The sequence below is a fragment of the Mobula birostris genome, chromosome 12, assembly GCF_030028105.1.
Source record: "Mobula birostris isolate sMobBir1 chromosome 12, sMobBir1.hap1, whole genome shotgun sequence".
In the NCBI taxonomy this organism is placed as follows: Eukaryota; Metazoa; Chordata; class Chondrichthyes; order Myliobatiformes; family Myliobatidae; genus Mobula; species Mobula birostris.
Window position 1 is genome coordinate 75,591,886 of NC_092381.1, and position 288,358 is coordinate 75,880,243.

A 288,358-nucleotide genomic window follows, 5' to 3' on the forward strand; every position below is an offset into this window, starting at 1 on the left:
CACATCAGCCATATTGAACAGCGGACAGGCTAGAGGGGGACAGTGGCCAACGCCTGCTCCTATTTTGTTCTGTACTCTCAGCCCCCACCCAAAGAAAAAACTTTTTCCTCATGGATGAAAACAGTATGAATGGTAAATTGACATTTCTGTTTCTCTGTTTACGAAGATGAAGGGAGTGGTGCAAAGAACAAAAATTCATTGATGGATGCAGTGAGATCGGTTTCGAAATTAATAATAGCTGCGAGAAAGAATTCAATCCTAGAAAGTGAAGGGAGTGGTCCCACGAACAAAAATTCACTGATGGATGCAGTAAGATTGGTTATAAAACAATAATAGCTGCTAGGAAGAATGTAATACTAGAAAGAACAAAATGAGACTGCATATGATGAACTTTGTCACAAATTAAAGGGCATTAAACTACACGGTGTACTGTTAGCCACTAAAGAGCCAATCTGAAAGTGGCCAGTGTAAATGTAGTCAAGTCCCTGAAAAGTGCAAAACAAAACAAGGTAGCAATAGTAGACGCAAACAACAGGAATTCTGCAGATGCTGGAAATTCAAGCAACACACATCAAAGTTGCTGGTGAACGCAGCAGGCCAGGCAGCATCTGTAGGAAGAGGTGCAGTCGACGTTTCAGGCCGAGACCCTTCGTCAGGACTAACTGAAGGAAGAGTGAGTAAGGGATTTGAAAGTTGGAAGGGGAGGGGGAGATCCAAAATGATAGGAGAAGACAGGAGGGGGAGGGATAGAGCCAAGAGCTGGACAGGTGATTGGCAAAAGGGGATACGAGAGGATCATGGGACAGGAGGTCCGGGAAGAAAGACGGGGGGAGGGGGGACCCAGAGGATGGGCAAGAGGTATATTCAGAGGTACAGAGGGAGAAAAAGGAGAGTGAGAGAAAGAATGTGTGCATAAAAATAAGTAACAGATGGGATACGAGGGGGAGGTGGGGCCTTAGCGGAAGTTAGAGAAGTCGATGTTCATGCCATCAGGTTGGAGGCTACCCAGACGGAATATAAGGTGTTGGTCCTCCAACCTGAGTGTGGCTTCATCTTTACAGTAGAGGAGGTCGTGGATAGACATGTCAGAATGGGAATGGGATGTGGAATTAAAATGTGTGGCCACTGGGAGATCCTGCTTTCTCTGGCGGACAGAGCGTAGATGTTCAGCAAAGCAGCCTCCCAGTCTGCGTCGGGTCTCGCCAATATATAAAAGGCCACATCGGGAGCACCGGACGCAGTATATCACCCCAGTCGACTCACAGGTGAAGTGTTGCCTCACCTGGAAGGACTGTTTGGGGCCCTGAATGGTGGTAAGGGAGGAAGTGTAAGGGCATGTGTAGCACTTGTTCCGCTTACACGGATAAGTGCCAGGAGGGAGATCAGTGGGGAGGGATGAGGGGGACGAATGGACAAGGGAGTTGCGTAGGGAGCAATCCCTGTGGAATGCAGAGAGAGGGGGGGAGGGAAAGATGTGCTTAGTGGTGGGATCCCGTTGGAGGTGGCAGAAGTTACAGAGAATACTATGTTGGACCCGGAGGCTGGTGGGGTGGTAGGTGAGGACCAGGGGAACCCTATTCCTAGTGGGGTAGCGGGAGGATGGAGTGAGAGCAGATGTACGTGAAATGGGGGAGATGCATTTAAGAGCAGAGTTGATAGTGGAGGAAGGGAAGCCCCTTTCTTTAAAAAAGGAAGACATCTCCCTCGTCCTAGAATGAAAAGCCTCATCCTGAGAGCAGATGCGGCGGAGACAGAGGAATTGCGAGAAGGGGATGGAGTTTTTGCAAGAGACAGGGTGAGAAGAGGAATAGTCCAGATAGCTGTGAGAGTCAGTAGGCTTATAGTAGACATCAGTGGATAAGCTGTCTCCAGAGACAGAGACAGAAAGATCTAGAAAGTGGAGGGAGGTGTTGGAAATGGACCAGGTAAACTTGAGGGCAGGGTGAAAGTTGGAGGCAAAGTTAATAAAGTCAACGAGTTCTGCATGCGTGCAGGAAGCAGCGCCAATGCAGTCATCGATGTAGCGAAGGAAAAGTGGGGGACAGATACCAGAATAGGCACGGAACATAGATTGTTCCACAAACCCAACAAAAAGGCAGGCATAGCTAGGACCCATACGGGTACCCATAGCTACATCTTTAGTTTGGAGGAAGTGGGAGGAGCCAAAGGAGAAATTATTAAGAGTAAGGACTAATTCCGCTAGATGGAGCAGAGTGGTGGTAGAGGGGAACTGATTAGGTCTGGGATCCAAAAAGAAGCGTAGAGCTTTGAGACCTTCCTGATGGGGGATGGAAGTATATAAGGACTGGACATCCATGGTGAAAATAAAGCGGTGGGGGCCAGGGAACTTACAATCATCGAAAAGTTTAAGAGCGTGAGAAGTGTCACGAACATAGGTCGGAAGGGATTGAACAAGGGGGGATAAAACCGTGTCGAGGTATGCAGAAACGAGTTCGGTGGGACAGGAGCAAGCTGAGACAATAGGTCGGCCAGGACAGGCAGGTTTGTGGATCTTGGGTAGGAGGTAGAAACGGGAAGTGCGGGGCGTGGGAACTATAAGGTTGGTAGCAGTGGATGGGAGATCCCCTGAGCGGATAAAGTCGGTGATGGTGTGGGAGACAATGGCCTGGTGCTCCTTAGTGGGGTAACGATTGAGGGGTAAATAAGAGGAGGTATCCGCGAGTTGTCGCTGTGCCTCGGCAAGGTAGAGGTCAGTATGCCAGACTACAACAGCACCCCCCCTATTGGCGGGTTTAATAATAAGGTTAGGATTAGTGCGGAGGGAGTGGAGAGCGGAGCGTTCGGAAGGAGTGAGGTTGGAATGGGAACGAGGTGCGGTGAAGTCGAGACGGTTGATGTCCCGTTGGCAATTAGCGATAAAGAGATCCAGAACAGGCAGAAGACCAGAGCGGGGTGTCCATGAAGAAGAGGAGGGTTGAAGATGGGAGAAGGGGTCATCGGTGGGGGCAATAGTAGACAACAGGAATTCTGCAGATGCTGGAAATTCAAGCAACACACATCAAAGTTGCTGGTGAACGCAGCAGGCCAGGCAGCATCTCTAGGAAGAGGTACAGTCCTGACGAAGGGTCTTGGCCTGAAACGTTGACTGTACCTCTTCCTAGAGATGCTGCCTGGCCTGCTGCGTTCACCAGCAACTTTGATGTGTGTTGTAGCAATAGTAGAACTGGGATACAGGTAGCGTAAAGGGGCACAGGGTGCAAAATTCTGAAAGTACACGAAAACTTTTAAAAAATTATACAAAGCAAGTCTGATAATAAAGGACAGAGTATGGATTTATTTTGGACAATTAAACTAGTCAGGTTGAGGTAACGCTAGGGAAGCAGTTATTAAAGTATTGACTATAATTCTGTTACATTATCAATAGTAATGGAATAGGCTAGATAGAACATGCTGTAATTTGTGGGGTTAATAACAATATTTTGACGTGAGATACAACAAAGGTCCACAATTACATCGCATGACAATCCCACACTACCCCAAACAATAAAATGATGCTGGGAACAAAGATGTGTTGGCTGACTAATCTTGACTGAAGGGGAGATCAAAGGAGAAAGGATTTCCACTATTTGATATCCTTGTCTTTATTGACAAATAGCAAATGTTCAGATACAATAGCATACTGCGAACACACACAAAAAATGCTGGTGAACGCAGTAGGCCAGGCAGCATCTATAGGAAGAGGTACAGTTGATGTTTTGGGCCGAGACCCTTCGTCCTGACCAGGATTTTTTGTGTGTGTTGCTTGAATTTCCAGCATCTGCAGATTTCCTCGTGTTTGAGCATACTGGGAAGTTAGTTTTTTTTCCCCACCCGAACCTACATTCCTTTTTATTGCAAGAAAAGGGTACTTTATCAAGTATCAATAGACAATAGACAATAGACAATAGGTGCAGGAGTAGGCCATTCGGCCCTTCGAGCCAGAACCACCATTCACTGTGATCATGGCTGATCATCCACAATCAGTATCCAGTTCCTGCCTTATCCCCATAACCTTTGATTCTGCTATCTTTAAGAGCTCTATCATAAATAGTGACAGATCACCAGCCTTCTGAGTGGTCCATTTGTGGCTCATTTTCCATGTTCCAGAAAATAGTGGATATGGCTTTGTATAAACTTGTTCATTCATTCAATTAACAGTCATATTTGTTAAGTCCTCACAGTTGCTAGTACAGGCCTAAGCATCATTAATATGCAGCTTCTTTGGCAGAACAGAAAGCCATTACAATGATGAGGCATAGCAATCTTACAGAATCAATCAAATCCAACTCCAGTAGGCCTACAAAGAGTTTAGTGGCACTTCTGCTTGAAATCCCTTGCTTTCAGAATAAATCACAAGCTGATAGGATGCATCTTTTGAGTAAAACAAAGACATAAAGAAAAGCAAAACATGTTCAGGAAATCCCAATCTTATTAGCAATTTCTCTGTTCATATCAGAACCAACCAGCTTTCTAGAATTCTGTCTGTAATATTAGCTCAGTGCAGAGAGGAAAACTCTGGTGAGCGATTCCTAGTTTTGAGCTGCACCACATTTTTACATCTCTTTATTTATTTTTTCTCTCTAACTATCCTTATTGGTGAACCAGATGGTTTCATTGACATTTTATCAATTCCAGGCCCACCCTATCAGCGACATTCATTTTGTTTTTCACCTTCCACTCCCACCCTTTTTGCAACTTAATTTTAACTTATTTTCTCACTTTCCCAGTTCTAATGCACAGCCTTTGATCTGAAACATTAACTCTGCTTTTCTTTCCATGGATGCTGCCTGGCCTGCCGAGTGCTTGCAACACTTTATAATTTTCACTTCAGATTTCCTACTCCTTTGACTTTCATCTGGTGGCTGGTTCTATTCCATACATTTCCCTTGGAATTTTTGTTCATGCTGTGCTTGGGAATCATCCCTTTGACCACTGGGAGGAAGTAGTTGAGGAGAACCTTGCAACACACATCGCGGGACGCCTCTAGGGTTATAATAGCCATACCCTCTTGAGGGTGGTCACGATTACGGCAACTCTGAAATTGCCAGTGTAGCTTCGTATCTGAAGCTGAATACCAGAATTTCAACTGGGATATCCTCTGTCTCCTAGTCCTTATTATTTACAAGTTGAGGTATCGCTTTCTTAGTCCCTCATCAGTCAAGAAAGGCAACAAAGCTGGCACCAAGAGGTTGTGGGTTGGAGGCAAGGGCACTCATGTCAAATATAGAGTCATGGCCGAGCACTGAGTAGTGAACTGGCCAACTGCCATTGATCAGTTCTCTGTTGTTCTTGCCTCTCTGTGGAGTGAGGTCTTGATTGATGTCTAGAACAGTGCTGACATTTGCATGTGTCAAGTATGCTGAGTCTCTTCTTCTCTCTTCATACAGCAACATTATTTCAGTTTGTGGGTTTTCTTCTGTCTTCAGATGCATGTAGAGCTGTTCCACTTCAGTGGAGGAATGATGGAGCCTCCAGTCCCTCAACGCATATTGCTCCTAACTGCTAGATGACCTGGTGCTTCTCAGCACAGCAGTCCAGGTTCTTATTACAGAAACCAAGAATCTCCTACTCACAATCTAGTTCTGGCAGACATCCAGGCAGCCCAAGATCTACAGACCCCTTGCAGCTCTTGCAGCCTGGGAGTTGGCAGGTTGTTTACGAGGCACTTAACCAAGTCCTGTGTAGTCCTTGAGAACTTCAACACTGAAATTCTTACAGAGCACTTCTGTTGAAACTGACACTTTTGGGAAAAGATGGTGCCCCGATAACTCCACTGTCGAGTTAAGGGCTATTCTTCTTCTTCTTCGTCTTCTCATCATTACACACCCATGGGTTAGGCATATAGAAATGTATCTACACTAAGTATCTACACGGTATTGGGGGTAAGGTATTGGTGTGGGTGGAGAGTTGGTTAGCAGACAGGAAGCAAAGAGTGGGAATAAACGGGACCTTTTCAGAATGGCAGGCGGTGACTAGTGGGGTACCGCAAGGCTCAGTGCTGGGACCCCAGTTGTTTACAATATATATTAATGACTTGGATGAGGGAATTAAATGCAGCATCTCCAAGTTTGCGGATGACACGAAGCTGGGTGGCAGTGTTAGCTGTGAGGAGGATGCTAAGAGGATGCAGGGTGACTTGGATAGGTTGGGTGAGTGGGCAAATTCATGGCAGATGCAATTTAATGTGGATAAATGTGAAGTTATCCACTTTAGTGGCAAAAATAGGAAAACAGATTATTATCTGAATGGTGGCCGATTAGGAAAAGGGGAGGTGCAACGAGACCTGGGTGTCATTATACACCAGTCATTGAAAGTGGGCATGCAGGCACAGCAGGCGGTGAAAAAGGTGAATGGTATGCTGGCATTTATAGCGAGAGGATTCGAGTACAGGAGCAGGGAGGTACTACTGCAGTTGTACAAGGCCTTGGTGAGACCACACCTGGAGTATTGTGTGCAGTTTTGGTCCCCTAATCTGAGGAAAGACATCCTTGCCATAGAGGGAGTACAAAGAAGGTTCACCAGATTGATTCCTGGGATGGCAGGACTTTCATATGAAGAAAGACTGGATGAACTGGGCTTGTACTCGGAATTTAGAAGATTGAGGGGGGATCTGATTGAAACGTATAAGATCCTAAAGGGATTGGATAGGCTAGATGCAAGAAGATTGTTCCCGATGTTGGGGAAGTCCAGAACAAGGGGCCACAGTTTGAGGATAGAGGGGAAGCCTTTTAGGACTGAGATTAGGAAAAACTTCTTCACACAGAGAGTGGTGAATCTGTGGAATTCTCTGCCACAGGAAGCAGTTGAGGCCAGTTCATTGGCTATATTTAAGAGGGAGTTAGATATGGCCCTTGTGGCTACGGGGGTCAGGGGGTATGGAGGGAAGGCTGGGGCAGGGTTCTGAGTTGGATGATCAGCCATGATCATAATAAATGGCGGTGCAGGCTCGAAGGGCCGAATGGCCTACTCCTGAACCTACTTTCTATGTTTCTATGTTTAAGTCACATTGTCAGTTTCATTCCCTTACGTTTGTCTTCTATAGGCAGTCCACTCCCAGACCTCTCTAAAATCAATTCTCTGCCATCAACTGCAGTTCACTTCTTCACATTCTTAGATTTTAAGGTTAAGTTTGTAAAGAAGTCATGTGTAAACCTGAGCTTATTTGCAAGCACACAGTTGAGGAAGTAGCTATCTCTACATCAAACTTGACACATCAACATGACTAAGTGATAGAATTCAACCTGTGTTTTATGCTGAAACTCTCCTCTCTCAAACAGATGAAACATGGCAATCAACTTAGGGAAAATATGCTTTCTACAAACGGTAGTACACCCACCAACCCTCCCCCACACACATTGACACATACCCACACCCACTTAACAGCTGATTTCTCTCACTGCTCTTTGAGGGGAATTGCTGAAACAAAATGTCTGTCAAACTTATCTTTACAAGAAGTTGGTAATTTCAACTACATAGATACAATATTCTTAAAATTTTGATGAATGAAAAGATGGAAAGTGAGAGTGGAGGATCAGGGACGTAGGAAACAGAGTGCGCTTTGAAAAGAGGCAAAAAGTTGAGAGCAGGCATATTGTAAGAGCATTGGACAAATTGTCAAATGAGTGGCCACAAGATTTACCTCCTGATGCATTCTGCCCTATCAAATTTAGCACATCCTATTTTTAATCCAAAAGCATATACTTTACTGCTGCCTTTTATTTGTAACCGTTCAATTATTGCAGTGTTAAAAGGTACTGACAAGTAGCTGAACAGTTTCATTCTAAACTTTTTTTCCATTCTGAGCATTGTTGAAAATATAATATTTTCAATTTAATCTTGACGTTAGAGAGTAATCTGACCTCTGTCAATTTTGTATTGAAGAACATGAGAATTTATTGTCTTTCCAAGGAGTCACATGCCCGGCATTCTGTTTTTATTTCATCATGTCAACTAATTGTTCAACTATTACTCAGGGCATCAAAGTTTCACCCTTCTGCTAGTTGACCAAGATAAAGCACAGCGACATACAGCAGGGAAACAGGCTCTTCAGCCAGAGGTGTACTAAGATACTTATCTTATCAAACATCATGCTTCTGGCCCATATTGCTCTCGTTACAAGGATTAACCCTCAATAATAATAATCAGTTAGGCACAGGATGAACCTATACTTACTGACAAGTACCTTTATTGACACAGTTAAAAGCTTGTGAGTTTACAAATCTAAATACTCATGTTTGGATTGACTATGTCTCTCTGACCTTCCATGAGCAGTCAACAAATAGAAAAAGCAATATCCGGGGATAGGAGTCTACAGTGGCCAGACGTCCTTCCTGATCCTGTGTAATCTCTATGTTTCTGATCTGGGGTAATCCACTTCTATGATGGTTGGTCTCCACAGAGTTATCGCTGCCTGTCCTCCCAAGATCCTCCAATCTTATACTTTTCCTTATCAGATCGATCTATGATGGTTCAATTTGATTGGCTCAAGGTCATCTGATTGATATGTGTCAGCTTCTCATTGGAAGTGGCCCAAGGCTACAAGCAGTATTGCTTTATGCCTCTCCCTTCAGCCTTGTGCCTTTTGTTCAGACTGGTTCAAACCAGGTCAGCAAAAAATTGGGCCCAAATGACCAGATATCAAGCTTTTCCTTCTGCAAGCCTGCATTTTACATAATACAGAGCTTCTTATCTGAAAATGATCTCAGCAGAAAACTCGCAGTGCCCATGCTCAGTTGTTCTGGTTAAGTTATCTTGAAGCAAGAATTGGTTCACCAAACAGTTCATAAAATGGCAGCTGCAAGGACAGTCACAATATGGTCGCCTCTATTCCTGCAACTGTATGACAAGAACAAACACATTTGTTTTGTCTGCTTCCACTGCCTTTACCTTATTCCTGTTCACTGATTGTAGATTGGAGTTCTTTCTGGCCGATATCTCCCTCCTCTTGATCCAAAGAAATTTATCTTAGGATCATTATCCTCCTCTTGTTTTGTTGATTGCCCATAGGACTGCAATGGACTCCCAGTAGGTGTGATACACTCACCTTATATAAAGGTCAAAATATCACTTTTTTAGTAAATTCACACACTTTTCATACTGACAATCATCTCTTCTGTTTTATAAGAGCATCATTATCCTATTTGCACATATTTTCAGCCTTCCATCTTCTAACTTGGTACACATTGAATTTTACAATTATCAACATACATTAAATTAGTATTACAGCAGCAGGTGATTCTGTTCTCATCCATGGGTGTATTTGAACATTCGATCTCCAATTCCAAAGTTTACTCCAAAAACCTGAGTCACTCGACACTTCAGTTGTGTGTTTAGTCCTTTGATGGATCATCTCCCTACCTCCTCCACAACTCATGTTCAGTCTGCAGCCAAGTGTGGAACTGGTGGCAACTCAGTAATAACATAGCCCCTCAAATATTGATCCATATCACTGCGTAGGATTGTGAGGTTTTCCTTCATTACTGCGTCTACTGCTGGCAGAAGCAAAGTTCATCCTCTTATAGCCAGAACTAAAGTCACAACTGCAATGGTGACATTATGATTTTCCAAAGGGTGCTATTTTCCATTCCTTGGTATAATTTGTGGTTGCTGTTGCTGTATAATACATCAGTCACACTAGCGCATATTGCAATAGACTGATTATTCACAGGCAAAATACAAAGAACAATATCCATTACAACTGAAGCCAGAAGTACTTTCATGATACCTGTCACATTGTGAACCTTTTCATTCTACTTCCCCCTTGTACTATGTGCTCCTATGTATAGTAAATAATGGTTGAAGCAATCTTTGGAAAATGCTTAGTTGCAACTGCCCCAATATATAAATAGTGCCTATAAAATGTTTTCAATTCCCCCTTGGAAATTTTCATGTTTTATTGTTTTACAGCATTGAATCACAGCGGATTTAATTTGATTTTTTTTTGACACTGATCAACAGAAAAGACTCCTTCATGACAAAGTGAAAACAGATCTCTACAAATTGGTCTAAATTTATGACAATTATTCAACCACATAATTGTTGATTGCATTATTACTCACTCCCTTCAAATCAGTATTTAGTAGACGCACCTTTGGTAGCAATTACAGGCTTGAGTCTATATGGATAGGGCTCTGCCAGCTTTGCACAACTGGACACAGCAATTCTTCCCCATTCTTCTTTACAAAACAGCTCAATCTCTGTCAGATTGCATAGGGATCAAGAGTGAATAGCCCTTTTCAAGTCCAGGCACAAATTTTCAACTGGACTCTGACATCAACTTTGTTGTCTTTAAGCCAATCCTGTGTATGTTTGGCTTTATGCTTAGGGCCATTGTCTTGCTGGAAAAAAAAGCTCCTCCCAAGTTGCGGTTCTCTTGCAGACTGCATCAGGTTTTCCTCCAGAATTCCTCTGTATTTTGCTGCATTCATTTTACCCTGTGCCTACACAAGCCTTCCAGGACCTGCTGCAGTGAAGCATCCCTGCAGCATGATACAGCCACCACCATGCTTCATGGTAGGGAGACCATGCTGATGGCCAAGAAACTCAATTTTGATTTCATCAGACCATAGAAACTTCTTCCAGCTGACTTCAGAATCTCCCACATGCCTCCTGACAAACTCCAGTCAAGATTTCATTTGAGTTTCTTTCAACAGCGGCTTTCTCTTTGCCACTCTCCCATAAAGCTGTGACTGGTGAAGCACCTGGGCAACAGTTGTATGCACAGTCTCTCCCATCTCTGCCACTGAAGCTTCTAACTCCTTCAGAGTGGTCATGGGTCTCTTGGTGGCCTCCTTCACTAGTCCCCTTCTTGCATGGTCACTCAGTTTTTGACAAATGGTCTGCTACAGGCAGATTTACAGCTGTGCCATATTCTTCCATTTCTTGATGGTTGACTAAGCTGTACTCCAAGGGATATTCAGTGACTTGGAAATCTTCTTTTATCCATCTCCTGACTTGTGATTTTCAATAACCTTTTTGCAGAGTTGCTTGGAGTGTTCTTTTTCCTTCATGGTGTAGTGTTTACCAGGACAATGACTCACCAGCAGTTGGCCCTTCCAGATACAGGAGTATTTTTACCACAATCAATTGAAATATCATGTCTGCACATGGTGATATCCATTTAACTAATCATGTGATTTCTAAAACCAATTGGCTGCATCGGTCATGATTTGGTGTGTCACTTTAAAGGGAGTGAAGGGGTGGATACTTATGCAATCAATTATTTTGTGTTCTATATTTGTAATTACTTGAGATCACTTTGTACAGATTTGTTTTTTCTTTGACACTTTATTCTGTTGATCAGTGTCAAAAAAGCCAAATTCAATCCACTGTGATTCAATGTTGTAAAAAATAGACCATGAAAACTTCTAAGGGAGGAGTGAATACTTTTTATAGGCACTGTACTACCTTGAGTGAAGGCATATACTTAAAAATAAAGAAATACAATAGAATTCATGAAACACTCTACATAACAGAGGCTGACAAACACCAATGTACAAAAAAAGACAAATCATGCAAATAATAAAAATGTAAGCAAATGATACTGAGAAAATGAGCTGTAGCATCCTTCAAAATGGCTCTATAGGTAGAGGAGTCAGTTCAGCATTGAGGTGGGTGATGTTATCCACACTAGTGCAGGAGTCTAATGGCTGTGTAATCAATGGATTATTTTCCTCAGTGGGGGGAATCTAGAACCAGCAGCATACGATCAGAATAAGCATCACCCACTTCATTTGGGGGTGAGGGTGAATTTCTTCATTTGGAGGGATCGTGGCTCTTTGGAATTCTCTATTCCAGGGAGATCTGGAAACAGAGACAGTGAGTATATTTAAGGTAGAGACTGTTAGATGTTTACAGGAACTTCAAGGGGTATGCAGAGACATATGAAAATGATAATGAGATCACACTTGGATCAGCATTGAACTTACTGAATGGTGGGGCATGTCCACGGGATCAACTGGCCAATTCTTGCTCCAGTGATAAGATTAAATGAAACGGATGTTCTTTGGTTTCTGAATTCACCTTGACATCAATGTTATTAATACCTGGAGGTTGTCCCTTGTGGGATTTGCTTTCAGGTTTAATGAGCAAGTTCCAAAAAAAAAAGTGGCTTAGGTCCAACTTATTGTGTTCCTATCAGGTCTGATGTTACAGTGGCTACATTACTACAGATATTGTATATTCTAAGGTCTCGCTCAACAGTCTGGGGATTTCATCCAAAATCTATTGTAGTTTGCAATTTTGAATTTGGTAATTAAAAATAATTGGCATTGGTGATGAAATTTTTGCTTTGCTGTAAGGTCCAAACCTCTTTAGAGAAGGAAGTTTGTTCTTGCTTTGCTCCAACTTCATGCAGATCCAGTGATTGTAGATATCATTCTGCTGTGCTTTTCCCTTCTGTTTGTCTGATGTTGACAAGAATGTCCATTGGTCACATCACTATACAAACCATATCTTGAACATCTTAATGTTTATTCCAATTGATCTTCCAACGTCCTCCAACAACAACTTGGGAGCTACTATTAACCTTAACTGAGCTAGTCAAACACATACTGTGGTGACAAGGTTAGAAGCCAGGTTTCCTGTGGCAAATCCCTCCAAAGCTTTAATGAATAGTGACAGGAGCTCCAGAAACACCAAGTAAGCAGTCCTGCATGCCAACCACTTCTTTCATTCCTACAAGAACCAATGTACCAGACTCTACAAGATACACTGTGACAAGTGTGTGGGAATACTTCTTCTTTCTTGTACCCCTCAAAGATGCCCATCCTGCTTTGGAAATGCATTGACATTCCTTTATTCCTGCCTGATTAAAATCCTGGAGCTGGCTGTCTGATAGCTCTGCTGGAGTCTGTGAGCTGCAATGGCTCAGTTGTGCCTTTCTACACTATCATCCCAATCAATTAGGGCTGGGTCATATATCTTCGGAAAGTTAATGTAAACTGTGTGCCCGTACTTTTGAGGCCACATTCTACAGAGCCTGTTCCCCTTAGACACATGGCTCTTAACTTTCCAAACTGAAGTGCATCTCAGCCACTCCCCCAGAGTTGTCATAGGTCTCTTAGTGGCCTTCCCTTTCTCACTAGTCCCCTTCTTGCACAGTCACTCAGTTTCTGATGATAGTCTGCCATCTTTAGCTGTGCCATATTCTTACATTTCCTGATGGCTGACATAGCTGCACTCCCAGGGATATTCAGTGACTTGGAAATGTTCTTGTATTCATCTCCTGACCTGTGCTTTTCAATAAACTTTTTGCAGAGTTGCTTGGAGCATTCTTTTGTCTTCATGGTGGAGTTTTTGCCAGGACACTGACTCACCAGCAGTTGGACTTTCCAGATACAGGTGTATTTTTACTACAAGCAGTTGAAAATCCTTGACTGCTCATAGGTTTATATATAGCTAGGACACCTTAACTAATTATGGAACTTAACCAATTGGCTACATAAGTGATGATTTGGTGTGTCATACGAAAGGGGGAGAATATTTATGCAATCAATTATTTTGTGTTTTATATTTGTAATTAATTTAGATCATTTTGTAGAGACCCGTTTTCACTTTGACACGAGAGTCTTTTTCTGTTGATCAGTGTCAAAAAAAAGCCAAATTAAATCCACTGTGATACAATGTTGTTAAACAATAAAACATGAGAACTTCCTGGGGGTGGGGTGTGAGTACATTTTCTATGCAGTTCATCTCTTGTGTGAATTACTGCATCAGTCAATACTCACGTGAGTGTGAATCCCACAGAGTTGTAATCTTACTGTGCCCTTCATTACCCGAAGGCTGCTCAGTAATTGGACCTAAAAACTAGTTATTATTCCCTCAAGGATACTTGATAATGTCATCTGAAGAATTTTATATAAAAATTGTATGTTTGTTCTCTCAGGGATCTCTAGTATTTTGTCGACACATGTCAAATCATCCACCCCACAATAATATAAATTTGAGTCCTCTATTCCTCCTTTGATAAGCGCTGTATTACCCCATTCTGTTGAGAAAAGTTGTTTTTGATCACAAAACATTCTTCGCATGACAACATCACTGTTGACACATCTGTTTAAGTTCAAGTTCAATTTTCATTATCATTCAGCCGCACATGATTACCCACAAATACAGGCAAATGAAATAGCATTCCTCTGGAGCCAAGGTGTAAAATGCTGTTTAACATTCACACACAACCTAAGGCACATGTAGCACATATAAGGAAGCAGTAAACATACAGTCACAGAAAAAAATAGTGGATTCCAGTGTCATGTACCCCGTGACGGGTTAAAAAACCAGCAGAAATGGAAAACACTTTGGAGTCCAGTATTGCTATTAACTAATGATATTTATTAGTAACTATGCAATACAGTAATATAACTGCAGATAAATCAAACAGATTAGCAACAATTATACATAAGTGAGTATATCAGTTAGTGTAGAAATATATGAAAACCAAGCTTCTTCAAGTCCAGGGGTAAATAGATAGTCTTACAATGATGAGTAAAGTTCAGTTCAGTTCGTGGTATTGAGTTGAGTAGTGATGGAGAGAGAGAGAGAGAGGGAGAGATTTGAGTCTTCAGGTGAGCTGACGCCGTCGAACTTCCCATTGTCCTCCAAAATCCTTTAGAAGTCACTGACCGTGACCTCAACAAAAGGGGACCGTTCTTCTGTGGTGGAGCTATCAACCCAGATGAGGGTTGGACACACAAATAACTCCCCACCAGTCACACCCTGTTCACCCTGTGAGAGCCACTGATTGATCCGCCAAATCGATCCTCCAAAACCCACTTTTTCTGTGGGCACAACAAAGCTCATTCAGTGTCCAAAACCATGTGTCTGTGGTCTATCATCTGATCTTCTATTTATCTCCCCGTACTGAGTACCAACTGTCTCTCAAATAACAGCTCCTCTCTTCTGTTTCTGTAAGAACGTACAAACAGGCAACGTCCTTGGGAAAGTATAAACAAACTGTGAGCAGTCTTCGTCCCTCTCTCTCCTTCTTTCTCTCTCTCTTTTTAACAGGTGTCTGTGGTTGAGCACCCTCCTCTCTCTCTTTTCAAAAGCACAGTTCATAGGGGTAATTCAGGACCCCGTCACACCAGTTAATGGGACACATCGAGTCCAGTACATTTTGACCCAGTTAAGCGATTGTCCCAATGAGCAGAAGTTTCATGGAAATAGTTAAAATGGTATAAAAAAGACAAATTGCCATTCAACAGAGTACCAAATCATGCATTTAAATGAACCACACAAGTTAGCACGTGATCAATAACACATCAGTGTTATAAAATGGTGAACTAGCTGCAAATTGCTATCGCCGCAGGAATTCATCCAATGCACCTGTACACTTCTGTGTTGTTTTAGACCACAAGATAATAAGATTTAGGAGCAAAATTAGTCTATTTGGCCTGTGGAGTCTGCTCTGCCATTTCATCATGGCTGATCTATTTTTCCTCTCCTGCCTTCTCTTTGTATCCCTTCATGCCGTGACCAATCAAGAATCTATCAACCCCTTGCTTTAAACATACAAACAGACTTGACATGCACAGCTGCCTGTGGCAACAAATTTCACAGATTCACCACTCTCTGGCTTAAGAAATTCCTCCTCATTTCCACCTAAAAAGACACCTCTCTATTCTGAAGGTATTCCCTCTGGTCTTAGACTCTCCCACCATAGGAAATATTAAAATTGAACTTTTATTTGTAATTTACACAACAAAAACTATAATTGCAATAAAACTATTTTCAAAAGAACTCATTCTCAAAATCCATATGTCAAAAGCCTTGAGCAACAACTTTTATGTTCTGTAAAAAGAAAGCAGTCTTGTTAGTCAAAACAACATTCAGGATTGCTCCCTAAGTATTCCAAACTTCCAAAATATCAATTCCAAATTCACAATTTAACTGTCTTTCAATAAGCAATTTCCCCAATTGCCCACTTCCCTCTGAAATATGGGTATTTCATGTACAGAATAGAGATGCACAGATTTCCATCACCTTAACCCAGATTCCACACAGCCAGCGTGAAATCTGATTCTCTCTCAAAAATTTCATAGAAAACAGATAAGGAAACAAAGTAAAAACACAGACACAACAAAACAAATGTCCATGCTTATATTTCTTGTTAGGCCTGCACAGGCAAACACCTCCGCAGTCTCCTTCCAACAAACAGAAGTCACATGCCATTCATTTCCAACTCATCACCTGCATCCTATTTAAACCTAGATCTCATCCACAGTCTTGGTTCACCCATCCAGCTGGCCACCCCAACTAGTTGCTTCTAGCCTTCAGTAACCTTGTTGCCTGCAGTGCTTAGTATCTGTTCTCTCTCATTTTGTGGCCTCTTGTGGCTTATTATTTTCAACAACACAACCAATTCTCCATCTTGTTACAGCAACCTCACACCAGTCAACCTCCTCCCTCAGCAACATGGATTCTGGTGCCCAATCACTTCAATGGATCTACAACCCAATGTCTCAACTTCCTGTCCCAGTGTGTCTTACACTTTGAGCTCCAGCTATTTCTGTGTTGTATGGGCCAGACCAAGATCGCCTTTGTCATCTCTCTCTTGACTGGGTGAGCTCTGACCTGGGCCACTGGTAAGTGGGACAACAAAACCACCATTTGCAATAAATATGAGGAATTTACTGCTGAGATATGCGAGGTTTATGGCCGTCCGTGAAGTGGAAGGGAGGAAATGGATCAGAAACTTTGTCTGAGTTAAGGCTCCCCTTGGTGCTGGATTACATTCTGGAATTCAGGACTCTCACAGCAGAACGCAGAAGCACTGCTGGCCCATTACCTCACAACATCGCAAAGCACTTTAAAGATGAGCTATCCGGGAGATGCCCACCGAACTTTGAAAGCCTTATCACTCTGGCCCTCTGCATTGACAAACCTCTGATGGAACAACCCTCCAGATCATCAGCTAGAAACCCAGTTGCATTCACAGAACCATTTCAGGCTGCAGGACCTGCATCAGCAATACCTCCAGAACCCATACAGGGATCCCTTAAGCCACTCCCTCCAAAGGATGTGTGTGTGTGTCAGTAGAGAAACAAGTTGCTCTTACTGCAGAGAAGCTGATCACCCTCACGTCAAATGCCCTCTGCACTTGGAAATGGAACCACCAGGTAGAGATGAGGGGCCTTCTGTCTGGTAAGATTCCTCCAGCCACTCATTTGAGAAACATAGCCAACTGACTCTCTCTGCCTTTATCCACACCCCAATCATTCTATTCACACAGGAGGCTCTGTTGGATTCTGGTGCAGCAGACAACTTTCTGGATCAGAGTCTATGTGTGCAGCTTGAACTCCCTACCAAGCCTATCTCTCATCCCTTCAGCATCGAGGCCATTGACAGGCATCCCTTGGAGCCTGGGATTGTCTGACTCAATCACCTCCTCAGTTTCTCCAAGGGCCCCCAAAATGTTTTGGTTTAAGATGGCACTGGTGATGCCCAATGATTACTTAATGGTGATAAAAAAACAAAAGGAACTACTATATACCTTACTATTAACACTTTATTAATAACGATCAATTCTAACAATGCTGACAATGGACAGGCGGGCAAAGGGTGGTTGTGACAAGTGGAGGTGGAGGTGCAGGCAGTGGCTAATGAGGACTAGTGGTGGGGGAGGCACAGGGAAGGCCTGGTCATTGCAAGTGGAGTCGAGGACGAAGCAGAGTCAAGGCAGAGTCGTGGCGTCCCTGAGAGTGAAGAAAGTCCCTATGCTAGCCTCCACTGGAAAGATTAGGTACGGGCCAAATCATGGCAGTGGTCTCCAGGATTCTGAGCATTCTGAGAGCAAGGAATGACCAGATATTTGGATGATTTAAGCACCAGGCCTGATTGGAAACGTTAGGGCAGAACCCAAGGCCCCTAAAGCACTTTCATACTTGTCAATGCCCCCCTTAGGCACAATATACATTCTGGTGCCCCCATAATGTAAAAACATGTCTATCATATGCTAACATGAGAAAAATGATTCTGCTTTAAATTTTTATTTCTCTTGAAACCTAGCTTACACAATACCTGTGAGCTGTACAGCAGCTTCGATATCAATGCGATCCTTGAGTTTGATGGTTTTCAGCAAGATTTAATTCCCTGGTTCAAGTTGTGACAGCAAAAGCCTTAAGTCCCCAAATGTAACAATGTCCAAGCCGTTCTGTTTTTGTGAGTATGTGGTTCGCTGCACTGATGCCTCTTTCAACAAGGTAGGAGGGTGGAAATGCAATGAAGAGCAGTTTAGCTCTTCTCCAAAGACCAGGAAACTTCATATGACAGTGTAGCCCCATAACACAAAGGCTGACATTTTTGAAAAGAATTTTTGTTTTTTCATCATTCTGTATTTCAATAATTTCTTCTTCAAAGCTCTCTTCCTGTTCTTCTACCTTGCAAAGAAATGGTTTAATTACTCAGTCCAGAAATTCCAGATCATTCAAATCCTTCAATTGATTCTGAACATCCTTCTTCAGTGATTGCAGGTATAAGTAGTACTCTGCAAATCACCTTCTGTGAAAGAGAGTGCCATACCTTACATGCAGGGAAACTGTGAGAACATTCTTCTTTCAATGTTTTGCTTATATATTTCCAATTTTCTGATAAAAGTGGACACTGCACTTTTTGCCTGGATTAAATTGAAATGCTCACTCTAGAGTTTCATATGTAGAATGTCCATTTTGTCATACAGATTGGCTAGGTATGCCACATCTCCATGTAGAAGTTCAATTGTGTTTCCCAAGTTCTTGTTGGCTTTGAGCAAAAATTCAACCACAGTGTCAAAAAGATTGAAGAAGCGTTTTAAGCAGGAGCCTTTTGACAGCCATTGTTCTTCAGTGTGAAGGAGCAAGTATTCAAACTCTTCATCGTTATCTTGGTATAACTGATGAAATATTCTATTTAATGGATGAGCTTTAAATTCGTTGATATCAGATATTACAAGAATAATGCTTGAAAAAGTCATTGGCTAAGGTTTTTATCTGCAAACAGACTTGGAATTTCTTTTTTCATAAATGCCACTAAACCAGTGTGGTGAACTGTCATTGAACGGTGCTCCATTCGTTGCACAAGAAATCATGTTCCTATTTGGAATATTTTTATCCTCAACATACATTTTGAACTCATCGTAGATTGGTTCTCTGTTGACAATTGTTTTTAACTATTTACAAAAGAGAACCTCTTCATAAACTTTTCCATTTTTGATAATCCATACATATGCCATTAGCATTGCCTTGCTGGCTTGCACAGTTGACTCATCCAGTTGTATCCTAAATTCTGTTTTTTGTAGCTTTGTGAATAGTTGAGATTTTCCACATATCAAGGTTATTTTTGGCTTTCTTGGCAAATGACTTGACTGTGCAATGCTTTTCAAATGTTTCTTTCATCTTCTGGAACTGAGTAATAACTAAATAGCCTTTACAGGGTGTCTTTTATGGAAATGTTCTTGCAATCTTGATACTTTCAAGGCTTCAATAGACAGTCCAGTATTACAAATAAGACACTGATCTGATGGAAATGGAATAAAACCATACTCCAGGTACGTAACATTGTGTTGTTGCACTTTCTGTAGTTTCTGTTCCCTAGGAGTATTAGAATTCAAAGCTTCTCAACCTTTGGACACATAGAGATCGCGTCTTATGTATTCATCCATTATTAGCAGGACTAGATTAAAATGAAAATTTAACACAAACTAGGAATGTCTATTGGATATTGATGATGACAGTGAGTTGACACCGATGGTTGTAGCACGCAAAGGAACGGTGAGATGAAGATGAAGATGATCACAAAGTGAAAATTACGTTGACAAGGATTCAGATTGGAATCTGAATGTTAGTTGGGATAGAGCCGGTGTTTGGCAAGCTACCTTTATACAATTCCAGTTGGTGTGATTGTCCAACCACGTAAGGTCTCATAATCCCTAAAGATGGTTCTTGACTGCACATATGAAGTTGAGGTCACTTTGAACATCTCAAGAGAAATCTTTGGGGTCAGCTGGTTCACTGATTGGCTTTATTTCACTATTTGGTTCCAGCCAGTGCTGTATCGTTATGCAGTCTGTTTTCCATAGATCTGTAGAGAAAGTTGAGGGGGTGTACTTGACATACCAACTGTTAAATTACATGAGCTCATTCCATGCCGTTCATGTAATTTAACAGTTGGGCAAGCTGGTTGCTAATTTATGCATCTCCAATAATGTCTGTTTGTTTGGTAAGATCAGATGAGATTGCTGAGTTTTTAGACACATTGTGACGACGAGTGCCCACAGCCTGCAGAGTTGTGGTTCATCTTGAGTTCCCATGCTTTTTCTTTTTTCTTGGAAGTGCCTGCTCCACTAACAGAGAGTCAGGTCTCATGCCTGAAGTTAGTGAGCTGCTTACCATCCCCCCCCACCCAAGAATCTTGAACACCCCCCGACGACTTCCATTTCCCCTAACACCCCCTCAGAATGTGGCTGCCCCTGTTATGAATTACTGGGTTTGGGTGTCAGGACCAGAGGCAAGGTATGGGCCAAGTTTGCTTGCTGCTCTGTAATGTTTGCTTGGCTCTACGCTAGACTGCATTGCTAGCTGCAGCAACGCCTGGCTTCACATCTGTGACCTCGCAACATTTACTCAGCTTGGCATTGAACTGTGGCTGTTGCCTGCACCAGCTGAAGTAATGCTTGGTTTTTGTGTCTTTCGTAAAACTCCAGTTCTGAAGCAATTTGCTTGCTTTGGTTGTTTGCATGATTTGTTCTTTCTCTCTCTCTGCACATTGGGTGTTTGGCAATCTTTTTGTTTTTGTGCTGGATTCTTTCTGATGCCTCTGTTTTGTGGCTGCCTGTAAAGAGGTGAATCTCGTTGCATAATTTATACATGCTTTGATAATTTGTATGTGCATTTTGAACTTTGAATCTTGCCTGCCATGTCAGTTTGGTCTCCTCGAAAACCAACTACACTGCAAGTTAGAGAAATGTCAGTTCCACACTCCAGTCACTTCCTTCCTATGTGTGCGGGCGTGTGCATGTGCACGCATGCATGGAGTTTGCCTTTAAGAGACGCTGTGAATGTGTTAGGCCCCACCCAGTTGCTTACTCCTTATCAGTTGTTCTGTGATAAGTGCTGTTTCTCTTCTGAGAAATGAACGGTCTGTTTTAAGTTTTTGCAGGTTCTATGTGAAGCTTTAAATGAAGATGAATACAGCCTGGGCTTTGTGTTTTATGTTTAACCTATTACTTTGCTTCTTGTGTTTGTTTAGTTGGTCACTTTGTTTCTTGTTTTTTAAATCTGTTATGTGTTTACTGTGTCTTAATCTGTTATTTTGTTACTTTTTTCCCCATATAATTGGTTTTTACAGATGATTCATTGTTCATACTGGCCATATGAAATTTGAGTTGAAATCTGGGCAACTTTATTCTAGATATGAGATGCCCATATTTCAGAGGGAATTGAGCATTTGGGGAGCAATTGTATTGTTTTTGTGTTTTCTAAATATACAGTGACTAATCAGGAGTGAGCACATTTGTATCTCCCTGCATTACAGAATGGAAAAGTGTTTATGCTAATTTGTGGTGGAAGATCCTATCATACATTCCTGTGAAGTGTGTTCAAATTTGCATACTGAACCAATGGGTCAGATGGCTGAATTTGAATGAGGACTTCTTGTCTACATCACAGAAGGGATACCACTGATATCAATCCCTTTGATGACAAGAAAAAACTGTTGGGGGAAATTATCTGGTTTCTTGGGTTTTGGCTTTCTGTTTTGGGGGAGCTAGGAGGGAGTAGTCTATTTCAACCAACCTTAGCCCAGAGTATGGTAACAGCCCTAAGGGAGTTGAGCCTCAATAGTTTTGGTGGAGTAAGTGTTTTAAGGGCTGGTATTTCCCCATGTACCATTTGTTTAATTAGGATGTTCTGACTCTTAAGGTGATTCACACACCTGACCGGGGGTGTTAGTGTAGGTGGTATGTTGAGTACAGGTACAAAGTGCAAGGTGGACAGTAAGTGTGAACAGGAACAGTATCCTGGGATGACTGTGGCAATGCCAAATGCTGTTGTGAAGCTGGACACTTAGTAGGCCTGCCCGTTGTTCCCACAGGGTGGTGCAGTTGTTATGTGGTGCCATATGTAAACCTGGATGAAAACTTTACCCATGCTGGTTGGTAAGAGGGGTATTACAAGGGAAGGATGTTTTGAATGATAGCCTTTCTCAGCAGGGTACAGTTAGATTATCCTGGGAACTGATTTCAATTACCTTGGATTACCTGCTCACAAAGGGAGGTGGCTGGCGCTGGCATTGGTTAAGAATGCTGCACCAACACTCTTGATGGGTTGGTGAACATCACTCCCCTGGTTGACCATATCTCAGGGTCAGTATATATGGTTAAGTGGGGGACCAACTCATTAGCTATTACATTCCAGGGTGGGGCTGACATCCTTTGGGGCATAGGGAGACTGGCACTCTATTCTAGTATACTGGGAGGTGACTATTGGGTTTACAGTACTGGGTATTGTACTCTTGAGTTTTATGTGTAACTTAGTTGGCAATTCGTGAGTGTCATACAAGTCTGAGGGTTGGATCATCACTTTTGCAGTTTTCAGCGGGGGTGGAGTGTCCTATGGGTGCATGCCTTATTCTGATTGTTTAAAGTCACTTCCACTCTGATTGGTTAGTTTAGAAGCTGAAGCTGCTTTTCCATGTGGATAGATGACTGGGGTCCACTTTCAAATATCTTGAGTATATAAAATAGTATGTGGAAGGGGCTTGCTCTCTTCCTCCTCTGTTTAAGGCAAGGATGCACATGATGATCGGGAAGCAATACTCTACATGCACTTTTAACAAAGTATGTTTGTTGAGTGTGCATACGCTTGTTAAATATTCAGATTTGTAGTGTCTGTAACTTGAGGAACTTGAATGTTTGGTCAAATTTTTATTCTTTGTAAATAAATGATTTAATATACCCATTCACAGAGAAAGCTTTCTGTTTCACTTTCTGGGCCCACAAACCTGATTCAACATTACATTTGCTCGCTGCGGAGAAGGCAATGGTGGAGATACCATCTGCCAGGGCCTTGGTTTGCTGCTGCCAAAATGCTTAGAAGAGGGCCTGGAGGGCCATCCTAGCTGCCAACCGTGCCACAAGTCAGACTGCTCTGGCCTGTGGATCGTGTCTAGCTGTCCACCCAAGATCAGCTCCTGCACATCGACTCTCTCAAGCTCTCGCTCCCGTTCACTGGTCCCCTCTAGATTACCCATTGCATGAATCCAGTCACCTACCACCTCCTGCTGCCACCGCCCTCAGGATCACGCCGACCTTCCACGTGTCCTGCCTCAAGCCTGGTGATCATGGAGCACGTAATCCACTGGAGCCTAGGATGGTGGACGGATTCATATCATCATGGATGGGGCGTGCAGTCATGCAAATGGTAGCACCGGCTCATTTTGGTTATACGTCAGTGGGGGATCCTTGGGAGGAGGCTCCTCATCATATCCATATCCGTTCGCCTTATCTGCTAAATCACTCCAATCCATTTCTGCATATTCACCTTCCTCCCCTCTGCCGGATCCAAAAGCACACGTTACTCCTCTCTGGGCAGCAAGTTAGTCATACAGCTTTTGTAGCCACCTTAAAGACTTTGTGTGATCTCCAGTGTTATTTTTCTTTTGCCATACTTATTTCTGTGTCACATTCATAGCAGTCTTTAAATTACTGCAATGTTTTCTCACTTTGTTCTTAGTTATTCGGGCTTCTTCTTCTTGCTTACTCTTTTCCGCAATCAGTTCTCACCCTTCAGCTCAAACAAGTATATTTACATGGAATCCATACTGCCCCTGTAAATCAGTAACCTTTTCTTTAAGGTGCACTACCTCATTGTAAAGTCTTCAGATTTCCAGTTTGAATCTGTCTCACTCTACTTTAGCTTTCTGCCAACATCCTAGCCCATCCTCAATGAAAGAGACAACTGCTACTGGCTTCTGTAATTACTTAAGTTCCTTGTTTGACAATTTTCCTTGAGCAATCTTCCAAAGAGCTTCACCAGTGGTTTTCCTTTTACCAGCGGTGTGACCAGCAATGTCCCTGTGTTGCGGGCAGTTCCCTAATACGGATTTTTAGAGGAGTCCCCTCCATTCAAAATAATCCTAGTCCTTGGGACATGCAGACTTCCCCAAATTCTTCATCTTGGGTTAGTAACAGCTAACTACCCAACCCCAAATCTCTCTGTACCTCACTTAGATGGTCTGACTCAAGTCACCTGCTGATTCAACAGAGGTGATTTATCCTCGAGCCCCAAATAGGGATGCTAATTCTGTTAAGACAATTAAACTCAATGATAATGATAGGTTAGGCACGGAGAGAATCCACATTTACTGACAAGTACCTTTATAGGCATAGTTAAAGGCATGTGAGTTTACAAATCTAAATACCTGTGTGTACACCCACTAGGATTCCCAGATCCTCCATGAGCAGTCAAATAGAAAAGGCAGTACCTAGAAAAAAAGGGTCTACGCTGGTCAGACATTCTTCTTGATCAGAATGTAATCTCCATGTTTTCAACATAGGGTCATCCACTTCTGCAATGGTTGGTCTCCACAGAGATGTTTCTGCCTGTCCTCCCAAAATTCTCCAGTCTTTTTTTTTCCCTGATCAGATCAATCTATGATGGTTCAATTTTATTGGCTCAAGGTCATCTGATTGACCTGTGTCAGCTTCTTATTGGAAGTGGCCCAAGGCTAGAAGCAGTATTGCTTTATGCCTCTCTCTTCAGCCCTGTGTCTTTTGTTCTGTCCAACTCAGACTGGTTCAAACCAGGTCGGCTAAACAAGTTGACCAAATAATAGGATGTCCCTCCCCCAAACCCGCATTTAACGTAATAAATAACTTCTCATCGGAAAATGGTCTCAGTAGAAAACTCATTGTGTCCATGTTCATTTGCTGTGCTTAAGTTATCCCGAAGCAAGAATCAGTTCACTAATCAGCTCACAGTATGGCTGCCTCCATTCCTGCAAACATATGGCAACGTCAAATACTTCTATTTGGTCTGCTTCCATTGCCCTTGCTTCATTGCTGTTCACTGATTTGTAGATTGGAGGGCATTGGCCAGAAAGAACTCCAATCTTTCCAATCCATGTACTTGCCCAGATAGCATTTAAACATTGTATGTATCTACTTAGGGTTCATTATTTTCTCGGAACTACATCATGTAAGATTAAATACCCACAAATACCTGAGAAAATAAATGTCAAAATTGCAGACATTATTTTGAAGAAAAACAGAAGAGGTATTCCCACTACTGTCCTGGCTAATAACTACGCTCCAGTCATGATTACAAGCAAAAATGGAGAAGAATTGTGCTGTATTTGAGAATTTAGATGGCCTGCTTTGGGTATAGTCAGAGGCCCAGTGTAAATAGTGGAAGTGGCCCACCAGCTCACTAAGCGCCCACAACGTGTCAACTACTGCTTTCCTCAGAAGAGTCTGCAGTTCCCACATTGCCCTCGACTGACACCTCAGAACCTACAAAACTGGAATGGATGTAAGTAATCATCGATCTCGGGAGCTGCCTAAAAAATGATGAGATCTTACTGTGCATAAACTGACAGCTGAGTTTCCTACTGCATTAGGGATAATATTCAAATTACTTTAATGGATGGAAACTGTTTTGGGGTATGAAGATGTTACATCTAAATGCCAGTCACAGTACTAAACATTGTTACTTGCTAGGATCTGAAGATGCAGAAGAAAATACCAAAGGACCAATTGAAGATAACTGGAACTAATAATTTATGATATATTATAGTTTTTCCACATTCATAAAATCTAAGTAGTTCATAGTTCACTTTTTCATTAATTGCTGCTTTAAATGTTCAGAAGAACACACTTGTAAATCCTCTGAAGTCCCTTGTTTTGATCAGATTCTCAAAGTTTGGAGTTTGAACATTGTGGTTATTCACATCTATGGCAATTTTGCTTTCCATCTTTTTCACAGATGCTTCTCAGATAGAGGATTCAGTGACATCACAGTGGTGGTTTGCCATTTCAGTGTGAGTGTTGGGAGGCTGTTCAATCTGAGTTCATACCATTAGTAATTGGCTGCAGGATTCCTGACCAGCTAGTTTCCATTCATGAACCTAGGTCACTGTCACCAACTGCAAGGGAAGCTGCTCACAAGGTAGGTCAAGAATGGTCTGTATGCTTCATATTAACAGTGGCTAGAAACTGTAGCCTTACCCATTACTGACCCCATCATCCTCCAGCTCAACAAATTGCTTTTTGTCCAAATAAACTGCAGACAGTTTAAAACTATTAAATGCTGAGACATGATTGACATTACGTTATTGTTCACAGTCTCCAAAGTGATGCAAATGAAATGGGGGGGGGGCTGAAATGTTAAACTATATTAGCTCCTGCACTGAGACATGTACATCAATTATCGTCACACTGCACAACATGATGTGACATTTAATTTATTCAAGAACACTATTAGTACAAAAATCTTTTGTTGTACAAAGAACGTCCGAATTAAAGAAATATGCATTAGAAAACTGTAAGCTGTTGAAAAAAATCCAAACAAAATTAAATAGCATTATCTTGAGTAAAATGTACAGAATCCAGTTTGAATGCAACAAGCCAAACAAATTTCTAGAAATCATTTTTCCATTATTTGAAGCAATGCATTTTCTCAACTACTAATCAAATAACACTGTTATAATATGGAAATCAACTTCACTTTTTAATGGACAGCCAGGCCTTTTCTGCTCTCTACAGAGGATGCAAAATCATATGCAACATTTTGCAGAAGAAAGAGAGAGCTAATTCAAGATGTCCTGGCCAATTTGTAAACCTTTAACAAACCTCATTAAAATATATATTGCAAACCATTATTACATTATGATTTGATACAACTGGTCGCAGTATTTCCTACATCAAAACAGTGCCATCAATTCAGAACTTGCTCAATTAGCTGTATAGCACTCTGGGATGTCTTGAGGTCATGAATTACATTATAGAAATGAGGTCATACTTTGTACTTTGTACAGCTTGCCATTGTTGGAGTTATTTGGAATGCAAGAAATCAAGGCTTACTCCAAGAATAATTTATCTCAATTGGAAACATGTTAACATGAAGCCAGAAAGCTGATTATAAGTGATCAACAGGAACAGCTTTATCACCATTTACTGACAGCAAAGGAACCAAAAAAAAAAATACTAGCAGCAATTGTCACTGAACACAGAATATTTTAGGAGTTCTTAATGAACATGTAATCAACTAAATCTGTGGAAAAAGTTTGGTTTTAAGTTTATTTTTCAGAGTTATTTTTTACCTCAGTTGGGACATATAATTTTCCTTGTCACTGATAAATGGAAATGGAATTATTGGTGGATTCCAAGACCTTTCCTTCCCAGGACAATTTACAACAAAGATTCACAGTACATCTCTGATAAGACTTTATAACTTCTCACATCACCATGAGTGGCCATTTTTTCGAGCTCTACCACATGTCAGGCAGGCTGGATTATTAACCCATAAATCCCCAGACTTCCCTCCCATGTTATTCAACCCATCGCCCTCCTTCACCGTTTCTGCAACCTAGACCCTTTCTCATTTCTGACAATTAACCACGTCTCTTTCCACAAATAATACTTCACCTGCTGAGATTTTCCAGCACTTTCTGAATCTTTTCCACAAATCTCCAGTGACATTATCTGATGCTACCACACTATTGCACTGTTCCTCAGACACCTCACCTGAAATGAGGTTTCTCTTTTACGTTTAAATACTGATTTAAACATAAACTTTTATCTTGCTCTGTGGCCATTTGGGTTGATCTACAGGCCTGATGATTGCCGGTTGGCAACTGCAAGTCTGCACCTAATGTCTGTGAGACAGAGTGCTGGACCAAGGACTGTAGAGGCAGTCTGCCCTGGGGTTGGAGGTCAGTCTGTGCATGTGGGTGGGAGGAAAGAGGCTTGTTTTGTTGTTGTTTAGTTGATGTTGTTGTATTGTTATTGTTGCTTGTGTTGTTCTGCTGAACAGTGTGGGCATGCTACGTTGGTGCTAGAATGTGTGGCGACACTTATGAGTTGCCCCAGGACACCCTCAGGTTGTGTTGGTTGCACTTGCAAACGACACATTTCACTGTACGTTTTGACGTACATGTGATAAATAAATGAATCTGAATCTGAATCTGTTCTGCAATCAGGCTTCATGTCTGTGGTCTTTTTCAGTGAACTGTGATACTTCCATTTACAAATGATTAGCCGTTTTATGAATCTGTTACAAATAATCAGTTTGCTTCCATATAATGACTTTTGATCTAATTTCTTATAGCTATATACATTATCATTTTTAAGCAGATCAACTGCACAGCTTTAACTTGGAAAAAATAACTATAAAAATAATTTGTAAATTGAAAAATGGCTGCATTATAAAAAGCTAAAAATTACAGGGCTTAATAAAACTGCCAAATTTCTTCACACTCAATACATGACCATTTTTGCCATATCTTAAAATATGAACTGCTAAAAATAATACATCCCCAAGCAAAATTAGCATTTAGATTTTCAATACACACAATAAAATATATATATATATATATATATTTATATATATATAAAGTTCTTTCTTTAAAAGGTCTTTTTGCTTTATTTTAGAGTTACTGGTGTAACTTGAAAGACCAAAAACATTAAACTAGGTTTTAAATTAGGAAACTAATATCATCATGGAAATACATTCATACTTACGTTTGAGCTGATTGCCATTGTTGAACTGTGTACTGGCAAAAATATTGGGTGCATCCAGTGATAAACCAAGTTCATGCAAATAAAAATTAACAGCCACACTTAGGCATTTCTCTTAGTAACACAAATACTGATTAATACCAGTACTGCATGCACAGCAACAGCTTTTTTCACACATTTTCATCACTAGTTATAGGTCCATTAGTAGGATTTTCTATTGGTTGTTTGATGTTACTGCTTTCAGACTTAGCTTTGTCTTCCTCAGCAGATGCCTTCTTCTTATTTTCTATTGAATCAGAACCGGCTTCTTGTTGGGATTTGTTTTCCAAGGGGGTTTCAGAGATGACTTCAACAGAGGTTTGTGATGAGCCATTGCCAGAGATTAATGTCCCATTCTGCACAGGGTATGTGTTAGCAACAACATCATAGAGGAACTCATACTGCTCCTGTCAAAACAGATCAAACACATTGTTAGTTTTCTTGTTAATGTCTAGACACTAGAGTAAGGGTTCCCAACCTGGTGTCCAAGGATCACTTGGTTAATGGAAGGGGTCCATGGCATTAAAGAAGTTGGCAATCCCTGCACTCAAGACTGTAGGTTCTACACCCAGAACTACATTCTAGCCAAAAACTCAGAATTCTCATATCATATTTTTAATGATGTCAGTGATGGAACTGCCATTTTTTTCTCACAAAGTAAAACTCCAATAATCTACTGACTGACAGTTTAGAAATCCCAGTGGTTATGAACGGGCTCACTGGGTACTGATCTCCATTTTCCCTTTAACACAACCTGTGCTACTGTTAAATTCACTTCGTTCAGTTTCTCTACCCTCCCTTGGAATTCACCAGACTCTCACTTCCAATATTCCCTTTAAACTTACTAATAAAATAGTGTATGACATGGAATAATATCCAATAGTTCAGAATATCTGTCAGCCTGACACCAAAGTCCTGGGCATAGCAGATTGATGGAATTTTACTCCATCTGACCTGCACTTTTCAACATTTTACACTAGAAATCTCTAATCAAAGCCGCATAATGGAGGAAGGGCAGGGGAAATCAGTTGCACCATAAATCCCAGCAGCACAGCAGGCTCTCCTGTCCAAGTGAATCATTTACAAACCTCTTGGTAGTGGATGCAAAACCTGAACATTGCTTTAAAAGAGTGTGGAAAAAGGAAATTGCATAGAGGTTGATGCATTTAGTGGCACATTAATGGTAACACATATCTCATGGGAAAAGTTAATACTATGGATCAACTTAATTTCATCCTGAAAATTATTTCTGTTGCAAATATAGTCAGCAGATGTGAAGGATGATGTAGAGAGAAGTGGATGATGGACTCAGAGATGTGCAGTATATGAACACGATGAGTGGGATGGGCTGAGCAATACTTACAAAGGTTGGGATCACTCCAGGTCTCTGCTTACGCAATGCTTTGACTGCCTGGAGAACATCTATTATCTTTTCATTATCTGCGCTGTCAAGTAGGTTCCAAAGAGCGTAGAACATTCCTGTCCGCTTGGATCCATCACTGAAAGAAAAGAAGGTTTCACAACATGAAGAAACCCAAGTTGTCCCGGGTACACAGGTGGCACAGTAGACTGCCAGTTACATGCCTTGTACAATCTTCCCTTCCATTGCAACGGTGTTAAAATAAGACCCTCACAACACCAAGACCGGTTCTGAACTTCTAACCTGGCACTACACAAGTAGTGCCCTGTAATGCCCTGAACAAAAATTATGGGGAAAGACACAATGACAACATATCTGCAGATCACTGTCTCACAGTAACTTATCCAGAAATCTTGGATCTAGAGTTCAGGTGCAATTCCCAGATGTGATCTTCATTGGAGTTTACCCCTTGGTATTTTGAATAAGATTTTTTATACATGATATAATTCTATTAGCAGCACAGTAGCTTGTGAATATACTATTCTCAAATATTAAATCCTACCAGTGCATTGATTGAATCTTTTTAAAATTAATTAGCTGACGACAGTACTGTCAGGATGATTAATGAGATGAATCAGTTAGGGGGAGGCCATTACTTTGCTCCTTTATTGGCGATTAATTAGAAATAAACCATCAGCATTCATAATACTCCTCATTTCCCAAAGATTAGAAAGATCAAGTATTGCTCTGTCTTCAAACAGAATATGGCTCTTGTCTGAACATTGATCCTTCGTCATTAAAGGAAATAACTGATATTTCTATCTTCACCTGAAGATCTGCTGCAAATCATGAAGTTGATTCGCTATGACCTTCTAACGGGCAGGATGGAATGGGCATTACATTCTGACCTTACCCACATCTGATGCTAAATATACATAAATCATGACCAGAAATTGAGAGTCTCTGTAACAAGATTGAAAGAAAAACAAAACTAAAAAAAGAGAAAGTGTGCAATTTTCTTGATGAATCTCAGCCCGAAACATCGACTGTACTCTTTTCCATAGATGCTGCCTGGCCTGCTGAGTTTCTCCAGCATTTTCTGTGTGTTGCTTGGATTTCCAGCATCTACAGATTTTCTCTTGTTTGTTAAGCGTGCAATTTTAACTCTTTTAAATATTGATAGAAATAATAAAACCACAAATGAATGAGATTAACAGTTTTAAAAGGTAATGTTCAGAACCACAGATATTGGCAGTACTGTACTTAAAACCTGCCATTAAAGATTTGCTTACACTTGAATAGTTAGGAATTTTAGTGATATCAAGTAGCGTTTGTTGCAATTCGTACCATTCCACACATTATGTGCATGCTGAGTTACAACGAAGCTTGTGGTGGAAAAGAGCAATTCTGAAAGCAACCTGAAAATTCTCACACTGAACTCTGCATATATGAACGCCATGCATGGCTGTTCAATTGCAGCCTTAATTATGGTGATTGCTAGAGACTGTTTACATGCAAAAGCCAGTACTTTGATCTTACTGTGACTTTTACATTCAGATGTATTTGCTCTTGGCTTTAAGTCAAGTTGATGCTGCAATTCTCACTATGGAATTGATAGAAGAGTTTAGTATTTATTATTTACTTATTTAGAGATACAGCACAGTAACATGCCTTTCTGGCACAACAAGCCCGTGCTGGCCAATTACACCCGTGTGACCAATTAACCTCCTAACCTGTAGGTCTTTGGAATGTGGGAGGAAACCAGAGCACCCGGAGGAAACTCATGCAGTCACAGGGAGATCACACAAACCCTTATACATAGCAATGGCTTTCTTAGAGATTTGTTTTTAAACAGTGGGGATTATGATTATTCTCAGCACTTCTTAACAAAATGCAAATCCATTAGTGGACAAAGTACTGGTGAAGACATACTGAGAAAGTTTTTTTTTCTTCACAGAGTGTATTTGTCTCCCACAAGATTTCCTCTGAGACCTGGCTTTGAATGTAAATTGAAATGAGGCATGGTAATTCTCCTTTGTCTAATGTTCCTGATTGATTAGTTTGTTGCTTCTCAACGGCTGGCTCTCCATGAGACCTTACAGAGGAAAATAGTTTCAGTAAGTCTAGTTAGCCAAAATGTTTCAGACAATCTGTGCGAATAAACAAAATAGGAAATTGAATATTTCAAATTGGTTCATATTAGTTCAGTGTTGTGTTATTTTTTCAAAAACTGTGGATAAGTTATGTTATGTTTATCTTGTAAGTGCCGTTTATCTTATGCTATGCATCTGTGCAGCTGCTGCCCCAAGTAAGATTTTCATTCTACCTTTACAATACATGTATTGGGCATATGATAATAAACTTGATTTTGGACGATTTTGCAATAAAACTTGCTAAATTTGTGGTTATTGCTCATAATGAGATGTTGTTTTTCCTGAGAAGTGCTATCATTCTCCTCTGCCAAACATTCCTCCTAATAAAACACACAGACCAAAGGAACTACTTAGCTCAAAGTTCAAGGTATATTGATCATCAAAGGTATGTGTATGTAACCATATACTGCCCTGAGATTCATTTTCTTGCAGGCATTCACAGTAGAACGAAGAAATACAATAAAGGAAAAACTACACAAAGATAGACAAACAATCAATGTGCAAAAGAAGACAATCTGTGTAAATACTGAATAAACAAATAAACAAATAAATAAATACTAAGAACATGGGTTGCAGATTCCTTGGAAGTGAGTGCATAGGTTATAGAATAAGTTTAGAACTGAGGCTCATTTTTGTCCTCGAAAGGTGATGCATGATCTCAAAAGCACTCAAAATGTACTTTTGCTGGAATGATAGTCTTTAATGCTAGCAGACTTTACCTGCAATGTACAATGATGGGTGGTACTATGCCATTTTGATCATCTTTAAGCACTGACAGTTTTTCTTTGATGCTTCTCATCATGGTGATAAAGTTACTTGGACTTTCAGGAAGCCCAGATTCTTTCCACTCACGGAAGTTATACTGGTATACTTTCTGAGTTGTTTCCTTCTGAAAATAAAACAGTTACATCAGAAGTTAATTCTTGACTAATTTCAATGAGGTTTTGATTCAAAAATATTAATTCTATTTTTCTTTCCAAAGATAACTGTCCACCTTGCCAAGTATTTCCAAAATGTTTTGTTTTAGACAGTTCAGCTGGTGTATTTGCAGAAGTGTTTAACGTCTCCCTGTTTCAATCTGATGTTCCCACCTGCTTTAGGAATATTACTATTATCCTGTTACCTGAGATAACAGGGGAACGTGATTTAATGACTATCACTAGATGGCTGTGACATCCACCATTATGAAGTTCTTCATGGCACACTTAAATTTTAGCCTCTGACATTGACCCATTGTTATTTGCCTATCACTGAAACAGGTTTATGGCAGATGTCATCTCCTTACTCCTACTATTATATCTGGACAGTAAAGACACCAATGTTAGACTATTGTATATTGACTCCAGCCCAGCCTTCAGAACTATAATTCCTGTTAAATTCATCTCCAAACACTTGGATCTAGGACTCAACAACTCCCTTTGCAATAGATCCTTGACTTCCTGGCTAACTTCCTGCTATAGTCAGTAAGGATGGCCAACAGCACCATTATCAGGATTATCCTCAACACTGGTGCTCTTATGGCATCCGTTAGTCTTGCGAGACCATGGATCTGCGCCTGGAAAGTCTTCACTCTCCAGGGCGCAGGCTTGGGCAAGGTTGTATGGAAGACCAGCAGTTGCCCATGCTGCAAGTCTCCCCTCTCCACGACACCAATGTTGTCCAAGGGAAGGGCATTAGGACCCATACATCTTGGCACCAGTGTCGTCACAGAGCAATGTGTGATTAAGTGCCTTGCTCAAGGACACAACACGTTCCTTTGGCTGGAGCTCGAACTCACGACCTTCAGGTCGCTAGTCCAATGCCTTAACACTTGGCCATGTGCCCACAACTGGTGCTCTACAAGGCTTTATACTCAGTCACCTTCTCGCCTCCCTGTACACTTATGAAACACACTAGATTCTGCTCTAATCCCTTCCACATGTTTGTTGATGATACCACGGTAGTGGGCCATATCTCAAACAATGATGAGTCAGAGTACAGGAAGGAGATAGAGAGCTTAGTGATATGGTTTCGTGACAACAACCTTACCCTCAATGTTAGCAAAACAGAAGAGCTGGTCATTGACTTCAGGAAGGAGTGCAGTGCATGTTCTCCTGTTTCATCAATGGTGCTGACATCAAGAGGATTAAGAGTTTCCAGTTCCTAGGAGTGAACTTCACCCACAGCCTGTCCTGGTATAACCACATTGATGCCACGGTAAAGAAACCTGACTGGTGCCTCACAATCTACCTCATTATGACCTCGAAACCATACTTTCTACCTGCCCTGCACTTCCTCTGTAACTGTACCACTTTATTCTGCACTCTGCTATTGCTTTACTTTGTACTACCTCAATGCAGTGTAGTAGTGAATTAATCTGGATGGATGGTATGCAAGACAAGTTTTTCACTGCACTTCGGTACACGTTATATTAATAAACCAATTTATCAATTTATCTCCAGTGCTCTGAATCTTTTTTCTGACTAACGTTTCCCAGCATTTTCTATTCAGTAATTTTCTGGCATTAGATCTACATTCTGCAATTCCACTTTCACTGACAGAAAGAAATGCTAGAGGATATTATATGCATAACTTAAAGCACCACAGCAACACATTTGACAGTTCGGGTCTCATGTTCCACATCTTTTTTTTGTATTGGCGAAATGGCTTCAATTCATAGAGCACCAACATCAGTATGAAGGAGAAGGGGAGAATGTTCCATTGGAAAAAAATTCATCTGAATCATACTGGGACTGGAGAAATAATGTAAATGGGGCTGTAGAAAATGTTTTGAATCAATTAGAGAAAGAAAAATGGGAGGGAAGTGAGACAGGATGGTGTGTGGGGCGGTGTGGTTGGGAATGAAAGTTAAGACATAACAGGAAGGGCCAGAAAATAAAAATAAAGGCATGCTACAGAAAATAAATCCAGCTTAAGGTAAAGAATGCAAATCAAACTTAAAGTTCTTCATCTGAACCCACATCTCATAGTTAATAAGGTAAATGAGTTAGTCATAGTCATACTTTATTGATCCCGGGGGAAATTGGTTTTCGTTACAGTTGCACCATAAATAATAAATAGTAATAGAAATAGTAATAGTAATACTACTATTAGTAAATAGTAATAGTCATGGAAATAATAAATAGTAATAGAATAGTAATAGAAAAATAGTAATAAATTGTTAAATAGTAATATGTAAATTATGCCAGTGAATTATGAAATAAGTCCAGGACCAGTCTATTGGCTCAGGGTGTCTGACCCTCCAAGGGAGGAGTTGTAAAGTTTGATAGCCATAGGCAAGAATGACTTCCTATGACGCTCTGTGCTGCATCTCGGAGGAATGAGTCTCTGGCTGAATGTACTCCTGTGCCCACCCAGTACATTATGTAGTGGATGGGAGACATTGACCAAGATGGCATGCAACTTAGACAGCATCCTCTTTTCAGACACCACCGTGAGAGAGTCCAGTTCCATCCCCACAACATCACTGGCCTTACGAATGAGTTTGTTGATTCTGTTGGTGTCTGCTACCCTCAGCCTGCTGCCTCAGCACACAACAGCAAACATGATAGCACTGGCCACCACAGACTCGTAGAACAACCTCAGCATCGGCTGGCAGGTGTTAAAGGACCTCAGTCTCCTCAGGAAATAGAGACGGCTCTGACCCTTCTTGTAGACAGCCTCAGTGTTCTTTGACCAGTCCAGTTTATGGTGGTGGTTCAATCAGTGCAATTAGTAACATACCAGTTTGATAAATAGCTGCTACACAGATAGCCAGGACTAGGAATTCAATAGTCCATGTTGTTCCTGTGGAATTAAATTTCTTGCTTGTGCGGTTCAGAATGTGAGAGAACTCTGTGAGTAGCTTTTAAACCATCGAAGATCATTAAGTGTTTACCTTTATATGTCTTATTTCAAAGACTTGAACAGTAAACTCTGGTTGTTCATTGCATTCAGTCAACTTAACCTCAATATCTTCATAAGCTTTCTTTTCATCTTCCCAATATCGTGTACAATCCTAAAAATAATATGATACAACTCTTAAAATATTGAGGCATATAGAATAAAATAATATATAAAACTGCAAAACTAACTCTCAGCACCTGTCCTGCTATGCTGTGGTACACAAAATCTGCATGAAAAGTGCATCTATGTATGCTAAAAACACCCTGTTTTTTTATGTGAACACAATCCAGGAGGAATGGATGGAAACTCAGTCTAAACCTGACTGTCCCTCACACCCAAATCTTTGTTGTGACAGGATCTCTGACAGTCAAGGAGTAAGCATAGAAATAGTCTCTTTCGTAGCCTCTGGTAAAAGGATGGCTGGGGTTGTCCCTACAGCAGGGGTACTCTTAAGGACTCAAAATATTGTCAGTCAATCCAGACAATTGTTTGACTCAATGGATGGCTTTCTATTTGGTCTGGGTAATCACATCGCCCAACCCTCCAAAGATTTGATTTGCAAATATGTCTAAGTGAGCATAAAGCTACTATGATCCCCATGTGATTCATGGGCATCAGAGGGCAGAATTCCCACCATCCTCTCCATTTCCCATGCTTTAGCACAAATTTACAAGCCTTATATCTTTATTCTTGAACCAATAAATCAGGGATAAAAATAATCCATTTTATATTATTCCTATGTGGCCTTAGATCTGCAATACGGGCAGCAATGAAACAGCCAAATTTCATCACCTTCAGAATATTGCACCTCTCTTGCCCTGGACTATCTTAGGATACTCACAGTAATTACGCTTGTACTAGTACAAGACCATCTTTGATTTTAACTAATTGTGTTGCAAGTACCTTCTCAAAAGCTATCAAAGCAGTGCTCTGATTTGAAACATAAAATGAAGCATTAAATGGCAAGGTCAGCACCGGGAAGTCTTGGTTCCTACCTTGTCGTCTTTTACTTGGCCCAGAAATATGAGGAGCTTTGCCTTTTTCTGATAGATCATCGACCAAAAGTCAGCAATAGTTTCAGGCAGTGGAGTCTGAGTCGCAATCAGTGTCTCAGTATGCCAATATCCCTGAAAGATACAATGCAGAGTTGGGGTGGTGGTGTTTCAGTTTGTAGTGCTACTGATGTGCCTTGTGGATTCAGATCCACCTTTGCGTACACTGTCTTAGAGCATTTCTACACATTTTTTTCGGGTTCAATATTCTGTTTTTTGTCTATAGAATAAATGATCATTTTTCTATTCCTCTAACAGAAAAGTTCAACATATTCCCTTTATTTCTATCTACTTCTTAAAGACCCAAGTCTAATTGCAGGCAAAAATTTCATGTTCCACCAAATTTTTTATACATCTTTCTCAGGGGTGAAACAAAGCAGTCTCAACATACGGATTCATGTGCCAAATCATTCTGGACAATAGACAATGGTTGGCCAAGAGCTTTAAGAAAGCCAGTGGTAGTTAAAAAAAAGATAACTCAAAACAGTACCTAAGTGGACAATGATACATTACCAGATCAAGGACGTGTTTTTGGAGGCTTATGGCAAAAATTGCTACTTTCAACCCAAAGGTTGACACACAGATGGTTATCATGTTTCCCCTCACAAACTTCCTATTTCTCTTGTTCATAAAGATTAATCACTTTTCGCTTCCCTCCCCAAATTAGAATTTAACCTTTCTTCCAATGGATTGCACTGTCGTTTCTCATATTTTTTCCTTCCAATGTCACTCTGGTGCTCCCTCTCTTTATTCTTGTCCCTTATGTTGCAATATTCTTCGTTGCCCTCACTCTTCATTCAGTTTATACAGACATGCATATCTTGTTCTTCCATTCTTCAGTCCATGATGGCACAGTCTTCCCCCTACTGCTATTCCTTTCTTCCTTCCTTGCAAACACACTAAACATCCTTCCTCCCCTTAGTTTATGCTGGCACTTCTTTCTACACGTAGCTTGTATTGGCCCTTCCGTTTCGCAAACGTGCATTGCTGCTTATGCCTCCAATCTCATTCAAGCAATCACAATTCACACTGCCCTCCCTAATGCTGCTTAAACCCTGCCTCCCTTCCTGCCTTAGGGAAATCGCAGCTAATACTGCTTCTCTGGGGAGCTAAATATGAGCGGGCATAACTTTAAAGTGATTGGAGAAAAGTAGAGAGGGGAGGTGAGAAGTTATTGCTGCACCCCACAGGATGGCAAGTTCTTGTCTGGCAAGTCTGGTGAAAATTATTGGGCTGAAACAAGCAGGAGGCAGAGCACATTTCTGACTCATTGCAGGATCCTTTGAAAACGCTGTTGCTTAATGTGTGGGCAGGTGCCTGTGAGGCATTTTATCGGGGATTCACAAAAGGTCAAGGTCTTTGGAAGCATATTTTTTTTTGATGTGGAGCTTAACAGCAGCATTTCACCACACATTTGCATTGCAGTTAAATCACCTGGGCTCTTTCAGTTGCACCTCTCAAACCCAAAACCTCCATCAGAAAGAAGGGCAAGGGCAATATGTGCACAGGAGCACCGCCACCTGCAGGTTCCCCCTCCAGCGTGCATCTTGACTTGGAATTTTCTCTTTGTTAGTTCACAGAAGGTGGATGTTCAAAGCTACGTCAGCAGTTACTGACCATCTCTAATTGCTCATAACATGAGGAGTGGTTAAGAGGCAACCATGTTTGTGATACCTGTAGCCACAGACATACCAGAAAGTGAAAGGTTAGCTGATTTCCATCCCTGAGAATCATGAACGAACCAGATGGATTTTTGTAATAAATGGTAGGCTTGTGGTTATTATCACCGGGACTTAGTTTTTTTTATTTTTTGCTTAAATTGAAATTCCCAGCTCCATGAGAGTTAAACTATTCCTTGACTGTGTTGGGTCTAAATGCAAGAACGCTGGAACACTCTACCACTGAGGGAACACTTTCATCAGAAGCCAACCAGCCATTCTCACAAGTGCAAGCAGGGATGGCCAACACATGCTGTCCTTGCCAGAGGTTCCCAAATCCCGAAAAAAAAACAATTATTTATAAACCAAGCTGAGCAACTGAGGCAGCCCAAAAATGCAGACATTTTTAAAAAGTACTTGCTGTGGAGTCATGCAAAGCTGGTGGTGTTTTGGCCATCATATCCGTGTCTGTTCTTTAAAAGAGACACCTGTTCAGTCCTGGCCCCCTCCTCTTTCCCGACTGTGTTGCAAGTGTTACCCCTTCAAACTTATTCATACCATTCTCTTTTGACAACTAATAGTGAACCCAACTCCGCCGGCCTTTTCAGCCCCAAGTTTTTCAGAGAGACTGTCTCTAATCTCATGCTGTAAATTATAATATTCATTCTTTTCTCTCAGAGATATTGTTTATTCTCTGTTTTGTGTCCCTGCATCGAAGCAGCTGGCAGTGACAATTCACAGGATTCTTTGCTACCTGATGGTGCCCAGCTTTCCCCTCGATGTAAAATCAGGTCTATTTTAATGTGCATTTGGTCCACTCCACTCAACTCTTTCACTCCTGTTGAGTGACCATATCTCTATAAACACAAATGGGTGCATCCTACTCAAGACTTTCCAAACCAACCAAACTAAAGCATGATCTCCACAAGCCCTTTCTGCGCAGCACCTGAGGACCTTCCACTTCACAGCACCTAGAACTTGGGAAGAAGACAACTTCACACACAAATAGCTTGTATCCAATTTGACAACTGCCTTTGTGGAGCTTGCGAGTTCTCTCTGTGAACCTGCAGCTTTCGCTGAGCTACAAAGACCAAAGATGGCTAACTGGTTATAGTAAATTGTCTTCAGAGTAGGTAGGTAGCAAGAAATCAAAGGGAGTTAATGGTCATGTGCAAGAGAATACACTTCTGGGAAATAACTGGGGGCAGTGATCAGATGAGAATACTTTGAAATCTGACCCACACTTAATGCTCTACATAGCCTCCTACTTCATGAGAAAGAAAATACAACAACTAGACTTCTACCTGCTATGTGGGCAATCTTAAACAAGACAGGAACTGGTCATGGCTGATGTGCCCCCCTGATCAACAAGTGGCACTTTGAAACTTTGCCAAGCTGCATTGTGGTAACCCTGATCAAACAGTGGCGGAGACAATAACATATACAAGGATCATGACAACACTGTGGAGGTTTGAAATTAAAATGACAGTTTTTGCTCCTAAGGTCATAGGAAAGAAGTGTCTAGTTGTCCCATCACCAAAGCACTGAGAGGAGCACTATTGTAATGTGAACGCTGATACATACTTCTATGTAGGAAGCATTGATATATCTTGTGGATTCTTCATCATCACTATCATCAGAGCTCGATTCAGTGTCACTTAGATTTTCATTCTCCTTGCTTTTGTCACTCTCCAATTTGACATAAACTCTGTTGTAGTCATCTTTAGAAAAAGAAATTCATAAACCACATTTAGTCTGCATTTCAGGATGAGTTTCAAAGTAAAAATTATGTTCTATTTATACATATATGAAATGTGAAACTACGAGCTTGGGTGATACACATTGTCCTTAAAATGGGTGACTAGCTTTGACATTTCAGAGTCCAGGAGACACAGTGACTGCAGGGTCTGCAACATTACTGGAGTCACAGAAAGGCTAGACCAGGCAAGGATAACAGATTTTCCTTAAAGAGCATTGATGAAGCAAATAAGTGCTCATGATAAGCTGGTAGATTATCAGTCACTACTACTGAAGTTGGCTTCCCAGGCTTCATGTTTTAGCCTCCAAATCAACAATCCTGGCAGCTGGATACCAGTGCAACAATAACCATAATGCCATGGTAACTCTTAAATCCTTACACCCAATTTGCTGCTTTGCTTTTCCTCCAGGCAGCCAAGCAATATTGTTTTAGTCAAGGTACTATTGGAAAGATGTGGCTAAACTGGAAAGAGTGCTGAAAAGATTTACGAGGATGTTGCCAGGACTCAAAGGCCTGAATCATGGGGTGAAGCCGGCCAGGCCAGGTCTTTATTGAAATATAGGAGAATGAGGGGTCACATTACAGAGGTATTTAAAGCTGCTGGCAGATCATCAACTTGGTGAAAGACGCTCTTTGGTCAGCCCGAAACTTGATGATCTACCAGCACATGGAGATGTCCGTGGGAGAATGCTGCCGACTGGCACATTCTCGGCTGCAGGAGTACGTGCTGAGGGACGCACTGAAACTTGGTGCAGCCACCGCAAGGGCCCGGTGGGGAAGGACCACAGTATAGGTTTCTCCACCCGTGGGAGTGGGAGGGATCGGTGGGCGGGGAGTATACCCCTCAACAATGATATGCTAAGCTGAACTACTGGAGTGCCACATGGGTGGCTATTAATACGGATATTTCACTGAGTATAATGGAAATGTATGTAAAGGAGGAGAAGTTATTGAATGGTTTATTGTATATATTTATTTTTGAATAAAGTATATTTTGAAATATATAAAAAAAAACTTAAAGCTATGAGAGGGGCAGATAAGGTGGATGGCAACATTCTTTCCCCCAGGACAGAGGAGTCCAAAAACCGGGGGGCATAGGTGTAGGGTGAGAGGGGTAAGATTTAAAAGGAACCTAAGGGGCAGCTTTTCGCACAGGAGGTGAATACATGGAACAAACTGCCAGAGGAAATTATCGAGGCAGGTAGAATAGTAACAGTTAAGAAGCAGATGGATGATGTGGGGTTGGCATGATGTGGGCCAAACAGAAGAAATTGGGACAAGTTAGATGGGAACAGTTGTTGGGCCAAAGGAATTGCATCCATACTGTATTGCTGTATGACTTCAGAAAAATAGAACAAAGTGCTGTTGTGGTAGAAATCTGAATAATCCCATGAAACGTGTGTGTGTGTGTGTGTGTGTGTGTGTGTGTGTAGGGGGGGCAGGGGGGAGAGGGGGAGAGAAAAAAAGAAGTGGAAGAGAAAATAAGGGAGAAAAAGAATCTGACAGAGAGAAATTGCAATACTCACATGGGATCACTGAAAGTGATTGGTTTTTGCTTTGATTATCAGCGTGTCTTGCTGCTGTCTGGGATCTCCATTCAGTATAAAATGGAATCCTCTGAAATAATTAGGGATAACAAATAGTGATGTTTGTATAACATGATAAAACCTATTTATACTGACATAATAAAACAAATCACTTAATGTTTGCTTTCTTCCAAAATATTATGACATTGAGAAGTACAGTTTGAACTGCCAGATTCTTCAGGTTTTCATTGTACATTTTAGTTCCTCTCAAAATTGTTTCTGATATTCTTTTTCTAGTTGAACAGATTCTTTTGGTTCCTCAACCATGTTAATGTTGAGTGAAGATCTTCAAAATGGAAATGCTGAGAAATTTCCGAATTTTAGCAAAAGTCCAGCACCGCTTCTATCACCAACAGCTGGTTCCATATTTAACCAGTGTATTATGAACGTATGTTATAATCAGCTTTCGATATTGTTAGACATAAAGTCTCCTCAGCATGTGTCCTTCAGGCACTGATTTGGTTTTGAGTTCTTAATCCCACATAATTCCACAAATTCACGAGTTTCCTTTCAAATTGTTATTCATCATTTCACCATTTATTACAAAAACAGGAGCCCAATACCTCATTTCATCTTGCCACCCACTTCAAAATTTAAACATGAAAATGTAAGAACCCTCAATGATCTCTAAAATAAAACAAAAGGCTGTCATATATTTTAATATTGTATTTGATTTCAGAAGGTTGTCCTGAAATTAAGGCTCCCTTTTAAATATCCCAGCACTCAGTGTTCAGCATTAAAATTGCAGCTATGAAAACCTAACAGAAACCAGTAGTAAAGAGTGATGAAAAGGGGACTGCTTAGTAGCAATAGTTTGCCAGAAATGTTATGGCCCAAATCAAACATACAAATATTATGGGGATAACACTAGTTTCTCTCCACTACGGGTTTACACTGTGAAGTAAAGGGCAATGAACCATTTCTGTTCTGTATCGTAGACTCTAGAAATGGGTTGGCTGTTGACAGTTTCTGCATGGTGTTGCTGTGCAGTAGATCACTAAGGCACTGAATAATTCCATTCAGTGGAGCAGTGCCGCAGCTGGGCTCCTTCAATATCAGCAGTTTGCCCAGTCAGTCAGCTGCCATGCATTCCTCTATAGCCTCATAACTCCAAATTCCCCAGAGCCTATTCCATTTCTCAATGAGACCATGGGTAAACTGTTCCTGATAGTATTGAAGTGTTTTGACTCTTAAAGCCATTAGCTGGTGAAAGACTATTGATTCCCAGTTTAAAATTACCAATGGAACCAGCATCTAGCGTCCTTTATTGGAGATGATTCAGTAAACTATTGCATAAAGAAGCATTTCCTAATTTCTCTGTTATATGGCCTGGTGCTGATTTTAATGTCTTGATTCCCTCACACCTTTAGGAGAACAGATTTTATCCTATCTGTAGAAACCATGCATCTGCTCTGTTTTTGCACTGTATTTTGTGTTGCAGGTTTATGATGTTTGTTATGGTAACTAGTCACATGAGTGGGGCATAGTAAAAGCGAAGGGAATAAGTCACGTATTCATGCTTTGTTCGTAGCTGGAGACCGGCAGATGTCGTATCTTTTGCTGGCTGCTTAATAACACTCAATTAAGCTTAGGTATGCTGAAGTTTCATTGCTAATAGCTAACAAAGGATCCAGTACACATCTTCAACTTTGGAGCAACCATTATTGGAGTGAGAACATGTCTTGCAAATATAGCAGCTCCACAGGGTTGCCGGCAGCAGCAATTGTGTTAGCTTTGTTTGGCTGCTACGCGATCCAGCTCAACAATTCCATCCAAAATATTAAAAGTTTAACTAAATTGTGCAGGAATCCAAGACTGGTTAACAGAATCTAAATCATAAAGCCTGAGTAAAGCTCCACTGAGTCGATACCATGTCCTTTCTGAAGTGAAATGCATAGTAATCTAGCAACAACTCAGTATTACTTCTGTATACCATCCCAGTTAAACATGACAAGATGATTCTGGCTTCTAAACTTTATCTCAACAGCAATTGTCATTTGCTTGGCATCACTCATGCTGTCACTAAGGTTATGTACTTGGCTAGTTGAACTAACCTGGAACTCTGCCTCCAGGAGGGAAGGCTCCGTAGGTGGGTCCCTCTTTCTAAAATTGGTGAGGTATTTGGGCAATTCAGACAGGTTGACCTCTGTTTCACCATAGAGGTAGTACTCCAGCAAAGCCTGGTGGATCAGAATGTACTGAGCCTGCAACAGAACATAGCATTAATGCACGATACATTCAGACAACTCATCATAATACTATAAGACATAGGAACAGAATTAGGCCCACCAAGTCTGCTTCACCATTCTATCATGGCTCATTTATTATCCTTCTCAACCCATTCTCTTGTCTTCTCCCTGTAATATTTAACGCCCCTCATTAATCAAGAAGCTATCTATCTACCTCCTCTACCTATACCCAATGACTTGGCCTCCACAGCCGTCTGTGGCAATGAATTCCACAGATTCAACACCTTCACATCAAAGCCAAATGATAAAAGTGACAGGTTGACAGGATGAAGTCAATATTGTTAATCACTGGTTTTGAAAGTGCTTCAGATAGCGGGGTGACTGGATGAATCAATTAGCAATCCTGAAAACTAACTTGATCTTCCTAAGTCTAATTCCAATGATGGATCTTTCACAAGCACACACAAACACACACACACACACACACACACACACACAAACACACACACAAACACACAATCAGTATGTAGGTGAAAGGTATCTCATTTGACAAAGAATGCAGTAGAATCTAAGCTTCGAAAGCAAGCTAACCTGGGATCCTATCTCAGCTTTCTTACTCGCCAGCTCAATAGATTTTTACAGAACCACAGTTTATTTCTTGCCTTATAATCCTCTCCCTCTCAGCTGTAAATGCGTAGGGAGGTGATTTCAATAGAAATGAATGACATAACATTGAGGAAAGTCTCCTCTCCCCCTGAGGAACAGGTAGCCTGTAGGGCCACAGCTGAGGTGAGGAGGATCCTAGCCAGGATAAACTCATGCAAAGCTGAGGGGCTAGACAATGTACTGGGTCAGGTGCTGACCGACTGTGTGGTCCAACTAACAGGGTCTTACAGACATAGTTAATATCTCTTTGCAACAGTTCACTGACCCTGCAGGCTTCAAATCAGCCACCACTATTCCGATACTCAAAAGTACAATCATGAAGTGCTTTGAGCAGCTGGCAATGCATTGTATAAAATCCCACCTTCCAGCTACATTAGCCCTTTCCATTTTGCCTACTGCTCAGACCCACGCACTGATGACGCTATAGTCCTGGTTTTCCATCCTGCCTCCCACCTAGAAAATGATGCCTCATATCATCAGCTTCAGCTTGGCATTTAACATGATCATCTCTCAGAGGCTGGTTGGTAAACTGTTCTCTTTTGGACTTAGCACCCCTCTCTGTAACTGGATCTTGTCTTGACAGAAAGACCCCTGTCAGTCCAAGTTGGCAGTAACATCTCAAGCTCCATCACACTGAACACTGGTGCCCCCCCCCCCCCCCCCCCAGGGCTAAGTTCTCAGCTCACTGCTGTTCATGCTACTGACTCAGGACTGCACTGACAAATCTAGCTCAGACCACGTCGTCAGGTTTGCGGATGATGTAACAGTGCTTGGCCTCATGAGCAACAATGATGAGTCAGCATACAGAGAGGTGGGAGAGAGTCTTGACAAATTGTGTGAGAACAAAAACCTGAGTATCAGGCACCACACACAGAATGCAGGTCAGGCAGCGTCTACGAAAAAGAGTACAGTCGACGTTTCGGGCCAAGACCCTCTATCAGGCCCGAAATGTTGACTGTTTACTCTTTTCCATTGATGCTGCCTGGCCAGCTGAGATCCTCCAGAATTTTGTATGTGTTGCTTGGATTTCCATAGTACAGGATCAGAAAAATCTGAGGAAAGTTATAAACACATCCAACTCTTCACCCTGGTCACTAGCCTCTCCAGCATGCAAGACACCTTCAAAAGATAATGCCTCAGGAAATCAGCATCAATCAGAATGAACCCCATCACCCAGTACGTGCTCTTTTCTCATTGCTACTGTCAAGGAGGAAAAACAGGAGCCTGAAGACACACACTCAATGTTTTAGAAACAGCTTCTTCCCCTCCACCATCAGATTTCTGAATGGGCAATGAACCCAATCACATTAACTCACTATTTCATTTGCTCTCACTTTGCACGACTTACTTACTTAATTTTAAATATATATTTTTTACTGCCCTTTGAAGTTTTAAATAATTATTACGTATTGCAATGTAGTGGTGTTGCAAAACAACAAATTTCATGACATATGCCAGAGATATTAAACCTGATTCTGGCTCTGTGAAAGGAAGAATGGGCTGAGCAATCAGTACAAAATTTGCCACGCTGCACAAATCTGCTTAGAATGCTGATGTGTGAAGGGCAAAGTGCAGTGGAGGAACTGATGAGACTGTGGGAGAATTACCTGAGATTGCTGAAGAATTACTCTAAAATGGGTGCTCGATGGTTGGTGTTGACTCAGCATTTCTGTGCTGTGTGGCACCGTGACAATTTCAATGGCCCTTACTCAACGATATGCAGACTAATTGGTCAATGCAAGTTTCCCGGTATAATTTGGTTGCAGAAGCAGGGTGGGATAGATGGATGTGCGAAAGAACAGGTTGCTGGGAAAATGTAAGGTGGAGAAATGAGATTGATGAGATCGCTCTGAGAGCTACCCAAGATCTGACTGGCCAACTGGTATCCACATATTGTGAGAGGTATGAAATGTGAAGCATATCCAATACAAGGAAAGCATTGCATCTCACTGAATAGTTTCCAATCCCCATTGCCGAGATAGTGCACTTATAGAAAGTGGATGTGTCAATAAGCTTGAATTCTCTCCCTGTCCTTTGTAATTCAGCAGAGAGAGCGAGTGATGCAATGATTAGCGTACCTCAACCTGCACCATGAGACAGCGCTGCCGACGGAGCTGAACTATGTAACCATAGACATCCACTCGTCCTTCAGCCTCCAGGGCCTGCAACATGGCATCAATTCCAATGTAGCTGCCCGTGCGACCCACCCCGGCACTGTGAAGAAATGTGGCAAATAGTTAAACATGCTGTCTTACCGTGCTCTCAAGAATATTCAAACTCGCCAGATGCGCTCAGGAATCTGTGTGTGAATCAAGAAAGAGTTCACATCCCCCCCCCTTCCACCACCGCTGAGACTTTCCAGCATTTTCTGGTTTGTGTTAGAATTTATAACAACTGCAATATTTTGAAGAACTGCCACAAAATGGAAGCTAAAGCAGGTGAATAAAATCAATAAAATTGTTTCATATGTAAAAGCAAATGGCTGATAAATACACATAAATTATAGACCTGATTCCCGGGATGTTTCTTTCTGGAAGAAAAAGAGCTTGTTGGACATCACACTCATACTCCCACCACATGAACGAAGATGATGTTAATTGGTATATTTATTATTCAATGCACTCTCTTCATTCACATTATGAATAGCCAGTAACAGACATTCGAAGGGAAAGAAGAATCTGATAAGTGTAGAGTAAGAAGGATGGACCAGTACCACAGAGCGTGTACAAGAGATTTAGGAGGAATTGACCAGTGCTGGGAAAGTGTACACCAGGCTATGTTGTACTCATTAAACAAAAGAAATTAAGGGAAAATTCTCCTAAAGTGTAAAGAGTAATGAGGGGCCTGGCAGAGTGATCAGGAAGGGTCAATTCCTACCAGTTGAGAATTAAGGAAGATAAATTGAAGTCATTAGTTGAAAGATCAGAGAGAGACAGAGAAAACATTTTCACTCAAAGAATAGCTATGCTACTTTCACAAAACCAAGAATATTTAATTGTATTTTCCTTATATAGGATCACCCTCAAACAGGAGCATTAGCTCGCTCACTTGATGTATATTTTTTGATCACATTGGGCATGGCATTGCCAGGTCCAGCACCTGGCAAACAGAATCCCAGTGCGTCAAGTTCATGATCCAGGCTATGTATGACATCCTGCATGGTCTAGTGAACCTTCTGAATGGGGCAACTGTGAGGCACCATTATGTTTTCTCTGCCCTAGCAGTGGGATCCTGGGACACATCCTCAACAGCTGCCTGAAAGCCTCGGGAGAAGGCCGCTACTCCTGACACCATGAGCAGGTACTGAAGGTAATGGAAGAAAATATCTCCTTGGCCATTAATAACAGTAAGCACCTCTGCCAACCAAGAAAACCCATAGCCTTTGTCAAAACTGGAGACCAATCACAGCCTCAGCCCAGATTACCGGCAGGCTTGCTCGCCATGGCGTCTGACTGGCAACTGACAGTCGATCTTGGTAAGCAATTAAAGTTTCCTGACTTCATTACATCATCATCACTGAGACCTGACATGGTCATTCTGCCAGACACTTCAAAATAGGTGGTCATGGTAGGACTGACATGCAATTGGAATACCAGATTAAGGAGGTGTCCAAACGTAAGAAGGCCGAATACCAGCAGCTGGTAGAGCAGCACCAGAGACAGGGGTGGAGGGCACGATGCCAGCCCGTAGTGATGGGGCACAGAGGTTTTGCTGGCTGCTCACTCTGTAGAACCTACTCTCTCCTTGGCATTACAGGGGGCTGCAAAGAGAAGAGCCATCTGAACTGTCACAGAGGATGCTGTTGATGCCTCCAGATGACTATGGATCAAGAGGTATGACCTGTGGACCAATACTGTTATGACACAAGCTGGCACCTGATCAACACTGGCTGGGTCACCTGAGCGAGAGTGCCTGATGTTGAAAGACCCAATACACCCAATGACCCCAGCTTACATCACTAATTATGCGTCCCAGTGTATTCTCGGATGTATCTCTATATTGCATTATGATAATTCCATTTATGAGACAAGCAAATTAGTAACAACAAGAAAGCAATTACTTCCAGGCTATGACATTACCTGCAGTGTACAACGATTGGACCACTAAATAGGTTTCTGAAGGTATTAACTCTCTGACGCAATTTGAGAAGAAGATGTGGATCTTCTGGAACACCATGGTCTGGCCAGCTGGTGAATTGTATGTGTGTGACTTCTCGCTCTGGAGATTTTTCCTTCTGAAGGAATTCAGTAAAATATCAATTAATAGTCTCTTTAGTCAGCCAAAGCAAAGTTTAAGAATGACTGGAACAGAAGGCAATAGAGTGATTTACCTGCGAAATGAAGAGCTTCCGAATAACATAGTCTGGACATAACTTCTCCTCACTAATTCTCACAGAGAAGTCACCAAAGTACATGGACTTTACATCCATGGTGGGCCAATACTGAGCACACTTGGGCTGTGAAAAAAAATCTTTTTTAATAAACATGTTCTGAGTATGTTTTCTTTCAATTTTCACACAAGCTCTTTTTTAAAAAACTGTCTACAGTATTTTGGAAATCTGAAACAAAAAGAGAAAATGTTGGAAACACTCAACAAGTCAGATGACATCTGCAGAAGAAGAAAGAGAATTAACTATTCAGATCCACCTCATCTAACTTTGTTAACTTGCATTAACTTTTTTTTAATCTGTCTATGGAAGTTGCCCATCTTGGTGAGAATCCCAACAGGTTCAGTTTCTTTTGTTAAAAAGAAGTTTAATATTCTGAACACGAAAGTGGAAAAACTTGAGTATCTTCTGTTATGGGTTATTCTGGAGATATGAAATTACAGATGGTATAATTATGTATCAATTAAAATGAGAACAGGTCTTCAAAAGAGCAATGAGTCCCGGTGAAGGGACTCGGTCTGAAAAGTTGACTGTTTATTCCTCTCCATCAATGCTGCCTGACCCACTGAGTTCCTCCAGCATCTTGTGTGGGTTGATCTGAATTTCCAGCATCTGCAGAATCTCTCGTGTTCAGGAAATAAATCGGTTTACAATGTAACCTCAACTGATACATTGAGGCATTTGAAACCAATCACTGGGTGTGGGACATTTTGATTCTGTCCCATTGAAACGATGCAATGGAATATAATGGACATAAAATCATGTTCATTGATGTTCATTGGAGAGGCATTCATTGAGAACTTCAGAATTCAAGACTGAAGATTGTTTAATGTTATTTCCTGTACGCAAGTGTAAAGGAGAACAAAATAATTGTTACTGTGGATGCTCTGGTCTCTGGAGGCACAGTTCGCTTTGTATGAACATCATTTCCTGTACGTAAGCTGTTTTTATATCATTTTCTGTGTGGGTTAATTTAGATTTCACTTTGAGGCACACCATCTCCATCCCCTCTTTATTTGCCTTTGAAACAACAATATACTTTCACAACTAAGATCTCATTAAATACCCCAAAGAAAACTTCAGTCTCAGTTGAGAAGGTGTTTAATTTGCTGAACAACTTTGTATGTACACTCTGAGAGGGAACAGTAGAGTAAAAAGTTAATTCATCTTCAGAGGCATCGCCCGCAGACTGGAGATGCATCTGAACACCATATATGACAATGTCAGCTCCCGACCCGGACAACAGCAATTGCCAAGGCCTGGAAGTCAGGTCAGAATGTGGCGTATCAACCGTATCTTGGCGATGCTCAAACAAATCCACCATTAGCGTAACTACAGCATGACCGTATGCCAGAGCTGAAGCAGCAAGAATGACAGCAGCTTATGTTACGTGTAAAGCTGAGGTGTAAAATGGAGAAATCTCGCATGGACGTGGAGAGAGCAAGTGTAGAGGCTACTTTAAGTGGTCTCAAGGAAGAGTGTGAAGCCGAGGCTGCCTCAGCAGAGGCAAAAGTGTATGAAGCAGCAGCTAACAGGGATGAGCTTATAACTAGAATCTGCCATGCTTTGCCATCACAACACACAATGAAGTTTACTAAAGAATATGCCCAAATTACTTTTGGCTATAAAAAAAGACAGTGCTTCAGCTCTATACAAGGAGAAGCTGTCCACACCACACAGCCAACATGCCTTTGACGTAGTCCAGTTAAGACAGTCAAGGTCTTAAAACAAAGACCCACAACACACCTTTCTGCTGATCCACCACAGCAAAGACCTCAGTCAAGTGTTACTACTGATGCCAATCCCATTTGACAGACATGGACAGACGGAACTTCCATCTATCCTACGACACCCATTGCCTTCATTCTGGAGCTGCAGGTGCATAAGGTTTGGCTTGGTGTCTAGCTCATTGAGACTAGTCACAGCAGGACTAAAAGTGTCTGACAACCAGTCTGCCAATTATCTGGCCTGGAAGTCAAGCTTTCATAACTCCATGGATGGATTAAGTCTCAGGCCTAGCGAAGAGCTAGACCTTCTTTGTAAGTGGCTTGGTGGGGAGTCACTGTAACATGCAAGAAGGGTTAGAGCAGTGCACATAGTAATCCAGCTAAGGTTTTACAAATGTTGTAGCAAAGGATGGGCAGTTCTTTGGCTCTCCAGAGACAATCGAAGAATCTCCCTTCAGCAGACTCAATCAGTTTCCAAAGCTCTCACACAAAGAATCACAGAAGCTACAGGAGTTTGCAGATCTGTTGTCAGAACTGCAAGCTTCAAAAGGCAAGGGTTACCTATCAGGACTGGGTTTCTTGGACACAGCAAGAGGAATAAACCCCTATAGTGGAGAAACTACTGAAGAATATGCAAGAACAGTGGCTGGTTCAAGTACAAAATGAAACATCATGCCCCCTATCCACCATTTTCATTCTTAGCGGAATTCGTCTGCAACCATGCAGAAATGCACAATGACCCTAGTTTTATGACGTCAACTTCCAGTAGCACATCATTCAAAGGGAGATCTTCAGCAAAACCATGGAAAGCGAAAACTCCTACCACAGTCAGCAAAGCTGAAGTAGAAAACTCTCTCATGAACCTCGACAGACAACGCCCTGTCTGTGAGAAACCCACACCTAAGGAAATCCAGAGGATTCAGTGAAAAAATGTTTGCAGACCGGAGACTTTTTTCTAAAGGAGCACTCAGTATGTTTCCAATGTTGTGCTTCAATAGCACGGCAGGCAAAGGACTATGAAACTATCATCCACTGCACTGAATGCAGCAGTGATCAGCACTTCGTTCAGGGCCAGCACCTTGGGCTACTACTGGTTCCAGTACAGACGCAGCACAGCACAGCGGGGAGCCAGCTGAGCATTCATCAGATATAGCTACTTGCTCATGCGCAGTGGTATGTGGGAAAGACGTCCAGGGCAAGTGCTGCTCTGAAATATGTCCCACCAACATCTACTCGAAGGGATCTCCTGAGCAAAAAATAAAGGCATACATGATATTAGATGATCAGAGCAATGTGTCACTGGCAAAGTCAACATTCTTTGACATGTTCAGTATGAGAGTATTATTACCCACAGAAACTTGCACAAGATCAAGTTTTCTTTGATTCAAGTGTGCAGTTCAAAGACACATCATTGAACAATATACTCTTACAGGGCCCAGATCTCGGCCTGCTCGGGGTCCCAATGCACCTCAGAACAGAGTCTGTTGCAGTGATGGCAGACATCAAACAAATGTTCCACAGCTTCCTAATGAGAGACGATCACCGAGACTACCTCAGATTCTTGTGGCTTTGTGATCACCAAATGGACAATGACATTCTGGAATGCTGCATACGAGTTCACGTACTTAGTAACTGTCCTTCGCCAGCTGCAGCAAACTATGGCCTTAAGAGGACAGCTAGCAAGGGAGAGAAGGAATTTGGGACTGAAGCACAAAGGTACATAGAAAAGCATTTCTACGTGGATAATGGCCTTAAATCATTTTCTAGTGCAGAAGTAATAGTCAGCATGCTGAAAGCAGCAGAGACATGCTGGCGCAGTTTAATCTCAGACTGCGTAAGATCACACGCAACAATGCTGAGTTCATGCGATGTTTCCCATCTGAAGATCTGGCCCAAAGATCTACAGAATATTCATCTTGGACAGGACCTCCACTCTATGCAGCACAGTCCCAGCCTTACTTTCCAGGCTGCTGATACCTTTGTGCTTCATGGTGTGCTATTGACCGTCAACAGCCTACTGGACCCTCTTAATTTGCTGCTCCAGTCTGTATCCAGGGATGCTTCATATTAACAGAGTTGAACTCGAGCACTTGTGAATAGGATTCCCCACTCTCTAGAGAGAAACGGTGGTAGCAGTGGAGTTCTTTAAGATCCTGAAAGCCCTGAAAACTCTGAGAACCTACTCAACAATTCCACTATCTTACAGCTCAAAGAAAGAGGTTTGCATCTTCTGTAATGTATCAACTAAAGCTATTGGTGCTATCGCATACCTGAAGGTCACAAGCACTGCTGGATATAGTGAAGCTGAATTTCTCCAGCGCAAGGCAAAGCTTACTCCCAAACCAAATCTCACCCTACGAAGGCTTGAACTCAGTGGTGCTGGTATAGCAGTTGAGATAGCAGAGATGATAACTTAAGAGCTGGACAAAGAACTAGATGATATCAAGTTCTTTACCAACAGCAATGTTGTGATGAGTTATATATTTAATGAAACAAGAAGATTCCATGTTGATGTATATAATAGGATCCAATGTATCAGGTCTCAACCCAGAAGGGCCAATGGAACTGTGCTCCTGCTGATCTCAACCTGGCTGATCACACCACAAGAGGGCTCCAAACTAATCAGCTCACCCTCTCCTCATGGTACACTGGTCCAGCACTTCCTGTTGATCCCCACAGGAACATCATCAAGGCTAGTATTTTGAAAGTGAAAATGGTTAAAGATGGTGTGGTAAGACTGTTTCCAAAATCAGTCTCTGGGACCATGTTTCTTTTGCCAAAGACTTAATGCAAGGATCACTTAATTAAAAATTACTTTCAGTTTTAGTATTTAAGTTCGACATCTTGCAGATGCTGGGTGGGGAATGTTCTGCCCTCTAGAGGCGCAGTTTGAACGTCACTTCCTTTACATAAGCTGCGTTTATATCATTTCCTGTGCAGATTAATTTGGAATTGAATTTGAACTACACAGTAGAATGACATCCATCTCCATCCTCCCTTTATTTGCCTTTGAAACAGCAATATCTTTTCACAAGTAAGATCTCATTAAAAACCCCGAAGAAAGTTTTCATTTTGGGTGATTTTTGAGAAGGTACATAACTCACTGCACAGCTTTGTACATATGCATTGTGAGTGCAACAGATCAGATCCAATGCAACACAAAAAGGCGCCTCCTGACTGCCACAGTGAAGTTTCAGTACCAAACAGTGGTGCAGCTTGTCAGGATGCTCTCAGAAAGTAGAGGAGGTTGAAGAGATGAGCTTTCTTGACTGTGGAGGATGTATTCTGGAAATATGAGAGGTTATGTGAAATGTGCACTCCCAGGAATTTGAAACTGCTTGCAGTTTCCACTGCTGTGCCACTGAAGTAAAGAGGGGTGTGAGTAGTGCAAGTTCTCCTCAAATCAATAACCATTTCCTTGTCTTTTTGACATTAAGGGAGAGGTTATTTGTGTGGCACCGGGCCTCAAGTTCTTCCACCTCCTCTCTGTAGGCTGTCTCATTGTTGTTGGTGATGAGCACCACGACTGTCGTGTCTTTGGCGATGTGATCGCTCGGGTGTTTGACCGTGCAGTCACGTATGAGCAGAATGTACAACAATGGGCTCAGCACAAAGCTTGGGGGAAGGGGGAGCCCATCTTGACAATGATGGGGAGGGAGGAGAAGTTGTGCATCCTGACTATCTGAAGTCTGTTTGTTAAGAAGTTCCAGTTGCACGGCGGTGTATTTAGACCGAGGAGTAGAAGTTTGTTCAACAAGGTCTATGGGACAATAGTGTTGAATGTCAAATTGGAATCCAGAAACAACATTCTGACGTAAGTGTCCTTGAATTCTAGGTGTATCAGGGCCAGATGCATAATAGATGCTCTGGCATTTGTCATAGAGCAGTTCTGTTGGTAAGCCCATTGGTGAGTGTCCAATGTGGCAAGAATGGACTTTATGATACATGGCATTATCAGCCGTTCAAGGTACTTCAGGATGATTTGTATCAGTGCTACGGGCAGAGATTGTTTAGTTCTGAAGGTGGAGCATTCTTTGGTGCAGGGATGAAGATGGTTGATTTGAAGCCTGGATGACTGAAGTGTTGAAGATGTCCATGAAGACGTCCTGGGAAGTTATCTAGCCTGGCCACATTACAGATGTTGATTCTCTGCAGAGTTCTTCTCATATCTGCTGACCACTGTTGTTCTCCTGGGGGAGTAGCTTTCATGGTTGGTATTGTGTTGCACGCTCAAAAAAAAAAGGAAAAAAAAGTTGTTTAGAGTGTCAGGGATGGGGGCATCACCGGTGCACTTGACACAGTTTTCCCTTGCCTATTATGTAATGCCCTGGATGTCCAGCCATACATGCCGGGGATTGTTAACGGAGAGGTATTGTTGATTATTTGTGCAGAGGCGGCCTTTGCCCTCTTGATGCCTACGACAAGGTTTCTCCTGGCCTCTCTGAGATCTGTTCTGTCAGTGGATTTGAAGGCAGTGCCTCAGGCTTTCAGTAGCGAGCACACCTCTGTGTTCTGCCAGGGCTTCTAGCTGGGGCATTAGTTGACCGTTCTTGAGGTACCAATATCATCTACACACTGGTGACGTGTTTTTGGAACTTGGGTAAAATGTCCTGCAGGTTAACACAATTGATGTTTCTTGCAATTATGAAGAGACCATCTGGATGCTTGTTTTGCAGAGAGCTGATGGTACTGTAAAGCTCTCCCAGTGCATCCTTGGCGTTCGTGCTCGGAGGGATGGAGACAGCAGAGATGAATACAACAGTAAACTCTTTGAGCCATGGCTGGCATTTAATTCTAATTTGCTCAATTTTCCCAGAACAAGGACTGCTAACTACAGATGAGTTTGTGCACCGACCTTTGTTAATGTGCACACAAATTCCATCTCCTTTGGATTTCCCCAACAGCGAGTTCCTGTCTGCACAGGAACAGAATCACTACATCGAGTTGAAACGCCAAGTCGGGCACATTGGTGGTTAATGATATTATGGTGAAAACTAGAATGCAATAGTTTCTTATTTCTTTCTGTGTGTCATTCTCAGTCTCAGTAAGTCCATTTTATTATCTAGCAAGCAGATTTTGGCCAAGAAAAGTGATGGTACTGCCGGTGTGTTACTGCCAGGTTAGCTCTCAACATCGCTAGTGCCACAGCTCTCTCACCACATTTTTGCTTTCTTTCTATCACCTGCATCCACTGCTTCCCCTGCTGAGGTGCTTAGGCCTGGTTGCTGTCACTTGGTCTGGTGTCTGTAGAATCCCTTTGTCTGTTAACCCTGCTTAGATGTAACTTTGTTTCAGATTTTGGTGGTGCTGCATTCACGAAGCTTTGGATAACAGAAAAGCCTAACTAGAAACTTTGAAGTACAATCTAAGAATTTAAAACTAGCAACACTTTTGGGAGCCAGAGTAGCCACTGTGTCTCTGCATGCTGCTGTCTTATGATCAGGGAAGGCATTAAATGGCCATCTCCTGTATTAACACTGCCTTCAAGAGATATCCCTGCTACTTAACGTACAATTCAGGGCAGAGCTGTTTTGCTCTTGATATTCTAGCTAGTTTTATATTCAGGGAGCCAACTCTCAACACTGAATAGATATGTTCTGGGTGGCTGGAGTTTGTGCTGAGAAGCTTTCAGATCAACTACAGTATTGAATATGCAAAGGAATTCTGCTAGTTGGTACATGCTAACGTTGTAAATATGTAATTCTGCAAAGTTAATTCTCTATATTCAAAATGTTATAGTGGGTGATTATAGTCATTAAAACTGTAGTTAATTGTTTGTTATCTTTGTGTTTCAGAAGTATCTTTGCTTTTAAGAAATACCTGCATGTAAGAAGCATTTTGTTAGAAGTGGTGAACGAGGTTTTCTGTGGAAGATCTACTATGTAAAACAAAGGCTTTCAAATCTCCCAGTTACAGCTTCCAAGTGGCTCAGATCAGTCAGGTACAACAGATGTATTAGAAAAGAGGATATAATGTGGCTGTCAAATCTAATTTTTGACCTTTCATTGGTCAATATAGATCAGAGACTGTAAATAGACATTATATATATTTTTTTTTAATCCTTCTGTTCATTGTTTTCACCACTGTGAGAATGGTCTGAATTATATATCCCTCCCCCAACTCTCCTAAAGAAAACCATAGTCTCGGCCTGAAACATCAACTGTTTATTCCTCTACATAGATGCTGCCTGACCTGCTATGTTCCTCCAGCATTATGCGTGTGTCTTCTCATTTTACTAGTTCTGACAAAGCATCACAGACAGAACACAATATCTGCTTCTCCACAGATGCTGCCTAGGTTGCTGAGTGTTGTAGCATTTTCTGTTTTCGTTTCAGATTTCCAGCATCTGCAGATTGTTTTTATTTCCTCTTGCATCTACTCCGTATAATCCTCACATAATTATAGTATGGTGCACAGAAGGTTTTTTAAAAAAATGGTCAAGCATGAGTAGTGGAGAATGTGTCTCACCCGCTTCCCTTCCTCACAGCGAGTCACCATGACAATGATTGTTACTTTCTGTTCCCACACCATTTTCCAGAAATCATCAGATGTTTCTTCTTTCGGTCCTGAAAAATAGCAGAAGTTATCATTGAGCAAACACAGAGAAAATCAAAAGTGGAGACATTCATTTGTGTGATTGGTCTATTTTAAACTAGTTGAATTCAGCTACATATGAAGAGGAACTAGAACAAGGTAAGTTACTAAATTACATCAAGGCATATTCAGAAACTAACTGGAAGCACAGGGAAGAAATGTGAATGAAATACAAAAGAAGAATTCACGCAGGGACATGAAAGAAGCATGAGGACATTGGGGTAATCATCAATCAGTGGTAACTCTGTACCTAAAGAGAAAGAAGGGGTGCAATTACTAAATCATTAATTTGATATGTGATTCATTTGAGGGACAGTCTAAAGGAGAAAGATTGGAACTCTTGATAAAACAGAATATTTGCTCAAAATTAAACATTAGGAAGCTGAAAATAAATAACGCCTCTGTTAATTGTGTTGGGATGAAGGGTATACAGTGAATTAATCTCTCATCAGCTGATTCATACAAATCTTTGGGCCAATCATTTAACTCTCTACAATGTTCAATGATTATGGACACCTTCCCTTTTGAGTCGCAGAGTCATTTGGCTCAGAAAGAGTCTCTTCAGCTCACTACTTACATATGACCATCAAGAACCTATTTGTACTAATCCTATTTACCATACTTGGTCTGTAGCCTAATAAAGGTTTAGATCCACTCTTATGCTATTCTCATCAAACAAACTAACCTTGGATTTTAATGAAAGTGGAACTAATTTATTTTCTATAGATGACCAGCCACATGATATATTCAGATTCCTCCCTCTCAGGCTGTGTCTGACACGACTTTTGTCACGGCTAAAACCTATTCTATTACTTCTGATCTGGACTTCCCCACTGTGGTGACAACTAACAGGTGTCAGGTGTAAAGTTGGGATTGAGGGAACTTGCTCTTTTTCCATTTGCTGTGCTATGACCACAATCCTCTCACTGATTCTAAAACACCTGTTGGAAGGTGGTTGGCTGCTATCGCAGCAGTGCTTGATTCCTTTTTAAATTTTCACTTTACAGTACTGTGCAAAAGTCTCAGGCACAAACATATAGCTAGAGTGCCTAAGACTTTAGCACAATACTGTATTTGTCAACATGGAACGGAGAGCGAGTTTGTAAATCTGGCGAGAGCAAAGAATGTTGGGAATGATGAGGATGGAGTGCCAGGGCAGGTGTGGCACAGGTCCAGACACACCCAGCCCTGAGACACCAGGCAAGATTCAAAGTTCAAAGTAGATTTATAATCAAAATATGTATATATTATTCAACCTTGAGGTTCTTTTTCTAACAGGCAGCCACGAAACAAAAAAAACTCAAAACCAAACCACATATAAATATATATAAAAGACCCAATGTGCAGAGAACAAAAGCCACATCATGCTCATAAAAAAAATAAAAGAATAAGACAACCCATAAAAAAGAAGACGTCAAAACTCAATGTGCAATGAAAACAAATCATGAAAACATAAACAGCAAGCAAATAGCGTCAAGGTAACTTAATTCCAAACAATTGTTTTATTGATCATTATAGAATGTCTCTCTGTTGCTTTTCACTCCCTCCCTTCTCCCTTCCCCTTTTCCCAACCAATGTTCCCCTCTCCCTGCCGCCTTCCCACTCTCAGCCCACAACAGTGATCCATATCAGAATCAGATTCATCTTTGATCACTTATGCCATGATTTTTTTTCTTTTTCCAGCAGGAGCAGCACAGTGAAATACATAAAATTACTACAGTATGGAGCAAAAGTCTCAGGCTCCCTAGCTATATATATATGTGTGTGTGTGTGTGTGTGTGTGTGTGTGTGTGTGTGTGTGTATGTGTCTAAGACTTTTGCACAGTACTATGTAAAGTAGGGTTGTTTTGTATCAAGGGGACAAAGTTTACAATAAGTGCGCGAGAGGTATAATTAAGGTATGGTCTACCATAGTGCATTTTGTTAAACCACTGAAGTGTATTTTACTGTCCCTATGGTAAGGTGGTTATTTGGCTACTTCTACTGAAATTGCTATAGCTACCCTGGGTGCTGCTGCATGGAAACATGATCACACAATGGGAGGAGTCTCAAAACTGCATAGTTCAGGCAGAGAAACTGCAGTTAACACGTCTGCAACTCAGTGTAACTTGGTTATTAAATTCCATCATGTTGTACATCGAAATCATTCAAACTCTTGATTCTCTGAGATAGATATCTGCAGATAAGTAGCAAATTTTCATTAAACTTGTTCTGCAATATTGAGAAAAATATTGCCTGTATACAAGCAAATGTACCTTGGGCGGCAATGTACTTCCGGGGTTCATTGAAGCCCTATGTAATAAAAAATAACGAAGTTAAAAACAACAATACTTCACTCGTAATTAAATGCTCAATAATCAGTCAGCAATGGGGAGAATTACAAACATTGGAGTTATGGAGTGAGTTTTACAATCATCAACGCTAGGTTTTTTAAAAAGCATGTCAAGGAGATGGCATGAATATAGAGGCCTACTGGGTCTCCAATATTGAACCTCAGGCCTTATAGCGGAATGAAGGGTCAAATAGAAAATAAAAATGAACTTTGGTACAACAAAATGCTATTGTATTGAACACCATTGCCAACTTGGATCTTCCCAGGAAGAACTGTGATATTGGTCGTAACAGCCTTCAGAAGTAAACCCTGGGGATGCGTGTAGATTGGGGTCAACTGCAGAAATGAATTCTGTAAAGGGAACACTTTTCTCTTCCATTTTAATCATCAAAAGGATTAAATAATTCTATTTAAACTTCTGTTGTCAAAGTACACAATAATAAATACTTAAATATAATTTGTCCATCACTTCCAAGCTTTCATACTTACATCAATGAAGCTTGCATTGATATAATCTGAACCATGCTCTCCAGACACAGGGGAAAGTTCAACACGGTTGTAATCATCTGTTGAGAAAGTACAATCCTAATAAGTTTATTAAACAAAGAAGGCATAAATGTTCCGACCGAAATCTGTTTTTACTTTAAGCGAACCATGCACATATCATGTAGTAGTGTCATGATGTATGCAATTCATCTATTTTTACATATAACCCATAAGGAGTTATTTAAACAAACAAGATTGCTTAATCAAACAATTCATTTACAATATTACTCTAATACTACCAAAGTATTAAATACACAACAAAATCCATTCATCATCACTTGAACGATTTTCGGTAATGACCCAGCTTTGACTTCAAAAATTGCAGTGGTTTTCACAAGAAGAGCAGGAATGAGGGAAGAATTTATGGAATGATGGAATAGAACAACATATTGGGAAACAGACACAATTAAGTTGAACTGGACCCATTGAAGTGCAATAAAAAAATTATTGTGTTGAACACTTTTGACAGTTTGAACTTTGAAATTGATTGTAATGTCCACTGAAATCCTCATAGTTACAGAACATAGGAACAGGCTCAACAGCTCACTGAATCTACACCAACTATCAAGCAACCATTTTGCAACAGTTTCATTGTATTCTCCCTGCATTTCCATCAATTCCTACCACCTGCCCTAAGATTCTCAGACTCACCAACAATAACTTACAATTGCCAATAAGCAACCCATGCATCTTTGTAAGGTGGAAGGAAGCTGGAACACCCAGGGCAAATCCCACACAGACAGCCACAAACTACAGTGGAGCTGGGATAATATTTTGACCATTGGGGCACAATTCTGTCAGATGTTGTGTTTGAAATTTGTTGCTCGGTCGTTGTCCTGAATTAACAGTTCCAATGTCATGCAGAAGGATATCAAAGATGTGGTGCTGGCAGTGGGACATCATCACCTGTACATCTGACTGCCTAAAAGTTGCATTTCACCCAGAAGTGTTTGCTAATGCAACCCACTTCAGGAAAACTGACTTTTTACGCACACTTAATAAACATGCATTGAGTAATCAAACCACTATGCTATACATTTTCAGTGATTGAGGTACCTAGACTGAGTTATGTATTGACCAAATTTAAATACATTCACAGCGATGGTAAAGATTCTAATACAAATTGTCTTTTTGCACAAAGGGGATGTAGAATGTACCTGAGAGTAATGATGGAAGCTTGCGATCATGCTGATATTTAATAATGTTCAATATATTTATGAAAAGTGAAATAGACTGACATGGTAAAAGAATGTCCACAGAGGATTAAACTTATATGGTGCATGATTGGTCAAACTGCAAGTGGAACTGGAACCTTATCATTTCTCCAAAGTCTGGCTGATATCTGTCCTTCAATTAATATTGTTAATAATCAGATTATTTGCCCACTAATGCATTGCTGCTTATAGGAGCTTACTGTGCCAAACTGTCTTCTCCACTATCTACACCAAAACACTGAATACAGTGCTTCATTCAAAAGTACTTCATTGGCTGCAAATAATTTAAGTCATCCTGAGACAGATATGAAATGAACTATTTACATCTAATCATCCTCTTAATGAAATGTCTTTACAAAGTAATTAATTGTTCTTGAGGAAAATTACAGTTTCAAGTTGCTGATCAGAAATAGTGCAGATATAACAGATGGTCCCTTAATCATATCAGTCCAGTAAGTATTCATTCGACTGGTGAACAAAGACTAAAACCTGCAGAATATTTTTCATAATGAACACCTGATTGCTACATCTGTGAGAAACAATTTATCTGTCATTTTCCTGAAGAACCCATCAACCTCCATGCTCAGGATCCTGTGTTTCAGCAACATGCCAAATCTCTGAAGAAAAACATATTCATCCTCCTATCACAAGTAAATTAATGCCTTTTTCTAAATGAAAAGAACAAGTTTTCCAACTGTTACAAAATTATAGCTTTCAATAAACAGAACAAAAAAGCTCCCTAGCCTATACAACTGCTACACTCTTGACAAATTTCTTTTAACTTTCTGAGTGTTATTTCAGTACTGAGATATTCTATGGGGCCATATTGTTCTGCAATAATATAGAAACACATCAGTTAAAAACTTAATTAGCAGGTTCCATTCAAACTCACATGGTAGGATGTCAATATATCGATTCTTGTTCGAATTACAACCTTTACGTGCATCCTTAACAGGAAATTTGCTGAAAACCCTTGGAATGCTCTGAAATGATAATTTCAAAATTACATTATTTTCTACCAACACAGTAACCAAGTTTCTTATTTGATGTACAATTAATTCTGTATTGCTATCATTCAGCTGTTATAATTTGCAGATGACAAAAAAAATTGGTGGACTCATTGTGAAGAAGATTTTCGCAAGGTGCTGCATGTGAGGTTGCTAAACAAGAGCCCATGCCACTACAGAAAAGATACAAGCATTTATAGAAGATTGCTGACTGGCAGGAGACGAAGAATGGGAGTAAAGGCGACCTTATAGTTGGCTATCGGTGAATAGTGATGTTCCACAGGGGTCAGAGTTGGGACTGCTTCTTTTCATGTTATATGTCAATGATTTCCATGATGGAATTGATGTCCTTTTGGCCAAGTTTGCAGATAATACAGAGGCAGGTGGAGGAGCAAGTCATGTTGAGGAAGTAGGGAGTGTGAAGAAGGACTTACTGTAGACAGAATGGGTAGAGAAGTGGCAAATGGAATATGGTGTAGTGAAGAGCATGGTCATGCACTTTGGTAGAAGGATTAAAGGTGTAGACTATTTTCTAAATGAGGAGAAAAATTCAAAAATCAGGAAAACAAAGGGACTTGGGAGTCTTTGTGCAGGATTCCCTAAAGGTTGACTTGCAGCTTGAGTTGGTGGTAAGGAAGGCAAACTTACTGTTAGCATTCATTTCGGGAGGACTAAAATATAACAGCAAGGATTTAATGCTGAGTATTTATAAAGTATTGGTCAGACTGCATTTGGAGTACTATGAGCAGTTTTAGGGCCCTTATCTAGGAAAAGCTGTGCTGGCATTCAATGGAGTCCAGAGGAGGTTCACATGAATGATTCAGGGAGTGAACAGGTTAACAGATAAGGAGGGTTTTGATGGCTCTGTGCCTTTACTCAGTGGAGTGAAGAAAAATGAGGTGGGGGGGGGGGGAATTTCATTGAAACCTATCGAATATTGAAAGGCCTAGACCAGAGGTTCCCAAACTTTTTTTTATGCCATGTACTATTACCATTAAGCAAGGGGTCCATGGACCTCAGGTTGAGAACCCCTGGCCTAGATAGAATGGATGTGGGAGTCTAAGACCAGAGGGCATAGCCTCAGAATAGAAGTATGCCTCATTAGAACAGAGATGAGGAAGAAAGTGGAGGTTGATAGGTTCTTGATTAGTAGGGGTATCAAAGGTTACAGGGAGAAGACAGAATAACTGGGTTGAGATGGATAATAAATCAGCCATGATGGAATAGTGGAGCAGAGTTGATGGGCCAAATATCCTAATTCTGCTCTGTCTTCTGGTCTTAAGATTGTCTAAGCATACAGTGGACATAGATCAGCTAGAAAGTTGGGCAGTGTGGTGGCAGATGGAACTTAATGCAGGCAAGTGTGACACACTTTGTGAAAGTACAGTACATTCTGGTAGAGCATACAGAGTAAATGGAAAGGACCAGGAACATTGGTGTACAGAGCGAATTTGGGAACTCACTGAAAATGTTGACAAAGCTGGACAGGGAAATTCAGAAAGCTTGAGGAGGAAATGGGATGCTTTCCTTCATGGGCAGGGCACTGTGCTTACGAGTCGGGCTGTCATGTTGAGGCTGCTAAGGCTGCTTTTGCATTACTGTGTACAGTTCTGGTTGCTGCACTAGCAGAAGGTTGTGATGGCAATTGAAAGAGTGCAGGTGAGATTCTTCAGGATGTTGACTAGAATGGACTGCTGTATTTATAAAGGGAGAATGGATAGACTGGTTTATTCTCACTGGAACAGAGAAGACAGAAGGGGTGACCTTACTGAAGTTTATAAAATTATGAGAGAAATGGATAGGGTAGATAGAGAGTCTTTTTGCCAGGATAAAAAGGAAAGGTACGTTGCATCCGGAATTACTCCAGTTAGCGGATGACTTCCTCCCATGCTGCTCTTGACGTAGTGGGAAATCGCATATGAGGAAAGTTACAGTAGTGGTTTGCCATTGCCTTCTACCGGGTGTTTTTTTTTCCCTCAAAGAGATCACCAGCTCTTAACCCACCATGGATGAAAAGCATGCAGGGAAGCCAGCTGGATTCGAACTCGGGACCTCCCGCCCCGCAGTCCAGCACTGTTGCCACTATGCCACCAGCCAGGTCTTTACCAGGGTAAGCACATATAAAACTAGAAAGCACAGGTTTAAGGAAAAGGTGAGAACTTTAAGGGAGATCTGGATGGTACATTTTACACACAGAGGTTGCTAAATATCTGGAATCATTCTCCAGAGGAAGATACAAATGTTTACAAGGTACTTGGACAGACACTTAGAGTGGAAAAGCATAAAGGGATATAAGCCAAATGCAGACAAATAGGATTTGCTTAGGTAGGCATCATGGTCAAAATGTTCATGGTGGACTATCAAGGTTCTTTTCTTTACTGTACAGTTTTATGATTCTAATTTTCACTGCTGCAGCCAGGGTGGTGGAATGAATCGCTTGTACTTTAAGGCCCCGTCTGCTTTTTATACCACTGGCTTTGGGTAGTTGGACGAGGACACATAAATAACCAAACATGCAAATGACTCAACATAACAAGCACATTCATCACATTTTGTGCATGAAGCAGAACAGACTGAGGTGCTTCACCAATACTGAATCAGCAGTTAGTCTGTGATTCAGGTGTTATTAATATAGAGGTCACCTGAGGAGGTAAGACCAGCAGTTAAATGGTAAAATGAGATTTACTTTACCCGCTGTAGATGCTAAAGATCTCCATAGATCTTTATGGAGCACCATGCATTCCATGCTCCATATTGTGCATTCTCCTTGATAATTCAGCTCATATTTATTCATCTTACAAACCTCAATTAAATACATTGCGAAAAGATTTATCCTTAATCATTGGTGCACATCACCTTTGGGAATTCTGAATTGTTCTCTACTTTTGAGGGATTTAAAAAAATTTATTCACTTATGGGATGTGGGCATCACCAACTAAGCCAGCATTTGTTGCCCATCCCTAGTTCCATAGAAGTCAATGGAACTGAATTTCAAAAGAGGTATACAATTCATAACAGCTGCAACTTTACATATTTAACAGTAATGATACAGGGCGAATTTTTACCCTTTTATGTTTAGTAGGCAAATTACTTTTTCTGCTTTTCAACAATAATTTGGTGCATCTAGGTGCTACAATCGCCCAGTAAAATGACAGCGCGCTTGATCGCAGCAACCTCTCTGGGCCCAAAGCAATAATTGTTCAACCATTATGTCATTTCTATGATCAGAAGACAATGTTGGGTATTAAGAACATCAAGTACTGGAGGTCTACCCCATCAGAAACTTTGCTCAATAGATATGGAGCTGAATTTGTTGTATACTACATTTCTGCTTGCTACTGCCACCACCACCCAAGGGGGAAGATGTCAAAGCTGGTGCATGGTCCAACAACCAGCGCAAATGAATGCCTTTGCCATTTTTCTTGTGTGGGGGGGTGGGAGGGAGATGCGTGGCCTCAGTTGTTGCACGGACCAGGCTCACATGCCGCAGGGTCAACAGTTGCAGTTGCCCGGAGAAGGAGACACAGAGGTGGCATGGCGTGGCGGGCGGCTGTGCTGGGTTTGGGGGTTGGGTCTGTTGGCCCCTCCTATTTGTGCTACCCCCGGTGTTTGTTTGATGGAAGACAAGCTGGATTGTGTTCTTTGTGGATACACTAGTGCAACACGAGGAACTGCTGCTTATTCTTGCAGAAAACGTGGCTCCAGAACATCATTCCCACGACACTCAGGGACTTGGTCTATATTATTACAATTATAATTATTATTGTGACTATCTTTTATTTCTATCATTATTGTATGTGCTATATGTGCCTTGTGCTGTGTGTGACTGTTGGTACTGTGTTTTGTACCTTGACCCCAGAGGAACACCATTTCCTTTGGCTATATTCATGTGTATGGTTGAATGAAAATTAAACGTGAACTTGAGAGGATTCTTCTTTAGGTGTTGCCTGCACTTTCAAATTCATTCTCAGCAAACAGCTGAGCACCCACACCCCATTCTGGCTCATCTGTCACTGCAAATTAGTGGTACACTTCAGTGTCATTATCCTCCCCTTTAATATATTAACCATCATTGCCTTTGTCTTCGAGTGGACAGGAACTTAGGAATGTGATGATTCACCAATTACCTGGAATTCTGCTAAAAATAATCTGGATTCATCGGCCTGCTTTCTCCTATAGACATCAATCAGTTGTTCCGCAAGTATGGGTTCCACATTGAGCAGCTGTTTTTCATCATCTGTAAGGAGTGGTCAACATTGGATATTAATTGTATGAAATATTCCCCGAGACAAGGTTTAGACCAAATGCTCAACACGTAAAAATAAAGGGGTAAAGCTGGTTACTGACCATGTCCAATAAGTTCCACAGATTCTTCAGGATGTCTATAATCAGGATAGAGCAAGAAAAAAAAAACATGTTAAATAGCACTACCACATCAAAAAGAATGTACTATTAGTTAGTGTTATCAGTATTTATAATTAACATTATGATCAACTTTCCCTCTAACTTCTTTTTAACATTTGCTTGGACCATGCCTGAAAACTGCGCAGCGCTTTAATAAAGCATTATGTGAAAGAAAATTCCTGCTGCGTGGCAACAAAGGCTATGTGTGCAGGTGCATTTCAGTTAATGTGCAGCCATGCACCTGTGCAGCTTAGAGAGAACAGTGACTATACTATTAATTGTGAGAAATCTTTGGATAGGATTTTCATATATTCACTTGCATTTACTCAAGTAGTCAGATAAACACAAGAGCAATATTACTTCATTGAATTTTCTGTTATTTATCTGCTGACAATGTATTTGGTTAAATTGAGGTAAAGTGGAGAATTTGCTCATAAGAATAAGAGGATCAAAGAAAACTGGGTAATTTGACTTACATTTCCCTTCAGACTAAACTTGTAAAAGAAATACTTCAGTTCAGATGTCCTGATGAAGGGTCTTAGCCCAAAGCATCAGCTGTTTATTCTTCTCCATATATACTGACAGATTTGCTGAGTTCTTCCAACATCTTATGGGTGTTGCTCAGAAAGATTATTTTGGGTACTCTCTCAGGTGAAGCAAGCAAGTCTTCATGAGATAATAATTACTTGACTGGCTGATGAGTGAATGTGTGAAAGAAAATGGCACAACATAGGACTTCTGAAGCAGAAATGGCAGGAGGGCTACATATCTCATTGTTTTAGTGCTGAGAACATGTGTGAAGTGTTGGAAAGCAGTTAACCCCACACCAAAGTTATCACTCACCTGAACAAAAATACAAACATCGCCCTGAGAAATTATTAAAATAATACTTTGCCATATTACAGTGGGTTCCTGCCATAAAGAAATACAATTCTCCCATAAAATCATTACTTTGCATTAATGGCATTCACCCTAATTTGTTTTTTCTTTTACTAATTAAAATTAGAGTCAAGAATATGCTTTTCCTATTTTAAATAAGTTTGGATTTAATCGGGTCAGATGTGAGGTGTTGCACTTTGGGAGAACAAATGTAAAAGGATAGTCAAAAACACATGTGTGCATATGATAAAGGATAGCACCCCATTAATGGCAAAATCCTTAACAGTGTTGACGTACAGAGAGATTTTGTTCAAGTCCATAACTTCCTCAAAGTAGTTGCAAGGTTGACAGGATGTTCAAGAAGGCACGTGGTATGAACTAATGGTCCTTATTCGTTGAGGTACTGAGTTCAAGAGTCAGGAGGCTATGGTGTAGCTTTATAAAACTCCAGTTAGACAGCACCTGGAGTACTGCTTTTAATTTGGTTGTTCCACTGCAGGAAGATTGTGGGTGCTCCAGAGAGTGCAGAAGCCGTTTATCAGGATGCTGCCTGGATTGGAGTGTGTGTGCTACAAGGAGAGGTTGGACAAACTTGGGCTATTTACTATGCAATGGCGAGGGCTGAGGGGGAGACCTCATAGAACGTTGTAAGATTATATGACGCAAAACAGAGTAGACAGCTGGTTTCCTATACCCAGGTCAAATGCCTAATACTGAAGGTCAGGCATCGAAGGTGACAGGAGATGTGTGGGCCAAATTTTTCTTTTACACAACGATTGGTGGGTTGGTGCCTGGAATTTGCTGCGAGGGTTGGTAGTGGAGGTAAATATGATAGAAGTGTTCATGTGCCTCTTAGATGGGCGCGTGCATGTGCAGAGAATGGTGAGATATGGACATTGTGTAGGTAGAAGGAATTAGCGTAGTTAAGTGTTTAATTACTAGTTTGACTAGATCAGCGTAGCAGTGTGGGCTGAGGGCCTGATCCTGTATTGCACAGTTCTATGTACTAAGTTGTCTGAAACTGGGAGGAAAAGAACACCATTCCTCCCTTCATTAGCCATGCCATTCTAAAAGAAATCCTTTAGCTCAAAGCTATTTTTGCCTTAAAATCTACAGCAGTACAAATCTATGATTGGTTTGAAAGTATAAATAAAAAACAATATATTTGCCCAAGGAATATACATCTGAGGATTCTCTCAGAGAGTGGATTCAATCGAATTCACAAGTATGAAATCCAGTTATCACTCATCCACTGCAGAAAAAAATTCCCATTAACCAGGCAGTTGCATGCCCTGTACCCATCACTGTGTTCAATGGGCTTATCAATGAATAAACTATGCTGAATGCTAACTGGTATCACCTCAGATAAAGAGAAACAAACGCAGAATGGATTTTGATCTGATGATAGATACTATGATCCCAAGCAGCCTTTCAGTAATATTACATACTGTGGTGGGAAATTCATTAGAGAGAATTGACTGAAGAATTAAGTGTAATGGTACAAGGAGGAAACAAGTAACAATACCTGAAAGTCAATTGGTATAACCCACAATAAATTAATAAATAACACATTCAGATACAATGAAGTTGCTTCCAGAAACTTTAGTCAATTTACAGAAAATATGGTTTCCTTTCTAATGTTTCTACAATTTTTTCTTGCTTTCTGTTTTCAGTATTTTACGATACAGTTCTGTGCTGCAGAAAATATGAGGTGTGAGACAAGCCATTTTAACTCAGATACCTTGAAGATTTCCTCTGCAAAATGTATATTTTGTAGAGTACAATGGCCAGAGCTATTGTTGTAGCAATGATCAGAAATGCCAGGAATCCAATCAATGCCTTTTCATTGTCTGCAATATAAAATTCTACAATCACTCACAAGAATGGATTACTGAAGGAAAATGTAAAATTAATTATAAGACAATGTTAACATGATAACTCTGAATTGCATAATTTTGCTGGATATTTTTCTTATACATTTCATTAAGAGTAACTTTGATATCTGTGAATTACAGTTTACATGCAAAATTTGTATCTTTGATCTATTACAAGTCAGAAAGCACTAAAGAAACAAACAATTGAAGATCGTTAGATTGCACCCATGAACTAGTGGTGAAAGCCCCAAGCACCTGCTTAAACAACTGTTCCCTGTTATCTATGTGACCGCAGAGTAACAAATTACTAGGCCTCTTCAGCAGCCTCTCCCAAACCTGCAACCTCCATCACCTGGAAAGATGAAGGCTGTAGGTCCAGCTTGCTCTCCCTGTTAAAGCTACACACAGAGCAAGAGGAATGTTCTAACAGAACAGTTTGTATGCATGAGGACATGATGCAGTGTCCTAGTGAGGAAGCCCAGGACACATTTTGGTCTTGTTTTTCTTAAATCATAAGATGCCTATGTGATAACAGCTGGGCTTCTTATGTCCTTTTATCAAGATGGAATGCTTGCCATTCATATAAAGAAATACTGAAGTGAAAAGATTAGATGGGAGCTGCAAGTTTAAGATTTGAAATTTGGCATATTACCTACTTGATTTAGATAAGGCCTTCAAATGGATGATTCTTACTATTGCTCTTCTTTACATTAAAATTTTGTGAAATGGCACAGCTGGAATAATCTTAAGGCAAGGAAGCAGACAATGGAGCCTGGATAACTTATTAGATGAGTAGAGATAAACTTAATTGGAGCAAAGAACTGTTGATGCTGGAAGTTTGAAGCAAAACCACATAATACTGGAAGTTCAGAGCAGGACAAGAAAAATCAGTAGAGGAAGAAATAGTTAGCTTTTCACGTCAAGATCTCAACTAGAAAGGTGAGAAAGCAAGCATATTTTAAGGTGCAGGGAGGGGGAGGGTGGATGCAATAGAATATTTGAGATGATTGCAGACCAAAAATATTATCGTCACCCCTGATCTGAAATAGCATATTTGCTTGCAAGTCTATGACTAAAGAGGCAAGGAGGGTGAAACATCATACGAAGAGGTTTGTAATATTATGAAGAACGGTATAATTGAGCTTAGCTAATTTCTGTAACTGAGGAAGTATAATAGAAACGTAACTGAACCAGGTTCTAAATGTACAGATACATTATGGAAAAATTAAAAGGTTACATAGTGGGAGGGGCTTGGCAAAGTGGATAAAGTAAGATTGCTTGCCTTGGCTGGAGATTTGAAAGTCAAGGAACCTGACTACATGCTAGAGTTAAATATATGGGACTGTGAATCTTTGGAATATTGGAATATCTACTGAAGGTCGAGATTGATTGACTCTCATACATACAAAAAAATCTGAGGTGATGGGAATCAAGACAGAAAGCTGTGCAGAAGTACAGTAGATCTTGTCAAATTGCTCATGAGACAAGTAGCCGACATCAGCTTCTATAGCTTATATTCAATGAGCCTTGTGCACCATAGAAAGCTGGACAGGTTCACCAACTATGAGAACTAAAATTATTTGCACTCGGTCTATTTCAGTTTTGGCAGAACATAGTAAACAGTGGATTTCTTCCCATAGGATGGTGTTAGCAAAATTTGATTTTAGGAAGTATTTTACTTACATCCAGTTTTGTAAGTTCCTTGATGGAATTGGGTAATACAAGTTGGACTATTTACCTGCAACTGGAATAGGGCAACAGTTATGTTAGTACAAGTCCAAACCGTACCTGACAGAAGCTGAAATATGTCTTTTCAACAACAAAGTTGAGTTACCATTAATATGTATTCAGACAGATAGTTTAAATCTTTGAATTCAAATGAACAATTGTTACTATATTTAATTTTTTCATTATTTTTGCCGGATTTTGGTTGTAGATTGGCTGAATATGAAACTTCCTTTCCATTCCAGTCTTCATGTTTTAGTTCAGTACAGGTAATGTGAATGATATTATTGTTCAATATTTTGACTTCTGCGGCGTTAGGATGGTTTGGGCCTAAGAGGAAAAAGGAAAAAAAAAGTCAAAAACATAAACTAAGAAATAAAATACACACTGTTCTGTTTTCATTTAAATAAAAAATAATTTAATAATTAAGACATTGAGCTCAATCTAAATCATGTTTTGAATTTTCTGTCACAATGTCTTGGTGCTTGGTAGGTGTGGATATAGCCACATTATAATAAAAAATCAATAAAAAACTATTATTTAATAGTTTTTATTAAATAAAAAACTGGTTTAAATTTCAAAGCACTATTAGCTTTACAACTCAACAGAATAGATGCTCGACACGTTGGGGAATAAAGACTTGAAGTCCTTTGTGGTGGGCACAACACTGCTTTCTGCAAAAGAAAACTTAAAATTACAGTTGATATTCCATGTTTAATTGAAGAAAGTCTTTCATTCATTGTTGTCCTCTTCCACATTTCTTTCCCGAGATTTGGAAGTGCTGTACAATCAGTGAGGTACTTTTAAGTAACTCTCTAAAGGTAAAAGGCAATAGCAACTGATTACCATATGCCTAGCGTCCACAAGCAGATGTGATAATGATGATGAAGTATTATGTTTTGTTAATTGAGAGAAATAAAAGTTGGCTGGGAACAAGGGAAACTCCTCTTCAAACTGAAGTCATGGGATTTTGTGAGGGTGAGCAGACAGCTCCTTATTTAATACCCTAAATGAGCAGATTGCACCTCCATTAGTGCAAAACTGTATAGTGTTCACAGGTTAAGGACTGTCCTGAAGTCCACCTGAAAGAGACCCCGTGAAAAGATATTTGGCCTCCCTGTTGAGAAGAATCAGGAGTGGCTTGATGAGAACAACACAGAGATTGAAGAGCTACCCAACCATGAATGTAGGGCAGCTTAGAATGAAAGTTCCACTATTTCTCAAAGAAAAGAATCAGCTCTACAGGCACCCGAAGACACAAAAACAAAACCCTTGATCTAAATATAAAAAAAGAATTTTGACAAAGAGAGCACAAGAGATAAAATGGCTTGTTTATAATCAAAATGTGCAAAGGATTTTCATCAATGACAATGCCATCTTTGACATAAATGCACAAGGCCCACCCGACTGAGAGTGAAGAACCAAGGTGAACACATTAGAAATAGAGAAGTAAGCAGCAATTGTTAGAAGGAATGCTTCATAGATCACCTCAACCACATCTCCATCCCTCGTGTGCACACTTGAAGTCATCATGTGGCCACCTACTCAGTCCCACTTTGCCAGCACTTCTCTATGTGACTGAAAATGGTCACATCCCATCTTAAAAAAAAGTAAAAGTCATCAGGAGTAGAAGGATCCCTGCTGAAGTTTTTAAACTTTTTGGAAATAGCTTTATTCCAAATCTACAACCTAATTACCCAGATCTAAGAAGGAAAAGTATCACCAGGGATATCAGAAATACCAGAATAATGCCCAACTTGAAGAAAGGAACCATCTCACTGTAGGGCATCTCCTTCTTGTCTGCCACATTGAAAATCAGTGCTGGAGCCTTTCTCAACTTCCCAATGACTGACGGATGCTCCCCAAATCAGTATGAGGTATAGTTGACATGGTCATCACAACAAGACAACTCCAACAAAAATGCAGGGAGCAAAACCTTTTCTCAACCTCACTAAAGCCTTTGATGCTATTTTTGGGAGGGAATATGGAACAGCATCCTCAGATTCAGTTACCCTAGAAACTTGTCTCCATCTCATATTTCTTTCTTGATGGCGGGTAGGTCCAAATGTAACTAATGAGCCAATAATAGAACCAATTTCAATGAAGACTGCGTCTTGACCTATTATATCACTCTCACTGACACACTCCACCTTATCTCAAACAATCCTGAAGGAATGGAGGAGACCTTGAGAACTAATGGGAAATTATTCAACCTATGGTAACCATTATTCAGCATCCAGGTCAGCTGAACACAAGGTTTACCTGCACATCGCATTTGGGTTTGCACATACTTGGAGGCTGAACTCCAAGTCATTGCTGACATGTTCACTAAAACATACAAGCGGTTAGGCCATACACTAGATCCATCTGCAAGACAACCGGTCCCTGCTCCCCTGCACTGTTCTCTGAAAATGAAGGTTAGTAGTGAGAACCTGTAAAAAAAAAGAACTCTCTCAATATTGGGAACCACCTCTAAGTGAAAACAGATATAGATTATAAAATTCATCATTGCTTTGAATGAGCTAATGCGGTCTTTCTTAGATTAAGGAGAAGGTGTTTGAACTTCAAGACATCAGACTTGGCAGAAAACTCTCATGAAATGTAAATATACCACCAGAGCTGTTTTCAAATACGCTGGAAGTCTAAGTGAATCAATGTCAGCATCCTCCCTCAGGCCAACATCACTAGTATTGAGGCCCTGGTTATACTCAGTCAGCAATGCTGGGCTAGGTCACATCATTCTCATGGCCAACACCAGACTCTCAAGGCAGTCAGTCTAGTCTAAACTCTAATCAATGTAAGAGATTACCAAGTAACTAGAGGAAAGAATTCACAGATGTGGTTGAAGCACTCTTGAAAAAAAATGTAATATTCCCATTTGCCTTGGGAATCTCTTGCCCATGACCACTCAAATTGTAGAAGGAATATTCTGAATGGCTTAGAGAACCTGAAGTCCATGCTCCAGGTTCATTCAGTAGCCCTGTATAAACAGCTATGGAGCTTTTAACCTAAAAAATACCCATCTACCTTTCAGACACCTCTTGCCCCACGTACAGTTACTAAAGAAACCATACATTTGGAATGAAAACAAGTCACCCATGGCAATGAGGGACGGCACAAGAGGAGTATTCCTTTAGGTGGTCATTGGATTTATAGCCTTGGTCATTGTTAGAGTGGAACATGAGCCTTCAACATGTTGATTCAGAAATAAAATTACCATTTGAGCTAATGCTGCCGATAATCACAGGCTGTTGATTCTTATTTAAGAGATTTCAACATTATTTCTCTTTATATGTTTGTACAATGTCTTCGGAGATTTTTATGAAAAGGATGCAAATTTTAAAAAATTACACAAATTGATTTTTGCCTTCTGAGATAAAACAAAAAATGCTGGAAGTACTAATTCAGGTGAGAAAGAACTCTCAGAGGTGTTGTTAAGTTTAAGTAATGACCAACTCACTTTAGGATTTCCTTTTTACTTCAGATTTCTACTGTTCACAACATTTGCTTTTGACATGTGATTTTTTTGTTGTTGTTTATAAACCACAGAACTGTGTCCTTGAATGATTAGAACAGTGATGAAGAATTCAAAGAAGTGTGAGATCATCAATTTGAATCCAGGAAAGAGAATCGTCTTGACCATCAAGAAATTAGTAATGAGCAATGATGACCATGGAGTCATCAAAGATCTGGTGTACCTAGCAGGGTACTAAATATTTGTGCATACCAACTGAGTGGAGCGTTCAAGGATATCTGTAACTTCTCACTGCTCCAGTCAGAGGCTCCCACCTGCTTCAAAAGGGGAGCAACCAAAAACAGCTGGGTGAGAGGTCTCAGCAACTATTGCCTAGCAGCACTGACATCTACTGTGATGAAGTACTTTGAGAGGTTGGTCATGGCTAGAGTAACTCCTGTCTGAGCAACGGCCTAGACTCCCTGTAATTTGCCTAACACAACAACAGATGCAATCTCACTGGCTCTCCACTCAACTTTGAAGAACCCAAACAACAGCAAAACATGTATCAAGTTGCCGTTTATCAATTCCAGCTCAGCGTTCAAAACCATTACTCCCTCATTATTAGCTAACAAGCTTAAAATCTGGGCTCTTGTACATCCTCTGCAAATGAATCCTCAACTTCCACATTAGGAGACCACCAAGTGTGGGGATTGTTGATAACACCTCCATGCTGAACATCAGTGCAAGCACATCTCAACGACGTGTCCTTAGCCCACTGCTCTACTTTCTCTGCTGGCCAGGCACACCTCAAAAGTCTTTGATGATAGCATTGTTGTTGGCAGAATCAGAGAGAGTGACAAGGAGGTACAGGAGTGAAATAGATTGACTGGTTGAGGAGCATCACTATGACAACCTTGTGCTCAATGCCAACAAGACTGAGGAATTGACTGCAGACTTCAGGAAGAGGAATTCACAAGAACACACATCAATCTTCATTGAGAGGTCATCTGTGGAAAGATTGAATAGCTTCAAGGTTCTTGGCATCAATATCTTGGAGGATCTATTCTGGGCCCATCACATTGATGCAATCATAAAGAAGGCATGCCAGCTGCTTTGCTTCATTCGGAATTTGAGGAGATTTGGTATGTCACCAAAGACCCTTGCAAATTTCTGCAAGTGCATGGTGGAGAGCATTCTGACTGGTTGTACCAGAGCCTGGCATGGAACCTCAAAAGTGCCCAATCACAAGATACAGCAGAGGGTTGTAGATTCAACCAGTTCCATCATAGGCACAACCTTCCCTGCCAAGAAGGATATATTCAAGAGGCAGTGCCTCAAGAAGACAGCATCTATTATTAAAGACCCTCTTTGTCTAGAGACATGCCCACTTCATATTACTACCACCAGGGAGGAGCTACAGAAACCTGGAAATCCATACTCAAATAGTTTAAGAACAAATTCTTCCCCTCTACCATCAGATTCCTGAATGGTCCATGAACCCATGAACACTAACTCAGTATTCATCTTTGTTTTAGATTATGAGAACACTCAGTCTTCGTTTATTGTCATTTAGAAATGCATGCGTGCATTAAGAAATGATACAATGTTCCTCCAAAGTGATACTGTATCACAGAAAAACAGGACAAACCAAAGACTAACACTGACAGAACCACATAATTATAACATATAGTTACAGCAGTGCAAAGCAATACCATAATTTGATAAAGAGCAGACCATGGGCACGGTAAAAAAGAAGTCTCAAAGTCCCGATCGACTCCCGAGTCGCCGCCTGCTGTCGGCACTGTCAACTGCCGATGCATTGGAAGCATCCGATCACAGCCGACACTGAGTCCGTCTGTCTGAAAACTTTGAGCCTCCGACCAGCCTCCCGAGCGCCATTCTCTGCGGAGCGCCTTCGACCTCGCCCTGGCCGCCGAAACAAGCAAAGCCGAGGATTCGGGGCCCTCTCCTCCGGAGATTCTGGACCACACAGTAGCAGCGGCAGTGAAGCGGGCATTTCAGAAGTTTCTCCAGATGTTCCTCCGTACTCTCACATCTGTCTCCATCAAATCAGAACGGTGCATGGAACCCTACTTGACAAATAAAAGACATCACCACCGGAGTGGCTGCGCGCACTGCGTCGCGCCACCATCTTCTCCTCCTCCCAGCACTATTTACCTATTTTTGTCAATTGCAGTAATTTTTATATCTTTGCTCTTTTAGCGCTGCCACAAAAACAAGAAATTTTGGTACATTTATCAGTGATAATGAACTCAATTGTGTTTCCTTAGGGAACAAAACTGCTTGGAGTGCATGGTTCAAAGTAAGACCTTCACCAGAAATTTCTCACTGCAACTGTAGATGGGCAGTGTACGAGAAAGATAAGAACTATTATTCAAAAACTGCAAAGCAACATTGATACATGTAAATACTTACACCCTTGGTCAGTCTGAAAGGTGATAGTAGCGTTCTCACTTGATTGCATGGTACCATCGCATTTATTGTTTGTAGCTGTAGCGTGACATGTATAATTTTTATATGGATGCAGACTTTTACATGTACATGCTCCTGACATTTCTGAGTTTTTTTGACAACTTTCACATGGTAATGGTTCCCCTTGTTGACCTGTAAGAGAAGAAAAACTGTCTTTGAATCACCATTACAAAAGCTTGATCTTAGTAAAAATTAACAGTGAAGCGACGCCTTTGTTCTGGACATCTGCATAGCAGTTTCAGTAAAGAGTTCACAGTGGGCAGAAGCTTGACTGGGACTCGGCCAGTAAACCTGAGGCCAGCACTAAGAATTCATTAAGTCAGAGTTGCTAACCTTCAAAGAGAAATCCAGGACAAGATTAGCCAATCTGTGTAAGCATACCACCCAGCCCACTGGCAAATGCAGACACCGTGAAAAGATGAAGCCTGAACATGATGTCTAACCATACTGCAATTCTTTTTGTAATAAAAATGGCTATTTTGCATGGTGATTACTGGAAATTTAGAGCCTCAGTTTTGCCATATCAAATGCCCTCCTTTACCTCTCTCTTTAGCCCTGTGATTTTCTGCTGCACTTTCCTTCTCTGATAAGCTCTCACTTTGATTGTCTTTCTCACCATACTGGACATAATCTTCTTGCTTTTACCCATCACAAGTTCACTCCAATCATAATAATTGGTCAATATTTTGATTTACAATCACAATGAGAGATCCATCATTATCATTAAAAATAAAAATAACAACACATAAAGGCTTAAAAATTAGATTTCTTCCATTTTGTTGCACTGTATGGGCATCGTGTTTTACCCAATGCCCAAACAGAGCTTAGGAGGGATAATGGAGCCAAACAGCAACTCTTTTACTTGCATCTTTGGAAAGAGCTCTATTTCCACCTTTAATATCTCTACTTTTCCCTTTCAGGGTTCTTTTGAAGACCTGGAGTTACACGCAGGCTTCGGTTCTTTGCGGGAATGGGACCCATTCTTGAGGTTCCACGACCGTCCGTTGTTTGACATGCCAAGGGTTTGGCCTGAGAGTCTTGATACTGTTCGGAAGCCTAAGACCTTGGGGCTCTGGAGACGGGCGGATTGAGGGTCGGTGTCGCGGTAGGAGACTCATGTGTCATTGGGAGGCTGGAAAATCTTTTGCTGTGGGCCTGAAGACCCGAGATCTTTGTGATCTTCAGACACAGAGCTCAAAAAAAGCGGGAAAACGGACTTTTCATATCATAAACCAGCCAGTTGTTGTTATGTCTCCCGCTCATTGTGAAAATGGGGGACATCGCCCTCTCCCTTGCCAGGGAGATAGAGAACCTGTGGTTTGTCAAATGTCGGATGAAGTGCGAAGCCTTTGGGGTAACTTTGGTCTGTGTATTTGCTATCGCTTTGCTCATGCTTGTGCTCAGCAGCGGGTGTGCTTTTTGTTTTACCGGTGGGGGGAGGGGGATTGTTTTTCGCCACCGCTTACGTGTGGGAGGGGGAAACTGTGGGGGGGAATTTGGGGTTCTCACATTTAACTGTCAGTCATTCTTTGGGGCACTTCTCTGTTTTTGTGCATGTTTGCGAAGAAAAAGCATCTCAGGATGTATATTGTATACATTTCTCTGACATTAAATTTGACCTTTGAACCAGAACAAAGGTAACCAAATTGAAATATTAGATCTGTTTTTCTTTTCATGGATGTTGTCCTGTCTATTGAGCGTCTTTCATTTTCGATTACTAAATGAGAACATAAATAATAGACAGTGCTGGAAACACTTAACAAGTCAGGTAGCATCTACAGGGAGAGAAACAAGCAACATTTAAGGTTTGGGTCCTTTGGGGGAAAAAAATCAAACAAGTTAGTTTTCAGAAGCAGAGGACATACAGGAACAATGGGTAAAACAAAGGAAATATTTCTGATTGGACATAAAATGGTTGTTAAAAAATGAATATCAAATTACAGCATATACTTCTTATGTGTGGTTCCCATAGAGATGGTGATGGAAACACACAGAAGTTGGGAGCAGTAATAGTGTGAGGCACATGAAGGTAAAAAGCACAGGGGGAAGGGGGAAAGATTGAGAAGGAGTGGAGGATTCAAAAACTGAAGGTGGAAAGACAGGGGTCCAATGAAGCAGTCCGGTTTGATCTCATGCTTCTGCTTAATTGCTGCATATTAATCATTAGGGTCATAGTTCTGACATCTCATGGAGAAGTGCTGCGATCCTTGTCAGTTCTATATTGTCAGTTTTGTTAACATACTGTTTACAAAAGGCAGTATGTTAAATCAGTGTTGGGAAGCTAAAGCACATTCATTTCATTTCCAGATCTCCTTCCAAAATGCCACATAACATGGTATGTATACTTGTGAGCAAGCTTACCTTGCAACCATATCCTAAAAAAATCAGTCCTAACATTGTCTTTAGTACTTTCACTACTTTAATCCTATCTGCAGTACACTCATATACATGTATAGTCTTCCTATTCTTAGCAGCATTTTGTTACTGTATCACTGCTGTCCATTTAATATCCAAGGCTCCGGAAAGTAGATCAGTCACCTAACCACATTCCTAAAATGCAGTGAGATATGTAGTTTCTTTCTATTTTGGTGTGCTTATGAACTAACCCTATCACTGTTAATTAAACTAAATCATTTCAAATATTTTACTTAAATTTCATATGTTAATAATTCCCAATCATCCAATCCTGTTTTGAAATTTAACTTCTACAGATATGAAGTCACATTCCTTCAGTAACGCTAGGACTTGTTTAAATAAGCTATTTGACCATATCCTTATAATTTTAGAGTAACACATACAAAATGTTGGAATAACTATAACTGTTTATTCATTTCCATAGGTGCTACCTGAACTGTTGAGTTCCTCCAAAATTTTATGTGTGTTATTTTGGATTTCTAACATCTGCAGAATCTCGTGTGTTTATAATTTTGTGTTTTTCTCTTCCTTCATAACCCAAACATCATTTTGCTTTTCATCTCTTAACCTGAAGTGACAACAAATTCAACATTTTAACTTATCCTCTTTTCACTCTTGTCACCACTAATTCCACAGTTCTCCTCACTCACTTGGATTAGGCTCTCCATAGCTACTTACACTGTTCTTTCATGTTGCAAATCGCTCATGGAGAGCACAACACCATTTCCATCTCACTCCCTCACAAACATAAAAATATGGAGATCAAGCAAAGGACAATCCTATATATTGGCAGACACCACAGCACTGCAGCAAATTCTGAGCTAATAATATCCAAAACAAGATACATATACTGCAAAGTAGCACTATTGTTGGTTATTTACCCGGTACTTCTTACCTGAAAGCGTACAGTTTATGAGGACTTTGTCTACGGGTTCTAAACCAGTACTCGTCACATTCCAGATCACTTCAACGGATGTATTAGTAACGGTCCCTATGTGAATATTTGGCTTGTTAGGTACTATAAAATTCCAAAAAAAAAAGGAAAATCAGAAATCAATTCCACAATGATTTTGTCCATACTTTAAAAAGCGTTTGAACTCATTATCAGCTGAATTTTCTCTGGACAGATGTAACATAATACTCAGAAAAAAATAAGGTCTTTCTCATCACAAGCTTGTAAACCTAGCTTCTTCAGGTCCAAGCTTCTTCACAGCTTTGTGGTGAGTAACATTCTTCTCTTGTGATGTTTATTTGACCGAGGAGAATTGCAAGTAGTGTGAAAGTATGTACGGTATGTACGCAATCAAAAGAGTGCAGGTTTGATGGAAAGATTGGTGCTGGAGGACAGTACAATATGTTGCCTTTCCACCCAATGCAATTTTATTGCAAACCTTTAGAAATTCAAAATCCTTTTCCTTACTAACTGTGTATGCTCTATGGTTGGGTTGAGTTGTTCTTCGATCTTGGCAACGCACTTGCAAAAGCTTTGTCACCACGTAAGGAGATGGAACACTTGCAAATGGATAGCCAAGATGGGAGAACAACTAAACCCAACCATCAACCACCCGAGCTACACATTTTCAGAGTTATTTCCATTGCAAGCTCTTATCTCTGGCACAATGCCTCTAGCAATCCCATTACATAAAACAAGCATTCACACATCCAGTAAACATAGAAAAAAACCTGAAGGAATAACAGAAATCTGTTACAAATAGATAGAATCTTTCCAATGAGGAGTTCTTTATAGAATATCTATGAATCACTTCAGTGGCAGAAAACATACGCAGCTGACAGGCAATATACCAGTTGCTAAGTTCCTCAGGAAAATAATTGCATAGGCCATAAAAGATGACAAACTTTCACTGATACTGTATCTTTTATATGAAGAAAAAATTGAAGTTGAAAGTTTTAGATATCAAAATACCCAAGTAATCTGACAAAAATTGCAAGATAAGCAGATGGCATACAAAGGGCTTGAGTATCTACGGAAGACTATAGGCTTCTGACATGACCAAAGAAATTGGTTGTGCAAAATCAAGGGAAGTTTATAAATGAGGTGATGAGATTTAAATTTAATGCACCGAAGGATGCTACAGGTAAGTTGTAGATGGCTTGGGAAATATGTCTCCAGCCTCGCCTCGCACCAAGTCTCCAGCCTCACCTCAAGTCACCAGCCTCCAGCCTCGCCACAAGTCTCCTGCCCCCAGTCTCGCCCCAAATCTCCTGCTTCCAGCCTCCAGCCTTGCCCCGTCCCCTGCCTCCAGCCTTGCCCCAAGTCTCCTGCCTCCAGCCTCCAGCCTCGCCTAGCCCCAAGTCTCCTGCCTCACCTCGCCCCAAGTCTCCTGCCTCCAGCCTCACCTCGTTTCCTGCCTCTAGCCTCCAGTCTCGCCTCAAGTCTCCTGCCTTCAGCCTCGCCTCGCCCCAAGACTGCTGCCTTCAGCCTCGCCTCGCCCCAAGACTGCTGCCTCCAGCCTCGCCCCAAGTCTCCTGACTCCTGCCTCCAGTCACGCCTTGACCCAAGTCTCCTGCCTCCTGCCTCCAGTCACGCCTCGACCCAAGTCTTCTGCCTCCAGCCTCGCCTCAAGACTGCTGCCTTCAGCCTCGCCTCGCCCCAAGACTGCTGCCTCCAGCCTCGCCTCGCCCCATCTGCTGCCTCCAGCCTCGCCTCGCCCCAAGTCTCCTGCCTCCTGCCTCGCCTCAAGTCTCCTGCCTCCAGCCTCCAGCCTCGCCTCAAGTCTCCAGCCTTGCCTCAGGTCACCAGCTTCCAGCATCGCCTCGCCTCGCCCCAAGTCTCCTGCCTCCAGACTCCAGCCTCGCCTCAAATCCTCTGCCTCTAGCCTTGCCCCAAGTCTCCTGCCTCCAGAATCCAGGCTGGCATCGTTCCGTCTCCTGCCTCCAGCCTCGCCTTGCCCCAAGTCTCCTGCCTCCAGCCTAGCTTCGCCCTGTCTCCTGCCTCCAGCCTCTCCTCACCCCAAGCCTCCTGCCTCCAGCCTCACCTCGTCCTAAGTCTCCTGCCTCCAGCCTCGCCCCGTCCTAAGTCTCCTGCCTCCAGCCTCGCCCCGTCCCCTGCCTCCAGCCTTTCCCCAAGTCTCCTGCCTCCAGCCTCGCCTCAAGTTTCCTGCCTCCGGTCTCGCCTCCTGCCTCCAGACTCCAGCCTCGCATCATCCCGTCTCCTGCCTCCAGCCTTGCCCCAAGTCTCCTGCCTCCAGCCTCCAGCCTCGCCACGCCCCAAGCCTACTGCCTCCAGTCACGCCTCGCCCCGTCTCCTGCCTGCAGCCTCGCCTCGCCCCAAGTCTCCTGCCTCCAGACTCGAGCCTCGCCTCGTCCCCTGCCTCCAGCCTTGCCCTAAGTCTCTTGCCTCCAGCCTCGCCTCGCCCCGTCTCCTACCTCTAGCCTCCAGCCTCGTCTCGCCCCGAGCCTCCTGCCTCGCCTCAAGTCTCCTGCCTCCTGCCTCCAGTCTGGCCTCGCCCCAAGTCTCCAGCCTCCAGCCTCGCCTCGTCTCCTGCCTCCAGCCTCGAGCCTCGCCTCAAGTCTCCAGCCTCCAGCGTCGCCCCAAGTCTCCTGCCTCGCCCCAAGACTGCTGCCTCCAGCCTCGCCTCGCCCTGTCTGCTGCCTCCAGCCTCGCCTCGCCCCAAGTCTCCTGCCTCCAGCCTCACCTCGTTTCCTGCCTCCAGCCTCGCCCCAAGTCTCCTGCCTCCAGTCACGCCTTGACCCAAGTCTCCTGCCTCCTGCCTCCAGTCACGCCTCGACCCAAGTCTTCTGCCTCCAGCCTCGCCTCAAGACTGCTGCCTTCAGCCTCGCCTCGCCCCAAGACTGCTGCCTCCAGCCTCGCCTCGCCCCAAGTCTCCTGCCTCCTGCCTCGCCTCAAGTCTCCTGCCTCCAGCCTCGCCTCAAGTCTCCAGCCTCGCCTCAGGTCACCAGCTTCCAGCATCGCCTCGCCTCAAGTCTCCTGCCTCCAGACTCCAGCCTCGCCTCAAATCCTCTGCCTCTAGACTTGCCCCAAGTCTCCTGCCTCCAGACTCCAGGCTCGCATCGCCCCAAGCCTCCTGCCTCCAGCCTCGCCTTGCCCCAAGTCTCCTGCCTCCAGCCTCCCTTCAAATCCTCTGCCTCTAGCCTTGCCCCAAGTCTCCTGCCTCCAGACTCCAGGCTCGCATCGTCCCGTCTCCTGCCTCCAGCCTCGCCTTGCCCCAAGTCTCCTGCCTCCAGCCTAGCCTCGCCCTGTCTCCTGCCTCCAGCCTCCAGCCTCTCCTCACCCCAAGCCTCCTGCCTCCAGCCTCACCTCGTCCTAAGTCTCCTGCCTCCAGCCTCGCCCCGTCCCCTGCCACCAGCCTTGCCCCAAGTCTCCTGCCTCCAGCCTCGCCTCAAGTTTCCTGCCTCCAGTCTCGCCTCCTGCCTCCAGACTCCAGCCTTGCATCATCCCGTCTCCTGCCTCCAGCCTTGCCCCAAGTCTCCTGCCTCCAGCCTCGCCACGCCCCAAGCCTACTGCCTCCAGTCACGCCTCGCCCCGTCTCCTGCCTGCAGCCTCGCCTCGCCCCAAGTCTCCTGCCTCCAGACTCCAGCCTCGCCTCAAATCCTCTGCCTCTAGCCTTGCCCCAAGTCTCCTGCCTCCAGACTCCAGGCTCGCATCGCCCCAAGCCTCCTGCCTCCAGCCTCGCCTTGCCCCAAGTCTCCTGCCTCCAGCCTCCAGCCTCGCCTCAAATCCTCTGCCTCTAGCCTTGCCCCAAGTCTCCTGCCTCCAGACTCCAGGCTCACATCGTCCCGTCTCCTGCCTCCAGCCTCGCCCCAAGTTTCCTGCCTCCAGCCTAGCCTCGCCCTGTCTCCTGCCTCCAGCCTCTCCTCACCCCAAGCCTCCTGCCTCCAGCCTCACCTCGTCCTAAGTCTCCTGCCTCCAGCCTTGCCCCGTCTCCTGCCTCCAGCCTCGCCCCAAGTCTCCTGCCTCCAGCCTCGCCCCAAGTCTCCAGCCTCCAGCCTCGCCCCAAGTCTCTCCTGCCTCCAGCCTCGCCTCAAGTCTCCAGCCTCCAGCCTCGCCTCAAGTCTCTCCTGCCTCCAGCCTCCAGGCTCGCCTCAAGTCTCCTGCCTCCAGCCTCCAAACTTGCCTCGCCCCAAGTCTCCTGTCTCCAGCCTCCAGTCACACCTCGGCCCAAATCCCCTGCCTCCAGCCTCACCTCGTCTCCTGCCTCCAGCCTCCAAACTTGCCTCGCCCCAAGCCTCCTACCTCCTGTCTTGCCTCACCCCAAGTCTGCTGCATCCAGCCTCGTCTCGCCCCAAGTCTTCTGCCTCCAGCCTCGCCTCACCTCACCCCAAGTCTGCTGCCTCCAGCCTCACCTCGTCCCAGGTCTCCTGCCTCCAGCCTCGCTTCAAGTCTCCTGTTCCAGCCTCCAGCCTCGCCTCGCCCCATCTCCTGCCTCCAGCCTCGCCTTGCCCCAAGTCTCCTGTCTCCAGCCTCACCCCAAGTCTCCTGCCTCCAGCCTCCAGACTCGCCCCGTCTCCTGCCTCCAGCCTTGCCCCAAGTCTCCTGCCTCCAGCCTCCAGCCTCGCCTCATCCCTAGTTTCCTGCCTCCAGCCTCTAGCCTCGCCCCAAGTCACCAGCCTCCAGCATCGCCCCAAGTCTCCTGCCCCCAGTCTCGCCCCAAGTCTCCTGCTTCCAGCCTCCAGCCTTGCCCCGTCCCCTGCCTCCAGCTTTGCCCCAAGTCTCCTGCCTCCAGCCTCCAGGCTCGCATCGCCCCAAGCCTCCTGCCTCCAGCCTCGCCTTGCCCCAAGTCTCCTGCCTCCAGCCTCCCTTCAAATCCTCTGCCTCTAGCCTTGCCCCAAGTCTCCTGCCTCCAGACTCCAGGCTCGCATCGTCCCGTCTCCTGCCTCCAGCCTCGCCTTGCCCCAAGTCTCCTGCCTCCAGCCTAGCCTCGCCCTGTCTCCTGCCTCCAGCCTCCAGCCTCTCCTCACCCCAAGCCTCCTGCCTCCAGCCTCACCTCGTCCTAAGTCTCCTGCCTCCAGCCTCGCCCCGTCCCCTGCCACCAGCCTTGCCCCAAGTCTCCTGCCTCCAGCCTCGCCTCAAGTTTCCTGCCTCCAGTCTCGCCTCCTGCCTCCAGACTCCAGCCTTGCATCATCCCGTCTCCTGCCTCCAGCCTTGCCCCAAGTCTCCTGCCTCCAGCCTCGCCACGCCCCAAGCCTACTGCCTCCAGTCACGCCTCGCCCCGTCTCCTGCCTGCAGCCTCGCCTCGCCCCAAGTCTCCTGCCTCCAGACTCCAGCCTCGCCTCAAATCCTCTGCCTCTAGCCTTGCCCCAAGTCTCCTGCCTCCAGACTCCAGGCTCGCATCGCCCCAAGCCTCCTGCCTCCAGCCTCGCCTTGCCCCAAGTCTCCTGCCTCCAGCCTCCAGCCTCGCCTCAAATCCTCTGCCTCTAGCCTTGCCCCAAGTCTCCTGCCTCCAGACTCCAGGCTCACATCGTCCCGTCTCCTGCCTCCAGCCTCGCCCCAAGTTTCCTGCCTCCAGCCTAGCCTCGCCCTGTCTCCTGCCTCCAGCCTCTCCTCACCCCAAGCCTCCTGCCTCCAGCCTCACCTCGTCCTAAGTCTCCTGCCTCCAGCCTTGCCCCGTCTCCTGCCTCCAGCCTCGCCCCAAGTCTCCTGCCTCCAGCCTCGCCCCAAGTCTCCAGCCTCCAGTCTCGCCCCAAGTCTCTCCTGCCTCCAGCCTCGCCTCAAGTCTCCAGCCTCCAGCCTCGCCTCAAGTCTCTCCTGCCTCCAGCCTCCAGCCTCGCCTCAAGTCTCCTGCCTCCAGCCTCCAAACTTGCCTCGCCCCAAGTCTCCTGTCTCCAGCCTCCAGTCACACCTCGGCCCAAATCCCCTGCCTCCAGCCTCACCTCGTCTCCTGCCTCCAGCCTCCAAACTTGCCTCGCCCCAAGCCTCCTACCTCCTGTCTTGCCTCACCCCAAGTCTGCTGCATCCAGCCTCGTCTCGCCCCAAGTCTTCTGCCTCCAGCCTCGCCTCACCTCACCCCAAGTCTGCTGCCTCCAGCCTCACCTCGTCCCAGGTCTCCTGCCTCCAGCCTCGCTTCAAGTCTCCTGTTCCAGCCTCCAGCCTCGCCTCGCCCCATCTCCTGCCTCCAGCCTCGCCTTGCCCCAAGTCTCCTGTCTCCAGCCTCACCCCAAGTCTCCTGCCTCCAGCCTCCAGACTCGCCCCGTCTCCTGCCTCCAGCCTTGCCCCAAGTCTCCTGCCTCCAGCCTCCAGCCTCGCCTCATCCCTAGTTTCCTGCCTCCAGCCTCTAGCCTCGCCCCAAGTCACCAGCCTCCAGCATCGCCCCAAGTCTCCTGCCCCCAGTCTCGCCCCAAGTCTCCTGCTTCCAGCCTCCAGCCTTGCCCCGTCCCCTGCCTCCAGCTTTGCCCCAAGTCTCCTGCCTCCAGCCTCCAGCCTCGCCTAGCCCCAAGTCTCCTGCCTCTTGCCTCACCTCGCCCCAAGTCTCCTGCCTCCAGCCTCACCTCGTTTCCTGCCTCTAGCCTCCAGTCTCGCCTCAAGTCTCCTGCCTTCAGCCTCGCCTCGCCCCAAGACTGCTGCCTCCAGCCTCGCCCCAAGTCTCCTGCCTCCTGCCTCCAGTCACGTCTTGACCCAAGTCTCCTGCCTCCTGCCTCCAGTCACGCCTCGACCCAAGTCTTCTGCCTCCAGCCTCGCCTCAAGACTGCTGCCTTCAGCCTCGCCTCGCCCCAAGACTGCTGCCTCCAGCCTCGCCTCGCCCCATCTGCTGCCTCCTGCCTCGCCTCAAGTCTCCTGCCTCCAGCCTCCAGCCTCGCCTCAAGTCTCCAGCCTCGCCTCAGGTCACCAGCTTCCAGCATCGCCTCGCCTCACCCCAAGTCTCCTGCCTCCAGACTCCAGCCTCGCCTCAAATCCTCTGCCTCTAGCCTTGCCCCAAGTCTCCTGCCTCCAGACTCCAGGCTCGCATCGCCCCAAGCCTCCTGCCTCCAGCCTCGCCTTGCCCCAAGTCTCCTGCCTCCAGCCTCCAGCCTCGCCTCAAATCCTCTGCCTCTAGCCTTGCCCCAAGTCTCCTGCCTCCAGACTCCAGGCTCGCATCGTCCCGTCTCCTGCCTCCAGCCTCGCCCCAAGTCTCCTGCCTCCAGCCTAGCCTCGCCCTGTCTCCTGCCTCCAGCCTCTCCTCACCCCAAGCCTCCTGCCTCCAGCCTCACCTTGTCCTAAGTCTCCTGCCTCCAGCCTCGCCCCGTCTCCTGCCTCCAGCCTCGCCCCAAGTCTCTCCTGCCTCCAGACTCGCCCCAAGTCTCCTGCCTCCAGCCTCGCCCCAAGTCTCTCCTGCCTCCAGCCTCCAGCCTCGCCTCAAGTCTCCAGCCTCGCCTCAAGTCTCCAGCCTCGCCTCAAGTCTCTCCTGCCTCCAGCCTCGCCTCAAGTCTCCTGCCTCCAGCCTCCAAACTTGCCTCGCCCCAAGTCTCCTGTCTCCAGCCTCCAGTCACACCTTGGCCCAAATCCCCTGCCTCCAGCCTCGCCCCGTCCCCTGCCTCCAGCCTTGCCCCAAGTCTCCTGCTTCCAGCCTCGCCTCAAGTTTCCTGCCTCCAGTCTCGCCTCCTGCCTCCAGACTCCAGCCTCGCATCATCCCGTCTCCTGCCTCCAGCCTTGCACCAAGTCTCCTGCCTCCAGCCTCCAGGCTCGCATCGTCCCGTCTCCTGCCTCCAGCCTTGCCCTAAGTCTCCTGCCTCCAGCCTCACCTCGCCCCGTCTCCTACCTCTAGCCTCCAGCCTCGTCTCGCCCCGAGCCTCCTGCCTCGCCTCAAGTCTCCTGCCTCCTGCCTCCAGTCTGGCCTCGCTCCAAGTCTCCAGCCTGCAGCCTCACCTCGTCTCCTGCCTCCAGCCTCTCCTCACCACAAGCCTCCTGCCTCCAGCCTCGCCTCGTCCCAAGGTTCCTGCCTCCAGCCTTGAGCCTCGCCTCAAGTCTCCAGCCTCCAGCGTCGCCCCAAGTCTCCTGCCTCGCCCCAAGACTGCTGCCTCCAGCCTCGCCTCGCCCCAAGTCTCCTGCCTCCAGCCTCACCTCGTTTCCTGCCTCCAGCCTCCAGTCTCGCCTCAAGTCTCCTGCCTTCAGCCTCGCCTCGCCCCAAGACTGCTGCCTCCAGCCTCGCCCCAAGTCTCCTGCCTCCTGCCTACAGTCACGCCTCGACCCAAGTCTTCTGCCTCCAGCCTCGTCTCAAGACTGCTGCCTCCAGCCTCGCCTCGCCCCGTCTGCTGCCTCCAGCCTCGCCTCGCCCCAAGTCTCCTGCCTCCTGCCTCGCCTCAAGTCTCCTGCCTCCTGCCTCGCCTCAAGTCTCCAGCCTCGCCTCAAGTCACCAGCTTCCAGCATTGCCTCGCCTCGCCCCAAGTCTCCTGCCTCCAGACTCCAGCCTCGCCTCAAATCCTCTGCCTCTAGCCTTGCCCCAAGTCTCCTGCCTCCAGACTCCAGGCTCGCATCGCCCCAAGCCTCCTGCCTCCAGCCTCGCCTTGCCCCAAGTCTCCTGCCTCCAGCCTCCCTTCAAATCCTCTGCCTCTAGCCTTGCCCCAAGTCTCCTTCCTCCAGCCTCCAGCCTCGCCACGCCCCAAGCCTACTGCCTCCAGTCACGCCTCGCCCCGTCTCCTGCCTGCAGCCTCGCCTCGCCCCAAGTCTCCTGCCTCCAGCCTCGAGCCTCACCTCGTCCCCTGCCTCCAGCCTTGCCCTAAGTCTTCTGCCTCCAGCCTCGCCTCGCCCCGTCTCCTACCTCTAGCCTCCAGCCTCGTCTCGCCCCGAGCCTCCTGCCTCGCCTCAAGTTTCCTGCCTCCTGCCTCCAGTCTGGCCTCGCCCCAAGTCTCCAGCCTCCAGCCTCGCCTCCTGCCTCCAGCCTCTCCTCACCACAAGCCTCCTGCCTCCAGCCTCGCCTCGTCCCAAGTCTCCTGCCTCCAGCCTCGAGCCTCGCCTCAAGTCTCCAGCCTCCAGCGTCGCCCCAAGTCTCCTGCCTCGCCCCAAGACTGCTGCCTCCAGCCTCGCCTTGCCCCAAGTCTCCTGCCTGCAGCCTCACCTCGTTTCCTGCCTCCAGCCTCCAGTCTCGCCTCAAGTCTCCTGCCTTCAGCCTCGCCTCGCCCCAAGACTGCTGCCTCCAGCCTCGCCCCAAGTCTCCTGCCTCCTGCCTCCAGTCACGCCTCGACCCAAGTCTTCTGCCTCCAGCCTCGCCTCAAGACTGCTGCCTTCAGCCTCGCCTCGCCGCAAGACTGCTGCCTCCAGCCTCGCCTCGCCCCGTCTGCTGCCTCCAGCCTCGCCTCGCCCCAAGTCTCCTGCCTCCTGCCTCGCCTCAAGTCTCCTGCCTCCTGCCTCCAGCCTCGCCTCAAGTCTCCAGCCTCGCCTCAGGTCACCAGCTTCCAGCATTGCCTCGCCTCGCCCCAAGTCTCCTGCCTCCAGACTCCAGCCTCGCCTCAATGCCTCTAGCCTTGCCCCAAGTCTCCTGCCTCCAGAATCCAGGCTCGCATCGTCCCGTCTCCTGCCTCCAGCCTAGCCTCGCCCTGTCTCCTGCCTCCAGCCTCCAGCCTCTCCTCACCCCAAGCCTCCTGCCTCCAGCCTCACCTCGTCCTAAGTCTCCTGCCTCCAGCCTCGCCCCGTCCCCTGCCTCCAGCCTTTCCCCAAGTCTCCTGCCTCGCCCCAAGACTGCTGCCTCCAGCCTCGCCTCGCCCCAAGTCTCCTGCCTCCAGCCTCACCTCGTTTCCTGCCTCCAGCCTCCAGTCTCGCCTCAAGTCTCCTGCCTTCAGCCTCGTCTCGCCCCAAGACTGCTGCCTCCAGCCTCGCCCCAAGTCTCCTGCCTCCTGCCTACAGTCACGCCTCGACCCAAGTCTTCTGCCTCCAGCCTCGCCTCAAGACTGCTGCCTTCAGCCTCGCCTCGCCCCAAGACTGCTGCCTCCAGCCTCGCCTCGCCCCGTCTGCTGCCTTCAGCCTCGCCTCGCCCCAAGTCTCCTGCCTCCTGCCTCGCCTCAAGTCTCCTGCCTCCTGCCTCCAGCCTCGCCTCAAGTCTCCAGCCTCGCCTCAGGTCACCAGCTTCCAGCATTGCCTCGCCTCGCCCCAAGTCTCCTGCCTCCAGACTCCAGGCTCGCATCGCCCCAAGCCTCCTGCCTCCAGCCTCGCCTTGCCCCAAGTCTCCTGCCTCCAGCCTCCCCTCAAATCCTCTGCCTCTAGCCTTGCCCCAAGTCTCCTGCCTCCAGACTCCAGGCTCGCATCGTCCCGTCTCCTGCCTCCAGCCTCACCCCAAGTCTGCTGCCTCCAGCCTAGCCTCGCCCTGTCTCCTGCCTCCAGCCTCCAGCCTCTCCTCACCCCAAGCCTCCTACCTCCAGCCTCACCTCGTCCTAAGTCTCCTGCCTCCAGCCTCGCCCCGTCTCCTGCCTCCAGCCTCGCCTCAAGTTTCCTGCCTCCAGACTCCAGCCTCGCATCATCCCGTCTCCTGCCTCCAGCCTTGCCCCAAGTCTCCTGCCTCCAGCCTCCAGCCTCGCCACGCCCCAAGCCTACTGCCTCCAGTCACGCCTCGCCCCGTTTCCTGCCTGCAGCCTCGCCTCGCCCCAAGTCTCCTGTCTCCAGTCTCCAGCCTCGAGCCTCGCCTCGTCCCCTGCCTCCAGCCTTGCCCTAAGTCTCCTGCCTCCAGCCTCGCCTCGCCCCGTCTCCTACCTCTAGCCTCCAGCCTCGTCTCGCCCCGAGCCTCCTGCCTCACCTCAAGTCTCCTGCCTCCTGCCTCCAGTCTGGCCTCGCCCCAAGTCTCCAGCCTCCAGCCTCGCCTCCTGCCTCCAGCCTCTCCTCACCACAAGCCTCCTGCCTCCAGCCTCGCCTCGTCCCAAGTCTCCTGCCTCCAGCCTCGAGCCTCGCCTCAAGTCTCCAGCCTCCAGCGTCGCCCCAAGTCTCCTGCCTCGCCTCAAGTCTGCTGCCTCCAGCCTCGCCTCGCCTCAGGTCACCAGCTTCCAGCATCGCCTCGCCTCACCCCAAGCCTCCTGCCTCCAGCCTCCAGCCTCGCCCCAAGTCCTCTGCCTCTAGCCTCGCCCCAAGTCTCCTGCCTCCAGCCTCACCTCAAGTCTCCTACCTCCAGCCTCGCCCCGTCTCCTGCCTCCAGCCTCACCTCAAGTCTCCTACCTCCAGCCTAGCCTCGTCTCCTGACTCCAGCATCCAGCGTCGCTCCAAGTCTCCTGCCTCCAGACTCCATTCTCGCCTCGTCCCAAGTCTCCTGCCTCCAGACTCCAGCCTTGCATCGTCCCGTCTCCTGCCTCCAGCCTCGCCCCAGGACTCCTGCCTCCAGCCTCCAGCCTCACCTCAAGTCTCCTGCCTCCAGCCTCCAGTTTTGCCTCGCCCCAAGTCTGCTGCCTCCAGCCTCGCCTCGCTCCAAGTCTTCTGCCTCCAGCCTCGCCTCACCTCGCCCCAAGTCTCCTGCCTCCAGCCTCGTCTCAAGTCTCCTGCGTCCAGCCTCCAAACTTGTCTCGCCCCGTCTCCTGCCTCCAGCCTCCAGTCGCACCTCGGCCCAAGTCTCCTGCCTCCTGCCTCCAGTCTTGCCTCGCCCCAAGTCTCCTGCCTCCAGCCTCGTGTCACCCCAAGTCTCCTGCCTCCAGCCTCGTGTCGCCCCAAGTCTCCAACCTCCAGCCTCGCCTCAAGTCACCAGCCTCCAGTCTCACCTCGCCCCAAGTCACCAGCCTCCAGCCTCGCCTCACCACAAGTCACCAGCCTCCAGCCTCGCCTCAAGTCTCCTACCTCCAGCCTCACCTCAAGTCTCCAGCCTCGCCTCGCCCCGCCCCAAGTCTCCAACCTCCAGCCTCGCCTCAAGTCACCAGCCTCCAGTCTCGCCTCGCCTCAGGTCTCCATCTTCCAGCATCGCCTTGCCTCAAGTCACCAGCCTCCAGCCTTGCCTCAAGTCACCATCCTCCAGCCTCACCTCGCCCCGTCTCCTGCCTCCAGCCTCACCTCAAGTCTCCTACCTCCAGCCTCGCCCCATCTCCTGCCTCCAGCCTCACCTCAAGTCTCCTACCTCCAGCCTCGCCTCGTCTCCTGCCTCCAGCGTCGCCCCAAGTCTCCTGCCTCCAGACTCCATTCTCGCCTCGTCCCAAGTCTCCTGCCTCCAGACTCCAGCCTTACATCGTCCTGTCTCCTGCCTCCAGCCTCACCCCAAGTTCCCTGCCTCTAGCCTTGCCCCAAGTCTCCTGCCTCCAGCCTCCAGCCTCGCCTCGTCTCCTGCCTCCAGTCTCGCCTCGCCCAAAGCTTCCTGCCTCCAGCCTGGCCTCGCCCCGTCTCCTGCCTCCAGCCTCGCCCCAGTTCTCCTGCCTCCAGCCTCCAGACTCACCCCATCTCCTGCCTCCTGCCTCGAGCCTTGCCCCAAGTCTCCTGCCTCCAGCCTCCAGCCTTGCCTCGTCCCAAGTCTCCTGCCTCCAGACTCGCCCCAAGTCTCCAGCCTCCAGCCTCGCCCCAAGTCTCTCCTGCCTCCAGACTCGCCCCAAGTCTCCTGCCTCCAGCCTCGCCCCAAGTCTCTCCTGCCTCCAGACTCGCCCCAAGTCTCCTGCCTCCAGCCTCGCCCCAAGTCTCCAGCCTCCAGCCTCGCCCCAAGTCTCTCCTGCCTCCAGCCTCCAGCCTCGCCTCAAGTCTCCAGCCTCGCCTCAAGTCTCTCCTGCCTCCAGCCTCCAGCCTCACCTCAAGTCTCCTGCCTCCAGCCTCCAGTCACACCTCGGCCCAAATCCCCTGCCTCCAGCCTCGCCTCGTCTCCTGCCTCCAGCCTCCAAACTTGCCTCACCCCAAGCCTCCTACCTCCTGTCTTGCCTCACCCCAAGTCTGCTGCCTCCAGCCTCGTCTCGTCCCAGGTCTCCTGCCTCCAGCCTCGCTTCAAGTCTCCTGTTCCAGCCTCCAGCCTCGCCCCAAGTCTCCTGCCTCCAGCCTCGCCTTGTCTCCTGCCTCCAGACTCCGCTCTCGCCTCACACCAAGTCTCCTGCCTGCAGACTCCAGCCTTGCATCGTCCCGTCTCCTGCCTCACCCCGTTCCCTGGCTCCAGCCTCGCCTCAAGTCTCCTGCCTCCAGCCTCCAGACTCGCCCCGTCTCCTGCCTCCTGCCTTGCCCCGTCTCCTGCCTCCAGCCTCCAGCCTTGCCTCATCCCAAGTCTCCTGCCTCCAGCCTCACCTTAAGTCTCCTGCCTCCAGCCTCCAAACTTGCCTCGCCCCAAGCCTCCTGCCTCCAGTCGCACCTCAGCCCAAATCCCCTGCCTCCAGCCTTGCCCCAAGTCTCCAGCCTCCAGCCTCGCCCCAAGTCTGCTGCCTCCAGTCTCGCCCCAAGTCTGCTGCCTCCAGCCTCACCTCACCTCGCCACATCTGCTGTCTCCAGCCTCACCTCGTCCCAGGTCTCCTACCTCCAGCCTCCAGCCTCGCGTCGCGTCCTGCCTCCAGGCTCCCCTCGCCCCAAGTCTCCTGCCTCCAGCCTCGACTCACTCCGTCTCCTGCCTCCAGCCTCCAGTCGCACCTCGCCCCAAGTCTGCTGCCTCCAGCCTCGCCTCGCTCCAAGTCTTCTGCCTCCAGCCTCGTGTCGCCCCAATCTCAAGTCACCAGCCTTCAGCCTCGCCTCGCCCAAGTCTCCATCCTCCAGCATTGCCTCCCCTCAAGTCTCCTGCCTCCAGCCTCGCCTCAAGACTCCTGCCTCCAGCCTCACCTCCACCCAAGCCTCCTGCCTCCAGCCTCGCCTCAAGTCTCCTGCCTCCAGCCTCGCCTCGCCCCAAGCCTCCTGCCTCCAGCCTCACCTCGCCCCAAGTCTCCTGCCTCCAGCCTTGCCCCAAGTCTCCTGCCTCCAGCCTCCAGCCTCGTCTCTTCTCCTGCCTCACCTCGCCCCAAGACTGCTGCCTCCAGCCTCGCCTCGCCCTGTCTCCTGCCTCCAGTGTCACCTTGCCCCAGGTCTCCTGCCTCCAGCCTCCAGCCTCGCCTCGCCCCAAGTCTGCTGCCTCCAGCCTTGCCTCGCCCTGTCTCCTGCCTCCAGTGTCGCCTTGCCCCAAGTCTCCTGCCTCCAGCCTTGCCTCACCTCACCCCAAGTCTGCTGCCTCCAGCCTCGCCTTGTCCCACATTTCCTGCCTCCAGCCTCGTCTCGCCCCAAGTCTCCTGCCTTCAGCCTCGCCTCAAGTCTCCTTCCTCCAGCCTCCCATCAAGTCTCCTGCCTCTAGCCTCAGCTCAAGTCTCCTGCCTGCTGCCTCCAGCTTCGTCCCAAGTCTCCTGTCTCCAGCCTTGCCCCAAGTCTCCTGGTTCCAGCCTCCAGCCTCACCCCAAGCCTCCTGCCTCCAGCCTCGCCTCACCCCAAGCCTCCTGCCTCCAGCCTCCAGTCTCGCCTCACCCCAAGCCTCCTGCCTCCAGCCTCCAGTCTCGCCTCACCCCAAGCCTCCTGCCTCCAGCCTCCAGTCTCGCCTCGCCCCGTCTCCTGCCTCCAGCCTCCAGCATCACCTCGCCCCAAGTCTCCTGCCTCCAGCCTCGCCTCGTCCCATGTCTCCTGCCTCCAGCCTCCAGCCTCGCCTCGCCCTGTCTCCTGCCTCCTGCTTCCAGCCTCGTCTCGCCCCAAGCCTCCAGTCTCGTCTCGCCACGTCTCCTGCCTCCAGCTCGCCTCATCCCAAGTCTCCTGCCTCCAGCCTTGTCTCGCCCCAAGCCTCCTGCCTCCAGCCTTGCCTCGCCACAAGTCTCCTGCCTCCAGCTCGCCTCGCCCCAAGTCTCCTACCTCCAGCCTCCAGCCTCGCCTCAATATTGCTGCCTCCAGCCTCGCCTCAAGACTGCTGCCTCCAGCCTCGCCTCACCCCAAGTCTCCTGCCTCCAGCCTCCAGCCTCACGTCAAGTCTCCTGCCTCCAGCCTCACTTCTCCCCAAGTGCCCTGCCTCCAGCCTCGCTTCACTCCAAGTCTCCTGTCTCCAGCATCCAGCCTCACCTCGCCCCAGGTCTCCTGCCTCCAGCCTCGCCTCATCTCCTACCTCCAGCCTCGCCTCATCTCCTACCTCCAGCCTCGCCTCAAGTCTCCTGCCTCCAGCCTTGCCTCAAGTCTCCAGCCTCCAGCCTCGCCCCAGGTCTCCCGCCTCCAGCCTCGCCTCGTCTCCTACCTCCAGCCTCGCCTCAGGTCTCCTGCCTCCAGCCTCGCCCCAGGTCTCCTGCCTCCAGCCTCGCCTCTAGTCTCCCGCCTCCAGCCTCGCCTCTAGTCTCCCGCCTCCAGCCTCGCCTCAGGTCTCCTGCCTCCAGCCTCGCCCCAGGTCTCCTGCCTCCAGCCTTGCCCCAGGTCTCCTGCCTCCAGCCTCACCCCAGGTCTCCTGCCTCCAGCCTCACCTTGCCTGAAAACTCCAGCCTCTTGTCTGGCCTCTAGCCTCTTGCCATGCCAAGCCAAGCCAAGTCTCCAGTCTCTAGCCTCTAGCCTCTAGCCTCCTGCCAAGTCTCGCCTCTAGCCTCAAGCTTGAAGACTCCAGCCTCATCCTGCCTGTCTGCCAAGCCCCGTCCTTGCCTAGTTCTGGGGTTCGAGCCAGAGGCAAGACCCAGGTACTGGGTCATTGTCCAGTCTCTGGCTCGGAGTCCAAGCCCGGGCTCCTAGCTTTCTTGTCCTATTCCAGTACTTCAGTGTCTGTGTCTTGCACTTGGGTCCGTTCCCAGCCACCGCCTTATGACAGGGAAAGAGTCTTGGCCCAAGTTGTCGACTCTGCTCTTTTCCATAGATGCTGTCTGGCCTGCTGAGTTCCTCCAGCATTTTGTGTGTGTTGGTTACAGATTAGTTCAGCTGTTCAGTGGCAATTTACTTTTGATGGGATGGTTCAAAATTGGAAGGGATGCCTGATGCATCAGTGTACTGCAGATAAGTCACCAATCCCTGGTCAACTGGAGCAAATTGATTTGGAAAGCCATGTCAAAGGAGAACAGGGACAGTATATACAATCAAGGTGCTGCATACTGTAGATATAATAAAGTTTGACATTGTATTAGATGGATCCAACAATTTACTGATTGCTTTATTTCATCCGAGATAGTAAGACCATTTGGGCCACATCCTCTTCTATCTACTGAAAAGGACAGCCCTTCTGGATTGCAAAACAACACCACATACAGCACACAGGGCAATCACAGCGTGATGTTATTGGGAAGCTCTGTCTGCCCTCTGCCTATGTTTGCCCATTGTTCTGGTGAGCATGTGAACTCAATTCTACACACATCAACACGATATTCATGATGGCTATTAAGGGGCAACCTGGTGCTCTAGGTTTAAGCTAAAGTTGTAAAGGATAACTTTGGTCCCATGTGAAGCAAACGTTTCACTCACAGTGCTACCATAAGTAGAATGAATGATGCATTCGGGCTTGAAGATAAACATTTATTTGTATTACTTTTGTGATGATGTTTATTGTTTGCCAATCATCCACAGAAATATGACGGTTATGTGAGTGCCATCAAACTGTAGTTTCAGAGACTTACGGGTAGAATAAACAATATTTTGCCTGATGAGGTGTTTTAATGGAGATGGACTGCACTGTAGTTTCTTATTGTGTATTAAGGAATGATCAGATATAATGGATTCATTGATTTCTGTGAGCAGTCTGAGTGTTGCTGTCTGTTTTTTTTATAGGTTAGACATCAGTCTATAGTTTTGCCCCATCATTGTGGTGAAGAGTTGAGTACAAAGGAAGCTGAGCAGACTCATTCAGTTGTAAACTTCCAAATCCATGCATATTATGAGCAGGTAGCCTTTGTATTAAATAAACATTTTAAATTCAGACTTTGCACCTTTTTCATTTACCACTAAAAGAAACACAGGTGACTTTGGCTTTCTCAACAGAAAAAGCCAAACAGAACACAGCAGTCATGGTTATCTAACACTAAGGCCCAATTTTGTAAACAATGGACACAATTCAAAATGAAAAACCATCTTCTCATCATTGGAATGGACCAAAGTTTTTCAGGCATTTGATCATCATAAACCACTATAAGCTTAAATACTTACTTCCAGCTTCTACTTGCAGGGGTTCATTTTGATACGTCAAATTTGCAGCCTTGGAGGTGATATGGCAATGGTATGGTTTACAAGCAGTTGAAATGTTCACTGTTGTTCCATTTAATTTCATTACAGCTTCTGGAAAACAAAACAAAATGGCAAAAGTGGTAATCCAATTAAAACTTCGCTAAGCCTACAATACCGTGATTTTAGAACATAGAACAATACAGCAACTGGCCCACTTTCAGTGAACTATGGACCTGGACCCCACTCCCTCTATATCTATTAAGGGATCTACCATTAAATGTATACTTTCACCTTTTATTTGACCTTCCAAAATGCAACACCTCACACTTGCCCAGTTTAAACCCCATCTGCCGCTTCTCTGCCCATAACTGTAAATGATCTATATCGCATGGTATTCGTTCATAGTCCTTTACACTGCCCACAACCCCCACAAGTCTGGTGCCATTGACAAATTTGCTAATCCATCTCTCTACATTTTCATCTAAATGCATATCCATACACAAGACGCAAGCCCAGTTGAAGTGAAACCCATGAAACAGGGCATAGCTAAGGATGGAACCTAATAGTCCAGTGTCTCAGCTTCTATTTACTTTTTCCTGAAATCATTCTTGGGGTGAAAAATAAGAAAATTTATCTTTCAGTGTTTTTTCTCCTTCTCTTTCCTCCTTTGTATTAGAGAAGCTGCTGACCTCATGGAAGCTTGCACAGCTTTTGTGAAAGTTCACTGTGGACTAGCAAACAATGATTGAGAGGAGGCTGAAACCACCCCAGCCATATGAAATGAACCACTGTTCAAAAGTTTACAATGTTGCCATCTCACTTGTCTCCATAGCATACCCTTACTTCAAAATGATACGGATTATGAAGTCATGCTCAGGGCTACATTGTCAGTGGTGAGACATTAAAGTGTACCTCACCTGAAAGATCACAACTCTTAACAATGGGTTAACAAAGTTCCTCAGAATACCAGTGAAGATGTCCCAGCTAAAATTTACATTTCAACAAACAAATAAAAACAAGTTCATTGCTGTCCATGTGATCTTATGAATCATTGAATCGTTACATAGAAGCAGGCCTTTTGACCCAATGAGTTCTTTCGACCACAGCAACTCACCGGTTCCATATTCCGCCTCTGCCCCAGCCTTTTCTCCACAATCTGGCAATATTTTTTTCCATCATATATTTATCCAATTCATTCTTGAAGACCACAATGGAACCTGTCTCCACGTCCACAGACAGCGTCATTCAGATTCCAGCAACTTGCTGCGTAAAAGGACTTCCCTCATGCCACTCATAGCTCCCTTTCCCTTTATTTTCTATTATGTCTTTTATTCTTCCATTTGTCTACCAACAGGAATGGCCTCTCATAATCCAGTCTTCCAAACCCCTCATTAGTATACAAACATCAATCTAATCTCCCGTCAGCCTTCTTATTTAAAAAAAAAGTCCCACTTTCTCCAATCTAACCTCATAACAGACATCTTTCATCCCAGGAACCATTCTTGGAAATCTTTTCTGAGCCCGCATGTCATTTCTATGTTGTAGTGTATAAATTAGTTTGCACATCTCCAATAACACACTTCAGTGGTGCTTAACTGACTGAGGCTTGAGATCATGTAAAATGTCATATACATATAAAACCTCTATTTTCTATTATAGAACCATTTACAAGAAATCCACTCAAATGGATTCTAATCTTGCTTCATTGTAAAAATATGGCCTATAGGTGTTTCTGTTTGGATTAGAACAACAAAAAAAATCATAGTAAATTCATTATTATAATTACCACTTGTACAGTTCCAATCATAAGTAAGGTTGCATCGTTTCATATCTGAGGTTTCATTGATTGAGAAGTAAGGCGGGTTTTGGATAATATTAAAGTCAAAACCTTGAAAAGATATTGAAAATAATGGTTACTAATAAATTAATCACACTCTACAAAAGCATTTAAAACCATAAACATTTTAATATAAATGTTTAAAATGTTTAAAATTGCTCTTTCACATTTGCAACATATGTTTACTTCATATTTTACTAAGTTAGCAACACAGTTTTTGAAGACTAGCATGTCCATTGTGAATTATAATCCCTAAAAACAATACGCAATACTTCGAATAGAGGACACAAGAACAGGCTCTTCAGCTCCCTATGTCAGTAACAACCATGATCCCAATCTGAACCAATCACATTTGCCTGCACATGGTTTATATCCTTCCATTCTGTCCCTGTACATGTGCCTCTTCCATGTTGCTATGGCATCTGTTTCCATCAGCTCTCCCGTCAGTGTGCTGCAGGAATATACCATTCTCTTGTGTAAAAAAAATTGCCTTGCCAATCTCCTTTAAACTTTCCTTCTTTCACCTTAAAGCTGCATCTGCTAATATATGACATTTCTATCATGGAAAAAAGATTCTGTTTCTACACCTTGATCTTTGTCTCTCATTATTTTATATAGTTTCTCCTGGCCTTCACTGTCTCCAGTGCTCTAGGGGAAACAACCCAGGTCTGTTCAACCTTTCCTTACTGCTAATACTCTCTAATACAGACAAATCCTCAGCGAATATCTTCTGCACCCTCTCCAAAGCCTTCAATCCCTTTCTGTAATGCAGCAACCAAATGGCGCACAATACTCCAAATGTGGCCAAAACAAGGTTTTAAACAGTTGCAACGTGTCTTCCCAACTTTAATATTCAATTGCCTGACTGAATAAGGCAAGTATGCCATTCACCTTCTTTACTTCTGTTGCCACTTCAAAGGAGCTATGATCCCTCTGTACATCAATGTCCCCAAGGGTCCTGCCATTTACTATAGGAAATGTTGTACTTGATCTCTCAACATGCAACGTCTCAGATATTTTCAGATTGAAATCCACTGCCCTTTGACAACTTGTTTTGCTATATTGCTTGACAGCCTTCCATGCTATCCAAAACTCCTCCAATTTCCGTGTCTTCCACAAACTTGCAAAACAACTCATCTATGTTTTTGTCCAAATAATTTATATGTCATAAAAACACAAGAGGTCTCAGCACTAATATCTGCCTACACCACTATCGTAGACCAAGAATCAGAATAACATCCCAATCAGCACTCCACGCTGTCTCTGAAGTTTGAACTTTGAAATTGTTAATTTGCATTAAATTGAAGCATATTACTCAATACTTACTAGGCGACGGTTTTGTTGTGGCACTTGTATTTTCACAAAATGTAGGGCACTTCTTATTCACGCTTACTGAAAGGTTATAATAAGTACATACTCCGAGATTTTCTATCGTTATTTCCGTCATGTTTTCATTTGAATTAAGATCGTAGGTGTCATTAAGAATCGTTATTGTTACATTTTCATTGATGCTGTAGGTGATGTTCATTGTGATGTTTCTATTTGTCACTTGACTTACAGTACAGGTAATTTCATAAGCTGAAAAAAAAATCATACATTTTATATTGGAACATACAGTCATAATTCATCACATGCTGGCCAATAAAATATTACATTTTATGAAATAGATCTGAAAGGGCAATTACTTTTTCTTTACACACTAAATCCAGAAAGAAGTTTTTAATTCAATGAGATTACTGAGAATTCCCGAAAACCCTATCAGGTTATGGCACAATACTGTAACCTTCCTGTTTGGATAGAAGAGGACATAACTGCCAGTGATATCCATATCCTATTAACAAATACATTCTTTAAAAAGGATGGACTATGAATTATTTAGTTTCTGACAACAGGGACTGGAGTAATTCAGCTGATGTTGTACGCTGATGTCCTCCCCCAATTACCCATTAGGGCAGATGATTGTACAGACAGGGGCAGTTCTGGCCTTCTATGCCTTCCCTCTACTTCGTAATCATGGAAACTTTGCCTTAAGTCAGGTGTGTTGTTGTGCTTGGATTAACTACAGTTGCCATTTACTACAGAAAGGTTATGGGGGCTGGTTAGAAGGTGGTGGAGCAGGATTGTGCAGTTGCAGTTTCAATCACATCAACCATGATCTTACTGATCACAGCAGGCTCAAAGAGATGAAAGGCTTTCTCCTGTCTGTCATGTACAACAAAATGTGTATTTTTTTTATTTGCAGAGAATTTTATATATATAATCTTATTTTTACGCGCGTGTGTGTGTGTGTGTGTGTGTGTGCCCTTAACTCCTTGGTGGAATCGTCGGGGCGCCGTCATGACAAGCTTTTTGCACCAATCTTTTTGGTGATTGCTTATCATACGGTGTGACTGGGGCATCTGAAACCTGGTGGAACCCATCCCTCTCCAGATTTTACATTTAATTAGTCAAGTTAAAAACACCCAGATTTTCTATAGTGAGATTTCAGAGATATTTTCAAGAAGTCTAACCGATAGAGCAGTAACTCAACAATATCCCTACTGATTTATGGAGCATAAGAGGCCACCATTTCCCACATGAAAACTTTGGATGAGGCTGTTGTTAATGACCTCTCTTTTCCAAATCTGGGAGCAGTACATCTGAAATTATATCTTGGACGTTTGTACATTAATTATAGTTTCACAAATTTGTTTAGGTAATAAAAATGAGGTTGTCAGTTTATAGCGAGGAAAGGACAAAATATGATGTGCCAAAATATAGTGTAACCACTAAAAACTGCAAATAAATTAAGTTTTATAATCATACTTAATAGATTCCACTTAAACTAATCCACATTTTCTTTGTTCAGAAATAATAAAGATTTTTCTTACCGCAATTCATAGTATTAGCAGAAGCTGAAATTTAAAATAGATTACAATATGTTACAAAATTGAATTAGCTTTCAAATTTAAGTACATCATCTACATTTGGCAGTTTAAATACAAACACATTGCATTTCTTTCATATGGGCCAAGTTTACAGAATAGTAACTGCAGTAAGTTTGAAAGTAGAATATTCTTGAGCTGCTGGAATTTTTACTATATTACAGACCAAAATTTTGCTGGATTTGTCCAAATCAATGCAATTTTGGAACATTTCCGGCGACACACTTCATCCTCAAAATCCAATCACCCTCTCATTTAAAGAAACCATCAAAGGTGGCAACAGAACAGAGCAAAAATGCTCATGATTTTTTCGGTGAATGCTTTTTTCTAACAATTCAACCCTGAGTCTTATGTCTGACCTTTTTTGTCAGGACTTCAGGAATCAAAATGTTTGTGTTGTTTGCGGGCACAAACACAGTTAACAAATGAAACACTCTGCATTCAACAATGGCACTAGGAGTGCAAGTGCAAAGTCTGTTTGTTCATTATGTGCCATGTCAAATGCAAAATGGCTCTTCTATAACGTACTTTGGACTGCTGTGCTGAGAGTGGATGCAGTAGGCACTGTTATGTCGGAGCCTGTGGTTGTGGTGTTACTTGTGCCTGCAGAAAGATCAAAGTAGTTAAGTGAATATGCACATATCTGAAGAAAATATATTTCATACCAGCTATCATTTAGCAACGTGCTTGGATGGCGATCATGTAATAAAGTGGAGCCTTCAAACACGATTGCCTGACTGAAAAAGTTTAGCTCAGTACCAGAGAAAGGGAAAACTTTACTTTCAAACCTAAAATTAGATTAGAACCAATTTGCTTAAAAACAATGACATTATAAGGAAAAAAGGGTAATTTATAACTAAATAAGTAACAAGTATCGGTTTAGCCTCCTAGATTCTGACTGTCTCCAATGACAACAGCATTACTATACAGCAATAGAAAACGTGCACTTTGTCTTATAGCTTCCTCTTATCTGGATCTTGATAAAATCTCTGGACGATATTATACTTTAAATATTTATGTAAGTTATGGCTCCATATCTATCAAAACAATTTTTATCCTTCACCATGAATAAAGTAACAATTCACATCATCCTCAAAATTCAATACTCCCAGGTTTAAACAAACACCTATAGGTGGCTATACAAATAGTTGATGTTCACAGGTACTGCTATTGTTGAATCCTCTATCGACAAGATCTTAGTGGTGGCTATTGACTAAACTTAACTGGGCTAACTCCATTAATACTGTATTTAGATGGATATCCTACAGCCAATGATTCATTTATTGAAATCCCAGGGCACCTTGATGTGATTTAATTCTTAGAATGTGGCTATCATTGGCAAGGCCAGGGTTTTGTCCTAACCTGTACTCGCACTTGTGAAGGTGCTTCAGAAGCACAATCTTGAATTCATGCTGTCCTCGAGGACAATACCCACAGAACTGTGTATTGCGAATTGCATGATGTAGAACCAGCAATGTCAAAAGAAGTGAAGATACTTCCAAGTCAGATATGTGATTCAGAAGAGAATTTACAGGTGATGTTCTTTTCATGTGCCTGACGTCCTGGTGGAGTTGGTTTTGGGGGAGTCACATGGCAATGGTGAGTTTTGTGGATTTGACAAACTGCAGTCATAAGACCATAAAACATAGTAGCAGAATTAGGCCACTCAGCCCATTGAGTCTGCTCTGCTATTCCATCATAGCTGATTTATTATCCCTCTCAACTCTTTTCTCCCTGCGTTTTCCCTGTAGACTTTGATGCCCTGATTAATCAAGAACCAATGAACCTCGGCCTTAAACACGCTCAGTGAACTGGCCTGCACAGCTGGCTGCGGCAATGAATCCCACAGACTCACCACCATCAGCCGAAATAAATTTTTACTCATCTCTGTTTTAAATGGACATCCCTCAGTTCTGAGGCTGTGCTCTCTGGTCCTAGAGTTTCCAACTATAGGAAACATCCACTCCACATCCACGATATTCAATATTCAGTAAGTTTCAATTAAATCCCCCTCATTCTTCTAAACTCCAGTGAGTACAGTCCCAGAGAAACCAATTGCTCATGTGTTAACCCTTTTATTTTTTGGGATCATTCTCATGAACCTTCTCTGGACCTTCTCCAAGGCCAGCACATCTTTTGTTAGATATGGGGCCCAAAACTGCTCACAATACTCCAAATGTGGTCTGACCAATACCTTATAAAGTTTCAGCATTACATCCTTGTTTTTGTACCTTAGTCCTCTCAAAATGAATGTTAATATTGCATTTGCTTTCCTTATGACCGACTCACCCTGCAAATTAACTTTTAGGGATCCTGCACAAGAACTCCCAAGTCCAAATAAACAACATTCACTCACTTTACTTTGTCTATCCTGCCTGTTATTTCCTCAAAGAATTCCAACAAATTAATCAGACAAGATTTTCTCCATGTATCCTGAAACCTCATCCTGAATAACTAGCCTATAATTTCCTTTTTTCTGGCTCCCTCCCTTCTTAACGAGTGGAGTGACATTTGCAATTTTCCAGTCCTTGGAACCATTCCAGAATCTGCTGATTCCTGAAAGATCATTACTAATGCCCCCACAAGCACTTCAGCTTCCTCTTTCAGAACCCTAGGATGTAGTCCATCTCATTCAGGTGATTTATCTACCTTCAGACCTTTCAGTTTCCCAGCACCTTCTCCTTGTTAATAGTAATGGGATTCACTTCTACCCCCTACACCTTTGCAAATCTGCATTCTGCTAGGGTATTCCACAGTGAAGGCTGACAGCAAAATACTTAAAAGTTTCATTCTCTGTTTCTTTGACCCCCACCCCCCATCACTACCATTCCAGTGTCATTTTCCAGTGGTCCACACACTTCTGTCATTGAACCTGTACCTCACCATATTTGTTCACATGACAATAAGCTCCGTTTGATTTGCTTCCCATGCTTACATAACCTGATTCAGCTTCATCATAGGCTGGCATCATCAAGGTTTGTAGACATCTAAACATCCACAGGATTGTGAATGAAGCTTAAAGGCAAATATTGTCTCCAGCAGGTTTGGAATACTTGAATGCATCTCAACATATTTTACTGGAAATCTCCACCCATTAGGACATAAACTAATTTAAAATCAGGATTCGTACCTCTACAGACCACTCGCATTTTATCACAGGTTCCCTTGGTAACTCAAATTGCCAGATAAACCACTAAAAATTCCTGCATTTAGGCATCAGATCAATATTTAAGCTACCTACCATAAGCCTTAAATTTGAAGAACATTGTATTTTGAAATATAATCTGATTATAAGTAAAGGAGTCTTAGAGAAGCACAGTACAGAAACAGGCCCTTCATCCCATCTAGTCCATGCCAAAACCATTGAAACTGAAATCGAGTTTACATGCACCACTTGTGCTGGCAGCTCATTCTACACTCTGATCACCCTCTGATTGAATTTTCCCTTCATGTTCCCCTTAAACCTTTCTCCCTTAACCCATGAACTCTGGTTGTAGTCTCATCCTACCTCAGTGGAAAATGTCTGCTTGCATTTATTTTATCTGTATCCCTCATAATTTTGTATATCTCTATCAAATCTCCCCTCAATCTTCTACATACTAAGAAATACAGTCCAGATTTTTTCAATCTTTCCTTATAACTCAGGTCCTTCAGACCTGGCAATATCCTTGTAAATTTTCTCTGTTCTCTTTCAAACTTGTTCACATCTTTCCTGTAGGTAGGTGACCAAAACTAAACTTCAACTTTGATAAATCTATTAACAAAGATACCAGGAGTTCCTGTAACCCTCGTTAGGTATGTTGTGGTATTGCAGGAAAATTGCTGTTGATGCTACGAATGGATTGAATGGAGTGGTGTTTTGTTAATCTAGTTTCAAGGCATTAGAAGTCAGCAGTTCTTTTACAGTAATAGATTAAAGACGTCCATTTTGTACCAAGAACCTTTCTTTTCAAACATTAGAATCAGTATAACTTTCACCATAAAATATCTATGTCACATTATACCAGAAACATTGAGATATAGGCAAAGTAATACCAATATTCTATTTTTATAACAATGAATCAAGCTAGCCCTACTTTCCTGTAGTGAAAAGAAGAGAACATTTATAAACATGAAAAATCATTGATAAGTGCAGTATGGAAATAAAATGGCTGCCTGTCCATCATCCAGAGCTGGTGGGCAGAACTTTCTTCCAAGTATTGGGAAGTCCAAAACCATTGAAATTGGTCAATGAATTTGAAATTTCATTTCCTAGTCATGCAGTCCATTCCGCTTCCAAACCATTCACAACCTTGATGTTCAATTTTAATCTAGGAAGTGTTTAGAAGTCCATATTTAACTTATTACTAAAATAGCCTACATTTTAACATTTTCTTCCCTGCCTCATCTCATTTTTTGCTGAAGCCATCTTTCATAGCTATGCCACCCTATAATTGACCATTTTGATTTGTTGCTGATAAGCTACCTGTCTTCTGATCTCCACAACTCTAAGGATTCTTTATTCTGATAGTCACATTTTAACAGGGATTTAGCCTCATTCACACATCTCATAGCTCCTCCAAGACTTACATAAGCTCTTAGGTTAAAATTTGTTCCCGATTCATTTTCTCTTCAATTGTCCACCCCACCCTATTCTTGAATACTCTGCTCTTCATCTTCAGTTCATTCATTCTCCATTTCTGTTGCTACAAGTTCAGCTGCCAAAAGTCTGGAATCCTTTCCCTTAAGCTCTCTGCATTTGTCCTTTCTTAGTTCCATACTACTCTCGTGAGCAAAATAGTGATCACTTCACTGAAAATGCCCTTAATATCTTCAACATTTTTTGTCTCCTGTCAAATGCCATGAGATGTTTAACTGCGATGACATTGCTATAGAAAAGTGCAGGTCCTTGATGTGATTGCTCATTTGGTGCCAGTCAGGTGCTGCGTTATTGGTTCTGTGGGAGAAGTACCCAGTTCAGTAACCAAATATGAAAGTAGAGCGTGCCTGTTGAGTTTTCTGAGAACTGAGTAGTTGCTGTTTTTGCGCTGGTGCCAGAACTGTTGAGTGATGTGAAATCTGTTGGAAGAGCCAAATAATAACGGTTGGTGTTAATAAATGCATCAATGACATAAAAATAGACAGGCATTCTCAAAACCTAACAATTTTCTGATAGGATGATATGCCATACATTTCTCCATTAGTAACCTGGATATTTATTGTGATGTGAAGTAGAGGCCTGCTAAGGTAAGAGTTGGATTTTGTCCATTTCCTATCCAAATTTGATTTGTCAGGGATTTCACTCTTCAGTGTTTGCTTCTAATGAGTTGAACATCAGATTTTCTGTTTCTAATGAACATTTTTCCGACTTAGATAAAGTTTGCTTCAAAAAAACGATATTACTAAAGTCTTGACATATCTTAATTTAAAACAAAGAATAACAAGACAAGGTGTTCATTGAACCCAAGGCTCTTTACTCCTTCACAATTTTTGAATTTCATGATTTTTCAATTTTTTGGGTAATTGAATGGTAAAGTGTCTTTTTCCGACATATAAGCCACAATTGGATGTTCTTAATTAGCTGGCTAAACATGCTTCTCAAAGATTAACTTTCTGGTTTTGAAATTGGATATGTTAGTTGTCTTTCAAACAATTTTGTTCTTCTCCGGTTCACAGCATTATGGCATGTTAAGGATATTTGTTAGTAATTGCTATCAAAAGTTGTTACGTGGCAATAATTATCTATCCTGGCAGGCAAGGGGAAGAACCAGTAATCTATTTTCTGGTGGTACTGGCCATAATAATTTACTTATCCTTTTCTCCTACACTGTAATCAGTGACTGCTACTTGGCACAAGGTATCTTTCCACCTCGGTACTTCGAGGTAATAACTTCAATTGCCCATGTTTGGTAAGAAGATACAAATAAAGTCTACAAGCGTAAGACCAATTGAACACTGTGACCAAAAATTGATTACAACTTAATGAGATGAAACAAGCCCCTCAGTCCCCAACGCATCTGAGTTAATACTTGTGGTAACAAAACAAGACGATGTGTTTCTGTAAGTATAAATGAAGGTTAATGAAAGTAATTGCTGATGGAGCCATTGAGCAGGATATAAATGAAGAGTATAATTCAATCTGGCAAACCTTGAAATTTATTAAAAACAATTCTCAAGTGCCAATTTAGCCTAAAAAGAATTAGTTTTTTGAATCACCTCTTCAATGCTGTGATTCTCAAAGGATGTAGAGGACGTACTAGTCATATGGTAAATAGAGTTGCAAACATTATCAAAACAATTAAGGGGCTGTATAACAATGTTAGAGGTGATGTAAATTCATTGAGGAGTGCATGCAAAATTGGTAGCAAAAACCGGACATCAGTACTGATAAACACAAGATATTCTGCAGATGCTGTAAGTCCAGAGCGACACATATAAAATGCTGGAAGAAAGATTTCCAACCAAAACGTTGACTGTCCATTAACTCCCATAGATGCTGCCTGACCTGCTGAGTTGCTCCAGCATTTTGTGTGTGTTGTGCAGAAATACTGATGGCAGAGTTAGAACTATTCATGAACGTACTTGGACTAGCTGTAATTACTGTTGAAGCCATGCTGGAGTACGTGGGTGAAGAGTGATCTGCGGGATAAAGAAAACAGTGAGTGAAAATACATGCCACTAAAGGAAATATCATTAAAAGTGCCCAGTCCCATGAAATGTGTGCCGTACACCACTTGGGACACCAGAGTACTTCTTGGATTCTGAACTGCCACAGGTGCAGGAAGTGTTGTCAACCCTGGGTTAGCTCAGGCTCTGAGATTAGCATGGAACATTCCTTAGTGGCCACATTTCAGGATGTGGCTACCCTGTAGTTCAAGAAAAAGCAGCAAGAAATGGAGTGGGTGATCGCTAGATAAGCAAAGTTGAATAGGCAGGTAGGTTAGGGGGTCCTTTAAGGGCACCCATAGCCCGAATCATACTCCATTCTGAATAATAATGGGACAATAGATTTTCCTGCAAAGTGAGGCCAGAGCCATGAAAATAGTGCCTTGAGCAGCTTGACTCCAAGTAAAAGGAAGGGAATGGACAAGGCTTCAATAGCTCGACAAGATAGTTGTGGTAGATGGACATGATTCCAAACAGCATGTTGCCTCCTTGGCACCAACGTGATGGTATTACAGAGCAACTGATAGCCAGGAGTCAAGACCCATATCAGTGCATTCAGTATAGATAGAAAATAGGACAAAGTCATGCAGATATACAATAAAAAAGAGATTATGAGTAGGACCTCAAACATTGATATCATTGGATTCATCACAATAGTGTAGACAAGTGAGTACAGAAATAGAAACATTGTACAGATGAATGAATGGTGGGAGAGATGCTGCAGGAAAGTGAGCATTACACTATTGGGATATTGAGATATTGGGAACAGTCTAGGGAAGTTGAAACATATATATGCCAAATGGGTTGCATCTCGGTAGGTTGGGATCAAAATCTTCACAAATTTTCTGATGTTATTGGAAACTATTTACATAAGTTTGTAAGAGAAGGAGATACTGAACAGATGCTGAGAAGGGAGAAAGCAGGCATGAAAATGTTATCATGAACATTAGTAAGAGCCTGGTAAGGAATTTAAAATGACCAAAATGGGATAGCAAATATTTAATGTTGTAAGAAGCATGAGGCAGATAAGTGAAGGCTCTGATATACCTGTGGAAGTATGGCAATCAAGAACAACACAGATGGTTATAGACTTTATGACGGAACTGGGGGGAGGGTAAAAAAAATGGAGAGATGACAATAATGGGTTAATAACAACCATAGATGTAAGAAGAGATGTTAGAAAGGCAATCAGTGAGGAAGGTGACCTGATGACAAGGAAAAAAAGTATGCTGGGAGTGAGACTGTCAAGGGAAATTGAAGTGCACATTTATCGGCAAAGTTATGAGCAACGTAAAAACATAAGGGAGGAGTGGAAATGGTGAGGCTAATATTGGAACATTTTAATTACCTAATATTAACGGCATATTTTCATTACAATTAGTACAGGGCAGTCAAAATTCCTAAATTGCATGGAGAGAACTTGCCAGTATTAGTAGCTTCCGTGGCTTTTACTGATATTGATACTGATACTGATACTGATGAAGTATTCACTGCTGAAAAAGCCGTGCTGGTGAGTGTGAGTGACGAGTGATCTGTTGGAAGAACAGAAATGTGAGCAGAGATGCATGCAACATCCAAACTGATAGAAACCACATCCTCAGCTTCACTATGAACTGAGATGGAATGCCATACACTATTCGCCATCCAAATGGTTATCAGCAGGTTTTAACTAAACTTGTCTGCATAGAGAGAGTCGTATGGAAATAGACTAAATTAGCTACCTTTAAATTAATGTCAGATGCTGTCAATGGATTTTAGGCATGCAATTTGTTAACATATTGCTTTAAATATATAAGACTGGGTTATCACTGTGGACATACTGAACTATTTGATAATGCAGTGTTCACTGATGAAGAAGCCGAGCAAGTGGCTGTGAGTGCTGAGTGATCTGTCTGAAGAAAAAATGTGGGAAGAATAGTGCAGCCATACAGCCTAAGACCATAAGGCAACAAGAAATAGGACCAGAATAAGGCTATTATGCCCATCAAGTCTGCTCTGACACTTCATAAGACGATAAGATATAGGAGCAAAATTAAGTCATTTGGCGATTCAAGTCTGTGCTCCCATTTCATCATGGCTGATCTTTTTCTGTTTCAGCCCCAATATCCTGCTTTCTACATGTAATCTTTATGGCTTGACTAATGAGGAACCTATCAAACTCAGCCTTAAATACACCCAGTGACATGGCCTCCACAGCTGTGGCAATGAATTCCACAGATTCACCATCAACTGGCTGAAGAAATTCCTCCCCGTCTCTATCCTAAATGAATGTTCCTCTCTTCTGAGGCTGTACCCCTTGCTTCTAGACTCCACCACTATGGGAAACATCCTCTCTACATGTAATTTATGTGGCCATTCAAAATTTGATCAGATTCAATGATACCACCCTCCCAATTCTTCTGAATTTCAGTGAGTACCATCACAGAGCTATGAAACACTCCTCTGAACCCTCTCCAGTGCCAGCACATCCTTTCTTAGATAAGGGTTCCAAAGTTGCTCACAATACTCCAGTTGTTGTCTGACCAATACCTTACAAAGCCGCAGTATTTTTATATTGCTTTTATATTCTAATCCTCTCAAAATAAATGCCAACATTGCATTTGCATTCCTCACCACTGACTCAATCTGCAAGTTAACCTTTAGAGAATCCTGTACGAGGACACCCACGACCATGTGCATCTTGGATCTTTGAATCTTCTGTCCATCTACAAAATTGCCTATGCCTTTATTTCTTCTACCAAAGTGCATGACCATACACTTCCCAACAATGAGCTTTGCTATAAACTGTTAAAGAATGGCTTACACCAATCTCTTTACGAACGGTTGTCTGAGTGACCGGCTGGAAGACCAAAACTAAACTACATAACCTGTAATGAAATATTTAAATGATGACTCAGACCCATCAAATGCATGCTGTGTACCATGCAGAAAGATGAAATTTCATGCAAGCAAGCATTTGAAAATAATGACTGTAATTTATTCTGGTTGGATTGGGGATAAAGGCTGTGATTTAATGGAGAAACTAAACCATGAGCAGCAAGATATATTACAATTGCATGTACAAGCATTTTATCAACAATCACTGACAAATCCAAACAGAATGGAGACCAGCACAACGGATTTCCATTTATTTTTCCTCAGGCTTATGCTCTGGAAATAGATGTGAGCAGAAATGCTTTCATTGCCGAACCAATGCACTATTCATCAAAATACTTTTAGGATATCTATGGCACACTATGGGTGTCTCAGGATGTCAGGAAGGGCAGAGGTGAAAGGACAAGCCCTCAATACATAAGGTGTCTTTCCACCAGAGTACCTTGAGGTAAGAAGATACAAATGGAGAAAGTCTGCAAGAGTAAGACCAATAGAACATTGTGAGAATCAACTGGTTACAACTTAATGAGATGAAACAGGCCCCTCAGACCCTAACACATCCGCCTCAGTACACTACAGGATGTATACCTTGTGGTACCAAAACAAGAAGATGATGTGTTTCCGTAAATAGAAATGAAGCTTAATGAAGGTCATTGCTGATGGAGCCATTGAGCAGGATGTAAATGAAGAGTAATCTGACCCAGGAGTAATGACGTGTACCAGAAGTATACTTATAAACATTATATAATCAATCATTTACAATGAATATAGCATCAGGATAATTCAATCCAGCAAACCTTGAAATGCATTTAAAATAATTTCCAAGAATTAGTTTTTTTGAATCCAATGCCGTAATTCTTAATGGATGTAGAGGACGTTCCAGTCATGTGGTAAATAGAGATGCAAACATTATCAAAACAACAAAGAGGCTGTATAAAAAGGTTAGAGGTGAAGTAAATTCATTGAAGAGTGCATGCAAATTTGTTAGCAGAAACCGGATGTCAGTACTGATAAACACAAGAGATTCTGCAGATGCTGGAAGTCCAGAGCGAGACATATAAAATGCTGGAAGAAGGGTTTCCACCCGAAACCTCGACTGTCCATTCAGTCCCATAGATGCTGCCTGACCTGCTGATTTCCTCCAGAATTTTGTGTTGCACAGAAATACTGATGTCAGAGTTAGAACTATTCATGGACATACTTGCACTATTTGTGGTTACTGATGAAGCCGTGCTGGTGTATGTGAGTGAAGAGTGATCTGCGGGATAAAGAAAACAGTGAGTGAAAATACATGCCACAAAAGGAAATATCATTAAAAATACACAGTCCCATGAAATGTGTACTCTACACAACCTGGGACACCAGAGTACATCTTCGATTCTGAACTGCCATGGGTGCAGGAAGTGTTGTCAACTTGCAATAAGGGATAGGAGCGGAATTAGGCTATTCAGCCCATGAAACCTGCTCTGACATTTCATAAGACCATAAGATATAGGAGCAGAATTAAGTCATTTGGCCTATCGAGTCTGCTCCGCCATTTCATCATGGCTGATCCATTTCTCTCTTGGCCCCAATCTCTCGCCTTCTATCTGCAACCTTTATGGCTTGACCAATCAAGAACCTATCAATCTCCACCTTAAATGCACCCAATGCCTGGGTGTCCACATCTGCCAGTGGCAATGAGTTCTACAGATTCAGTACCATATGGATGAAGAAATTCTTCCTCATCTCCATTCTAAATGAATGTCACTCTCTTCTGAGGCTGTACCATTTGCTTCAAGACTACACCCACTATAGGAAACACCCTCTCTACATCTGCTCTTTGTAGGCCTTAGAATCTTGAGAGAGTTCAATGAGATCCCCAGACATTCTTCTAAATTTCAGTGAGTACAGTCACAGAGCAATGAAACACTGCTTATATGATAACCCTTTCATTCTCAAAATCATTCTCGTGAACCTCCTCTGAACCCTCTCCAATGTAAGCACATCCTTTCTTAGATGAGGAGTCCTTGGTTGCTCACAATGCCACAAGTGTTGTCTGACCAATGCGTTATAAACCTCAGCAGTACATTCTTGCTTTTATATTCTAATCCTCTCAAAACAAATGCTAAATTTAAATTTGCATTCCTCATCTATAGCTCAATCTGCAAGTTTACCTTTAGGGAATCCTGCATGAGGACATCCAGGACCATTTGCACCTTGGATCTTTGAATCTTCTGTCCATTTACAAAATAGTCTATGCTTTTATTTCTTCTACCAAAGTGCATGACCATACACTTCCCAACAATTAGTTTTGCTATAAACTGTTAAAGAATGGCTTACACCAATCGCCTTATGAAGTGATTGTCTGGAAGACCAAAACTAACTAAAGCTATATAACCTGAAATGAAATAGTAATATGACAGCTCAGAACCATCAAATGCATTCTGTTCATTGTAGAAAGGCCAGTTCTTATACAAGCAAGCCTTTTGAAAATAATAACAGTAATTATTTGGTTGAAATGTGGACAGAGGCTGTGATCTAATGGAGAAACAAGATATATTACAATTGTGTGTCCAAGCATTTTATCAACAATCACTTACAAATCCAAACAGAATGGAGGCCAGCACAACAGGTCTCCTTTGATTTCTCCTCAGGCTTATGCTCTGGAAATAGATGTGAGCAGAAATGCTTTCATTGCTGAACCAATGCACTATTCATCAAAATACCTTCAGGATATTTCTGGCACACGATGGGTGTCTCAGGAAGTCAGGAAGGGAGGACGTGAAATGTCAGGCCCTCTATACATAAGATGTCTTTCCAGCAGAATTACTTTGAGGTAATAACTTCAATTGCCCATGTTTGGTAAGAAGATACAAGAACGGAGAAAGTCCACAAGAGTAAGACCAATTGAACATTGTGACAAACAACTGGTTACAACTTAATGAAATGAGACAAGCTGCTCGGTTCCCAACACATCCAAGTCAATATCGATAGGATATCGATCCTATCCGTGTGCTACCAGTACTGATAAACACAAGAAGTTCTGCAGATGCTGGAAGTCCAGAGCAACACATATAAAATGCTGGAAGAAGGGTTTCCACCTGAAACCTTGACTGTCCATTCAGTCCCATAGATGCTGCCTGACCTGCTGTGTTCCTCCAGCATTTTGTGTGTGTTGCACAGAAATACTGATGTCAGAGTTAGGACTATTCATGGACATACTTGGACTGGTTGTGGTTGCTGATGGAGCCGTGCTGGTGTGTGTGAGTGAAGAGTGATCTGCGGGATAAAGAAAACAGTGAGTGAAAATACATGCCACTAACAGAAGTATCATTAAAAATGCCCAGTCCTATGAAATGTGTGCCGTACACCACCTGGGATACCAGAGAATATCTTGTATTCTGAACTGCCACCGGTGCAGGAAGTGTGGTCAATTGCGGGTTAGCTCAAGATCTGAGTTCACTCTAGAATACATCTTGGTGACCACATTTCAGGATATAGCTACCCTGTAAGCTCAAGGTAATGCAGCCAGAGAGGCAGTTGGTGATTGCTAGATAAGCAAAGTTGAATAGGCAGTTAAGTTAGGAGGTCCTTTAAGGGCATCCATAGCCCTAATCAGTAGTTCATTCTGAATACAGATGATAGAATAAATTCTCCTGTCAAGTGAGGCCAGAGCCATGAAAATAGGTAACTTGAGAAGGTCGTCTCCAAATAAAGGGAGTGGTATGGACAAGACTTCAATACCTTGATAAGATAGTTGTGGCAGATGGACCTGTTCAGAAAACAGCATGTTGCCTCCTTGCAACCAACTTCGTGGTATCACTGAGCAGCTGATAGCCAGCTGTCAATTCTCATATCAGTGCATTCAGTACAGTTGGGAAACAGGACAAGGTGATGTAGAGAGACAATAAGAAAGAGATTATGAGCAGGACCTTAAACATTGTAATCATTCAATTCATCACAGTGTAGCCAAGTGAGTACAGAAATAGAAACATTGTACAGATGAATGAATGGTTGTAGAGATGGTGCAGGAAAGTCAGTCTTAAACTATCGGGATATTAGGAACAGTCTGGGGAAGTTGAAACATATATATGCCAAATGGGTTGCGTCTTAGTAGGCTGGCATCAAAATCTTCACAAATTTTCTGGTGCCACTGGAAACTATTGAAATGAGTTTGTCAGGGGAAGGAGAAACTGAGCAGATGTTCAGGAGGGGGAAAGCAGGCATGAAAATTTTAGCCTGAAAATTAGTAAGAGACAGGTAAGGAATTTAAAATGATGAGAATGGAATAGCAAATATCTAATGGTGTGAGAGGCATGAGGCAGATAAGCGAAGGCTCTGATAGACATGTCGAAGTATGTTGATCGAGAACTACACAGATGGTTATAGACTTCTGCGTGAACTGGGGGGGGGGGTTATAAAGAAGGAGAGATTACAATAATGGATCAATAAACAACCATAGTTGTGAGAATGGATGTTAGAAAGACAATCAGTGAGGAAATTGAACTGATAACTATGGAAAATAAGTATGCTGGGAGTGAGACTGTTGAGGGAAGTTGAAGAGCAAGTTTATGGGCAATATTACGGGCAACAAAAAATTAAGGAAGGAGTGGAAATGGTGAGGTTAATATTGGAATATTATAATTACCAAATTTAATGGCATATTTTCATCACAAATAGTACATGGCAGTTAAAATTCCTAAATTGCTTTGAGAGAACTTGCCACTGTTAGGAGCTTCCATGGATCTGACTGATACTGATACCGATGAAGTATTCACTGCTGAAGAAGCCGTGCTGGTGGGTGTGCGTGACGAGTGAGCTGTTGGGAGATCAGAAATGTGAGAAGAGGTGCATGTAACATCCAGACAGATAGAAATCACATCATCAGCTTCACTGTGAACTGAGAAGGAATGCCTTACACCACTCACCTTCCAAATGGTTAGCAACAGGATTTAACGAAGCTTGAGTGCATAGAGAAAGCCATTTGGTAATAGACTAAATTAGCTGCCTTTAAATATTGCTTTAAATATGCAAGACAGGATTTACACTGTGGACATAATGAACCATTTGTTAATGTAGTGTTCACTGATGAAGAAGCCGTGCTAGTGGCTGTAGGTGCTGAGTGATCTGTTGGAAGGAAAAAAGTGGGAAGAATCGTGCACGCCATACAGCCTAATACCATAAAGCAACAAGAGAGGGGAGCAGAATTAATCTATTCAGCTCATCAAATGTGCTCTGATATTTCCTAAGACCATAATATATAGGAGCAGAATTAAGTCATTTGGCCTATCAAGTCTGCTCCACCATTTCATCATGGCTGATCCATTTCACTCTCAGCCCCAATCTCCTGCCTTCTACCTGTAATCTTTATGGCTTGACTAATCAATCTCCACCTTAAACGTACCCAGTGCTCGGGTCTCCAAACCTGTCTGTGGCAATGAATTCCACAGATTCAATACCATATGGCTGAAGAAATTCCTCCTCATTTCCATTCTCAATCAATGTCTGCCTCTTGTGATGCTGTACCCTTTGTTTCAAGACTATCCCTACTATAGGAAACATCCTCTCTACATCTACTCTACGTAGGCTTTTCAAAATTTGATAGTTCAATGAGATCACCAGACATTCTTCTAAATTTCAGTGAGTACTATTACAGAGCCATGAAACTCTGCCAATAGGATAACCCTTTCATTCTCAAAATCATTCTCGTGAACCTCCTCTGAACCCTCTCCAATGTAAGCACATTCTTTCTTAGATGAGGAGTCCATGGTTGCTCACAATGCCACAAGTGTTGTCTGACCAATGCGTTATAAACCTCAGCAGTACATTCTTGCTTTTATATTCTAATCCTCTCAAAACAAATGCTAACATTAAATTTGCATTCCTCATCTATAGCTCAATCTGCAAGTTTACCTTTAGGGAATTCTGCATGAGGACATCCAGGACCATTTGCACCTTGGATCTTTGAATCTTCTGTCCATTTACAAAATAGTCTATGCTTTTATTTCTTCTACCAAAGTGCATGACCATACACTTCCCAACAATTAGTTTTGCTATAAACTGTTAAAGAATGGCTTACACCAATCGCCTTATGAAGTGATTGTCTGGAAGACCAAAACTAACTAAAGCTATATAACCTGAAATGAAATAGTAATATGACAGCTCAGAACCATCAAATGCATTCTGTTCATTGTAGAAAGGCCAGTTCTTATACAAGCAAGCCTTTTGAAAATAATAACAGTAATTATTTGGTTGAAATGTGGACAGAGGCTGTGATCTAATGGAGAAACAAGATATATTACAATTGCGTGTCCAAGCATTTTATCAACAATCACTTACAAATCCAAACAGAATGGAGGCCAGCACAACAGGTCTCCTTTGATTTCTCCTCAGGCTTATGCTCTGGAAATAGATGTGAGCAGAAATGCTTTCATTGCTGAACCAATGCACTATTCATCAAAATACCTTCAGGATATTTCTGGCACACGATGGGTGTCTCAGGAAGTCAGGAAGGGAGGACGTGAAATGTCAGGCCCTCTATACATAAGATGTCTTTCCAGCAGAATTACTTTGAGGTAATAACTTCAATTGCCCATGTTTGGTAAGAAGATACAAGAACGGAGAAAGTCCACAAGAGTAAGACCAATTGAACATTGTGACAAACAACTGGTTACAACTTAATGAAATGAGACAAGCCGCTCAGTTCCCAACACATCAAAGTCAATATCGATAGGATATCGATCCTATCCGTGTGCTACCAGTACTGATAAACACAAGAGATTCTGCAGATGCTGGAAGTCCAGAGCAACACATATAAAATGCTGGAAGAAGGGTTTCCACCTGAAACCTTGACTGTCCATTCAGTCCCATAGATGCTGCCTGACCTGCTGTGTTCCTCCAGCATTTTGTGTGTGTTGCACAGAAATACTGATGTCAGAGTTAGGACTATTCATGGACATACTTGGACTGGTTGTGGTTACTGATGAAGCCGTGCTGGTGTATGTGAGTGAAGAGTGATCTGCGGGATAAAGAAAACAGTGAGTGAAAATACATGCCACTAACGGAAATATCATTAAAAATGCCCAGCCCTATGAAATGTTTGCCCTACACAACCTGGGATACCAGAGTACATCTTGTATTCTGAACTGCCACAGGTGCAGGAAGTGTTGTCAACTGTGAGTTAGCTCAACCTCCAAGATACTCTGGAATATATCTTGGTAATTACATTTCAGGATATAGCCACTATGTAGCTCAAGAAAAAGCTACCAGAGATGCTGTAGGTGATTGCTAGATAAGCAAAGTTGAATAGGCAGGTCAGCTGGGAGGTCCTTCGAGGGCATCTATAGTCCTAATCAGTAGTCCATTCTAAATACAGATGGGACAATAGTTTCTCCTGTAAAGTGAGACCACAGCAATATAAATAGCGCCTAAAGTAGTTCATCTCCAAATAAAGGGAGTGGAATGGACAAGACTTCAAAAGCTCAACAAGATAGTAGTGGTAGATGGACACAATTTCAAAACAGCATGTTTCCTCCTTGGCACCAACATGATGGTATCACTGAGCAGCTGATAGCCAGATGTCAAGACCCATATCTGTGCATTCAGTATAGGTGGAAAATAGGACAAGGTGATGTAGATAGACAATAAGAAAGAGATTATGAGCAGGATCTCAAACATTGATGTCATTGGATTCATCACAATTGTGTAGACAAGTGAGTACAGAAATAGAAACATTGTACAGATGAATGAATAGTTGCAGAAATGATGCAGGAATGTGAGACTTAGATTATTGGGATATTGGGAACAGTCTAGGGAAGTTCAAACATATATATACCAAATAGAATGCATCTCCGTAGGCTGGGATCAAAATCTTCACAAATTTTCTGGTGCCATTGGAAGCTATTTAAATGAGTTTCTCAGGGAAGGAGACACTGAGCAGATGTTCAGAAGGGGGAAAGCAGGCATGAAAATATTAGCCTAAAAATTAGTAAGAGACTGGGAAGGAGTTTAAAATGATGAAAATGGGATAGCAAACAATTAATTGTGTGAGAACCATGAGGCAGATAAGCAAAACTCTGATAAAAATGGAGAGATGCAATAATGGGTCTATAAACAACCATAGTTGTGTGAAAGGATGTTAGAAAGATGATTGGTGAAGAAGTTGAACTGATGACTACGGAAAATAAGTATGTTGGGAGTGAGAATGTTGAGGGAAATTGAACAGCAAGTTTACAGGCAATGTTATAATCCACATAAAAACATAAGGGAGGAGTGGAAGTGGTGACGTTAATATCAGAATATTTAATTACCAAATTTAATGGCATATATTGATTACAATTAGTACAGGGCAGAGAAAACTCTTAAATCGCACTGAGAGAACTTGCCAATATTAGGAGCTTTCGTAGCTTTGACTGATACTGATACCAATGAAGTATTCACTGCTGAAGAAGCCGTGCTGGTGGGTGTGCGTGACGAGTGATCTGTTGGAAGATCAGAAATATGAGGAGACGCATGCAACATCCAAACAGATAGAAACCACATCCTCAGCTTCACTATGAACTGAGATGGAATAGCTTACACCATTCACCTTCCAAACGGTTATCAACAGGATTTAACTGAACTTGTCTGCATGGCAAAACTCGTACGGTAATATACTAAATTAGCTGCCTTTAAATTAATGTTAGGTGCTGTCAATGTATTGTTAGCATGCAGTTTTTTTTAACATATTGCTTTAAATATGTAAGACAGGATCATCCCTGTGGACATATTGAACCATTTGTTAATGTAGTGTTCACTGATGAAGAAGCTGTGCTAGTGGGTGTAAGTGCTGAGTGATCTGTCAGAAGAAAAATAGTGGGAAGAGCAGTGCATGCCAAACAGCCCAAGACCATAAGGCAACAAGAGAGAGGAGCAGAATTAATCTATTCAGCCCATCAAATGTGCTCCGACATTTCGTAAGACCATAATATATAGGAGCAGAAATAAGTCATTTGGCCCACTGAGTCTGCTCCACCATTTCATCATGGCTGATCCATTTCTCTCTCAGCCCCAATCTCCTGCCTTCTACCTGCAATCTTTATGGCTTGACTAATCAAGAACCTATCAATCTCCACCTTAAATGTACCCAGTGCCCGGGCCTCCACACCTGTCTGTGGCAATGAATTCCACAGATTCAATACCATATGGCTCAAGAAATTCCTCCTCATTTCCATTCTCAATCAATGTCCTCCTCTTGTGATGCTGTACCCTTTGTTTCAAGACTACCCCTATGATAGTCTTGATAGGAAACATCCTCTCTACATCTACTCCATGTAGGCTTTTCAAAATTTGATATTTCAATGAGATCCCCAGACAGTCTTCTAAATTTCAGTGAGTACAGTCACAGAGCCATGAAACTCTGCCGATAGGATAACCCTTTCATTCTCAAAATCATTCTCGTGAACCTCCTCTAAACCCTCTCCAATGTAAGCACATCCTTTCTTAGATGAGGAGTCCTTGGTTGCTCACAATGCCACAAGTGTTGTCTGACCAATGCCTTATAAACCTCAGCAGTACATTCTTGCTTTTACATTCTAATTCTCTCAAAACAAATACTAACATTAAATTTGCATTCCTCATCAATAACTCAGTCTGCAAGTTTACCTTTAGGGAATCCTGCACGAGGACATCCACGACCATTTGCACCTTGGATCTTTGAATCTTCTGTCCATTTACAAAATAGTCTATGCTTTTATTTCTTCTACCAAGGTGCATGACCATACACTTTCCAACATAAGTTTTGCTATAACCTGTTAAACAATGGCTTACACCAATCTCTTTACAACCAGTTATCTGAGTGGCAGACCAAAGCTACATAACCTGCAATGAAATATTTAAATGATGACTCAGACCCAACAAGTGCATGCTGTGTACAATGTAGAAAGACCAGATTTCATTCAAGCAAGCATTTTGAAATTAGTAACAACAATTTCTTTTGGTTGGATTGTGGATAAAGGCTCTGATCTAATGGAGAACTAAACCATGAACAGCAAGATGTATTACAATTGCATGTACAAGCATTTTATCAAGAATCACTAACAATTCCAAACAGAATGGAGACCAGCCCAACAGGTCTCCTTTGATTTCTCCTCAGGCTTATGCTCTGGAAATAGATGTGAGCAGGAATGGTTTCATCACTGAACCAATGTACTTTACCTTGAGAATATTTGTGGCACACTGTGAGTGTCTTAGGATATCAAGAAGGGAGGAGGTGAAAGGACAGGCCCTCAATAGAGAATCAGAATCAGGTTTATTATCACTGGCATGTGACATAAGGTGTCTTTCCAGCAGACTACTTTGAGGTAATAACTACAATTGCCCATGTTTGGTAAGAAGATACAAATGGAGAAAGTCTATAAGAATAAGACCAATTGAACATTGTGACAAACAACTGGTTACGACATAGTGAGATGGAACGGGCCCCTCAGTCCCCAACATTTGCTCGTCAATACACTATAGGACGTATACCTTGTGGTACCAAAATAAGAAGATGATGTGTTTCCATAAATATAAATGAAGCTTAATGAAGGTCATTGCTGATGCACCATTTACAGGATGTAAACAAAGACCAATGGTCTGTACAGGAGTAATGGTCTGTGCCCAAAATATACTTATAAACATTATATAATCAGTCATTTACAATGAATATAATACAAGGATAATTCAATCTGGCAAACCTAGAAATTTATTTTTAAAAGTCTCAAGTGCCAATTTAGCCTAAAAGAATTAGTTTTTTGAATCACCTCTTCAATGCTGTGATTCTGAAAGGATGTAGAGGACGTTCCAGTCATATGGTAAATAGTGATGCAAACATTATCAGAACAACAAAGGGGCTGTATAAAAATGTTAGAGGTGATGTAAATTCATTGGGGACATCAATAGTGATAAACACAAGATATTCTGCAGATGCTGGAAGTCCAGAGCAACACATATAAAATACTGGTAGAAGGGTTTCCACCTGAAACCTCGACTGTCCGTTCATTCCCATAGATGCTGCCTGACCTGCTGATTTCCTCCAGCATTTTGTGTGTGTTGCACAGAAATACTGATGTCAGAGTTAGAACTATTCATGGACATACTTGGACTAGTTGTGGTTACTGATGGAGCCGTGCTGGTGTATGTGAGTGAAGAGTGATCTGCGGGATAAAGAAAACAGTGAGTGAAAATACATGCCACAAATGGAAATATCAGTAGAAATTCCTAGTCCCATGAAATGCGTGCCCTATATCACCTGGGACACCAGAGTATTTCTTCTATTGTGAACTGCCACGGGTGCAAGAAGAGTTGTCAACTGTGGGTTAGCCTTTAGGGAATCCTGCACGAAGATTCCCATGGCCATTTGCACCTCACATTTTAGAACTTTCCTCTGATTTTAAAAGAAGTCTATTCTTTTGTTTCCGCTGCCAAAGTGCATGACCATACACTTACCAACACTTCAGCTTTGCTATAAACTGTTAAAGAATTGCTTACACCAATCTCCTTACAAATAGTTGTCGGAGTGAACTGCTGGAGGACCAAAACTCAAGGCTATAAAAGCCAAAATGAAATATTAATATGATGGCTCAGATCCATCAAATCCATGCTGTGTACCATGTAGAAAGGCCAGATTGATGCAAGCAAGCCTTTTGAAAGTAATTTCTTTTGGTTGAATTGTGGACAAAGGCTGTAATCTAAAGGAGAAACTGAACCCTAAGCAGCAATATATATTACAATTGTATGTACAAGCATTTTATCAACAATCACTTAGAAATCCAAATAGAATTACTGAAAGTAGTAACACATTGTTTTCTTAGCTAAATTAATACAGATTTAGCCTTGTGGAGAACTTGGCTATTTATTCCGTATTCTGGTTATTGTAGTGGTGTGGATGATATAATGTTTCCATTATAAATAGAAACTCGTGGTCTCAAAGTAGCAGGGATGCTGTGAAAGGTCATTCAAAATGGTACAATTTAACAAGGATATTCATGCTACTGGTCATCAGCCATCAATATTGATGAAATGTTGCAGTAAAAAAGTATGCATATATATTGAGTGAATAAAGCAGTCACTCACTGATGGTTATGATCAATTAGAAACCTGGTGGAAGCTCTAAACTGGGAATTACAATTTCCTGTCTCATTTAAACTCAAGTTTAATAAAACCTTTTGCTTTATACTTGTAAACTCTTTGAAAGGAATTACATAAACATCGTTTTCCATGGTAAACTAAGCACCAGCTACCTTGAAAACGCATGGATTTTCTCCCATCAAGAGTGCAGTAGAAGGAAAATTAAGCAGAAAAAAAGTCTGAGTAATAAAGTAATAATTGGATAACAAACATCAGATGATTAGATGGAGACAATCTGCTGACAAAGCATACTTAAACCTGGTGTGACTGTTATTGGAGCCATGCTGGTGGATATGAGTGCTAACTGATTACCTCAAAGAACAAAAGCGAGAATTCTAATGCATCTCACAACCGAATATACAAATGTTATACAGTAGCTTAGGCTTTGCTATAAAGTATAAAGAAATGGCAAACAGTATTCTTACAAATGGTTGCCCACCATCTTTAAAAGGATTATCAGCATGAACCAGATCTTTTACTGTTACGTTGGGCATTTTCAAAGAGAGGATCCACAGCCTCGTTTAGCAAATCAAATGGAAAGAAAGTCAGCTGGTCGTTGCCGGCATACCTGTCCTACGTAGCAAAGTTCTTCCAGGAGAACGCCTTTGACCACAGGGCCATCAGGCAGTGGTCAGCACGTAATGTCCTGCAGGCACTGCAGGAGAAGGACGTGATGGACACAGTGGGGTGGTTCCCTGAGCAGACTGTCCAGTTCAAAATGCCTCATCGCCAGATCTCACCAACAGGCACCAAGACCTCGCCTGGCTGGCGGTGAGAGGGGCCCTCCCAGTCAGAGCCCTCCTGTACGCCCAGAACGTCGTCTCCGCAACCCACTGCCCACGGGAGGTCTGCAGTGAGGAGGAGTCTGTGACCCACTTCTTTGCACACTGCCAGTTCGCAAAGAGTGTGTGGAGGAGGATGGACGGGCTAGTGTCATGTTTCATCCTCAGCAGCTGCATAACAGAGGACTCTCTGATCTACGGGCTGCTCCCGGGGACGCACACGGAGACCAACATCCGGTGCTGCTGGCAGATCATCAACTCGGTGAAAGACGCTCTTTGGTCGGCCCGAAACTTGATGATCTACCAGCACATGGAGGTGTCCGTGGGAGAATGCTGCCGACTGGCACATTCTCGGCTGCAGGAGTATGTGCTGAGGGACACACTGAAACTCGGTGCAGCCACCGCAAGGGCCCGGTGGGGAAGGACCACAGTATAGGTTTCTCCACCCGTGGGAGTGGGAGGGGTCGGTGGGCGGGGAGTATACCCCTCAACAATGATATGCTAAGCTGAACTACTGGAGTGCCACGTGGGTGGCTATTAATACGGATATGTACTGAGTATAATGGAAACGTATGTAAATGATGGAAAGTTATTGAATGGTTTATTGTATATATTTATTTTTGAATACAGTATATTTTGAAATTAAAGAAATGGAAAGAAAGGTTATCAACCAGTCAGATAGAAGAAGCAGGTAAAAACAAACAATATAGAAAACTATACTGATCAGGGGTTCCCAACCTTTTTTTTATGCCATGGACTAATACCATTAAACAAAGGGTCCCTGGACCCTAGGTTGGGAACCCCTGGAGATTGTTCCATATGGGCCATTATAAAGGTTGGGATACAGCTAGAGAATTATATTAAAGATATTAAGAATAAAGATAAGGTCTACTTAAAACTAAATGTTGGCATTCAACATGATATAGCAGGATCAGGATTTGGTAGCTTGGGTTCTTAAATCTCCCCAGCCATTCAATATGATCTTGGCTGGTCTCCCTCAGTCTCAAGTCCCCTTCTGTGTTAGGTCTTCACAGCTCTCCATTTCCCAAACTTTATCTACTTCCTCTGTAAATACCCCCAGTGATCTAACCTTCTCAACCCTCTGGGGTAAAGAATTCCAGAGATTTGCTCCCCCCTTGAGAGAATGTTGTTCGTGCACCTCAGATTTAAATGATTCCCACCCAAAAAAAAAGACAGAAAAAGATTTAGCCGGAAATGCAGATGTTTTATTGAGCACTAGGAACAAGCAGAGGAATGGGATGATTTAAAAAGATGAAACAAACAGCAGCTACTGATGGATTCTATAAAATAAATAGTTCCACCCTGTATTATCCTTTCAAAATTTACACTCATTTTGTAATTATTAAATCCTGCTGAAATAATGAGTGCATGTGGATTGTACAGCATTGTCATCTGCGAGGCAACACACATTAACAGAGGTTTACCGCAGCTTATTTTTCAGAAGTTCCTTTAATTTAATATAAGGGAATTTTGCAGACACAGCCAGGATCAGAAATAATCAAAATCATTAATCCCTCAGCAAAACTCTCTGTGGATGCCTCCTGATTAGCAGAATATTTCTTATTTCAGATTTTCACCACCGGCACTATTTTGCAGTTACATGTAACTTCCTGATGATCTTGTTACCCTAAACTGTTATTTAGTGCAATTTGCTTCAGGTCACATTTGAAAATGAATTTCTACAGAGGTTCTACATGCAGTGATGGTAATCCCAAAGGTGCAAAGTTGCTGTTAACCTAAAGACTTATGCATTTAATAGAGCTTTTGTTGATGCCAGAGATGCTATTGGTCTTGTTTAGTTGCAGCTATAAATGTTCAGCAGAACCCAGGCAACAAGAACACTGTCATTTCTAAAGTATTATCAATGTAGAAGTACATCAAATAAGAAAATCCATATGATGTTGCATACAGTAAAGATAAATACACCAAACATTTTGTCTCAATCATTTGTATTCTCCGTGCATTGCGATGTAGAGAATATTTTCTTCACAATGTCTAACGAACTCCAAACAGAATCATGTTGAATGAGAAAAAATATTACATTTAAAATATCATTCAATCTTTTGATTGAGCAAAAATAATTCACTTTGATTCTAACATCATTTCGTAAAAATCAAATCTTATCAAAACATTACAGACACGACCTGTTGTAATCGGTGGACCTACTTGAGGCTGTTGTGATTGAAATAGTCACTGTTGGAAGGAAATGAGTGTGAGCTGTAATACCATACCTGAAAAGCTGGAAACCTTAGCCCAGTCTTTGCTGTAAAGCAGGATGGAATGGATTTTCAGATTTTCCCTTTGCAAGTGGTTTTATTCAGCTTGTCACAAAACTTTCTAAAGATATTTTGAATTTGGTGCTTTTCACTGAAAACCTGACACAGACAATAGTTTGCAGCCATTTGTTTTATAAACATTAGGATTTTAAAACACAAAGCTGTGATATCTCTGTGGACCTACTTGGAACCTTTGCAAATGAAATAGTTACTGCTGGTGGAGCCGTGCTGGTGGGTGTGAGTGATGAGAGATCTGCAGGAAGAACAGAAAACGGAAGAGTAATGCATGCCACAGCCAGAAAGGAAGTAACTACAACCAACACTGTGCTATAAAGTGGGAAGGAGCTATTTACACCGCTCTCCACCTCAAATGGTCGTCAATGTACTTTAACTGTGCTTTTCAGCACAATACAAACAGTCTAGGAATGATTTTAATTTGCATCCTTAAGGGAAAATTAGATGCCAGCAATAAGTTCTGGGCACTTATTATGCATTTGATTTTGAAAATGAAAAGCCAGTGCATCTCTGTGGACAATCAGGGACGTGTTTTGAATGTAGTAGTGTTGGTGGCCAGTGCCCGTGAGTGCGATTGAAGAGTGAAAATCTAAAGTGTGAGGAGTAGTGCCTGGTACACCTCAACACATGCAACCCACAGGCTGGGTTTCAGACCAAATCTTCAGATGCATTATTCCCCCACCCCAAATAAATGAGGTTCAGATGACTTGCTTTTCAATGTCATTACACAAGTTTGCATAAGCCTTTGTTTGACATTAACCAATATATTAACATCCATGTGACTTAAAAACCCAAATCCTTTTAGATCCTTTTGTTTTAGATTTCCGTCAATGTAGTACAGATATGGAAAAATTCAACTTGAATTGCTGCTCTCTCTGTGAAATTAAGGTTACCACAGGGAAAGAGCAGAGGACTGGGATTATATAAACAGCTTAAACAAAAAGCTACAGCTGATTAATTCACCAACTCTTCAATGCTATATTATTCTTTATGATTCTATAATCATTATGTAATTATCAAATCCCACTGAATTGTTGAGGACATGTGATTTGTACAGCATTCTCCTCTGCAAGGCAACTCAGCATGTTAACACCCTGTATGGGATCTGGAGAAAGATTGAATTAGGTATCATTAAGGGTTTAGAAGAATGTCAATACATTTTGCACATACGGTTTCTGAAGATTGGGATTTAAAAATAAAAAGCAAGATCATCTCTATGGATCTACTTGAACCTGCTATAAATAAGACGTTCACTGATGAAGAGGCCGTGCTGGTGAATGTGAGTGAGGAGTGACCTGTAGGAAGATCAAATGTGAGAGGAATAATGCATGGAATACCTGAATAGATAGGAACGAATGTCTAACTCTTCAGGAATCGTTCACATCATTCTCATTGCTAACAGTTGTCCACAGGCTTTAACTGAACTTGATTAGTTTTGAGTAAGCCTGCTGATGAAAGACTAAATTTGATGTGAGTATAACAAGTAGAAAGCACAATTTGGACATCAACCAATCAGTGAAGAGGCTACACAAAGAGCAAAATAAAAAGTTAAAATGCAATCTAGGTCATATTTCCATCATTGCTCCAAGGAATATAATGAAGGTTGAATCCTAGAAACTCTATTATGAAGAAGATGTTGAACAAATATTAAGTTTTAACTTAAGGTAAACTCTGGCATTTTAAAATACCTGAAGCATCATTTCTCCTGAGAAACCTGAAGTTATTGGTCAGAAGTTCCTTCAGTTTAATATCAGAAAATGCAGCAAACAGAGAGCAGATCAGAAGTGATCAAATTCATTATTTCAGCAAAATTCTCCATGGTTGTTTCCTAATGAGCTAAGAAAATGGCGAATTCTTCTTATTTCAGATATACACCTTCTACACTATTTTGCACTTACATGCAACTTCTCAAAGAAGTAGTTACCCTGACTTTACACTGGTATTCAGTATGATAACAAGATGGGTAACTTTTTTCAAGTCACATTTGAAAATGGGTTTCTAGAGGTTCCACACGTAGAGCCAGTAATCCCAAACGGCTGAAGATCAGGGAAAGACTGCCAATAAGCTGAAGGTTTCTGCATTTAGCAAGGTATTTATTAATACCAGAGGTGCTTTCAGTCTTGTTGAGTGGGCGCCATTGATGCTCAGCAAAACCCAGGTTACAAGACCACTCTCATTCATAATGTATCATCAATGTAGACATGCTTCCAACAAGAAAAGCTAGATGACTTGACGCATTGTCCTCAAAGATAATATATTGCGGCTATTTGTTTTTTTTAAGTATTTTGATTAAAAAACAACTGGGGAACCTCTGTGGACCTACTTGGATTTTTTGCAGATGAAGTAGTCACTGATGGTGAAGCTGTGCTGGTGAGTGTGCGTGATGAATGATCTGCTGGAAGAACAAAAGTGTGATGAGCAATGCGTGCCACATCTGAACAGAAGGAAACTACAATATTCTCTTTACTATAGAGCGGGAGGGAGTTATTTACACCATTCTCCTCCACAGATGGCTGTCAACACATTTAAACTGTGCTTCTCAGCCACAACCAAACTGTCTAGAAATGCCTCCAATTTATATCTTTGAAAGAAACTCAGACTTGGACAATAATACATTGTAGGCACTTCTTACACATCTTAATTTGAAAGTGAAAAGCCATTGCATATCTGTGGACTTGCAGGAGCCTGTTGTGAATGTAGTAATAACTGCTGGTGTCCAATGCCTGTGAGTATGGGTGAAAAGTGGAAGAACTAAAGTGTGTGAGGGGCACTGCCTTAACACACAGAAACCGGTGGCTGGATTTCAGACTGAACCATAATGTACATTATTTTTCCCCAACAGTTTAGGGCTCCAATGACTGCTTCTTTTTCAACCTGATGGGATTAAACTAATTTAAGTACATTTTTTGACATTAAGCACAATATTAAAATTTGTCTAACATAGCTCTTTTTGGAATCCTTCATTTTAGACTTCTGCCTAATTACCACAGATCATGAAAACAGATAGTTTCAGCCTTAATTGCCATTGCCTCTATGAAATCAAGGTAACCAAAGAGAAAGAGCAGAAGTATGGGATTATTTAAATAGTTTAAACAAACAGCAGCTGCTGATGGATTCATCAAATTGAGTTCTTCAGTACTACTATACGCTTCTATTCTACAGTCATTCTGTAACTTTCCACCAAATCATTGAGGGCACATAGTTTCTACAGCATTCTCCTCTGAGAGGTAACACACACTAACTGGGCTTCATAGCACTGACGACGGTACCTGGAGGTGGACTGAAGTTGGTGATTTTATTGGAAAATAAGAACAATCAATACACTTTGTAAAGATTTGGAATTAGATATAAAACATCTTGATAAAAACAACTTTATCGCCATGAACCTACTTGAACCTGCTACAGTTGAAGTGTGCACTGATGAAGAAGCTGTGCTGGTGGATGTGAATGCTGAGTGACCTGCTGGAAGAACAAAAGTGAGAGGAATAATACATACGATATCAGAATAGATAGAAACAAAAGCAGAAACTTCACTACAAGCTCTAGAGGAACGGCTCATATAATTCTCATTGCATACAGTTGCCCACAGATTTCAACTGAAGCTGATTATTCTTCAACATGGAACTGCCTGCTCCCACTACTACATCTGGTAGCTCTTTCCAGGCACCTACCACTCTGTGTAAAGAACTTGGCCCTCATGTCATCTTTAAACTTTAACCCTGTAACCATAATATCATGTCCTCTGGTGCTTCACATTTGAACCTTGGGAAAATGATTCTGACTGTCTATCTTATCTGTACCTCCCACAGTTTTAAAATCCTCCTTCAGGTCTCCCTCAGTCTCCAATGCTCTAGGGAGAAGAAGACATGTTTGTCCAACTTTTCCTACTCTCTAATCCAGGCAAACTCCTGGGATACTTATTCTGCACCTTTACACGTCCTTCCTATAAAAGAGTGACCAGAACTGCACACAATGATCTCTGGCAATATCCTTTGGATTTCTGCATTGAGGACAGTTGATCTGGTTTTGCAAGAGCAGGAAATGCTTAGCCACACTGCAGAATCCAGCCAATTATAGTTTTCATAAAGTATTTTATATGATAAAGTACTTCATAGAGGAAAGCCAGTAGGAAATTCTATAAAAGAGTAAGATAATATTGAGCAAATCCTTTGTTTATTGGTCTAAAGAACATTTCATTCATATTGTAAAGAGCGAGCCAATAAGAAACTTAACAAATCAGGGAAAAGTACTTAAGATGGTTTCTACCAGCAAATATCATGTTGGGATGCTATTCATACCTCAATGTGGTTAAGTCAGCTTTTCCTTACAAACCAATCTTTATTTGGCATTAAAAAGTATATTTACTTTTTGCATTAATTTTCTGTAACTTATATCTTGCATTTTCAAAGAAATATGGATAATGAAAATGGAAAAGTTCACCTGAATTGTAGCTGTCTGTGCTTAGAATTAAGGTGAAAATGGGGAAAAGAGCAGAATTTATGCAGTTTGAACAAACAGCTGCTGATTAATAATGGGATGAAATTATTTTCTCAGTGTCTTAACATCCTTTATGATGTTGCCATCATTGAAAAAAGAACAGATAAAGGGAATAAATAGTGGGTACTTGATTATGATTCATATCCATTTTAATTTAAAATCAAAAAGTTGTCCATCACTATGGATATACTTGAACCTGTTGTGAATGAAGTCGTCACTGATAGTGGAGCTATGCTGGTGAGTGTGAGGTGTAAGTCATCTGTTTGAAAAACAGCAATGTGAGGAGTAATGCCACACTTGCAAAGGTAGAAACCACAGCCCAGACTTCACTACTAACTGGGAAGGAATAGGTGATGCCATTCTCCTTGGAAATGGTTGTCCACAGATATCAACTGAGCTTGTCAACTCAGGTCCAAGTCTTCTGCAGTTAGATTGAACGTGGGCGTAAACAAGACAAAATGAAGGGAAGATCATCAATCAAACAGAAGAGGCATCACACCCAGTTGAACAACAATTAATTACAGGTAATATAAATTGTATTGAGGTCATTGTTTGGTTAATCAAATTTTGCATCAAGCACCTAAATATTTCATTAAGTTCAAACATATGAGAAAGGGCTAGTAAGTTGTAGGCATGCTATGTTTGTACAGGAAGCAATGCAACCATTTCAGGCTGCTCCCACCGCCAACACATCCTCAGACTGTGTTGGTCTATGCCACAATGTGGCATTTCACTGTATGTTACGACGCTTCAACATACAAGTGACAAATAAAGTTGAGCTTTATTCTGTAAATGTGTAAAAGTAAGTGATCTCAATTTATATACAGCAGTGAGACCAGAGAGTGTTCAGCGAGGCTGTTCAACAGAATCCATAGATCATTTTCATCCATGTTCTTTGGATGGAACTCAAGGCAATATTAAAATAAGAAAGATTTAAAGAAGTATATGAATGTGAGGTATTTTTATTGGTGCCTGAATGAGGTTTGGCAATGTGGGTCAAACACAGTTCATGTTCCATTATCATGGAATCCTTCACTTTAGACCTCTGAAAAAGAAACACAATGAAAATGGAGAAATTCAACCAGACCTGCAACTGCATGGGGAAAGAGCAGAGAATGGCATTACTTAGCAGGTCACGGGAACAGTTACCAATAAGCAATGGGATAAAGTAATTCTCTTTTATTGGGACTCTGCCATTGTTCAGTGAAAATCAAGTGCTGCATAGTATTTTGTATTTTACTTTGGAATTCTAGCATCTTGCTTTTGAGTTGCAACTTACTAATATTCTAATTACTTCTGAGTGCACAGGTCTTATGTTTTACATAGGTATATTAACAAAACAGGCAATTTGATTCATGTCTGAAGGTGATTCCCTAATACGTTCATCAAGTGAAGATTGTAATCTCAAATATTGTTTGGAATCGAGATATACATCCTATACATTTCAGCATTTAATGGAATATTTGTGGATGCCAGGAGTAGTGACTCTGCTGTATAGTTCAGCAGAATCTAGGACATGAGGTCATTGTCATTCATAAGGTATACTGCATGAATATGTGCCTCATCCAGCCAAACCTATATGAATTTAGAACATCACACTTGGTCCTCCAGGCAGGATTAAGACAAAATTGAGCTATTCAGCCCTCACTTCCATTAAACTTGCTTTGGGGTACGAGTCTTATTTTACGATGCATGACTGCTGCGCATGCCAGTAGTCACTGTTTCTTCAGGCATACTGGTGAACTCTGCTTGTGGGTGAAATTGAAGGACTTCAAAATTGGAACCAAACATGCATGGAGTAAAATAACTTGCCTATCACACTCAACAACATTTTGGCCTTGTTACAAAGGATGAATATTACCTCTTGACTACATTCCATCACAAATTATTGAGCTTTAGTTTGTTGACAGTTGGGGTTATTGTTAAGTTACTATCCATATGTGATCACTTGTGCAACTCTAAAAGAACCAAATCGTTCCAATTTATAATATTTTAATGAACAATGTGATACAGTTCAGAAAGAAATGTCACATTTGATAAAATATCGCAGTCATACCAACGTTGTCAGGATTCATTTTATTTAGATTAGGCGTTGGTTGCAGAAGAAAAATGAAATGAAATATGGACAAATTTCTATACATAAATGCCCATTGACCTGAACTTCAACAGAGCACACATTTTGTTGTCCAAGGTAACTTCTATTCCCAGTGGAAAAGAAAGATCAAATGTAATTGCTTCAAGATAAAATTCATTGACGGAATTTTGGTGAATTTTGTCTAGCAAAGAAATGATATTTGATGATGAAATTGTTACCTGATTTTGCAAGAAGGCATGGATGGGTTCACTACGGTGTTTACTTAAAATGTTCAAAATGAATTACGATCAATTTCGAGTTAACATAACTGAGAAACAGGCCAGATTTTATGAGATTTTCTAATCTTTCCAATTCCTTTTTCAGTGGCATTTCAAATGAAATTTCCATCTGAGGTGCCACTGGGGAAAAAAAGTAGAAAGATTGAAATATTGGACAATATATTAACTGAGTAAGGATCAGTCAGGAATGCAAATTGCATTCCAACATCAATATAAGCTTACTGTTCCAATATTTCAGGGATACTAATGCTCACTTTACCTTGACAATTATTATCACGGTGTTAATATCCAGCCTATTCATAGTGGTTAGGGGCAGGAAGCAGTGAATCATCACATGTTGATTTCAACAGTGGATAACATTAATGATATCATCAAGAGGCTGATGGTGAAAAAAATCTTTTAAAAAAAACCACCAATTCTCCATATTAGACAATGCGCATAACCTGAGGGAATGTGGTGTGTGAACAATGAACCAAAAACAAAAGGACTTTCTTAATCTTCATTCATCCATGTTTATTTACTCACTTTGGCAACTGGCTTTGGTAAACTGTTCATCAAGCAACTGGAAAAACACATCAAAACCTTAACACGAAGCAACGTTGCCTAGGCGCCAGTCACAACTGAACGCAATGTGCGGAGGGAGATTTACAGGCCGAACCAAGGCGGCAAAGTCCGCCGTATCCAAGTGGCAGAACCTGTTGTTGGGACGGCAAGTAAAGAACCAAGCCAAATTGAAAAGGTCAGGATATTGAGGCCAATTAAAAGCCAGTTTAGATCGTTGTTTATTTGGCTCTGTGCTGAGCTATGGGTCTCTCTTGTGGACTTCGGTTCAGAAACCCTATTTTGCTTGTGGTTACTGTTTGCATAATTTTTTTTCAGTGCACTTTGGGTGTTTAATGGTCTTCTGTTTTATGGGTTATTGTATTCTTTTTTTATGGGTTCTTTTTTATGGCATGATGTGATTTTGTTTTCTGCACATTGGGTGTTTGACTGTCTTTATGTATACATGTTTTTTGGAGGGACATCTTTGTTTTGTGACTGCCTGTTAGAAGACGAATCTCAAGGTCATTTAATGTATACATACTTTGACAATAAATGTACTTTGAACTTTGAAATTTAAACTGTTTATTCTTCATCCTATTGTAAAACTAATACTTTTGCTGAAGGCAAAATAGTCTTTTTTTTTTGCTTTTGATACAATTCCCAGTGTTCATTATTGACACAAGTTGATTTTCAATGCATCTGTTATTTAGCAACAGGCCTGTATATATGAAATAATTAAGCCATTTTTATTAAATCAGATCAGAAAGGCTGTTAGGAAACACATGACAACAGAGCATAAAATAAGATTGGAGTTCAACCGTCCATTGTAAATATCATACAATAGTCATGCACTGCAGATAAAGTTAACTCTGTGTTCGATTTGAACGAACGATAGCGAAGAAGGTACTTACTCTCTTTTCTCGGGATTGGACTGACTGAACCTGAAAGAAAGTTAATACAATTCGATGAGAATCATCTACGTGTAAGTGGAAACATACTTTTTAGAGATAAGTGAGAGAGTTATCATTCATATAATGCAATACACACATGAAGCATTTGGGCTCATTTCCGAATTTCTAATCTCACATTCCAGTTTAAAAGCCTGTACAATATTCCTTATAACCCTGAGATTTCAACCAGCTTAAATAAATGTCTTATCTGTCCACCAAGCCGATCAAATTGCTTAACTATAAATGTATACCTTGCTTAAAAATGACTGTTTAGACCATAGTTCTTAATATGCTAATTTAGAAAGTGCAGAGTTCTCCTAATATTGTTCTTCAGTAACCAGAAAATGCAATAGTTTCTGATTTGTACAACATTTTATTTCACTTAAAGTTAATGAAAATTGAAAATATTGAAAGATGTGAAACAGACTGCTATCACACTACCCTACTGGTTTCTCACAGGACGAGATCTCTTTATGTCAGACATCTGGGCTGGTACCTACTACACAATTGGCCTGCACAACTCTCTGGGTACATTACATTTGATATGAAAGTTGCTTATGTGGAACCAGAGAGAATTAGAATGTTAATATGTTGCAATTTGAAATCATTTAAGATTTCATGATTATGGTTAAATTGTAATGCCAAAATGGCAGATCCAGGTGTTGGTTAATATCTTCTGAAGCCCCTGTTGCAACCCCCATATCAGCAAATCCTAAATCTGCAATATCTAACATCAAAAAGTATTAGGGAGAGCAGTCACAGAAAAAATATGACTATTTCCAAGGCCCCCCTTAAGTGATGTACCTTCTGACTTTGCTAATGCTGCTCTTTCACCATCACTGGTGAAAATGCCTGGAATTCAGGGTGATTACATTTTCATTTCACACCCTGCTACAATTCGAGAAGTTGGCTGGCTCACTAGAGTTAAAGATAATAAATGTTGTTTCCCCCAGTAATTTTTCATATCTCATGAATGAATAATAAATAAGCAATTTTAGAAAACAGAGATTGTAATTGATAATCACAAAATTGTCAGATTTCTCTTTCAAGTTTGGCATTTGTACCAGTTATCAAGAAAGTACATTCATCAGACACTAACCATTCCAAAAGTAATATGCCACGTCTTCAATTAAAATTACCATCTGTGAATACTATATTCACATTATTCCTAATGTTTATCATATCAAAAATGTCAACATTAAATATGTATTTTCAAAGTAAATTGTTTGTATTATTTAATACAAGAGGTTATAATTTTAAGGTGATTGAAGGCAAGTATAAGGTGATGTCAGGTAATTTTTTTTTAAACACAGAGTGAACGGTGCATTGAACATGCTGCCAGAAGGTCAGCTAGCCAATAATGTAACAGAGGATACCTAAAACTGTTTCAGATATATAAAGAGTAAAAGAGAGGTGAGAGTGGATATCAGGCTACTGGAAAATGACACTGGAGAGGTAGGATTGGGGGACAAAAAAAATTGCTGGATCAACTTAATGAGTACTTTGCATCAGTCTTCACTGTGGAAAACATTAGCAGTATGCCAGGCATTCAAGAATGTCAGGGTGCAGAAGTGAGTATAGTTGCTATTATTAAGGAGAAGTCGCTTGGGAATCTGAATGATCTGAAGATAAAGAAATCACTTGGAGTAGATGATCTACACCCCAGCATTCTGAAAGAGATAGCTAAAGAGCTAAAGAGACTTGCAGAGGCATTAGTGACGAACTTTCTAGAATCACTAGATCCTGGTATGGTTTTGGAGGACTGGAAAATTTCAAATATCATTCCATTTATTAAGGAAGGAAGCCCAAAGAAAGGACATTATAGGCCAGTTTGCCTGACTTCAGTAGTTGAGAAGATGTTGGAGTCCATTATTAATGATGAGGTTTCAGGGTACTTGTAGGAACATGATAAAATAGCCAAGGTCAGCATAGTTTGCTCAAGTGGAAATCTGGCCTGACAAATCTATTAGAATTCTTTGAGAAACTCACAGGTATGATAGACAAAGAAGAGTCAGTGGATGTTGTTTACATGTATTTTCAGAACACCTTTGACAAGTTGCCATACATGAGGCTAATTAAAAAGATAAGAGCCCATGGTATTACTGGTTCCATAGGGATCAGTGTTTTCATGTTATACGTCAATGATTTGGATGATGGAATTGACACCTACTCAGCCAGGTTTGCAGATACAAAGATAGGTGGAGGAGCAGGTAGTGTTGAAGAAGCAGGAAGTTTGCAGAAGGGCCATCAGAGGAATGGGCCAAAGATGTGGCAGATGGAGTATAGCATAGGGAAGCGTCTGGCCTTGCACTCTGGTAGGAAGAATAAAGGCATAGACTGTTCTAAATGAGGGGAACCATTCAAAAATCAGAGGTGCAAGGGAATTTGGGAGTCCTTGAGCAGCATTCCCTAAATTTATCTTGCAGGTTGAGTTGGAGGCAAATGCAATGTTAGCACTCATTTCGAGATGACTAGAATGTATGAGCAGGGCTGTAATGCTCAGGCTTTATAATGTACTGGTCAGACTGCATTTGGAGTATTGTGAGCAGTTTTGGGCCCCTTATCTAGGAAAATATGTGCAGGCATTGGAGAGGATCCAGAGGAGATTCACAACAATGATTCTGGGAATGGGGATGACAATGTTTTGATGGTTCTGGGCCTGTATTCACTGGAGTTAAGAAGAATGAGAGCGGAATCTCATTGAAACCTATTGAATATTGAAACCCCTAGATAGAATGGAGAAGATGTATCCTATAGTGGGGGAGTCTAGGAGCAGAGAACACAACCTCACAATAGAAGCATGTCCCTTTAGAACAGAGATGAGGAGGAATTTCTTTATCCAGAGTGTAGTGTATCTGTGGAATTCATTGCCACAGACAGCTATAGTGTAGCCATGTCATTGAATATATTTTAAGTGGAAGTTGATACATTTTTGATTAGTCAGGGTGTCAGAGGTTATGGAAAGAAGACGGGAATGATGTTGAGAGGGATAATAAATAAACCACGATGTGATGGCAGAGAAAACCAATGGGCTGAAAGGCCTAATTCTGCTCCTGTGTCTTATTGTCCACTTTCAAGTGGCAACAACTGGTGGTAAAGTCAAGGATCTCTGGTTGGACTGATAAACGCATGCAAAGAGAACTAATATCAATTTTAAGTGCATAACCTTGATGGTTCATCAAGTAGAACATGGGAAATAAAACGGGATGAAAATCTGACTAGTGTACGTAGATGCTCGATAAGCAGTGTGGATTCAGTGGGCTGAAAGATCTGCTTCCAATCTGTTTACTCTATAATGTCTGTGGCTCAATGATTTTAAGCAATATAGCTGTGGTATAAAGTGAATATGCAGTATATTAGACCCCTGGGCACCCTTTTACATTTCCAAGTGGACAAGGATTGGACAAAACATTAGAGTACTTATGAAACCAACAGATGCCAACATTAAATTAATGGTTAAACCAGAGACCATATCAACTTCTTAAATTAGATTAAGTACTGAGAAAAATGGCTAAGTATCGGCAGAGCAACAAGGCAAACTGAAGGAACTACTATGCATTTTGTGATGGCCCTGTTTGAAATAAAAGCAGTTGTGTGAGGCTTGTGAGATAGTAGAATAGTGTGTATGATCCAATCTCAATCATTCATTAATATAGTGGTGACATATGGTAACTCAGCAGACTAAAGAGAGGGGAAGTATTCATAAGTCATAAGACCAAAAGACAAAGGAGCAGCGTTGGGCCATTTGCCCCAGTGAGTGTGCTCCACCATTCCACCGAGGCTGATTTATTGTCCCTTTCAACCCCAGTCTCCTGCCTTCTCCCTGCAGTCCTTGACACCCTTACTGATGAGGAATTTACCAAACACCACTTTAAATATGAATGTAGTGATTATTATGACATGAGATCAAGAGGGTTCAGAAAGAAGCTGCAGTTTGTAGCTGACTTTCATGATGGTTTGACTTAATGATTTTGGATCCTATAGTACAATACTGAACAAGCAATTCAAAAATAATTTTTATGTCATTACTTAGTTTCACACTGATGCGACTTGTGAACGTGCATGTATAAATACACAATAGCATTGCAAGCTGAACTGGCATAAGTGATAGGATATGGACGTCTTTCAGGGAACCCATCTGAATCATTAAAGAGAGCTTGCCAAAATGCAGATGTCAAAGTCCAAAATAAAATTTATTATCAGAGTACGTACATGTCACCACATACAACCCTGAGATTATTTTCCCTGTAGGCATACTTAGCAAATCTATAGAAAAGTAACTGTAAGCAGGATCAATGAACAGCAAACTGCAAATGCAAATATACAGTAAAAAATAGCAATAAATAATGAGAGCATGAAATAACAAGATAAAGAGTCCTTAAAGTGAGAATATGGATGTGGAAACATCAGAAATAGAATGCATTAGATATGGGATAATCATCAAAATTATTGTTTCAGAGTTCCTGTATATTTACTTTAAATTAAGCTTTTGGAAGAGGAAAGTTAAAACTAAGATTCTAAAGAGGTCAAAGCAAACTGTGAGGTAATGTACTCATAGTGGAAGAAACAAAGAAGAAAAAACTAATGAGTGAGAATGTATGGTGGAATCTTAAACATATTATGGCAGAAGATAATGGACTTTATAAATGGCATGTAAAGATATGCATACCTTGTTCTGTACACTTTTTACATTTAGTCTTTTGCCATCACAACTTACACAGGATATGAACTCAAATATATAAAAACACAACTAATTGCACTTAATCACGATTGTTTCCATTCCTCCTCCTTGAAGGAGAAGTAGCTTTTGCAGAAAACCAACAAGAGACCACATTCATAACTGTGGGATCCAAGTTCTAGAAATATTCTTTACTGGGGTTGGGCATTTCAATATTCACAGCTGAACCCAGAAAAAAAAAAAGCAGAACTCGTGCAGTATTTATTCTCAAAGAATTAAGTGCTCAAAAGATTTTCTGCCTCATTGTGACCTTGCAGCTTACTATCTGCTGGCATGAGATTTTCCCTGGAACTGGAACATTTTATTCTGCATTCTGATTCCCCTTGTACTACCTCAATGGATTGCTGGAATGAAGTGATCTGTATGGATGTCATACGAAACAACGTTCTTCACTGTACTTTGTTACATGTGACAAAAATAAACAAATTAGCAGCTTAAGTTGTACCCTATGTTTATCAGCTATGTAATGAAATCACCTGACATAAACACCTGTCATGAAGTGCATTCTATAACAACTGTGGAATCATATCATATGATACAACCTATTCAACAAACAGAAAATACTCTAGTGTAGCAATACAAAAAAAATGAATGTGAAATTTAGCAAGCTTCTGTACAAGCCTGTAAGGAAGCGGTTTGTGTTTGGGTGTGGCTAGTATTGACTAATCCAAAGTTTGATGTTACTTTCTGCAAACATTGGACTATTCCTATACATACAGATTTCTATGTCTGAACAATTATTACTGATCATAATGAAAATAAAGATGAACTTTTGAACTCCCAATCTATATCACTGTGGCCCTTGCACTTTATTCATCTGCCAGTTCTGCATTTTCTCGGCAATTGCTACACTATATTTTGCATCCTCTTTTTCTTTACTGCCTCAATATAATTATGCATGGCATAATCTCTCTGAACGGAACAAAAGCTTTACATTGCATCTCGGTATATGTGATAGTAATAAACTACGTCAAAAACAAGATTAAACTGGATGTTTTCAGTCCATGGATGTATTCGGTAATTTGCAATTAATTCTCGTTAATCGAACTGACACATATCCAGGTCTGCAGATTGTGTTATTTGATGACCATGTGTTATAGCAGTAACATTTGTCCCAACATGGAGGGAAAATACCACATCTAATAAAAATTATCACTTGCCTATGGTTCACAGAACCAATGAAAATATTTTTTTTCTCCCGACTTGTCCACTGAGTACTGTGTGCAGGTGAGACGGAGGACCTGGGGAAGTTGACAGGAATGTGGGAAAAATAAAACAGGATAAATGTGGATTTTGTGGAACTGGATGCTTGATGGTTGGTACAGTAGATTAGTGTACTGCAGGTCCTGTTTTCATGCTCCATCAAACTGTGATTCAAATGCATTCTGTGCATTCTCTTTGCAATCTCGGGATGGGCTTTGGATCCAATGATATCATTTAGGAGTATAATCACAAAGATAATGTGGGAAATAAGGCAACACATTAGAGGGATAACAAGTACACTGAATCAATGAGAACAAAGATCAGGTCATCTGTTTTCGAGTTTTCAGATCAAACATGAATATTGGCCAAGATGACAAGACTCTCCTCTTAGCTATGTGGTATCTTTCCTCTTCAGCTAAAAGGATTTAAATAACTTCAGAGGAATTAAATGTGAGGGAACAGAGAAAAAGCAGGGATAATGCTCTGAAGTTTCTTTGATAATTATAATCAAATGTTCATTTTTATTCATTTTCCTAACCAATCCAATAATTGTAAAGAAAAAAATCAATATTCAGTGCGACAGCTCTTAATTAATTAACTTACTAAAATAGAAGGGTACCTAATAAAGTGGCTACTGACTGTACATTCATGGTGTTCTGCTAGTGTAGCCCATCCACCTCAAGGTTCGACATGTTGTGCATTCAGAGATGCTCTTCTGTGTATCATTATTGTAATGCATGGTTATTTGAGTTACTGTTGCCTTCCTGTCAGCTTGAACAAATCTGATCATTTTCCCTTTCATCAGCAAGGCATTTTTGCCCACAGAACTGCAGTTCACTAGATATTTTTTGTTTTCCACACCAGTCTCTGTAAACCCTAGATACTGCTGTGCCTGAAAATCCCAGGAGATCAGCAGTTTCTGAGAACTCAAACCACCCATATAGCACCTATAATCATTCCACGGTCAAGTGATTCAGATCACTTTTCTTCCCCATTCTGATGTTTGGTTTAAACAACAACCAAAATTCTCGATCACGTCTGCATGCTTTTATGCATTGAGTTGTTGCCACATGATTGGCTAATTAGATATTTGCATTAACAACCAGGTGTACAGGTGTACATAACAGAGTGGCCATTAAGTGTAGGATGTTAATCTAACCCAAGTAAACTTCTGCCTTCAGTCCAAATATAACAACAAGAACACACTTTAAGAGCAGGTTTAGGTCACTTAAACCCTTAAGATTGCTCCATCATTCAATCTATCCCTGCCTTAAAAGCATTCAAAGACTCTGTTTCCCATTGTAAATGAGAATTCCAAAAACTCATGACCATATGGTGGAAAAGAATTCACCTCAGCTGTCTTAAAAGTGTGACCTCTTATTTTAAACAATGTCTACTAATTCTGGATTTGCTTTCTAGAGGCAACATCCATTCCTTATATATTCTGTCAAGATCCCTTAGGAAGTTACATGCTTCAATATTGACATACTTGCTGAAATAAGGAGACCAACACTGTACACAGTAATTCATTTTTGATTTTCTTCTGCTCTACAGAACTCAAGAATAACTTCGCTACCTTTAGATTCAATCCCCCTTGCGACAAGCATTGCTATTTTTCCTATTTACTTGTAGTGTATGTAATTAATCTTTTTTGCAAACAGTGGCCAGAACACCCAGATCCTCCACATCTCAGAATGTAACAAAACTTCATCACTTAGATTATATACATTTCTTGCAAATGGATATTTTTCTAGTAAACAGTAAAGCCAAGCCATTTGGGGTACTTTGTTGCAGAAGCAGGTGGAAGAACAAGTACCTGCACCAAGAAATGTTATCTCCAAATGTGGGATTAACAGGATATTTGAAAATGGCCTTAGAATAAATGTATTGTCAAATTTCATGGTCAGCGGTACACGAGATTGGGTCTTAAACGGATGTGGGCAAATGGCTTTGAAATAGAGAAGTAAAAATCTAAACAAAATGGCATCGCACGGGTGTCAGAACTTGTGAAATAGCACAGGATATGTGGCATTTTGCAACATAAATTTTAGAAATATTTCTGCATCCAATGAACCACTATGTGATTAAACTTGTATTTGGATGTCACAGACTTCAGGCAAAATACTTATCAAGATTAGTTTTGACTTAAAGGGCGCAAGGGTGTCTAAAAATGAAGATTAGGATCTCACAGTCATTTTCACGTAAGGGGATTCACAAGTTCTCAACCATTTCAAAGTCTTTGTGCTAAACAGATTGATGTTACCTTTAAATTCTACAGAGTGAATATTGTGCCATTACTTTTGAGCTAGCTGACTAATATCCACTTTTGGCATGTCTAAATATTGCATAATTTCCTAGCTAACTAAATGGCAGGGAGCACAGGGACTGCCCACAAAAATTATTATTTCATTTCCTAACCTGTGCTATAATACAATAACCAATACTTTGAACTCCAATCCTGGATCAATTTGATGATGAATTATTTTGTAATATCATGTCCACACCGGCCAAGAACTTTTCCTAAGTAAACCAATGGCTTAATGGTTTTTGTTCAAAGGTCTTTAATTTTAATTTTTAACAAAGCTGAGCTGCAATTTCAGGCAAGATAAACCAAAAGCATTTTGGGAATCCAAAGATTTGTCAAAGTATCTCTTAAGAATTAAGATAGGCTTAGTCCAAACAATTAATCTTGTGTTTTAAGATTGTAAATGTTTTGATCCCCTATTTAACATTAAGAATGCAAGTGGTATTTTGTACATTTGTGATAATATTTGTCACCATTGTGATCCGTGCCATGAAATCCTAAAAATTCATGTTCCTAAATGGCTAAATGGAAAACAGTTCATAGGTACAACACAAATTATACACTGCATTAATGCAACTTTAGCAGTATTCACAAAACAGTTTAAATACTGCATTTCAAAGACATTTCAGCAGCAAATAATTAACTAACATTGGCAAATAAATTATATAAAGTGATTAAGTAAAACAGAGAAGTTGACTTCTCTAACTTCCGTTGATGCCCCACCTCCCCTCCGTACCCCATCCGTCATTTATTTATTATTATTAATATTTTTTCTCTCTCCTTTTTCTCCCTCTGTCCCTCTCACTATACTCCTGGCCCATCCTCTGGGCTTCCCCCCTCCACCTTTCTTTCTCCCGAGGCCTCCCATCACATGATCCTCTCATATCCCTTTTGCCACAGCTCTTGGCTCCATCCTTCCCCTCCTGTCTTCTCCTATCATTTCTGATCTCCCCCTCCCCCTCTCAAATATTTTACTATCTCTTCTTTCAGTTAGTCCTGACGAAGGGTTTCGGCCCAGAACGTTGACTATACCTCTTCCTATACATGCTGCCTGGCCTGCTGCGTTCACCAGCAACCTTGATGTGTGTTGCTTGAAATTCCAGCATCTGCAAATTTCCTCATGTTTGCGTTTTTAAATTCACTACAGTGAAGCCTCTTCCAGTGATGCCTACACTGAAGAAGTTTAAACCTTCTCTTCAACGGGAGTTCAGTGAAACCATCTCTCACTGCTCCCCATCTATAATTTCTTCAGCCCTTCAACTTTTCCACCACATTTTGACTCAGACTCAACCTTCTGAGGATCCCAGGTACTCATATTTTATTGACTCTGCCTTCCGTCGCTTCTCCCATCAAGCTCTGAAGGCAACCCTCTCCGCCATGAAGAGGTTCTTGGTGTCCCTATCCCAGACCCTTCCACACCTTCAGGACACTTCCTTCGCCGCCTGTAATGGACCTGCCCGTTATTTCATCCTCCGTTATTTCCATGCCTGCAATCGCCCTTTTTTTGACTTTGTCATGTTAGGCAAGGATCGCAAGATCCTACATCTTCAGACCCCAGAGCCTGCTGGCCCTGACACTAGCAGGCATGAACTTCAGATTGCGGCTCCTGCCATTGATTTCGCTGGCTCCAGCAACCCAGGGCATATTCAAAACCCAGACTCCAGCACCTCCAACGACCATGGGCACCTTCAAAGCGATTGCGCAACCACTAACTGTGACTCCAGCCTTGAACTCCAGGCCGGGTCTTTATGTGCTGCTATTGTGACTCCCGTCTCCCCTTCCCCCAGCACTACTCTGCAACCCCGTCTCCCTCAGATCCCATCATCAACTCCTGGGACTTCAGAGGCTCCATCTTCCTCCCCTCTCTGATCCCAGCTCTCATCTACACCGGATCTTTACTATCCTCTCTGACCTTCCACTCTCTGAGGCGGAGCGCTCTGTCCTCAGTAAGGGCCTTACCTTTGTCCCCCTTCGCCCACACCTCAGCGAGTTCCGCGTTCGCCATGACGCTGAACTCTTCTTCCGCCGGCTCCATCTTCGAGCCTACTTCTTCAGCAAGGACTCTCCCACCCCCACCGATGACCCCTTCTCCCGTCTTCAACCCTCCTCCTCTTCATGGACACCCCCCTCTGGTCTTCTGCCTGCTCTAGATCTCTTTATTGCTAACTGCTGACGGGACATCAACCGTCTCAACTTCACCACACCTTATCCCCATTCCAACCTCACTCCTTCCGAACACTCTGCTCTCTACTCCCTCAGCACCAATCCTAACCTACTATAAAACCCACTGAGAAAGGGGGTGCTGTTGCAGTCTGGCGTACTGACCTTTACCTTGCCAAGGCACAGCGACAACTTATTTACCCCTCGATCATGACCCCACTAGAGAGACCCAGGCCATTGTCTCCCACACCATTACCAACTTTATCCGCTGAGGGGATCTCCCATCCACTGCTACCAACCTTGAAGTTCCCACACCCCACACTTCCCATTTCTACCTCCTACCCAAGGATACACAAACCTGCCTGTCCAGGTAGACCCATTGTCTCAGCTTGCTCCTGCTCTACCGAACTCATTTCTGCATACCTCGACACTGTTTTATCCCCCCTTGTTCAATCCCTTCCTACCTATGTTCGTGACACTTCTCATGCTCTGAAATTTTTCGATGATTTTATGTTCCCTGGCCCCCACCGCTTTATTTTCACCATGGATATCCAGTCCCTATATACTTCTATCCCCCACCAGGAAGGTCTCAAAGCTCTCTGCTTCTTTTTTGGATTCCAGACCTAACCAGTTCCCGTCTACCACCACTCTGCTCCGTCTAGCAAATTAGTCCTTACTCTTAATAATTTCTCCTTTGGCTCCTCCCACTTCCTCTAAACTAAAGGTGTAGCCATGGGCACCTGTATGGGTCCCAGCTATGCCTGCCTTTTTGTTGGCTTTGTGGAACAATCCATGTTCCAAGCCTATACTACTGGTATCTGTCCCCCACTTTTCCTTTGCTACATCAACGACTGCATTGGCTCTGCTTCCTGCACGCATGCTGAACTCGTTGACTTCATTAACTTTGCCTCCAACTTTCACCTTGCCTTCAAGTTTACCTGGTCCATTTCCGACACCTCCCTCCACTTTCTTGATCTTTCTGTCTCTGTCTCTGGAGACAGCTTATCTACTGATGTCTACTATAAGCCTATGGACTCTCACAGCTACCTGGACTATTCCTCTTCCCACCCTGTATCTTGCAAAAATGCCAACCCCTTCTCGCAATTCTTCCATCTCTACCGCATCTACTCTCAGGATGAGGCCTTTCATTCCAGGAAGAAGGAGATGTCCTCCTTTTTTAAAGAAAGGGGCTTCCCTTCCTCCACCATCAACTCTGCTCTCAAACGCATCTCTCCCATTTCATGCACATCTGCTCTCACCCCATCCTCCCACCACCCCACTAGGAGTAGGGTTCCCCTTGTCCTCACCTACCACCCCACCAGCCTTCGGATCCAACATATAATTCTGTGAGTTCCGCCACCTCCAATGGGATCCCACCGCTAAGCACATCTTTCCCTCAACCTGACCCCTCCCCCACTTTCTGCAGGGACCACTCCCTACACGACTCCCTTGTCCATTCATTCCCCCCCCCATCCTTCCCACCGATCTCCCTCCTGGTACTTATCCGTGTAAGCGGAACAAGTGCTACACATGCCCTTACACTTCCTCCCTTACCACCATTCCGGGCCCCAGACAGTCCTTCCAGGTGATGCAACACTTCACCTGTGAGTCGGCTGGGGTGATATACTGCGTCTGGTGCTCCCGATGTGGCCTTCTATATATTGGCGAGACCCGACGCAGACTGGAAGACCATTTCGCTGAACACCTATGCTCTGTCCGCCAGAGAAAGCAGGATCTCCCAATGGCCACACATTTTAATTCCATGTCCCATTCCCATTCTGATATGTCTATCCATGGTGTCCTCTACTGTAAAGATGAAGCCACACTCATGTTGGAGGAACACCACCTTATATTCTGTCTGGGTAGCCTCCAACCTGATGGCATGAACATTGACTTCTCTAACTTCCATTAATGCCCCACCTCCCCCTCGTACCCCATCTGTCATTTATTTATTTATTGTTATTAATTTTTTTTCCTCGCTCTCCTTTTTCTCCCTCTGTCCCTCTCATTATACTCCTTGCCCATCCTCTGGGCTTCCCCCCTCCCCCTTTTCTTTCTCCCTAGGCTTCCTGTCCCATGATCCTCTCATATCCCTTTTGCCAATCAATTTTCCAGCTCTTTGCTCCATCCCTCCCCATCCTGTCTTCTATCATTTCGGATCTCCCCCTCCCCCTCCCACTTTCAAATCTCTTGCTATCTCTTCTTTCAGATCGTCCTGACAAAGGGTTTCTGCCCAAAACGTTGACTGTACCTCTTCCTATAGATGCCGCCTGGCCTGAAATTCCAGCATCAGCAGATTTTCTCGTGTTTAAATAACACAAAGGTTGATCAAAGAAGTTCCTTAAATAAGGAAAGACAGGTGAAAGATTTAGGGAAGGAATTCCTAAGTGCTCCTTTTTTGACACAAAGGGTGGTGAGTAAATGGAATGAGTTTCCAGAAGAAGTGGTAGAGGGTATAAATTTTTGATATTCAAAAGGGCACTGTTTTAAATATAGACACAGTTAAATGGATAGAATAAGTTTAGGGGGAATATGGGCCAATGCAGGGAACTAGGACGAGCTCAGTCAGGCAACTTGCTCAGCACAGACATGTCAGGCCAAAGGACCTATTTCCATGCTATATAACTCTGTGAATCTCTAATTATAACTCTATTAAATGCATCCAAAGCTGAGGTTTCCATGCTATATAACTCTGTGATTCTCTAATTATAACTCTATTAAATGCATCCAAAGCTGAGGTTTTCATGGAATTTCCAGCACTCCACAAGAATCTTATGTTTGCAGACATTGACACCACACTGCACCATAATTTCTGATGGCACATAATTGTACCCATTTTACTAACTCAAAATAAGTTTTATCTTTTCTAAGATGTAGATCCAAGAAGATGGAATTCCATGTGGGATCCAACTAAGGCTTTGCTTAATAAAAATACACTTTTCTCATCTCTTTTTTCTTTCTAACCTCCTCGAGCCAAAGAACAGTTTTCAATTTGTCTGAAAAAAAAACAACAGAAAACATTGGAAGCACCTAATGGGTCAGACAACATCATGGAGAGTGAATCATAGATAACATTTCAGGCTGGAGACCTGTTGTCAGGATGCTGAGAAGCAGAGTGAGGAGGAGATCGATTGCACAAGATGACTGGGAGAAATGTTGGAGTCCATCTCTAGCATCTCAAAGAATGTGGTGCAGGACGCTATTCCTACCCTAGAGGTGATACACACTTCCATGCTGGGTACCATCAACACGTGGATGAAGGAGCAGGTTTCTGCTTTGTTGAGAGGCACAGTGATAGCCCTCTGAGCTCTACTCTCTGTGAGCCTGCAACATGTCAATTTCCAGCACCAGCACACTGCTAGTCAGTGGGGAGAGAGGGTATTCCATGGACCGCAGTGCTGCTATCAAGGAACAGGGGTTGTTTCCCCACTTGGTATAATGGCTGCTAGTGTCAGGAGATTATTGCAAACTCTGTGCACTTGTCTTGCAGATACATGCATCTTCAGAAAAGCAAGAAGCTGCATGTGCTTGAAGTACAAAATTCTGTCACAAATCCAATACTACTCATTTTTCCTTACCTCCTGCTGGACTGTAACCCACTCGTACCCGGTAGCCCCTATGAACTATGACACACTAATCTCTGTTCTGTATTCACAATGTCCGTATCTGAGCAGGTGATTAGCAAGGATACATGCAATAACTTGGAGTGTCTGTCAGCCACAATATCGGCCATGGGCTCTTCATCTTTGGAATCTTCCTCCCTAGCATGGAGATTTAGGAGTGGAGGGGAAACCCATATGGTGTGTTTGCAATGTGGGGATGGAAACAATAGCATGGCAAATTCTGCATGTGTTGTCTTTTAGTGGAATGTGTCTATTTGAGATCAAAAAGGCTATTCTAATGATGGAGCAAATCCATCATTAAAATAGCCTTAAGATCTGAAGATCTTAAGAAAATTCAACAACTTGTCTATTGTTCTTTTCCATCCAGAGATCATATTTGATCAAACTGAGATCCTCCAGCATTTTGTCTGTTGCTCCATCAGCCCGAAACATTTCCTCTATTTATTCCTCCACAGATACTATCTGACCTATTTTCTGTTTCCTGGTCTGATGAGATCCTTGTTGCACTGAAGATGATAAAGATGACAACCAGCCTAGCCAGATTGCAAGCTGTGACTCCTAATACATTTCAGCAGTAAATGACTGCTCTTCGAGGTTAAGGGTTCATTTGCATATTTAACATAAATATCTGCCCCTCCCACCATAGTGAGAGAGCTGCATCCCAGTTACCAGGCAGCAGATACTGCAACATAGCAGTAGAACCATCAGGCCAGCTGGGAAGTCAAGACCGATGAGAAGGCATCAGAGTTTATTACATAGATTTTCAATGGTTCCTTTATATAGCTTATAGGGAAGACATTTCATAATCACAATCATTTACTTTTCATTTAGTTATTATAGATCATACAAACTTTGGAGAAAATAGATGGGGCTACTCAATAGACACCCAGTTACATTGCAACTTAAAGCACCCAATTCAAACCTTATGACATGGCGATCGTAAAAAAAAACTGCTGAGACTCGGCTTCTGAGCCACTGTATTCCTCACAATAAATGGCTAGGCTAAAACTCAGCTATGAAGGTGAAAGTGTACTCAGTGCCCACTTACACAGTTGTTTCTCATTGCAGGAAGATGCAGAAACTTAGCCACACTCACAGAAAATCAAAGCTTTTCTGCATTGGCATGGACCCTTTGCCTTTGCCCCCACTGATTGCCCTATTAGCAATGGATGCTCACAACTTGCGTAAGAATTCAATCTCAGTGTTAAAATATCCTGATATATATTGTTGCTGTAGAAGAAAGGACCAAGAATCTAGATAGCACACTATTCAGAAAAGGACCGTATTGCAAGGTCTCAATATTTTTCATAGCACTCCTTCCCTTTGGAATAATATGCTTTTGAAATCACCTGATCCAAATCCATTCATCACCACAATGATTTCACTACAATTATGGTCCTGTCGTTTAGGCTTTATTTCCAGGGAATGGTCAGGCATTCAGGGGTCAGTGTATGCAGATTAACTGCATTAGTGGATCCAATAAAAGTTGGCCTTTAAATACAGCTTCAAAGAGCACAGGATTAATCTGTTACCCACAAAGCTCCTGTGACCACATCTATGTGGTAGCATTCGAGTTATTTTTGGGAATAAGAAGGCTAATGTCTCAATATGTCTGAGGACCTTAGCTCTCAGCTTAAATGATCCCATGCACCCATCAGGGTTAAATACTCTTCGATTGAAGAGATCAATATTTGCCCATTATGCTTCCGCATTGCATTTAACCTACTAAAGAAATCAAAATGGTATTACATCAGATCACATTGGCTATCTGTTTATAAATGCAATTGCCCTTGGCAAAAGAGCTATTGAATCAATTGTTTGAAAACCTCTTAAATGTATGCCAGATTATCAAAAGCTACAAAGTAGGATTGCAGGACTGTTCATCCAGTATGACTGACAATATTTGGAAGCGATTGTATGTTGCTAGAACCACTATATTTGAACATTTGATTTCTATAATGCCTATTGTCCGAAGGGATAAGCGTCCTGCAAATGGTATGTGGGTATCAGAATATGGATTCTTTCAAGATTAAAAACAACAATTAAGAATCATTATGATAATATGAATCTTGCCTGACATTTTAAACAGAAGGATCCATTGTAGTTTGAGTCTAATTGAAACAACTTACATTCTTTCCACATGTCTCTAACATTTGGGTCTATCACACTCTACCTAGCAAAATGATTTCAGTTCTTCTACTATAGGCTACAAACTGGTGCTCAGAGAGTAAACCTGCAATTTCAAAAATATCTTTAAGTACTTTGAAGAATGCTAAATATTATTTGCGATGAGACCAGTGCCCCTTAGCATTAACACAGAGATAGCTGTCATAGTGCCTGATGTCTATGAGTGGCCATTGTACTTTGCACATCATGAGAATTTGTGGCTAATTAGACAGCTTGTTGGAAGTGGTCTCCTTGGTGGGTTCAATGGCATTTGATTTTGCCAGTGGCACATGCTGTGGGTATTGTTGAAGATGGTCCAGCTCCCATCTGCATTATTTTTCTTTGCCTGATCATCTTGTGTTTACTGTTGCTCATCTTCTTGCTGGAAACCCTCAGATAAGACCAGACACCTCCAGTCTATTTGCCAAGTTGTTCAGTACATAGCAGATTGCACAATGTTGTCCATATCTACTCAGAACTGAAGGGAAACTTAGAGTAGTATGGGTAGCAAAGTCTCATTTTAATGAGGCCTCTTGTACATGAAGTTCCTTTTTCAGGTGCGGGAATGATGAAATGCATAGAGCTGAGAAGTTAGGTCATAGCAAGAGAAACACGCGAGACTGTAGATGCTGGAATATGAATCCAAAAGCAGAATGCTGGAGATATTTGATGGGATCAAGCAACAGTATTTGTGGAGGCAAAAGGACAGTTGATATTTTGAGTCAAGAGCCTGTACTGTGATAGAAGGGGTTGGTTTGTTCTTGCATCTGAAAATCTATGGACCTGAGCCCTCTAAGGAGTTATGTGAGCTTCAGGATAGCTTTCATTGATCATGAGAAAATTCCATGTTGGGTCAGCCACAAACTGGTCATTCAAGCCCTTATAACCTGTGAGGAGTTTCATATTCTGAACAAAAGGCTTCAGTGACTATGTAAGTGCAGTCTACGATGCCCTAAACTCAGGCAAGCTGAAAAATCCCACAAATCCACACACGTCTTTGCCATACCTCCTGTACTAAAGAAACAAATGAACTTGTATATCTTGGAAGCTATAGTATCAGTAATCTCAGCAATTTGGTAAATGACAAACTCTTAAGGCGCAGATTCACAGATCAGCTACAGCCCTGTGGAATGACCCCAGAGTTAGATGGTTGAGAGTGGCACTGGCTTTAATATTGATTATCAGAGCAGTCAATGCTCAGGAGTGGGTCTGGGGAACATTATAAATAATTGCTATTGAACATCCGTCCTAGTGAAATATCAATTTCCAGACTAGTAATGCTGAAAATAAACTATTGCATGATCAGGTTTCTCAGCTTCAACTCAGCAGTGATACACAAGGAAAACAGAAAAGATTGTGTTCCAGTTGGAATAACATGTTGCATATCTAACTTTATCCCTCCTACTTACCTCCTCCCCAATCATCAAATTTGCATAGAATATCACAAGCCCTGAAATCTACCCATCTTTTTACACCAACAGTTGCTTCTTACCCCATATAGATGCTTTTGATGTCACCAGTCATCAGCATAAAGCATTGCCAATAGAGTTTAGAAGTTTGGCCTGGCATTCAAACTAGCACAGGTATATGCCAGTAAAAAAATAGTGACTACTATTTACATTCAATAACACAGCAGAAATTATTCTCAGTGGCCACTTTATTAGGTACATATATATTCCGCTCATTAAGGCAAATATCTAATCAGTCCAACATTTGGCAGTAAATCAGTGCGTAAATCCACACTGACATGTTGTTCAGACCAAACTTCATAATGGGGAAGAAATGTGATCTAAATGACGTTGCCCGTGGAATGACTGTTGGTGCCAGATGCGGTGGTTTGAGTATCCCAGGAACAGCTGATCTTCTAGGATTTTCATGCACAATATTCTCTAGAGATTACAGAGAATGTTGCACATCCAGTGAGAGGCAGTTATGTGGCTAAAAATACCTTGTTCAGAGAGAGATCGGGGAGGATGGCCAGACTGATTCAAGCTGACAGGAAGACAATAGTAGCTCAAATAACTATGCATTACAACTGTGGTGCACTGAAGAGCATATCTGAACATACAACACGTCAAACCTTGAAATGGATGAGCTACAGCAGCAGAAGACCTTGAGCATACACTCAGTTGTCACTTTATTAGGTACAGGAGGTGCCTAATAAAGTGGCCACTGGGTGTATTTTATGCAAAATTTGGTGGAAAAATTAGCTTTCTTAACATTACTATCCTATGGGAATCCTGAAAGACAATATTCTTCATGACTACAACTTTCCTAACATTATTTTCAATTACTATTTGTGTAATTATAGAGTGGTACTGCAACAGTATATTATGCTCTTAATTACCACTCAAAAGCCCATTCTTTGCATTACCCAAGAACCAGGTAGCACGTGCTATGTGCCCGTCAAATGGAAACTATTTATTTTATGCAATAATTATCACAAAGGACCAAAGTGGGCTGTTAACCCACAAATCATAAGAATCTGGTTGCAACATCAAACCTTGGATTGTGCCAGAACAAAAATAGCATGTAAATTGCCACAGTGATGCTTTTGTAATTCGATACTACTGGCACAGGTACAGGCAAATGTAGGAAATAACTGTGATAGGTTGTGCATATGAAATAAAACATTGCTACATCGCCAAACAGACCTGCCATTGTACTTTAGAGTGAAACATTTTTTCTCCTTTTGAGGAGTACACTGCCAGGTATAACAGATTCAAATTAAATTTCCTACTTTCCCTAGCTACAACATTAACTTCACAGCAATTTCATACTTCCAACCAGCGATCCTGGGGTTGTTAACCTCATTTTACAATAGGGTTCCATTGACCCAATGATCCCACTAACACCAGCTATCTGTGCAGATGGTTGCATTATCTCAGACAGCTTTTCCTTTCCAAACAGGGAATCCTTATCGCCAGCGGTGGCAGATTACCTCAACATAGTGGAAAAATCTAACTTTATTTAAGATGCAGAATTCAGATGCAAAGTAAAAGGCCTCCTGACTGTAAGCAATTTAGTTGTGTTGCGGAGGGATGGCTGGAGAACAACTTCAGGAAGAAAGCACTGAGATAAGATAGTTAGATCAAGTCATATCCTACTTGAGCTGCAAGCAGAACTTTGCAAGAACTCTGTATTTTTCCCTCAGTGAGTGCTTCTGAAATATTTCTATTGATACAAGCAGTACTAACTTTCCACCAGTAGATGATGCACAGGACTATGGAAAGCATGCAGGAGCAGTAAGAGTGCTGCACAGATATGAGAACAGTCCTCAGGTAAATGGAGCTGCAAGTGGGTTCAGTTTGACGTCTCCATTAACCTTACACAAGTGTAACAATAACAAAATGTAAATGCAGACAACCTCAGTGGTGCCAACACGAGGAAATCTGCAGATGTTGGAAATTCAAGCAACGCACACAAAAAAGTGCTGGTGAATGCAGCAGGCCAGGCAGCACCTATAGGAAGAGGTATGCTGCCTGGCCTGCTGCGTTCACCAGCATTTTTTGTGTGTGTTGCTCAATGGTGCCAACTGTATAGACTGGAAAATAAAGATGAATACATCAATGTGAGTAGAAATGATCAGGTCACTCAGCACCTGACCCATCCTGCCTGCTCAACTATTCAATAAGGCTGCGGCTGATCTGGCCCACTTTCCTGTTTCTCCCCGTAATCCTTGATTCCCCTCCTGACACCCGGTCCTCACTCCTGTTGTCCAGACAACTCATTCTTCCTTTATTAAGATCTGTAATATCCCTTACATGTGTTGGCGCGTGGCCAAGTGGTTAAGGCGTTCGTCTTGTGATTTGAAGGTCGCTAGTTTGAGCCTTGGCTGAGGCAGCGTGCGCGTCCTTGAGCAAGGCACTTAACCACACATTGCTCTGCGACGACACCGGTGCCAAGCTGTATGGGTCCTAATGCCCTTCCCTTGGACAACATCGGTGGCGTGGAGAGGGGAGACTTGCAGCATGGGCAACTGCCGGTCTTCCATACAACCTTGCCCAGGCCTGCGCCCTGGAAACCTTCCAAGGCGCAAATCCATGGTCTCTTGAGACTAACGGATGCCTATACTATAATATCCCTTTCAGCATCATGAATTTCTGATTCTGACATTCTCCCCACTCTCATACCCTTAACCACATAGTATCCAAACCCCATCACCCTCAAACCACAGACCATCAACACTTCTGTTTTTGTCCGGCTGCTTCAGGTTGTAGTTTACAGAGTGCATCCAGGATGGTGGAGCTGCTGGCTAACTACTTGCCTTCTATCATGGTAGCTTGTCAGTGCTGGTGCAAAGTTCAAAGTAAATTTTATTATTAGAATACATATTTGTCACCATATACAACTCTGAGATTCATTTTCCTGCGGGAATACTCAGCAAATCTATAGAGTAGTAACTATAACAGAATCAATGTAAGATCAAATGCAGAAGACAACAACCTCTGCAAATGCAAATAAATAGCAATAAATAACAAAAACATTAAATAATAAGATCGAGAGTCTTTAAAGTGAGATTATTGATTCTGGGAACATCTCAATGGATGGACAAATGAGTGTAGCTACCCCCTGTTGTTCAAGAGTCTGATGGTTGAGGGGTAATAACTGTTCTCGAACCTGGTGGTGTCAGTCCTGAGGCTCTTTTACCTTCTATCCCGATGGCAGCAGCAAGAAAAGAGCATGGCCCGGGTGGTGTGGATCTCTGATGATGGATGCTGTTTTCCGAAAGCAACATTTCATGTTCACAATCTATGATGAGTCCAACCTTAATTATTTACATGTCATTCAACTATTAGGAAGCATTTTTGACAATTTGAGCTTTGGGCCTTCCTCTCTACCTGTGGTCCAGCTGACTGTCTAGAACCAGGGATGAAGGGGCAGGGAGGGGTAAAGCAAGGGTCCTGTGCAGTGCAACCAATGGGCTTCCATCTTCTCTTTATACTGATGGACCCAGTTTCTGCTACACCAACTCTGGGCCAACCAAGCAGCATGAACAGCATGCTTGTGTGTCAGGCAAGGCAGAGCTGAGTGTTGTCAGCTTGAATGTGAAACAGGTCACTGACAAGCAGCATATAGATCAAGATTAGTTGGAATCACAAATAGATCCTGGAGGAATCCAGAAGCAACGTGTTAATGAGAAGTGAAATTTGGCAACTAATTGGTTGCACTTCAAAAGGTAAGAATTTCACAGGTAAGTTATTTCCACCCAACTGAATATCAGATGAAAAAACTACAAGAAAATGGTAACAAATTTTGCAGTTAGGCTGATCATCATGAGGAATGATAGCATAGAGGAGACACCCAGACTGTTTCTTCTGACTTTGTAAGGCCTGCAGGAGGTACAAAAGCCTGGTGTGGAGCTTTGAAATGAAGCATCATGGGAAAAAGGGCCAGAAATCTGGGAGACAGCATCAGATTCAGAGATTTTGAAAAGGAGAGGGTGGTTGGAGATGGGCAAGGACAAAGAAATCAAAGTTTAATTTTCCAAAGAGATCACCAAAAGTACTACTTCTTGAATCAGCACACAGTTCTAACAGTGACTAGCTGCTCCAGTTGCGAAAGAACAAGCAAGATGTTTGATGTGATCAAGTGTGTGAGGCAAGCATCACCATGTAGAGTTGCTTTTCTCCACCAGGAAACACAGCAAGTCCACCTTTGTGTGAATTACTAATGCCAACATTGGAATCTGTATAATTGATTTTAAACACCAATGAGAAAGGTACATAAAATTGAAAAAAAGGAGTATCAGTCCTGTTGATCCCAGTTTGAGAAAACATTACATAAATCTGAATGATATGTCTTTTTTTCTTGGGGCTAGTTTGAAAATCAGTTTGAGGTTTTGCTTTCGGCCTTTAGTGCACTGTAAAAAGTGAGTTAGTTCACTAAGTAAGAACTCACTGTTCTTTTTTCAAACCTCTCAGAAATATAGAAGCTCTTTCTGCAGTCGACATTGACAAGCATGACCCACTTACCTCCAACAGGAAATACATGCAGATCTGTGGCTTTGGTAGAAACTCGTCATGGGGGTGGACCTGCTAAACCACCCATGCTAAGAAGTGCACTGTGTGTTGTTGCAAACTTCAACATACTGTAGAGCTCAGATAAAAAAAACACCCACATCCGGTGAAAATTCACTTCACGCAGCCTGGAAATGAAGAGTATGTTTCAAGTCTGCTTGGGCCCCAAACTAAAACATAATAATTTAGCTTTCAGTGATAATATTAAATCATCAAACGTTTCCCATCATGGTAAAGGTAGAATCAGCATGTGTCTAAAACCCTATATTTGGAACTTTAGGTGACTTGTCAAATCCCCATCAGCAGGAGAGCACAGAAACAATGTGCACAGGGTGGTAAGGATGTGGAGTTCACTGTCACAGATGTATTGAAAAGAGACATTTGACGACAATGTCCGGAGATAAAAAATAGAAGGGTATGGTCGATAAGGTGTGCAGAAATAAGGTGGGGTGCTGCTTAGGAGCATAAGTATCAGAATAGACTTTCTGAGCAGAAGTGTTTTTTCCTTTAACCATAAAATTCTGTGTCTTTCTATGTAAAATACCAGCTCTCTGCATTAAATTAATATTCCAAGTCAAAAATGGAAATGAAAGTAGTTTTTACAATGAAAATAAAGTAACACCAATTTTACATTCAATGTGGTCGAAGTCACCTTTCCCATCTGTATGTATGTGCGCCTGTATGTGTCCCTTCACACATGTATAGATGTTTTCTTGTGCATAAGTTTGTGTGTGTGGGGGGGAAAGGAAAAAGAGTGAAAATTTTACGTGTTGTAGTGCCTCATACTTGCTCACACTCATTTACATCTGAACGCAGTGCAAAGGGTTTTGTTAAAGTGCTGACCAACACTGAGTAAGTGTTGCTTCTGCTGCCTGATCTAAATTTAACTACCAGGTCGGCTTTTTGAACGCCATTTGGAAGAAAGATAAGCAAGAGAACATCTGCTGATTTTCTCCAGTCCTGCCGAAGGGTTTCGGCCCGAAACGACGACTGTGCTTTTTTTCCCTAGATGCTGCCTGGCCTGCTGAGTTCCTCCAGCACTTTGTGTGTGTTGGAAGGACGATAATCTCTGAGCACAGTTGATTGAGCTCCAAAGCAGGAATAAAATTGACAGATCTCTGGATTTGTTGAGTTCTCATCTATTAAGTTGTTTGGTCAGCACTAAAGTTTTTATGTATAAATGAAGGACCCAAGAACAAATGGGCCCTTCCCACATTAATTAAAATTGATCTAACAATGGTAACCTCTGTGTGAATAAGCACAGGTGTCTAAGGCAAACCACTGTTAGATGGCCACAATGGAATCTGCATACAAGTAAAACTGATTCTAAAAACCTTCATATCACAGAAAGTAGGCAGCCTTCACATTCCGGAATTGCTGGGGAGGCATTAAATGCACTGAAAACGCATGGCCAGACTTCCATAGTTACCTTATGCCTGTGTGCAGAAAACCTTTGGGAGAAGCAGCTTGCTGACCCCAAGCTCATTGGTGTAGGTCAGCCTTAACTAAGTACTCGTGGGCTTCCATTCTTCTTGCATCTCACCAATGAAAGTTGGGCCAGAGCACAACAGTTCTGGAGAACGTAATAAATTGACCCAGGAATTTGGGAATAAACACAGCAGCCCCACAGCAACAACTGAGTCTAACTTTCTGCACAGTGTTGGTTGCTTGTTTCACTAGTTTCAGAACAAAGTTGGTAGAGTTTATCATTACCTTCTAAAACTTTAGTGCTACCACTTGTTCACTGAATTGCTGTGTACATTTTGACACCAGTAGATCATAGTATAAGCAACAGACACTTCTGGCATGGGCATGATGGGCCAAATGGCCTGTTTCCCTGCTGTATAACTCTAAGACCATGAACAATTGTCAGGGCCTCAGGAGCATCAACAATTACAGAAGCGCGTGGATCCAATACACAGATCCAGCTCGCAGCAGGGTGCTACTGTGTGAAGAATCTACAGGTAGGTTGGAGCTTCTGTCACACAGCTTAACACCAATGACCAAAGACGCTGGGTGGTGGCAGATATCTGCAGCTTCGTGGAACAAGCTCCAATGACCACCACTATAAACATGACAACAGTCCCCACTCTTAGCCGATTCCAGGGTTCTGCCATGATCTTTAGGGAGACCAATTCTTTCCACTTTGACACCGAGGAGGTCAGTGGGAATGAATGAGTGCTTGGGGGTCTGAGGGACAGGACACATTTGACCTCTGGATGATCTGAATGCACTCTTGATGGCACATGTAAGCTGAATTGAATTGTGACCTGAGTTCAAACTACCAAAGCAAGACGGTTTAAGGTTATCATAATTCACAAAAGATTTTTTTTACTTTCAGCTGACTTTGTCAGCTTGAAGGAGTGCTCAGATAATGTTGCTGTCACCAGCTCCACACTCTCAGGTGGTCAAGGCTGACCCCTTCTCAGATACGGGTTGAGATTACTAGAGAGTCGTCTCCATTCCTCTGTCTCGCCTCTGTCAGCCATATCCTCTTGCAACAGGGAAAAGAGGACACCTGTGAGAGTAAGAGTACATGGTGCAGTGGACAGTGAAGAAAGGCACCAAAGTTTACAGCATGATTGATTGATTGATTTATTTATTTACCGATACAGCATGGAGAAAGGTCCTTCCAGTCCTTCAAGCTACACTGTCCCAGCAACTTCACAACCATGATTAACCCTAACCTAATCACAGGACAATTTACAATGACCAATTAACCTAACAGGCATGTCTTTAGATGGTGGGAGGACACACACATTCCACGGGAAGAACGCAGACAGACTCCTTACAGAATGGTGCCAGAATTGAACCACAGACTCTGGAGCTCCCCGAGTTGTACGACAGTCACGCTAACCACTATGCTACAGTGGCACCGTGGTGAACGGGCAGAGACCGTTTGCTCAGTGTGACCATAAATCATTCTATAGTAGAGGGCAAGCATCAGTGCTGGCCGGACAAGTGGAATGTGAGGCACTGTAATAGCCAGGAGGATGGGTGTGCATCTGCAAAGTATGTAAATGTAAAAGGCAACATGCTCGATTTAAGAGGGCAGATCCAGCTAGCTGGTAGCAATGCAGGCACCAGGCCGTGTGTCTAAATGTCCTTGTGTTCTCCTTCCCTGATATTTAACCCCCTTATGGCACCAATTCATACCTGAGGGAAAACCAAACTCTTATTCCTACTGCTCACCACTTTGTCGACTTCCTACCACGTTTTCATCGGTTCCCCTTCCTATCAGCAAGGAATATAAAGTCTCCAACAAGTGAACACCCAACAGTCATCACTGAGGTGAGGGAACAGCCTAAAGGCTATTCAGTCTCCATCATTTCTTACATAACTGGCACCAGAGTATATCAAATGCCCTGCCTGGAGTGTCCTTTAACTGAAGGATCTGCATTCGAGTCCTACTGGGACCCAATCTACAAGTATTACATTGAAGGCCTTATTGGGATAAAACAACATCAACACAGTGGAAGTAATACTAGGACACCCACTCATTGGCACAACTTCCAATGCCTGCCTCTGCTATTCCCACCACTACTCCTGACACAACAGGATATCCAAATTGAACACAATTGCTTATTAGCTTTAATAAAGAAAAGGTAAGCTTGTCTATTTTTTTTTAATCTTTGTGGAAATTAGTTTAGAAAGGAGGTGTAGGGAATGGAACTTGAAACTGCTTAAAAGTAGCCCTCAGTAGAGTGGTCAGCCGCACAGTTGCCAACATTACAACCTCATTCAATCCAACTGATTCCGCCAGGAAAGAGTTGTGCCAGGATTCTGAGGAGTACTCTTCTGCTGGTTACGACAGGAAGGACATGAGCCATGCAGAGAAGGAAATTCCCACATTCTGTCATTACTGAACCATGAATTTGCTTACTGTATTCAGGGTAGTGGCAGAGATACTGCAATTAATGTCAACATTGACGACTGGAAAATGCAATATCCACTCTAGTTAATGAAAAAGCTTACATTTGAGCCACATGCATCAAGATGGCAGCAAAGGGATTTTTGGAGAGGGAAGGGAAGAGGATTAGAAGTAAAAAGGGATTAATGGGGTTTGAAAGAAAATAAGATGGACCAAGAGCAGGGCTACAAAGGAACAGGGGTTGGGTGATGCAGCAGAGAGAGCAGGGAGGAGCAGAATTCCGGAGGATGAGAATAGGCAGCACGGCTAGAGGATGGAGTGAGATCCTCGGAGAACTAGAAGATAATGATCTTATAAGCAACTTTCTGATTTTTTTTTCTATTTTAAGACTCAATACAGTAACAGGCCTTCTGGTCCAACATGCCCAATTAACTTACTAACTCGTACATCTTTGGAACATGGGAGGAAACCGGAGCACATAGAGAAAACCCACGGGGTCACAGCGAGAACGTGCAAACTCCTCAGACAATGGTGGAAATTGCACCTTGATTGTTGGCGCTGTAATAGCACTACCATGACACCAGTTCTGGAGGTTAAGTTTACAATCCCTGCCCGGGATGGACTATAAACCTCAGAAGTAACTAAAGACCAAGGCTGTGTGGTTTTTGAACTAACTCACAAATCTATTTCCATGTGGCAGTGTCCCATTTTCCAGTTCCCCTAAATTTGAACTCATCCAATCCTCCCATGCTGGCATTCATTCATTCATTAATCACTCAAATGCTTGCTGACATAATCTGCCCAATAAGGCAACGCCGTGACCACTATTCAACCTTCAAAACCGAAGAGAACTGAGAACTTGAAGCATGTTTATGAAGTCTGTCTTTATAATTTAGTCATTTTAACTACAATCTGGAGGAGTTGTTGAAAAAATATGACGAGAATAAAAAAAATGAGATTAATGTCAGATTGGTATAGAAAGGGTGGTTGATGTTTTTCATAGATTTTATGGGTTGAAGGGCATGGTTTTACACTGTATGTCTTTCAGTCTTTATAACCAAGAGCATTAATGTGTTCAAACAAAATCAGAAATAATGGTTATTACAGTGGCAACATAATTTTATAGCCAAATGGAGAGCGGATAAAAGAAATTATTATTCCACTGACCTTATATTCAAATTTATGCTATAAAAGAGCAATAGGAAAGCTCCAAAAGGGGAAAAGACGCTCGCTGAGCTGAAGGTATTGTTGTCACATTAGTGGGGTTGGACATCAAAAGATGTAGAAATCATAATAGTTTGATTTGTTTCATGCAGTATAATTTTTTTCATTCGATAAACCCTTCACAACAAAGTGGCAGGACATCTATTCAACATGAGAATAAATGTGATTGGTCTCAGAGAGATACCAGAGCTATATGATGGCACTGATTTAATCTTTGCACAGTACTGTGGCAAAGGACTTAACAGAGATCATCTTCCTCTTCAGAGGAAGAGGAAGTATGAGGGTAAATTTGGGTATAGGGACTCTTTACATCTGGGCTGGAGACCAGCTGAACAGAAACAACATTCAAAGGCTGGAAATGAGCCACCCACTCAGCATCTTTGAATGGGGAGACCAGAGTAAAAAGGCAGTTATAGCTTTGGAAGTAATTTTAAATTTCTTTCATTTTCTGGCTACCTAAAGCAACACTTGATAGGCTGCAAAATGTATTGATATAAAAAGGCAGCTAAATACAAACTTGCAAAGATGCCAATGAGTAAAAGGAGTAAAATAGGTATGTTGTATCCCTGACTGGGTGGAAAGGACTTGGAATTCTATACTATAAAGATCTCCGGATGCTTAGTCATTCAGTCTATTCAGGATAGAGATCAAAATTTTCTTGAGAATCTCAGAAGATAGAGATTGGACAATGAAGTAAATAAAGCCAGTTGACCAGTTCTGATCTTATTTAACAATGAAACAATCTTGAAGGGACATAATCCCTTGTCCTTCATTTTGTTTCCTTTATATTTCATCCTTGGATCAAAACTCAAGAAGATGTATTTGTCTTCTCCATTCTGAGTAGAAATTGAGCACAATATTGAGGCTGTTTTAAAATCTATATGCCATGCCAATTTCTAATGTTTTCAGTGCACCTCCTCAAATAATTTTGGAGTAGGAAATGGAGACTGACCAATTAATATTCTTGTCAAAAGACTAACTTCTTTTAGGAATTGAGTTGTTAACCACACAGGTAAAGAAATTCCTAAATTTCCATTGTAATTATATTTCATAAACCATAAAGCGTAGTGGCATGTGCTTTCATTGTTAAAGATTGCATAAAAGCATAAACTCTCGCTCTACCAGGCCTATTTTCTACCTGTACCCTGAAGAACAACATAATGGATAGATGAAAATGTTTGAAACATAAATCTGACCATTGCCCAAAGTTTATTAGACTTGACTTTACAACAGCTCAGACTTCCATAAAAAAAAAGTTCTTGAATCAGGGTGCTGTCTCACTTAAGGACCTCGATGTATCAGTGTCATGTAAAATCCAAACTTTCACAGCTTCGGGGGATCTCGAAGACCTGAGAGTTAAACAAAATAATGGAGAAAGAGTCCATAAAAATATGACTGTACTCCAAAAATGGACCTCGTGATTGTAATCTCCAACTTCCCCTCGGGTGTTCCACTTTCCAATTTAAATACTTGCTCACAACATGGTCTCACAAAAGATTCACTGATATTCCTGTCTCTACAGTGGATAGACACATTGCCTTTGCTTATTGAGCACAGGTTCCTATCCAAATAAATTCAAATAAGAACAAATTTCAAGAAAACTTCTACACCTCTCACACTAGCTAGTAAATCTGCCACCTCACATTCCTGGTGACCCAGGATCAATGCTGTCCTCTGGCATGATCCAAGTGGAATTTTCACATTCTCCCTGGAGGCCTCTTCAGGATACTCTCATTTTCTCCCACGTTCAAGTTGGCAGGTTAATTAGCCAGTATAAATAGGCCCTAGGGTCACGATAAGGATCCGGAGATGATTGAAAGGAGTTCAAGGACAATGAAATGTGATTAGTGCAAATGGTTGTTTGATTGTCAATATATATTGGTGGGCCAAAGGACCTATTTCCATCCTGCATGATTTTGATACCCATGTGCCACTAGGATGATGGTGCAGTCACTCTTTCCATCCCACAATATCAGCCAGCTTAAGCTCCTTCTCCACCCCTGATCTGTTTTGACTGAAATTTGCCACAACTTAAATTAGAGTCAGCGATATTGCAGTTGTGATAACGCAAATCTGATTAGCTGTCTAGAAGATTGTGGTCTCCATGTTTAATCAAGAACTAAAATCAAATTGTCTCTGACGAAAGAGTTTAAACTAAAACATAGGATTTCCATGTTCATCTGTTATAGGACACAGAGTGGCTATGTGTTAATCAAAAAGAAAATTACCAGAAATCAAATGTACGCTGTTGGAAAAGCAGATGTTGAAAGTTAGAAATTAGAAAAGCCAGAGTTATGATTGCCTTTTTGACTAATACAGTACATACATCAATGAGCACTTTCCAGATCAACGACCTTCACAATCACAGGAAGTATCAATAAATTTCCACCTGTTAAGTCTGCCATTGTTCTTATGAGGGTGCAAATGATTACCAGTGGTTAACCTCTGCCTGAAAATGGAAAAACAAAGTAATTGTTTCCATGATAATTAATTATTGAAAGCGCAACTGAAACCACCTCAAGCATTAATGAAAGACTGCATGCAATGATCTGAAGTGCTTTCTTGTATTTTGCAGTCAAGTATGCTGTGAAGAACTTGCCAACACTGGCTCATCGATAACTTTTGCAACTTATCCACAAAGGCATATTATTTGCTGCGTCCCTTTCATCCTGTGCCCTGACTACCCAGTGCTGACACAACTGTTGCACTCTTCTTCTGCCAAAATGGTTGGATTGTCAAAGCCACAACCTGACGCTGACACCAGTAATTGCCTTTCCGCGATAAGCCAACAAGCATCCCACTTTCACTGGGCAATTTATTTTTCCAAGAATGTTCTGTCACTATCAAAAACTGCACCTCCAGACCGGTCAGGTCTTGTACAAATATTTAAAGATGGTTGGAACTGGCAGATTGCATCAAGTCAATGAAGTCACATTTTCCTGCTAAGATCTTAATAATAAAACAGCATGGCACACGTGACTTACAAGCAAAAGGCTCTCCTTTACGAAAATGTGGTTCAAATATTGCCAAGGCCAGCATTTACTCCTTTGGACGGGCTCCTTTATTATGGAAGTTTCCAACTTTGCTTTGCATTCCCGAGACCAAAGGAAAATACAAGCTAACAAGGTGAACCTCAAAGGCAGTGTGGTCTTAATTCTCTGTAAAGACTGCTTATGAGCTTTGAGAACAAAGAAGATACTTTTTATTTAAAAGCGTTAGTCCTGTTCCAAACCCCTGAAATGATATACACTTTTAAATTATCTAAATATGATGGAAAATGAATGTCTAAGAACATTTGATAAAACAGCAGTTCATGCTAACGGTTTGTGCAGGACATTTTTTTCCCCCCCAATTTTCAGACATCATTGGCAAAGTCAAAATTTATTGCCTAGCCATAAATGTCCTTCAAAAGGTGAAGATGACTCACCTCGAACCACTGTGGTCCTTCAGGTGAAGGTGTTCCCTCAGGAACTCCAGGAGTTAGATCCAGCAATAAAAAAGGACTGAAAGTATACTTCCAAGGCAAAACTGCAATTTGGAGGGAAAGGTGCTGGTGGTAGTGTGTGATAATAGTTGTCATGGGGTTTGGGAGTTGTTAGAGTAGCCTAGATGAGTAACTGCAGTGCATAAAGTACATAGTGGGCATTACAGCCACCCTGGAGAAAAATGTTTCCAGATGTTTGCTGGGCTGGTACAAGTACAGAGTATTCTACCTCGCACTTGGCTTGTGATTGTCACTTGCACAAGATCGGCTTTTAACACAATCATCCCTCACCGGCTGGTGGATAAACTGTACTCGCTGGGACTCAACATCTGTCTCTGTAACTGGAACTTGGACTTCTTGTCAGAAAGACCTCAGTAAATCTGAGCTGGCAGCAATATCTCAAACTCCATCAAGCTGAGCACTGGTGGGCTCCATGGCTGTTCACTCTGCTGGCTCACAACTGCACGGCCAGATTCAGCTCAAACCACATCATCGAGTTCGCTGATGATGATACTAGTGGCCAGCTTCATCGGCAGCAATAATGAGTCAACAAAGAGGAGGTAGAGAGGTTTGTCAAATGGCGCGAGAATAACAACCTGAATCTGAACACGGACAAGACAAAAGTGATGATTGTGACTGCAGGATGGCACAGGTCAACCACTCTGCATTGCACATCAGTGGCTCTGCTGTGGAGAGAGTGAAGAGCACCAAGTCCCTTGTGTGCTCATAATGGACAATCTAACCAGAATTCACAACACCCTTTACTAACCAAGGCGGCACAGCAGCGTCTATGATTTCTGAAGAGATAGATGTGTGCAAGGCCTCAGTCTCCCCTACCCCCATTCTAAAAACTTTGTACAGGAGTTCCATTAAGAGGGTCCAGTATGGCTGCATCATTGTGTGGTACAGAAGCTGCAAGGCATCAGACCAGAATGCCCCATCGTGAATATTAAAATCCGCTGAGAGAGTCGCCAGGGTCTCCCTCCCCTCCATTTGTGACATTTACCCGGAGTGGTTCGTGTCACAAATGAAGGGCCCGAAGCATCATTGAGAATCCCTACCACCCATCCCACAACTTTTTTAACCCACTACCAGAGAGGTCGTACAGGAGCATCAGGACTGGGACTGCCGGACTGGGTAACAGCTTCTTCCCTCACACAGTGAGGCTAACGGATACCCTGCCACCACCACAGTGTTGTCACTTGGACAGTGAGCAGTTTGCAGTTTACCTGTGCTGCACACTTCACATGTACTTTGAATTCTATTTTACTCACTTATTTGTAGTAATCTTTTGCTTTAGGTGCTGTGTATGCTCTATGTATTGTGGGTGCACCATGGTCCAAAGGAACGCTGTTTCCTTTGGTTGTACATATGTAGTCAGATGAAAATAAACTTGAGCTTTAACTTGAAGATTCCCAGTCTGTAACTTGATCTTGCGGTCGCAGTATTTATATGGTCAGTTTTTTTTTTGAGATTTTTGATCAATGGTGATTCTACCCAGGAAGTCAAATGCAAGAACTAATGATGGTAATGCTATTAATTATCCATGGCAGATAGTTCAGCACCTTCTTTTTGGAGGTGCTTCATACCTGGCATCCTTCTGATGTTAATGTTCTTTGTCATTAAGCAGCTTATGCTTAACATTGTCTTTGATCTTGCTGCATCAATACATTTATAACTCTATAGCATGACATTGGAATTGGCAGATGGCTGTTTCAAGTCATTGATGTAACATTTTCCTGCAAGCATCACAATGCTCACAAGTCACATCTGTTTTGCTTCCTTATTATTAAGATTTTTTTTCAGAAAAATGTGGGTTCAATGACGTGTTGCAGCCATCTGTCAATTCTATTCTCCATGTCAGAATTGAACATTATACAAACATCAGTGAATATCCCCACGTATGACCATGTGCTAAAGGATGAAGTAGTTCAGGATGCTGGAGTCAAGGTTACTGCCCTACAACACTCACAGTGTGACGTTCTGTGGTGGAATTAAATATCTCCAATGACCACAGACATCTTCCTTTGTCTGATTTAAAGTAGGAGTGATTATCTCTTCAATTTTACCAGGGATTCCTTGATATCACACATTGAAATGCAACATCAATAACAAGGAGTTCACTCTCACTTCACCTCTTGAGTTTTGCCCTTTCATCCATGTTCCAAGATGAAGCGATGAGACGGGGTGCTGATAAAATCCAAAAAGGACATTAATTAGACAGACCATTAGTGAGTAAGTTTTGCTGAATTGGTATGTTGATGACACCTTCAATCGCTTTGCTGATATTTGACAATTTACTGATTCCATGGTAATTAAGTAGAACAGAGGTTTTTTTAAATTTTTGGTGAGAAATCCTTGACCACCCATTTCCGATTAAACCCACTTGTCTATAAGTCCAGTACCACTTATGACTAGATGTGATGGAGCTGCAGAGCTTTGGTCCGTCATTGGTTGTGAGATGAAGTCGTTCTGTCTATTGCATGTGATTAATGCACAGAGCCTGGTGCTGTACCTTCACCAGCTGGCATTTTAATTTTAGGTGTGCTGATGCTGCTCCCAGGCCCCTTCTGCACTCTTCATTGAACCTCTGGCTTCATAGTCAAAATAGAGTGAGGCAACATTTTGGGCCATGAGGTAACGAATTCTGCAGCAGCTGATTCCATAGGCATAATGGGTACCTAATTGTGAGCTGCCGGATCCATTCTGATTTGATCTCATTTGGGATTATTACAGGGCCACAATGGATTTTATCACAGCAAATTAAAAGTAAATTATGAGCAAAATGCAATATCCATACTGATTAAAGTGGAATTCTGCTTTTAGCAGCAATGAACCACTATACAAAAGTCTCTGAGGAAGCAACTTCTAAATTTTGACCAGATTTCTTCTAGCATTACAGCTGACATTGATATTTTTTTAAATGCAGAAGCTCGAAACCTGAGAAAGAATTAAAATGCTGAACAGAGAGAAATGCTGAAATTACTTTTTACTCCATTTGCTGCTGTTTGTGAGTGCCTGCTGGAAATGGATTAACTGCCATATTCCCTATGATGCACTGATGATTATGCCACAAACGTCTCATATTGGCAGTAATGTTTTCTGAGGCACATCAATGTTCCATCATCAAAGACCCCCATCATCCAGGCCACATTCTCTTCTCACTTCTACCATCGGACAGCAGGTTCAGAAGCCCCAGGTTCCAGTTTCAGGAACAGTTATTACCCTACAGCCATCAGGTCTCTGAAATGGGGTGGATAAATTCAATCAGCATTATTCTAACCCAATTCCAAGCTTCACAGACTCACTTGCAAGGTCCCTTTACAACTCATGCTCTCCATGTTACTTTTACTTACATAATTTGTCATTTTTATTTGTTTATATACGTATCTATCATTTTTTTTCTTTAAAATTCTATTGTATTACTTTTTCCCGGTAAATACCTGCACAAAAGGAATCTCAAGGTATTATATAATAGTATATACACATGTACTTTGATAATAAATTCAATTTGAAATTCGAACTTAAATCTTTTCATTTTTATATCCACTATCGTATAAAGATCTTTAGGAGAAATTATTCTTCTTCACTACTTAGTTGAAGAAACTGGCAGAACAAACAGCCTAATATATTTTTGCTTCCATTAATATCACTGGGAATTTTGATGAATTACGAGTTACTTTTTAACAAAGTAAAATTCCCTTTGTATTTCATTAAATTTTCTGTAATGTTATACCCACATCTACTCTTGAACAAATTTCCTCCACCAAACAGTCTTGATTTCCATGGTTTTTGCCTTTCCTTGCTATCTTCAAGTCAGGGCCACAGATCACATTTACCATTCATTGCCTGGGAATACGTGTAGCCTCCATTTCCAGAGTGGACTATACCTTCCATTTTCTGTGATTGAATGCACACACGAGATTTTGCAGAGTGATCATTTCTCTGCAATTCCATGGGTGACAAATATCCTGTGTTTAAAAAAGATATCTCTTCGAAGCCAAATTATTGGACAATGGAAATGGTGTGGCTACAATGACATTTTCCAATGTTGTCTGTGGTCAATAAACAGAGAGAAACATGGATTTATGCATGTTCATGGTATCAAGGCAATCCCATGAACATTCACTTTATTTATTCACTTTATATTCGACTGCACCTCTTCCTACAGATGCTGCTTGGCCTGTTGCGTTCACCAGCAACTTTGATGTGTGTTGCTTGAACATTCACTTTATGCTCAATTGGCAGGTACTTGGCAAGTATGCCAGCTTCCGGTTGACTTTTTTCAATAACAAACAAAGATTCCACAACCTTTTCACTACTGCCCAGGGGAAAACAGCCTACTTGGGTGAAACATATTCCCAAAACTCCTTCACTATAGATGCATAAAGTCTGTTGTGTATATCATCTGAGATATACATAAACACAATTTCAGCAACATTAAATCCCCAAGTTTATATGTGCATCTTTAAGAACTGTGTGAACTATATAGTTTGACATTTGATACCTGTTCTACCTGGATTTCCTTCCAGGAAGATCACAATCTTGTTGTGGTTTGGAGGCCTGCGTGCCTCAATGACTCAGAGAACTGTGCTGGAAAGAGTCAGGCCTTATGCTTTGGTTCTTGGTATGGTCACCCATGTCAAACATTTCAAAGGGTAGTTGCCAGGCTAACAGTGGTTCACCAGTCTTTCAGTTTCTGGGGTTCAGCTCAGGGCTAACAACTCTGACCTGTCAGATAAAACTGGTGTGGAAACAACAATAAAGAATCCTTCTACATCTATGTATTATGTCATTCCTGAGTCTCCACCCAGGACTTGCATGGCTGATGGTAGTAAAACCCGAGAGGAAACTACAGGCACAATGAAAGAAGCCCTGAATAGCATGACAGACAGAGATGGAGGATCTTCATTGCTGCTCTAAGTGAAGTATACCTAGCTATTACTGTCCAGTGGAGATTTATTGCCTTTCAATAGTAGTTTTGGAGATAGCCTTTTATGTCGGCAATCTGCAGTACTAGAGTTTAAAGAAAGCTCCTAGGACAGAAACTCCCAGCATACATGGCCATTACCATTTGCCTCAGACATATAGGTACAAAACCATTGAACAGTTCTCCTGTGGTGGAATCAGACAATGAGAATATGCAAATGGCAATGTTCAACAGGATCCCCTAGGGCATTCTTCAAGTACCATGGTTTGGTACGACTGTCTGTTTGGGTGTCAAGCAGAACGGGCAAGGCATGGGCCTACTTCACGGCAAGTGAAGCAGACATTACTCTTCTAGGGAAGCAAGATGCTAGGGAAGAAGTTGTCACTGGGAAAAAAAAATGCCTGAAGAGGAGCCCGTCAGATTGAAAAGAGAAATACAAGCAACCTAGAGGGTCAGACCAGGTGATGTTCCTCAGAAGGAAAGACGTTCTGAATCCAGGGCTAATATAAAACAACCCTTCCCGGATTGCCTTGGTAGAGTAGGATCACTCACAAACCCCAAGGGGAACTACTTCAGAGAAGGAGTGTGTAACCAGTCTAAGCAACATAGAAGTCAATTCACAAGAGTTTCAGACCAACAGCTGGGATGTTACTGGAGTACACAAAACATGGAGAAAAATAAAGTTGCAACCCAAGATGGTATCAGTTGAATTTGGCACCAACAATACCGGTGGAGAAAATGGAACTGCACAAGTTCTGGTGAATTATTCAAGTGCCCAAATGACTTTGGTTGTTTACAGAATTGCAGGAGGTACCCGAAACAAATGTAGAATGAGCTGGGTTGTTTCAGAGAGAACTGCATTGCAGTGTGGCCGTATTTCCAAGGCTCCAAGCATCCTGAGCTCAACACAGTAATGCCACCTCAACCCACCATGTGGTAAAATAGTCTGAAACTAACCAGGAAGAGTTAAAAGTCCTGGGGATAATCTAGAAAGAAAGAGCCGGGGGACAGAACCCTGTGATTACAAAAGAGAAAGCAGAGAAGATGAAACATTTCCTATCTACAAAGTGTCAGACTGGAAGTCAGAGAGCAAGATAGTATAAAAGCAGAGCCATGAAGGGCCTCACAATGTTTAACAGTAATTGCTCCATTGGTTGACTAGACTTATTTAACTTGTGTAAGATTTCATAAGTAGAATACAGGTGACATCTTGAAAATGGCAGTCAAGAACATACAATCCTATTATTTAATCATTACAAAGACAATTGTATGAAAGTAAGAAATTCACAACAGTAGGTGGGACCTGTTAAGTATAAAGCCCGTCTGGAGAAGTGATCCTGTGGAAACATCAGTCCCTGGATTCCTGGATTGCATACTTCTGAGCTGTCAAGTCCAGTTTGCAGTGAAAAGTTCATTCAACAAAAGACCAAATGAATGAGTAAATTTATAGTTTATAATTGTACTTTAATGTAAATAGTTGATGTTTTGATGATTTATTACATGTTCCAGGAGAAACAGTGGAGTACACAAATTCAGCTACACCTTTAAGAACCGGATATAACATGTATTATGACTTCTGATACATTCTTTTAACAGACACTGCTGTTAGTTGAAAGTTTATAGTTCCACCTGTTATTTAGCTTAGAAAAGCTTCCGGAACTACTATTTCTTATGAACTCAAACCACAAGAGGCAGCAGGCTTATAAAAAGACTACCATTTCCAATGTTATTTATTATTCAAAATGAAAATGAATGATCATTCCTTCATCATTATTAGATCAGGAAATGCTAGCTACAATGATTCTGGAAGACATCTCACTTTCTTATTTCAGTTAGTGATGAAAAGTAAATGCAATTTTTAATTTTTCACACTATATATGAAACAAAATCTAGCTACATTTGATCCTATAAAGAAATAATCCTGTGTATTTTCAAAGCACCTTCTATTGACCCAGCCCTTGAAGCAATTTTAAACAAAAGCCCCAGTGGTAATGTACGAAATCCAACAGTCATTTTGCTCAGAGCAAACAACAAATAGTAATCACCAAACAATCTTTCTTTTTGTGATGTTGTTGAAGGGATACCAGGGATGATTATTCTATCTTCAAAATCCTGAAATAGGATCTATCAGGCTCACAGGAGGGGGCAAACATTAACTTGGTTTAATATCTCCACTGAAAGGCCACACCTTTAGCAGGGCAACACTCCCTGAAGCTCCAGCATTGAAGTCAGATACTCAAGACTCTGCATCTAATCCTCAGTCCAATCTTCTGGCTCAGAAAAGATAGTTTCACTAATGCGGCCACAAGCAGACACCACACGATGAAGTGATATTGGACATTTGAGTTAGAAGTTTATGGGTGTTCTTGTTTTCTTTTTCATTTTAGATTTCTTTTGAGGTTCAGCATCTGAGATCCCTGGATTTATACAGTTGATTATTTTTGTCGTAGATCTGGGCATCCATTTTGTTTTGATTCAATGTGCTAGATTTATCGTGTCATCTTATCTAAAGTAACAGATTTGCACCATATGCGGCTGTAATTCAATTTTTTAAATGGATTAGGGAAAAACTTCACTAACATACAATATCTATTAATCTTAATAAGTTCCTTATATTAATAGAAGCAGTGGAAAATGCAGTATTCTAGTAACATTTATTTAAATGTCTTTATCAATGGATAACAGCCACAGTGTTTCATAGGCGCATTATCAAAAACATCAGACAAGTCACATAACAAGATGAAAACAATGAAAAAATATCTGGAAATATCCATAGGTCAGAAAGGAAGAGAATTAATATGTCAAGTCAGAAAAAAATATTCAAATCTGGAACAAGTGATGGGCTTTACATAATATTCTCACTATCCACAGAGATCTGCAAGCCTGAGTAAATAGAAATACAGGCACAAAAGTAGCTCATCTGGGCTGTTCTACATTCTATATGAACTGAGACCCATTCCATTCATCAATCCATGTAAAGTACCTCTTAATGACTTTTATCCATCAATATATAATTTAAATCCATCAATCTTTGTTTTAAAATTAACAATTCAAATAACACTAATTATCATTTATGGAAGGATGCTCCAAAGATCTACCACAATTGCATTTAGAAAGCTTGACTCCTGAAAAACTAGATCTTAATTTGTATGCACTGTCTCACTGGCTCCTCGATAAATGGAAAGTTTCCCTCTACTTGCCTGATTTTTCCCTTTTCATTCAAATTAATATCTAATGTTCTGAGTTTTAGAAATGCTTGAAAAGCTCAAACCACATTCTCTATTTTCATAGACCAACCAAGATATTTTAATAAATCCCTCATAAACTTCAAAAGTATAGTCAAATTAAAGATTTAATGGAATCATCTATGGTTCCTAACACAAGGGTATGTAATTGGTAAGAGCACATGTACTAAACAAATATTTCTCTCATTTATTGTGGGATCTTGGATCACTGGAGCTTCATAATCCATAGAATATCTATGAGCTGCCCCAGTATCCTTGACAGAATATATCCATCAACATGGTAACTAATCATTCCTTGGATTACTGTCTGCGATCTTACAATTGAAATTTGGCTCCATTTGCCTGGATAACAGCGTGACAATTTTGCATCATTATTAAGCTCTCACATGACCAGCAAAATCTATTTAGTTATAATTAGAACATCACAAAAAATGAGTGGCAATATTGTCAGTTTTCTTTCTCCAGCAGTCATTCCCACCATTACAAATCAAATTAATACACTTAGAGTAACTCTGGAGAAATGTTAGCTGCAATACTTATTACAGAGTGGCACAGTGGTACAATAGTTGGTCCTGCTGCTGCCATGCCAGTGACCCAGGATTAATGGGATTCTTTACGTGGGGAGCTGGCAAAACCTTTCTGTGACCACATAGGTTTTCCTGGGTGCTTTGGTTTCTTCCCATATTCCAACAAAATGCTGGTTGGTAAGTGGACAGGCGGGTGGCAGGGGGATCAGGAATGCTGGGCATGTGGGAGAGAATAGGTTATGAAGTATGGGATGGATTGGAATGGTCTGAGAAATGGCATAGACTAAAAAAAGGGTTGAATGATTTACTGCTATGTTTCATTATCATTAGTTTGACTCTAATATGAATAAATGACACAGTTGCTGCTGGTGATTATTTGAGTGGATTTTCTGATTACTGAGGAATAATGATAAATAACATGATGGTCTCAACAACAGATAGCTGAGGTGGACAAAATGTGCAAAGAGTCCTGTCATATTAGCAAGCAATCCCTCAGAAGATTCATTAATTCATCTTATTATTTACATGAAATCCCTTTACTATAGCGTAATCAAGGCTTGGGATTTCCTCCCACACATGTTCCCCCTGTACTCACCTTAAAAATAAACATCTTAAAGAGATGACTTAATCTGCATTCCTTCACTTTCATTTCAGCAGAAGTCAGTTTGATTCCAACACAACTGAATTCAGAGGAGACTTCCTTATCTGAAATTATGGGCATGGGCCTACTCCTAACAGTCCTAGTAAGTAGAGAGAAGAACTCCAGTTACTGAATACTGCACTGACATCCTGTAGAGTTCCTACAAAACCAAAATGGGCCCGTTTACAATAATAGTGAAGAGTGGGGGACCTGGGATCAGAGTGTTAATTTAGTTGGGTGATGGAAATGGAATGACAAAAGCAGACTAGTTCTTTCCAGTAGGGTCAATAACTAAAACACAGTCTTTATTATAGGAGCATTCAGTTGATCTATTCATTGGATGGAAATAGCAGTGATACAAATGGGTTGCTTCATAGCATGAATCATTGAGTACAGAGAACACACATAGCTGCTACCTAAAGAATTCATATAAAATTTACAGGGTAAAACAAATCCAGTCCTTTCCAGAATCCATTAGGTAGATCATATGCCAACCAACTATAGTGACTATATGACTGTATTTCAGCTAAAGAACAAATGTATAAGTTAACAATATGTGGTGAACTTAAAAAGCATTGGAGTTGAATGCATGTGTTCAAGACCACTTCCTTCATTGTGATCAGCTGTTCCATCAAAAAAAAAATTATCTTATCACCCACAAAAAATTAACACCTATAGTTAATGTTTTGCTTTGATCTTTCTTCAGTTCTCCATGAAAAGCAGCACAATGAATATCTGTAAATGTTTTCAATGCAACTTCCACACATGGAAGTGGAATTCAAATGTCAATCAGCAAAGATGTCATTTATTTAAAAGGATCTAATGGTGGGGCAGGTCAAAACAGCGAATCGCCTGCTCCTGTTTCCAAATTTTCTAAACTTCTATTCAAAGACTGGTTAAGTTAGTTCATAGCAAGAAAACAAAATGGTAGAGCACAATACCAAACTTCCTGTAACAAGGAGGCAGCAGAACAACAGAAGGCAGACAGGAGGAAGGACAGTATATCAGAGTAGTCATGTCAAAAGCTTGTGGTTGTCAACCCTGACCCTAAAGCATGGTCCTGATGAAGGGCAACACACATAAAAGTTGCTGGTGAACGCAGCAGGCCAGGCAGCATCTGTAGGAAGAGGTGCAGTCGATGTTTCAGGCCGAGACCCTTCGTCAGGACTAACTGAAGGAAGAGTGAGTAAGGGATTTGAAAGTTGGAGGGGGAGGGGGAGATCCAAAATGATAGGAGAAGACAGGAAGGGGAGGGATGGAGCCAAGAGCTGGACAGGTGATAGGCAAAAGGGATACAAGAGGATCATGGGACAGGAGGTCCGGGAAGAAAGACGGGGGGGAGGGGGGACCCAGTGGCTTGAAACATCTATTGTTTATTCATTTCCATAGATGCTGCCTGGCCTGCTGAGTTCCTCCTACATTTTGTGTGTGTGTGCAAGTTTGCACTAAGACTTGGGTTAGTTTTGGGGTGAAAGCATTTTCTAGCCTTACAGTCACCTCCAAAACTACTTTGCTCAATAGTAATGACATCAAGGGATAGTACCTTGCTCTCAACAAAAAACTGCTAGTTAACTAGTTCTCTAATTGCCTATTTAATATTGAATTTGTGCTTTGAGATGATTAAGAAACAATCCGTGTCGCAAATTCATATTGGGGTTATCTACTTAAGAAATAAATAAAGCAATATTTCCCTTCAGAAAGTCATAACTTTTGGGGATTATTTTCCTCAAAGGGCAGTGCAAGCAGAGTTACAAATCTATGTCAAGATGTTTATATAGGATAACAGCAAACCTGATTTTGGGCAATTGTATTGCAGTTAAAAAAAGTTGGAAGTTTAATTTCCATCTCTGCATTAATTTAGTTCATCCTGGACAGAAGTCATAATAGGACCTCTGCAATGGATCAGAAAAGGAAACAAAAATGTTTCCTGCTCCTGATCGTCAAAGCAAGACTTTCAATAGTACAGTTTAAGTGAGGATCTGACGGTTCAGATAAAGACCACAGTCATATAGTATGAGGCTAATCTTTCCCCAAAGTACTAAGCATGTTTTCATTATTTCCATCAGAAGATGAAGAAAAACGTAAAACAGGTCACTAATTCATGAAGCAACCTCCTAGCTACAATGGTAGACTAGGTTCAGTCTCAGCATCAGAAAATTCACTAATAAAAATTAGCCTTTCGACCAACGTACCCGTGTACAATAACCATCTCTGAGGAGAGTAACAATGCATCAGAATAGGAAAGGAGAACATTAATTGGCTTCTCCTTCATGAACCTGCCACTGCTAAGAGAAATAAATCTTCCATGTGTCATGCCAAGGCATGCTCTTTTTCTGGGAAATAAAAGTTTGACACTCAGTTGCCTTCTTGCAATGGCAGTTTCTATCACTTGATTATACAAAACACCAACAGTAACTGCAAAGAAATTGCATTGATTTGCAGTTTAAACCAGCAGGCCCATTACCCAAGACTCTTTCCTCATCTCAGTCAATCAACAAATATGTCTTATTCCCTCATCTATGCTCTCTTAGATTCAACTTAAATGTGCTAATGCTGCAGCTCGCCCAAACTACTCCCTGTGGTGGTATGTTCCACATTCTTATTGCTTTCTGGGTAAAGATGTGTATTTCGAATTTCCCTATTCTATTTTTGCAGCTGTCTTACAATGATGGCATTTAGGTTTGTTCTTTCCCACAAGAGGAAGCTTCACTCTGCCTCCCCTGTCATAACTTTAGAGACCTCTACTTTGTCACCCTTCAACCTTTATTTTTCAAGAACAATAATCCCACCCTCATCATCCTTTCCCAACGGATGCAACTGGAATTTTGCTTGGAAAGGAAAACTAAATCTTGCGGTCTATCTAGTGCCTCTAAATTCTTTTCATGACAATACAAGTAGTATCCCAAGCATGATCTGGCTAAAGTTTGTAAGGTTTAGGATATTCTCAGAAGGTTTGGTTTTAAATAAAGACCAGTAAAGCTTGGGACATGTCAGATAAATCTGCTAAGATAGAAGTTGCCTTTTAAAAATGTTCCTAATTACCTGAAACTTAAGCTGGCAGAAATGAAATAAAACTGCTGAACCTTCCCAATTCCTTAATTTATTCAAAACTTAGACTTCAGTAAAAAAAAATGCAAATCCTCCATTACTAAATCTCCCTTATGACTAATTTGTCAAAATGGCTTACTTCTTTTTTCCAGAATATGTCAGTTGACTGTTTTATGGTTGCCTCACTTCAGACCACGCCACAGCCCTAACCACAAGGAAGAAGATTGAGAGTCCATTTTCTACCACACAGTCCTTATTTGATTGTGTGGCATTGAACAGGCACCACTGCCAAAAGCTTCAGCACTACAAACAACTTACAAAAAATTATTTGGGCATCCAAAACCAGGAAAAAAAAGTGAGTCAATAAAGAATCTGAAACTATTAAATCCCAATGCATATCTTGATGGCTCACTTCAAAATTGAAGGGATTTGAGTTAATTATTCATTTCATTCTAAGTGAATTGACCCAGTCTATACAATGCATTAAGGGATAGTTTAACAGACCTCATGGCCAACATTCCTATTTGCAAGAACTTCAAATTAATATTCTTTCTTTAGATCTGAAAATATATCCAACATCTCATCCATTGAGATCATTCCAACTATCTCCAAGTATTTTTCCCAATTGCACAGGAGTATGCCTCAACTAAAACAGGGTGTAAATCAGCAGAGACAATTAAAGTACAACTATCAACATCTGTATTTCATCTTTGTACTTGACAACTTACGTCTCGGTTCATTTAGCCAGCTTGCGCATCAGGTATGGAATGCACAGGGACCAGCAATCAGGGAAGCCTGAGAATCTTAAACACAACTCTACATTTTCCATAAACATTTTTTTCCAAACAAACAGAAAATAGAGATGATAGCAATGAGAATAAGACCTTTGCAATAAGCCTTCCATGTAAATTGGCAACTAAACAGCAGCAGCATAATAATATTTTCTTGTTGTGCCTGGTGGCAATATTGAGAGTCACGCCTTTACCAAATGGGTGTAATTGGAAAACGCTCACATTTCAGAGCTGAAATGTGTCTAATTTTGTAGGCAGTTGATTAGACAGAGCTTCATGCACACTCAAACAAGAGGATAATTGGGCACTTCGTATCCGTGTGCCTAACATATTCACACCCAAAATTCCACCTTTACTTATCTGATTTACATGGTTTGCACACAGGTTACATGTCTCCCTCAGCGTATACAAGTTCATGTCCCAATGTTTTTAAAACCTTGACATTGGACCAACAGCTTGGCAGTTATAAAGATTGCAGTGAAAGCTGTAATGTTTTATCTTCAATGGTAAATTTACAGTATGCTGTGGAGTCTTCCAGAACTAACATTTGGTAAAACATACAGAGCACTTAGACATGATCTTAGCTTTTATCAAGGCAACCCTGGAGTAGTAAGAAGCCCTTTATAATATTGAATTCTTGCAACATATATCATGACTATATATTTACAAATTTAGGATAACAAAAGAGACTTTAACTTGAAGATATCAGATGTGCAGAATGAAAGCTGCTGGGCAAGTAGCCAGAAATATAAGCTATTATTCTGCAAAGAGGATTTGAACCCCACCACAGTAGCTGGCAACTTTAAATTCAAGTAGCTCATCAAATCTGGGAATAAAAAGTAACATGGAACTGACTAAGAAATTACCAGTTTGTTATTAAACGCAGTAATGGTTTGTTAATGTTTTTTCCCCCAGGGAAATAATCCACTTCATCTCCTAACCTTGTCTACACATGGCCCCAGACACACAGTAAAGAAATTAGTACTTAACTTATGGCCTAGCCAGCCACTCGATTTAAGGGAAATTAGGAATGGAAAGTAACTGCTGGCCTTTCCACTGATTCCCACATCACCTAGGTTAACAATATGTGCAACAAGTCCCATACACAGCTAGTGAAATAAAAAGCTTTTATCGCTGCAACCGAATAGCTTTCAGTACCTTTTGAGAACATCCATTAATCAATGGATTGAACGAAACAAAAGCACAATAACCATTTCTACATCTTTCAATTCAGGTAATTGCTTGCTGGATATGTCCAAAATTTTCATCCAAAATTTTCAGTATAGTTTTACTGTTGTTAACCTACATTGAATAAAACACTTAGATTCAAATGATTAACTTAATGTATGCCATTGGTGTCAGCCTAATCTGTATGGCATCACAGATTGACACTGACTTGCCTTTAATTTTATGCTATACTTTTTGCCAGGTCACAATACATGGCTCACAATGTGATAGCCATTCAGCTTCCTCAGGTGATAGTCACTTGAGAAATCATTATATATTTAGAGACGCAGCATAGTTAAGAGACACTTCTGGCCCAAAAAGCCAGTGCTGCTCAAATACACTATGTGACCAAACAACCTACTAACTTCTACAGTCAGCTTTGGAACGTAGGAGGAAACCAGAGCAAACCCCCATGGTTACAGAGAGTATATTCAAACTCCTTACTGACAGCAGTGGAATTGAATCTGAATCTATGGAATAAATACAAAGGAATTAGCTTCCATAAGGGTAACATGGGACTTTTAGTCCATGACAAGGCTGTAAACTTCGTGAGTGATTTAAGTGATTTTATATATTGCATGTGTAAATCTCATGCCCATTGGTGCTCAGTAAAACCCCAGAATGAATAATGGTATGGACACCAGATCAAGATTTTAAAATTATGTTAGATAAATTCATTCAGTGTTGCATCTGTGATCTGCTTGCTTCCTTTCTGAATGCCAGGAAGCCATTTGTCAGAGTTCTCTTCTGGTGAAACTGGCTACGTTTTTTTTCCATGTAGTTGGCAGAACTCGCTAAGGCAGTCTACAAAGTTGCACCATCTAGTGGTTCAAGTTATGTGATGGGCTTTTCCTTCCTCTTTCTTCGTCTATACAAGTGCTGGCTCCTTTTAATGTGAATGTATGAACGAGTCTCAAATTCTGGGGACCTTAGTGTGGAGAATTTATTGTTGCTGCAAAGTAGCCAATCATGAGTGCATATCTAGCTTTGTCAAACAAAAGAGGAGGCTTGATTGGTGAATGGACTATATCTATCTTGAGTCCCAATGCTTCAGACTGTAACCCATTTATCTCCTTACATGTTAAGAATGTCTGTGAGGCTCCATTTTATTTCTGATAAATCAAAGCTGGAATCCCTGAACTTGTGTGATAAGTGAATATAGCATAATCCACTGGATCTAGTAATGCTCCAATAGCAGAGTGGGCCTACAGAGTTATGTTAAAAAATTTGAATTCATGATATAAGACCAATCAAGTATCAACATTTGTTGATCCAATATCCTTCATGCATAAGCCTATGTTCAGCTGCACCTACATGAGAAACAATGAAGAGGTTCAAGCATGCCTTAATCCTCAGCGCAGGAATTACAAGAGTTCCTATTCCAGGGGCTTGCACACCTGAGATCAGCAGTCACCGCAGTGCAGTCCTGAGGGAAGGCTGCACTGTTATAGATGCCAGCTTCAGGATACAAAACTGAATCAAAGTGGGATCTGCTCTCTCAGGTAGATTGCTATTGCAAAGCAGTTTTGTTAAGTATTGCCTTAGCTAGGTACATTCAGTAATAGAGGCTGTTTAGCCATTCTTACTGAAATTCCTTTCTTTGGGACCTGTGCCATCTGACCTCCACGGCCAACCTTTCCCCATCCCATCTGATGTTGAAAGACTGCTGCAATTTCATTCTTTTTGGTGTATTTTTGCCTCCTATCCACCACAGCCAACCTTTCCCCATCCCATCTGATGTCCAGCCATTGTCCCACACTCAGTAAAATGCTCAGGAATATTACTATGCAGCAGGTGCACATACAGTAGTTCTAAGTTTGAACAAGAAGTCTGTATGGGCATGAAAGCATGGGTATTGGTGACCAGATTACAATTGGAAATGCACATGGAAACTGAGATGTCCGTTGGCCGTTGCAATCTCTTGAATTCAGTTGCTTGTAATGTGCTTTGGGATACCTTGAGATAATGTAAATGGCTTTTAAAAAACATATTTCTCCATGTTGTCAGAAAATGACAGCTTGAGAATACCTTGGGGATAACAGAGGGATGACTATTTGCAGGGGACTATATCTGTTTATGGGACACAAGCTGCACATAGCAATCCAGTGGTGAAAAGGTACCCGTCTTTTAGTTTTTAGGTGTGATACCAACACTTCCTTCTGAAATGCTCAATTCTGAAATTCTGTTCTTTGCCTTACATTCAAAATGTAATGTACAATATACAATAACCATGTAAAAAATCCCCAAAACTGAAGGCGTAATTCAAGGAAGTTAGTTGTTTACCAGAACAAACAACCCGAGATAAGAAGAGTAGCAGATAACATCAGCAGCAAAGAATAAAACATTGTTTCATATTCTTTACAAGTGGTGCAAAATTCTGCATGTCCAGAAAGTACACCAATCAATGGCGTCCTTCCATCCAAACCAAAATCTCGTTACTTCATCTACACGTATAGGTAAGAATATGGTCCCATTTAATGATATTTTTGGTTTAATGTTTGTCAGTTTTGCAATTACACTTGATATGCTAATATTCTACAAATTCATAGAAAAAAAATTGGAGAATATGCTTTGATATTACAGCTCACAAAAAAGAACATAAAAATGTGACACCTTGCTTACTGATAAAAGACTTAGAAATGACCAAAAAGTGATACTTTTGTTCAAACAGAATCCGAAACTGACTAAATACCCTCTGAAACAGAAATATTTTCTCAACTGTACAGGTAAAATTGAGTTACACGTGGTTCTAAATTTGATCAACCAGCTCACATAGACACAAATGCCACTAATGACTATATAAAATGTAATCATTACTGAATAAAATCAAAATTCAATGCTGTACGTCTTCCAATTCACACTGAGATAACACTTCAGTATATCCAGAAAGAACAATTACCGTCAATATACTTGAAAAGTTAAAATTTCATTGAATGCGCAAAGTGCCATAATCTTAAGCAACTGAAAAACCATCCCGCAGAGGTGTTCATCCGATGATACAAGTCACAATCATCCTTGGAATTTATTATATATTATATTTAAATAAGCTAATTGTCCCAACTGTATTCTGGAAGGTTGTAAGTCCCTACTATAGCAAGAAAAAAAAATCACACCTTTTAAACAATTGCTCAATAACAGGGAAACTATTTGATTCTACACTAAAGAGGGGGCTTCTCCAACAGCAATACTTCTCTCCAAAATTAATATATTTTTCTAATAATTAATAGGAAAGTGTTTCATACAAATTTAATACTATATTATGTTTTGGGGCAAGGATAATTTCAGTTTGTCATATTACACATCATTAACTTAGAAAGCAAAATATCTTTCCACCCGTTAATCATTGACATTTACTAATATAAAATTAAAACGTTTATGGCGAAGATATATACACTGTTAATGAGAGAAAGACATTATCTTACCTTGAGCTTCAACTGTGGCACCAAATAGTGCTGCGGCAAGAGCCAAGTATTTCAAACAGGCAAACTTGCCCATGTTTTAAATCAGGTGGTGATCGGCTCTGGCTGGGACGTTAATCACCATACGTCCTGTCGAGAAACAACACAGCTTTTATTTGTGGGATGTTAACAAAAATAAATAAATAAACCTTGGATATTCGCGCTAAAGTTCAAACTAACTTAGAAGGGCGCACACGTCTGCCTTGATGGATGTTCGATGCGTGCAACTTCCTTCAAGTTTGTCAATGCCCCGAACCAGTTGTTCCTGATATACAAGTGATGTAATTCATAGCCTTTCATCGCTCTCACTATAGGTTCTCAGCACTATCTTCAGGAAGTTGCTCGCTTGTGCAAAACTATATAGAAACTTCCCCCAAGAAGCGCTTAGCGAATACGGGCGAATTAATATGCAAGTAGGTAAAGTTTACATTTGGATTGGAATTGTTCACAGTGGTCTGAGATTTATGGTGAGTATTTTATAGGGCCAATACTTCAATATAAAGTTTTATCTTATTTGAACCTGCATGCAGCAATTTTCATTCATGCTGGAGATCGAAACGGGTTATTATTATTTTTAGATAAAAACTGTGTTAAATGTAGTTACCACGTTCTGTTGATATCTATTATGGTAAACTGGCAAATAGCAAACCTTTACCCCCACCATCAATCCTATCCAAACCTTACAACTAGGATGACGTCAAATCAGAAAAGTTAATCGGATGTTTCAGGCCGGAAATATAGTCATTCAGTCAAATGGAAAAAGAAATGACAGACTGAGACAAAAAAAACCGTGATATTAAAAAAAAATGTGTTTTTGTTCTGTGCACAGTTCACATGATTTCAAGCAGGTGTGACTTGTTCATTTTAACTCAATTTTAAAATAAGAACACGGGAAATAAAAGCAGGAGTTGGCCTTTCAGCTTTTCATGTTTTGAGGCTCTTCAGTGAGATCACAGCTGGCTATGATGTTATGTATTCCTCAGCCCTATAATGTGGCACCTGAATATGAAATATCAATTTCCAAGCATGCTTTTACACTTATAACCTATCACTTTGTGATCTCTGGGAAATCAGAAAGAAAACGAAAAAAAATGGAGCACCAAGAGTTCTGTCCTTTCTTTCTTCAAAGCAGATGTAAAACAATAGGAATTATCAAAATAAAAATGCTTTGAACAGTGCATCCTGCATTATTCCAATCTGGGTTACAGAAATTCACCTTGTGGTATTTATAAATATTTACAATGGAATTTGATGACTAGAATAATATATAGTCTAAAAGAATGTATGTGAGAAAAAAAATTAAACACAATACAGCAAAATCGACATTGCTGGTTTGTGAATATCCGAAGCTTTTGGATTCAAAAATATTTGGAAACAAATTGATCATCTGTCTATCCGGATAAAACAACAAAACTACTGTAAGGATTCATTAAAAGTACATACAGTATTTTCCACGGCAATACAAGCGTAACAATCCAAGACACCTGCCCAGGTTTCATTGAAGGTGAATGATCCATGCTGCTCTTTCACGTTAGTGGTGGGCTTACAATGCCTTATGACTCTTAGTGGTGAGAAGAAGAACAAACTGTTTAAAGTAATACACAAAGTGCTGGAGGAACTCAGCAGGTCAGGCAGCACCTACGGAGGGAAATGAATGGTAGATATTTTTGGTCAAGACCCTTCACCTGGACTAAAGAAAGAGGGAAGATAGTAGAAAAAATGGTAAGGGTAGGAAACAGGGTATCCAGGTAAGGGAGGAACAAATGGAAATTTTACCAGAGCTGGAAAGTGACGAAGGGTGGGGTGTGTGGGTCATGGACAAATGGGAGGGGAAAGAGATAGGATGATGGTGCCCCGATGGGCCTGGAAGAGAGAGAAAGGGGATTGGTGGAGCAGTTCCCAGAGGCTTAAGAATTGCCACCAAGTTGGAAACTGCCCTGGCAACATATGAGGCGCTGTTCCTCTAATTATGTTGAGTCTCGATTTGGAAGTGGTCAACTGTATGCACAATTTACCAACACAGAGCAATGGTACAATTCTTGCCAATAATCCAGTTTGGCTCAACATCCTGGCTCTTCCCTGATTATGCACACCCAATTCATGGAGCCTACACATACAAACAAGTGCTTGGGGGATGGGCAGAATGGATTTGCTGACTGCTACTGGGCTGCAGGCATCTTCTGTGGGGTGGGAACAGCACAGGTCATTTCTGCATATCTTCACACCCTGCCATCCCAACCTCCTATCAAGCCACAACAAGTCAGCGGCTCTGGCGAGCCTACCAGAGCTGGGAGCACTGAGCGGACTCACTCAGTCACTGAAGTTGGCTGGTGGATGCTCTTCCCGTGCCTACTCACTCTCCAGTCAAAGCTATTTCTGTGATCCTCTTTCACACAGTTATTGTTCATTTCCAATATATGACCAATTTGTGTTACTAACAGTTCTCAGGAATGGAACCCTGTCGTAACGTGGGAACCGTCTGTGCAGAGTAAGGCACAAGTTTCACAATTTTGGCAACAAATCAGCAAAAATATCAGCGATGTTAAAATAAGAGTAGATTTCTTAAGTAACGTAGAGTGGCAATGATGTGTAATGCTGCTCAATTTCCCGCGTGAGAAATTACTGTACATTGAGACAGGCTTGGATTTCTCAGTGCGAATGTCATGTGAAACTGAAGATCCCCAAATGACAAGCAGAATGCTGCTGCTAATCACTCCCGGAAAGGTTAGAGGCAGTGCTGGTATTTGCTGAGTTCCCCCACTATTTATATTGGGGAATCTGAAGCAGAATTATGAGCACAGTAATTTCAAATGGTGATTGTAGGGCTGACAACACTACAGATATTTTTGTATCTCTTTGACAGAACATAGAAGTCTACCACCCATTAAAGGCCCTTCTGCCCACAATGTTGTGCTGACCATGTAACACATTCCACAACTTGCCTAGAATTTCCCTACCACATAGCCCTCTGTTTTTCTAAGCTCCGTGTACCTATCTAAGAGTCTTTTAAAAGACCCTACTGTATCCGCATCCACCACCATCGCTGGCAGTGCATTCCACATACCCACCACTTTCTGTGTGAAAAACCTACCCCTAACATCCCCTCTGTACCTACTTCCAAGCACCTTAAAACAATGCCCCCTCATGTTAGCCATTTCAGCCCTGGGGAAAAGCCTCTGGCTATCCACACAATCAATGACTCTTATCATCTTATATACCTCTATCAATTCAACTCTCATCCTCCATTGCTCCAAGGAGAAAACGCCGAGTTCACTCAACCTATTCTCATAAGCCATGCTCTCCAATCCAGGCAACATCCTTGTAAGTCTCCTCTGCACAGTCTCTTATAGCATCCACATCCTTCCTGCAGTGTGGTGGCCAGAACTGAACACAGTACTGAAAGTGGGGTCTAACTAAGGTCTTATATAGCTGTAACATTACCTCACGGCTCTTGAACTCAATCCCACGGTTGATGATGGTCAACACACCATACGCCTTCTTAATAACACTGTCAACCTGAGCAGCAGCTTTGAGTGTCCTATGAACATGGACTCCAAGATCTTGCTGATCCTCCACACTGCCAAGAGTATTACCATTAATATTATATTCTGTCTTCAAATTTGACCTACCAAAATGAACCACTTCACACTTATCTGGGTTGAACTTCATCTGCCACTTCTCAACCCAGTTCTGCATCCTACTGATGTCCTGCTATAACCTCTGACAATCTTCCAGACTATCTAGAACACCCCCAACTTTTGTGTAATCAGAAAACTTATAACCTACCCTTCTACTTACTCATCCAGATCATTTATAAAAATCACAAAGAGGAGGGGTCCCGGAACAGATCCTTGTGGAACACCACTAGAGTACAAGCCATCTAAAACCACCCTTTGCCTTCTGTGGGCAAGCCAATTCTGGATCCACAAAGCAAGGTCTCCTTGGATCCCATGCCTCCCTACTTTCTGAATGAGCCTTGCATGGGGAACCTTATCAAATGCCTTACTGAAATTCATATACACTACATCCACTGCTCTAACTTTATCAATGTGTTTTGCTACATCCGCAAATAAATTAGGCTTGTAAAGGACAACCTGCCCTCGACAAGCCATACTGACTATCCCTAATCAGATTATGTCTATACAAATGCTCATAAATCCTACCTCTCAGGATCTTCTCCAACAACTTGCTGACCACTGAAGTAAGACTCACCGGTCTGTAATTTCCTGGGTTAACTTTACTCCCTTTCTTGAAGAAGAGAATAGCATTTGCAACCTTTCAACCATCTGGTACTTCTCCCATCTCTATTGATGATGGGAAGATCATCACTAGAGGCTCAATAATCTCCTCCCTTGCTTGCCACAGTAGCCTGGGATATATCTTGTCCAGTCCCGGTGACTTATCTAACTTAGTACACTGCAATTTTTTACCAGTTTTCTTTACAAAACTGCTCAAACACCGCAAGGTAGCATGGGGATCATGAGTGAACAACCCTTTTCAAGTCCGGCCACAAATTCTCAATTGGATTGAAGTCTGGACACTGACTTGGCCACTCCAGGAAATTAACCTTGTTGTTTTTAAGACACCTCTGTGTAGCCTTGGCTTTATGCTTGGTGTTACTGTCTTGCTGGGAAACAAATTTTCTCCCTCGTTGCAGTTCTGTTGCAGACTGCATCAAGTTTACCTCCAGGATCCCCCTGTATTTTGCTGCATTCATTTAACCTTCTACCTTCACAAGCCTTCCAGGCTCTGCTGCAGTGAAGCATTCCCTCAACATGATGCAGTCACCACTATGTTTCACGGTAGGGATAGTGTGTTTCTGATGATGTGTAGTGTTTGGCTTACACCAAATGTAGTGCTTAATCTGAAGGCCAAAAAGCTGAATTTTGATTTTAGCTGACTTCAGAGTCTACCACATGCCTTCTGACAAACTTCAGCTGAGATTTCATGTGAGTTTTTTTTCCAACAGTGGCTTTCTCTTTGCCACTTTTCCATAAAGCTGTGAGTGGTGAAGCACCTGAGCCACAGATGTCGTATGTTCAGGCTCTCCCGTCTCAGCCACTGAAGCCTGTAACTTCTTCAGAGCTGTCATAGGTCTCTCGGTGGCCTCACTCACTCATACCCTTCTTGCATGGTCACTTAGTTTTTGAGGATGGCTTGCTCTAGGCAGTTTTACATATTCTTTCCAGTTCTTGATGTTTGACTTAACTACTCCAAGGGATATTCAGTGACCTGGAAATTTTCTTATATCCACCTCCTGACTTGTACTTTTCAAAAACCTTTTCACAGAGTTGCTTGGAGTGTTCTTTTGTCTTCATGGTGTAGTTTTTGCAGGGATACTGACAGACCAGCAGTCGGACCTTCCAAATACAGGTGTATTTTTACTACAGACAATTGAAACACCTTGACTGCACACAGGGCTCCAAAAACAGATCTCCATTTAACTAATTATGTGACTTCAGAAACCAATTGGCTGCACCAGTGAAGATTTAGTGTGTCATATTAAAGGGGGGGGGGTTGGTTGAATACTTATACAATCAATTATTTTGTATTTTATATTTGTAATTAATATAAATCACTTCGTAGAGATCCGTTTTCACTTTGACACAAAAGAGTCTTTCTGTTGATCAGTGTCAAGAAAGCCAAATTAAGTCCACTGTGATTCAATGTTATAAAACAATAAAACATGAAAATTTCCAAGGAACATGAATATTTGTTATAGGCACTGTATCTCCTCCTTGCTGACGATCAACACTGGCACATCTCAGGGATGTGTGCTTAGCGCACTGCTCTACTCTCTCTATATCCATGACTGTGTGGCTAGGTATAGCTCAAATACCATCTATAAATTTGCTGATGATACAACCATTGTTGGTAGAATCTCAGATGGAGAGGAAAGGGTGTACATGAGCGAGATATACCAACTAGTATAGTGGTTTTGCAGCAACAACCTTGTACTCGATGTCAGTAAGACGAAAGAGATGATTGTGGACTTCAGGAAGAATAAGACAAGGGACCACGAACCAATCCTCATAGAAGGATCAGAAGTGGAGAGAGTGAGCAATTTCATGTTCCTGGGTGTCAAGATCTCTGAGGATCTAACCTGGTCCCAACATATCAATGCAGCTATAAAGAAGGCAAGACAGCGGCTATATTTCGTTATATTTCATTATAGGATTCATCTGTCAGCCAAAACACTGAAAAACTTCTATCAATGTACTGTGGAGCATTCTGATAGGCTGCATCGCTGTCTGGTATGGGGAGGTGGGGCGGGGGGCTACTACACAGGGCCAAAAGGAGCTACAGGAAGTTGTAAAGTTAGTCAACCCCATCTGGGGTACTTGTCTCCATAATTTCCAAGACATCTTCAAGGAGCGGTGCCTCAGAAAGACAACGCCCATTATTAAGTACTCCCATCACCCATGCTATATGCTTCTTCCCCTCTGCCAAATGATTCCTAATTGGACCTTGAACCCATGAGCACTACCTCACTTTTTTAAAAATATAAATTATTTCTGTATTTGCACCAATTTAATCTATTTAATACACATATACTTACTGTAATTGATTTACTTATTTCTTGCCTTTCTGTATTATCGTGTATTGCATTTCACTGCCGCTGCTAAGTTCACAAATCTCATAACACGTGTTGGTGATAATAAACCAGATTCTGTACTGCAAGGAGATATTTCATTTGGATGATAAATACAGTACTTAGAGAGTGTAAGTACATTAACAAGTTTCTAACAGGCATTAGTGTTATAAGGACAGAACACTTTACACCTCAATAATGGGTAGATGAAATAAATTCTATGATTCAGAGTGTGATCTGTATGAAATAATATCCGGTAAGGAATACAGCTTTGTGGGGATAATTACAGATAGGGGACAACCAAATGCTGTTTAGGCTATGAGTTTATGTTGGAGAAGTCAATCATTTAGGGATGTGAAATGTGGGTATTTCAGGATGATGTTGTTTCGTTTCATTTATCTGTGCCAAGCAGGAAAAGATATTTCAGTAACATGCAAAGTGTAGGTGGAAATCAGCAGGTCAGGTACCATCTAAGAACAAACAGTTGGTTTTCCAGTGTAAAGTGGTCTTCAGTTAAATGCTGTCAACTGGCATGTTCCAAGGTGCAGGAGTACATGCTGATGGTCTCACTAAAGCTGGGCGCAGCCATCACAAAGCTTTTGTGGAGAATGAACACAGTCTAGTGTCCTGCTGCCACTGGTCACCAAGCAGCTTCTCAAATGCCTCATGGGTACATTTGTTAAGGAGAACATTTGAACAAGGTTGCCACATTTTAAGGGAATATATTAAAATAATGGCACAATGAATGTAGAGAAAGACGTTCTAATTGTACTTACTATGTATATTATGAAAGAAGTATATTTTTGAAAAAAACTCATGCTTACCAGATGCAAGACAAAAGAGAACAGTGAAGAGGAGGCTAAGGGTGTATCCATCTGCTCTCTATTTGTTCTTCCTGAACCAGCCTGACCATTTTCCTAACTCTGCCCCTGTTCCTGGTTTTCCTGAGTAAATTCAATTATTAATTATTGATGTAAATCAGGGGTTTCCAACCTGGGGTCCATGTACCCCTCAGTTAATGGCAGGGATCCATAGCATAAAAATGTTGGGAACCCCTGCTGTTATCAGTTTATCTTCACATACACTGATTATTTTCTACACTATGGTGATTTTAATCATCCTTAACTACTGAACAACTTTGCTTTGGATATTTACACTTCCACTTGCTTCAAGTGAAGTGAACTGGAAACTATTGTCATTTTTGCCATGTTGAAAGCTGATCATTAAGCAGATAATGTACATTCAGCCTAAAGGTCAAAGTAAAGTTTCTGCTTTCTATGTTGAATTTGAAACACTCAGTTCAAATACAAATGAGGAGGCAGGGAAAAGGTCTAAAAGTTACTATGTCTGCATATTGAAACTTGATTTTATAATTTACTTTAAGAAGAAATATTTCTGGGAAACAATTAGATACGTCAGCTCTTACCAAAGTATATCAGTGCTTTGGCAATTTAGTGAAAAAAATTTAACTTGTTTTAAAAAATATATAGTCATAGTCATACTTTATTGATCCCGAGGGAAATTGGTTTTTGTTACAGTTGCACCATAAATAATAAATAGTAATAGACCCATAAGTAGTTAAATAGTAATATGTAAATTATGCCAGTAAATTATGAAATAAGTCCAGGACCAGCCTATTGGCTCAGGGTGTCTGACCCCCCAAGGGAGGAGTTGTAAAGTTTGATGGCCACAGGCAGGAATGACTTCCTATGACGCTCTGTGCTACATCTCGGTGGAATGAGTCTCTGGCTGAATGTACTCCTGTGCCCAACCAGTACATTATGTAGTGGATGGGAGACATTGTCCAAGATGGCATGCAACTTAGACAGCATCCTCTTTTCAGACACCACTGTTAGAGAGTCCAGTTCCATCCCCACAACATCACTGGCCTTACGAATGAGTTGTTGGTTCTGTTGGCGTCTGCTACCCTCAGCCTGCTGCCCCAGCACACAACAGCAAACATCAAATATCACTCTTATTGTTGCCATATTCTTGATTAGATCAAGTATATACTGTATCGGTCCTCTCACTGGCATTTTCAATTAAGTGTTGTTTTAAAAAAAGACAGAACCATGTAGGTCTTCACATCCAACTCATGTGATTGCCATTTCATATATCAAGTGTGTTATGTGACTGGTTGGAAAACCTATGACTGGGCTGATCATTATGTCACTGTTCTTTACTGTGTCCTGGCCAGCAAAGTGATAAAACTACCCAAGTTAGCTAATGAAGACAGGCATATGGACAGGAAAGGTTTAGATATGGGCTAAAGTGGGCAAATGTATCCCACTTGCATGGTTGGCATGTTTGAATTGGACCAGGTGGGGCTAGTTTCCATGCTGTGTCACTATATCCCCCTGACTCTATGGCCAGCACAAGGATAAGTGAAGGGTGAAACAATCAAAATTCTAATGAGTCCTTGCAGGGTAGATGCAACTTCACCTGGTTTATAATAAGGTATATAATAAACATAAGGAATTCTGCAGATGTTGGAAATCCAAAGCAAAACACATAAAGTGCTGGTGGAACGCAGCAGGCCAGGCAGCTTCTATGGAAATGAATAAATAGTCAAGGTTTTGGGCCAAGACCCTTCCTAAGGACTGGAAAGGAAGGGGGAAGATGCCAGAATAAGTAGGTGGGGAGGGGAAGGAGGACAAGCCAGAAGGTGACAGGTGAAGCCTGGTGGGTAGGGGAGGGAGTTGAAGTAAGAATCTGGGAGATAATAGTTAGAAAGTGTAAAGGGATGGAGAATGAGGAATCTAATAGGAGAGGAGTGTGGACCATAGGAGAAAGGGAAGGAGGAGCAGGCCCAGGGGGAGGTGACACACAGTGCGGAAAAGAGGTAAGGGGGGGGGTGCAGAGTTGGGAAATGAAGAAAAGGAAAAGGGCAGAGGGTAAAGTTATCAGAAGTTGAAGAAATTGATGTTTATGCCATCAGGTTGGAGGCTTCCTAGACAGAATATAAGGTGTCTACCTCACATTTTTAATATATATTATTTCCATTTTTTGCATGATTTTTAATCTGTTCTATATATGTATACTGTAATTTATTTATTTATTATTATTATTTTATTTTGTTTTTCTTAATTCTATATTATGCATTGTATTGTGCTGCTGCTGCTAAGTTAACTTTCACATGCTAGTGATAATAAACCTGATTCTGATTCTGTTAATCCTTTGACCTGAGAGTGGCAGAAGAAGAGGCTATGGACCTAGATGTTAGAATGGAAATGGGGATTGGAATTAAAATGGCTGGCCACCATGAAATCCTACTTTTTGCAGATGGAGCGAAGGTGCTTGACAAAAAGGTCCCCTGATCCACTTTGGCTTTCGTCAATGTAGAGGAGGTTGCATTTGGGAGCACCAGACACTGAGATGACCCAATAGATTTGCAAATGACATGTTGCCTGGAAGGATCATTTGGCCCTGAATGGAGGTCAGGGAGGAGGCAAATGGGCAGGATGTTTTCCACCTCTGCCTTCCTTCTTCTTATTTCCTCACTCTGTCCCCCATCTTACCTCTTCTACTTATCTGCCCATCATCTCCTCCTGGTTCTCATTCTCCTTCCCTTACTCCCATAGTCCATTCTCCTCTCCTATCAGATTCCTTCTTCTCTATTCCTTTACCTTTCCTGCCTATCATCTCCCAACTTTTTACTTCATTGTCCCCTCCCCCATCTACTCAGCTTCACCTGTCGCCTTCTGGTTTATACTCACTCAACCCCTTCACCCACCTTCCTATTCCGGCATCTTCCCTCTTCCTTTCCAGTCCAGATGAAGGGTCTCAGCTCAAATTGTTAATTGATTATTCATTTCCATAGATGCTGCCTGGCCTGCTGAGTTTCTCCAGCATTTTGTGTGTGTTGACCAAAGTATACAGTATAGCTAAATTCAGAGGCTCAGTAGTGGAAGTTTGGAACCAAAGCAAGCCATTGACATAGATACCATACCACACAGCAAAGTCTGCCCTCACCAACTGATTGTTTCCTAGATATCAATCTCTTCGACAAGGGGAATAAATCTTTACTTTTCATTATGTGCACAGCTGCAATCTTGGGGAATGTCTCCAATGTCTCAGAAAATGTGCCTGAAAGGGAAGACGCAACATAAAACTGAAGCACAGGACCCTGAGATTCCCTTCCCTACCATTCAGCTGGTTACTGTACAGGCTCTGGAGGATCCAAGAACTCACAGCAAGATTGCAATACCAAAGGGACATCAAGTACTGTTGTGTGTTCTGCTTCCCAGAGATATGGCTCAGTCCGCACTCTGGATATGGTCCTTCAGCTTCAGGGCTTCACCATCCACTGCACGGACCAGATGATAGCATGAGGTCAAATCAGAGGTGGTGGCTTTATGATTAACTCTTCATAATGCACAGACATAGTGGTTCTGTCTCAGCCCTGCTCAGCCAGCCTGGAACATTTGGCAGTCAAATGTTGTCCATCTGCCTGCTAAGGGAGTTCTCCATTGTCATTCTGGTAGCAGTGTACACTCCAATCCTGGCAGGTACCAAGCTGGCACTGGAGGAGCTGAGCACAATGAACACCAGTAATGAGACAGCACACCCTGATGTCTTCTAATCATTGTGGGGCACTTTAGCTAGGCTAAAGGTAACATGCCATTAACATGTTACCTGTCATACCAGAGGAGCCCACATACTTGACTACTGACACACGTCCATCAAGAACACTTACCGTGACATGTCATGTCTGCACTTTGGCAAGTCTGATTTCTGATTTCCTGGCTGTAACTCTACTTGCAGTGTTTAGGCAGTGACTAAGGACTGCAGCGACTAAGGACTGCAGCTCTAGTTGGGAGGACAGTGGAAGTTAGGTCAGAGAGATAGAGGAACATGTATAGGACTGACTTGAATCAGTGGACAGGGCCAAATTTAGTAATTTATCTTTGGATCTGTATGAATGTGGCCCAACCACCACCAACTTCATTGAGACTTATGTGGATAATGTGTGCCTTGGAGAACATATCAATTCCAGCAGTGATGAATGAACCAGGAGATTTGCAGTCTGTGAGGGCTAGATCTGTGAGGGCTAGATCATGACCAGCCAGAAAACTACAAGAAGTCAATGTATGATCTAGGGAAGGTCATTATGAGAGCAAAAAGACAATCCGGAGTAAAACTAGAGACAGAATTGGATGCATGACAGCTATGGCAGGGTTTGCATGCCATTGATTCCTATAAGGCAAAACCTAAGAGCATAAATGGCAGTGATGCTCCACTCTTTGATGAGTTCAATTCCTTTCTTGCATGCTTTAGAACATAGAACAGTACAGCACAGTATAGGCCATTTCACCCACAATGTTGTGCTGACCATTTGAGTTATTCCAAGATCTTCGACTTCCTTCGAAGTCCACAGTTGGTGCAGATCAGTAATAACATCTCTTCCTTACCATCAACACAGGTGCACCCCAAGAATGCGTGTTTAACTCATTTCCCTAACTTCTCTATGCTCACGACTCTGTGGTTAGGCACATCTCAAGCACAATCTATAGCCTCACCGACGACAGGTGTGAAATATATCCGCTGGTTGAGAGGCTTTGTAGCACCATACATAATGTCATCAAGACCTGGGAATTGACTGTGGACTTCAGGAAGGGGAAGTGAGGAGAATATGGTCTAGTCAGCAGTGGAAAGGGTGAGCAGCTTCAAGCTCCTGGGTGTGAACACCTCAGAGGATCTATCCTGGGCCCAAACATCATCCTCTACTTTGTTAGAAGCTTGAGGAAATTTGATAAGTCACCAAAAAGACTTTTACAACTTTCCATAGATGTAGAGTGGAGAGCATTCTGATTGGATGCATCTGTTATGTTTTGTAACTGCAAAACTAATTGGAAGAAAAACATGGGAGCCAGGGATGACGTGGACACTTTGCTCTTTACTTTAGTGAGGCATGCATTTATGACATGGTGGCGTAATGATGTATAACCAGTAATGAATTATGTAAACAACCATTGCTTAATCAAACAATATATTTACAATATTACTCAAATATTACTTAATTATTAAATACACAACACTCCCCTTTGCTTAGCTATAAATGCCAACTCAATATAGAATGAATCTCAATTTATACTGTATATATTACGCAGGAGAGTGGTCCAGTTCGGTCCTTAATCTTTCTGAGTACCCTCCTTTGATCACTTCTGTAGTCTTCACCAGGACTGCTTGTCTAGGAGTGAAAAATCAATTTTCCTGTTGAAGGTGGCATCACCTAAGACGTGCGACAGTTTACTAGTAGTTCAAAAGCAAATGAATTTGATTAAGACCATTATTAATAACACTTTCTTGAAGTAAATTGTGATAAACATATTTCACGTCACATGCCGGTGATAACAAACCTGATTCTGATTCTGATTCTGAACTATCACCGCAAGCAATGATGCGAGCAAAGGCAAAGCGAATTCGCCAGATGTGCGCGCTACAAAATCAACATACTTGGAGTTGGAGTGAACGATTCGGAGGGGAGAAGACGGGACAGAGAAGTTCCGATGTCCGTCCAGCTAACTCGGGTACAAGGGTGAATCACTCTAAGCGTCGAGTCGAATTGGAGAGGTCGAGAACGGCTTCTTCGGCAGCAAACTCCAGGTTCGAAGCGATTCGATGGGCGGCGTGTTTGAGGCCTGGTGCGGCTCGTCACAGAGAGGCCCGGGTCCTAATGTGAGGTACAATCTGCTTTTAGGACAATCTAAATGGAAAAGGTAGGGGATTGAGAGTCGGGCGAGGTTGGATCTCTCTGGGCACCAAACTGATTTGGAGAGGTCTAGAACGGCTCATTCAGCACTAAGCAATTCGCCGGCTGTGGGGCCTGGTTGTAGTCCAAAGTTCGGACAATTTAAACGCTGGCCCAGATAGTCTGGAGGCTTCTCTCTCCACGATGCTAAGACTTTGAGACTACACAGGCTGCTATGCTTCGTGTCCATGAGTTTTGGAACGATTGTCCCTGCTAACATGATGAACTGAATACCGAGGCTTTGGGCCTTCTCCGGGCTGATCTAAGGACTCAATTTGGTTCGGAATGCTGTTATTGTTGCTTACTTCTATTGTTTATATGATGTGTTTTGTGTTTTTTTTTCCCTCTTTCTCCGTGGGCACTGCGGGGTTGGTCTTATTTTTAATAGGGTTCTTTCGGGTACCTTGCTTTGTGACTGCCTGTAAGCAAACAAATCTCAAGGTTATATAATTTATACATTCTTTGATAATAAATGCACTTTGAAACTTTTGAAATTTTGAAACATCGAACCTCCTTGTTTGAGGATTCCTCAATTTGTCTCAGCTGTTTGTCCTACATACTTCTGAGACTGGGTTTGAGGAGGTCAAATGTGAGTGCAAGGAACGTCGCAGGAACAGCATAGGAGAAATTGACGAGCTTCGGATTCAGTGTCGGTGTAGTGTGTTCTGCTGGCATTGCTCGCAGTGCGTGCTTTAGACTCTGGAGAAACCATTCCGCCGAGCTATTCGTAGCTGGGAGATAGTTCCGATGTAATACGTTTTATTCTGTTCATTTTCAGGAATGACTGAAACTGTTCCCCAAAAAATTGTGGTCCATTGTCACTGACTAGGTGTTCTGGAACTTCAGTCCTTGAGAAAAGACTTCCCAGCACATCAATACTTTGCGAGATTATAGTGGCTAGAAAGGAGCGAGTCCATAAAGCCTTTGTAAATGCTTATGGTGAGATACACTTTGACTCTTTTTGCATCTCCATCTGTAGGTAGGCCTCAGCTAAGTCTATTTTGCTGAAGTGTTTTCTTTCAGAAAGGTTTGCAAAGATATCCTCTATCCTGGGCAGAGGGTATTAATCACTTCCAGAACTTCGTTGATGGTGACCTTAAAATAACCACAGATCCTGACAGACCCATTCTTCTTGACTACTGGAACAACTGGCATTGCCCATGGGCTCCGTTTAACCTTGGAAGGAACTCCTTAAGCCTGCATGTAGTCTAGCTCACTGACTACATTATCATGGATGGTATAAGGAACCAGACAGGCCTTGTAAAACTTGGGTGTGGGATTTTAATTTAATGCTATTTTACCCTTCATATGTTTGAGTTTTCCAATGCAATCCCTGAACACTGCTGTAGCATCATTTCTTAATTTGCCTTCAGTTGACTCTTTTGTAGGGGATGTGGCATGCAAACAGTGGATAGGTGTCCTATCATGTTGGACTTGTCTCAGCCAATCACGGCCCCACAATGTTGGCCCTTCTGTTCTTACCACATACAAGACCAATGAGGCGTGCTGGTTGTTGTATTTCACTGTCACAAATGTTATTCCCACAGGAATTATATTTTCATCGGTATATATTCTTACTTAGATATCTGCATGCTTGGTTTAGTATCTTTGAAATGCCAATCATACTTGTTTTGTGGAATAACTGAAAGAGTCGAGAAAGTGTCTGATTCCATTTCAATTAATTTGCAGTTCCCTTCTGGTGTAAGCCATATTGCTTGGCTCTTGTCATTTTTCGAATTTTAAATCTTAAGGCTACACAGTCCTGTGTTTCTCTCATCATAATCAGATTTTTCATCAACAGCATGCAGATTAATGTACTTTTTGAAACTGTAACTTGACTTTTATCTCTTTCTCTTCCCTGTGCAGGTCATTTATTTTTGTCTAGAAATCTACTGATGCTGGAAATCCAAGCAACACATACGAAATGCTGGAGGAACTACTGATTTCCTCCATCATTTGGGGTGTGCTGCCTTTTTTTTTGTCTGCCGACATGCTCTTTATTTGTGCCCTGCTTTGTTGCATTTTCTGAAAGTTTCTCCTTTAAACCTGTAGCGTTCTGTTGTATGTGAGCCCCTACTACAACAGTAGCACAATTTGTTCTGGCAGGGAGGTTTCTGTTTAATTTTGTTCATGCTCACTTGCAAATCAATTACATCTCTCCTGCAGTTTCCAATGATACAGTGATTTCAACTGCTGTTTTAAATGTGAGTTGTGTTTCAGACGGGAGTCATTTTTGAATTATTTATTGTAAGATTCTACAAACTAAGTGATCTGTCAGTGCACCATTATGCCCATCACTGAACTGACAATGCTCAGACAATCTCCTCAATTCAGCCACTTCAGCTGAAATGGACTTCCTTTTGATTCCGCATATGAAACCTAAAGCATTCTGCTATCAAGAATGGTTTCAGTTCTAAATTTTCCTGCTTTACTTTCACGATATCAGCAAAGCTCATTTTGGCTGGTTTGGTTGGAGCAGTCAAACTTTTAAGCAAATTGTATGTCTTTCTACCTAATGCACTCAGCAAAACAGGCATTCGCATTTCATTTGCTTCAAGATATTGCTCAATTTGTTCTGTATATATCACCCAGTTATCTTTTGTGCAATTGAACTTCTCTATTTTTCTGATGTAGCCAGACATTCCTGCTTCTTTTTCTCTTTTTGTTTATTATCATCCAATACTACCCTCTGTTTATGAACCCATGAATTTCATCTGTTTTCTGCCTTTCTTTTTTCTCGACCATCTCACTGTGCTTTTTTTTTAATCTCAACCATTTCTCTCCCCTTGCGAAGAAAGTGTGCTGTACTCTTTTAAAAACTTGAATGTCTCGCTGAGTTTCAAAAGGTAGGTAGCCATGCTGTGTTCATTTTAAAACCAACTCGTGGCCACTGTTATATTTTGTAACTCCAAAACTAATTGAAAGAAAAACATGGATAATATGGACACTTTGTTCTTTCATTTAGTGAGGTGTGCACTTATGAAGTGGTGGTGTAATGATGTATGCCATTCACGTACTTCGTACATATAATACATTAAACATTGAATGACAAATAAACAAACAAACAATGCTTAATCAAACAATATATTTACAATGTTACTCAAATATTACTGAAATGTTAAATACACAACAACATCAATGCCTGATGCAGAGGCCGCAGTACTCAGGACCGAAAGAGGCTGCAGATGGTTGTAGACTCCGCCAGTTCTGTCACAGGCACAACTCTCCCCATATCAATGACGTTTTTCAGAGGTGGTGGCTGATGAAGGAGGCATTCATCATTAAGAATCCTCACAATTTGTTGCAAAAGAATACATTTCACATCATCTGCTAATGATAATAAATCTGATTTTAATTCTGGTCTCAGTAAGCAATCCCTTTATCCTGTTGCCCATCGGAACTAACCCAGCATAGTAGTGTCTCCTTATAACAATATCACCTCAGCTCTGGTAATATGATTCAAGACAGACTTGACAAGAAATCTCTTCTGAAGAACGGGGAATTTCTGGAATCCTCTAAACAAGTGAAAGTGGGGGTTCAGTTGCTTAACATATTCAAGAGAACAGTAGACTTTTAGATATAAAACAAACAATGGATATGGGCTTCAATTTAAAGAGTATATCAAGCACTTAGCAAGTCAGACAGCATTTGAGGAGATATGCTGAGAGAGGGAAATAGGAAGTTTTCGGAAGTTCGAGAAATTGATGTTCATGTCATCAGGTTGGAGGCTACCCAGATGGAATATAAGATGTTGCTTTTCCAACCTGAGTGTGGCCTCATTGCGACAGTAGAGGAGGCCATGGACTGACATGTCATAATGGGAATGGGAAGTAGAATGAAAATGGGTGGGCTCTGGAAAATCCTGCTTTTTCTGGTGGATGGAGCAAGGGTGCTCAACAAAGGGGTCTCCCAATCTACGTCGGGTCTCACCGATATATAGGAGGCCACACCAGGAGAACCAAATACAGTAGCTGACCCCAACAGACCAACAGGTGAAGTGTCACCTCACCTGGAAGAACTGTTTGAGGTCCTGAAAGGTAGTGAGTGAGGAGGTGTAGGGATAGCTGTAGCACTTGTTCCACTTGCATAGATAAGTGCCAGGAGGGAGATAAGTGAGGAGGGATGAATGGACAAGGGGGTCGTGTAGGGAGTCATCTACTGTATCTGTGATGAGGCCACACTCAAGTTGGAGGAGCAACACCATGTATTCCGTCTGGGTAGCTTCCAAACTGGTGGCATGAACATCAATTTCTCAAACTTCTGGAATGCAACACTCCTCTCACCTTATTCCATTCCCATTTCCTCCTCTCACCTGATCTCCTTACCTGCCCATCACTTCCTTTGGTGTTCCTTACCCTTCCCTTTCTTCCATCTTCTATCCTCTTCTATCAAATTCCTTCTGTCCTCTTCTATCAAATTCCCTGTTCTCCAACTCTTTCACCAATCGACTTCCCAGCTCTTTACTTCACCTCCCCCCTCCCCCCTTGCATTTCTTGCTGTCCTCCCCCACATTCTTACTCTGACTTATCTTTTTTCTCTAGATCTGCGGAAGAGTCTCAGCCTGAAATGCTGATTGTTTACTCTTTTCCATAGATGCTGCCTGCGGCCTGCTGAGTTCCTCCAGTATTTTGTCCGCGTTGTTTCTATGAACAAAATTACAGTTTTAAACAAAATCAGCTAAGACGATTATTAAACTAAATAATTAAAGATTTAGAAATAGGTAAGAAGGGAAGGTTTTTCCTTTTGTTATTGCTGATTTGGCTGTGGTTGCCCATAGTACAGTGCAGGCAGAACAGCAGATGTGGCAGTGGAATGTTCCTCCCATAGGATGTGGGAATTCATGGAATCTGAGGGTCTCCCTGATGACTACACCTGCGGGAAGTGCAGCCAACTCCAGCTCATGAAAGACTGCATTAAGGAGCTGGAGCTGGAATTGGATGAACTGTCATCATCCAGGAGGCAGAGACATTGATAGATAAGACTTCTGAGCAGGTGGGTACACCCAGAGTACAGAATTCAGCGAGTAAATGGGTAACCATCAAGAGAGGTAAACGGAGAAAGACGTCAGTGTAGGGTCCATTTCCCTAAGCAATCCTTTGGATACTGCTGAGGGATATGACTTGTCTGGGCAAGGTAGCAGCAGCCAGACCAATAGCACTGTGGTCAGCTCTGAGCCTCAGAAGGGTAGGGTGAAGTCAGGCAGAGCAATAGTCATAGGGGACTCGATAGTTATGGGGGTGGATACTATAAGAGACTGTGCAGAGGAGATTTACAAGGATGTTGCCTGGATTGGAGAGCATGGCTTATGAGAATAGGTTGAGTGAACTTGGCCTTTTCTCCTTGGAGCAACAGAGGATGAGAAGTGACCTAATAGAGGTGTATAAGCTGATGAGAGGCATTGATCATATGGATAGCCAGAGGCTTTCTCCCCAGGGCTGAAATAGCCAGCACCAGGGGGCATAGTTTTAAGGTGATTGGAAGTAGGTACAAGGAGGATGTCAGGGGTAAGTTTTTCACAGAGATAGTGGTGAGTGCATGGAATGCACTGCCAGCGACGGTGGTAGAGGCGGATACAGTAAGGATTTTTAAGAGTCTCTTATATAGGTACATGGAACGTAGAAAAACAGAGAGCTATGCCATAGGAAAATTCTCAGCCGTTTCTAGAGTAGGTTACATGGTCAGCATAACATTGTGGGCTGAAGGGCCTGTAACGAGCTGTAGATTTTCATGCTCTATGTTTTATGTCCAGATGTGCAAAGCTGACAGAGACCTATCCACACAGACTCAAGGCTGTGATTGCTGCCAATGGTGCATGTACTAAATACTGACTTGAAGGGGATGAATACTTTTGCAATTATTTATTTTGTGTTTTATATTTGTAATTTATTTAGATCACTTTGTAGAGATCTGATTTCACTTTGACATGAAGTAATCTTTTTCTGTTGATCAGTGTCAAAAAAGCCAAATTAAATCCATTGTGATTCAATGTTGTAAAACAATAAAACATGAAAACCAACAGGTGGTGGGTGAATACTTTTTATAGGCACTGTATTATCACCAATCCACACAGATTGGGGTTTTCTGGTTTGGAAGCTGAGGATCCAATTGCAGGGGAGGTACAGAGGCACAGGTACAGCTTATTGATCAGGACAGTGGGAATTATGGTGTCAAATGCTGAGCTATAGTCAATGAACAGAATCCTGACACAGGGGTTTGTATTGTCCAGATGATCTAAGGCCGTGTGAAGGACCATTGAAATTGCATCTGCCATAGACATAATTTGAAGATAGGCAAACTGCAGTGGGTCCAGGTCCTTGCTGAAGCAGGAATTTATTCTAGCCATGACCAACTTCTCAAAGCATTTCATCACCATAGGTGTGAGCACTACTGGGATATTAATCCTTTACGGTTATTTTATCAATTTCTCAGATGGACCAAAGCTTTCTCTTTGTTGACATTCCAATGAAAACAATTTCAATTTTTCTTCCTAACTCTCCTAATACTGGAATAGTCCGTATCTGATTTAAGGTAGGATGCCTAATAGCATAATAGTAACTGGTTGTCTCTTCAATTGAGCTACAGCACTTATTTTAGATAAAATTAGCATGCAGCAGGAACAGAATTAAACAAAAAAAAGGTGAAATCAGCTTTATACAGTCAGTCAGTCAGTCAGTGGGTGCCATCCTTAATCTGGGGTTGGCGGCTATGCACCTCCATCTTCTTCGATCTTGCAACAGCACCGAGTACAGCCTCTCCTCCAGTTTGTTCTCACTAGCCACCTTGGCATCGCCTGCCGCCGCTGCCCCCGCCGAACTCGAGCCCCGAGGCCGTGTCGGCCTCCAGCCGCAGCCGCTTCTTCGAGCTCGGCCCTTCCTTAGGCGGAGGCCTTGGGCAGGTCCAGGCACACGGTGCAGCGCCCAAGTTCATCATGTCTCTTCTAACTAGGTGATACGATTCGTAGATATGTGGTGAGACTTTAATCTCTTCCACAGAAGATGGCCGTTGGCTCACAAGGAGCTCATCCACCCTTTGTCAGGTCTTGTTTTTTTTAAGTCCTGCTGGGTGTCCTCACACCCTCCTCACCAGACTAAGTCCGATGGGGAAGCCGGCCCAAGTCACCAACCACTCGATGACGGCCCCCTATACAGTATGCACTGATATATATTGCCAGGATGTTCCAAAACTAAATTAGTAAATTAAATCTGGCCAGGACCATATCAAGAACAAAGACAAAACAGTATGGGCTCACTGGGCATGTAATCACAATTCAAAAGAGCAATGCAAAAGATAAATAATTTCACACAATGAGTTGTTTCTGCACATTGGCTCTCAGTGTAGATAGATAATTCATTTACTCTCTGGGAAAAGAAAACACCAATGAGAGAATTGCTGTTCGATTCATGTTTGAGTCAGAGCACCAGGTTACTACGGTGATTGCAAGCACTGGCCTTGTAGCATCCCCTTGCAACAAGCCGACCCAGAAGCTCTATTTAGCATCTCCCAAGAGGAGGCAGCTCCAAAGTGGCAGACAAATCTCCCTCAGCCTCCATTGCCTGGAATGTTGCCCAAGAAAGTGCTGGAGAGCTTTCTGAATCATAATCTTACAAATGTTGCCTCAGCCACTGGTGGAGTTCTGTGCACAGTTCCTCTCCCCACAATGCAGGAAGGATATGACAGCACTAGAAAGGGTGCAGAGGAACTTAAAAAAACGTGAGAAGTAGACACTGAAGGACCTACCATTCTGTAAGTTCATGCTTAATCTTGTTCCTCTATACCACTTCCCTACTCCAGAGTCATAAGGACAAACAGTGGAGAACAGGACCTTCACCCCAACAATTGCATCAACCACCCTCTTACACCAATAATACATTAATCCCATTCTTATTCTCCCCACATTATCACCATTTCCTCCCTGGTTCTAAAACTCACCTATGCGCTGGTGATAATTTCAAAGTGACCTATTAACCTAGCAACCCACAAACCTCTCGGATGTAGGAGCAAAGTGGAGCACCCTGAGGAAACGCTTGTAGACACAGAGAGAATCTGCTAATCTCATGCAGCCAGCACCTGAGGTCAGGATTGAATCCAAGCTCACTGGGGCTATGAGACAGCAGCTCTGCTAGCTGCACCATTGTGCTGCCTAATTCAATATTCCTTCTTTCTATTAATATATAAAATCCCATTGAATCATTTTTGAATGCACTCAGCAACTGTGTCTTTGCAGCCCTCTAGGGTAAGCAATTTCAAAAATTCACCACTCTCGAAGAAATTAATTTCTTTTCACCCCTTGTTCTGAATTATATATAAGCTGTTAGGGCTGGAGTATTGTTGTCATGAGGAGACTCTAAGATGGCCTTTTTTCTTTTGGGGACCAGAAAACTAAAGAGATTGCTAACTCTGGTACGAAAATTGTGAGCGGAGTTGTTAAGATCGCCTTAGACAGTTAGATTGGGAGATTAGAGCTCATTACTTAGAACTGTTCTTTTAAACACATCAGTCGAAAGAATTGAGAAAGGACTCGGAATTTATTTTTAACTATAATCATAAGAGGCATCTGGAATTCAGTTTCTGAGAATGATCGCACACCACACTGAATAGATCCACTGGCTCACAGCTCCAGGTTCAGACCTGATTTCTAGTGCTGTCTGTGCAGATTTTGTGCATTAACTATAGGTTTGGGTTGGCAAATAACATGTAGGTGAGGAGTAGAATCTGGACGAGTTCATGGTAACGTGGAGGAAGTAAACTGGGATTTGGGTAAATGGCTGTTTGGTGGTCAGCACAGAATTTGCAGATTTAAGTGCCTGTTTCTGTTCTGTATGACTCTATGATAATTTAAAATATTCATATGAACAGGAGCCTTAAGCTACAAGATAATGGACTAAGAGCCAGAAAGTTGGCTCATAGCTTAGATAAATCAATTCTTACTAAGATGAAAACCATGGGCCATATCACTTTCTTCTCTTTCATAAATAACTTTGATTCTACCATCTACTGATTTATCCACCAAGTTGACACCACTTAATGGCCTTGTTAATGCCCAGCATGTAGATAAACCCATAGAGATACCATGAGAAAAATGGTAGAGAATGCAGACCTATCCTCTGCCCATTTTGATATTTGGAATAGCCTTGGTTTAAATAGCAGAGGCTTGGCTGAAGGTGAAAGTCTGCTAAAGGAAAATCTACCAAAACAGAGTCAGATGATGTAGTCAGACCTACCAATGCTATTTTCTTCTTTGTCAAAGATTTTAATAACTTTTTCCAGCTCTATTCCAACTTATCATTGTACGAGTTAAATTTTACAGGCACCTCAAATTTACATGAAGTAAATTGGTAAATTGATTTATTATTGCCACATGTACCAAGGCACAATGAAAGAAAAACTTGCATCTGTTCATACAGATCAATTCATTACATGGTGCATTGAGATAGTACAGGGTAAAACAATGACAGAACTGGGATACAAACTGTTACAGTTACGGAGAAAGTGCAGTGCAGGCATGCAATAAGATGCAAGGTCATAATGAGTTAGATTATGAGAATGAGCCTACCTTATAGTACAGAACCATTCAATAGTCTTATAATAGTGATGAATAGCTGCCCTTGAGCCTAGTGATACCTGTTTTCAGGCCTTTCTATCTTCTGTCCTAAGGAATAGTAAAAAAAGAATGTTTTGAGATGGGTGGGGTCTTCAAATATGTTGGTCCCTTTACTGAGGTAGTAAGAAGTGTCATTAGAGTCCATTGGGGGGGGGGGTTTGTTTCTATGATGTGCTGAGCTGTGTCCACAGCTTTCTGCCGTTTCTTGGAGTCATGGGCAGAGTAGTTGCCATACCAAGCGGTGATGCGTCCAGATCAGATAATAAGACAATTCTCTAAGCTATCTGAACTACTTTGTGGACAATATTATTCTCTCTCTATTTGCTGTTGAGACACAGGGTAGGAAGTTTTCATCCCTGAATTCCCAAGAGAAGAATTGAGATAAACATATAATTAGGGAAGTTGAGATGTGGATATGAAACAATTGCCAGATCATGCAAGATTCAATCTGGTGTGCTTTTACAATATCTGAGCAAAAACAAAATACTTTTACAAAATGTTGATTTGACAGGACAAAATCAGGCCAGTTAGAGCACCAGCTCTCCATTCCATGCAAGCCTTTTTCAATCTTCTTGGCAACAGGTTGTCCTGCTGGTTCCTTTCTCTTTGATGCTCTTCAGCGTCAGTCATGTAAGATGATGGCTAATGACCCTCCCTCCCTTACTGCCCAATGTTCTTACCTAAAATTCCTCAGTCCTAACCGCCCAGAGTAGATGATTGCTCGGACTACATACAATTGAATGTAACCCATTGTCCACTGCAGCATCACTTTGAACTTGTATAACATTTTATTGATCTTACTGACAACCTAAAGAAGCAAAGCACTAGGAACATTAATTTTGAAGAGGACACTTTTCTGCAAATGTGATAGCCACCTTTACTCAGAGAAGTCTACCAATTCGTACTGGGAACATAGCTGAAAATTGGGCAGGGTTGTTTCTTTTTGCTGTCTGCAGAAGGAAATTTGACAAGACACCAGGCAAATTTCACATGCTGTCCAGATCTGCTCATCAGTACCAGATGCAGAGAGTGGAATGTGTTGACTCCCCCACTCCAGGGAGATAAGTCGTGAGGTGTGGCAGCGTCTCAACTAGCTAGACTTTAGGTAATTTGGCTCCACACCCTGATGACCTTTGTCATGATGCAAGTCTGGGGATAAGATAAAATAGATAGATACTTTATTGATCCTAAAGGAAATTACAGTGTCACAGTAACATTACAAATATTAGAAGACAAGTAAGAATCAAAATTAAGTCTAACGGGGGGGGGCATCACTTCACTTACCCGCTATAGGTTGACTCACTATGGAGCTTAATGGCTGAGGGTAAGAATGACCTCATAGAGCACTCTTTGGTGCAGTGCTGTTGTCTTAGTCGATTACAAAAAGTGCTCCTCTGTTATGCCAAGGTGGCATGCAGAGGGTGAGAAGCATGGTCCAGAATTCCCAGGATTTTCCGTAGGGTCTTTTGATCTACCGCAGTCTCCAGAGTTTGACTCCTATAACAGAGTCAGCCTTTCTAATCAGTTTATTGATACTGTTGGCATCACCTGTGTTGATGCCATTGCCCCAACACACCACTGCACAGAAGATTGTATTGGTGACAGCAGACTGGTAAACCATGTGAAGGAGAGGCCTGTATACTCCAAAGGACCTCAGCTTCCTCCGGACGTAGAGACAACCCTGGCCCTTCTTGTGCTCAGCCTCTGTGGTGCTCCACTCAAGTCTGTCATCCAGATGCAGCTCCAGGTACGTGTAGGTCCTCACCACATCTACATTCTCACCATCAGTAGTATCAGGGAGCAGTGCAGGTCTAGTCTTCCTAAAGTGCATCACCATCTCCTTTGCCTTATTGATGTTGAGCTGCAAATGGTTCAGTTTGCACCACTGGACAAAGTCTTCCACCAGGGCTTTGATGTCATCCTCTTGTCCTCTCTTTATATGAGGGCCTCCATTGGTCAGCGTTGACCATGGATATTGCATCCTAGCTGTCTAGATGCACAAGCCTGGGCAGTACAACATGGAGAGCGAGCTGTTGCACTCCCTTTATAAACCAAACTATTATTGAGTCATCAGAAAATTTCTGCAGATGACATGACTCAGTGTTGTATCTAAAGTCTGAGGTATACAGAGTAAACAGGAAGGGAGCCAATACAGTCCCCTGTGAGGCCCCAGTGCTGCTTTTAGCTATGTCTGACACACAGCTCTGAAGCTGCACAAACTGTGGTCTACCTGTCAGGTAGTCCATTATCCAGGATACAATGGAAGTGCCATCCTGCATTAGATGGATACGCCCTCTGCCCCCCCCCCCGCTTTAATATGACACACCAAATCTTCACTGATGCAGCCAATTGGTTTCAGAAGTCACATAATTAGTTAAATGGAGATCTGTTTTTGGGCCCTGTGTGTAGTCAAGGTGTTTCAATTGATTGTAGTAAAAATACACCTGTATTTGGAAGGTCCAACTGCTGGTGAGTATCCTTGGAGTACAGTTAAGTCAATCTAAGAACTGGAAAGAATATGTAAATCTGCCTAGAGCAAGCCATCCTCAAAAACAAAGTGACTATGCAAGAAGGGTACGAGTGAGTGAGACCACCAGGAGACCTATGACAGCTCTGAAGAAGTTACAAGCTTCAGTGGCTAAGACGGGAGAGCCTGAACTTACGACATCTGTGGCTCAGGTGCTTCACCAGTCACAGCTTTATGGGAAAGTGGCAAAGAGAAAGCCACTGTTGGAAAAAAAACTCACATGAAATCTCAGCTAAGGTTTGCTGGAAGGCATGTAGTAGCCTCTGAAGGCAGTTAAAATCAAAATTCAGCTTTTTGGCCATCAGATTAATTGCTACCTTTGGTGTAAGCCAAACAATACATATCATAAAAAACACACTATCCCTACCGTGAAACATAGTGGTGACTGCATTATGCAGAAGGAATGCTTCACCACAGCAGACCCTGGAATGCTTGTGAAGGTAGAGGTTAAAATGAATACAGCAAAATACAGGGGGACCCTGGAGGTAAACTTGATGCAGTCTGCAAGAGAACTGCAACTCGGGAGAAAATCAGTTTTCCAGCAGGACAATGACACCAAACACAAAGCCTAAGCTACACAGAGGTGGCATAAAAACAACAAAGTTAATTTCCTGGAGTGGCCAAGTCAGTGTCCGGTCATCAATCCAATTGAGAATTTGTGGCCGGACTTGAAAAGGGCTGTTCACTCATGATCCCCATGCTACCTTGCAGTGCTTGAGCAGTTTTGTAAAGAATGGTAAAAAATTGCAGTGTACTAAGTTAGATAAGTCACCGGGACTGGACAAGATATATCCCAGGCTACTGTGGCAAGCAAGGGAGGAGATTACTGAGCCTCTAGTGATGATCTTCCCATCATCAACAGAGATGGGAGAAGTACCAAAGGGTTGAAAGGTTGCAAATACTATTCCCTTCTTCAAGAAAGGGAGTAAAGTTAACCCAGGAAATTACAGACCAGTGAGTCTTACTTCAGTGGTCAGCAAGTTGCTGGAGAAGATCCTGAGAGGCAGGATTTATGAGCATTTGTAGAGACATAATCTGATTAGGGATAGTCAGTATGGCTTGTCAAGGGCAGGTTGTGCCTTACAAGCCTAATTGAATTATTTGAGGATGTAACTAAACACATTGATAAAGTTAGAGCAGTGGATGTAGTGTATATGGATTTCAGTAAGGCATTTGATAAGGTTCCCCATGCAAGGCTCATTCAGAAAGTAGGGAGGCATGGGATCCAAGGAAACCTTGCTTTGTGGATCCAGAATTGGCTTGCCCACAGAAGGCAAAGGGTGGTTTTAGATGGCTTGTATTCTAGTGGTGTTCCACAAGGATCTGTTCTGGGACCCCTCCTCTTTGTGATTTTTATAAATGATCTGGATGAGTAAGTAGAAGGGTAGGTTATAAGTTTTCTGATTACACAAAAGTTGGGGGTGTTCTAGATAGTCTGGAAGATTGTCAGAGGTTATAGCAGGACATCAGTAGGATGCAGAACTGGGCTGAGAAGTGGCAGATGAAGTTCAAACAAGATAAGTGTGAAGTGATTCATTTTGGTAGGTCTTTACACATACTGTTTAATAACAGATGTTGGTAAGAATATGGGGAGTATTTTTAACAATGAAATTAATATAAGATTAATATAAATGGATGGTTGACATTCAGTGTAGACTTGGTAGATAAAGAGCCTCTTTCTGTGCTGAGCTTCTCTATGACTCTAAAACAATTTTATAGAAAAAAAGTTAATACCTGGTATGTTTACACATCATCACATTCCTGACCCTCCTTCTCATAAAAGTCAGGAAGTTCAGGATACACATGCAACCAAAGGTGAGGCACTCAAAGCAATTCAAAGTATATTTATGATCAAAGAGTGTATAAATTATACAACTTTGAGATTTATTTGCTTACAGGTCGCCGTAAAGCAAGAAACCCGAAAGAACCCAGTTTTCAAAAATAGACCAACACCAAAGCATACAGAGAAAGAGAAAAAAGCACAAATCATGCAAACAATAAAAACAATAAATAGAACGACTATCGACCTGTGGCTCTGACATCAATTGCTATGAAGTGCTTTGAGAGATTGGTTTTGCCACACATCAACCACAGCCTACCAGTCAACCTCGACGCTTTGCAATTCGCCTACTGGAGCAACAGGTCAACAGCAGATGCCATCTCTCTGGCCCTACATTCCTCTTTAGAACACCTGGAGAATAAAGACGCATACATAAGGCTCCTTTTCATTGACTACAGCTCTGCCTTTAATATCATCATTCCAAATAAACTGATTCTTAAGCTCCGGAACCTGGGCCTTAGTACTCAGATCTGCAGCTGGATCTTCAACTTCCTCACAGAGAGGACCCAGGCTGTAAAAATAGGGGACAAGCTCTCCTCTACAATCACTCTGAGCACCGGTGCCTCACAAGGCTGTGTACTCAGCCCCCTGCTGTACTCACTGTACACCCATGATTATGTAGCCAAGTTTCCAGCAAACTCAATAAATAAGTTTGCAACAATTGTAGGCCGTATCTTGGGTAATGATGAGTTTGAGTACAGAGAGGAAATTAAGAACCTGGTGGCATGGTGCAAAGACAATAACCTATCCCTCAACGTCAGCAAGACGAAGGAATTGGTTGTTGACTTCAGAAGGAGTAGCGGACCACACGACCCAATTTACATCGGTGGTGCACAAGTGGAACAGGTCAAAAGCTTTAAGTTCCTCGGGGTCAATATCACAAACAACCTGACTTGGTCCAATCAAGCAGAGTTCAATGCCAAGAAGGCCCACCAGCGCCTTTACTTCCTGAGAAATCTAAAGAAATTTGGCCTGTCTCCTAAAACCATCACTAATTTTTATAGATGCACTGTAGAAAGCATTCTTCTAGGGTGCACCACAACCTGGTATGGAAGTTGTCCTGTCCAAGACCGAAAGAAGCTGCAGAAGATCGTGAACACAGCGCAGCACATCACACAAACCAATGTTCCGTCTGTGGACTCAGTTTACACCGCATGCTGTCGGAGCAGTGCTGCCAGGATAATCAAGGACACGACCCACCCAGCCAACAGACTTTTTGTTCCTCTTCCCTCCGGGTAAAGGTTCAGGAGCTTGAAGACTCGTACAGCTAGATTTGGGAACAGCTTCTTTCCAACTGTGATAAGACTACTGAATGGATCCTGACCCGGATCTGGGCCATACCCTCCAAATATCTGAACCTGCCTCTCAGTTTTTTTGCACTACCTTACTTCCCATTTTTCTATTTTCTATTTATGATTTATAATTTAAATTTTTAATATTTACTATTTGTAATCCAGGGAGTGTGAAGCACAGAATCAAATATCGCTGTGATCATTGTACGTTCTAGTACCAATTGTTTGGCGACAATAAAGTATAAAGTATAAGCAAGCAACAACAAAACATTCCGAACCAAACCTTAGATCCATCCACACACCCGGAGTAGGCCCAAAGCCTCGGTATTCAGTTCACCATATTAGTGGGGCAAATTGCCACGAAGTTCACAGACACACAGCACAGCAGCCAGGGGCAATCTCACTACCTTAGCGCCGCAGAGAGAGGAGCTCCAAGTCTCTCTGGGTCGTCATTTAAATTGTCCAAGCAGCAAATCGTACTTAGCATTAGGACCCAGGCTCCGCCACGGCTAATCACTCCAGTCCTAGATTTTGCTGCTGAAGAAGCCATCCTCGACCTCTCCAAATTGGCTCAACACTTTGAGCGATCCAACCTTGCCTGGCTCTCAGCACCCTGCCTTTCCAGTTTATCTGGGCCAGCATTTAAATTGTCCAACCAGCAGACTTTTCCTCGCATTAGGAACCGGGCTGCGCCACAGTGAATCACTTAGGGTCTAGTACACACTGCCCTGTGATTCACTTCGAGCCTAGATTTCACTGCTGAAGAAGCCTTTCTTGACCCTTCCAAATTGGCTCAGCGCCCAAGTTAGTTGGACGGGCATCAGAACTTCTCTGCCTCATCTTCTGCTCTCTGAATCATTCACTCCAGCCAGCTCCAGCTCCAAACGTGTCGATTTTGCAGTGCACCAGCAGGGCATCTCTCGAATTTGCTTTGTCTTCGCTCGCCTCTTTATTGTTTGCAGTGATAGTTTACACCAATTTACTTCAAAGAAAGTATTATTAGTAATGTTTTTGATTCAACTTATTTGCTTTTGAACTACCAGTAAGCTGTTACATGCCTTCAGTAGCATCATCTCAAACTAGCATTCATGGAGAAGCTGGATAAGTAAATGAAGGATAAAGTAACGTACTGCAGTGAGGCAAGGGAGAAAGCTCACATGGACTGATCTGACTGACCTGAAGTTTTACAATCACTCAAGAGTGTCTTCTATTTGTGATCGGTGCTATTTAGCATATGGAATTTAGCATATGAATGCTAGCAATATCTATCGTCATTAGTTCTGTGAAGCAAAATACTTCATGAGAGATCCCATTTTCCCAGCATTTTAAGTAGATGTTTAGCATTCACATCGTTCATTCAGTGTCCACTTTATTTGATACACCTGTACATCTGCTCATTAATGCAAATATCTCATGTGGCAGCAACTCAATGCATAAAAGCATGCAGACATGGACAAGCAGTTCAGTTATGTTCAAACTAAACATCAGAATGGGGAAGGAATGGGGAACTTTGACTGTGGAATAACTTTGTGCCAGATGGGGTGGTTTGAGCATCTCAGAAACTGCTGATCTCCTCGGGTTTTCATCCACATCAGTCTCTAGATTCTAGAGTTTACAAAGAATGGTATGGAAAAACAGTAAACTTCCAGTGAGCAGCAGTTCAATGGGCAAAAACACCTTGCTAATGAGAGAGGCGTCAGAGGAGAATAGCCAGACTGTTTCAAGCAGACAGGAAGGGGACAGTAACTCAAATAGCCAAGCTTTACAACAGTGGTGTGCAGAAGAGCATCACTGAATGCACAAAACATTGAACCTTGAAGTGGATGGGCTACAACAGCAGGAGGCCATGAACGTACAGAAATACCTTCAGTAGCCACTTAATAAGTATAGGAAGTACCTGCTAGAGTCGCCACAGAGTGTACTTTCTATCCTTCCCCATGCTACTTCTGATCACCACTACTGTGGTGATATCACGTGCAATGATGTGACAGTACATGATTGGAGAGAGCACTGAGCATGTGCAGAATTGCAGAATGTTCCAGCATGTGGCTGGGTTAAGACGTGTTTGTTTATTACTGTAGATAAAAGTTCTCTAACTCTTCCAGAATATGATTCTTTATTGTTAATCCACAGTATGTTTAAACAGAAGTAACATAACATGGTGTCAGAAGTGGTTCTGGAAGAATAATATGGGAGAATCCAGAATCAAGAATCGAAGATAATCGAAAAAAAAAGAGAAGAAGAAAAAAGTTTGAACTGTAAACAGTAAAATGGAAAGTTTACAACTCCTACCAAAACTTCAGCTGACTGGCAATGTAGCTGAGATTTGGAGGATATTCAAGCAACAGTTTGAACTGTACTTATCAGCGATCAATTATGAAGAAAAATCTGAAAAAACCAAAGCTGCACTTTTGCTCCATGTAATCGGGAATGACTCAGTAGAGGTATATAATAAGTTTGTCTTTGAAGATGGAGAAAATTTCAATTTAAAGTCGATTATGGACAGATTGGAAGTATTTTGCATACCTAAGCGTAATTTAACGTATGAGTGATATAAATTCTTCACACGTGCGCAGAGAGCTGCTGAAACAATTGATCAGTATGTTACTGAATTAAGAAAGCGTAGTAGAACATGCGAGTTTGGATTGCTCACGGACTCTCTCATTAAAGATAGACTTGTTTGTGGCATTCAAGATAATGCTCTGAAGGAGAAAGGCTGTTGAGAGAGCAAGATTTAAATTTTGAAAAAGCTTTGGCGTTTTGCAAAGCTTCTGATTCCGTAACATTGCAGGCTGAAGAGCTTTTTGTCAAAAACTGCAGTGTAAATGCTGTAAAAAAGCGCAAAAACATTAAGAAATGTAATAATACGTCAATGAAACCAACAGAGAGCAAGACGGCATTGGAAAGAAAAAAGTTATCTGCGCTGTGCGCAGAAACATCATCTTAATCAGTGTCCCACACATGGCAAAATTTGCAATGGCTGCGGTAAGATTAATCATTTTTCATGCTGTTGTAAAAGTAGAAAGAAGGAAAATAAAATGAAACAAATAAATGCTGTGCTTGAAGATGAACGTTAGGAATTTTATATAGATGTGCTTTGTGAAAATAAACAAAGTAAGAATGACTGGACTATTCCGTTGCAAGTGAGTCAAAACAATATTCTGTTTAAACTTGATACTGGAGCGCAAGTAAATGTTCTTGCAGAATCTGAGTTTAATGCTTTAAAGTCAAGACCGAAGTTACATCAGACAAATATAAAAGTGACTGGGTATTCAAGTGCAGACATTTCAGTTAAAGGAACATGCGTGGCAAAGGTATTACACAAAAATATTATGCATACGCTTTCATTTGCGGTCGTGCCAAAAAATGTACAGTCAATGTACAGGGTTTATCTGCCTATGAAAGACTTAATTTGGTGAGAAGAATTTTAGTCCTGGTTAATGACACAGAGTCAGAACACAGTTGCCTGATGAAAGAGTATGAAGACTTGTTTAAAGGGCTTGGTTATCTTCAGAAGAGAACTCGATTAAAATTGACTATACAGTGCAACCGGTAATACATCCATGCAGAAAAGTACATTTTGCATTATGTCATCAACTAAAAACAGAGCTAGACAAAATGGAAAGGCTTGGAGTCATAAAAAAAAAATTGATGAACCAAATGAATGGGTCAATTCGCTTGTCATTGTTGATAAGAAAAATAGAAAAATAAGGATTTGTTTAGACCCAAGAGACTTGAATTGGGCCATTAAAAGAGAGCATCTCAAATTGCCTACTCATGAAGAAATGATGTCACAGTTTGCTAATGCAAAGTATTTTAGTAAATTAGATGCATCCTCTGGATTCTGGCAACTCAAATTAGATGAACTGAGTTGTGTACCTTTAACACTCCTTTTGCCAGATACTGTTCTCTTAGGCTCCCTTTTGGAATTTCATCAGCTCCTGAAGTGTACCATAAAACCATTCACATGTTATATGAGCACATTGAGGGCATAGATACATCCATGGATGATATTATTATTTGGGGATCGACTAAACAAGAGCATGACACCAGGCTCAGACAAGCCTTTGAGGCAACATGCAAGGCTAACCTGAAATTGAATAAAGACAGATGTCAGCTAGGAGTGACTGAACTTACATTTGTGGATGATATCATCAGCAAAGAGGGTGTGTGTCCTGATCCATTGAAGGTTTCTGCTATTGAGAACATGCCAAGACCGCAATGTGAAAAGGATGTTCAGAGGTTTATGGGAATGGTTAACTATATGAGAAAATTCATACCCAATCTCTCGGAACAGCTTGCTCCATTGAGGCAGCTAACAGAAAAGAGTAATGAATGGAGCTGGAACATGAACATGAACAGCAAGGAAAAATCTCAAGAAAGTACTCACAAAAGAAACTGTGTTGAAATTTTATGATGCTGAGAGACCCATCAAAATCTCATGTGATGCATCTCAAGCAGGCTTAGGGGTGGTATTACTCCAGAAACATGATCAGGACTGGCTACCACTGGCATACGCATCTCGTTCATTATCTGATCCAGAAACAAGGTTTGTCCAAATTGAAAAAGAGTTGCTCAGCATTATGTTTGCTTGTGAGAGATTTCATCAGTTTGTGTCAGGGCAATCTATTGATGTTGAAACCGATCATAAGCCATTGATTGCATTGCTTAACAAACCTTTAAGCGACAGTCCTTTGCGAATTCAGCAAATGATGATCAAATTGCAAAGATATCTGTTGAATGTGTCATACACACCTGGAAAATTCATGTACACAGCTGACACACTTTCCAGAGCTGTGGATCCAACAACATAAGACAGCCACAGGAACGTTATTGATGTTCAGGTATTTATTGATACGGTCATAGAAACTGTACCTGTTGCTCCCAAAAGGTTGGAACTGCTGCGTCTTGAGACAGAGAAGGACAAATTTCTCAATCAGGTAATACAAGTGGTGTTGGATGGATGGCCAGATACTAGGCAAGTCTGTACCTCAGTAGTACAAGATTATTGGAACCACAGATCAGAACTGTCTGTTGTGGATTGGGTATTGTACAAAGGTAGTAGAATTGTTATACCTAAAAGTCTCCATAAAGAAATGCTTGCTAAAATTCATGAAGGCCACCTAGGCATTGAAAAATGTAAGAAAAGGGCATGGGAAGTGATGTTTTGGCCCAGGGTGAATCAAGAGATTGCAGGATTGGTGTCTTCTTGTCAAATATGCCTTAGGTACCAACCTAGCAACCCTAAGAAGCCACTGCATCCACATCCAAATCTTCAGAGATCTTATCAGAAGGTAGGCATTGATCTTCTTATAACTAACTACAAAGACTACCTATTAATAACAGATTACTACTCATTGTATCCTGAAGTGTGTTGTCTGGGCAGAACGACTGCAGAAAATGTAATTACATGCATGAAATCGTACTTTTCAAGACATGGTGTACCTGATGAATTTTTCACAAACAACGGTCCACAATTCAGTAGTGAATGCATGAAACATTTTGCTTGTGAATGGGGCTTTGTTCATACAACATCTAGTCCATTTTTCCCTCAGTCTAATGGATTAGTTGAGAAATCGGTAGGAATTGTCAAGAAACTGATGCACAAAGCAAAAGATAGTGGAAGTGATTTTTATAAAAACTTGCTAGCCTACTGCAGTACTCCACTTGAATGTGGATTTTCACCTGCTCAGCTCTTGATGGGACAACGTTTGAGATTTAATCTGCCAAGGGATGAGAGCCTTCTGAGAACAGAGGAAGGTGAACAAGTGAAAAGATGGAAAGATGAACACAAAGCAAAGCAGAAAATATATTTTGATAGAAGTTCTCATCCGTTACCTGAACTGCATCAGGGAGATGAAGTGAGGATACAAGACAAAATGAACACATAGACACAGAAAGCTACAGTACTTGAAGTACAACCCTGATCATATGTGGTCCAAACAGAGGAGGGAGCAGTGGTAAGAAGAAATCACAAAGACCTCAAGAAAGAGCCAACTTCAGAGACTCAGTTAACTGATGGAGACGAGACAAAACATGAAAATAATAACAAGGAAACATAAGATCTCTGTGTACTACTTAGAAGGTCTACTCATGTTCGTAAACCCACAGAGAGACTGATAGAGACTTGTTGAATTATGTATTTGCCTTGATTAACATTGTTAATTGTTTTTCTTTTTAAGGAAAGGAAGATGTGGTGATATGATAGATAGATAGATATACTTTATTGATCCCAAGGGAAATTGGGTTACGTTAAAGCCACACCAACCAAGAACAGAGCATAAATACAGCAATACAGAAACCACAAACAATCAAACAACAAAATACAGACTATGCCAGATGGAAATAAGTCCAGGACCAGCCTATTGGCTCAGGGTGTCTGACCCTCCATGGGAGGAGCTGCAAAGTTCGATGGCCACAGGCAGGAACAACCTCCCATGATGCCCAGTGTTGTATCTCGGTGGAATATGGCCGGGGTCCAACAGCAAAAAGTTCAATATCCGGTCTACAAACACGTTCCTCGATCGTAATATGACCCGGATTGCACCATCCGTTGTTAACCAGAACAGTAAGCCCCCAACTCCTTTACGCTTACCGCTCTCAGTGCACTTCCGGTCAGACTGAATGGTCTGGAAGCCGTCCATGGAAAAGATTTGATCGGGTATGTCCTCGTGCAGCCCCGTTCCAGTAAAACATATAACACTGCACTCCCGAAATGTTCTCTGACGCCTGGCTAGTGCCGTGAACTCATCCATTTTATTACCCACCGAACTCCTCTTCACCTTAAGTCTCTGTTGTCTCAACCCAGTCCTCTTTCCTCACCTTTGTGATCCCACTCTGCATCCTCTGTGTGTTTTCCTCCAGATTTCAGCAGGAATGTCTGCCGCTCTGCTCGCTAAACCGGCCGGCATAAGCTCAATCAGCTGGTGGCTGGAATAAACAATGCAACCATGCTTCTGCCCCGCTAATGAGACGTGTCGGAATGTAACTACTTCCAGCGCTAAAAACCCAAATAAAACTCTCTCTACCAGCATGTTAGAGAGGGTGCAACTTCAACGTGTTACCGTGAAAAAAAAACGAAAAATAACGTAAGTTAGAAAAGTAAGAATACTCATCGGAACGGCTGTAACAGGCTGCATGCACGACCGGCGCATGTGCACTAGTTAACAGTATCACGTGCAATGATGTGACAGTACTTGATTGGACAGAGCACTAAGCATGCGTGGGATTGCCAGAATGTTCCAGCACGTGGCTGGATTAAGACGTGTTTGTTTATTACTGTAAATAAGAGATCTCTAATTCTTCCAGAATGTGATTCTTTACTGTTAACCCACGGTACATTTAGACAGAAGTAACATAACAACTACCTTGCTGCTTCTACACGCCACTCAGTTTCAAGGTCCTTGTTCACTGTGAGGTGTATAAATTAATAGAACATTGCTGAATAATACCGCTGTCCGGTGTTTAACATCCAAGCTCCATGTATGATAAAAGACCAGAAAGCTGACACCTCAACACCAGGCACACTACAGTAACGGGCATCTGGAGATCTTTTTAACTTAACTGGCTTGATATCCATAATTTATTCAAGAGAAATCCAAGGGTTTGTCCTAGAGTTCTGGAATCACATAGCTGAAAAATAGGCCTTTTGCTGACCATTAAGCGCTGATACTATTTCATCTTACCCATAATCCCATCACTCCCCTTAGATTCTACCACTTGTCTACAGACTTGTGGAAATTTACACTGAACGATTAACTTACCAGCCCATATGCTTTTGGGAGCGGGAGGAATCAGAAAAAAATCCACAAACTCACAGGGTGAACATCCAAATTCCACACAGACAGCAGCAGAGGTTAGGATTGAATTCAGATTGTTGGGGCTGTGAGACAGCAACTCTATTAATAATCACTCATCATTACTGCAGTTGATCATCCCCATAAGTCTCGGCTATCCCCATGATGCAGAATATTTTCATTTTCTCCCTCTGCCGCAACACCTTCCATGTTGTAAAATTAACCTTTAGCATCTTCCTGGTGGTTTCCAAGCCTGTGGCCCTTTAAACCATCTAGGCTTGCATGTGATGAATGGCCACCATGAAGCTCAAGCAGACGGGTCCCAAAGAAAAGCGGCAAGACTTAAGAAGTGTACCAAGACTGCAAATAACTGCAATAAGTTTGGAAAGAAATTTCCATAACCTGCATTGAATGAACTGGCATCTTCAAATTCCAACACAGGCTGAATAACAGGAACTTCACAGTGTATTGTTGATTTTTGATCCGGGTAGAAAATGAGCTAATTGTATGTCGGCTCGATGATAGCATCATCTCCCACAGGGACATCTGGTTTTTAACATCAATAATGGAACACATCAGACCAATCGATAAAATGAATCCAGAATCTGTGAAAATTGAACAAGATAGAAAGGCAAAAAGAGAAACCATTTTTGAGTTAATGGATTTTGTGTTTGTGTGGATGAGTGTTGTCAGTGGTGGACTGGGAAAGATTCAGTTTGTAGGAAAGAAACCAGGAGGAAATTTATTTACTGTAGGAGATTCCTGCTAAGAATCTTGTTAAATTTGATACTCTTAACAAGTGGACACAGGGAATTAGATGAACAGCATGGATGCAGGCCTTTTCATTCAATCTCATCCATGTGGACCAAGGTACCACCCTCAGCTCATCTTATTTGCCTGCTTTTGGTCATATCTCTCTAACGCAGTGGTTCCCAACCTGGGATCCACGGACCCCTTGGTGAATGGTCAGGGTCCATGACATAAAAAAGATTGGGAACCCCTGCACTAAACCTTTCTTGCATGATCCCAAGCTTTGCTGAATTTCATTGCACTCTGATGAATATGACAACAAACTAATCTGAATCTACATTGAATCATTGACTCTGTTTTGACATCTCTATGGAATAGCAAATTCCAAAGTCAAAACCTTCTAGGAGGTGAAAGTCCTCCTCATCTCCATCCTTAAAGGATGACCTAATATGCTAAAAATTTGTTCCCAAGTCTTTTCCCCAATGTGGGGAAATATTCAGCACTGATCTTTTCAATCCTCTTCAGAATCTTAGTTGTTTCATTAAGATCACCTCTCATTCTTCTAAACTCCAATGAGTATGTGCCTACCTACTCAAATTTTCTTCATAAATCAAGCGCTTTTTTCAGAAATTATCTTAGTGAATTTGCCATAAGCTCCATCCAATGTACTTCCTCATACTGGGAGCTAGAGCAAGACTTTTTTATTTTATAATCTGCCTTCTTTACAATAAACCATATATCATTTAGTCTTGTTTCTCTCTTTGCAGATGCTGCTCGACCAGCTTATTACTTTCATTGTTTTTAATTCTGTTTCATTTCAAAATACCATTTCACTTCTCAATTATTACCTGTAAATGCATGCTGACTTTGGATATAAGAACATGCAGATTCATCTGTATGGAAGCATTCTGTGGTCTCTCTCCAAATACAATGTCAAATACAATGTTCTGTTTCTGTTTTCCTCTTACCAAAGTGGGTAGCCTCATATTTCCCACGTTATTACTTCAGATGTTGAAATTTTCTTCACCTGCTAAACAATTCAGATCCCTTTACAGATGATTTGGATCCTCTCACAACCTACTTTCCCATCTAACTTCGCATGATCAGCTAATTTGATTACAGTACACATTTTGTTATCCACTAACGCAGATTGTAGTTAGTTGAACCACCAGAACTGATCCCTGAGTTACAGCTTGCCAACTTAAAAAATATTTCTTTATCACAACTATCTGCCTTCTGTTCACCAGCCAATTCTCTACCAAAGCTTATGAAGCATCCATTGTTGATGAAATCTTTATATGGCATCTCATTAAATATCCTTTGGAAATCCAAGTACACTAAATCTAATAATTCCTCTTTACACAACCTATTTATCATACTGCCAAAAAACCCTAAGGAACTTGTCAAACACAATTTCCCTCTCTTAAAAGCATATAGATTTGTCTTGATATGTCCTTATTAATTGGTTCCAGTATTTTCCCAGCAGGTTCACTGGCACACAAGTTTCCTGACTTCTGTCCCTCTCCTTTCTGGAATAGGAACGTTACATTTGTGGTGCTTTGATCTGTGAAGGAATTTTGGCAGATTGCAACTAATACAACCAGCACCATTGCAGTCATTTTGTTTAGGATTCTAAGAAGAAGGTCTTGAGATTGATGGAACCTGTCTGCTTTTGCATCATTAGTTTGCCTCATTCCTTACCTCTGGCAACAGTTCCTCATTTAAATTCCTCTCATTCTTTTACCTTTGGATTCTCTTCTATTATTGGGATGCTTCTGTTGTCTCCTACAATAAAGCAATACTTTGTGTCTATCTGCAAAGTCTCTTCCATTTCCCTTCTTCTCATACCCAATGAGATCAATAGTTACATCTATCATCCTCGTGCTATATACTTGTAGAAGTTCATATATTTTATGTGACTTATTCTCATAATCTACATTCTCCTTTCACATTGCATTTATGCATCTTTGCTGCTTTCTATCTTTTGGCCTGCTACTCATCTTCAAACTATTATCAACCTTTCATTTTGCCTTCCTTTGTGAGATACAGAAGTTGGGACTAATAATGGTTATGTCAGGGTAGGATTATCAGGAATATTTCAATGCAAGCATCACTTTAATAACACAGCTCAAAACAGCATTGTGAAGATATTTTTCACAAATGAGAAAACTAGATGCAAAGTCCTACTGACCCTTGTGCTGACATAGCCAGTCATATCCCTACCTGGGCGGTTTACAGTGGCTCTCTAGGGCAAGCTTAATGATGAATAGAAGCACTATATAAAGGCAGAGAAAGTAGATCATTGGGCTTACCTCCTCACACGCACATTGAAAAATGAAGCAGAAAGCTAAAAACTTAGAGATCTTTATGGAACATTGAAGCAGACTTCCTACCCCTTAAAGACAAGTGGAAATTTTGTCATGCAGTGGATACCAGTCAATTGGGCCTTGGTCAATTGGGGCAGCCACTTATTTGGGCTAAATTTTAAAGAACAAAAACTAATCGAGTAAATAGCCGGGATTCCATTCATTTATTTGGGACACTGCGTCACTTAACTAGTGTCAGTCACGTGCGTTTGTGTTCAAAAAGCAATGATTTTTGTTACTGATAGTTGGTGAGAAATAAGCAGTAAGAAAATTCAGGACCATTGCGATTTTGAGCATTCAGACCTGGAGATGCCAGAAACAGGTGGAAGTGAAATCAAAATGATTTCACTACTTCAACATGTTAGGCACTACAAAGAATTTGAAGGTATCGATGATCTTCTTGAATGTTATAATTAAAATGATGATTTGGAGGATGCAATTGTCGAAAGGATTGTATGCATAAAAGTTGTGCTTTATCTATATTAGGTGTCTGCGCAGATTTTGTTTACTTACACTCAATCAAAAGAACGTGGCAGCATACACTGGATGAATTCCTCCATCGATAACTTAGAAACTAATACACAGTTTTATCGTGCTGTAGTAGTGTTGATAGTGTTGTAATTTATTCTGTATTTCATTTAATTACATAATTTATTACTCAGTTAAACAGTAGTTTGTCTTTTTTATACCTTTTTTACTATTTCCATGGAGCTTTGGCTAATTGAGCTGATGCATTGCAGGAGAACAAGGAAGATCGAAAGCAGGGGCTTGCTGTTGGCTGTGTGTCCAGCGGCACAGAGCTCAGAAAGAGCGACGCAACAGACTTTTAACACTATAAATCAGTGAGTTGTTTTGTTATGTCTCCCCTCTCACTGTGAAACAGAGCCAACTCTTTCTCCTTTATTAGGGAGAGGGAGAGCCTGTGGTATGTTGAATACTGGGTGAACGAGTAGTTTTTGGGGTACTGCAAGTCTGTGTCTTTATTGATGCTTTGCTGCACACTGTGCAGCTTGAGTGCTTGGTGGGGAGTGCCGATGCTTTTTTGCTGGTGGGGGAGGGAGTGGTTTGTTGCCTTGCTGCTGGTTGTGTGTGGGAGGGGGAGTTGGGGAGGGGCTTTGGGCTTCTAACATTTAACTGTCTTTCATTCTTTGGGGCACTCCTCTGTTTTCGTGGATGTTTGCAAAGAAAAAGAATTTCAGGATGTATATTGTGTACATTTCTCTGACATTAAATGTACCTATTGAGGCATTTGGCTAATTGGGCCAATATGTATTGGTCCACAATTAACCAGAATCCACTGTATCTGAACGGTCAATAATTTACAAAATGTTGGATGGAGAGAATCAGTTCTGGCCTCTGGAGTTTGATGAGGAGACTTTATGTTTAAACTGCTTCATCAAGAACACCTTTGCAGGTTGGAAGAGCATCAGAGGAATCAAAGCAAAGACTGGATGCCGTTTATGGTATGGGGCAAAGATGAAAACCAGATGATAGGAGGAGAAGGGGTGACAACAGTAGGAACAGAGTTAGAGCATTACCAACAGTTGAGGCTCCTCATGAACAGCTGCAGATTGGCAGTGGAAAGTGAGCATATAGAAGTTGTATACATAGAGCAGAGATTCCCAACTTGATGTCCATGGACCCCTTGGTAAATGGTACAGGTTCATGGCATAAAAAATTTGGGAACCCCTGAAGCAGAGGCTATATGACGGGTCTAGATACAGTTTTGCTCAATGGTTAAGAATTGCTACATGTCTCTCCCTCTCTATGGGGTCTTGGTCTTTGCTTTAATAACATACTTTGTTAGTTTAAATTACCAGCTTTCCTCCTGTTCTTGAGGGTCAATCATCAACAAGTCATCTAGTGAAACCTTATTTCTTGAGTAGTTTGGGATTCTTCATACAAATGAAGTGAATAACTGATTGTGTGCTCTTTTACACCACCCTTTACGTAGCAAAGTATGTCAAGGCCTTTCACAGGAGCAAAGTCTGGCTGTTGGCAAATAGGAATTCTATTGAGGGGCCAAACTAACATTGCAATGATCTCTAAATCACTATATTTGCAGATTACAGCTGTTAAAAAGTTGATCAACTTCTCAGAAAGCCATATTTTAAGACAGTTTATGATAAGAATCCCGAATAAAGACTGAAAGCTGTCTTGACCTAAGTCTGTTATGATGAAGCCACTACGAGAAACAGCCCAGCATAGACACACAACAAATTAGTTCAAAATGGAAGAAACTGAAAAAAAAATCTAGAAAGGAAAAATACTTCAATTTACCCAGGAAAATTCTGCTCCTGGAATAAACTCCATTTATTTTATTCATTTACCACAACTTATCACATTTACTACATGTTTTAAGTTTGCTGATGACACCACTGTCATTGGCTGAATCAAAGGTGGTGACTATTCAGCATATAGGAAGTATATTCAAAATCTGGCTGAGTGGTGTCACAACAACAACCTCTTATTCAACGTCAGCAAGACCAAGGAGCTGATCATTAACTTCAGGAGGAGGAAAGCAAAGGTCCATGAACCAGTCCTCATCAGAGGATCAGAGGTGGAGAAGATCAGCCACTTTGAATTTCTTGGTGTTATCATTTCAGGGGATTTGTCCCGGGCCCAGCCCATAGTGAAATTCCGAAGAAAGGTCAGCTGCATCACTACTTCCTCAGAAGTTTATGACATCTAAAACTTTGATAAATTTCTATAGGTGTGTGGTGGGAAGTTTATTTGACTGGTTGCATCATGGCTGGGTAGGGAAACACCAGTTCCTTGAGCAGAAAATCCTCCAAGAAGCAGTAAGTATGGCTCAGCCCACATGAGTAAAGCCCTCCCTACCACTGAGCACATCAATATGGAGTGCTGTCACAGGAAAGCATCAGTCTGGCTCAGTCATCATTTTCTATTAGTAGATTATATTCTGCTGGGCATATCCCTCAGCCACACTTTTGCAAAATATCACGCAGATGATGTAACATAAGGGGCTTCACTTCTACTGTGAAAGCCCTCAATAACCCAACTGGTCTCATCCTATAAGAGATATTTCCTCTGTTCTACCCATCATTCCCCTACCGTCTCAGCTCCTAATTTATTTTCTCCCTTCCCCAGTTCTGATAAAGGTCCTGGATATGAACCTTTAACTCTTTCTCTTTCCACAGATGTTCCCTGACCTGCTGAGTGTTTCCATCCTTTTTGTTTTTATTTCAGAAGTACACCTGCTGATTCTATCCTTCTTGATGGAAGAGATGTATGCTGTAGATAGGGGTGAATGAGAATGACAGGCTGGTAGATATTCAGTCAGTGAACGGGCTGTATTGTCCTGGACAGTGCAATGCTTTTTTTAATATTGTTGGAGTTCCACTCAGTCCAGGCAGTGGACCTAATGACAGGAGTTGTACAATATACTCAACTGCATTTGATCACTGACCTTTATATAAAAAAAAAAGCTCCCTTACCTGGTGCACTAAAATGTCACTATACAGTAGAACATGCCAGCCATAATGTTGTAAATTCCTAGAAGACTCCTTTTCTGGATTGGTTACGTCATTTCCCAGAGATCATTTTCAACCCCTAGGTAATATTGGATGCTTGGCAATCTTTCCTATTTGGCCTGACCTACCATACAGGCAGAGATGACACACAGCCTTCAAAATGGGCTTGTACTCTATCCAAGTAGCTCAAGCATTCTTGCCGCTAGTATCCTAGACTACACAGGGCAGGAGTGAGGAGTGGGGAGGGGTTCCTGGACAGTGGACTTTACATAGTAGAAGTATTACCAGAAGAGTTATATACACTTTCTGAAGTTTAGAATCTTTGGTGTATCTACCCCACATTGCTTGCTTCTACCACCTACCCAAGATCCACAAAGCTGACTGTCAGAATAGGCCTATTATCTCTGTCTACTCCTAGCCCACTGAACTTGTGTCCTCATATCTCAATTCTGTTCTATCCCCATTGGTACAGTCTCATCCACCACATGAGTGACACTTCTCATGCCTTCAGTCTCTTCAGTAGTTTTCGATTCCCTGGCCTTGACCACCTCATCTTCAACATGGATGTTCAGTTCCTATACACTGCTATTCCCATCAAGAAGGCCTCACAGTTCTCTGCTTCTTTCTTGTCAAAGGAACTAACCAAATGCACCCATCACCCCCCGCCCACCAGCACCGCCACCGCCACCACAACCACCCTTCTCCGTCTGCAGAACTGGTCCTCACCGTTAATAAGTTTTCCTTTGGCTCCTCTCACTTTCTCCAAACTCAAGGGTAGCCATGGGTACTCGCATGGGCCCCAGCTACACCTGCCTCTTTGCTGGCTGCAGAGAACAGTACATCTTCTAAGCCTTCCCCAGTTATACTCCCCAAATCTTCCTCTGCTACATTGATGACTGCATTGGTGCTGCTTCATGCACCCATGCTGAGCTCATCAATTTTATCAACTTTGTTTCTAACTTCTGCCCGGCCCTTAAATTCAATTAGTCCATCTCTGACACCTCCCTCCCCTTTCTCGATCTCTCTTTCTCCATCTCTGGAGACAAACTATCAACCGACATCTTTTGTAAACCTACTAATTCCCATGGTTATCATGACTATACCTCTTCCCACACTGTCTCCTGTAAAAATGCTATTCCCTTTTCTCAGTTTCTTCACGTCCATTGCATCTATTCCCAGGACACGGCTTTCCATTCCTGGACATCAGAGATATCCACCCTTTGAAGAACAGGGTTTCCCTGCTTCCACTATTGGTGCTGCTCTCACCCACATCTCCTCCATTTCCTGAATATCCGCATTCACTCTGCCTTCCTGTCGCCTTGATAATGAAAGTTTCTCTTCTTCTTGCCTACCACCCCATCAGCCCCTGCATTTAATACATTATCCTCTGCAACTTCCACCATCTCCAAAGGGATCCTACGACAAAACATATCTTTACCCCTCCCCCACTTTCCACGGGGATCACTCCCTCCTCAATTCCCTTCTCCATTCATCCCTCCCCACTAATTTCCCTCCTGGCACTTAGCCCTGCAAGTGGCCCAAATGCTACACCTGTCCGTGCACCTCCTTCAGGCCCCAGGGAGTCATTCCTGCTGAGAGGTGAGGCAACACTTCACCTGCATATCTACTGGGGTCGTCTATAGTGTCTGGTGCTCCTGATGCAGCCTCCTGTACATTGGTGAGACCCGCTGTAAATTGGGGAACTGCTTCGTCGAGCACCTCCGCACCTTCTACCACAAGCAGGACTTCTCGGTGGCCAAACATTTTAATTCCCATTCCTATTCCTGTTCTGACGTGTCTGTCCATAGCCTCCACTTGCGCCAAGATGAGGCCACCCTCAGGGTGAAGGAGCAGCACTTTATATTCCACCAAAGTAGCTTCCAACCTTTTGGCATGAATATCAATTTCTACTAATTTTCCACATCCTCCCTTCCTCTATTCCCCACTCGGACTTTTTACCTCTTCTCACCTGCCTATTACTTCCCCCTTGGCCCCCTCCTCCTTTCCTCTGTCCTGTGGTCTACTTTCTTCCCCTATCAGCTTCCTTCTCCGCCAAACCTTGACTTTTCCTTCCCACCTGGCTTCAATCATCACCGTCCAGCTAGCCTCCTTCCCCTCCACCACCCCCTTACATTTTTCATTTTATTCTGGCATCTTCTCTCTTAATTTTCAGTCCTGAAGAAGGGTCTTGGCCCAAAACGTCAGCTGTTTATTCATTTCCATAGACGCTGCCTGACCTACTGAATTTCTCCGGCATTTTGTATGTGAATCTTTGGTGTGTCTGATGTAGACTTATACAATAGGATATTGGTCTGTTCATGACACTGGGTAAAACTATGTCCTAGGTTACAAATGTGCAACCACTTAAAAGCAGAAGCATTGTAATTTCTAGTTCCTCTATCCTTGCAACCTCTGCAACAGGTGGGTTTGCAGACGTTGTCTTTATCAAGGAGTGAGTTATCATCAGGTTAACAATGCCATTTCAAAGCTAAAAGGAGGTCCTGGATTCATATATAAACTTTCCCATTCTTCTCAACACTTTAAAGTCAAAACTGGAAGTGCACTCAATGTAACAGTGTAGAAGATGTGGAAAGTCCTTCATGTTAACTCCGGATATAATTACCTTTGTAAGCATCTACTGCTACCAAATGCATTTGAATAGAAAGGAGCTTATCCTTAATGGCAACTAAATGCTATTGTTGAAAATCTCAGAATCACCCTTCTCAAATTATGATTACCACATTCCAGTAAGGCCACTCATTTGAAGGTGAATTAACAAGCACTTGACGCCTTATCAGATATATCCAGTTCGTTAGGTTAGTACATGCATTGGTTAACTTTTTTGCTGTTTTCATTCTACTCTTAGTTCAAAGAATTTAAGTGCGTTTTTTAACAGTGAATTTCTAATTTCCTGTGTTTTCACATTGAACAGTTGGTGATTCTTGTTGCATTTTAGGTGCAATCGAAAGTGCAACTTAATGTACTTATTTTTGAGTGTGGTTGATTTTATCTTCACTGCTAGGCGGAAATGAGGCAGGGGTTAGAGGGAGCAGCTAAAATAGAGTGATGTGGGAGGGGAGGAGGGCAGGGCATTTTTGCCCAGCTTTCCAGCTCCAATCAGGCTAATTGCAATTTTAAGTGGCAGATGTTGACACCACCTATTCCCAAGCCCTTCAAGTTTATCAAATGGACTTTGATGAGGCATCATGGCATGATCTGTCAATTTAATTCAAAGCCTCATGGGGGGGGGAGTTGTTGTGCAGGTGGATTGGAATGCTGTACTGTCAGAAAATAATTATCAGGGACTACAAAAGGATCAGCCATGTGGACAATGCTTCACAGGTTTTATATTAGACCAGTAACAGGAGTGAATCTCTCCTGGCGCCTACAAGAATGGCACCCCCCTTCTCCTGGACCACTACCTTGAACTGCTGTGATAGCTTCCAGGTGACTAGGCCCTCTCACACAACTTACACGTAGGCACCCTACTCACATTCAATCAAGGTCTCAGCCAGGCAAGCATGGGGATGTGGGTTCAGGAGAAGCCATCAGTGTGGCCTGGGCAAGTAATTACATTGTTCTTTGTAGTTGATGCAAAATACAGCCACTGCACAATGGTGGTTGGTGGTGCGCCAATTATGAGGGCTGCTTTATCCTGGATAATGCAGATCATTCCCCCGTTTCCCACTTTTTCCCCTCTTGCATATGAGTACACCTGTCTAGCACCCACACACTTTACCCACTCGTTTCGCTATTCCCAACACCCACTGCTCACTCACCCTATCACTGAACTGTTCCCACAATATACAGACTCACTTTCAAGGGCACTTCGCCTCATGTTCTTGATACTTATCACTTATTTATTATTATTATTATTATTATTATTATTTGTATTTGCTCAGTTTGTTGTCTTTTGGACATCGATTGTTCGTCCATCCAGTTGGGTGCAGTCTTTCATTGTTTCTTGAATTTACTGTGAATGCCCATAAGAAAATAAATCTCAGAGTTGTATATGGTACTTTGATAATAAATTTACTTTGTTCCTTTTTATCTGGCATTTCCCCCCCCCCCCATCTGGTTCCATTCAAAACCTTCTTTTCTTCTCTGACTCCATAATCTGCCACCCTTTGTGGCTGATTATGGAATCTACACAAAGATTTCACCAATCACCTCCCAGCTTCTGTCACTCTCCACCCCTCCATCCCCATTTACTTCTTCTGTCCATCAACCTCTCCTCACCTAAATCCACCTATTACTTGTTAACTCCTGCCTCACCCCTCCCCTTCACCTCCTTATACTTGCTGTCACCCCTTTATGCTGCTGTCCTGACACCGAGTCTGACCCAAGACATCAACTGTCCCTTTCTGTCCACTGTCATTTTCTATTTAGCTTGTCTTTTCATACCCCAGATCCCAGCATCTGCAGTGTCCTATATTCATACAGATATTCATTGTTCTGTCGCACTCACAATGTGCAACTTCTAGATACCAAAAAAGTTGATGGATGTTAGGAGATGAATCTCTTGCCACTGCTGCAGCAAAACCATCTCCTAATTCTCAAATATCTCTTCCTTATCATGTTCCAAAATGCATGGAATTTCATTTTACCTCCACACAATCTTAGTAGAACAGTGCAGCACAGTACAGGCTCTTCAACCCACAATGTTGTGCTGACCCTTTAACCTACTCCTAGATCAATCTAAGCCTTCTCTCCCACATCACCCTCCATTTTTCTTTCATCCATGTGCCTATCAAAGAGTCTCTTAAATGTCCCTAATTTATCTGCCTCTACCACCACACCTGGCAGGATGCTCCATGCACCTACCCCTCTCTGACATCCACACCACCTATACTTTCTTCCCAACACTTTAAATTGTGTTGTCTTGTTTTAGCCATTTCTGCCCTGGGAGAAAGTTTCTGGCTGTCCACTTGATCTATGCCTCTTACCAGCTTGTACACCTTATTAAGTCATGTCTCACCCTCCTCCTCCTCTCCAAAGAGTAAAGCCCTAGCTCACTGAGACTTTCTTCACAAGGCATGCCCTCTAATCCAGGCAGAATCCACGTAAATCTTGGAACCTCATTCCCACCCCATCCTCCCCCATCCTCCCCAAACACTTACTGTATACTCTTTTATTTCCCTTTTCTTGCCCCAAAGATTTGTATTCTACTGAAGAATTTTCCTTCAGCTGGATAAATACTTGAGTCATTTTCCTTTAAAATGATGGAGATAGTTGTTCAAGAAATTCAACTCAATAGTAAGCGGTGTTTGTATGAAATGCAATCCATGTTGGAACCAGTGTTACTTTAGATGAGTTTGCACATACGTTTGGTGTGAGTTGTACTGGTTAAAGTGCATCTGCCAATGGGATAGCTGAGCTGCAACGTCAATCAAAGGGACCATCGATTATTTTAAGGTTAATTACTGACTGATCGCTACTGGTTTGCTGTTACAATTCTACAAGAGCTTGGTAATCTCTTGAGATTTTGCTTTAGGTTGGTTAAGTGCTGTGAGTGTGGTATACCAACTGCTGGAGGACTTCAGACTTCTCCACTGTCCAACTGTTCTGGTATATGGATGCATTAACAGGCATTCTCTTTGGAATAGTGAACAGTGCAAACACAGGGCACAACAAAGTGATAGAAAAAGAGGGAGGAGGCCATCATGCTTCACCCAAAATGCTCTTGCCCAAGACTCTGCAAGGATCAATCAATGACATTTTACGATTTCAGTAAGAATATCCTCAATGAAATTTGCCACCCACTCCAGCCACAAAGAAATTCAGGCTTGGATATGGACTCTGGAGTAGGACAATCTAGTGGCTCCCAAGATGACCTTGACAATGAAATTTTATGTGCAAGTTTCATTGTAGTTGTATTTTACAGGGAACTGCCCACTTTTTTATGTGAATAACTATGGAGACTTTCTTTAAAAGGGAGACTACTGCACTTCATCCTCTTTCGTCAGAGAGTTGGAGCCAGTAGGGGCCCATTGATCTGAGAGGAATACAAGCCTCTCTGTGAAGCAGTGTGTCACTGACTGCAGCTTTCACAGGTCACCTCGGAGATGCCAGACAACCAGAAGGCTCTTCCTTCCCTTGATATACTCATGATTATTTTAATTATTTATTGAGAAATACAGCACAAAATTGGCCCTTCTGTCTCTTTGTGCCATGCCACCCAGCAACTCCTGATAGCCCCGTTTAAACCTGTCCCAATCATTGGACAGTTTACAATGAACAATTGACCTACCCTGTACATTTAGTACTGATGAAGGAAACCAGAGCACCTGAGGAAAACTCACACATTCCATGGGAAGGACATACAGAGACTCCTTACAGAGGGCACCAGGACTGAACTCGGAAAAATAGCATTCCACAGACCACCTCTCGAGATCCATGGTGACCAATTGCCAAGTGCACAACATTGACTTAGATTTTGATTTGGATTTGGAAGTGTACAAGTGCTCCATAATGGAAGCAAAGGACTGGTGATCAGTTGTGCAGTGAGAATCTCCAGAAGATGAGGGGAAAGAGTGGAATAGGAGGATGATGAGGAAGAACAAAAGCAATTTGTATATCTCCCTTCCTCGCAAAGTTACTTGATTTACCTGACCTACCAACTCCCCATTCACAACCTAACCTGTGGTGTACTTCTCTTTGTAGTGAGGGTTATACCTCTGGGATATGACGTTGTAGTAACATTCATTAGAAGTTTATCAACTTGTGGCATCTTGTCCAGCTAACCACCTTGTGCATCCTACTGCTAAGCCTTCACACTGGAGACTGCATTCAAAGAAGGCAGCCACATGCAGTTGTATAGTTAGTCCAGATTAAAACAGCAGCACCTTGGCATGGATGGCTCCAGGCTGGTTGACTAACAGGTAACAAAAATAGCACCAGTGGAATGGGATCATGAATACAGTTATGCCGAGAGTAGGGTTTGTACTCTATGGGGTTAAGGAGAAAATAAGCTTGAAAATAAGAAAATAAGCTAATTAGATATCAATGAGCCACCCTTTATAATCATGGCTGGTTCATTTATGTAAAATGCCATCATTACCTGGGGTGATATTATTTGGCTGCACTCATCCCTGACATGTCCCCTTGTCCTACTAGAGAGAAAGAGCCATGTCAGCAAGTGTTTGGGAGTGATGTATCTGTTGTGGTTGGAAAGCTGATGTTTGGATCTGGGCATAAGCCTTGCCACTGTGCTGAGGCAAAACCATGGATATTAGTTGTGAGTTCTGATGGATGGAGATTGCTGGGAGGTCTGTGATTGGCGATGCTTCATTAGTCCCTGAGGCTAGTTGTCTTCTGAGGTCAGTAGACCATTTGTAGAACGTATTCAGGTGCTGCAACTTGACTTCTAACGGATAACGCTGTAAGCTCCGAATGCTTTTCTCTGGAGAGCCTCTTAATGACCTGTGAATCACATTCCTTCTCTTTCTCATCTTTCCACCCCAGGAAGATTATTTTCCTGGTTGTTCAAATCTGGATGACACTTACGGAGAAAATAGTAGAACTAGGTACTCTCAACACTTAAGTAGCATCTGGACGAGGACATGAATCACTTTGGTGCAGTAACATTATGGAACAAGTGTTGATAAATAGGATTAGTATATATAGGTACTTGGTGGCTGGTATAGATGTGACGGGCCACAGGATATGCTTCTGTATTCAATGACTGTATCTCTGCACCAATGTGTTCACTTTAATGTCCCAAAGACATGGAGTTCAGTCTTCTTCGTACAGTGTCATATTTCATAGTCAATCGGAAGACTTTTGGTCACACTTGCTATAGTCCACCACTAACCCAGTGGGAAATCATCAAAAAGGTGGAGTTTTGTTTGTTATTTGACACAGCTACAATTATGTAACATTGCAAACTTCCCAGCAGTAGATATTGGCCATAAACAGACCTTATCTTGGCTGGAACATGGCTCGCTGATAATGTGGCATGAGGGACAACAGCTGGTCCTGTGACCAATCTTCTTTGTTGGTGGTGATCCCTATTCTTCATGTTTCTGCCATTCAGTCCTGGATGGTGAATGTGCAACAGGTGGATTCAAAATTCAAAGTAAAGTTATTATCAAAATGCATATATGTCACTATATACAACCCTTAGGTTCATTTTCTTTTGGGCATATTTAATAAATATATAGAATAATAGCTATAACAGAATCAGTGAAAGACCACCCAACTTGGGTGTTCAACCAGAGTGCAGAATACAACAAACTGTGCAAATACAAATAATACAAACGTTTGTCATAATAATAATAAATAATAATAATAATAAATAAGAAGAAGAAAGCCCTTAACTCCGAGTGGAGTCATCGGGACGCCGTCATGACGGCGTTTTTTTAGCGGGCTTTCTTATTTTTATGAGGCTGAGTTGCTAGCTCGACGCTCAACCCAGCACGGATGGAAAGCGTGCAAGGGAGCCGGCTGGATTCCAAATCAGGAGCCTTCGCTCCGAAGTCCGACGCTGATGCCACTACACCAGCAGCCGACTAATAATAAATAAATAAGCAATAAATATTGAGAATATGAGATGAAGAGTCCTTAAAAGTGAGCTATTGATATGGGAACATATCAATGATGAGGCAAGTGAAGTTCAGTGAAGTTATCTCCTTTGGTATAAGAGGTGTAGGAACTGTTCCTGAAACTGGTAGTGTGTGTCCTGAGACTCCTGTACCTTCTTCCTAATGGTAGCAGTGAGAAGACAGCATGTCCTGGGCAGTGAGGGTCCTGGAGGATGGATGCCATTTTCCTGTGACAGTATTTCATGTAGATGTGCTGACAGGTGGAGAGGGCTTTACCTGTGATGGACTGGATCGTATCCACCACTTTTTGTAGGATTTTTCTTGCAAGGGAATTGGTGTTTCCATACTAGGCTGTGATACAGCCAGTCAATATACTCTCTACAACACATCTGTAGAAGTTTGTTAAGTTTTTAGATATCAAAAGATTGTTGCAAAAAAAAAAGAACAAATAACTGGAGGAACTCAGAAGGTCAGGGAACATCTGTGGAGACAAAGTGATCATCGACTTTCTTGGCTGAGACCCCGCATCTGGACTAGAAACATTCAGTCTCTCAGACACTTTCAGACCTAATTCCAAGTCTTGACCCAAAACATCTATTGTCCCTTTTCCACCACAAATGCTACTTGTTCCAGATTCTAACATCAAAGATTGACATAAGATAGCAAGCTAAGACTGGCCTATACATATCTTCATAGATCATAGAAGAAGAACAGGCCTTTTGGCCAAAGATTTTTCTGCTGACCACATTGTTAAATGAAACGGATCCCATCAGCCTACACATAATCCATATCGTTCTATTCCTTCCATGTTCATGTGTCTACCTGAATACCTCTTAAATGCAACTATCATATGTTTCCACTACCACCCCTGACAGAGTGTTCTCTGCACCTTGCTCCCTGTACAAAAAAACCTTGCCCGACCCATCAGCTTTAAACTCCCCCACCCCTCACTTTAATGCTATGTTCTCTAATATTTCAGATACCTGCCCTGGGACAGAGACTCAGCCTATTGCCCCCATCTACGCCACTCATGATTTTATAATCTTCTATTGGATCTCCCCTTGTTCTCTGGCATTCCAGAGAAAACGATTGAAGTCTGGCCAACCTATCCTTATACTATAGCATATACCCTCTAATCCAGTGAACCCCCTCTGCCTTTTTCCAAAGCCTTCATGTCTTTCCTGTAACGGGGTGATAAGAACTGAACACCATGCTCCAAATGCAGACTAATACAATTGCGACGAGGCTTCCTGATTCTTACACTCAATGCACTGACCAATGAAGACAAACATAATACATGCTTGTTTTACTGTCCTATTTACCAGTGTTGTCCACTTTCATGGACCCCACGACTCCTCTATACATAATGCTTTTAAGATTCTTGCTATTTACTGTGTACAGTCTCCTTCTATTTAATCTCTCAAAATGCAACATGTCTGCTCATATCTGCAATTCATCTCTATCCTGCTGAGTCTTTTACAGCCTTCTTCACTAATCAGAACTCCACAAATTTTTGTGTCATCTGCAAATAATAGAAGTCCCAGCACTGATCCTCATTAACACCCGTGATCTTCCTGCACGACTTTCCTTTAAGTGGACACTGACTAAGTGAGGTATGCAGCCAATGAACAGAAAAACCAGCATGAAGAGTCATGCTAATGAGTACCAGCAGGGTGTTGCTTGGAAGAGGTGTAATGGATTAATTGTGCATTGCACTCCTCATACCCATGTTATTTCTGGAACAGCAGATAGTTATTCCTTAACTTTTCAGGTCCAATAGGATCTTGCATATTCTGGAAAATTTGTAAACTATCCTGTAATTTTGAGTGCAACTCATCTACAATTTACATTCACTCTTTTGTTGGTCAAGCATATTCCAACATGATGGTAATTTCCTCCTAAAATATTCTACTTGTACATGACTATTTTCCAATTATAACATAATCATAAACCTTTACTTACATTGCTTTAGCTTCCTGGCCTGAGGTGCAGCAAAAAGTCAGTACTGCATATTTAATGGTTGCAAAATTATTTCTAGATAAGATTTTTTATGAGGTGTGTGAGCCCCCAATGTCAAGGGGTCAACAATCCAGTTGACTGAACTCGGCAACTTCATAGGCATCAGAAATCGTTGCTGACATTGGTGGCAAAATGACTGCCAAAACCACAAACATTTAAAATTAGCTAATTTGAGGCTTGTTTTCCAAAGTTGCTCTTTATAAATTTTGACCTGAAATAAAGAATCCTCTAAATACTGCCTTACACAGTGAATGATGTGGCAAGAAATGGAATGTAACAATCAACCAGGGCAGAGGTTAGAAAGACGCGTTTTCAGATGTAATGATTCCTCCCTCCAAATGTTTTCTGTTCCTTTTTAAGTGTCAGTAAAAATGCTGAGGTATACTTAGAGTCATATGGCTTGGAAACAAATCCCTCATACTAACAAAGCAACACTGGCCAATAAACACATATTTAAAACAATCCTCTTTTATTTTCCTCACATTTCTAAGAATCCCACAGATTCTACCACTCACTGACAGTATACACTCAGGGCATCTTATTGTAAGGCAATTAACCTGCTAACCTGCATGTCTTTGGGCCATGTAAAGAAACGAGAGCATCCAGAAAAAATTTCCCAACTGGGTAGAGAGAGAATAATGCAGTCACTACAGAGACGGTGCTCGAGATCCAGATTGAGCCCGGGTTGTTGGAGTTATGAGGCAGCAGCTCTATCAGCTCTACCACTGTGCCACTGTAAACACAAATCTCTGTTGTCTCTGCACACTCTGTTCAGATCGTGGATCTAGAACAACAGCAAGAGGTCCATTTGTAGCTAGACTGCCGAGGAACAATATTGGTTTGCAGACCTTCAGAACATAAACACAGCGTTTGATGTGTTTCCTGTCCATAGCCCAGGAGACAACCCATCTCCCATTGAACAGAATGGAACAGATGCTGCTGCAAGTAAGCTTTTCATTGCACTTGTGCATACAAATGCTTGTACATATGACAACAAACTTGACTTTGACTTTGAACCACTGATGTTTCATTTCCTGCTACTACTGAGCTGAACTAAATGCCACTAAAACCGAATCCCTCCCTGGTTTACAGCTCATCTATTTACAGAGTAACCTTACTGAGTTGATGGGGCTGCTTAATTTGTGCAGATTAGCAAGTCATATCAAACTAGATCAGGCCCACCATACCACAAAGACTGAACACATACGATGTCCATTCACCCGCACTGACAGGAATCAGGTGCAGAGGGTAGATTGAGCTGATACCTTCACCACATGGAGGACTCCAGTGAGGCAAAGTAGAGCCTCAGTTGGCTTATTACCAGGACTTCACCCCAGATCACCATGACAATGCTGGCAAAATGCAGGACTGGGGTTAGTGCCTCACTGCCTGTCAAAGCTGGGAGACATTCTTGTTTGCAATTTTTAAAAAATATCTGATATTCAGAGAAATTTTAAAAATACTGAGTTTGTTAAATAATAAAAAAAGTAATTACTAAACACATTTAAAATTTAGAAGGAAATTAACTAAAACTGATTAAGCACTAAGAAATAGTTAAAATGATATAACCAGTGCTTATAATGTCTGGACCTTTTGGGTGAGAGAGACAGACTCCCCATCCATCATGAAGCATGGCTTCAGTGGGTCTGTGTACCTTGGGGTGACTGAAACTAGCTTGGATCGACTTATTGCATGCATTTCCAGGCATTAACACAAAGAAAAATGTCAAGTTTAGAGGGAGTATAAAGGATTAACCAGAATTATTCCAAAGGATAGAGAATTTGTCAACTTGAAGGGACTAGGGAATTTGGAATTGTAAAGGTTGAAGGAAATTTTATCAAGATCATAAAGCATTGAAAATGATAAATTCATGAAAATAAGTTGCTACATTTCTTGGATATACCTTTGTGTAATCCATTGCATTCTGATAACATTACAGAGTCATTCAAAATCAGGTAAAGTGAAGTAATTATGGGTCTGATGGGATGGTAAACAAACGACATATATTTAGGTAATTTGGGGAGAATATCGTTTTCAATCTTTATGTTCTTTTTTGGATTGCCTAATTGAAAGGATGGAAAAGGAATGGTACGTCGCATCCGGAGTTTCTCCGTGTTAGTGGACGATTTCCCTCCACACCTCTCTGAAGTAATGGGGAACCGCGTATGAGGCAAGTACATTGCCTTCTGCCGGGTGAGTTTCCAAAGAGATCACCAGCTCGTAACCCAGCATGGATGGAAAGCATGCAGGGGAGCCGGCTGGATTCAAACTCCGGACCTTTCATCCCAAAGTCCGATGCTGATGCCATTACGTCACCAGCCGGGTCATTTGAAAGGACACAGAAAGAAAATTCGATAATAACCAAAGCCAAAGAATACTTGTGAGGGTAAAATTTGCAGAGCTGGGGGAAAGGAATAGGAGATTATTATCACAATTACCATTCTTCCAAAAACTATCATGATAGAACCACAAAATTTTAAAGAACTTGAAAAGGCTATCAGCTCCTCATGTCCGCATTGGTATCTACCAGAACAACTCACTATTTGGCCTTTTCTCTGTTGCCTATTTTTTAAATGTATCTAAATTTTTCCAATTATTTTCAAGATTGTGCAAACTGCAAATTCTATTGAGGTTGTGGCTCAGCTTTAGTTGGTGCTTTAAGTTCTTTTTGGGTTTGTCGGGATGTTTTTGGGGACAGGGATGGGAGGAGGTAGGGGTCAGGTTGGGGTTTAGGGACAGGTATGTGGGGGACAGGCTGGAGTCATAAGTCTCTACTCTGCTTTTGAAGGCCATATGCGGGACAGCCACAGGCCAAGCTGGGATGCCCAGCCGGATGCCAAACCGGCTGACCAGTTGGTGACCAACCCCAGGATCAGCAGGTTCCAGAGTCAAGAGTTCTGTGAGGATAGGATAAATCAACCTGGTTTCACAAATCATTGAGACTGGAGTTGTACTGTTTGGGATCTGCCATCAGGAAGTTTGGATTTTGAGGTCTAGTGTTCAGGATTAGCCGGTCCTGGGGTCAATGCCAAGGATTGAGGCCCAAGGTCAAATCAGAAGTCTAGAAATTAAGGACAACTAGGCTGAGCCCCAGGTCTGTGAGTCCGCCAGGGTCATTGAAGGCCCAATTTCTGTGTGTTCAAGCCCAAATCTGAGTCTGCTAGAGGCTTGAAGGTGAAGATTTAGGGTTAGAGGACTGTGTATGGTGGGGAGGGAGGAACACGGCTTGTTTTACTGTTGTTGTTTGGTTGCTTGCTGTGTTCTGTGTTGCTCCGCAAAGTATTGTGGGCATGCTACCTTGGCGCCAGAAGGTGTGGCAACATTTATGGGCAGCCCCCAGCATACCCTGGGGTGTGTTGGTTGCTAACATAAACAATGCATTTCACTGTATGTTTTGATGTGCTTGTGATATATAAATTTTGAATCTTGAATCAATTCCTGCTTGAAAGTCACTGTGAAAACTGCATTCCTGATTTCAACCACACCCTGCATAAAAAATGTTTTTCTTTGTGTGACTTTTAATTCTTTTTCTTTTTATACTTGCAACGTCTACATCTCGATCACTTTAGCAATAGGAACAGCTTCTAATAATCCAAACCCCCTCCACAATTCATATACTATCAAACCTCCCCTCAGCAGTCTCTTTGGTCTTTCTAGGATCTTACACGTGTGGAATCCACTCAATCAGCATGAAAGACAATAATTTCTACCTTTTCGTGGTTTCCAGATCTGTCATAGAAGATCATTCAGGATTCCTTGTGCTTTCTTTTGAATTTGCATCACAACTGCTTCATTTGATTCCACAAACCTTGAGGTGCTGATTAAACTGTTCCTCAGTAATAATCCTGAAAGGTATAAATAGAGAAACAAGTTTAATATATGAAGTTTTCATCAGGTTTACTTCATGATCATGAGCTAAATAATAGAAGATCCACCTTGGACCTTTGATCATATTGGCTCCTATTGATGAGTAGGTTCTCAAGCAGACTGTCCAGAGTAAGCTGAGTGGCAGTGTTAGCTGTGAGGAGGATGCTAAGAGGATGCAGAGTGACTTGGATAGGTTGGGTGAGTGGGTAAATTCATGGCAGATGCAATTTAATGTGGATAAATGTGAAGTTATCCACTTTGGTGGCAAAAATAGGAAAACAGATTATTATCTGAATGGTGGCCGATTAGGAAAAGGGGAGATGCAACGAGACCTGGGGTGTCATTATACACCAGTCATTGAAAGTGGGCATGCAGGTACAGCAGGCGGTGAAAAAGGCGAATGGTATGCTGGCATTTATAGCAAGAGGATTCGAGTACAGGAGCAGGGAGGTACTACTGCAGTTGTACAAGGCCTTGGTGAGACCACACCTGGAGTATTGTGTGCAGTTTTGGTCCCCTAATCTGAGGAAAGACATCCTTGCCATAGAGGGAGTACAAAGAAGGTTCACCAGATTGATTCCTGGGTTGGCAGAACTTTCATATGAAGAAAGACTGGATGAACTGGGCTTGTACTCGTTGGAATTTAGAAGATTGAGGGGGGATCTGATTGAAACGTATAAAATCCTAAAGGGATTGGACAGGCTAGATGCAGGAAGATTGTTCCCGATGTTGGGGAAGTCCAGAATGAGGGGTCACAGTTTGAGGATAAAGGGGAAGCCTTTTAGGACCGAGATGAGGAAAAACTTCTTCACCCAGAGAGTGGTGAATCTGTGGAATTCTCTGCCACAGGAAACAGTTGAGGCCAGTTCATTGGCTATATTTAAGAGGGAGTTAGATATGGCCCTTGTGGCTACAGGGATCAGGGGGTATGGAGGGAAGGCTGGGGCAGGGTTCTGAGTTGGATGAATGGCGGTGCAGGCTCGAAGGGCCGAATGGCCTACTCCTGCACCTATTTTCTATGTTTCTATGTATATGGTCATTTACAAATTACTTTCTGTGGGACCTTGCTGTGCATTAAATCACTTTTATATCTCCTGTGATACTGTGATAAAGCTTTAAAGGTAATTTACTGACTAGTTTCCTTAAGCACTGCAGACATCATTAAATGTTAAATATAAATGAATTTGTTCATAAGAATTGCTATTGGATGAGTCACATCTCAAATTTTATATAGCATAGTTAACGGAATGGTTTGCTGTTTTGTTGAGCCATAATAACAAAAAATTAAAAGCACAGAGATAGGGCAGTAAGATCTTGATTCTATTCATGCTCTTCTGTTTATCAGAAGTATTCTCTGGGTGGGTGTCAAAATGGTTGTTGTGATGCATCTAGTGTGGTAGTGCTTGTCACTCTCACATTCTGCTTCGACTGCTGGTTGGCAGTTCTGCAAAAAGGAGACCTGACTATGTAAGTCTCCCTGGCAGTACATAGCCTCTCCAACAGCAAGTTTCATGTAATGCCTCCTCACTGGTGACACACAGAAACTAAACTCCTTTCACTCAAGCTGAACTACAATGATTGGAGAGGAGGTCCGGCCCCTGCACACGTAGCAAGGGTATGTGGATACACCCTTGTGCTCATGAACCACATCCCCAAATATGGATGAATAGCCCCGTTGCCTTGTGGGCAGCCCCAGGAGAGACAAAGTAAACCCAGAAAGCAAATCCGGAGCGAAGCCCCTAAGGTGGCTGGGTGTCACCGAACATCCTTCCTGCAGTTCCTGCAGCCAAGCTGGTGCCAAACGTATTGCTTCACAAGCCTCCTTTTGGACTGCATGGGTAAGGCCGAGAGGGCGTCTTGACGACTGGGCATCTCAGGATCTCCATGCCTTCTGCCCAGGCTTGTGATGATAACCACCATCACCCATTGTCCTTCGAGATAGATGGATGCCAACTATCAACCACTCTGTGATGACATATTCAGTCCATTCTCTAAGTAAAGAGTCTATTGCTGACGTTTTGGTAGTGACAATCTTTTATTCCTTGTTTCTAATTTCAAATTCCCCCACCTGAAATATTTTCCATACTTCTACTCTAAGGTGCAAATGAGGTCAACTGTTTGATGGCTTAACGGTGAGAGTTAAAAGAAGGAATAGCTGTGGAAATTTGTAGGATGCTTCATGTTCTCCCCTGAGATCCACCTTAACTGTTCCCATTACCCACAAAACAGATGATGTGATTTACAGCTTACTCCCACGGAAAGCCTAATCTCACTCTATCAGCATTATTCCCTTCCTTATCCATTCTTTTTAACCCTTTCTGCAACTTAAGCTCAACTTGTTTTCTCTCTTTCCCAGTTCTAAAGAAGCGTCTTCAACCAGAGATGTAAACTGAGTCTCTCTTTCCACATGTCTTCCGACTGACTACAGTCTAACATTTTCTGTTTTTATTGCCTCTCATCCCGTTTCTAAAAGTGTATCATAGACAGTCAAAACTATCAGGAAGACAGGAAGGCCTTAATTCCTAGTTCACTGGAGAAAGGCTGGGACGTTCCAGAATGAAAATAAGAACATTCTAAACCAGTAGGTACTGAGGAATTGTTCAGAAAGACTGCTTTATTAAGAACAAATGTAGTCAGTAATAAAGGCAGTGAAATGTAACTGATTATTTCATGTTGCAAGGAGAAATAGGATATTGGTGCATTTTGTTGTTAAATCTATATTGTGTTCTTAATATATTATGTGTGAAAAAGAGAAGTTTTTAGGTTCAAAATTGGTCTCTTTACACTAGAAGTGTGTTTCAGTCTATCTTCCGCAAAGATTGAGGCACAAATGCATCAGCAACAGAGATCCACCCAATATGGAACACAGAATAGGTAAATTGCTGTGATCATTTGGCCTTGATATTCCTTTAGTAAATCTTAAACAAAAAGTATGCTCTCCAGCTAGAAGGAGATGTGTGGTCCACTTACATATTAAAGAAATTCTTCTGCTTGCAGCAAGTGCAAATAGAAGGCATTATGGGACTTCCTGGGGAACAGAAATAGATTTGGATGTCACAGGGCTGGTAGTCACAGGCTAGCTGAATGTTGTTAAAGTGAGATTACCCAGAGATTAGTCATATGGGTACAAGTCGGCCACTGTCCTTCAGGGAAACCTGTTGCAAATAGACATCACTAGACTGCTGCCAGATAATAGGAATGGAAATAGTCGTTCTTTTTTTTTCCTGAATAAAGCCCCCAATCATCATTTCAACAGTGACGTGCACATTTTACTCTGTATTTGTACCGGGAAGAAGCTTATCTAGAACTTTTGTGTTCCACTGCCATTTGCTGGTGACCTATCGCTCTGCATCAGAGACCACAGCTCTAGGTCTCTGCTTAACTTCAGCTTCAAGAGGCAGTGCCTTGGACCTGTTTCTGAGCACCTGACCATGAAGAGCAGCGGTTTCAGGCAGTGCCAGGTCTTCAGCTGACCATCATCTCTCTTGCTTCACCATTCCTCCAGGCACTTCACCAATGGCCATAAGCTTGGATGCTCTATCAGCAGTTCAATCAGTTACACACTTCATTGAGGGTCACGTGCCTTATGAGACATGTAATTGTGTGTGTGGGTTCTCTAATCAGTAATTAGATAAGCAGCAGTTACTTTAACAAGCTTTACATGCATTATATATACCTTCCCTGCCTACACTGTTTGCTAGAGACCAAGCACCATACAGGACTCCTCACACTCTGGAGGGTTTATTCCTACACCATCTGCTGGGAGCTTCCTGATCCCAGAGTCAAACTGGCAGAGGATTAGGAGCATATTGTAAGCAAAAATCTTTTAAAAGGTGGAGCAGCGCTGACTTAAAAATAAAGTTTAAATTCTACAGCAAAAGGACAGTTTCTAGACTTTACAACGCCCCCATTTTCATGAGGCAATTACGTAAATCGCAGAAGTGTTACAAATCATTTGTCATTACAGTACTGTCTGTTTCAAAGTCATTTTTCACAGCAAGCTATGCACACTGGCTTTTCAGGGCTATAGCAAGTGCTCCACTGAGCATTAAACACTTCATCCACGTTCAGTTCCTGTGATCCATTAACATATCAGAGCGATGGCAGCAAGAACCCAAGGTGTTTCTTTGGAAATAACATGAATGCATTGATTGACCAATACGTGAAAAGGTGCAGTTTTTAGTCATTGACTAGTTTTTAAAAAACTAATTACTCATTTCTGATATCTTGGGCTGGGATGAGAGTTCAAAAACAACATAGACTCTGTATGCATCAGAGTTTAGATAACTCCATTGAGTCCATTCATATATTGGTGCTAGATTACAACAACGACCATTCCCTTTTACACCCTTGTGGAAAGAAGCATGGAAAATTTTGCATGTGACGAAGTGCTAACTTAAGTGTTGGGTAAGTTTTATTAGACAGTACGAGGCACAAAGGGCGGAAGTGGGTCAGATTCAGTATTGTCTGGTTGAACACAACAGACTTTCTTATCCACTTAGCAGTGACATTACATCAGAATCAAAGTGGTGGGGGCTGAACCACAAAGCTCTACTCTAAACTCACTAAGAGCCTTGTTTTGAGGTTCGGTTTGACTTAATGTTAAAAATTACCTCACAAGAAGAAATACCACATGGGCTTGTGAAGTAGGATTACCATTGGCACGTTAGCTTTGTTGCCTTACTTTCTCAGACTATGGCTGGACTACCACCTCATAACATGGCAGCAAGGAAACACTTCTTCCTGGATAAGATGGGCATAAATCTGGCAAGAATCTCAGTCAGCAACGAGAATCCTATAAGATGCGAACTAGCCAATGCATCAGTACTGCATCCACAGTGTGCTCAGTTTACCCAGCAGAACATAATGGGAGAACCTCCATTCACTAGTACTACTTAAAGAGTTATGAAGAATTTACAGATTAGTTGCAGGTATCTTGTTTCTTACTAATTGCTGATTGTTCATTGTCAGTTAACTTTTGGCTACCTTTAGGTGTGCTTCAACAGTCAAAACCAAATTATTTTCCTCCACAGAGTAAAGATGTGGATACTATAGAGAGAGTGCAGAGGAGATTTACAAGAATGTTGCCTGGATTGGAGAGCGGGCTTTATGAGGTTGAGTGAACTCGGCCTTTTCTTCTTGGAGCAACAGAGGATGAGAGGTGACCTGATAGAGTTGTATAAGATGATGAGAGGCATTGATCTTGTGGATAGCCATAGGCTTGTTCCCAGGGCTGAAATAGCTAACACCAGGGGGCATAGTTTTAAGGTGCTTGGAAGTAAGTACAAGGGATAAGTTTTTCACACAGAGTGGTGGGTGCATGGAATGCACTGCCAGTGAAGGTGGTACAGGCGGATACAATAGGGTCTTTTAAGAGACTCTCAGATAGGTACATGGAGCTTAAAAAAATAGAGGGCTATGCAGTAGGGAAATTCTAGGCAGCTCCTGGAGTCGGTTACATGGTTACCACAGGATTGTGAGCTGAAGGGCCTGTAATGTGCTGTAGATTTCAATGTTTCTATGTGCTATTCCTGCACAATTCTACATTCAATAATTGTCTGCTTCCAGGTGTAAGTAATCTCCAAGGGCTGCCTTCACTTCACTTTCCCGTGTTCAGTATATGCCTGAATGAGCTATCCACCATCCAGTTTTCAGTGAATCCTTATAGTCAACACCTCAAATCCATTCCTCCACTCACATCATCATCATCTTCACATTTATTAATATCAAGATCAAATCAGAATAAAAACCACATTTTTGAAAAATGAGACCCAATCAGCACTTCAGCACTGACAAAGTTGACCCTATGCCAACCATGAAAATTTTGTCTGGTTTATTTATCTGTGAAGTATATTGACAGTGAAAGTTAGCTTGGAAGGTGAAAAGGTTGTTGCACTTGCAAACAACACATTTGCAATGACTTTAATGATCACCTCAGGTATCCATGGGCCTGAAGGATATGGCTGCCAGCTTCTTGAGGGAACTGCAGCTGCCCAAGTTGAGCAATTGTGCCGTGCTATTGCGGCTATTAGAGATTTGGCACTGCTGTTACCAGGGCATTTGAAAGGCGCAGCTACATTCACTAACACCAACGATGAGCTCAGCCTCTGTTTTCTTCACACCTGCAGCATCCCATTATCCCACTCATAGCCCAACTGTCTGGTGAGTCATTTTATGCAGCTGTCTCCTCTACTCTAGGGTCTAATAATTATATGACATAATTATTTGAGCTGACGCTTGCAAAAATCAAATGAAATAGCATAGCATCTTCTGGAAGCCAGCCTTGTGTTCGATATTTGCGGCAGCTGAAAGTAATGGAGAAACGTGGGTTAAGTTGTGGTGTTCAGAAAGGGTAGAGGTTTGTTGAGAGCTTCAACAGTGAGGAAAAAAATAGAATTAAACTTAAAGGAAACCTTAACCACTTCTTTCGAGCTTTGAGTTGCCGCACCCTCAAATGTGACCCACTCCACATATAGAAAGCTATTGTTGACTGATATGAAGGTTTTATAGGCAGAAGCTTCCTACATTTATGGGAGTCTAGGATTTGGTGTCACTTATGACTTCCCCAAGAATGAGTTCGTGGAGGGTTCTCGAGAGGAGCTTGGAGAATGGAGTCATCGTGTCACTCATTCTGAGTGGGTAGGTGGGTGGGAGGGAGGAAAGTGGCTTGTTTAGCGGCAGTCGGTTTTGTTGCTTGCTGCGTCCTGTGTTGTACTGTTGAGCGTCGTGGGCATGCTATGTGAGCAAAGGAATGACCAGCGACACCTGCGAGCTGCCCCCAGCACATTGTTGGTTGTTAACACCAGCAACACACCTCACTGTATATTTCAATGTACTTGTGACAGATAATTCTGAATCTGAACTTGAAGAAGGTCCTTGACCCGAAATGTTGTGTCTACTTGGCCCAGCTTTCGGAATGCTTCCAGCTTATTCCATTTCTGTTATGAGAGAGTAATTGCTGGGTCGCATAAGGGTTGTGAGTTTCACAAGAGAAAAGAGAAGTTAGGTGAGTATGAAGAAAAGGAGGTACTGGTGAAGTTTGTTGTGGTAATTGTAGTGCCATTACTAATTCAAAGTTCAAAGTTCAAAGTAAATTTACTATCAAAGTGCATATGTGTCATGATATATAACCCTGATCTTATTTTGTGGGCAGTTTTAGTAAATAAAGGAAACACAATAGTATCAATGAAAGCCTGCCCCAAAAGGACGGACAGACAACCAATGTGAAAACTGCAAAACCAAAATGAAAAAAAAAGGAAATAATCATAATAATGAATAAATAAGCAATAAATGTCAAGGACATGAGAGAAAGGGTCCTTCAAAGTGAATATATATGTTGTGGGAACAGTTTAGTGATGGGGTAAGTGAAGCTGAATGAAGTTATCACCTCTAGTTCCAGAGCCTGATAGTTATCGGGTGACATCTGTTCCTGGACCTGTGGTGTGGGTCCTGAGGCTCCTGTACCTGCTTCCTAATGGCAGCGATAAGAAGTGAGCATGGGTTGGATGATGGGGGTCCTTGATAATAGATGCTGCTTTCTTGAAACAGCGCTCCATGAAGATGTGCTCAGTAGTAGGGAGGACTTTACCCGTGATGGACTGAGCTGCACCTACTTCTTTTTGTAGGATTTTTCTGTTCAATAGGATGGTGTTTCCCTACCAGACCTCGGTGCAGCAGTCAATATACTCTCCACTACACATCTATAGAAGTTTGTCGAAGTTTTAGATGACATGCAAAATCTTTGCAAACTTCTAAGAAAGTAGAGCCACTGCCGTGATTTCTTTGTAATGGCACTTATGTGCTGGACCCAGACCAGATCCTCTGAAATGATAACAGTGAGGAATTTGAAGTTACTGACCCTCTCTACCTCTGATCACCTAATGAGTACTGGCTCAGGAACCTTCCATTTTCTTCTTCTAAAGTCAATAATCAGCTCCTTGGTCTTGCTGACGTTAAGTGAGAGGTTGTTGTTGTGGCACCACTCAGCCAGATTTTCAATCTCCCTCCCACATGCTGATTCATCACCACCTTTGATTCGGCCAACGACAGCGTTGTTGTCAGCAAACTTAAATAGGACTAATTTAAATTTAATTAGGATTTATCTGATGCTGTTCAGATCAGGGAGTTTAAAAAAAAGCAACTTTCTTACCTTAATAACTCAAGCTGGGTCATTGAATTTCTTGCAGTGGAGAACCCTTGTCTTAGGTTTAATGCTCCTGGAATTGGCAAGTCTGGAAATGTCTTCCTACTAGCAAAGGAGCTTCTCATTTCCTGTACCCGAGGTGGAAGGAGGATCTCCTTCTTCCTCTCTACCAGGGAGCATCAGAGAATCTTGATGCCCACAGGATGCGTCTCCCTTTTGAGAGGAATCAGCTGCCTTTAAAAATGTGAGAGATTCACAATGTCTGCACTCTTCCTTACTCCTTAACAGTACTGCAGCCAATGCACACCGTGGACATCATTGGCTGCATTCCTGCATCATTTATAGTCAGCAGGGAATAAGCACATTAAGTCCTGCTCAAGTCAGTGCTAAGATCTTCGTTTACGAGCATAATGGATCTCCTGCGCTTCTAGCTTTCGATCAAGGGGAATATCAAAACTATTACTTATATAAATAAAAAACAGCTTCACTCCTTTTCTGAGAAGTCAGTTAGAGAGTCATTTCCATTTGTGGTAGGGCATCAAATTGAAATTTCTATTTATAAAAATAAAAACATACTTTTAAAAGTATCAGGCCAGACCAGCAAGTAGCAGCCAGTTATTATTGAAAGGCCATTTTGTTCATTTCAAATGGTGGAATTTATAACATTTCAGAAGACAAATCATTGCTTTTTCCCCTCATCGCACTGCCAGGAAGTACAGTCTGAAAAGGGATATAAAGAATGCTTTCAAAGGGAAATCAAAAAAACGAAAGCAAACTGGACTCAGCACAGAAGCATGTGTCAACAGCTGGAGAGCTTAGTAAATCAGAGATTTCTGCGTGGCTATTTTCGTAAAAGCTGCTGTTTCAGACAAGATTAATACTGTTTATATTCAATATTTCTCTGTACCAATTCCCCATGATGGCTTTAAATTTTATTTGAGCATTTGCCACTTCAAAGTTTGCCTGCAGAATAGTTAAACCTTGCTGCCATTTACAGTGGTATCCTGGAATGCCTTGTAGAGCACCTCCAGCCTTTGTTTTCACTGTTGTGACAATACAAACATTGCACAATAAAATCTGGAAATCCTGTCCTGTACTCTCAGCCTCTGTGTTTACAATGTCATTGCTCATGACTGCTGGATTTATCCAAAGAAAGGCACCCCTCTATTAATAAAATATTATTTCATAAAGACATAATATTTAACTCAGGCAACATGTAAGGTTATCATATATTCTTTCATAGAAAAGCTGAACACCCTGAACATCTGGTTAAGCACAATTTCATTTAATAATACAGTATCATACTATTTAATAAAGATCTGAATCCAGGAGGCTGCATTAATCAATAAAGCCCATACCTATTATAACCCTTGGTAAACAAAACCATTTTGTAAAACATACAACACTACAAGCAGCAGGCGTTTGAGTGAAAAACATAAATAGTCAATATAGAGTGCCATGTAAATTCCTCATTCCAGACCTGTGATATCTTTAGTGCAGACATTTATTGCTTTCCTTAAGGGAATTTAATTGCTGCACAATCTGTTACCCCTTCCAAGGTAAAATTATTACATTAATAAAGCCTACTACTTAACAGCATCAATCAACACGTTTTACAGGCTGATGTGTTAAGGCTCTGAGGTATTAATTACTTCATGCTGTATCATTAGTTTGATTGCTTTTGTCTTTAGCAATATGCCCATCTCCAAAGGGGTTGTATGTTCGTGTTTATGTGTGCGTATCAGATTGGCTTGTCCTTAAAAGAGTAAGTATGATACATGCACTTCCTTGTTTGCAGTACCCCTTGTACTTGGTTTCTAAAATTACTTTTATTTTCTTCCCGGAATAAAAGACTGTTTTCAGTATAACAGTACAAGCTATACCACAACTATTTGACAGTGGGTGCATTTGCAGCTGTAAATGGGAAGTTAGCATTTTGCAAACCAAAGTTAAATTGCTTTCCTCCCTCTCTTATCAGGCCCCATGAGCATTCAGAAGTTCTGCTTTTATTTGTTAGGTTTCACTCGGGTACCAGTATTATGTTTCTTCAACTTACCTGGAACGTCACTTCTGCACAGATATAACAACTCTTTCAGAATATAATAAGCTGTTCTTTTAAGGTCCAACTGGCCTTGCCCGCGCTGCTGACATAACTTACTTCTGTGTATTCTGGCCTTGTCTTCTCAACTGCTTCTGACCTCAGTTTCTGCCTTCAATAACCACATCCTCTTTAGGCCTCCATTTTACCATTTTCTTGCCAAAAAACATGGTTCTTTCAACCAGAAAAATGAATTTTCTCTCTGCTGATGTGAGGCTTAGCTTTTAATACACTAACAGCTGACTCTGGCTAGCTTTACAAGTAAAATCAACTTTTTTTAAGACTTGCTTTAGTTTAACATTTTGATAAGTTCTTAATGATCAAGCCTCATGTTTACAATCACCTTCCAGGTTTTGTGATCATCTTTGTATGTACTGACAGTTTTGGCTGTTTACCAAAAAGAACCTTGATGTTAATAAAATATCTACACTCTTGAAACACTTTTATCCCAATATTTCTCTGTACAAATTCCCCATGATGGCTTTAAATTTGCTTTGACCATTTTCCATTTCAAAGTTTGCTCTGCAAAATGGTTGAAATTTTCTGTCATCTGGCAGTCTTGAAAGAAATCTGAAAGCCACATGTAACTAAGTTATCACGAGGAATTCTGCAGATGCTGGAAATTCGTGCTACCGACTAATGTAACTAAGTTATGATTTTTTTCACAATTGTATTTGAAATATGTGGGGCACATGTTTTACCACACAAATTTTGCAACTTGAATAGCACTGGCTTAAGATTAAAGATGCATGAGAAAGATTTGTGTTGTGCTTTTGGTTATCATTCTGCTACTAGCCATCCTGTTGACCTGCAAAACAATCTAGCCGCGTAAAGGGTGTTTTCAACATATATTGAGGCCTGAAGACATTAGAACATAGGGCGGAACCAATATGAGGGGACTATCATGAGCAACTGAAGTAGTGGACCATTTTGCTTTCAACCAATTAGCCAGCACCCGAGAGGATTCTACTCAGTGGCCACTTTATTAGGTACACTTACACACCTGTGAAGCACTTTCAATAACCCCAAAAGACTGAGGTTGGGTAAAATACTGAAAGGCTTTTATTCCCTGTACAACAATATGACCTCCATACTGAGTGTCTGTCCCTGGACTGAGGGAGAGGGGCAAGACGAAATCACCTTTATTCAGGAATCTGTGTGAGGAGCTACAGGGGCAGTCAGCAGAGGGGTGTGTCCAGACAGTTAACCAGTTACAACATATATATGGTTTACCACATTCACCCCTCCTTTTTTTTAAAAAGAGTCCCGCGGGGTGAAGTGACTGACAATATTTACAAGAAGTATATTTACAGGTTAAGTCTATCAGGCGGTCGAGTCCGTCGCTGTGATCTATGCAGCACCGGCGATGGCGGTTGTGCTGGCTCCGGCCTGACTTCAGGTGCCAGCACGTTAGGCGTTGGTAATCCCTCGTGCATGTGCGTCGCGCCCGGTATGGGAGTGTCGTGTGGTGTCTGTATAGGATTTGGAGTGCGCGGTGTCTCGTAGGTACATACATTGGTGGGTACGGGGTCAATAGTCACCACGGAGTGTTCAGGGTAGGGGCCCGGTGCTCCTGCGGGAGCCAAGTCGCGAATGGAGACCGTGTCCTCCCGCCCATCAGGTAAAACCACACAGGCATACTGGTGGTTCGCATGAAGTAAGTGAACCCTCTCGACCATCGGGGAGTATTTATTGCTCCTCGCATGTTTCCAGTGCAGCACTGGCCCCGGGGACGTCAGCCAAGTTGGTAGGGTGGTCCCAGTGGTTGACTTTCTGGGAAAAGAAAAGAGCCGCTCATGAGGGGTGGCATTGGTGGATGTGCATAACAGGGAGCGGATGGAGTGGAGTGCCTCGGGAAGGACCTCCTGTCAGCGGGAGACCGGCAGTCCCTTTGACCTGAGGGCTAAGAGTGTGGCTTTCCACACTGTGCCATTCTCCTTCTCTACCTGTCCATTCCCCCGGGGATTATAGCTCGTGATCCTACTGGTTGCAATTCCCCTAGCCAGTAGATATTGGCACAGCTCGTCACTCATAAACGAGGACCCTCCGTCACTGTGGATATAGCATGGGTATCCGAGCAGAGTGAAGAGCTTGCGCAGGGCTTTTATAACTGACGTGGTAGTGGTGTCGGGGCAGGCGATGGCGAAGGGGAACCGCGAGTACTCGTCAATAACATTAAGAAAATACACATTGTGGTCGGTGGAGGGAAGGGGGCCCTTAAAGTCAACACTCAGTCGCTCAAAGGGGTGGGTGGCCTTGATGAGTGGTGCCTTTTCGGGTCGGTAGAAGTGCGGTTTGCACTCTGTGCAGACTTGGCAGTCCCTGGTCATCATCCTGATCTCCTCAAGGGAGTAAGGCAGGTTCCAGGCTTTCACGAAGTGGAAAAAGCGGGTGACCCCCGGGTGGCAAAGGTCTACATGTAGGGCGTATAGCCGGTCGATCTGCGCCCTAGCGCATGTTCCCCGGGATAGGGCATCGGAGGGCTCGTTGAGCTTCCCAGGCCTGTACATGATGTCATAGTTGTAGGTGGAGAGTTCGATTCTCCACCTCAGAATTTTATCATTTTTGATTTTGCTCCACTGTTGATTATTAAACATGAATATGACTGAGCGCTGGTCAGTTAGCAGGGTGAACTTTTTGCCGGCGAGATAGTGCCTCCCGTGCCTAATAGCTTCCGCTATAGCCTGGGCCTCTTTCTCTACCGCAGAGTGCCGAATTTCAGGGCCTCGAAGGGTACGGGAGAAGAACGCCACTGGTCTTCCTGCCTGGTTGAGGGTAGCAGCCAGTGCAATGTCGGAGGTGTCACTCTCTACTTGGAAGGGAATGGCCTCATCCACCGCATGCATTGCTGCTTTGGCAATGTCCCCTTTTATGCGGCTGAAGGCCGCGCGGGCCTCGGCTGAGAGGGGGAATGTGGTGGACTTGACCAGGGGGCGGGCCTTGTCTGCGTAGTTAGAGACCCATTGGGCGTAATATGAAAGGAAGCCCAGGCACCTTTTGAGGGCTCTGAGGGTGTTGGGAAGAGGGAGTTCCAACAGGGGGCATATACGGTCGGGGTCAGGGCCAATGACTCCATTCTCCATCGCACACCCAAGGATAGCAAGTTGGGTGGTCCCGAATACACACTTGTCCTTGTTATAGGTGAGATTGAAAGATTTGGCCGCTTGGAGAAATTTTTGGAGGTTGTTGTCGTGATCCTGCCGGTCGTGACCACAGATGGTGATGTTATCCAGATATGGGAACGTGGCCTTCAGTTGGCACTGGTCCACCGTCCGGTCCATTGCCCTCTGGAAAACAGATACACTATTCGTGACACCGAAGGGGATGCGCAGGAATTGATAAAGCCTGCCGTCCGCCTCGAAGACAGTGTAAGGGCGGTCCTCCCGGCGGATGGGGAGCTAATGGTAAGCGGATTTTAGGTCTATGGTCAAGTACACCTTGTACTGTGCTATCTGATTGACCATATCCGCGATGCGGGGTAGAGGGTATGCGTCGAGCTGCGTGAACCTATTGATGGTCTGGCTATAGTCCACAACCATCCTATTCTTCTCCCCATTCCGAACAACGACCACCTGCGCCCTCCAAGGACTTGTGCTTGCCTCAATGACCCCCTCCCTGAGCAGCCGCTGCGTCTCCGACTTAATGAAGGCTCTGTCCCCCGCGCTGTACCTCCTGCTTTTAGTTGCCACGGGTTTACAGTCGGGGGTCAGGTTGGCGAACAGCGGTGGGGGAGGGATCTTGAGGGTGGAGAGGCCGCAAGTGGCGTCGGTAGTGTGGCAGTTGGCATGATGTTGGGTGGGATGCGCGGGTCGGTGTGTGTGTGTGGTCAGTAGCGGGGTATCCCTACAAAACTGGGGATTTATGACAGTAATTGGTGGGAGGGGCCCATCATACTTCATTGTCACACTTTTCAGGTGGCCCTGGAAGTTGAGCCCCAACAGCACAGGGGCACACAGTTGAGGCAAGACCAGTAACTTAAAGTCCCGATATTCTGTGCCCTGCACCATTAGTGTCGCTACACAAACCCCCCCGGATGTCTGTTGTATGCAACCTGGAAGCCATGGTGACCCTCTGACTTACCGGCCGTATCAAGAGTCCGCAATGCTGCACCGTGTCCGGGTGGAAAAAACTCTCTGCGCTGCCCGTGTCAAACAGGCAGCTTGTCCTGTGCCCCTCCACCAGGATGTCCATCATTGACCTTGCGAGCTGGTGGGGAGCGCTTTGGTCGAGGGTCACGGAAGCCAGGGTTGAGTCGCTGTCTTGCTCCGGCGCAGTGGGGTGCCCCGTGAGCTCCCGCTGGTTGTAGACGGTGGAAGGTGGTGCCGAACAAGATGGCCGCCCCCATGTCTCGCATGTAGTGGCAGCGTGCAGGGAAGATGGCGGCCCCCATGTCTCGCACGTGGTGGCAGTGTGCAGGGAAGATGGAGACCCCCATGTTTCGCACGCGGCGCTGCTCGATCCCGCTCACGGTTTGGACTTACAGACCTACGCGAAGTTGCCCTTCTTTCCACAGCTGGAGCAGGTAGCTTCTCGGGCCGGGCAGCATTTTCCGGGGGTGTTTCTCGAGTCCGCAGAAGTAGCACTTCGCGGACTCACAACTGGCAGCAGCCGAGGTCAATTCGCCAGTGGGTTGCAGGGTCCGCGGCTCCCACGAGGCCATTGGAGGATCGCGTGCCTGGAGAGCCTCAGAGTTGCGCAGAGCGGCCTCCAGCGTGTCGGCCAGCTCGATCGCCAAACTTAAGGTAAGATCAGCTTTTTCCAGCAGCCGCTGGCGCACATACACTGACCTGGTCCCCATGACGAAGGCGTCTCTCACTAGGAGTTCTGCATGCTGCGCCGCCATCAGCTCCTGGCAATTGCAGGCTCGCACGAGCGTCCGTAGGGCCTGGATGAACTCAGCACTTGATTCCCCGGGTGGTTGTTGCCGTGTCGCTAAGCAATGTTGCGCGTAGACGCTGTTTATCGGCCGCAGGTATTGTCCTTTGAGGGCGCTCATAGCGCTGTCGTAGCTCGGCGGGTCTCTGATTAGTGAATAGACCCGTGGACTGACCCTGGAGAGTAGAACTCTGCGCTTCGCTACGGGGTCGGTCGCTTTAATCTCCTCTAGGTACGCTTCGAAGCAGGCCAGCCACAGTTCGAAAGCGTTTCCAGCTTCAGGCATTTGCGGATCAAGGTCTAACTTGTTGGGTCTCAGTGCGTGTTCCATGCTTTAAAACGTACAGTGAATAAAATTGAAGCACCTTCAATTACTCCAAAAGACTGAGGTTGGGTAAAATACCGAAAGGCTTTTATGCGCTGTACAACAATACGACCTCCATGCTGAGTGTCTGCCCCTGGACTGAGGGGGAGGGGCAAGGCGGAATCACCTTTATTCATGAATCTGTGGGAGGAGCCACAGTGGCTGTTAGCAGAGGGGCATGTCCAGACCGTTAACCCAGTTACAACATATATATTGTTTACCACAACCTGCTCATTAATGCAAATATCTAATCAGCCAATTATGTAGCAGCATCTCAGTGCATAAAAGCATGCAGACATGGTCAAGAGGTTCAGTTATTGTTCAGACCAAACGTAAGAAAGGGGAAGAAATGTGACCTAAGTGACTTTGACTGTGGAATGATTGTTGCCAGGCAGGGTGGTTTGATTATCTCAGAAGCTGCTCTCCTGGGATCTTCACACTCAACAAACTCTAGAATTTACAGAGAATGGTGTGAAAAACAAAAAAAAAGCTCCAGTGAGGGGCAGTTCTGTGGGCACAAACACCTTGATAAAGAGAGAGGTCAGAGGAGAATGGCCAGAGCTGATTGGAAGGCAACAGTAACTCAAATAACCATGTGTTACAACAGTCGTGTGCAGAAGAACTTCTTCAAATGCACAGCACATTGAAAGTTAAAGTGGGTGGGCCAAAGCAGCAGAAGACCACAAACACATACTCAGTGGCCTATTTTTAGGTACAAGAGATAACTGTATCACCATTCCTCAATATGATCTGACCCATCATCACATAATACTCACCAAAGGTGGTGGCAGAGTGATATACAGTTGGGAAAGAGTGGCATCATTGGAAGTCAGATTCAATTCTATTTGCTCCTAACAGATCTAGTAAGTGAAAGCCAAAAGGCAAAAGGCCAACAGCAGTAGCGTTTTATTTCCTGGACATCATGGAAAAGCGTAGACCAGCAGATCCTTCACAGTGCCATTACCAGGAAAGATACAGCATGGCAGACCTGAAAATGAGGTGCCAAACTAATATAGCTATGACAGCTAATAACAAGCACACCCAAATGTGGAATCTGTGTGTAGTAGAGAACCAAGTAATCCCAAAGATAACAGATCAGGTCAAAGCTTTGCTGTCCTGCCACTACCAGTTATCAATGGCAGTGGACAAGGGAACAGCTAGATAGAGGAGGTAACTTGGACAACCTCCTTATCCTCAACTGTGGTAGTACCAAACAAAAGAATAAAAAATACTTTTGAGTCTCCTCTGGGATACCCATCACATCCGCCAGACCACAGCCTGATAGCATTAATAAACATAACAATTGGCACTTTGCTGTCTCCAAGGGTTTTCGGTGATGTGTGCAGCCTCAAGGACAAGAAGCATGGAGATGGGGTGTGACCCACTCCATTTCTCGTCAAACTCACTGATTAGCACCGAAGAAGATTGACATCATCGAGGTGAGCGTGGAAGATGAGTGGGTGTTCAGCGCTGTCTACTAACCTCTCACCTGCTGCTCCCAGAGGAAGGTTCATGCGTTCAAAAGATCTCTCTCTCTCCCTCAATGATGTCAGAGGATGGTACTGGAGTCCTGGGCTTTGGGCAAGTTTTAATCGACGGGGTTTATAGATTGGACTCTATAGTGTTTCTAGTTTCTGGTCACTTTTTTTTCTTGCTACTTTGGCCGAATTTGATCAGGGCAACCTGCAGATAATGAACAACCCAGCACTAGATTGAACTAAAACTGAGCTGAACTGAATATGACCGAACTCTTAAAATCTTCTGTTTTATATTCCGTGTTTTACACTCTTCGTTTTGCTGTTTAAATAATTTGTTTCTTTTTTGTGCATTGTGGGGTTTGATGTTTTTCTTTGAGCTGGTTCAATGGTTTTCTCTGTTTCAGTGGCTGTCTGTAGGAAAATGAATCTCAGGGTTGTATATTGCATACATAGTTTGACAATAAATGTACTTTGAATCTTTGAATAATCCCTGGCATGAGAATGTCTGACATTCAAATAATCACATTTATAAACAGCTGAAGCAATGGATACCTTTCCACTTTCTCCATACATCAGGGTGGGCACTCACATTGAAGTTTCAGCACATGTCTATTTAATAAGTGTGAACTTACGACAGCTAAGTGAAATCCCATCTGTGATGGAGTATGTTTACTTCAGAGATTTTACTAAGGGTACAGATATGTGGTGATCCATGCACTGAAGATACTGGGCAGAGACCATACACTGAGGATGGGTAACAGACCCTCGGTGCAAAAGGAATGTAAGTGACCTTGGACACCGGGGGCCATTCTGCAGCCCAGACAATGTCTCTATTTCTTTTACACTTTTACCAGTGAGATATAAATAATATATTCTCTCACTATAAATGATAGTTCATTCTGAGACTTGAATATCCCCGCAACACCTCATTCGACAGTGTTTCTTTAACTATTCTGACTGACCTTTTGATTGCTGCATTTGAAACCAGAGAGTATAAATAAACAGGTGCTTGTTTGATACCACATATGTCATTAAGTTTGCAAACAGACTTGGTCAAACCCGAGGCCATTTTCTAAAATATGCTCTGTGGGTAAGCCATGTGATGCAACAATCTGTTTCAGCCCAAAAGTACGTTCAGTGTTAGGTACATAAATGTATGTGTTTCCCTCCAATCTACTATGAATGATCAGAAAATTGTCATTTGCTGCTTGCTAGCATGCCCCCCCCGTAACATCTAGTCAGCCATTACTACGACTGCAGAGGAAATCCATTTGTTCTATTTCCTAAACCAATGGGAAACACACTGAATTCTCTCACCAATGATTTAAGGTTGTATCCAAACAAAGCTTCTTCCAATTACTTTCATATTGTTTGTTCCTAGTGTGTTCAGTTGGCCAAGGTTTTATCTCCTGATATTCCACAGTGTATTAAACCCATGCACCTATTTGGTTGTCCATGCTCAAGTGGCAACCCATTACAACGTATGCAGAATAATTTCAGTTCCTCATCAATACTGTCTTTCATGTTGATGCTTATTCATACATTATTGTAGCACCCTCAAGTCTGCAGTTTCAAATGTAGTATCGGGAGAGTACCAATCAGCTACACTTTGCACATTTTCACTTCAACATTAGAGTTCTCAAGCAGAGCTGTGACAGAGCTACCAGGCATCCTACTTAGAAGATCTACCCTCAACTGCATGGTGAGGCAGTGAAAGAAAAATTGCCAGTCACTGCGTCCTTGATACAGGTACAGAAGACTTCACTGATTTGGGATCTAATTTTCCCAGGAGTGGGTTATGATCCTTTGCTAGAGCAGAGCATTGGAACAGATGGAATTTCTCATGTCCAAATACTATTCCAGTATCTCTTTCTCAACTTTGAGATGGTTTAATAGATGCAAGAAGTGAAAGTGCCTATCACCCAATTACAAGGCCATGCTGGGTGTGGTTTCTGGATAAGGTTATGTTTTAAAATTATAATTACAGCACATGCCAAGCATTTGTCTCTCAATCAGAATGGTGAAAGAGTAGGCAAATTGCCCCAAGTCTTACCGGTGTTGTTTGTTCCTCTCAAGGGAACATTTTTGCTTGCTTTCCCTTTCATGTAAATGGTTATCAAAAAAGAAAGAGCAACTTAGTGGTTACATTTGATGGGAGAGATCGATGTAGCACTTACAATAACCACACCCAAGAGGGGAGTGAGGTGCAAGGTTGGTGGAGAATGAAAAAATCCAAAGTGAAAAATCATGTGGAGGTAGCTTAGAAAGACAAAACAAATCCCAAAGTGGTTCAATTATTGACAGAATGATGAATGTGAGCCTCAATGTGCAGAGCGCCTGGTGGATGACATTACAAATCTCACTGCCACACCTTGTTTTGCATTGCCTTTTGTCTTTGTAATGTGTAGTCAAGGAGAGTGCACTTTACTATAGATGTATAATTTAGAGCTGGCGTTACCCTGAATGGAAGAATGCAGAGTGTTCCAACAGGCTAAGGGAAGATGGCTCGGTATGGTGTCAGATTGGACTTTCTTGATGTCTATAATTTTTTTTCAAGTGCTGCAAGATGTTTGCTGAGGGATTAAAGGCTGTATTTCTGTTTCATAGTTAGTATGCTTATTTTCAAGGATAATATGATTTTTGAAGTATTCAGCTCAGATATATAGCATATTGCATTAAGAAAGTGTTTATTGTTAGTCAGAAGGGGTCATGATATTTCCACATTGCAGAATGATGGTAATGCATGTCTATCATTTTTGTTGCATATGATGAAGGGGTGGATTCTATATTATTAGCTCACCAGGCATATGCAAATACATAGACATCTAAAAACATCACCTAACACTTTGAAGGAGGACAGGCATGTACAATGATGTGGTGGATAAATGTCAAGTCTGTTTGCCCAGTATACTGATACTTGTCAACCAAGCAGTTATCTGACAAAAGTGTGAAATTTTAGTTTAGCACTTTAATCAGCGTTTGAATTTTTGGATGAAACTAAACTTTGTGGCCTTTACTGAACAATAATTCTCCATACTCTGTATTATGTTCTAAGTATTTGTTGAGGTTTCTTTTTGTTATACATATATTCTGCTTTATGTATGCCCCACTGCTGTTAAACCTTGTGTTGAAGGTTTTTTTGTGTGTAACAATGACATTATAGAATGCACATGTCTGTGTACTTTCTAATACTGATGTTTAACAAATTTGCATTTTAGTATTTAATTTGTCTCAGCTATGCACTTTAGCTTTACTAGAAGCGCAGTCCCTTGGCAAAAAGAAGTGTACATAAAGTATTCCTGCATCAAAGAAGTATAGTCTAGTTCTATTAGAGTGTTACTAAGTGGCACTCACCCACAAATAGCCTGCACACTGGCTTGGGTTTCACCAAATCATCTGCAGGCCTCATCACATATCCAACATGGATTCCAAGGGTGAAATGTGACTGACACAATTGTTATCAAGGCAACATTTGACTGGGTGTCACATCAAGGAAGCCTGGTAAAACTGAAGCCAGTGGGCATTAAAATAAAACTTTATATATTATGTGAAGTCAGAATTCACACAATGAAGATGATTGTGGTTGCTGGAGGTCAAGGTTAAAAGTTTAATGTTCAAAGTAAATATGTGATCAAAGTACATATATGTCATCATTAACAACTCTGAATACAATTTTTTGCAGGCATTCAAAGTAAACACAAAGAAACAAAAAGAAAAGCAACCATCAAGTCTCTGAAAGTGAGTTGATAGATTGTGGGAACAGTTCAGTGATGAGGCGAGTGAAGTTATCCCCTCCGGCTCAACAGCCTGATGGTTGAGGGGTTATAATGATCCTGAACCTGGTGGAGTGGACCCTGAGGCTCCTGAACCTCCCTCCTGATGGCAGCTATGAGAAGAGGGCTTGGCCTTGATGGTGGGGGTCCTTGATTTTGGATGTTGTTTTCCAGCGACAGCACTTCATGTAGATGCGCGCAATGAATGCGGAGAAGGCTTAACTGTGACGGACAGGACTGTATCCAATTCTTTTTGTAAGATTTTCATAAGGTTTCAAAGGTACAATTTAATGTCAGAAAAATGTATACAATATACATCCTGAAATGCTTTTCTTACATTCGAGGGCAATAGTGTTTCCAAACCAGGCCATGATGCAACCAATCAATATACTCTTCACCACACATCTATTGAAGTTTGTCAAAGTTTTGGATGACATCCAAATTTTTGTAAGTTTCTATGAATGTAGAGGCACTAGTATGCTTTATTTGTAAAGGCATTTACATGCTGGACCAAGAAACACAATAGAATCAATGAAAGACCACTCCCAACAGGAGATATCAACAACCAATATGCAAAAGCAACAAATTGTGCAAAATATAATAAATAAATAAATAAACAAACAAACAAGCTAATAAATAAACAAGAAAGCGATAAATATCAGGAACGTGATATGAAGAGTCCTTGAAAGTGAGCCCATAGATTGTGGGAGCTGTTCGGTGATGAGGCATTTGAGTGAAGTTATCCCCTGTGGACCATGAGCCTGATGGCTGAGGGGTAATGACTGTTCCTGAACCTGGTGGTGTGGTTCCTGAGGGTCCTATATCTTCTTCCTGATGTCAGAACAAGAGGACAGCATGGTCTGTATGGTGGGGGTCCTTGATGATGGATGCTACTTGCCTGTGACAGCACTCTGTATAGATGTGCTCAATGGTGGGGAGGGCTTTACCCGTGATGGACTGGGCCATTTCCAACACACATTTTGTAGGATTTTACATGCAAGGGCATTGGTGTTTCCATACCAGGCCATGATGCAACCAATCAATATTCTCTCCACCACACATTCATAGAAGTTTTTCAAAGTTTTCAATGCCATGCCAAATCTTCACAAATTTCTAAGGAAGCAGAAGAACTACAATACCATGCTTTCTTTGTAATGGCACTTACATGCTGGACTCAGAACAGACCCGCTGAAATGATAATATTGAGGAATTTAAAGTTGATGACCCTCTGTTATGTTTTCAAAGTGAAAGAAAAGACAGGGAATCCAAGGATAAGTGTGTGTACAGTGCCCTTAAAAATTATTCACCCCATCCCATCCCCCCAAAGTTTTCATGTTTTCTTGTTTTACAACATTGAATAACAGTGGATTTAATTTGGCTTTTTTAAAGATACTTTCATGTCAAAGTGAAAACAGATCTCTACAAAGTGATCTAAATTAATTACAGACATAAAATACAAAATAATTGATTGCTTAAGTATTTAATATACACCAAATCATCACTGGTACAACTAATTGGTTGTCACAAAATTAGTTAGGGTGTCATAGCTATACATAAATCTATGTGTAGTCAAGGTGTTTCAATTGATTGTAGTAAAAATACACCTGTATCTGGAAGGTCCAACCAATGTCAGTCAGTATCCTGGCAAAAACCACAGCATGAAGACAAAAGAATGCTCCAAGCAACTCTGTGAAAAGGTTATTGACAAACACAAGTCAGGAAATGGATACAAGAAAATTTCCAAGTCGCTTAATATCCCTTGGAGTACATTTAAGTCAATCATCAGGAAATGGAAAGAACATAGCACAGCCATAAATCTGCCTAGAACAGGCCGCAATCAAAAGCTAAGTGACCATGCAAGAAAGGGACGAGTGAAGGAGGCCACCAAGAGACCCTATGACAACTCTGGAGAAGTTGCAAGATGCAGTAGCTGAAATGCGAGAAAACTGTTGCCTGGGTGCTTCACTAATCGCAGCTTTATGGGAAAGTGGCAAAGAGAAAGCCACTGTTCAAAGAAACTCACTTGAAATCTCAGCTGGAGTTTGCCAGAAGGCACTTGGGAGACTCTGAAATCAGCTGGAAGAAGGTTCTATGGTCTGATGAAACCAAAATTGAGCTTTTTGGCCAAGAGACTAAATGCACCAAACACCACACATCATCAACAACACACCAACCCTACCGTGAGGTGTGGTGATGGCTGCATCATGCTTCACTGCAGCAGGCCCTGGAAGGCCCTGAATGCAGAAAAACACAGGGAAGTCCTGGAGTAAATCTGATGCAGTCTGCAAGAGAACTGAGACTTGGGAGAAGATTTGTTTTCGAGCAAGACAATGACCCCAAGCATAAAGCCGAAGCTACGCAAGAATGGCTTAAAAACAACAAAGTTAATGTCCTGGATTGGCCAAGTCAGAGCCCAGACCTCAATCCAACTGAGCATTTGTGGCCGGACTTGGAGAGGGCTGTTCACTCATGATCGCCATGCAATCTGACTGAACTTCAGCAGTTTTGTAAAGAAGAATGGGGAGAAATTGCAGTGTTTAGATGTGCAGCTGATAGAGACCTATCCACACAGACTCGAAGCTGTAATTTCTACTAAGGGTGCATCTACTAAATACTGACTGGAAGTGGGTGAGTAATTATGCAATCAATTATTTTCTGGTTTCATGATTGTAATAAATATAGACCAATTTGTTTTCACTTTGACACGAAAGAGTCTTTTCTGTTGATCACTGTTAAAAAAACCAAATTAAACCCTGTGATTCAATGTGTAAAACAATAAAACTTGAAAACTTCCAAGGGGGGTGAATTCTTTTTATAGGCACTGTACTTCATTTTTACTTTAGCGAGCACACACATCTGACATAGTGGTGTAATGACATGTGGCATACAACCCATAATGAATTATTTTAAACATACAAAGAATGATTAATCAAAGAATATATTTTAAATATTGCTCAAATATTACTGGTTGGGGGTGGTGGGGAGGGGTCACCCTGCTTGGCAGGTGAGACGTGGCTGCGAGACAATCTCAGGCCTGGGAGCCTCCTCTGTGGTGGTTATAGGAGTTAACTCTTTGACTGCAGGAAGAAGCTCTGACTGCCCTGGACACCTTTTCTCTGGACATGTTCACATCCTGAACAGTGCATGGCAAGCTGCTCGATCTGCTGATCTAATTCAGGCCACCAAACGAAGCTTTGAGGCAACACTTTCATCTTGATTGTGCTCAGGTGTCCGGTACGTAGCTCCTCCAACACTTCAGTTCTCAGCTTGGATGGTACAACAACTCTCAATGCCCTCATAAGGCAATCTCCATCCAAGGTAAGTTTATCCCAGCACTAGTAAAAATGGGGGAACTTGAATTGTTTCAATGTACATTAGGGAGACTAAGTCAAGAGGAGAGTAACACACATCAAAGTTGCTGGTGAATGCAGCAGGCCAGGCAGCTTCTCTAGGAAGAGGTACAGTCGACGTTTCGGGCCGAGTCCCTTCGTCAGGACTAACTGAAGGAAGAGCTAGTAAGAAATTTGAAAGTGGGAGGGGAAGGGGGAGATCTAAAAAAGAGGAGAGTCCTCTTTTATAAAATTTTCTGGTATTTCCTTTTCCAAAGATAAATAGGATAATCCATCAGCATTTCCATGATTAGTCATCCTCTTGAATTCAATCTTGTACTTGTGTCCTTTGAGAAATAGTGCCCATCTCTGTATTTGTGCTGCTGCTTTTAGTGGAACTAAATCTGTGGATTGAAAATGGACACTAGTGGTTGATGACCAGTAATGAGTGTAAACTCTCTCCCATACAAGTACTGGTTGAGATGATTTACACCCCAAACCAGATTCAAGGCCTCTCTGTCAATCTGTAGATAATTTTTCTCTGCAGCAGCAAGGTAATGTAATACAAATACTATGGGACGTTCACTTCCATCACTCATAACATGTGATATAACTACACCTATACCACAAGACAAAAGGTCCACTGAACAATGTGTGAGTACAGTATCTGATGTCACCATTTTGTCTGTCTTTTGGAAAGCTACCTCACACTTTCCATTGCCATTCTGTCCAATCTGTAGCAATGAGCTCAAGGGGCGGAGCACAGTAGCCCAAGTAGGTAGGAACCTGTTATGGTAAATAACAAATCCTGAAAAGGACTGCAAATGTGATATATTCTTTGGCCTAGGAGTGTCCACCACTGCTTGAACTTTCTCAGTACACTTGCATAATCCTTATGTGTCAATGGTGTGACCACAGTAAATGATGCTTGCTTTAAAGAATTCACTTTTGTTGCATCATGCTCAAAGCCCATAATCTTCTGATTTTTTTTAACTGTCTTGAGATTTTGGAGATGTTCCTTATTATCCTTACCAGTAACGATTAGGTCATCCGGATAACGCTGACGACCCCACATGCAAGCCCTCCTCTTTTTACCACACACAAGCCAAATTTGGCTTGTTCATTGTTGTATTTCACTTTTACAAATGTGATTCGAACAGGAGTTATCTTTTCTCCAGTATAAGTTCTTGGTTGGATATCTGCAAGCTTCAGTTCAGTATCTTTAAAATACCACTTAAACTTATTTTGTGGAATGACTGAAACAGCCAAGCTAGTGTCTCATTCCATTTTAATTAATTTGCTGTTCATTTCTGGTGTAAGCCATATTGCTTGACTCCTGTCAGTTTTCACATTGAAAATCTCAAGGCTAATCATTCCTGTGTCACTCTCATCATTATCAGATGCAGTTTAGGACTCTCTTTGAAACTGCACCTAGAATTTTTATCTTTTTCTCTTTGCTTTGTAGATTTTTTATTTTTGTCTGCCCAACACGCTCTCTGTATGCGTTCTACTTTGTTGCATTTTCTGCAAATTTTGCCTTTAAACCTGCATTAGTCTGGTGTACATGAGCCCCCGCCACAACCCAAGCGCAATTTGTTCAGCCAGGCAGGTTTCTGATTAGTTTTGTTAGCACTCAATTGCATTACTGACTGCAAATTAAATGCATCTCTGGCTGAGGTTTCCAATGATATAGAGATTTCAACTGCTCTTCTAAATGTGGGTTGCTTCAGTTAGTAGTCGTTTTTGAATTATTTATTGTAGGACTCCACAAACTAAATGGTCTCTCAGTGTATCATTAAACCCATCATTGAACTGACAATACTCAGATGATCTCTTCAATTCAGCCTTGTAAGTTGCAATGGCTTCTTCTTTCTTTTGATTCTGCTTATGACAACTAAAGAGTTCTCCAGTCAACAATGGTTTTAGTTCTAAATGTTTCTGTGTTACTTTTCTGATATCAGCAATGCTAATTTTAGCTAGTTTGGTTGGAGCAATTAAATTTCTTTGAAAACGCTATGCCTTTTCATCCAATGCACTCAACAAAACTAACAATCACTTTGCATTGGCTATTTCATTTGCTTTAAAATACTGCTCAATTCACTCATTATATATCAACCAGTTATCTTCAGTGCTATCAAACACATCTATCTTCCTGCTTATTTTCATTTATTAGTATTATCACCCGGTATTCACTGTTATGAATCTCTGAATTTTGTCTGTTTTCTGCCTTTTTATTTGCTTGACCATGTCTTTTTCTCTTCTTCAGAGACTTGAGCTGCACCTTTTGTTTTAATTCAAATATTTCAGTGCACTTTTTCAAAACTCAAATGTCTCCCTGTACTTCAGTAGTTAGGGAGTATTTTCAGTTTCATTTAAAACTTCCTCATTGCCACGTTATGTTTTTTAACTCCAAAACTAATCAAAAAGAAAACATGGGACCCCGGGGATAAACTTGTGTACTTTGTTTTCTCTTTAGCAAGGCATGCACATATGACATAGGGGTGTAATGACATATGCCGTTCGTGAACCTTTACATATATCCAATAATGAACTATTTAAACAGACAACAAATGCTTAATCCATCACTATATTTACAATACTATTCAATTACTGAAATATTAAACATATAACACTCTCCACCTCTGATCCCCAATCAGGACTGGCTCACCGACCTTTGGTTTCCTCTTCCAGAAGTCAGTAATCAGCTCCTTGATCTTGCTGACAGTGATCTTGTTGTTGTGGCACCACTCAGGCAGATTTTCAATCTCCCTCCTATACAATATGTTGATTCAGCACCACTCTTGATTTGGCCAACAAGAGTGGTGTCATCAGCAAACTTAAATATTGCATTGGAGCTATGCTTAGCTTCACACTCGTAAGTATAAAGTGAATAGAGCTGGGGGCTAAGCATACAGCCTTGTGGTGCACCTATGCTGATGGAGATTGGGGAGAAGATGTTTTTGCCAATCTGAACTGGCAGGAGTCTTCACCTGGGGATATCAAGGATCCAATTGCACAAGGAGGTACTAAGGCCAAGGTCAAAGCTTATTGATTAGTTTTGAAGGGATAACGGTATTGAGTGCTGAGATGTATATGATGAAGAGCATCCTGTTGTATGCATCTTCACTGTACAGATACTCCAGGGTTGAGTAAAGAGCCAATGAAATATCATCTGCTGTGGACCTGTTGTGCCAGGAGGCAAAATGAAGCAGATCCAAGTCACTTCTCAGGCAGGAGCTGATATACTTCATCAACAATCTCTCAAAGCAATCCATCACTGTGGATGTAACTGCTACTGGATGATAGTCATTGAGGCAGGTTATCAAACTTTTCTTAGCACTGGTGTAACTGAAGCCTTCCTAAAGCAGGTGGGTACCTCAGACCGCTAAAGGGAGAAGTTAAGGATGTTGGTGAATACCCCAGCCAATTGATCTGTGTTGTGTCTGTGCACAACTACATATCAATTAAATAAAAGCCTGCACACGGGAGATGGTTTTAACTGGTATATTCACATTGCAGCGAGAGAGAGAGAGAGGGAAAAATGTGCTGCATATACAACAGCATATGCACAGACAACAGATCAATATGTAATGCTGGGGGTGGGGGGGGGTGTCATTGCTCTAAAAGAAATAGATCCATACATTACACTTCCTCCCTATTTAGATCAGTGTATAGTAACATAAAACTGTATATGTACAAAACATTCAATTTCCCTTTCACAAACCCATATTCCAAATAAACATTCTTTCACAATAACGTTCCATAACTATCTTCACAGTTCTAAAGGTTCAGTCTTTTGGGTGGCACTCTGTTTCTTTCAGGACAGCATCTCTGAACCTGTAGAGTGGCATCACGTTTGGTGGGTGTCTTATCAACAATAACATTCTCATCGTACCTCTGGACCCGTGGAGTGACATCAGGTTTGGCAGGTGTCTTGTCAGTGATGACATTCTCATCATGCCTCTTAGCCTGTGGAATGACAATATAAGGCCATTACTTGTTTCCCTTTGTATTTCAGAATTTGTTACCAGCAACTGGTCCACCAATGCAGTATGGAACACTTCTGCTGGGTCACAGTATGAAAACTTTTCTTCTCAGTTGCCAGTAGTGGAAGATGTAGCAAGCCATCAGCATTGCTGTGTTGTTTGGTATCCTTGAGCTCTTTGTCATAACAGTGGGCTCCTTGGAATAGAGCCCAACGTTGTAACAAAGTCGCAGACATCACTGGAATCCCCTTCCTGGGATTGAAAATGGACACAAAAGGCTGGTAGGCTGTCACTACCATAAATCTTTTTCCATAGAGGTAGTGGTGGAATTCCTTTATTCCAAATACTAGACTAAGGGCCTCTCGGTCATCTGTGCATAGATGCGTTCTGTGCTCATCAGTGATCTTGAAGCAAATGCAATCAGGTATTCAGATCCATCTTTAAAAGTGTGTGACAAAACAGCCCCAATTCCATACCAGTCTGATGAGCAGGGATAGGTCATAGTGGGTGAGCAGTTCATCAGATGTTATTAATGTCTTTGTTTCCTTGAATGCTTTTTCGCATCTTTCTGACCATTCTCACTTTACTCCTGTCTGCAACAGTGCATTCAATGGATGCAGCACTGTAGCAATGTTTGGGAGAAACTGGTGGTAGTAGTTTACAAGGCCCAAGTATGTCCTGAATTTTCTAGTTTCGGTGCCTGCAGTACTGCTTCAGCCTTCTCCTGTGACTTATGTAGGTCATGCTTGTCAATGACATGCCCACAATATGAGATTTCATTCTTGGAAAAACTTTCTCTCTTTGCACACAGACCATACTCACTCAGCCTGGTAAGCATTTTACCAAGGATCTGGAGGTGTTCTTCATCATTTTTGCCAGTCATGATGATGTCATCAAGATAACATTTTGTTCCTGAGATATTAGACAGCACTTGCTCTTTGCTGAATTGCAGGAGCTGATGCGACACCAAAGGCGAGACAATTATACTGGAGCAGTACCTTGTGAGTGTTGATTGTGAAGAACTTCTTGCCTGGCTCCTCAATCTCCATTTGCAGATTGGCTTTGTGACAAGTCAATCTTTGAAAACCTCTCCCCATATGTCAAAGATGCAAAAATGTCTTCTGTTCGTGGCAGAGAATACTGCACAGTACACAGCATGAAGTTGTTGCTCACCTTGAAATCCTCACATATGCAAACAGCTCCAGCCTTCCCTTTCTTGACCACCAGGACAATGAACTTGGCCCACTCGCTCCACTCAACCTTGGAGAGAGTTGCAGATGCCTCCAAACTCTGCAGTTCAGCATTGACTTTTGGATGTAGTGTGTAAGGCACTGGATGCACTTTGTGAAATCTTGGTGTTGCTGCTTCATTCAATTCAATTCTGGCCTTCATGCCTTTGATTTTACTGATTCCATTCTTAAAAACCTTCTCATCAACTTTAAGTAGCTGTGCCAGTCTCTGGTTAGCGCTACCATTTGGGCTGTCATTACCTGTTAATGCCACATTGAGAGCTTTGATTGAGTGCCGGTTTAGATGGATTTCCCTCAACCATTCATGTCTGCAAAGTGCTGGCCTTCCACTTTTCACCGCAAAACTCTAACTGTGTTTAGCCTCCATATGTCACATTCACTTTCCGTTTGCCTTTGGGAGACACTTCTTTGCCTGTGCAGGTCTTTGGCATCACTAAGGTCTTCTCTAATGGTAACTTAGAATATAGTCTGTTGTAGTCAGCTTCTGAAATTACAGACAAAGCTGACCCTGTGTCCAGTTCCATTTCCAGTTTTACACCGGACACAACTATTGTGATCCAGATGATTTTGTGATCTGCTTCAGTTATACTATGCAGTTCTAGGCATGACGGCTCTCCTTTTCAGACTCTATGTTGTCTGATTCTTTTTTACATTTGGTAACTCTATGCATTTCCTTAGTCTTGTGTTTGAGACTTTTCACTTGGTTGTGCTTTTTTGTCTGCCTTGCACACTCTTTCTATGTGACCTTGTCTGTGACACTTTCTGCAGACTTTTTCTTTGAACCAACAGTCATTTGCATCATGGGAGGATTTGCCACATCAATAACATTCTTGGATTTTTGCACCATTCAGGGACATTTTGTGCATTTCGCCATCTAACCTCCTTTTCTATAGTTCTGCTGCATCCCTTGCTGCAGTCTGGGATGATATCGCAACAGCCAATGCCTGTTCTAAGGTTAGGTGTCTTTCGGACAGTAGCCTCTTTTGAGTACAGATGTCCCCCACTTTTCGAACGTTCGCTTTACGAAACCCCACGGTTACGAAAGACCTACATTAGTACCCTGTTTTTGCTTTCAGAAGGTGTTTTCACTGTTATGACAAAAAAGCAGCGCGCAATAAAAAATCAGCGCGCAAAAAAAGCAGTGAGCGATAAAAAGCAGCGTGCGCCCCGAGCAGCCACTGTCCCCCGGATTCTCGCCGGCATTGCTTTAACACGTATCTGTGAGCAGCCGTTTGCAAGATGAGTTCTAAGGTATCGGAAAAGCCTGAAAGAGCTCGTAAGGGTGTTACACTTAGCGTAAAACTAGACATAATTAAGCGTTTCGATTGTGGAGAACAAAGTAAGGATAAAGTGAGTTTGGCTTGTGGAAGCTGACGAACATGATGTTGAAGAGGTTTTGGCACACCATGACCAAGATCTGATAGATGAAGAGCTGATGCAATTGGAAGAGGAAAAGATAACAATTGAAATCGAATGAGTAATGATAAAGTACAACTTTAATTTTGAAAGGGTACGTTGGTTTAGGGGTTATTTGCAGTATGGTTTGGGTTCTTACAAAGAACTGTGTGATAGAAAAATGCGTGAGGCTCAGCAGTCAAGCCAGACTTCCACATCAGCCACAGCAGACGACGAACCTCGACCTTCAACATCGAGGCGGGCAGAGATAGAAGAAGATAAGCTGCCTGCTCTAATGGAAACAGATGACGAGATGACACCCCAGTGTCCCACCAACCCAACCCCCAGGCCACGGACAGGTACTGTACCAATTCGCGGAGAATGCAATGGTAGCCGGGAGGCACACAGCACATCTTTAAGAAAAAAGCCAAAATAAACATGCTAATTAATTAGGTGCCGCCCACACATAATTGTCGGCCCAGATCAGAGACGACGCAATCGGCACTGATCTGGGCCGACAATTACATGTCCGGCGGCACCTAATTAATTAGCATGTTTGTTTTGGCTTTTTTCTTAAAGATGTGCTGTGTGCTTCCCGGCTCCCAGCTACTCCTGCGTGCTTCGTGGCAATGTATCGCTCGGCGGCCTGGAGGGTGGGGGCCACTGCACCATCCCAACCTGTGACGACTCAGCCTAACTCACCATCATCAGTGTGCTCCACACTTTCCCAATTCCGGTAAGTGATACTACACTGTACATACATTATTTCTACTTTATATCGGCTGTGTATTTTTACGTGTTATTTGGTATGATTTGGCAGCTTCATAGCTTAAAGGTTACTGGACAGAGTGTTCTTGCCAACAGCGCTTGGATGAGATTTTCTGCCAACAGCGCTTGCGTGAGATTTTCGCTTCGGAGAACAGTTCAGTAATGATCGTGGAAAAGTATTTCTACTTTATATAGGCTGTGTATTTATCATATCATTCCTGCTTTTACTATATGTTACTGTTATTTTAGGTTTTATGTGTTATTTGGCATGATTTGGTAGGTTATTTTTGGGTCTGCGAATACTCACAAAATTTTCCCATATAAATAAATGGTAATTGCTTCTTCGCTTTGCGACATTCCGGCTTATGAACCGTTTCATAGGAACGCTCTACCTTCGGATGGCGGGGGAAACCTGTATGGGTTCAGATCCCATTCTCATCGCCAACTTGTTGTGTCTGTGCACAGCTACCTATCAATTACATAGTGGCAGGCACGCAATTGCTTGTGTAATCAAACTACAGCATCCTGCAGGTAACTATGAGTGATGTGACATGGTTGAGGTCTGTATAATTTGTGTGTACCTATGTCCAATCAGAAAATTATTCCTGGCTACACCTATTGCTTTGAAGAACATATCCACTCACATGAATAATAAGCTAAATAGATGGCAAGCTCAGTACTAAGATAGTCAATTGAGCTGGCTATGTTATCATACTTCTACTCAGCAGGCTACTGTGAGTGAGATTGCACAGTACTAAGAAAAGTGCTGGATCACTGTGGTCTTCTATACTGTGCACATTCACTCGTCCAAGAGGAGGCCTTAGACCAGTGTTTCCCAACCTTTTATAGCCCAAACCACCCCACAAAGAACTTTCATACTTGGCAACACCCTCTCCCCCAAAGTACCTTTATACTTGCCAACTTCCCTTTTAGGCACAATATACTTTCCAGTGCCCCCATCGAGTAAAAACATGTCTACCGTATGCTAACATGAGAAAAATGATTCTGCTTTTATTTTTTGTTCACTTTAAACCTGGCTTACGTAGTACCTGTGTGCTGTACAGCAGGTTTGATATCAATGTGATCCTTGAGCTTGATGGTTTTTAGCAAGAGCTGAAATATCTGGTTTAAGTTGCGACAGCAAATGCCTTAAGTCGCCATGCATAACAATGCCCAAACAGTTTCTGTTTTTGTAAGTATGTGGTTCACTGCACTGAAGCCTCTGTCAACCAGGCAGGAGGATGGAAATGCACTGAAATGTAGTGTGGCTCTTCTCCAAAGACCAGTAACTTTCATATGACAGTGTAGCCACATACCACAAAAGCTGACATTTTTGAAAAGCACTTTTGCTTCATCATTCTGAATTTTGATAATTTCTTCTCGCAAGCTCCCTTTCCCTTCTTCCACCTTGAAAAGAAATGGGTTAATTATCCAGTCCAGAATTTCCAGATTGTTCAAATCCTTGAATTGACTCTGAAAATCCTTCTTCAGTGACCGCAGGTGTAAGGAGTACTCTTGCAAATCGCCATCTATGAAATGGAGTGCCATGCTTTCCATACAGGGAAACAGTGAAAGCATTCTTCTCACTATGTTTTGCTTATATATTTCCAACATTCTGATAAAAGTGGACAACGCACTTTTTGCCTGGATTAAATTTAAATTTTCACCCTGCAGTTTCATATTTAGGATGTTCATTTTGTCATACAGATCAGCTAGGTATGCCACATCTCCACGTAGAGGTTCAGTCTTGTTTCCAAAGCTCTTGCCAGCTTTAGCAAAAATTCAATAGTGCTAGAGAGATCAAAGAAATGTTTTAAGCAGCAGCCTTTTCACAGCCAATGAACTTTAATGTGAAGAAACAAGTGTTTAAACTCTTCATTGTTATCATGGCATAACTGGCAAAATACCCTGCTATTTAATCAATGAGCTGTAATGTTATTGAGAGCAGATATTACAAGATATTATAAGAGTCTTGCTTGAAAAAAGACACTGGCTGAGGTTTTTGGCTGCAAATTGATGACAATGAATTACACAATGGACTGCAACAGGCTTGGAATTTCTTTTCTCACAAATGCCACGAAACCAGCATGGTGACCTGTCATATATGGTGCTCCATCTATTGCACAAGAAATCATGTTCCTAATTGAAATACTTTTATCCTTAATATGCATTTTAAGCATGTTGTAGATTGATTCTCCATTGATATTTGTTTTAACTTTTTTCAAAAGAGAATATCTTCATAATTTTTTCCATTTTTGATAAACAGTACATATGCCATTGACAATATCTCCTTGTTTCGCACAGTTGACTGATCCAGTTGTATCCCAGATTCTGTGTTTTCATCTCTGTGCATAGTTGATAATCAATGTTTTCACTCATTTTGTCAACATGTGGAGCTATAGAGTTATTACTCAGAGGAATTGATTTCAAGATACTAGTATGCATTTTGAGAACAGTGGTGAGACCCTCAGATACAGCAGGCAATATTAATCTTTCACCTATTGTGTGAGATTTTCCACACATCAATGAGACTACTATCAACGTCATTTTTAGCTTTCTTGGCAAATAACTTGAGTGTGCAATGTTTTTCAAATGTTTCTTTCATCTTCTGGAACTGAGTAATACCAGAAGTAGCCTTTTCAGGGTGTCTTTTACGGAAGAGTTCCTGCAATCTTGATGGTTTCATGGCTTCATTAGGAGGCATCCGTCTTGCGAGACCATGGATCTGCGCCTGGAAAGTCTTCACTCTCCAGGGCGCAGGCCCGGGCAAGGTTGTATGGAAGACTAGCAGTTGCCCGTGTTGCAAGTCTCCCCTCTCCACAACACCAATGTTGTCCAAGGGAAGAGCATTAGGACCCATACAGCTTGGCACCGGTGTCATCGCAGAGCAATGTGTGATTAAGTGCCTTGCTCAAGGACACAACACGTTCCCTCGGCTGGGGCTCGAACTCACGACCTTCAGGTCGCTAGTCCAGTGCCTTAACCACTTGGCCATGTGCCCACAAGCTTCATTAGACTGTACAGTATACAAATAAGATACATGGGGTGTCTCTAATCTGACAGGAACAAAATAAACCCACACTCCAGGTATGCAACATTGTATTGATGCACTTTCTGTAGTTTCTGTTTCTTAGCAGGAGTAGAATTCAAGACTTCGCCGTCTTCAGACTCACAGAGATCTCGCCGTACATATTTAACCATCATTAATAGGGCTAAATTAAAATAAAAAGTTAACACAAATTGGGAATGCCTATCAGATGTTAACAATGGCAGCAAGTTGACGTGGAGGGAATGATGGCAGCAACACGGAAAAGAACGGCCAGGCAAAGATGAAGATGATCACAACTGTGAAAATTACATTAACAAGGATTCAGATTGGAATCTACATATTAGTCAGGATAGAGCTGGTGTTTGACAACCTAACTTTATACTATTCCAATCAGCATGATTGACCAATCACATAGGGTCTCAATAACTATAGTGCCACAGTTAGGATGCTGTTTATTGCCCACCCCCCCCCCCAACAATCTTGAACACCCCCAATAACTTCTATTTTCCCCACCACCCCCTTAGAACACATAAGCACCCCCATTGAGAATCAATGCCTTAAACAAACAAGATTCCATGCAATTTGTTGAAAGAAAACTCAGCAAAATATTCAGTCCTGATGCCATTAGATCATTCAACATTTACCAAGCAAAAGTGAGTAATATCCTTCAACATTTATCACTAATGGAAAGTTGCCATATTACCGATTTGTAATGCTTCCATAAATACATTAGGGTATGTGGTACACTCATGAAAAGATGAAGTGGTGTATCTGCAAGTCAAAGCACTTGACCTATGTGCATGCTTAGCCCTCAAAATCTACTACAAACCATATTACATTGTTACAAAGTAGGAATACCACATGATTCCCCTATCCAAGAAATACGTCCACAAACAGAGATGCTGGAAATTCAAGCAACACACACAAAAAATGCTGGTGAACTCTCCCCCTCCCACTTTCAAATCTCTTACTATCTCTTCTTTCAGTTAGTCCTGACGAAGGGTCTCAGCCTGAAACGTCGACTGTACCTCTTCATATAGATGCTGCCTAGCCTGCTGCAATATGTCTTCAATATGTCCACACACACAGTTACAGAGTGCAGCACATGTCCATGCTTTGTAGACTCATTACATGTATAACGAAAATGATCTAAGAGACCCATTATTGCAGCCAATTGTTGCTGTATTGGCCTTCTCTATTTCATCGATGGAGGGATGGAGTTGGTCAACCACACAGTCTTCTCTTAACATTTGTTCACCATTTTACTTTCAGCAAAAAGTATTGATTCAGAGATAGGTAGGTTCTTCATTAGCCAGGGCATCAAAGGGTATGGGGAGAAGGCAGGGGAGTGGGGATGACTGGAGGAATTGGATCAGCCCATGATTGAATGGCAGAGCAGACTCGATGGCTGAATAGCCTACTTCTGCTCCTATATCTTATTGTCTTTTGATTCCATTATTCATCACTGAGATGTATGAGTTCAATACCGAGGGATGACAAGAGTAACTACCCTCAGTATCAAAGCTGCATTGGACAGAGCATGGCTCCAGAATCAAAACAAGATCAGAATCAAATTTATTATCATCGACATCTGTCATAAAATTTGTTATTCTGTGGCAGGACTCCAGTGCAATACATATGAAAAGTACCATAAGTTGCAATAAAAAATATAAAAACTAATTAAATAAGTAGTTCATAAGCAGACCAAAATACTGAGGTGGTGTCCATGGTTTCATGGACCATTCAGAAATCTGATGGCAGAGGGGAAGAAGTTTACTTAAAACATTGAATGTGCACCTTCAGGCTCCTGTACTTCCTCCCTTATGGTTGCAATGAGAAGTGGGCATGCCCCAGATGGTAGGGTCTTTAAAAATTGGTGCTGCCTTCTTGAGGCATCACCTTTTGAAGCTGTCCTCGGTGGTGGAGAAGCTAGTGTCCATGATGTAGCTCTCAAAGGAACTATTGCAAAATGGAAGGAACTAGAACATGGCTGGAAAACCAGTCAATGACAATGTCCCGAGTCATACCCAACACAAAGAGGTTTTGTGGTTGCCACAGCATCATCCAGACAGGTCAGCCTCTCTCAGAGACGTCTCCACAATCCAAATAGGTCCTTTTCATTAAGACAACAACGTTGAACAGGGTTTAGTTTTGAAGGCATGATGTGCAACTACATTCAGTTCTCTTCTACATGTGAAAAACCCCAAGCCAATCTACAGCAAGACTCATGTAATATTTGGCTTTAAGTTATCAAGTGATACATATCTTTCATGTTTCTTAAGTAAAAAATAAGGAACGTCCAAAACAAGAGGAGAATCCCAGGCAATTCCCACTTAAACTTCAAAGACGCCATCTTTACAAATACCTGGAAGATATTAATGGCCAGAAACGTGTCAAGGACATCCATAGAAACATCATAAGTAAAAGGGCTAAGCTGAAGCCCTATATCTTGCAGAGTGACTAATTTTCCTGCCGTTAGAAGGTTCTATCTACTCTGAAAGTCAGTAGTTAAGAATGGGATATAACACTTAGGGCTCATTTGAAGTATGCAGCCCCACAACCCTATCTCAAGAACCTCAATGCCACCCAGAGCATTGAGGTCAATTTGAATCCTTGCTCTACATATGGCTGATCTCAGCATCTGCTGACAGCAGTCCCTCAAAGGAACTATTCATTGCAAGGCTAACATGATAAGTGTTCTCTGCTGCGACCTCTACCACCAGGGCATACAGAAAGAACAGGAAGTTGCCTTTCAAGCTATGTTCCATCCTAATGTGGACACATATATTTATTCTTTTAACATTACCAAATCAAACTCCTCCAGATTTTTGACACATATCAAATCATTGAGCTTGTAATGGTGAAAAAAGTTTGCCTGGCTAGGAATGGGCAATAAATACAGTCTTGTGCCAGCCACATATGGTAAATAGACTAACCAATCGGGGGAACGTAATCATTGATGTCATGGGATCTTTAAGTCCATTTGAACTGGGGCACAGTTCAATGCCTCATTGGAAAGGTAAAGCTTCTGGTGGTTGAGGATTCCCGCAGTGCTGTTCTGAGAGTGTCAACCTCGGCTGCATGCTCAGGTGTCAAGAGTGGCATGAAGCTGCGAGCGCTGCCATTCAGCCAAGGTCGAACAGATGGCACTTTGGGAATGTTTCCAATGATACAGAAAGGCAGAAGGGCATAGAAAGGTTAAGGAAGGAATTTGACTTTTAACCACCAGTGGAGGGGCAAGGGAAAGGGGGGGGGGGTGAATGCAGAAAGGAACTGAATAAGAAGTCCACTGGAAGTTCGGAAGTGGAGCGGGTCAAGATTATGAAGAACAATGTGCATTTATATAGCACTCATATCACAACAACAAGGCACCTCAAGGGAGTGTTTTCAAGAAAATAAACACTCAGCCACTGAGAGACAGTGGATCAAAAGTATGCTCTAAAAATTATCTCTTAAGATGGAGAGGTAGAGTGGTGGCAAGGTTCAGAAGGGGATTTCAGGCATTACCAGAGCCAAAGTAGCTCCAAGCCTGTTTGACAATGGTGTCCCAATCACATTCCCCAAGCATTCCCTGGCCAACCCATCACCAAGTTCCAGCACACCCTGCTCCTGCACTCCATTCCTATCTCTCTCGGTGACCTCTAGCCCAATTCCTCCAGCAGACCTCACCATGGCCAAGCAGTAAACAGTAGCTCCCTGATTCAGCATGATCTCAAAGCCATTCCCCCCACCAACAAAAAACCTCAACTGACACTCCTCTCTAGTCCCGGCCTCCCTTCTTGAGTACCTGAAACCAGGACCCAGCCTGATAACTGAGTTGTTTGCCTTTGCATGTTCTGAATGGTGGAACTTGTGAACAAAAAGCTTTTGAGTATATAAGGCCAATTCAGTAAGCCACTACATCCCGGAACTCACAGGCCTCTAGATTTGGAAGCAGCCTGCCCTTGAGTAATGCAGATTTCGAGGCACGCTTCAATTTCTTGGCCTTAATTCTTTAATTGGCATATGCAATTCTGTAGCCATTAAAATCCAATCACCTCAAAATGTAAAAACATCTCTGAAGAGGGTGTTTAACATGAATACTTCTGGTCAGACCTGTAGTTCTGTGGTACACAAGGGCTTGTGGGTTGATAATTGGGATGGGAGATTTATTGGAAATGATTGGTAGGTGGAGTGAGGGATTGGAAACACTAAAGGAGTCAGTGCCAGAGGCCGGCAGAGTGGCCAGGGTGAAAGTTGCTCACAAGGTCAGAGCAAGAATGGGTGTCAAAGAATATGGTGGGGAGGGAGTGGAATCAGTAGGAGGTGATGTATCAGTGACCAGGGAGGTTGTTGAGGCTGGTAATCACCTAAGATTCTATTGCTGGGATGGGGGGGGGGGGCGTGGGGGGAGGAGGGAGGAGTCAATGTTTGTAGTATCCAATCACATTCAACTTAACAGGTAGGTAGGGACTCAGTTAGTAGACCATTTGATAGTTTGAAGGAAACAGGGCAAAGCCAGTAAGTATTTTCCCTAAAGGGGAACTATCTGAGGTGGGTTGCCCAAACCAGACTTTATGGGATGTGTCCAGGTCAGGCAAGACCCCTTTAAGTAATATTGAAGCAGATCACTAGAAAGCTGGTTTCTGCATGTGAGATCCCACAGGAGCCACAAGCCGTGCATTTGTCTATGGGAATTCTGGCAGTGCTCCCAGGCATAGAAACATAGAAAAACTACAGCACAATACAGGCCCTTTGGCCCACAATGCTGTGCTGAACATGTACTTACTTTAGAAATTATCTAGAGTTACCTATAGCCCTCTATTTTTCTATGTTCCATGTTACCTATCCAGGAGTCTTTTAAAAGACCCTTTTGTATCTGCCTCCACCACCGTCACTGGCAGCTCATTCCACACACTCACCACTCTCTGCATAAAAAAACTTACCCCTGACATCTCCTCTGTACCTACTTCCAAGCACCTTAAAACTGTGCCCTCTCATGTTAGCCATTTCAGCCCTGGGAAAAAGCCTCTGACTTTGCACAAAATTATGCTCTGCAATGAGATCTCTAGGTGGAGAGAAAACAGTGTTACTTATTGATTAATTCACTCAAATTAGGAAATAAGCAGTACACTTGTCGTGATCACTATTCTTGCACTGCTAGTAATTAAAATAAAGAAGACCAAGTTATGAAAAGATCAAAAGAGAAAAGAAGCATCTGTGGTAAGCATGTATCTATGCCTACTTATAGAACTAACTTCACTCAAAGAATGGAAAACGTAGAGACAAGCTGAATAAGATTTTCCTCCGAGATATAGGTAACAAGAGAGCCCAAGTTATATTGTTAGGATCACATGATTATGAAAACTTAATGTATTTTCTACATTTGAGTGCATATAATTTTTTCGACAAAACTTTAAAATAGGAACCCAACACCACTTTGTGAGATCAAGATCTGAAATGACTGTCATTTTACATCATTAAGCATCATTATTGTAGAAGAGCAGATGAGAGTGGTAAAAAGAGCTGAAGACGCAACTGAAAGTTTCAAAGGAGGAGAGCTAACTGGATTTCCAGAAAGTGGAGCTCTGGCAAAACAACAACTTACACTTATCCTTTGGTGATGTTAATCTTCTCCAAAATATTGAACAGGTGTTTGGCAAGCTTATCTCGCAATTGAAAAATTTATATTTTCTTCACTGCTGTTGGGCACTGATGATTTGATAAAAGCACAATCTCCATCCTGAAGCAATCTTAAGCCCCTCCCTAACATCTGAGAACATGATTAAAAATTAAATATTCCAGAACCTGATAATGCAGACTAGAATACTGACAGTGAAGAGAGATGTCCCTAGAAGTTGTTTTGTTCCTTGAAAAGAATGATAAGTTTGCAGAGGACAAGTAGCTGACATATGTTTTCCACATTTCCCACATGTCTCAAACAACAATACACCACAGATACTGAGGTTTAGCTTAGGGAGTGGGAGTGAGGATAACTGCTGGAGTTGCAGATGTAATTTGGGTTGGGGCTTTGTGGTAGAAGAAGAACGGAGAGAAAATGGGATGTCCCTGAACAAACAAGAGATTAAAAAACAAGCTGTACTAAGTTCAATTGATATATAATTAGTAGGGATTAGTATATGTACTGTAAATACTGTTCCCTCACAGGGTGAGAGAGGAAAGATTGTAATGAAGTAAAAAGAAACAACAGAAGTATTAAACAAAGTACTTTTATTAGTCAATAAATAAAATCCAAAGTAGGAGTCCACTAACAATGACAAACCTAAAATAATTATTATTAGAAAACACCACAACACAATAAGTACAAGTGGTCCTAATTTTGTGCATCCCAGGTTTTCCTGTGAGACGGTTGTAATGCCAGTGGGTGCATTTGTTTAGATTTCCAGCACTCCCCATGTTGTAGAATAGTTTTACAGATTAAACAACAGATAAATCATAATATAATTGGGCAGCTTCATCACAGGGTATCTGATAGAGATTTCTCAATTACATGGTCTTTGAAGATATCTGGCACTGCAGTAGAAGGTATATGATAAAGAACAAACAGATTCAGTAAAGTATCACATATGAAGCAATATGAGAAAAGTGTTGTGGGATTCGGATAGCACATTAGCAATGTAATGTATTAAATCATACTATTTGTCACATGAATTCTCTTCAGATATCCTGACAGAGGTCTACAACCCACCCCAGGCAGATGTGAAATCTGCACTCCATGATCAACAGGATACCCTACTGCCCTGTTCATCATAGCAGGTGAACCATTAACGATGCCTACCAATCCAAACTCCACTCACTCTTTGGTAAATCAGACCATCAAGCTCTGCCCGTTCTCCCTGTATGCCAGCAGAAACCAAAGCAAGATCCCTAGAGAAAGTTGTGCAGTGCTGCTATGAGGAAATAGATGAGCTTCAAACAACTGTTTTGAGTCAGTAGACTGGTCCATATTTAAGGCTAAACTAAATGAATATGTCACTACTGTCACAGTAAGTGTTTAGAGGTCTAGTATCAAAGAGGTCAGTCTGGGTGCTCTCTAAACAGAAACCATGGGTGAACAAAGAAATCCAGTCCCTAAAGACATTCAAGTCAATGGAATTCAAATGAGGTGACCCTGAACTGCACAGGAAATCAAGATACAAGGTTCATAAAGCTATCAGGGATGCCAAAAGACAATACCAGTCCCAGAGCAGCCGTCAGTTGTGGCAGACTTACATGCTATAAATGACTACAAAATGAAGTCAGCAGCATCACCAACAATAACTCCTCTCCCCAGTGAGCTCAATTCTTCCTATGCACGGTTTGAACAGAAGGCAATGAAATCACACTATCCATCATGACAGCCTGTGACACATCTGTACCCACAGTCATTGTGGCAGATGCCAGGTCTGTCTTTTGCAAAGTGAATCCAGAGAAAGCATCTGGCCTGAATGGCTGTATATTCAGATCCTGCACAAGTCAGATGGTAGGGTATTTGGAGATATTTTTAACCTCTCCTTACTTAAATCTGATGTTCTGACCTACTTAAAGGAGACTACAATCAAACCAGTAACTAAGGAAAACAAAGCAACGTATCTCAAAGACTATCACTCAGTGTCTCTGAGATCCACCATCATGAAGTGCTTTCAAAGGCTGATCATGGCACACATCAACTCCAGCATCCCAAACAACCTTGACCCATTGCAAAACCAGGTCCAAGAGAGATGCCATCTCCCTGGCCATACCTTCATCTTTGGAGCACTTGGATAACAACAACACCTACATAAATACCTACATTAGACTTCAATTTATCGACTGCAGCTCCAGCTTCAATTCCATAGTTTCTAAGAAACTCATCTCCAACCTCCTAGACCTAGGACTTAGAACCTCCTTTCTGAACTTCCAGGCAGACTGACCTCAATCTGTGCGGTTAAGCCTCAACACCTCCACCATGATTATCCTCAGCACTGGTGCCCAAGAAGGCTGCATCCTCAGCCCCCTACTATAATCCCTATATATTCACAACCACGTGGCCAGATCCTGTTTTAACTTCGTCTGCAAGTTGACAGACGATACCACTGCAGTGGTCTGGGTCTCGAATAATGACAAGACAGAGTTCAAGAAGGAGAAAGAGGCATGGTGGCATGATAGCAATGTTTTGCTCAATGTCAGCAAATCATGAGAGCTGGTCATTGACTTTAGGAAGCACGGTAGTGCACACATGTATAACTGTTGCTGAGGTGAAGATGATTGAAAGGTTCAAGTTCCTTGGTATAAATATCACCAATAGCTTGTCCTGGTCTGATCACAGAGATACTATATTATGGCCTAGAAAACACACCAGTGTCTCTATTTCTTCAAAATGCTAAGGAAATTTGACATGTTCCCGTTGACCCTCATCAATTTTTATAGATGCATCATAGAAAGCATCCTATCCAGATGCATCACAATTTGACATGGCATACTCCGCCTGAGTCTGCAAGAAATCGTTAAGAGTTGTGGATGCGGCTCAGTCCATCATAAAAATCAGCCAACCCCCACAAATCCCTACCCGTGGGCTTCGTCTGCCCTTCCCACTGCCTTAGAGAAGCAGCCAATATAATCAAAGTCACCTCCCAACCCAGTTATTCTATCTGCGCCCTGCTTCACCAGACAGAAGATACAAAAGCTTGAAAACGGATACTACCTACTTCTGTCTGCTGTTATAAAACTATTGAATGGACCTCCTGTATGATAAAGCTGAACTCCATGCTCTCATATTTGCATCTTCATGGCCCATGCACATTATTGTCTAGCTGCAGTGCACTGACTTAGTAATTACATTCTGTTCAATGCACACAAAATGCTGGAGGAATTCAGCAGGCCAGACAGCATCTAGGAAAAGAGTGCATCGATGTTTCAGGCCAAAACCCTTCAGCAGGACTGTTATTGCTTTCCCCTTTGTACTACCACAATATATGACATGCATATTGTTTCCCAGTACACCTGACAACAATAAACCAATCACCAATTATCAAAAATCACAGAAAGTGGCGTAGGAATAAAAGGTAATCTGGAGGTGGCATCTTGTGAACGGTTGAATACACAAGTCTTGATCCTCAACTATACTCAATTGATATCAAACACATGGGAACAGATTATAAGCTACCAAATTCTTCCATGATTTGAAACTGGTTGGGAAAGTAGGTCTTGAAGAAAATATGGGTACCAAATCGAAGTCCCTTATCCAGCACTGTGTCATAACTTATCACTGAGATTCATAAACATTGCCATCATCAAGTCACCCACCATCAATTTCTCGAAAATCACAGTAAATCCGTTAAGCTAACAATATGAATATAGTGACCACAAGTGTAGCTCAGAGGTGGGTATCCTGTCACTTGTCTGCAGCCCACTTGATTGGTATCCAGACCACCATTCTAAACATTTATTCCATCCACAAAAAAACTGTACCACCATCACAGCGTGACCCTGTTTCTTCATCATTCTTGAGTCGAAAACCTGAACTCCCTACCAATAAAGAATATCATGAGGATAGGTGCAGTTCATAAAGTATGGCCTGAAGGCAATTAAGCCTGGGCAGTAATTGTTAGCTTGCGAGCAGCATCGCATTCCCTAAAACGCAATGGGAGGAAAACAAAAAGGTTGCAAAAGTATATTAGCAAGGCAAGAACATGTTGACAGAATGTAATGCAAATAAATGTAAAGTTATTAACACTGACAGGGAAATACAAAAGTATATTGCTATTTTAGATGATAAGAATAATTAGTTATTTTATATTCCTTGTGTGTTCCTTGGGCAAAACAACAGCTGTATTTCATTAGGAGTTTGTGGAAACTTGGTATGTCACCAAAGATATGTACACATTTCTCAAGGTGACCTGAAGAGAGCATTCTAACTTGGTGTATCATCATCTGTTATGAAGGGGCAACTGCACAGTGTCACGTGACTGGCAACAATGAATATAGAAGTGAATTGAGTCAGGTTTAGAAAAACAATCAAACACTTATTCAACTCTGCTCAATATAAAAAAAATAAACAAACTAAAATCTTAACCAGAAGTAAACTGCTATGCAGCCATTTAACAAACCGTCACTCAGTACTAGTTCTTAAAATGATAAATGCGAAAACAGTTCTTAAAGCGGTAAATTCAAACACAGTTCTTAGAATGGTAAATTCGAAAGTCCAGGAGATTTATACAGTCAATTAGAAGAGACTTTCCTGAAGTAAAGAATTCCTCGAAGACACGACATCACGCCAGTCCCAGCCGGATCCTGCCTCGTCTGCAGGATTCACGACAACAGAAATTAAATGGTTTAAAGGCACAGATCTTTCCCTCTGGATACTAGATCCTGCACAGCCTTTTCTGCCACTTTTAGCGGAGGCTATTTCATGCAGATCACTCTTTCTTGAACGAATTCGATAATGGTCGATCCTTTCAACCGTCGAATGACTCCTTCAGGTTCCTGTCTTCACTCTCCAATCCTATTGAAAAGGTGCATCAGCAAATCTGGCAGAAATTGGTTAAAATGCCGGTCCAGCACTTTTGTGCCTTACAACAGAACATAAAACTCTGTTTTAAATCGAAACTGCGTCATAAGGCAAATACGCAGCGGAGCGGAGTCTCTGGCTAACATTCTAACCAGAAACCTAACTGCGTCACCAGGGGTCTACACTTATATACCTGGTGATAACAGGTCATCACGTGACCACACATCGGCGGGAAAATTACATCAGGTGACCTCCAAAAGACCATTATATCATCCTGATAAGACAGTCACAAGATATCCATGAGGTACGTAACAACAGGATCGGAAAAAACTGCACAAGTTGTAAACTCGTCCAGCTCCATCCTGGGCAATTGCCTCCACAGCTTACGAACACCTTCAAAAGGCAATGCTCAAAAAGGGGGGCATCCATCATTGAGGACCTTCATCACCAAAGACACGCCCTCTTCTCATTGCTTCCATCAAGGAGGAGGTACAGGAACCTATCAGCACACAGTCAATGTTTCAGGAAAAGCTTCTTCCCTTCCATTATCAGACGGAGCAAATATTAGAACCAGAATCTGAATCAGGTTTAATATCACCGGCATATGTCATGAAATGTGTTGTTTTATGTGGCTTCATTGTCCACTCTGAAATCCGATTCTGCTCACTAAGCCTGAATTAAGAGAAAGCTACTCAGCATGGGTAACTGTATTGTCACCCACAAGACCCAGCACATCGGGACCAACTGCCTACTGCAAAGTCTAGGGGTCAAAAATTCAGCACAGCGTTTCTGAATCTGACCTTCTCACATTGCCTCTTTTGGCAATGTGTTCAATCCCCCAGCTCACAGTTAACAGTCCAAGATCCAGTACAATTGAAAAGAGTCAAGCCGAAATGCTGCTTGTCTATTTCCTCTACAAATGTTGCCTGACCCTTTGAGACCCTTCAGCAGTTTGCTTCCCGCTCCAGGTTACAAGCCAAGCCTGATTTCCTAACCATTTGGCAGGAACACATGCCATTTCCACATACCATTCTCAGCCCATCAGAGTCCCACAGAGCCAGTATCACAGAGTCTCCAAAAACTGCACTCTTCATCCCAGCCATGCCCTGCTCCTGAGTTCAAAGGGATTGTGACCAAAGGCCTTCAGTCAAAAGCAATATTGAGGTCCCATTCTGCCACAGTACTAAATGTTACAATGGGACTTAGTTAGGGATGTCACTCATTTTTCAACTTCCTGATCTACATGAAACTAAGACAAAAACATACATCACAAAAGAAGCAAAAACTCTGAATGCTGAATGCACCAAAGATCCCTCTGTCTTTATGAGGAGAAAACAGAGACAAGTAAGTTCTGAGAAAGGATGC

General features: G+C 42.1%; 1 protein-coding gene across 20 annotated transcripts; it reads right to left on the reverse strand.

The window, feature by feature from the left end:
* Positions 1 to 26,417: 26,417 nt before the first annotated feature.
* On the reverse strand, positions 26,418 to 184,868 carry ptprc (protein tyrosine phosphatase receptor type C). Of its 20 annotated transcripts, none has more exons than XM_072274149.1 (42): positions 184,760 to 184,868; positions 184,544 to 184,669; positions 135,881 to 135,910; positions 130,947 to 131,015; positions 129,880 to 129,951; positions 127,726 to 127,794; positions 123,433 to 123,489; positions 120,700 to 120,795; positions 119,277 to 119,333; positions 117,039 to 117,134; positions 115,538 to 115,594; positions 113,535 to 113,591; positions 110,884 to 110,991; positions 109,376 to 109,432; positions 107,801 to 107,872; positions 103,343 to 103,417; positions 102,761 to 102,784; positions 101,217 to 101,468; positions 99,840 to 99,941; positions 98,036 to 98,164; positions 81,005 to 81,127; positions 77,638 to 77,826; positions 71,854 to 72,074; positions 71,703 to 71,763; positions 69,887 to 69,995; positions 67,210 to 67,244; positions 66,990 to 67,099; positions 62,748 to 62,838; positions 60,585 to 60,661; positions 60,019 to 60,055; positions 57,638 to 57,735; positions 49,386 to 49,511; positions 49,135 to 49,289; positions 47,134 to 47,269; positions 44,255 to 44,404; positions 42,141 to 42,231; positions 40,440 to 40,576; positions 37,141 to 37,272; positions 36,138 to 36,257; positions 32,980 to 33,149; positions 30,111 to 30,246; positions 26,418 to 29,154 (listed from the first exon to the last, which is right to left on the reverse strand). In XM_072274149.1, exons 2-42 carry the CDS (start codon positions 184,614 to 184,616, stop codon positions 28,879 to 28,881), a joined length of 4,332 nt encoding a protein of 1,443 aa, XP_072130250.1. In that variant the 5' UTR covers positions 184,617 to 184,669; positions 184,760 to 184,868; the 3' UTR covers positions 26,418 to 28,878. The 20 variants fall into 20 exon arrangements, with proteins under 20 accessions (XP_072130250.1, XP_072130249.1, XP_072130248.1 ...); XM_072274148.1 differs by having other exon boundaries at positions 129,880 to 129,948; positions 130,947 to 131,018; XM_072274147.1 differs by having other exon boundaries at positions 130,947 to 131,018.
* Between the last annotated feature and the right edge of the window lie 103,490 nt (positions 184,869 to 288,358).

Excerpts from the sequence above, each read along its gene's own strand:
- ptprc (XM_072274147.1), bottom strand. The coding sequence starts at position 184,616 with ATGGGCAAGTTTGCCTGTTTGAAATACTTGGCTCTTGCCGCAGCACTA. Across the intron at positions 135,911-184,543 it reads TGCCACAGTTGAAGCTCAAG|GTTCAGTCAGTCCAATCCCG; the intron begins GTAAGATAATGT and ends ACTTTCTTTCAG. Across the intron at positions 47,270-49,134 it reads CCAATCGTTGTACACTGCAG|TGCCGGGGTGGGTCGCACGG; the intron begins GTAATGTCATAG and ends ATTTCTTCACAG.